General features: G+C 39.8%; 1 protein-coding gene and 2 pseudogenes across 1 annotated transcript; 2 read left to right on the top strand and 1 right to left on the bottom strand.

The window, feature by feature from the left end:
- Positions 1-73699: 73699 nt before the first annotated feature.
- LOC136120110 (small ribosomal subunit protein eS17-like) lies at positions 73700-99336 on the top strand (annotated as a pseudogene).
- A 25001-nt stretch (positions 99337-124337) lies between these two features.
- On the bottom strand, positions 124338-124619 carry LOC136121043 (large ribosomal subunit protein eL33 pseudogene; annotated as a pseudogene).
- A 33274-nt stretch (positions 124620-157893) lies between these two features.
- Positions 157894-276586, top strand: MARCHF11 (membrane associated ring-CH-type finger 11). The gene is made up of 4 exons (XM_065875134.1): positions 157894-158418; positions 159572-159727; positions 254894-255086; positions 276264-276586. Exons 1-4 carry the CDS (start codon positions 157894-157896, stop codon positions 276584-276586), a joined length of 1197 nt encoding a protein of 398 aa, XP_065731206.1.
- The last annotated feature ends 11772 nt before the right edge of the window (positions 276587-288358 follow it).

The following is a 288358-nucleotide window of genomic DNA, read 5'->3' as shown; positions in this document are numbered from 1 at the left end:
ACTTTTATCACTTTTATTATTATCATATTGTTATTATGCACTCCAAAAATCATTGGCATATACTGTACTATCTTCCCAGTCTCTTGCCCATGTATGAATTTTATTTTCTCCAGCCCATCCTTGCATTAGTCATTCAGTCCTAGGATGAGGTATACTTCCTCCTAACAAGGTGCTATCTACCACCTGGATACTTGACCTCATTTCCTCACATCCCTTCTTCCTTGATTTTCAATTTCTTATTCCCTTTGCCTTTTTTTTCTTCAGTCTATAAACATGGGCAAACCCATTTGTTGGGTGCTGGTTTCAGCCCATTGATAACCAGTGTTGTGGCTGGACCAGTCCTTGTGGTTCTTACTATGATTGCAAGATGCCCTTAGCAATAACCATCAGGGAACTTTGAAAAAGAAAAGTTTATTACTTTGTCCTGGTAATTACATGGCACACTTGGGGCCAGAGTATACTGGAGGACTAACCTTCATGATATTTTTTCTAGGATGTTAGATCAAGTAAACAATGAAGTAAATGAATAGGTAAAAATGCTCTCTCTCTTTCCTACCCCAGAGAAAGTAGCCATCAGTTAAATATGAAAATCTTTAGCTTAGAAATATTAACATAAGTACATGTCATTAGTTTGCTCATCATAAATGAGCTTTAGTTATTACATAAGTCAGTAGATGAATTGATAAATGGATGGATACAGTAGAGAGACAAATGGTCTGGGAAGCAAGAGCCCTGAGTTCTAGTCAACTGTGTGAATCAGCTCTGTGCTCTTAGTGAACACATTCTCTTAATTTGTTAATTAATTTTAATTAATTTCTTAATTTCTCCTTACTAATACCTCTTTCTTAATTTTACCATCTATAAATATGGAGATAATAGCATTTGCTTTGTTTATATGATGGAGTTGTTAAGAGGTTCAAATGAGACAATATAATCTGACCTATTTAATGTCAAATTGTCCATAATTGTATAGTGTTGTTGTTAATACAGACACAATTGTTATTCCCAAATAATTTATAATCTAATAATTTACAATTGATTGGGTAGTTATTTCCATTACTATGATGAAATCATACCAAGACCTGTCACTATCTTGTGATTATATTTGCCTGTTTATACGAACATTTCCAAGGTAATTTAAATCCATTCTTTGCATGTCAGATATAACTAGGGATATAGATTTATTTCTTAGCTGAAACCTTTGTTATTCTTATTTAACTATAAATAAATACCTTGAACACCCTATTATGTTTTTCAATTAAAATTAAATTTAAACTTAATTTACGGTTTTAAATGGCTATTTTTTATCTTGCTTTTTCCTCAAACTTCAGTTGAAGTTCACTTGGGGAGTGTGGTAGATGTGGCTCTTTCTTAGCCAATTTCCCTTCTTTCTTCTTCCTTGCTAACAGAATACCAATTTTGTTCAGAAAACTGTCAGCGATGGTTTATTGGCCCTTTCCTCTGGAGATGAATCACGATTGTTCTAAGCCAGTCATAGCAACCCCATTTCTCTCTGTCAGTTTAGGGGTTGGCTTGTGACCCAGATCTGACTTATGAAACCTGAGAAGTCTGTTGTTGAAGGAGTGAAGGAGGTTCTGGGAAGGGTTTTCTTCCCAGATAAAAAGAAGTAGGCATGTAAGAAGAAACCTTCTTCCTCCTTCCTTCTCACTTTTGCAAAAATATTGTTGTGAGAGGATGTGGTCCTGCGGCAGCTGTCTTGAAACCCTGGAGGAAAAGTCAAGAGACCTACAGAAAAGCTGATATTGGTAAGCTACTGAATTCACCAGCTCTGGAACTACTTACCATTAAGAAAGTAGAAAGGCAGGCCACATAACGGGAGAAGGTGTTTTCAACAAAATATATACAGAATTTTTTTAAATCAATAAAAAAAGGATGAAAAATAGGTAGAAGGCTTGAATAGGCATTTTGCAAATAACATACACAAATTACCTATAAATATGTGAAATAGTGGTGAAATATCATTGTTCTTCAGAAAAATGCAAATTAAAACGCAAGATGCCACTGTTTAACCACAAGAATGGATACATGAAAAAGACTCACAAACCAAAGATATGGAGAAACTAGAATTCTCATAGACTGCCGTTGGAAAGGTAAAGTGGTACAACCACTCTGGAAAATTCTAACAATATCTACTAAAACAGAACTTATGCATATCTCTTGAACCAGCTGTCCCACTCCTGGGTATCACCCAACAGAAATGTGGAATGTGTTTACCAAGACTATTTAGAGTAGCACTCTTTGTAATAAAACCCCAAAATGGAAACAGCCTAAGTGCTCATTAGCGGTAGAACAGATACATGAATTGTGGTATATTCATGTAATAGGACACTAAAGAACAATGTGAATATATAAACTACTGTTACACACAGCAACATGGATGCAAATTTCATAAACACAATTTTGAACAAAGGAAGCCAAGGCATGTCATATGATTCCATTTATATAAAGTTTAAAGCCCAGCAAAACTAATCTCTGTTGTTAGAAGTCACAGCAGTGACTGGAAGGGGGAAGGGGGACCAAAAGGGTTTTTCTGCTGCTGGCAATGCTCTGTTTCTTCGTATAGGTTTTGATTCCATGTTACGTTGACTTTACATATGAAAATTGAGTTATGTGTTAATATCTGCATACTTTTCTGGATGTATGTTTGTGTCAATAAAAAGATTTAAAAATAATTGAAAGGGAAGAAAAATAAGGTAAGAAGAAATATTACCATTGAAAAAGGAATGGAAAATAGGTGAGGAGTATAAAGAGAAACCGGTACAGAAGGGCAGTGCTTTGCCAAGGGCACCTGTAATCCCCAGCAAGGCTGTGCGAGGGCTCTGTAGATTAAAGGCTTCCAGGGTCTTCGATTTCTTCTAAAAAGTTAGAATTCACTGTCTGGAGCTATTCATCTGCCAGAAGTGGTCAGATCTTGCTATTCTGGTTCTTGGATGATTTCATGGTTATGAGTCCATTTCTATCTCTTGGTTAAGTACCTGCTTTTAGATGCGTAAGTTTAATTTGTGATACATAGAATAATTTGCTAACAAAGTCAATATATTCACCTAATATAGAATACTGCTTTGGATATGGCGTATATAATCAATTTGGAATTTAGGTAAAGACTTCATTAACTAACAATTTGTTTTTTTTTAATGTGGCAAGACCTTGACTGATTATTTGCTTCTCTTTGGAATTTCTCTAACTTTAGCCTTTAGTCCTTGCTGTTGACCAATGAGTTATATTCTGCCTTAGACTGTTGACAGGTTTTGGCTTTTCTTCCATGTAGGCTAGTCTTGGCTCCCTACCTCAACCATAAGCCATTTGAAGGTAGGATCCATGTCTTATAATCTTTAAAAAATTTCTCTAACCTTGGGCTTTCTTCATAGTAAGTGCTGAGTTTTCATTGAATAATTGCTGGTCACTCTCATGCTTAGGTCATTTCAGATAAGGAAGGAGCGCGCTCATGGGCGATTGGCAGGGGATTTTTCTTGGCAACACTGAAGGATAGAATAGGCATTCTTCTGCTTATAGTCTTACAGAAACTCAAGGAAATGAAAGGAAAATCATGACAATCTCTATCCGTTTTGTGGCTTGTGTATGTGATAAAAATAACAGGCAAGGTATTGTTTGGCCTACCCAATACCAAACAACCCATGTGACTTTTTTTTTTAAACAGAATTGACTAAATTACCCAATTGTTTTGTCTTCTTGAAGGCAGAGCCTGGGATTCTATTGATGAAACCTTATTTCATGCTCATGGGCTGAAACAGCTGTAGTTCACCGATTTGAAATGACTTAATGAGGTATTGATTCTGCTGCTCAACAGGCTCTAAAACAACTACCAAAATTGTGAAGTCGACATCGTAAGGGAAGAGGGAGAAAGAATGATGAATTTCTAATGAATGTGCCAGAAGAGTTCCTGCTTATTTATTATTTGAATTGGGTGCTTTAGAATTAGAGACATGAATTATGTAACTGGAGATGAAAAATGTGAGTTCATTTTGCTCATTTGGAATTGGAACGGAATCACATGCACTTCAGGAAACATAAAAGTTTAGAAAAAACTAGCGCAGAGATGAATTATAGCGGTAAGTTATTTTTCAAGCCAATTTTTAGTTGTTCAAACTAGAAGAACTGGAGAAAATCTGAGTGGAAATAAGACTCTAGGGAGAGGAAAGAAAGGAACTGTTCCTTTTGCATGTTTCCTGAATACTCCCTGGTGACTCTTAATGAGCTGCATTATTGTGTTTTGGCTCTGGAGCTGGATGGAGTTGTGCCATAAATTAGCGAGCTGAAGGGAATTTGAATGAGGGTACTGCACAGGCAGGTATACTGGAAACCTCTTCCCCATGTTCCATTTGGCTAGATTCTGATTCCAGGGATAAACGGTTGGCATCCTGTGGGCTATCTCAAAAGTATCCAACTTTGCAAAGTACTTTCTAGAATCAGTGGGTCAAACACTATGCTCATCAGGTAAATTTACATTGACCAGGTACATTTCCCTAAGCCACTTCCCCACTGTCTTTCCAGTCACCCCATCTCCTTTCGTTAAGAAAATGTGGCATTGATGATTTGTCTGAATGAAATAAATCTGGTGTTCCCCACAAACATAGAGTGCTTCTATTACAGGACAGTTTAGAGCTAGCAAGAGTGGCACAGTATACCACAGGAGGAAATGGTCCTGAAGCAGAGGAGGCTATTGGGTCATAAGGAAGAATTTCCAGTGGATGGCATACGGAGAGGCCTCCTGGGTTAAGAAAATCATTGGGAAGAAAACAAGCAGCCTCCTACCATGAGGGAGGAGGCCTCTTAGGGCCCTTCAACTCTTGAATCTTTCCCAAATTTAAAGAAACCGGTACAGAAGGGCAGTGCTTCAAGAAAGCAGAAAGACTTGCTTTCTTGATTTCAAGCAGTTCCTTTAAAGCAGTGGTTCTCAACCTGGGGCGAGGGTGATTTTGCCTCTCAGGGGACCTTAGGTGGTATCTAGAGACATTTTGGTTGTTAGAGCTGGGGAGGGGGGAGAAGAGGCCAGGGATGCTGCTAAATATGCTAGAATGCACGTGATTGCCACCGCCCACCCCATCCCCCACCCTAACAAAGATGGATTCGGCCCCAAATGTAGAGTGACAAGGTTGAGAAACCCTGGAAGGAATGACAAATTTGTGTGGTCATGGAAGAAGGAAGAACTAATAAAAAAATTAGAAAGACCTTAAGCCATGCTGACTAAAGTAAGAAAAGACATGACCAGGTGATGTAATGCTCTTGCAGGTATATGGATTTCCATGACAGAGGTGTCTGGACTGTGTGGCTTAGAATCACTTTGGCTACTTGCCCAGAACCTGGGGGCTGTCACAGATGTTCATATAATGATATGTTTACAGAAAATATGTAGTGAGAGTTACATAAAAACAGCAGTGGGTGTCTATTTTTGTTTTTGTTTTTTAAATGTATCTCTTCCATTGCTAGATAATGATCATTTTTTGAGCTTCTGTTGGGCTTTGGAACTGTGTTCAGTATATTTTTTCAAGGTATTTGCATTTGGTTTCTTTTCGTTTCCAAAGAGCAACCTACATCAGCTATTCTCCTGAAGATGGTTTAATTGTTCCAGAAACAGAAGGAACTTCTTTCGGGTCCTTTGTTTTTCCATATGTAGAGTAATTTAGTACAGAGGAAATACAATTTTGGGATGGAAAGACTTTCAGGGATTCTGCACAAGGAAAAGTAGGCCTCATGCTCTTGAAATATTAACAAGCCTAAGGAGCTTAAAGGGATTTACATGTCACAACCTGAAACAACCTCATTCTAGGTCTGTTTCCTGGAGTCTAAAATGAGAAGTTCGTTCTGATGAGCGTGAAAGTTGCTTTGTACCTGAGAGTCTAGGATTCTGTCCTTTTCTGCCAGCCAGTTAGAGGTGAGGGAGTTGGGTCATGCGCTCATCTGAGTAGGCTGCAGGATTTGTAACCATTTATTTCAGGGGGTTCAAGAAGTTGGTAAAATTGGATGCCAAGCTTTTTGAATATGTGCATTTTCCTAGGGTGACATTTCATATCTATATGATAATTTAATAGCCTGTGCTTTTAAAACAGTTAAGATCTACCGCAATAGGTTGTGATGCTAATAATTTCAAGATGACAAGCTTCTACCCTCTGACGTATTTGTGGGGAGGAAGGTGATCTCCACGTCTTACTCTTCCGCCATCTTGAAGCTCCTCAAGCTTCTACTCTCTATGGCTATTAATAGAGGAGACTCTATCCTGTAACCCTACACCTCACAACTGACCCTGGGGAACTACACAGAAATATGTGCTATTAGTCACAGAGGTACTAGGGGAAACAGCACATGTGGGTCAGCAACCCCATTTCTTCTACTCAACATGGTGGTCTCAGATGAAGAAGAGTTGTAATGAAACTTCATCAATCAGAGCTACATGTGGAATTTTGGAAAACCAATAAATGACATTCATTTTTTCTCCACATTTTATAGCCAGGAGAGAGACAGGCCAGAGAATACAGACAGATGGGGGGTAAAAAGGAAGTTGACTTTATTATTGATTAAGTTGGTGGGGAAACTTGGCTTTAAATGTGGGCCAAATAGACATCATAATATTCCTGCTGAGTTCGGAAAACTTATTCCAGCTGTTCCTGGCCCTGCTCAAACAGGTGAGCTCTGTTCCTTTAGCTGAAGAGAATGTCTGATCTGCAGAAGGCCATGTCTCTCTAAAGGGACTGAGTCTGGCACTGCTCAGCTCTGTCTCCTGACCTCACCAGTCTGATACATCTCTCCTGCCAATAGGAGCAATGAATGAAAGGAGAAGAATAGTTTTCCCCAATAACTTTCACCTCTGGGGTATTAGATGCACATTATCCGCTCTCTTTAGAACATCACAAGTTAGCAATAATTCCCCGTCCCACCCCCCCCCCCCTCAGTTTAAGTGTATCTCTGCATCAACTGCAGATCGAAATACAATATTGGTGGGGAGATATCTTGAGTGACTTATTTCCAAAAATGAAAGTAAGAGTCCTTCAAGGTCATGTAAATCAGGAAAGTAATTGATCAGAGGTTTCTGAGAGCCTGCCCATAGTGAGGTGGATCTCTTTTGCCAATACCTCTTAAGGCCAACTGATGAGAGTTAAACGTTGAGTGGAGCTAAAATGTGCTGGGAGGGCGTTTCACTTCTGTTTTCCTTATCTCACTTTACCTTCCTTGACTCTTCAAAAGGTTTGCTGACTTTCTAGCAAACATTTTATAAACCTTAAACACTCTCAGATTGTCAATCTTCTCAAATAATAGCAGTAGTTACCTTTGGGGAAGATGGAAGACCCAGCCTTTTAGGGGGAAGACCTAACAAGATCTTCTCAAGGTGCTTTAATTAGGTTCTTATTTGTATGGTGACTTAAAGTCCCGATTTGTCTGATGCATCTCAGTTTATACCTGATGTCCTGGTATAACATGAGCCTGCATTCAGCCTCAAGAGTGTCTTGGTTCAGATAATAAATTATATGGTCATTCAACTTTTTCTTTAATGTTTAGTACTTTTTCATCTTAAAACAGGAATGGATTTATTGTTACTTGTGTAATTAAAATTAGTTTTATGGAAGGCTATGACATGATTTCTGCTTCAAGGAGAACCAACTGATTATTATAATATTAAAGCGAGCATTGATATGGTGCTTTTCAACCCACAGAACACTTTAACAAGTCTATTTAAAGGGCTGAATGGGCAGGGGTTCAATATTTTGAGTAGATGAATGAATAGGTAAAGCTGGAGTAATAGGTATGGCAGGCATCAATATATTAGTTACACACAAATTGTCAACATAATCTTATGCTTGTGTACATTTGTTCCTACCTAACCAGACGACTTTATTGTGTGAAATTTCCTTCTTGCCTTTTTTTTGGTGGCCAATGATACTTGAAATTGTGCTGGTCTTTCAAAAATGTAGGCATTCCCCACAACTGCTAATTCATACTTTCCTTAATCTCTAATTCAATCTCTTTATTTCCAGTTGTCATCAAGGTGCTAATTATCACAGGCATTATTGTGTAAAGTGAAATAAAACTGGTAAGTGGGTGAACATCACTGGTCTCAAAACAAACTCTTGTGGGGCATTGTTTCCCAGTTTCTCCTACCTGACATGGAGTCATTGAAATCCTCTTTGTATTTGACCCTACAGCCTGATCTTCCCTTGTATGTTGTGAAACTCATCCAGTCTTTCCCCCATTTATTAGTGGCTGTGTCACACAGAAGAGAAGGAAGAGCCTAGATAAATCAAGATGGATTGTCTCTCTCTTTTCCTTCCCTCAGGCTTCTCTGTCAAGGAGGAGTGGGTGTGGTGGGATTGGCAGTATCTAGATTCACACTGGTGGTTGTTTCAGGACTGATAGCCAATCCGTAGGCCCCTTCAATGTTGGTACTGCTTGTTAAAATAGGAAAATATTTCTAAACCAGTTGATAAATAACCACTGTTTCAAAGGCTCCCTTTAAGTTGTCCTGTCCCCAATTTTCCTGACTCTCCCCTCAGGTACCCCTGGATGTCTCCAGGCCCAGCAAATAAGGGACAACACCTGGCATAGCAAGGGGCTACTGGGACCTTGCTCTAACACATTCTGATTAGCTGGTGCCTATGCTTATATAGGTTGTTCAATACTACCCTGGGTTGTTTTCCTGTATCTCTCAGGGTGACTACAGTTAACATTACTATTCAACAATTTGGCTAACTCTTCTGTTTTCATAGAAGAGACCATTTAGAGGTCTTCTCTTTAAACAATATATGGGACTTTCTTCTAGTACCTGACAGATTGTCATCAGTTTTTGGATAACTTTGATAATGGGGAGATCACTATCCATTTTACCCTCTGAAGTAATTCACACAGGACCACCTGCCCTCATTTCTCAGAAACGTCTCAATCACAAAGAGCCATATCTGATAGTCAACAACTGGCTTAGTCTCTCTCTACATAAAAATGTTTCTCCAGATCATCTTCTCTTAGCCATTCTCTCCATGTGCATATTCAAGCATGAGTCACAACATTTGAGAAATATCATAAACCTGAAGAGACCACATGGTCCCGAGTCCTGCCTTTTGGATGAGAAATATGTTTTGTACATATTTAGGTAATCAATCATCAGGTAATCAGTCATTTCTAGCAAAGGAATGAATGAATGAATGGATGAATGAATGAACAAATGACGGACCCCAGGCAGAAAATTATTTTTAGTCTTTGTAGAAAATTCCACAAGGATAGAAATTTCATGACTTCTGATTGGCCTATTCCAGTATTTTATCATAGCAAAGATCAAGAGTATCCCCTTATACCCAAAAGAAATCTCTCTACCTTTCATTTAAGCTAATTTCTTCTTCTTCAGTGCTCCGGGTGGATGTCCTTCCTCTGTCTCCATTCCCAGATCATTGTTGGTGTTGACAGGGCAGCGGCAGAAGAAAGGTCAGACATGTATTATAGGAGTCTGGTGTTATAGAGAACTCTATTTATTACCAAATTTATATCCCCACATAGTAAAGGAGAGCATTTTCCTTTATCATTCTAGATATCTGATTATATTAAAAAGTTTAAAAAATGCTATTCATTTTGTTACAGCAAATGAGGCCAACTCTCTTTGTAAACCAGGTCATATTTCAGCTTTGGATATTCAGAGAGATGAAAAAGGCTGACACTGTAAACGAGTAGGGGAAAGTGTTGTTTTTTTTATTTTCTTCAACTTTTCTAGAAAAGCTATCTGTTACAGTCTATGCTCAAATCTAAAAGTTAGAATTATGTATTTTGTCTTTTAAGATTGATCTTCTAACTCTTAATTCGGCCAATTAAGATACCTTCGCTGACCTTCCCAGAGTATAATCAGGAAAGCACAGAAAGAAGTTTTATCATGAGACTCCTAGCTCTAGGGCTTTTAGTTCTGGTCATGTATCAATGGATTCTTTAATGACAAAACCCATGATTTTACTTGACTTTTAGTTTCTATGATTTTTTGTTTGTTTGTTTTGGCCCTGCCGTGCGGCATGTGGGATCTTAATTCCTTGACCGGGGATCGAACCCGTGTCCCCTGCAGTGGAACTGCAGAGTCTTAACCCCTGGATCACCAGAGAAGTCCTAGTTTCTATGATTTTGAAAGGATACTAAGTCTGAAAGAGACTTTAGAGACTCGATAGTTCAACCCTCTGTTTTGCAGAAGAGGAAATTGTTGCTTGTGCATTGACCACAAACAAAGGACTGAGCATTGAGGAGCAGTATTGATCAGTATTGAACAGTGGTATTGGCGTCTTTAGATATATCTGGATCAGATCTATCTCCTGCCACCCCACAGTCATGGCCTACATCAGTTAGAAATAACCCTCCCGCACTGTTGGTGGGAATGTAAGTTGTTGCAGCCACTGTGGAAAACAGTATGGAGATTCCTCAGAAAACTAAAAATAGAATTACCATATGACCAAGCAATCCCACTACTGGGCACATATCCAGACAAAACTATAATTCAAAAAGATGAGTGCACCCCCATGTTCGTAGCAGCACTGTTCACAATAGCTAAGACATGGAAAGAACTTAAATGTCCATTGACGGATGAATGGATAAAGAAGATGTGGTACCAAAAAAAAAAAAAAAAAGAAAGAAATAATGGCATTTTCAGCAACATGGATAGACCTAGAGATGATCACACTAAGTGAAATAAGTCAGAAAGAGAAAGACAAATACATATTGGCCTTTATTCTAAGGATCACTCTTGCAGCAATAGGGCTAAGAGAATGGAAGGAAACAAAACTAGACTAAAGGAGTTACAAGACGATTGACATAATCCAGGTAGGGGAAGGTAGTGATCAGAACCAGAGAGGTGGCAGAGGAGATGGATTGAAAAGGATGGATTTGAGTAACATTTAGGAAGTAGAATGATTAGGCATGAATGAGAAGAACAATTTAAATGAATGATCACATACGCATGAGAACAATTCAAGGGTGACTTCTAGAGCTGCGGATTCTGGATTCAGTGAGCTACAAATCTAAAGGCCAGTGTAATTTTCCATCCTTCTGTTTCTCTTCCTTTATTTAAGGGCCTATTGTATATTCAGTTAGTCAGCTAGCCAAGCATCTCTTGCAGGTCTTCATGTCAAGGAGATCCCCTATGTCACAGGTGGGACTGTGTTCCAGTGACACCTATTGTTAATAAAGCCTACATAGTTTTTAATTTTTATTGGAATATAGTTGATTTACAATGTTGTGTTAGTTTCAGGTGTACAGCAAAGTGAATCAGTTATACAAAGCCTACATAGTTTTTAAGTTGAGCTGACCATCTTCTGAATTCTGTTCAACAGTGAATATTGCTGAACCAAACATCTGAGAATGATTATGTCAGAAGTCTCCATGGCTCTGTCTACATCAAGTGACCAACTTATCATTAACTCACTCAACTCTTCTTCTCAAAGAGCAGGCTTGAAATTTTGTTTTCCTTTTCTGAATAAACTGTTATTGGCGGTTGAATTGCTCATCACCTTTTGCTTTCATATTGTGAAAACTCAATACATCTACTCCCCCACTGAGTCAGAAGGGGACAATTGAGATTAATATTTTAATATTTTAAATGCCTCCAAGATACTATCTGATTCATTCTCATAACAATTTTGGGAGGCAGGAAGGAAGCAGGTAAATGTGCATTTCACATAGTTTTTACTTAATGGTAAATTTAGTGCTGTTTGGTCAAAGATGAAAAATGAAGAAATTATTCATGTGGACTCTACTTTAAGATCATCATTCTTGGTGACAGTTATGACTTGCTTCTGGCAGGAATTTTGTTTGTTGTATTAATATGAGGAATGTTCTACTCACTGTATTTGAAGGTGACACCTCATAGTTGCACATGTATTTTGAGATATTTTTCTAATGGAAAGGACAGATTTTCATTAAGCCATTGGCACTGTCTCTTGACACAGCGATGACTGACACACATTTCTGATGCCTGACTTGGGATAGGTTTTACAAACATCACCACAAACAGAGAAAAGCAAATTGCCTGCCTGGGGATTTGAACTGTTGCCACCGGCCTCATTAGTATGGTGTGCTAACCAACCAGGGTAGACCCGGGCATGCAATTATAAAGCAGCATTAATCAATCCTGGTCTAGGGTCCTGCAATTGAACCTTTGAATATATCCATTAGCCTTGACACATCTCCATGGAAGAGTGTGGCCTTTCTCTAGAGGCATATACTGCAGAATGTCTTACAGCTATCTTTCACTGAAATTTATTTTTCAAATTTAATAAAGATAGAAACATTATTGAATCTTGAAATAAAATTTAGTGTTTCTATAACACTAGGTATTTAATTTTGAATGGTGTTTATGAATATGTCATTCATCTGTGACAATTGCTTTCAGTAACTTCTTTTTAATAGTTAAAGGCATGCTTGAGCCACATCTGAATTTATATTTATTCACATGTGGGAGGGAATAACATTTTAGAATTAGATCACAAATGTCAGAAAGCTACTCAAAATGGGAGCTTCATAGAAAGGTTAGAGAGTGGAAGGAGATCCATGAAGGCATTATTTTTGAAAAGCAAATTCTTTGCAGTCAACATATTCTTGCAAACTACTTTGAAAATGAAACACTCAATTACGTTGTAATATTAATGATTTAAAATTAGTGGAGGTTGTATGGATAAAAAGATATTCAAGGAAGAGAAGATGCTATGGAAATGGATGTTATATTCTAAACTATTAGTTTGCTTGGGCTGATATAACTAAATACTGTGGAATGGGTGGCTTACACAACAGACATATATTTCTTGCATTTATGGAGGCTGGGGAGTCCAAAATCAAGGTTGGACCTGTAGATTCAGTTCCTAGAGAGGATTTCTTCCTAGCTTGCAGATGGCTGTCTTCTTGCTGTGCCTTCACATGGTGGAGAAAGAAAGTGCTCTGGTCTCTTTCTCTTCTTCTTCTTTTTTTAAAAATAAATTGATTTATTTTTGGCTTCATTGGGTCTCTGTTGCTGCATGCAGTCTTTCTCTAGTTGTGGTGTGTGAGCTTCTCATTGCAGTGGCTTCTCTTGTTGCAGAGCATGGGCTCTAGGCACATGGGCTGAATAGTTGTGGCTCGTGGGCTCTAGAGCACAGGCTCAGTAGCTGTGGTGCACAGGCTTAGTTGCTCTGGAGATGTGGAGTCTTCTGGGACTAGGGCTCGAACCTGTGTCCCCTGCATTGGCAGGTGGATTCTTAACCACTGTGCCACCAGGGAAGTCCCTCTTTCTCTTCTTATGAGGACACTTACCCCAGCATGGGAGCCCCATTCTTATGACTTTATCTAAACCTAATTACTACCCTAAGGCCCCACCTCCAAATACCATCACACTGGGTGTTAGGGCTTCAACATATGGGTTTTGAGAGGACGTAAACATTCAGTCCCTAATATAGCTGAAAGTAGCTTGACTATTTTGACTGGCAAACCATCTCCTCTGTCTCCCTCATGTCCCTGATTCAGTCAGACGTCAGGTCCTGCTTATTCTACCATCCATCCAAATATTCTTCTGATTCAAACCTCATGGCAGAACCACTGTGCTGGCCCAGACCACCCCCCATTTCTAGTGTGGATCACAGCAACAGGTCCCAACTTCTCCTGTCTCCAATTCTGCCTCTCTTTAATCCATTTCCCAAAATCGATAACATTGCAAATGAGATGATGTCACTCTCCTGCTTCAGTTCTTTTCAAGGACTCCCATTGCTCTTATGATAAATTTCCCAACACTTATCACTCCTTATAAGAATGACTTCTTAAGTGGACGTTGTGTGGGCACTGGGCAGTGTGTGTGTGCATGCGTGTGTGTGTGTGTGCACAAGTGTTTTGGGAGAGGCAGCCTCATACTAATGGAAGACCACAAATTTATATTTCTTGTTTTATCTCCAAATGAGATTATTTACATAATCATTGATGTTTACATATTTGTGTTGAAGCATTAAAGTGCAAAGATTTTAAATACCTAATTTTTATAACCCCTTTTTGACATTTCTTTATTTTCTTGATACACTGGTAAGGTAAGGAAAAACAAATTGAATTGGCCTTGATTTCTCTCCACTTAGAGGCTCTGCCCACCAAGAACTGCCTTGCTCAAATTTTATTCCTCCAGGCTTATTTCCATCTGCCCATTGTCCATCAGTGCACACGCTAAGCTCTACCTTCATGAATGTTTTTCGCTTTCTTAACTGCTTGGTGCTCTCTCTCCTACATAGTCCAGGAGAGAATAAAGCATCCCAAAGACACCGAATACATCCTTGTTCCATAGAAGCTCCATGGGAGTAGGGACGTTGGTCCTTTTGTTTAGTTCATGGGGATGTTCCCAAGCACCTGTGACAATGCCTGGCATGTACTAAGTGCTGTATATATATAAAATGGTTTCTTTCTTTTTTTTTAAAGACTACTTTTTAAAGAGCAGTTGTAGGTTCAGAAAAATTAAGAGAAAAGTACTGAGATTTCCCGTCTAACCCCTGCCCCATTATCAACACCCTACACCAGAGTGGTAACAGTTGTTACTGATGAACCTACATTGGCACGTCATAATCGCCCCAAACTCCATAGTTGATGTTAGTGTTCACTTTTGGTACTGTATCTTCTGTAGGTTTGGACAAAAGTATAATGACATGTATCCATCATTATAGTATCAGAAAAGTATTTTCGCTGCCCTAAAAATCCTCAGTACTCCACCTATTCATCCTTCCCCAAACAACCTCCAACCCCACCAGCACTGGGCAACCACTGATCTTTTCACTGTCTCCATAGTTTTGCCTTTTCCAGAACTTTACATAGTTGGAATCATACAGTATGTAGTCTTTTCAAACTGGCTCTTTCACTCAGTAATATACATTTAAGTTTCATCCATATCTTTTCATGGCTTAAAGCTGATTTCTTTTTAGCCCTGAATAATATTCCACTGTCTGGATGTACCACGGTTTATGAATCCATTCACCTGTGGAAAGACATCTTGTCTGCTTCCAAGTTTTGTCAATTATAAAGAAAGCTGCACCAAACATCTGTGTGCAGGTATTTTGTGTGGATATAAGTTTTCAACTCTTTTGGGTAAATACCAATGAACACGATTACTGGATCTTATGGTAAGGGTATATTTGTTTTACAAGAAACCACAAACTGTCTTCCAAAGTGGCTGTACCATTTTGCATTCCTGCCAGCAAGGCATGAGAGTTCTTGTTGCTCCACATTCTTGCCAGGATTGGGTGTTGTCAGTGTTCTGAATTTTGAACATTCTAATAGATCAATAAATCTGGTAGATCTAATAGGTCAATAAATGTTTATGAATGAATCTCACCTATGTAATAGGAATAGTATGACGACAATGAAGGAGCTGAGAGCTTTGTTAAATGCTATAAATATGCATTGTTCACATCAGGAATCAGAGTACAGATGTTATCTTACTGTCATGCTGTTGTAAACGTGGACATATCAAGGAACAGCCATCATGTCTTTGTTCTACCCCTATGGCTCATCAGTGTTTTATCTTCAGAGAGCAGGAACTCATGCTTGTCAGTCACCAATTCTTTTTTTAACAAATTTCTTTTTCCTTTGTAATGAATTCACAATAACTTGCCTCAGTGGGAAGGAGATAATTTATGATAATTATTTTTAAAAATGGATTGTCTTTAACTCTGCCTAATGAAAACTTAGCTGTATTTTTGCCTAGATAATCCAAAAGACTGCTAACTCTAATTAGCTAAGAATACCAGTATAGCTTCACGGTGAAATTTTTCTACCATAGCCCTGAGTTCATACATATGAAAATCAGAAGGGCTAACCACATGGTTTTTAATGCATCAAAAAATTCAAGTAATAGTTAAATGTTTAAAATGTTTTCTGAGGTTCAGTTTTCTAAGATCTATGTCTATGCTCTATAAAATTAGGAAATAAATCTAAATGGTTTTCTCTAAAAGAGCATAAAATAGGTTTTAAATGAAGGTTGACCAAATTCTTAGATGTTAAGATCCTTTTATTATTGGATAAATGCTCAATGGGAATAACAATTTATAATAGCTACTAATAATTGCATCTCTGTTGTCAAGTTACTGTTACTTTTGCATATATAAATATAACTTAATCCTCACACTATTTCTGTAAACCAAGTATAATTATTCCAGTTTTGTAGAAAAGGAGACTAGGCATCAGAATGGTTAAGTGGTTTTCCAGAAGGCACACAGGACGAGGTAGCTGTGGAGCACAATGTCCCTTGCCTAGTTCAGCCCCTTCCTCTGAGTGTATCTTGGACTCCAGTTAATGACTCTCCAAAGAGCTGCCTAAATTCTTGCTGTTTAAATATTATTTTGCTGTATCTTATATTCCTGGAAATAAGTGGGCTGTCAGGGAAGAGTTCTTAAAGAGTGGTTTGTACTCAACTACTTCCATTTTCTATTTCCACTACTCAGCTTTCATTTAACATTCTCACTAGTCTTATGATTGACCTCCACATCAGCAAATTTGATGGTGTCTTTGTTTTTCTCTCTAGTGTTTGAAAGTGCTAACTCATCTTCTTTTGAAAAACTTTCCCTTCTCACTGGCAACAGTCCAACCACACTTCTGTTAGTTTCAGAGCTTGTTCAGTGGTTCCACAGGCATTTCGAACTCTACATGTCTGAAACCAAACTCATTGTTCTGCTCTAACATTTTCCTTCCTGTGTTAGTGAACTTAATGATCAGTGCTACCATCATACTGGTTGCCTGTGATGGTTAATTTTATACTTCATTTTGGCTGTACTACTGTGCCCAGCTGTTTGGTCAAACACTAGTCATGATGCTGCTGGAAGGTATTTCAGCAACATCATGAAACAGCTTTAAGGAAAGCAGATCATCCTTTATAATGCAGGTGGGCCTCATCCGATCAGTTGAAGATCTTAAGAGTAAAAACTGATGTTTCCCAGAGAAGAAGGAATTCTGACAGAGACCAACAGAAGGTAAGATTTCTTACCACAGCTGCCTTCCAGATTTCTACCTGAGAGGTCTGGTGGAAGGGAAAGTGGTAAGAGTCCTTTCCTCTCTCTCTAAATTTAGATTAGCAGGAGAAAATATTTGTGGAGCTAGTTTCTTGCAATATAGCAACTCTGGTGTTTGTAAATGAGTACTCTCCATTTTTATGGATTCTTTCCTCCCAGAGAAGTTTGTCTTTGTCTATTGTGTCATTTGTCATAAGGAGGAAGAACCATAGGGCAGAATGCCAGGCATAGGGCCTATAAGCTTGCTCTTTGAGCCAGCTGGTGAGTTAATGGTTCTCCCCAGACCAACATCTATATAGACAACCTTTGCCAAGGGTCCTATATGTAAAAAACCAGATGGGGTTTTCATTCCATCTTGTTCTATGTGCTGAGAGCTTGGTTTTGTGTCTATTGAGAATATTTGCACTAGTTTCTGCCATCTGGAAGGTGCATTTACCAGGGTGAATCTGGTGGCCAAACAGACTGGAATTCTGAGACACAAAGTCACAAGCAAAACACTCTCTTTGTCTGGCCGTGCCAGCGCTCAGGAGAATTTGTCAAAAGGTGTTCCAGTCCGTAAGGGACCTTTGTTGTCTCAACCTTTGTTGCCTTGTTAGTGTTGGAAAAATCCCATTTCTGGAGTGCCTACCTGGTGTCACAGATTAGTAGGTCTGTCACTAGAGGCATCCCATGTTTTCACAGGAAACTGGAGACACCATTTTCACTGCACCATTCTTACCACCTGCAGCAATGAAAGGTACCTTATTAGACTAACTCTGGGCATAAACTTTCTAGATCTCGTCACAGCTACATATTCTCATGTGAGATGCCTCTTGTGTCTTTAGCTAAGCCATAAAAAAGGCTCATTGGTTTGAGTAACTATTTGATTTGATTTTTTTTTGTTGTTTGTTTTTTTTGCTACACGGCTTGTGGGATCTTAGTTCCCCCATCAGGAACTGAACCCATGCCCTCAGCAGTGATAGTGCAGAGTCCTAACAACTGGACATCCAGGGAAGTTCCCTGAGTCACCACCTGAGATTAATATGAGATCCTACTTATCAATAACCAGATGATGGATCCTTTAAATTGGCTATTTTTGAATGGAAATTTTTGAGAGCTCTCATAATTAATAAACAGCTGTCATATTGGTACTAATGAGAGAATCAAATTGAAAGGAAAAGAAAAGTATAGTGGCTAGCCTTAGGGAACCCTTATTCAGATGAAAAAACAGAAATTAGACTTAAAACAAAGATCCAATGTAAATTCCTCTTCTTAAAAAAAAAAATTGCCCCATCTCCTCAGCAATTCCCCAGGCCCTCCTACAAATAATCAGGAAATTGATCAGCTGGAAGCCAGTATTTAAGGACTAATAAAAGCAACTGTCTTTGTCTTGCTAATCTCTACAAAATCAGAACTACACCTCTAAAAGCAAGTCAATGCCCACTTACCTTTACCAATCCCAAAATGACACCTATTCCTCTCAGATGCTTGTAGATATTATAAAAAATCAGGATATCGGAACAAAAGTATTCTGTACTTAAAAAGAAAAAAATTTAAATAATAATCAACCTAAGACTTATGATAGTAGACAAATATACTCCAAAACCTCTAGGAAAAAATTTTCTTTGTCCCTTAAAGTTATGAATTTTATCATACCTTTGAAATATAAACACAGCCCACAATCACCTGAGACTGAGCCTGGATTAACTCAATCACTAGAATCTGAAACTAAAAACAGAGGGAAAGGGGGCTTTTAAAATACAAACTGCTAGAAGAAGTCTCTTGCCCAAACTCTAAATTGCAGTCTCCTTAAAAATTGCTTGTCAAGGGCAAATACAGATCTTAAAGGTGTTCTTCACAAATAACGAAAACTTTAGCCATTGGAGTGAGTAAATGATTTATTCCAACAGTTATTTATAAACTGGTGAGTTTTCTGTTGTACCTGATTCATGATGAAAGTTTTAAAATGAAAATTATGAGATCTCTGGTTGTGTCTATATATATGTGTACATTATAGATATGGTATTTTTTACCTTCAAAAGGTATTGCCAAAAGTAATTTGTAAAAGAGCTCTATTTAACTGGCTTATACACTTACACACAAAAATTCTCAAAACTATAATAAAAATACACCCAAATGTATTTCAAGTTCATGTGATCTAGGATAATCTTTGGTAAATAAAAGCTCATTTTAAGCTTGTTGGTTTAATTAATACAAGTATGTCTTCAGAGTTAATAGCATTAAATATAATGCAGATAAACAAATTTTGTTCTACCTGTTTACTAGTCAGATGGGCTCACGTTGTCTCTATTGCAAAGTTTGTCAGCAAAAAACAAACAAAACCCACAAAATTTAAGACAATGACTAACTACTTTAATGTCTCATGAAATTATCATGAGTAGTCTAAGTATGATTGTTAAGAACAAATGTATTAAATCGATGTAAGTAAGAGTTTTTAGGTGAACTTTCAGATGATAGTTGTTTTATGATATGTCTACTTAAATAGTTTCCTAAATCTCTTTGGTAATTTACACCCTTAGAGTTTTGCTAAATTAAATTAAATAATAGGAATTTATTGAATGTCTAGATCATTTCCAAATGATATAAAATACTGAAACATTAAGTGCTAAACAACTCTAAGTTACCTACTTTTTGACCTTTTGTTACAGAGAGAATAAATATTTTGGGGTCTATTAGTAAATATGTATATCTTGTGCATTATTGAAAGAATGTACTATGAAGTAGCGTATGTTTCTAGAAATTATGAAATGTCTTTATAAATTTGCCAACCCACAAAACACTAACACAGTTTGCAATTTTATTTATTTTTTTCCCAAAAATTAAGGTTTCAAAGGATTAAGAAATCTAATTAATATGTGTGGTTAAAGCTACTAGAAATAAGAAAAGTAAGATACGTTTTGGGGTTTGAAAAAAACGCATAAGGAATGGAGAATTTTGTTAAGGAAAAAGAAAGTGATTTTGTCCTAAAGCTCTTTATTTCTTTTTTTTTTTTTTTTTTGCAGTACGCGGGCCTCTCACTGTTGTGGCCTCTCCTGTCGTGGAGCACAGGCTCCAGATGCGCAAGCGCAACGGCCATGGTTCACGTGCCTAGCCACTCCACAGCATGTGGGATCTTCCCGGCGGGGGGCACGAACCTGTGTCCCCTGCATCGGCAGGCGGACTCTCAACCACTGCACTACCAGGGAAGCCCAAGCTCTTTATTTCTAAATGGGAAAGAGAACAAGGGACAAACTAAAATAGACATAGAGAGTTGTAGAAAATTTGTAAAAAAGGAAATATTTGCAAAGGAATTTCATTGGAATAAACTTAATTATGTAAATGAGTTTTAATATCAAAAATAAGCTGGAACAAAATTAAAATTTGTTTTTTCTTTCCATTAAAAGGGCAAAGATTTTAATTTAAAAATGCATTTATTTTTAATGAGTGCAATTAATTTTATTTATTTGTTCTTTATTTGTTATGCTTTTCTTTTACTGAAGTATAGTTGATTTATATTTTATTAGTTTCAGGTATACAACATAGTGATTCAAAATACTTGTAAGTTGTACTCCATTTAAAGTTATTATAAAATATTGGCTATATTCCCTGTGCTGTATGTCGTTCTAGGCTATTTATCTTACGTGTATTATTTTTGTACCTTTTAATTCATTACATCTATCTTGCCCCTCTGCCCTTCCCTCTCCCTACTAGTTACCACTAGTTTGTTCTCCAGTCTGTTTCTGTTCTGTTATATTCATTTGTTTTATTTTTTAGATTCCACATATAAGTGATAACAGACAGTATCTGTCTTTCTCTATTTGACTTATTTGACTAAGCATAACACCCTCCAGGCCCATCCATGGAACGATTGTTGTTGCACATGTTACGATTTCATTCTTTTTTATGGCTGAGCAGCATTCCAGTGTGTGTGTGTGTGTGTGTGTGTGTATATATATATATATATATATATATCACATCTTCTTTATCCATTCATCTGTTGATGAATACTTAGGTATGCTCTTAATGAGAAATTGTAAATAAAGATTTTTTTTACCTTTAATGTAATCTGTCTAGAAAAACAAATATTCTATATTTTGTTTTCATCAGGTATTTAATTACATAGAAAAAAAAAAACCTTGAGTCTTTTCAATATTAAAAGAGGTAAGGCTTTTAACAACTGTTTAATTTTCTGTATTTGCCTGTGAAGTCTTTGATTAAATGGATACCTAAGTATTGGTTCACAATGATGTATGATCCTATTTGACCATGTGTTTTAAAACCTTTTTGATATTTTTGACAAACTTACCCAAAATCAAATTATAAATGAAATCTTATTGACCTAGAAATAACGTCAAAGTTTTTCAGAGGGACCCTGCAGTACCTCAAAAGATTTGTTTTCTCTCCTTATAAAAGAGAGCTATTTAATGAATTAAACTTATTTGGTATATTAAATTACATGTGAAGCATTGTCAAATTATGTTAAACCTTCTCAGGTTATATTATATGAGTAAATGTTATTATATAAGTATTCTAGAAATTATATGAAATTCCTAAAATTTGGATGTGTCTTTGTTGTTAGTCATAATTCTAGCTATTATCTTAAAATGTGTCACAGAGATAACCAAATTTTCTTGTCAAATCCATTATAATGAATCAGATCTTTAATAATGTACATTTTAAGTCTTTTATCATTTACAGACTGTTGTTATTTTACTCAGATGCTTTTACAAAAGCTTCCTGCAAATGTTTTATTTTCAGAGAAATTTATGGGAAGGAATCTGACAAGTACTCTAGAATACAAATTTCTGATAACTTTCAAATCATACCACTGAATTGGGTAAGAGTTTACAGATCTGTAATTAAAAGAAAACTGATGGCTTCATAAAACTTCTAACAAAAGATCAAACAGAACAAGAATTAATTATATGGGGCTAAACGAACTAAGGAAGATGACTAATTAATTTTTTGAAAGACAGTGCTGGTTTTTTAAAAATGTTTTGTTTCTCCAGATTTAAGGAAATTGTTTCCTCTTTTCCCTTAAGCTAAGTATACCTTAGAGCAATTTGGTAAATTATAGCTTTGTAATCAAAATTGAAACATTTATCTTTTTCTCCCTACCTGATCCCTTCAGAATTCAGAAATTATCAATGAGGGTTCTTATTTTCTTGGTAATAGAGTTATTTTCATAAGTTCAGTAAGAATCTATTCTCCTTATAAAGGACACAAATGGAAACACTGATTATATTACCAAAGCTTTGACTGGAATGTCATATTTGAGAGAGACATACATAGACTCAGATATGTATGACCAGACAGCTTTAAGGAACTAAAAATGTTCCTGTACAGTATTGGTTGACTGTTCAGAGCCAATAAAGTCCCTTGGAAAAACAGTCTGGTACCTTGCTTGCAGGGTCCCTAGAAGCCTTACCAGGTGAGTAAGGAGGTCACTTCCTGGCAGCCACAGGGACCTCAGGATATTTTAGAGACCCTGAGAAGAAAGGAATTCACCAAATCTATAGGTATTGCAGGCAAAGTCTGATGGCAAATATTTGGCTTGGCTTCTTAGCCTCAAGAAGCTATTAAAAGCTCAATCTGGAGATTCCTTATGACAAGTTTCAGCGAAACAGACTAAAAAGAACCTATATGATCAAGCACTATTCTTGTTAAATCTATGTAAATAATCAGGCCAAGTTTATTGAAACTAGACTTACTTTGCCAACAAATTATTCTTAATTTGGCTATCTTTGGTAGAAATGAGGGTGATTTTAGATAGAAAAATTATGTTTCAGTAGAAATTATAATAAATAATAGTTATATTAGGTATTCGATTTTAATATTATTAATTTTCCTTGAGGTTTAGTTATTTACCTAAAAACTAATCTGGATCATGAATTTTTCTAGTTTCCTCCAATCTCTGGCCACAACTCTCCAAACTAATATTTTCAATTTTCTCCTACCCTTTTGACCTGGAATCATTGAGAACTAAAACTGCCTTTTTCCTGAAGCCCTGCAAACTGAAGCTGGACAACTTGACATAAACTTCAGAGAAATTGCCACAGCAGTTCATATTTAAACAAGCTTCAATGCCTGTCACTGTTTGAGCCACTCAGGAAGTTTACCTGAACATCTGATGACATCATCAGAAACATATCAAACTGCAAAAGATGCTTCGCCTCTGACATCTAGAAATCTTCTTGACTGACTGCCCTTGGGCTCAGAAACTGGTTTATAATCTGCTCCAGTCATTAACCTTTGTTTTTCCTTATGTTTCCATAGACACGCCTCTTATTAAATACCTGATTGCTTGCATAACGTAGGCCCGACTTTGGGAGCTGACCCGCGTCACCACCTCCTGAAATGAGTTTAAATGAACTGACCTATTGTCAAGACTGGTTCAGTGAAATGAAACCATCTGCCAGCTCAACTTTTAATATGCAAAAACTTGCAAGGAAGTTTCAGAGGAGGTAACTGCTGGGGTCCATGTCAGGCTGTCCCCAGATATGCCTCAATGGCATATTGATTATTTTGAATTAAAGTTACTTAAGAAAGGACCAAGGCAAGAGGGACACTTTGAGCCTCCTCTCTGTCTCTCTGAAAGCAGGAACTAAATCTCCTACGTGAAAGGTGCACCCAGTGCATCTGGAGGTAGAAGGACACCCTTATAGCCAGAGATGGGGAACTTGAGGCCAAGAAGGCTATAAACAAACCCTGTCACTTCTCTAATCTACTACTCCATGCCCAAACTATTTAGATTCTTCACTAATTAAGCGCCCAAAGCCTAAGTTTCTTTGTCCTGTCAATTCCTCATATATTTATTGCTTCTTTGTCTGAAAAGTATAAAAGCTGCCTGCTTTGTAGGTCCCATTTCTATGAGACCTCTGTGCCCACAAATTGAAATGTGTTTCTTTTTCTTCTCTCAATCTGTCTTGGGTCAATTTTATTGTTAGCCCAGCCACAAGAACTCAAGAGGCGTAGAGGAGAAATTTCTCCCTCCGTGGCAGTGCTTACAGGAGAAAGCCTCCAAAAAATCCCAATAGTATGAGAATCAGGAAGCTTCCAGGTTGGCGAGCACATCCATGTACTGGGAAGGTTACACACCTGACCTCCACCAGGACAGAAGCTCCTTTGCTGGGGACCCTCCTAGAACGTGTCCTGTGCATCTCTTCATCCGGCTGCTCATTTTGTATCTTTTATCGTATCCTTTAATAAACTAGTATATGTAAGTAAGTGTTTCCCTGAGTTCTGGGAGCTGTTCTAGCTAATAACAGCTAGATTAACTAACATAATCCAAGGGGGTGGAGGTCACGGGAACCTATGATTTTTAACCAACTCACACAGAAGTTGTAGGTAACCTGGGGAGCTACTGCTTGTGATTGGTATCTGAAGTGGGGGATGGTCACATGTGACTGAACCCTTAACCTTTGGGATTTGATGCTACCTCCAGGTTAATAGTGTCAGAATTGAGTTAAACTGTAAGACACCCAGCTGATGTCACAGAATTGTTTGATGGGGGAAAAATCCCCACACATATGGTGCCCAGAAATATCAGAAGTGAAGTGTTCTGTATGGGTAGTAAAGGAGAAACCCAGGAGGGAGGCCTGGGTTTTTCCTGATTCATGTGGAAGACTACTGAGTTTTTCCCATAATACAAGATGTATATATGTATTAAGAGACAATCTATAATACTGTTTTATACTTTTAATATTATATGAGTAGCCACACATCCAAACCTGTGTAATGTATTTGAAACTCAACCTTGATGAGGGACATAGAACTATGTGTTTCTTTTTACCATTTGCCAGATTCTTCAGTCTAATGTGGGCCAGGGAACATCTCCAGGTGGCTGAAATATAGATTCCACAAGATCATATCTGTCTTGTTCACTACTGTATCCCCAGTCCAGAGCCTTTCCATCACAGATGCTCAGTTAGTATCTGCTAGAAGGACTGAAGAGAGTGCCAGGACTAAAGGTATCCTCCAGGGCACTTTCCCATACCTGGTTCTATCAGCACCAAGAGAATTATTGATCCCCAGAACTGTGACACTAGCTCCTGGGTCAGAAAATTCTAATGCATGAAATCTCATCATTCTGGAAGTTTTCCTAAAAATTGGTTTTTTAATTTACGTTAAGAGAGCAGAACTGGTAATCAAGATTAAAAGTAGCTGTTGGATACACACACTTCCGTACTGTCATAAAAGAGCATTATTAGTATTTGAGAAGAGCAAGTCTCCATATATTTCTGCTATTAAAACTTCAGCACAAAGCTCTTTCAGGATGTTTGAATGATCAGGGAATGACTTAATGAATGTTGAGCTGGAGGCTATTAACCCTAACTCTGACCTCTATTAGCCATGAATTAAGGCAGAGATGCAGACTGCTAGGAAGGGATCAGAGTAAATATGGAGAGTAATTAAGCTTCGTGGGCCCCGAGATTTTTGCATTTCCCATTGTAGTAACCTGTGTGATTGCCAAAGAGCGTTGATCACTCTTAACCTTAAAAACAAAAAGATATTTTATTCTTTGATTCTGGATTTTCAGGCAGATTAAATGGTGTGCATTCTTCTTTCTCTGAAGACAGTAGGTGGGAAAAAAAAGAGCCTTCAGTAGAAGTAAAATTGATGACGGAGGAAAGTAACCACCGAGTTTTGGACCATATAATACAATTGTCTGGGGAAATGGCTTAGTATTCATATTTTCACAGAAATTGACGTCAATAATTGGCCAAGTGCAAACACAGAGGTTTTGAAGCACATTTCTTCTAATCAACAGTATATCAGATTAGGTAGTGTATTGTTCAACTCTAATACATCAAATGCAATGTTTTTTTGAATATTTATGAATCATCAGGAATTTTATTGGTCAACATATTTACTTTGCAAGAGTTTCCATTTGTTTTTTTTTTTTTTTTTCTGGTACGCGGGCCTCTCACTGTTGTGGCCTCTCCCGTTGCGGAGCACAGGCTCCGGATGCACAGGCTCAGCGGTCATGGCTCACAAGCCTAGCCACTCCGCGGCATGTGGGATCTTCCCAGACTGGGGTACGAACCTGTGTCCCCTGCATTGGCAGGTGGACTCTCAACCACTGCGCCACCAGGGAAGCCCTCCATTTGTTTTTAATTTGTATCTTTTGAACAAAAGAAAAATCATATCTAAAGGTTATGATTTAAAGGCAAATTTTCCTGTTTTATGAACCAAATTGGGTCAAAATATATTTACTTTTTTAAAATTGGATTTTTAGTATAGGGCTTTAAAATTCTGGAGACTTGTAATTCTATTTATCATTAGACAGAGAGAAAGGAAAGAAGAAAGGACGGCAGGAAGGAATGAAGGTAGGAAGGAAGAAAGGAAGGAAGGGAAGAAATAGTTCTTTTTATAAAATTAAATTCTTTTAAAGGGCAACATAGAGCCATGGTGGATACTCTAGGTCTCTGAACTACCGATGTGAAAACTTATGTGATGGGTTGATTGTTAGTGATCATAGGAGTCCCTAACTTGGAAAAGGAGGGCTTGCAAATTGTTGGACAGTGCACAGGATTTATGACAATACCTAACTCTTGGACTTAAGTTCCAATGTGCATCCCTTATAAAACTGAACCATAAGGGATCACAAGAGGGCACAGTTCTTTGATAGAAATGTTTGGGGAATCCACCTCCTCTCTACTCCTATCAGGAAATTGAAGGATTTGCCCCCAAATTTGTATCATCTGAGAATGGTTTTTGAAGAAGCAAACGTGAAAAAGAATTGAATATTATGTATCTGTATTGTATGTATATGCACACGCACGCACACACACACACACAAATATTTTAAAACATGGGATGGAGGCTGAGTTAATAATGGTAATTCCAACCTTTTCAAAGACTGAAGATGTTTATTTTTCTTGAAAAAGTTGGAGCACCCTACTATGTTCAGCCCCATTAAATCAGGCAGGATAGTGGCCCCCTGAAGATGTACACATTCTTATCTCTGGAGCCTATGAATATGTTACCTTACAGGGAAGAAGGGATTTTGCAGACGAAATTAAGGTAAGAGTCTTATGGCAGGTTATCCTGATTGATTATCAGGGTGGGCTGTGTAATCACAAGGTTCTTAAAAGATGGAAGGAGGCAGAAGAGAATGAGGAGAAGTGACAACAGAAGTAGGAACCAGAGTGCATAGATTGAAGAATCTACGCTGATGGCTTTGAAGATGTAGGAACGTGCCATAAGCCAAGGAATGCAGGCAGCGTCTAGAAACTAGAAAAGGTGTGGATTCTTCCTTAGAGCCTCCAGAGGGAACAGAGTCTTGCCAATCCCTTTATATTAACCCAGTAAGATCCTCCAGAACCATACGATAATAAATTCGTATTGTTTGAAGCCACTGAGTTTGTGGTAATTTGTTATAGCAGCAGTAGGAAACTAATACACCAAAGCATTTTATTTCCAGGTGAGCATCTCTAATGCTCCATCGCCCTGCGGCATTGGCCATGGAGATCATGTATTCCAGATGCTGCAACTACAGGATGGGTCTCTGTAAGCCTAACTCTCGGAGTCTCCACGTGGAACACATCACTCAGACGGGCAGCAGGCCCCGCTCGAGTGAGAGTAAACCTCTGTTCTGATAAGACCCTGAGATTTTAGGATTGTTTGGTTCCACAGGCTAACCCAGTCTCCCTCCATTAGTACCCACTCTGCCTGGTTCGCTCAGGTCTTCACAAATGAGGTTGTATCAGCGATGTGCTGATAAATGGTAACAACCAGCTCTCAGTAAAAAGAAAAACACACACCCTGATTTGTAGAATTGCTGATTTCTGTGGTATGAATATTCCCACCAGGGCTGATTTTAGGCTACTAATATGACGTCACTGACCATGGAGCCACAAAGCGATGTGCACAGTCAGCTCTGAGAGCCTGTGTGAGTCATACCTCTGGGCGACATCTTGACTGGATCTAAAAGATGGGCCAGAGTTTGCCACTTTTCTAACTTTGACAGCAGTATCTCTCTCGAGGGTGCCTGAGAGAGGACACAGCCTGTCTGAGACAACATAAGTTGGAAAAGTTGTATTTGGTAATATTTTGTATTAAGACTTTCAAACCAAGAATTAGAAGGTTGCAACTGTCCATGGTAAAATAAATGGTAACACTTAAATTTTAAGATTCACTTAATATACCCACTCAAGGCAAATCATTTGACAAGCTATGCTGTGAGTTTTGGTTTTAAATAAGACTGTATGTCTTATTCTTGTGATAGAGCAAGTTACTGCCATATTCAAATAAAAAAATTAAAACAGAACATTTTGGATTCTTTTGTACAAAGACTAAATTAAATAAACTTTCTTACATTTGTTTTATAAGTCAAATACATTATTATTACCTATGCAAATATTTAAGAGTATATAAATGCCAACCTGGGAGTATGGCTAAGTTAAATTATAATGTAAATAACTCATATTTAACAAATGGTTCCTGTCATAGCCAAACAATATCACAAATTATATATCCCTATAAAAATCATCTACTAAAATTATCTGGGAAAATGTTTCAAGTGTCATTTTTTAAGAAGATTCTTAATATCAAGGAAAAGGAATTTTCTTTAAAGTTAATTTAATGTATTTTTCTAAATTTCCTAATGAAATCTTGGAACTTTCAATCAATTCAATACTTAAGAAGTTAATATTCTATATTTACTTAAAGTTTTCTAAGGAATTAAAAAACACCATATAACTGCCAGTGCTAAAAGATAATTAAGTACTGTAAGATAATTATGACTGATGTATTCTTAAATATATTCATTTTAAAAATAAAACCTTGTGCTCAACAGAGGAGAGGAAAAGACCGAGAAGCTTAGGATAAAGGAGGAAAAAAGGGGTAAAGTTGTTTTGCCATAAAGCACAGAAAAGGAAACCCTGGCTCCTTCACCAGAATGAGGGAGCCATGGGGCAGGTCTCCCCTCTGATCACGATGGAGCCCAGCATCAGCCTGTTCCAGAACCCTGACCTCACCTCTGCAATAAGCGGGTCCTGTCCACAGGACTCACAAGAAGACCTGATCCCTGTCTGTTGTCAGCACCAGGAAAGGAAAAGCTCTTTGCCTTCTGTGTGTTCTGCCCAAGTAGTAAACCTTGTTGCCCTCACTCTTGTGTGTAGGCTGCTTCTCCAAAATTTGTTAACATTTATGTCAATGGTAGACAATTGTAGAAATGATTCTCATTGGTGTAGCGATCATTAAATAGCTTTTCTGACTAAAAGCTTGGCCAAGGCTGTGGTAATCCTCCTCCTTAAACTGCACCTTTGCTCTTGTCTCATCAATTGGTCCGTCTCCTCTGAAGATCTTTCAGACGCTGCCCTTCTTCACAATCAATCCTTCATGATTTGTACGTGTGTATGTGAGCATGCATGTTCACACATGTGCAGACAGACATATAAAATGTATGCACACATGCACACTCAGGCATACACATATACAGACCCATGAGGGTACATATACACACGCATGCACACCCACACACAGACACACAATTTTGGAGACTTGCAGGAAGTGCTTCAAATCACTGAATTCTCTGGGGGCTCTCCAGACAGCTACTTGGCAATACTCTCCCCTTACTCTTGTACATATGGCCTGGCACACACAAATAAAGGGGTGGGCGATGGAAATAACGCCATGATTTGAATGCTCTAGCTTTCAATGTGGCTCGAACTACCACCAAAGTTATCCTCTACATTGGGTGCGCATTTGAGCAAAGCTGTGACAACAAAGAGAGAAGCTTATCCTTCCCACTGGGGGCCTGAATACTCTGAGTATTCAGGTTGATTTTATTTATATGGAAGGAATGCTGTCTATAAGAATATATTCTAGTGACAGTATATCTATTCTTAGGATGACAGAAGTGCACACATGTGCAAAGGTGGCATGACTCATTTATTTCAAAGATAAGATCACGGTTTTGGAATAGAGTGATCCAGGAGCTACCTAATGATTCAGACAGGGAGGAAAGCCCAGTGGGTTCCTCACTCTAACACTAACGTAGGGAGTTCAAAAATACTTTATTTCCAAATTTGGATTATTCTGTCTATTAGAGCAGTAAGGACACTTATTCCACAGATCAGGTTGTAGAAGAAATGGTGAAGCCCCTGTAGACTCAAAAATGCTTTCAATATTCATATCATCTAGAATCAACGGGGGCAGCGAAACATTGCAAAGAAACTTCAAACCGTAAAGTAGCCAAGGTTTGGGCAGAAAATGGGCCAAAATGGCCAGGTGCTCTACCCACTTCTCACAAAATCTATATCAAATGGAAAAGTGGGATGGGTTCCTTGAAAGCAGAGCCTGAGTCTACGACTCCTAGTCTCCAGATAGTTTACTTGGGAATGTGATTCCAGGGAGTAGGAATGCAGGATGTAGGGAATGAAATAGAGAAGAAAGCAAAGCCTACAGAGATGCATTATCGAGTTGGCCAACCCTCTGGGCAGCCAGTGCTCTATTCTGTTGGAACTTCTGATGCGCCTCATGAAAAATGCCTCAGAACTGACTACGTGAGGGACAAAAGTAGGAAGAGTTTTTCCATTGACTCCACTCTACCATTTATTAAGGGTAGCTTTGTACCCCTCATACTTTTTAAGTATTACATGTGAAAATGTCAAATGTGTTCTCATGGATGTTCCACGCGGCAGAGACAGAGAAGCCCGTGGCAGAAATCAAGAGATGCATACACAGGTTCAAGCAAGGTGGCTATCAGGCTGACCTTGCATGAAACTGGCAGAAACATGCACAGAACTGGCAACCAGAGTGGAGGCTGGGATAAGATAGTGCCTAGTGGATAGTGTACAAGTATCTGATACAGGCTATATTAGTAAGTTTTCAGTAGGTGTGCTACAGTAACAAATAGCCCCCAGATCACTTAAAAGAACAATAGCTTTTTCCTTGGGCTTCTAGACTGAAGGAACAGCCTCTACTTAGACATTCCATTCTTGTGGCAGAGGGAAAAGAGCAAGAGTGGAATCATATGATGACATTTAAGATGTTTTCTCTGATGTGATACATATCACTTCTATTGATGTAGCACTGGCCAAAGCAAGCCATGTGGCCAAGTAGCACAGGACAGAGGACTAACCTCCACAGGGAAGCACTAAAGGTCACATAGCAACAGGCAGGATTGTTTTAGTCTCTTTCAGGGAGAGCAGAGAATAAGCAGCAACAATAAGTAATCTAAAACTGGGTATCTCCCCATAAGAAATGTTTACAGGAAGGCGTATGAGATATCTTATTACTCCCCAATGGTCAACTAGATTATTAATGTAACTAATGTAAATATTGCAAAGCACTGAAAATATGTGATGAAGTATTTCATTCACAGGTACAAGAAGCCTCACTCGCTGAACTTGGCGTAAATGATAAAGCAGTCTGAATTCACAACAAGATTCATCAAAGACATCACTTATCAATAACTACTAATGTTGCTCTCATGAGCAAGTTCTCCCAGTCTCATCCACGTCTGTCACTATAAGAAGACATTGGCCACAACTTTTCAAAATATATATTATTGCTAATTTCTCTGTTTCTTTTCGACATGGGACTGAAAATAGAAGTGTCTGACTGAGCTCCAGAAAGGTGGTGAATGTCCTCAGGACTTCTTGGGAGCTTTGAGATGATTAGCTTCCAAATCTTAGACCTTCTGTTTTAACCACGGCTGGTACATAAGTAAAATCCAACCCAAGTGTCAACTGGCCAACCACTGTTCAAATCTCCTGCTCATGGTTTCTGTCCTATATACTGAAGACGTTCAAGGAAATCTCAAAGGGAACTGCCTTCTGTGTGGAGAAGAGACTTTCATATTTAATTTGCATGCTGTCTTAGTCCAGTTGGACTGCTATAACAAAATACTAAAGACTGAGTAACTTATAGACAACAGAAATTTATTCTCACAGTTTTAGAAGCTGAAGTTCAAGTTCAAGGTGCCACCAAGGTCACGTTCTGATGAGAGTCCTCTTCCTGGTTCACAGTGGACACCTTCTCAACAGTGTCCTCACATGGTGGAAGGGGTTGGGATCTCTTTGGATCCTCTTTTATAATAGCACGAATTCTATTCATGAGGGCTCCACCCTCATGACTGAATCAGTTTTCACAGGCCCACCTCCTAATACCATCGACTTGTGGGGGGGGTGGTTAGGAGTTCAACACATGAATTTTAGGGAGATACAGCCATTCAAACCATTGCACATGCTTATTTTCCGTGAAGTTGAAATTTTCTGACCACCTGGTGGCTTTGGCTATCTCCCAACTGGATCAAAAGGGCACACACTTTCAAGGTAGATAAAGTATTATTTTTCCAGCTTTATTGATGTATAATTAGTTCACAAACACACACACACAATTAATGTAGACAATTTGTTGAGTTTGGGCATGTGTATACACTTGTGTTGCCATCACCACAATCTGGGAAATAAACATACGCATCATCTCTGAAGGGCAGATTCAGTTTCAATCATCTCTTTTCTGCCCCAAACTGTTGTAACCATTTTCTCATTAAAAAGTGAGAGCTGAGAGCTTCAGTTCTTCTGACTAATTATCTTACTATCAAAAATATACTGGGACAGCTGAGCTGCAGATGTGGAAATTCTAAATGGCATAACTACTTAAAAGAAACTGTTTAGTTGGAGGCTAAAAATCATTTAGGAGAATAAAATGCTGATCTGTATGTAATAGCTGTAAAAATTTTCCTTTCACAGTGTGTCTGTAACAATGGAAACTAAACTTTAGGGATTATTATTATGTCCTATTGAATGTAGCCTTTAATTTCTAAAAAATCCTTTTTAATGCTAATTAGTCATAATTGGTGATAATACTTAATGTTTGTAATTTTAGAAGACATCTGAACAAGATTGTCTTTATGTTCCAGAAGAGCTTTGGAATTTACTTCCTCTACCTCAATGAATAAAGGTGTACTGATGATTCCTTATCTTAAAACAATTTGAATAAATGGCTGATTACTACCACATCACTGGGAAGAGACTTCAATATTGTGCTAATGAGGTAGGATGAAATAAGTAATGCAAGAAGAACCATAATTAAGGGACAAAATGGTCTTAGAGGTAACAAAGTGATATAGTAACATGAGATTGATAGCAGTAAGGGCTTATGGAAGACTGGGGGAAACTGGCTCCAACTGGGTCTGTTCTGGGGGGAGTTGAAAACATTTGTCCCCATCAAATGCCTCTCCCTTTATATGATCAGTGGGATCATGAAAGGACCCGGCATCTCCATGACACGTTTTGGTTTTGCTTGAATGTGACATGTCTAAAGAATAATGAGGCTGAATTTTTCTTGTGACTCAAGGAAGTAGGGCAGAGTGATTGCCAAGGCCACTTCCACTTATGTTGAACGGAGCAGCATATGGCTCCATGGAAGCTCAGTCTGCTGAACTTAAGGGAATGTTTTTCTTTGTCCATACAAAAGTTCTGGCTCAGAGAGCAAAGATTTAATACCAAATTTTACACGAATTTCCATAAACCAAGGATAAATTATTGGACATATCAATTATAGTCAATTAAGAGATGGAGTAATGTTATGATCAGGAATTAATTTTTTTGCTGTCATGTTGGATTTTTAGAAGGCAGGAGAGCACCCCAGCAGCAATAAGCACATCAAACACCCTGCTCTTGGTTTTTTATAACAGTCTCAAATAAAAGGAACCAGGGCTTTGGAGAAATGGCTTATCCTAGAACTGAGGCAGGACATATACAAGATCAGAGCATCTGGTAACATCAGAAAGGAAAGAAGTACCTGTTACCCTACCTTTCCCTCCAAAATATATCCATACAATGATAGGGTGTGTCAAAGGAGCACAGGAGACAACTGAAAGAGCTCCCAAAGGCCCAAACTAGAAGAATTTGAGCAACAAAACAAACTAGTATTGGATTATAACCCAAAGTATGAAAAAAGTATACATGAGCCCATACTGATATAAATAAATGATTAAGTTAACAAGTACAGAAGAAGAGACAAATCTCTTGTGCAGAAAAATTCCAAATAATTTACACAGATATTCCACCCTCAAGGTGGGAGAGCACAGCTCCCCATTTTGTAGCTGTGGGCTGAAATAGTGACGGCATTCCAGTATGGAAAGGAAGAGGCAATAAAAGAGTCAGTTTACAGTGGAGAAATTTGACAGACACTACTTTAGCCAGGTGACCAAGGTCAATACCAAAGTCATACGTCATGTGAATGGTAAATACCCATCATATGATGTGACGAAAATGGCCATTTACCTTTGCGGTCTTCCTCCTGATAACCTATAACCCCAGTCTTATCATGAGAAAAACATCAGAGAATTTCCAATAGGGATCATTCTACAAAATACCTGACCAATACTCAAAACTATCAAGGTCATCAAAAACAAAGAAAATCTGAGAACCAGCCACAGCCAGGAGGCGGCTAAGGAGACATGATGACTAAATGTAATGTGGTGTCCTGGGTGGGATCCTGGAACAGAAGAAGGACATGAGGTGAAGGCTAAGGAATGCTGAATCAGCTTTAACGAGAACATATCAATATTGGTTCATTGACTGCAGTTAACTGTACCATGCTAATGTGAGATGTTAATGATAGAGAAATCTGGGTGTGGTGTGTATGAGAATCCTCTGTGCTGTCTTCTCAATTTGCCTATGAATCTAAAACTGTTCTAAAAACTAAAGCCTGTTTAAGAAGGCAGGGTTGGTGTTGGTTAAATTTCAAAATGATTTCAAGGCTGAGACTAGAGTGAGGCACATAAAGCAAGAGTCTCAAGTGTAAAATGTAAGGGACACTGACATAGATAGTATTTCACTGAAATATTTTTGAGAAGCAAAATTAATGCAAAAAATCCACAATGAATCAAATATCGAAATTTTAAATAAAGACAGGACCAGTATCAGTGCCAGGTTGACCTAAAGTGGGTCCTGAGGCCAAAGAAAAATCAGTCGATTGAATCAGATACTGATCATGTCTTCATTTAGATTTTGATATTTCGTCCATCGTGGATTTTTTGCATTCATTTGACTTCTAAACGTTATTGCCATAAAGTATTATTTTTTTGAGTGCTGAGTTTTGGGAACTTCTTAATTTTGTGCTGGAAGATGACTGCCTCAATTGCCACACCCTGAAATAAGGGCTGAATGTCAGTCACCTCTCAGACCCCATCTCCTTCCTGTTTCTCCTTGTCTGTCTGCTCCAGTCACAGCTCCCTAGAACATTCTAGACGTCTCCTCCATTAGGATTTTGCACTGGAATCTCTTCCTCTTGAAATGCTTTTACCCCAGAAAAGCACACAGCTTGGTTCCTCAGCTCCCTCCGTTCTTCACATAAACAGCACTTTCTCTGAAAGATCTATCAGGGCCACAGTATCTAACATAGGATCTGTTTTCCCTTTCCTGCAGTTTCCAAACTGCCTGTTATGCTCCCTCTCTTTTTAAAAATCTCCATGACTCATCTGACTTCCTCTACTTGATTGTAATTTTCCTGAAGGGAGAGTTTTTTTGTTTTTATCTTGGTCAATGCCTGCTGCATAGTAGTTGCTCAGCAAATATTTGTCGAATGAATGAATGAATGAATGGTTTAACCATTCAAAGATCCACTGAAAGTCTTGAAAGGGTCACAGATTTCTTTGATTCAGATACACATAAACTGTAAAGTGTTTAAGAATAGACTCAGTCTGAAAGACTAATTGAAGATTAAGGAAAATTTCTGCAAAATGATATTGAACATGGTCATTAATTTAATATACATTTATATTTTTAATTAATTAATTTAATCTATTTAATTAAATAATTTAATTAATTTAATATATATTTGATATATTTATATATTAAATTTATATATCTCTATGTGTGTATGTATATATATATATATATATATATATATAAAATATATGTATATATATGATCTGCATTTGTCCTGATCTTCTGCAAGAAAACAGCACCTGAACGGGATGCTCTCAAACCAGCTTCATCTGTGCTATAAAATTATCTGTGCCAAAATCATCTATGCTATAAAATCCCAAGATATCTGAAACCTGAAAAAGTATGCTTAATTAATAGCAAGTGAAGAAAATATTGACTTATTTTGTGGCTGTTGGTACCTTTGATTTTGCAGAATTTACCCAGTATAGGCAAAATATCACACATCTTAGTCAGAAACTTGAAAGTCTCTGAGTCTGTTGATTCAAAAAAAAAAAAAAAAAAAACAAAAAACCCTGAGATGTCCCACTGTCTTTTTTTCCTCCAAAATGAAATATTTCAAAGAATTAGAAAAGTGTTAGGTTGTAATATAATGAACACTCAGATTCTCACCAATTTGTCAACTTGTGCTACTTTTTCATATTTGCTCAAATTTTCCTTGCCTTTTTTCCTAAGAAATAAAATCTGATGGATGTGGTAAGTTATATATGCCTCCTCATTCCCATGATCCTTCCTCCCTCTCCAGTTAAGTATCCTCCTAAAATTTGTTCTTTATCATTCCCGTGCATGTTTTTATACTATCATTAATATGTATGTAATCATAATTTATAGTTGCTTTGCATATTTTAAAAAACTTTATATAAATTGCATCCTACTGTATATATCCATTTGAAATATTTTTCTGTTGTTAAAAATTATGTTTTTGAGATTCATCCATGTTGATACATGAGGCTTTGGCTACTATAGTATTACATCGTGTAAATATGCCTCTTCACCATTATAAACACTTCTGTACATGTTAGTCCTTGTCTGTATCTCCTTGTGTGTACAGCTGAGAGTTCTCTGGGATTGCGGTCTGGGAGTAGGTCTATGTTTCTTCAACTTTACTAGAAATCAACTGATTATTCTCTGACGTAGTTATGCCAATAATGAGCATTTTTCATTAGATCATGGCATATTTTCTACGAACATTTTTTTTTACAAAAATGTTATCACCAAATCTAATCACTCACCTACAACTCTTGTTATTCTTTCTGAGTGACTTCTGACTCTATCCAGAAAGCCCACCCATACTCACAGGTTAAACTTCTATGTCACTGAGCAGTTTCTAAAGGATTTGACATAGGTCTGAAAGCAATTTCATGAAAGGAGCCCCTCAAATATCTTAAGCAATAGTATCATCGTTGAAATAAGTGTATATCTCCCACAGCTTACAACTCTGCAGAGCTATTTCTCATGTTAATGTGTAAATGTATCATTTATTTAAAAACAAAGAAATATTAGTGGAGAAAAGCACACAAAAAAGCTTGGAACAGTTAAGAGAGATGAACAATATTGTAAAATCAATTTAGTCAGCATCACCTGTGGATCCTTCTTTCTACCCCAGAGATCATAACCCTGAAAGTGGAAAAAACAGGATTCCTGTTGTTTAAATTAGAGCCCGGTTTATTGGGATCATTCTTGGGGGGGGGGATTGTCAACACAAGGCACTCATCATTCTGGTCAGGCTGTATTGCCTCCACCTACCCTGTCCCCAACCCCCTCCTGTTGCCCATCCATCAATCTTTGAGGTGAGAACAGAGAGGGCAGAATAAAGAAAGCTCTGCACTGCTTTCTTTTGTAACTTTTATACTGCTTTACTTCAAGCAAAAGTAAATCTTTCCCCTCCTCTTTCTAGCGCCCCCCATTTCCCACTCTTGCTGTTTCCTGAGTATATCACCATACCCTTCTTTTCATTTTTCCCTTCTGTCCTCAAAGTAAAAAATACCAGATATACGATGGCAGGTAGGAACATGCTAGGATGGCGAGAAAATGTCCACGCTCATGCTTGGATGGGGCTCAGGGGGAGGATATAGGATTTTCCATCACCTCAAGAGCTGAAACATTCTTTGTTTCACTCCTTTTAAATCTTTCAGCCTTATTTTTCCCAGAGCCTTTCGGGTTAAGCAATGACTGATGCTCTCCAGGTCTCTCCTCCCACCTACAAGAGTACATTACATTTCCTTCTGTGCCTTTCTGCAGTGGGGAGAGAACCTGTTAGACAGCTGATAAAAAAAAAAAGCTTCTAAATAATTTGTCCATATCATTAAAGTTCTATTAGTGAACAGTGTCATTTTGGGAAAAAGCATCACTTTAATTCAAAAGAACACAGTCCAGCTGTCAACTTACAACTGCTGCCATTTCCCAATCTAGAAAGTGAAATTTAGGAGGTCATTTGGTAGAAAATGGCTTTGTCAATACACAGCTTAATGCCACTGCTATGCCTCTGTTCTACTCTCCTAAAGCACAAATGGACTTTGTAAAAATGCTTGGCTGGATAGAGGTTAGCATTTTTCAGAACTTTAATGGAATTCCTGAACTTGCCTTTCTGCAAGTAATAAGGTGACTTGACCTCAATAGAACAGCCATTTAGAAAAATACATGTAGTCCTCCTAGCTCTACAAACACTAATTGGGAGAAATGGGGTAAATTAAGGGATTCACCTTCATGTGTCCAGGTGGTTGAAACAACGTTGCTCACCTTTTATGTCACTCACATAAGGCGCATTAGAGTAGGGAAATGGCTTTCAATAGCTCCTTGAATTTTTCTTCATATGGATAGTATAAGGGTCTGAGAAATTTTATACCTATGGACTTGAGATGAGGTTGGGCTAACTCAAAATATGTTTATTAATGCTAATGACATGCCTAGCAACATGGGTGACTCTCAGAGTATAACTCTGAAACCCTAGTCCCTTTCCCCAGTAAGCTTATTATCAAGTGTGTTAGGTTCCTAGGGCTGTAGTAACAAATTAGCACAAACTGAGTGGTTTAGAAGAACGGAAGTTTATTCTTTCACAGCTCAGGAAGTCAGAGTCCAAAATCAAGATGTCGGCAGAATTGGGTCCTTCTGGAGGGAGAAACCATCCCATGCTTCTCTCCTAGCCTCTGATGGCTGCTGGCAATCTCTGGTGCACCTTAGATTATAGATGCATGACTCCACACTGCCTTCTTCTCTTTGTGTCCCTGTGTCCCCTCTCCTTCTTATAAGGATACCAACCTTTGAATTTAGGGCCTACCCAAAATCTAGGATGATTTGTTTTTCTCTTTCTGACTTACTTCACTCTGTATGACAGTCTCTAGATCCACCCATGTCTCAACAAATGACTCAATCTCATTTCTTTTTATGGCTGAGTAATATTCCATTATATATATGTACCACATCTTCTTTATCCATTCATCTGTCAATGGGCATTTAGGTTGCTTCCATGATCTGGCTATTGTAAACAGTACTGCAATGAAAATTGGGGTGCATGTGTCTTTTTGAATTATGGTTTTCTCTGGGTATATGCCCAGTAGTGGGATTGCTAGATCATATGGTAATTCTATTTTTAGATTTTTAAGGAGCCTCCATACTGTTCTCCATAGTAGCTGTATCAACTTACATTCCCACCAACAGTGCAAGAGGGTTCCCTTTTCTCCACACCCTCTCCAGCATTTATTGTTTCCAGATTTTTTGATGATGGCCATTCTGACTGGTGTGAGGTGATACCTCATTGTAGTTTTGATTTGCATTTCTTTAATAATTAGTGACGTTGAGCAGCTTTTCATGTGCTTCTTGGCCATCTGTATGTCTTCTTTAGAGAAATGGCTATTGAGGTCTTCTGCCCATTTTTGGATTGGGTTGTTTGTTTTTTTTTTAATATTGAGCTGCATGAGCTGTTTGTAAATTTTGGAGATTAATCCTTTGTCCATTGATTCATCTGCAAATATTTTCTCCCATTCTGAGGGTTGTCTTTTGGTCTTAATTATGGTTTCCTTTGCTGTGCAAAAGCTTTGAAGTTTCATTAGGTCCCATTTGTCTAGTTTTGTTTTTATTTCCATTACTCTAGGACATGGATCAAAAAAGATCTTGCTGTAATTTATGTCAAAGAGTGTTCTTCCTATGTTTTCCTCTAAGAGTTTTATAGTGTCCGCTCTTACATTTAGGTCTCTAATCCATTTTGAGTTTATTATTGTGTATGGTGTTAGGGAGTGTTCTAATTTCATTCTTTCACATGTAGCTGTCCAGTTTTCCCAGCACCACTTATTGAAGAGACTGTCTTTTCTCTATTGTGTATCCTTCCCTCCTTTGTCATATATTAGTTGACTATAGCTGCATGGGTTTATCTCTGGGTTTTCTGCTTTGTTCCATTGTTCTGTTTTTGTGCCAGTACCATATTGTCTTGATTACTGTAGCTTTGTAGTATAGTCTGAAGTCAGGGAGTCTGATTCCTCCAGCTCCGTTTTTTTCCCTCAAGACTACTTTGGCTATTCAGGGTCTTTTGTGTCTCCATACAAATTTCAAGATTTTTTTGTTCTAGTTTTGTAAAAAATGCCACTGGTAACTTTATAGGGATTGCATTGAATTTGTAGATTGCTTTGGGTAGTATAGTCATTTTTATAGTATTGATTCTTCCAATCCAAGAACATGGTATATATCTCCATCTGTTGGTATCATCTTTAATTTCTTTCATCAGTCTCTTATAGTTTTCTGCATACAGGTCTTATGTCTCCCTAGGTAGGTTTATTCCTAGGTATTTTATTCTTTGTTGCAGTGGTAAATGGGAGTGTTTCCCTAATTTCTCTTTCAGATTTTTCATCATTAGGGTATAGGAATGCAAGAGATTTCTGTGCATTAATTTTGTATTCTGCAAATTTACCAGATTCATTGATTAGCTCTATTAGTTTTCTGGTGACATTTTTAGGATTATCTATGTATAGTATCATGTCATCTACAAACAGTGACAGTTTTACTTCTTCTTTTCCAATTTGTATTGATTTTATTTCCTTTTCTTCTCTGATTGCCGTGGCTAGGACTTCCAAAACTATGTTGAATAATAGTGGTGAGAATGGACATCCTTGTCTTGTTCCTGATCTTAGAGGAAATGGTTTCAGTTTTACACCATTGAGAATGATGTTTGCTGTGGGTTTGTCATATACAGCCTTTATTATGTAGAGGTATGTTCCCTCTATGCCTACTTCATGGAGAGTTTTTATCCTAAATGGGTGCTGAATTTTGTCAAAAGCTTTTTCTGCATCTATTGAGATGATCATATGGTTTATATTCTTCAGTTTGTTAATATGGTGTATGACATTGATTGATTTGCGTATATTCAAGAATCCTTGCATCCCTGGGATAAATCCCACTTGATCATGGTGTATGATCCTCTTAATGTGTTGTTGGATTCTGTTTGCTAGTACTTTGTTGAGGATTTTTGCATCTATATTCATCAGTGATATTGGTCTGTAATTTTCATTTTTAGTAGTATCTTTGTCTGGTTTTGGTATCAGTGTGTTGGTGGCCTCATAGAATGAGTTTGGAAGTGTTCATTCCTCTGCAATTTTTTGGAAGAGTTTGAGAAACATGAGTGTTAGCTCTTTTCTAAATGTTTGATAGAATTTTCCTGTGAAGACATCTGGTCCTGGACTTCTGTGTTTTGGAAGATTTTTAATCCCAGTTTCAATTTCAGTGCTTGTGATTGGTCAGTTCATATTTTCTATTTCTTCCTGGTGCAGTCTTAGATGGTTATATCTTTCTAAGAATTTGTCCATTTCCTCCAGGTTGTCCATTTTATTGGCATAGAGTTGCTTGTAGTAGTCTCTTAGGATGCTTTGTATTTCTGTGGGGTCTATTGTAACTTCTCCTTTTTCATTTCTAATTTTATTGATTTGAGTCCTCTCCCTCTTTTTTGTGATGAGTCTGGCTAATGGTTTATCAATTTTGTTTATCTTCTCAAAGAACCAGCTTTTAGTTTCATTGATCTTTGCTATTGTTTTCTTTGTTTCTATTTCATTTATTTCTGCTCTGATCTTTATGATTTCTTTCCTTCTGCTAACTTTGGGTTTTGTTTGTTCTTCTTTCTCTAATTCCTTTAGGTGTAAGGTTGGATTGTCTACTTGAGATTTTTCTTGTTTCTTGAGGTAGGCTTGTATAGCTATAAACTTCCCTCTTAGAACTGCTTTTGCTGCATCCCATATGTTTTGGATCATCGTGTTTTCATTGTCATTTGTCTCTAGGTATTTTCTGATTTCCTCTTTGATTTCTTCAGTGACCTCTTGGTTATTTAGTAATGTATTGTTTAGGCTCCATGTGTTTGTGTATTTTACCTCTTTTTCCCTGTAATTCATTCCTAATCTCATAGTGTTGTGGTCAGAAAAGATGCTTGATATGATTTCAATTTTCTTAAAGTTACTAAGCCTTGATTTGTAACCCAAGATGTGATCCCTCCTGGAGGATGTTTCGTGTGCATTTGAGAAGAAAGTGTAATCTTCAGTTTTTGGATGGAATGTCCTTTAAATACCAATTAAATCTATCTGGTCTATTGTGCCATTTAAAGCTCCTCTTTCCTTATTTATTTTCATTTTGGATGATCTATCCATTGGTGTAAGTGATGTGTTAAAATTCCCCACTATTATTCTGTTACTGTCGATTTCCTCTTTTATAGCTGTTAGCAGTTGCCTTATGTATTGATGTGCTCCTATGTTGGGTGCATATATATTTATAATTGTTTTATCTTCTTCTTGGATTCATCCCTTGATCATTATGTAGTGTGCTACCTTGTCTCTTGTAACATTATTTATTTTCAAGTCTATTTTATCTGATATGAGTATTGCTACTCCAGCTGTCCTTTGATTTCCATTTGCAAGGAATATCTTTTTCCATCCCTTCACTTTCATTCTGTATGTGTCCCTAGGTCTGAAGTGGGTCTCTTGTAGACAGCATATATATGCGTCTTGTTTTTGTATCCATTCAGAAAGCCTGTGTCTTTTGGTTGGTGCATTTAATCCATTCACGTTTAAGGTAGCTATCAATATGTATGCTTCTATGACCATTTTCTTAATTGTTTTGGGTTTGTTTTTGTAGGTCCTTTTCTTCTCTTGTGCTTCCCAGTTAGAGACGTTCCTTTAGCATTTGTTGTAGAGCTGGTTTGGTGGTGCTGAATTGTCTTAGCCTTTGCTTGTCTGTAAAGCTTTTGATTTCTCCATCGAATCTGAATGGGATCCTTGCTGGGTAGAGTGATCTTCGTTGCAGGTTCTTCCCTTTCATCACTTTAAGTATATCATGCCACTCCCTTCTGGCTTGTCGAGTTTCTGCTGAGAAATCAGCTGTTAACCTTATGGGAGTTCCCTTGTATGTTATTTGTCATTTTTTCCTTTCTGCTTTCAATAATTTTTCTTTGTATTTAATTTTGGCAATTTGATTACTATGTGTCTCGGTGTGTTTCTCTTTGGGTTCGTCCTGTATGGGATTCTCTGCACTTCCTGGACTTGGGTGGCTATATCCTTTCGCATGTTAAGGAAGTTTTTGACTATAATCTCTTCAAATATTTTCTCAGGTCCTTTCTCTCTCTCTTCTCCCTCTGGGACCCCTACAATGTGAATGTTTTTGCATTTAATGTTGTCCCAGAAGTCTCTTAGGCTGTCTTCATTTCTTTTCATTCTTTTTTCTTTATTCTGTTCCGCAGCAGTGAATTCCACTGTTCTGTCTTCCAGGTCACTTATCCGTTCTTCTGCCTCAGGTATTCTGCTATTGATTCCTTCTAGTGTAGTTTTCATTTCAGTTATTGTATTGTTCATCTCTGTTTATTTGTTCTTTAATTCTTCTAGGCCTTTGTTAAACATTTCTTGCATCTTCTCAATCTTTGCCTCCATTCTTTTTCCGAGGTCCTGGATCATCTTCACTATCATTATTATGAATTCTTTTCCTGGAAGGTTGCCTATCTCCACTTCTTTTAATTGTTTTTGTGAAGTTTTATCTTGTTCCTTCATCTTGTACATAGCCCTCTGCCTTTTCATCTTGTCTATCTTTCTGTGAATGTGGTTTTTGTTCCCCAGGCTGCAGGATTGTAGTCCTACTTGCTTCTGGGAACACTCTTCTAAAAGAGATTTAAGGAGCTTGTTCTTATAAGTTTTTCCAGGTCTCTTCTCAAATGTCACCTTCTTGAACTCCTTAGCTAAAATGGCCACCTCACACATTGATCTCTCCCTTTTAATCTTGGCTTATTTTGATTCATAGCACTTATTGTCACCTGAGATTACATGATATACTTATTTGTTTAATTGTTCATGTTCAATATCTTCCTCTCGAATTTTACTTATGTGAATATATGGATGTAGTCTATTTTGTTTACTGATATATCCTTAGGACCTAGAATGAGACCTCAATGCTTGGAACATAATAGGTGCTCAGTAAGAATTTACTGAGTGGATAAATGAGTCTAAACATATTTTCACATAACACTCCATTATTTCATAAATTATCACTGTACAGTGTCACTTTATGTCAAATCATGTTTCACAGAACTATAATTCTATAAGGCAAATGCTTGCTGTAATAAGGTTAGCAAGTAAAGTAGGCATTAGTCTTAGCTTCAAATCCAATCAAAGAATCTGAATTCCACTCTTTAGTCCTTTTAATTCGACAGTAGCCATGTTCTGGTACCCAAAAGAACAACTGACCTGTGATATTCATTATGAAAAAATAGTTATGGTAAAGTTTTTTGGCTTGCTATTTGATCTCATTCAAAAGGGAAAAACGGCACCCAAATGGGTACAATGCCATCCAAGCAGGAAAAAATTGTACCCAGGTGGGTACAATGACATCCAAGCATGATAAATTGTACCCAAAGGGAAAAACGGTATCACAGGGGAAAAGTTACTTAATGCCAAGGAAGGGCAAACTGTGTGACTATTGCATTTAAAAGCTTGACGTGGTTGGAAATGAGAGGCAGAGACATAAATGGATAAGAATAGAATCACAACAGGTGGAGATTCTTTCATAAAAGCAGTCAAGTAGAAGATTATTAGGTAATAGGGAGCTATATAGGTTCTTGAGGGAGAGCAGTGACACGATGAGCATGGCATTTACAGCACATGCCCCTGAAGGCTATGTGCAGGAAGGACTAATGGACAGGGAATAAACTTGGAGATTCATGATGGGACCTATATGGATCATGTAAAGGGGTCTGGATAATGGCAGTGTGCTGAACTAACCTGGCTGAAGTGAAATTTTGGACATCTATATAGTGTGAGAGTATACCTTTTTCTAAAAAATTTATTTTATTGGAGTATAGTTGATTTACAATGTTGTGTTAATTTCTGCTGTACAGCAAAGTAACTGTTATATATATAATCTTTTTCATATTCTTTTCCATTACGGTTTATTACAAGACATTGAACATAGTTCCCTGCTCTATACAGTAGGACCTTGTTGTTTATCCCTGCTATATATAATAGTTTGCATCTGCTAATCCCAAACTCCCAATCCATCCCTCCTGCCAACCCTTCCCCTTGGCAATCCTTTGTTTGTTTGTTTAAGCCAGTGTGAAAGATAAATTCTTAGATTTTTCAAAGGAACTGACATAGCACTGTTCCTTCCTAACTACTTTGAGCAACTGGTAGAATTTCCAGGGTTGACAGGAGGAAAGTTAAGTAATTTATCATGCTTGAATTTATTCTGAGGCAGAAAACACTGAGCAAGGGAGAGAAGTACATTAATAATTCGTCCTTTTGATCGAATAAGATCAAAACTGTCTTTTTTTGCAAAGAACACGAGAAATGGTCTCTTCATTGTAAGTTAAAATTCATGTTCTAGCTTTTATAGACAGAAATATTTCTGCATGAAATTATGCGATTGTCGAAAATTTGCTTTAAAATAATCCAGGAGTGGAATGGTGGTTGTGGTGATTATGGATGAACAATATTGCTAGACCTGAAAATTTACCATGCTTTTTTTCCCCCCACTTTTGCATATGTTTGAAAGTTCCCTAAACACTAAAAATGATAAACAACAAAAATATTTAAGACTTAGATTGAGTTTTCATAATACCCCAAATAAATGAAAGTAAATAAAATCTTTAAAATTAAACAAACAAGCAAACAAACCTCCCCCAACTCCTCTTACCTCTGTGATACCACCAGAGGAGGTCAATCAATGAGCAGCCCAGGAGAAAGGAAGGAACTCCAATATTAAATGAGAAGTTGTAGGAGAAGGGGGCCTTAGAGCCTGCTCAACGTCTAAGCATCCCTCCTGCCCAGATGCAATGTTGGCGCCATCACTGGGTGGCCTCTGAATGCTCTCCACTGGATCCTGAAAACCTGATCTGGAGATTTTTTTTTAGCCAACTCTCCAGTTTATCTCTGCATGCTGGCTTCTGATTTGCTCTCTCTCTTCCTCACCCAGTCTTTTTCTCTAGTGCGAACCTCCACATTTTCCTCTGAGGTTATTTCTGCCTTGAAAGTTTACTTCCTTTCTGTTAAGGTTCTGATCTACTCCTGGTTTGACAGATGATTCCTCCGCGGATTTGACCTCTATTACCTTCTCTAGCTGGCTTCTCTCCCATATTTGTTACCTAGAGTAGAAGGGGAATATTCACCCCAGGGTTCTTTGTCATTCACTCTGTGTTTCCAGCAGCCGGGACAGGAGTGAAGCCCTTTGGACACCAGTAGGTATGGGAGATACTCAAAATACCTAGCAACTGGTGGAGCAAGGGCACCAATCAATACCTGATACCGGCCCAGAGCTGACTCAACACCTGGCCAGGTCTCACCACCACAGACCCCCTCAATGTCAGCCCTGGTCCCGGAACTCTACAGATTTTCAAATAATAAGTCCCTCCTGGAAGTTGGAATTCCACAGACGAGCAGAAAACAACATTAACAACCATAATCATTTATGGAAAGACAGAGATTGCACACTTTCTAGTAGCCTTACTATCCTATGGAAGCTTGATATATTCTAATGGAACTTTTAAGAGATTTATGTGATTATAAAGGAAGTCCTGAAATTTCTTGGGCTTCCTTACCAATTTAAAGGAGATAACTTGAATTCCTACCTACCTTATTTGGTGATGACAGGCGTGCTAATGCAAGTATGATCAGACATACATTAGGTTGTTGATTTACATTTGTTCAGGGGTGTACTTACATAATTATATAATAATACTTATATAGTTAAAAAGTAATTAACAGATACAAACTACTGTATGTAAAATAGATAAGCAACAAGGATTTACTGTATAGCACAGGGAACTATATTTAGTATCTTATAATAACCTATAATGGAATATAATCTGAATAAGATATAACGGAACCACTTTACTGTACACCTGAAACTAACGCAATATTGTAAGTCAGCTATACTTCAATAAAAAAGTGATGTAACTGATACTTTTTAAACCCACACTGACATGTTCCTTTCCGCATGATCACTGCTCTTCTCACATGGATGTCAGAGAACACAATTCAATGGCTGAGTCATTTTCTGCAGCATCTCTTTGAGAATTGTTTCACATAGATCCTTTGGAATACTTGTGATCATAGTGGCAGGTTGTTTTCCTGTGAGGATAGATCCAATTTTTTTCAAACAACTCTATCAGTCAGGAGTTCCATTTGTCCTTAAGTGACTCAAATCCAAAATAGCAAATCTTAGACAAGATAGTTTATTTTTCTCTCACTAAGAGTCTGAGCTTGCGTCATGACTCTGCTCTGCAGAGTCTCCGGGGGCCCAGTACCTTCTGTCTTGTTGATCTGTCATCACTATAATACTACCCTTTGGTTGTTTCAAGATGCCTCATCACCCAGGAAGGAAGGAGGAGGGGGGCAAGGTAGAGCACACCCCTTCCCTTGAAGAAAATAATCCCAAAGTTGCACACATTATCTACACTAATACACAGTTGGCCAGAACCTGGTCATTCGACCATGCCTACCTAGCTGTGTGGAAAGCAGAGAAATTTGTCCTTATTCTCTGTGCTCATGTATCACATACCAGCTAAATGCCAGGGGAGTTATTATTACAGAAAAAAAGGGTGAACTACTATTAGGTGATGATGGGCAAACTTGGGTAATGTACATTTGGTAAAAAATAATGCCCCCCAAATTCTAGAATCACCATATTCTAATCAGCTGACTCTTGTGTTCACACGTATGTGTGTGTATTTGCATGTGTGTGTGCATGTGTATTTGTGTGTGTGTGTGAGAGAGCGATAAACTCTTGAGAGACTGATAAACTCTCGCAAAGAGGAGTTCAGAAGTTTTGGAGGGCATCATTGGAAAAAATCTATAACCTCCCAGGGTAATGCCTCTGGTGAGGACATCAATAATTTGAGTTTTCATGCCCGCTGTGTTTGTACTTTATACAAATGCATGAGGATGAGCCTCATATTCTGTGTATTAGGAACATGAGATGATTGATTCCTGCATAACCAGATATGTGGTCTAACAAAGGACTTCTTAATTTCCTCATTAGAATAAGTGATCATGACTGTAAACAGCTATCAGTATGATTACAGGGTTTAGTAATACCTGTGGATGATGCAAACCTGATTTTAGGTGTAATGGTCTCTCCATCCCTCTCCCTCTTCACTTTGCCTCGACTGCTGTTAAATGTTATCCTTTTAATCAGTCTTGATTGCTCTGCTTTGCTCCCAGAGTTGCTTAGAGACTCCTCAGAGGCACATTGTTTCGTGCGAGACAGCTGTTCTTTCCTAGCTCAGACTAACTGGAGTTATATATAGTGATGATATTAATAAATTGTCTACACATACGCACACAACACATGGGCACCCACTGATGAAAATTAGTGTTTTATGCGTGTGTACTGCTTTCCTTTGATTGCATTTACAAGCACCCAGCTTCACTCTCTCCCTCCAGCTGCTGCAATGTACCTCCTTAGCTCACAGAGGTGTCGGAAGTTGCCCCTTCCACCTCCAAGTCTCTCTTGTCATTTCCTAATTAATACATGTATTGTTTAAATTTCCCTTCCAGTTCCATTGTGATAGAAAAGCATTCAGATCTCCTAGATCTTTAATTTTGCTTTTATTCTGTGAATATAAACTGATTTCTAGATAAATTCCACTTACAAAAATGCGGTATGTGTGAAATTGATATGTTTGTAAAATTCAACTGTATTTCCTCTTTCTATGAGGCAACAGTGACTGTAAAAGCTGAAGGGCCCCTTGGTTTAAAAATAGTGATGGGGGCCTCCCTGGTGGCGCAGTGGTTGAGAGTCCGCCTGCCGATGCAGGGAACGCGGGCTCGTGCCCCGGTCCGGGAAGATCCCACATGCCGCGGAGCGGCTGGGCCCGTGAGACATGGCCGCTGAGCCTGCCCATCCCGAGCCTGTGCTCCGCAACGGGAGAGGCCACAACAGTGAGAGGCCCGCGTACCGCAAAAAAAAAAAAAAAAAAAAAAAAATAGTGATGACCATTGAGAAGAAACGTGAAATTAGATCCTTATTAATGTGTTTGATAATATACTTCTTTGTTTAAAATACCAGTTCAAGTTTCTTCACTGGTTATATAGAATTTGAAATCAACATATACTAAACATGTAGACCACCGATTTGAAATAACATACAGTACAGTATCATTTTAAAGCACCCTCCAGTGCATAATGTGTTTGTTTGTGTCGTCAGCCTAATCAGGTCTTACACACACAGTGACAAATGTCCCCTCTCACTGCCAGATGGAACAACTCTAAAGGAGAAAATACAATTGCTCACCACGCTGGCCTTTCAATAACAGTCTGTTCTGAAGTCAACAGCTGTATTAAAGGGCGTGACATTTACACTATGGCAAGCATTCTTCAGGGTCTCTGGTTTTTAGTTACTTTAGGTCTTTGTATTAACGTTATTATTTCTCTTCCTACTTTCGCATATCTTTATGCAATCTTTTCACCGGCGTGGAAAATCCCATTATTTTTCCTTCATTTCTTTTTTTTCATTTTGGACATCACAGCAACGTCTTTAGTGCAATTTACCTCACAGTTCACCACAGCAGCGTAAATGGGGGCTATAATTTCTCCATCTCCTGTTTTATTTCCATTGAGCCATGATCTTAGAGTCACCTAGATGGCCTTCCCCCAAAGAGGGAATTCTGGAGAAGGGCACATTGTGTCTGAGGCCAAAGAGAACCCCATTGGCCACGTTGCATGTGGTACCCAAGGTCGGGAATTAAGGGGAAAGGGACCCCTCCCATTTAGAACCTTCTTGCCGGTCTTCTGGGCTGGCCTCCCTCTTTCTGCACATCCAGGGCATGCCTTTCCTGATGGCCACTTTCCTGATGGCCACTTTCCTGATGGCCACTTTCCTGATGGCCACTTTCTCTGAATGCAATGTGCTAAGCTGTACTAGGTTAAGGTTTCTTCTCTGGGCTCTAACTCTTCCTCTGTCGATGTTGATATGCTTGGTGGCATCTCGGAACGTGTGTACTTAACCTTTCAAGCGGGTGTAGTGTAATGGAAAGAACTTAAAGGTAGGCTGACTTGGGTTCTAATTTTGGTTCGTCTATTGCTAACTGTGTGACCTTGAGCGGCTTACCTCCTCTTCTTAGGATATGGGCACAACGCACGAAGCCAGACTCTTGAAGGGTCAGCCTGCAACCAGAGGTTTATATTTATTTCTCTGCTTTCTTGTCCTACCGACATTCGGCCCCTTGTGTGAGGGTCTGGTTAGATAAAATGAGAGAACCCATTTTGAAAATTGCCTGATAGAGTTCACATGGTGTTCAGTGGTGGAATGCATAGTCAGAAGTACATTTTGATCAGACAACCATTAGTGATGACAATAGTTAAGTTAAAAAAAAAATACACACCCCAGCCCAGTGACCTTTGACAGTGATTCAGATGCAGATCAAGTCCTTATGTGTATTTTATTCACTCTTATTTTCTATTTTTCAGTAATCCTGAATGATGTGAATTTCATGGTGTGGCTGATTCCTTCGGAAACTACAGCCAAGTTCCCTGTCCTAAGGTTTCAAGTCTCACCGGGCTCCTGTGACTCTCATTCCCGTCCTTGCCCCTGCAGTCTTAGGATGGAAAAGACTTCCTCTCCTGTCACTCTCTCTTAACCCTAACCCATAACTCTGGGAGAACTCCCTTCATTAGGGCCTCTGTGTTTGAATCATTCAGGGTGGATTCTCTTTCCTGCTGGGATCCTTAACTCTTAGTGCCTTCAATTTACCATAAGCCTAGATAGGAGATATCCAGATTCCTGGCTTCCTCTTCTCAGACCCTGCACCATGTTAGATCATGAAAAAGCTTCACCTCTGGGCTCAATCTGATTGTTCCTGCTAGAAATGCCTTCAGTTAATTATAGTTTGTTTTTTTTTTTAATTTATTTTTTTTGCGATACTCGGGCCTCTCACTGCTGTGGCCTCTCCCGTTGCGGAGCACAGGCTCTGGACACGCAGGCTCAGCGGCCATGGCTCACGGGCCCAGCTGCTCCGCGGCATGTGGTATCCTCCCGGACCGGGGCACGAACCCGTGTCCCCTGCATCGGCAGGCGGACTCTCAACCACTGCGCCACCAGGGAAGCCCCAGAGGTCTTTTGGCAGGCAGGAAGAGATTGCTTTCTCTCTGGCTAGTGGACCCTCCAGTTTTTAGTGTTAAGGAGGTAGGGACTAAAATGATGAAATAGTAAGGAAAGTTGAGGGACCTAAATATCTATACAATACTGAACCCAACACAGTACAGAAAATGTTTCAGTATTAAAGAAATAAGAGGAAGAGGGAAAAGAGAGATAAGGATACTCAGGGTTTTAAAGAAAATTGAGAAGCAACATATAAATGGACAAAAATTTTTTATATATGAAGGAAGGGCAGAATTTTACAAGATCTCCTAAGTTAAGATGGCCTCCCAACCTTTTGACAAGCTAGATGAGAAAAAAATTTTTTTAATTATCTAAGGCTTTATGGAGAAGCTGAATATGTACGAGAAAGTTTGATTAAGTAAAAGAGGACAAATTATTGGTAGCTGTTAAAAGACTAGAAATTACCCAAGAAATTAAAGTTTAGAGGGAAAATGATATATATATGTGGTAAAAAAAAATCAGAATGCCAGCATAAAGCCAAGTGGCTGAAAGGATTACATTTCCGGTAATATAGGAATAAAAAAGAGAACCTCCAGAAAAAAGCACATATGTTAATGAATGAGACAAAATTTCATGACTTTTTTGTAAATGGCTTGAAGAAATCAAATTCAAGGTTTTTTTTTTTTTTTTAACATCTGTCATATATATACGAAAGGATATATGCTCTTGAGTATATTGGCACTAAACAAGAGTTGTTACTATCTTAATGAATCATCTGTGGGATCAGGAAGGAGTTACCCCAAGAGATCTCTCCACCAACTAAAAAGCAAAATGTTTCAGTTAGTAAGCACTGAGAAACTGTAAACTTCTGTTTTGTGTTCAGTTATGTCCCCCCAAAACAATATGTTGAAGTCCTAACCCCTGGTACCTATGAATGTGACCTTATTTGGCAACAGGGTCTTTGCAGATGTAATTGAGTTAAGATGAGGTCATACAGTGGGCCTTAATCCAAAATGACGGGTGTCCTTGTAAAAAGAGGGACATTTGGACACAGGCACAGACACACAGGGAGAGCACCATGTGAGGACAGAGGAGAGTTTGGAGGGATGCCACTGAGAGCCAATGAATGACAAGGATTGCTGGCAACTATCAGAAGCAAGGAAGAGGCAAAGAAGGATGCTACCCAGAGCCTCAGAACTGTGACAGGTTAAATTTCTATTGTTTTAAGCACCCAGGTTGTGACGCCTTGTTACAGCAGCCCTAGGAAATGAATACAACTTTCTTCTTTTTCTTGTCCTTCATGGCAGAGTACCGAAGGTGGGGTCTTGGGAGAGGTCCACCCAGGGTGCAGGGAATAAGGGGGTGCACGGCTTGTAGAGAACTTGTAAACAGTAATTACACTGGACTAAAATTTGTTCTGTTCTTTATTATCACTGTGCATCACCAATTCCAATCCATATCAGTGATCATCAATTATGCCTCCCCACAGATGTGGTCCCGGTATCAGATCTAAACATTTGCTGCACTTCTCGTTGTTAAGATGAGCTTCAGATTAGCACACTTAAATGCTGTCCTTGAACGACACATGTATTCTATGTGAAAGTTAATTTGGAGAATTCAGTTACAGTCAGTCTGCACCACAGACAGGGGTCAGCCACTCACATTCCTTTTGGAGTAAAGCTTCAGAATTGCTCAAGCTCAGAGGACAGCCAAGACCTGGATAGCACTGTGGTTTCTGGAATTTCTTGTGAAATAGGATTTTGATGAATCTCTACCAAAATTATTCTTGCCTTTAAGACTTTTTCTAACTACTTATAGGTCTGTGGCTTAACATGAAAGACACTCTTCTAAAAGGAAATAAATATAAAGGGTGATTAAATCAACTATGATTGGGAATAGATGGACAAATCTTATTATGCTGTGTTTGGAACATGGATAGGTGAAGATCAATGTTGATGAAGTCATTGACAAATGTGCAAAGTTAAGGTTTGAAAATAGAAACTGTTATGCTATTAATCACTGTGCTAAATCAATATGTAGGCATAAATCTTTTGCCCTTTTTAAAAATATATATTTTGGGTAATAAAAAGTACTAATTCGTTATGGTGTTAGTTTCTTACCACAAACCAGATGGCTTAAAACAACAGAAATTTATTTCTCACTTTTCTTGGGACCAGAAATCTGAAATCAAGCTGATGGCAGGGCTGATTGCTCTTGGGGACTCTGAGAGCAAATCTCATGCCTCTCTCCTAGATTCTTGTGGCTGCTGGCAAGCCTTCCAAGGTCTGTCTCGGGCTTCTCACACCTTCCCCCTGTGTCTGTGTTTTTCTTTCTTCTTGTAAGGACACTTGTACTTGGATTTAGGGATCACCCAGTTAATCCAGAATGACCTCATCTTGAGATCATTCACTTAATTACATCTTCAAAGACCCTGGTATCTTTTAGGGAGACATAACTCAATCTAATAAAGTAACATTTTGCCTGTTGTGTACTGCAATACTTATTTTATTATTTTAATTTTTGGCATGATTTTACATGCAAATCTTTATAGAGAAAAATTTCACTGTCTCTATTGCTATTCTGGCCATTATTTTTATTTGTCTAATGATAAATGATACAATGATATCTGACTTTAGTATGAGTTCACCAAGTACAGAAGTTATTCAGAAGAGGATGCAAGAAGAGAAACTTATAATCACTTTTTAGTTGCTGTGCACGTCAGGGTGCAACTATAGAGACCAGGTGGGCCCTGGAGAGCCGGAAAGTGCTAAGCAGATCCTGGCTGCTCAAGGCAGAGGGATAGCAGGCTTGGGAAGGGTGGCTATGGACAATTAGAATATGACATGAGGGCGTTGGGAATGGGAGAGAAGGAGCCAGCTACCCTGTGTTTATTCTTTCATGCATAAAGAAACAATGGAAAACGAAAGAATGAATGAGATACACAATTAGTAAGCCATAGCATATCAGTTCTAAATGAGTCTTTAGAGAAGAAGTCATCCAAACTGCCTCATTTTAAAGAGGAAATAGAAGTCCATAGAGGTCTAACGTGTTATCTAAGAAGGCTCATTACATTTGTGTGGGAACCACTATTCCAATGGTGTGGGAAAAGCACTTGTTTAGTAAGTTGTCATCATCTGACCTGGGGACTTCCTTTAACTCTCTACTACATATTTATGTGAAATGCAAGCAAATACGCCTCTGCAAATATTGCCATTATAGTCTCAAATTTATTATAGGAAGATCAAAATAAAGTAAAAAAACATCAAAAACTGAGTCAAATGATACTTTACTCAGAAATACTCACCTTGTGTATATTTAGTCTCAGATATGTTAAATGGCAACCACTTAGAAATGCATTACAGAATTCCTTTAATAAAATGTAAAATCCAGAGTTAATAGCTATATATATTTTTTAATGACACACATTTATTGCCACACATAATTCATTGCATACATTAAGTATGCTATTTCCTGTGGGCAATAATAAATGTGATTTATAAGTCACAAGCTCGTGTGAAGTCTATTTCTTATTCTCTTGACAACAGTTCCAAAAACCATCAAAAATTAGAAATAAAGTCTAAAACAATTGGAGACTTATTTCTTTGTGGCATAATCTTTGTTTTAGTTCATCCTACAAAATATATTCTAAAATGAAATTAGCTTATTTATATTCCTATCATAAAAATTATACAAAAATTAAAAGATGCAATTTTAAGGCTTTCTTCATTTTAATCATTGGAGTAATATACTCATTTGTGGGGCTTCCCTGGTGGCGCAGTGGTTGAGAGTCCGCCTGCCGATGCAGGGGACACGGGTTCGTGCCCTGGTCCAGGAAGATCCCACATGCCACGGAGCGGCTGGGCCTGTGAGCCATGGCTGCTGAGCCTGCGCGTCCGGAGCCTGTGCTCCGCAACGGGAGAGGCCACAACAGTGAGAGGCCAGCGTACTGCAAAAAAAAAAAAAAAAAAAAAAAAAAAAAAATATATATATATATATATATAGATAGATAGATATACTCATTTGTTTAAGATTTTGAATAAATAATTTTCTTCTGTATTTTTTAAAATTAAAAACAAACTTCATTAGTACAAAATCAGTGAATGTAAATTGTAAAAATGTTAAAAATAAAAATTAAGAAAATTAAGACACTATATTCCCAACACAAAAAGCACTTTAATAAACATGGCTTTATATTTTTATACATATGAACCTTTTACCACATGAAATAGTATGATATATAATGTGTAGGGAGTGATCTTCTTTTGTCAGTTAATTTTTTTTATTTTTCCATGTAACTAAAACTATCCCATCTGGTATCCAAATCATATTAAATTGCCCCAATTATACCCAAAATGTCTTTATAGCTGGGTTTTCCACGAAGAATCTAAATCAGTACTGTATATTGTAACTTGTTTTAAGTCTGTAATCTAGAAGAGCTGAGGGCAAAGCCATCAGGTTGCCTGTTTTTGTAAATAAAGTTTTATGGGAATACAGACACTCTCATGTATTTAAGTGTTGTCCATGGCTGTTTTCACTCTATAAAGACAGAATTTAGTAGTTGTGAAAGAGGCCATATGGGCCACAAAGTCTAAAATATTTATTATCTGGCCCTTTACAGAAAAAGATGTGCTCACCCCTGATCTAGAAGAGTCGTATTTTTCACGACACTAAATTGTTGATGTGTCTGGATGTGTTATCCTCCAGAACGTCACACCCTCTGGATTTATCTGGTTACTTCTTATAATATCTTAGTTTATTCTTCTTACTGGCTAGTTTTGCCCATGCACTACAATAGTCTCAGTTACCTTAGTGTCAGTATGACTGGGCTTTCATACACACTAAAAGGGCACATGCAAACAAATGAATGTAGGGAATTCCCTGGTCCTGCCAAATTTTTCTTAGTTTTTTTCTGAAATTCCTTTAACTTGGGATAAGTCTTTTTATTTTCTCAATAGAAAAAAATGATTTCGAATGAAAATGCCTCGGGAGAAAGAAGAATGGAGGAGACAGCACAGACAAATAGCTGGATTTTCAGGCAGGGGATGAGGGGAAGTAGGGAGGATAAAGCATAGTGGGAAACCCAATCAAACAAGGGCTGAATTACAGATAAGGTCCAGGCCGGTGAGCAATAGAAGCAAGAAGCCCACAGGAAGGTTTTGGTTTTCTGAAAGGATGGAGAGAAGAAAAACTATAAAGAAGGAAAAATGGGAATTTCAATGACAAACTATGTCAGTTCCAGAATTTTGCCTGGAGCCAATTCTGAGCAGTAAATATTGAGTGGGTAAGATGGATTGCAAGTATTTCAAAACTCTTTCATGTTTCCATCTTCCTAATGGGAGGCATTGCATAGTCATATAGATGAATAAGACAGATGTACCACTTGCCTAGTTCAGATTATATTTCTATGACATTGTTAGCTATAAACTCCAAGTATCCTTTAATGGTCTAACTCTATCCTTTACCCGGCAGTATTCATTTTCAGCCAATGACTTACAACAGAATAATTGAACACTATCATAAAGTTTACTACTACTCTAGCTTTTTAAGTACTGGGTTATTCTTTTGCGATCTTTGATTTTAGCATGCTGATTGACCCTAGCCCAAGACCAGCTGACTAAGCAAAGCCAGGTTCACTGCATTTCCTGCAGCAAAGGAGATCATCACCTTATCTTAAAAGGAGGAAGTTAGGGAAGGAGTTTTTTGGGTTTTTGTTTTTAATAAAGTTTTGAGGTTTAGGCCAAGTGCTTAAGATGGGTCTTTCAAACAGGGACTGACCCCAACCCTAACCCTAGCCCTCACCCTAAGACCCATGGCTTGAAAATACAGGTTTGGCGAACATAGCAAAGCAAGGTTCTGATGAGCAAGCTGTTGGTACAAGGTGAGCAAATCATTCTGCTGGGAGAGCTATTTGCCCAGATGAGCAAGTTGTTTGCCTCGATAAACTGGCTTGCAAGGATTTCCTGAAGCAAATGGTAAAGTTAATTATTAATTTACAGTCTTATCTTTTGGAGCATGAATTACCTGGAACAATCAGGTCACATTAACATAGGTGGTCTCAGTTCTCAGTCTAAATGCCAAGTTACGTTGTTTGACTCAGGTGGTCTCAGGCTTCAAGAACTTCAAGTGAAGTGAAATTTTAAAAAACAAAGACATAAATCATTGCCTTAATTGTTTTAATGTATTAATCAGAGAGATTTGTTTTGTTATACCAAAATTATGTTGGAACTTTTCCAATTTGCTTTCAATGATTATTTAATTTATTATGATCATTCACTTTGAATGACATGAGTTGTTATTTATAAGAACAAATATTAAGGGTATGGTATTGATGATATGGGGCCTTTTCCCTTAGTGATAATTATAGCTACTTTAGACAACTTTTTTTTAATTAAAAGAATATATCAAAACCAGCATGCTCACTGAGGGCTTCTGGACTCTTGTTCTAGTAAAATATGCAGGCGGAATATATGTTTTTCAATAGATATTTAAAAACAATTTTGACAATTAAAGTGATTCTTAAGATACTTTATATAAAAAAGAGTCCGTTTTTCATTTATACTTTCCCTTACATTTATCAGATATTTATTGGGCATCTACCACTTGTAAGACACTGTATAAATTCTCTAGCAATTTCAAATATGAATTTTTCCAGTGCCCTGACCTCCAGCAGCTGGTAGTTTAATAAAATGGATAGCACAGAAAACCATGAGCGAGGTAGATTTTGTGGAAATTAAGAGGAGTCATATAAAGCACTTCCAAATGATAATGGTAAAATATAATTTCTAAAAAAAGTTAAAATATGATTCTCATGGCAATATAGAATGACATGAGTCAGAGTTTTATTAACTCATTAATGAGGGAAGCACTAAAGTGATAAAGCTGCTCCAAAGAGCATTTTGAGGAACTGGGTCTTTCTTGGCACTTTGAGAAAAGAATGTTAGAATATGATGGGTAGGTTAGATACAAAATTGGTAAAGGTCTAAAGGGCAGTAAAATCGTAACCTTGAGGATTGTGTTTTCTACCAGAATAAAATGTACAAGTAAACATAATTTCACAGAGTCTAAGCCCTTAATTAATAGTAAATAACAAAGTCAAATGGGGCCTTTCCTGAGATAATTAAATAATCTTTACATGAGCCTATTTTATACATGACATTGAAAGTAGTGTTTTCATGCAGAAATTCCTATATGACATTTCTTGGGGATGTCATTCGAAATCCTGAAGCCCAAGAAAAATCACCTGAGATAATAGAAAACAGGAAGAAGTATTCTAATTCCTCTACAAGAATTAAAGCTTAACAATCAATGTAGAGGTATTATTGGATCAAAGGAATCCACTGACACCTACTTGAAAGCAAGAGCAATAAATGATCTTACACAGAGAAGAAGGTTATGGTCAATGTTACTAGGGACCAGGAAAGTTTTAGACAATTTTTCTTAACAGACATAAGAAGAAGGATCAGGGACTTCCCTGGTGGCGCAGTGGTTGAGAGTCCGCCTGCCGATGCAGGGGACACGGGTTCGTGCCCCAGTCCGGGAACATCCCACATGCCGCGGAGCAGCTGGGCCAGCGAGCCATGGCCGCTGAGCCTGCGCGTCGGGAGCCTGTGCTCCGCAACGGGAGAGGCCACAACAGTGAGAGGCCCGCGTACGGAAAAAAGAAGGATCAGAAAACACTCTTAGATAAAACTGTTGACAAGGTGTAATTTAAAGTTGCAAATGCAGATAGGGTGCGGGTAAGGAGAAAAGAAAGGCTTTCTAAGCAGAGGGACCTCTGTGAACAGAAGGTGTGAGGAATCTATAAGACTTTTGAAAATGGGAAATTAAGGTGGGACCAGTTGGTAGAAGGTCTTGAAATTCCATGATAGGATTTGAGTTTTAATCTGTGAGCAGAGTGATTATATGGTTACAAGTGGATTTTGTGTGGGTAATTAAGGCTGTAGATTGTTGGGAATGGGATGAGTGAAGTTAGGCTGAAGGACAGATGAGGCTGGAGTCAGGCAGAAGGGTTAGGGTGACGTGGGCACAGTTTAGGTTAGATGTAAATCTGGTCTTAGCTAGGTTATGGCAGTAGGACGGAGAATAAGGGGAAAACAGGTATGCTATTTTGGTAGTAGATCCCAAAAGGCAGGGCAGATGCTTGGATGTGTGCATGGGAAGGGAAGGGACTGATAGGAAGGGAAGAAGAGTTAAAAAATAACTGTGAGACTGGAATACTCATATAGGAAGCCTAGATTTTCTGCTTTGCCATGATAATAAGCTTGAATATTCATCAAAGAAGGGTTTTTTATAAATTATTTCATTTGAAATAAATTTTGTTTCTGTGTCGAAGTTGCAGAAAAATGAAAAAAGAATTCCAAAATATATTCTCTTTTGCACAAGAAGGTCATTTAGATAATAACCAGCATACAGTGGTCTTTGGAAATAAGCCAGCCCAGATAGCAAGGGTCTGGAGAGAACCTCATCAGCTGGAAACCCAAACTTGGGCTCTTTTCAAGCCAGTCTGTGTCTTGGTCAATATCTCTTGGCCATTGGCATTGTGAACTGGCAGTGAGGAAAGCAAGGGAAAGTGTTTTGGAAATAGAAGGGCTCAGGGGAAGGAATAATTTTCCCCTGACCTTGGACAGCATAAAAAGAAAGAGAACAGATCTATTATAAATCCATGAGAAAATGGAAAATTAAAATCAATACAATCTATTCACTCATCAATTCATTCAGCCTTATATAATAACTCTTATTCTGAGGATCTTGGATTAGCCCTCTGTTTTATGAAGTTTTCTGGTTCTGTACTAAAGAGAATCCTGACTCAGGACACTTTTGCTCCTTATTTTTCTAAGCTATAGAACGCTAAGAATGTTATACATGTATATGTAATAGGATGTGTATATTTGGTGTATGTGTGTGTATGTGTATACAACGCTTAGTTACCTGTGTTTCAGTATTCTATCTTACACAGAAATTATCTTGATATTCAAAGACTCTCCATTAACTAGCTCATTTTAATTATTGTCTAAGGTGTAATGTTATCTAAGAACCTTAGAAATTCTGTTCAGGCTGATATACTACAAAACATAATTACTGTTCTAAAAATGTTAGACTCATGCTTCAATCTACTTGAACACATAAGTTTATATTTTTACATTCTTACATATTATGTAGAATGTTAGTTTTCTGGTCAATAAACCAGTATAAGTCATTTAAGATATCAGATGAACTAGTGTCTTCATGTGAAAGCAAAGTGGAATTTCATGCTTGTGTTACATGCTTCACTGATAACCTCAGGGAAAAGACACATAGTTGTTAGGTGTTATTTGTGTTTTGTCAATCAAAATTATTAAAACAAGTCTGACTTGTCCAAAGATTCACCTTAAATATGGGAACCCAAGTTCCTATTTAAAAGAAGGTTCTGGGAATTCCCTGGCAGTCCAATGGTTAGAACTTGGTGCTGTGACTTCCGGGGCCCCCGGTGATCCCTGGTTGGGGAACTAAGATCCTGCAAGCTTTGCAGTGTGGACAAAAAATAGAAATAAAAGAGCTTCTGAGCCAGCAGTTTCTGATACAAGTTCATTTTGGTTTTTGTTTTACTTAAAAGGCTAGCATAATAAAATATTAGACACTTTATTTTCTGGAAATTTTGTTAAATAATTGATTTATATAAGCACACATTTATTTTTGTAAAACAATCAGAAGAGAAGTTTTTTTTTTTTTTTTTTTTTTTTGCTGTACGCGGGCCTCTCACTGTTGTGGCCTCTCCCGTTGCGGAGCACAGGCTCCGGGCACGCAGGCTCAGCGGCCATGGCTCACGGGCCCAGCCACTCCGCGGCATGTGAGATCTTCCCGGACCGGGGCACAAACCCTTGTCCCCTGCATCGGCAGGCGGACTCTCAACCACTGCGCCACCAGGGAAGCTCAGAAGAGAAGTTTTTTAACTTAAGAGGTGTTATAATCTAATTTAATAACAACCTCTGAAGATAGGAGAATATTTGAGTGGTAAAGGTCTTTTCTGGTTACAGACACCCAGGTATCCAAAGAGCTTGTAGTTTCAGTCACGGATCTCACAGGTCAGAGAGAACACAGAAACAGAAAGCCTCACCAGTCTAGCTCTCAAAAAGCTTATTCTCTCTGAATTGATCTGTGATCACATGTAAGCAAGAAAAGAGAAAAGACTAACCAACTGGAAACTGCCACCCTTCACCAGCTCAATCAACACAACTCATTAAATAGGCAAACCCTTAAACCAGGTTCCTAGTCATCATTCTAATAACAACAACAGCAATCGCAACAATGACTTACCAGCTATGTGCAAACACATAAGCGCACAGACACAAAGAGAGCTTGCAGACTTCCACACAAACCAGAACCAGAACCAAATTTGGCCAAGATTTAAAAGGAAAAGGAAGGACTTGGCATCAGGTTAAAGAAAAAAGAGAAGAAACAGTGAAGTTCCAGTACTGCTGGAAAATTACCCTGGAGGCCTAGAAAAGACAAGCCCATGCAGAATACTTCTTGGAAAAACACTTTAATTGGTTCTGGCTCGGGAGTCCACTTGGACATGTTCAACCATCTCTGAAACAAAGTCTAATTTTTGGAAAGTTAAAAATATTGTCCTTGTTCAATTATAGAAGGATCACATGTCAAAAATTGTATTCTTGTTAGTTAATGAGGGAACCAGCAGGATCACAAGGCTGATTCAAAGAAGAATTCGTGGAACAAAGATGTATATAATCAGAAAGTCAAAGGAATGCAGAAACAAATTTTCTAATAGATAAAAAAATTGGTTAGTGTCTTATGGGACCATACAAGTATAATAATTGGAGTTGTTATTTGTACCAGACTGAAATCTAAAAGTAGACCTCTAACTTCATAATGTCTATGCTTTGATCAAATAAACAGTGAAGTCTCACACAGGTGCATTTGCCTAAATAATTAATTATGACATGTGGGGACCTTGAAGGCTTTGAATAGACTTTGGATTTTACCCAAAGTGCAGTGTTTTCAGGATAGTGACGATGGTGGTGTGGCTTAGGGTATTGGCAAGGGAAACCGAGAATGCTCTGTGGATTCTAGATATATTTTAAGGAGGAAGATATCCAGGGTGATGATCAGATTACTGACATGAGCAACTGGGGGTATTTGGATGTCATTTACTGAGATAGAACTGGAAGGGGAGCAGATGGAGAGGGGAATGGGAAATTTAATTTGGGAAGCAGTAGGTGGGAGATGTTTGTGAAATAGCTAAGAGGTTATTTTAAGTAGACAGTTGGACATTTGGGTCTGGGGCTCAGAGGAGAGGTCAAGATAAGAGATAATTGACAATTTGGGGATGGGAAAGTGAGGGCATGGGTGACCTCAAGGAGGGGAAACTCAGAGTGAGATATGTGCTTAGAATGGAGGTCCTGGCACTCCAAACTTGAGAGGTCAGGGAAGAGAGGAGGAGTCCACAAAGGAGACAAGATGAGGGGCCATTGAAATCGGAGAACCTGGGGAGTGAAGAGAAGAGAGTGGGTTTTGAGTGTTTATCAAAGAAAACTCTGAGACTTGGTCACTCTTATGGGTTGGATTGTGTCTCCCCAAAAGCATATGTTGAAGTCCTAATCCCTAGTACCTCAGGATATGAGTATATTTGGAAATAGGGTCTTTGCAGCTATAATTAGTTGAGATGAAGTCATACACGTGCTGAACATTCACGACTTGAGCTAGAGTGGCCTTGCTAAAGGGTGAGGCAGAGCCATACTGGAGTGGTCAGTGGAGTAAGCCATGGACACGTGGAGACAGCTTGCACAGAGCTATGATCCCCAGACTTCATGGGCTCATAGAAGCTCTAAGAAGTTTTGGAAAACTGTGTACCCCCAGCACAGTGGTACATGGACAATGTTCATCATAATTTTAAGTAATTTCAAAATATGTATATTTAAATATATATGTTTCAGCATTCTTTTGGGTTCTGTACCCAATTTCAACGTGTGTGTGTGTGTGTGTGTGTGTGTGTGTGCATCCCAGTGAAACTGAGTAGGATCCTGTGGGGGTCCTGTGCATGCAAGCCTTTCTGTCTCCCATTTCTTGTAGGGAACAGACTCCAACCTCCATGACCTTTCCTGAGTTCCAAAGGGCAGATTCAAACAATTGCTAATCCAGGAAGGGAAGGGATACAAAGACAAGGGAGGAGAAGCCAAGAAACAATAGTGCAGCCTAGGGGCAAGGTCCTGGTTCCTCCTCAAGGGAGACACGCAACAATGTCTTTAAACTCTTTATAGAATTAAAACCCAACAAATGGAAGATGTCAGCATTCTTCATACCAGAGAAGCTCATCAAGATTACCTGAGACCAGATTAGAGGAGTACACACACCCTAATCTTATCAGCAACCCCACCCTTGAACGGTTGCCATAAAACTCCTTATCAAACTCCCCTGGGTTGGGACACATAGTTTTTGAGGGCAGGAGCCTGCTGTGTCCCCCTTTGCCTGACAAAGCAATAAAGCTATTCTTTTCTACTTCACCCAAAACTCTGTCTCTGAGATTTGATTTGGCACCAGTGCACAGATGCTCAGCTTTCAGCATCACCACCAGCAAGAAATTTTTGGACACCAGCAGGGTGTCCTACAGTTGAACTCAATTCTGACACTCTTTATCTGGAGCTAGCATTAGATTCCACAGGTTGAGGGCTCAGTCCGACGGCACCCTGCCTTCCCTTCCGACGCCAATTACAAGTTCAGGTTGTCACCTGTATTTCTGTGCTTTAGATTGGGGGTTCCAATGACCCAATCTCCCTCCCTGGGTTTGATTAATTTTGCTAGAGGGGCTCACAGAACTCAGAGAAACATTTTATTACTAGATCACTGGTGTATTAGAAAAGGATATAATTCAGGAACATCTAGATGGAAGAGACACAGAGGCCAAGGTATGTGAGAAAGGGCTCGGAGCTTCTGTGCCCTTTGAGAGCACACCATTCTCCTCAAATCTCCATGTATTTGCTAACCTGGAAGCTTTCTGAACCCCATCCTTTTCAGTTTTAGGGAGGCTTCATTACATGTCCATGATTGATTAAATCATTGGCTATTGGTGACTGAACTCAATTTCCAGTTCCTCTCCCCTTCCTGGAGATCAGGGTGTCGGACTAAAGTTCAACCCTCTAATCACAAGGTTCTTCTGATTATTAGAGCCCATCCTTAGGGAGAGTCCCAAAGCCACCTTATTAACATAAAAAAAGACACCTCCATCACTCTTTTACAAATTCCAAGGGTTTTAGGAGCTCTGTGCCAGAAATGGAGATGAAGACAAAGGGTCTATATATACTGGTTATTATAAATCAAAATATCACAGGCATGTTGAAATCTTAAGATAAAACTATTGTATGGTCTTTTAAAATTTACTTAGGAAATCCACATGCAATCACAATTTGATATTCAGAAATTTTACTTAAAATATCCATGAATGAGTTGGAAATATTATGTCATTCTTTTTCCCTTATAATCTTATTTCCATTTGATTTCTTCTACAGAATTTTATCATATTATATCTTTATGCTTGGAAATCATTTTTTGAGCAATGTTTGCAGCAAATTATAGACACTGAAATTAAATTTTTAAAAAGTCCCATAACCATAATCTTCTAAGTATTAAATATTTTTCTTCTGGGTTAAATATTTTTTACAATTAATATTTGCATACAATTAGTCAAGACAATAGGATGCATTATAAAATTTGATAAATTATTGTTAAACATATAAAAGTTACTAGAAATGTGCCTGTTAAAGAGATAAATGGAGGTTTTTCTTCAAGTAATTTAAGTATCCAAGGTTCAATATTATTTTTTGTGAAAATGAGACAGCGTTCTGCATCAATACTTTTCCTGTTTTTTACTTTTATTAATATATTCCCTGAGAAACCTTTTCACAGAATTAAGTAGACAAGAGCAGAAGCACTTTGGTTCTAGCAGTGCCATTCATTTCTTTAAATGCTTTCTGAGGTTTATGGCAAAAATCAGAGAGTATATATCAAAAATCATTTTAAATAGCCTATTGGTTGACAAAATGATGCAGTTTTCCTACAGTTAGGTTGAAAGAAAGAATTAGAAAATGATCTTTTACCCAGTTGCTACAATTATTCACTTTCTCAACATCTATACCAACATTTTGAATTGCCCCTTTGTAAGGCATCTGGAAGGGTAGGGTGGTTGATACCTGAAGGCAATGAAATTCATGAAGTTTAAGCTTATTGATCCCTCAGACAAAACTATAATTCAAAAAGATACATGGACCTCTATGTTCATAGCAGCACTATTCACAAGAGCTGAGACATGGAAACAACCTACGTGTCCATTGAGAGATGAATGGAAAAAGAAGATGTGGTAAATATATACAATGGAATACCATTTAGCCATAAAAAAAAGAATGATAATGCTATTTGCAACAATGTGAGTGCAACTAGAGATTATCATACTAAGTGAAGTCAGAAAGAGAAAGAAAAATACCATTTGATATCCCTTATATGTGTAATCTAAAATATGACACAGATGAACCTATCTATGAAATTGAAATAGAATCAGAAACATAGAGAATAGACTGGTGGTTGCCAAGGGGGAGGGGGATGGAGGAGGGTTGGATTGGGAGTTTGGGGATAGCAGATGCAAACTGGTATATATAGAATGGATAAATAACAAGGTCCTACTGTATAGCACAGGGAACTATGTTCAATATCCTGTGATAAACCATAATGGAAAAGAATATGAAAAAGAGTGTATATGTGTAATTGAGCCACTTTCCTGTATAGCAGTAATTAACACATTGTAATTCAACTATACTTCAATAAAAAAGAAATTATATATAAAAAAATGCACATGCCCTAGCAAATGCTGTGAGTTAGAGTCTCGCTACTTGAAGTGTGGTTTGTGGCTGGGCAACACCAGTGTCACCTGGGCATGCCCTGGGCATTGTCAAATATGTAGACCCTCGAGATAGCCTCATCCCCCAGAGGGCAGACACCATAAGCAAGAAGAACTAAAATCCTGCAGCCTGTGGATTCACAGAAAGATAGACAAGACGAAAAGGCAGAGGGCTATGTACCAGATGAAGGACCAAGATAAAACCCCAGAAAAACAACTAAATGAAGTGGAGATAGGCAACCTTCCAGAAAAAGAATTCAGAATAATGATAATGAAGATGATCCAGGGCCTTGGAAAAAGAATGGAGGCAAAGATAGAGAAGGTGCAAGAAATATTTAACAAAGACCTAGAAGAACTAAAGAACAAACAAACAGAGATGAACAATACAATAACTGAAATGAAAATTACACTAGAAGGATTCAATAGCAGAATAACTGAGGCAGAAGAATGGATAAGTGACGTGGAAGACAGAATGGTGAAATTCACTGCCACAGAACAGAATAAAGAAAAAACAATGGAAAGAAATGAAGACAGCCTAAAAGACTTCTGGGACAAATTAAACACAAAAACATTCTCATTCTAGGGGTCCCAGAAGGAGAAGAGAGAGAGAAAAGACCCGAGAAAATATTTGAAGAGATTATAGTCAAAAACTTCCCTAACATGGGAAAGGAAATAGCCACCCAAATGCAGAAAGAACAGCAAGTCCCACACAGGATAAACCCAAGGAGAAACATGTCGAGACACATAGTAATCAAATAGGCAAAAATTAAAGACAAAGAAAAATTATTGAAAACAGCATGGGAAAAATGAGAAATAACAAACAAGTGATCTCCCATAAGGTTAACAGCTGATTTCTCAGCAGAAACTCTACAAGCCAGAAGGGAGTGGCATGATATACTTAAAGTGATGAAAGGGAAGAACCTACAACCAAGATTACTCTACCCAGCAAGTATCTCATTCAGATTCGATGGAGAAATCAAAAACTTTACAGACAAGCAAAAGCTAAGAGAATTCAGCACCACCAAACCAGCTCTACAACAAATGCTAAAGGAACGTCTCTAACTGGGAAGCACAAGAGAAGAAAAGGACCTACAAAAACAAACCCAAAACAATTAAGAAAATGGTCATAGGAACGTACATATCGACAATTACCTTAAACGTGAATAGATTAAAAGCTTCAACCAAAAGACACAGGCTTGCTGAATGGATACAAAAACAAGACCCATATATATGCTGTCTACAAGAGACCCACTTCAGACCTAGGGACACATACAGAATGAAAGTGAGGGGATGGAAAAAGATATTCCTTGCAAATGGAAATCAAAGGACAGCTGGAGTAGCAATACTCATATCATGTAAAATAGACTTGAAAATAAAGAATGTTACAAGAGACAAGGAAGGACACTACATAATGATCAAGGGCTCAATCCAAGAAGAAGATATAGCAATTATAAATACATATGCACCCAACATAGGAGCACCTCAATACAAAAGGTAACTGCTAACAGCTCTAAAAGAAGAAATTGACAGTAACACAATAATAGTGGGGGACTTTAACACTTCACTTACACCAATAGACAGATCATCCAAAATGAAAATAAATAAGGAAAGAGGGGCTTTAAATGACACAATAGACCAGATAGATTTAATTGATATTTATCAGACATGCCAGCCAAAAACAGCAGATTACACTTTCTTCTCAAATGCGCACAGAACATTCTCCAGAGTAGATCACATCTTGGGTCACAAATCACGCCTCAGTAAATTTAAGAAAATTGAAATCATATCGAGCATCCTTTCTGACCACAACACTATTAGATTAGAAATGAATTACAGGAAAAGAAATGTATAAAACACAAACACATGGAGCGTAAACAATACGTTACTAAATAACCAAGAGGTCACTGAAGAAATCAAAGAGGAAATCAGAAAATACCTAGAGACAAATGACAATGAAAACCCAATGATCCAAAACCTATGGGATGCTGCAAAAGCAGTTCTAAGAGAGAAGTTTATTGCTATACAAGTTTACCTCAAGAAACAAGAAAAATCTCAAATAAACAAGCTAATGTTACACCTAAAGGAACTTTAGAAAGAAGAACAAACAAAACCCAAAGTTAGCAGAAGGAAAGAAATCATAAAGATCAGAGCAGAAAAAAATGAAATAGAAACAAAGAAAACAATAGCAAAGATCAATAAAACTAAAAACTGGTTCTTAGAGAAGATAAACAAAATTGATAAACCATTAGCCAGACTCATCACAAAAAAGAGGGAGAGGACTCAAATCAATAAAATTAGAAATGAAAAAGGAGAAATTACAATAGACCCCACAGAAATACAAAGCATCCTAAGAGACTACTACAAGCAACTCTATGCCAATAAAATGGACAACCTGGAAGAAATGGACAAATTCTTAGAAAGATATAACCATCTAAGACTGCACCAGGAAGAAATAGAAAATATGAACTGACCAATCACAAGCACTGAAATTGAAACTGGGATTAAAAATCTTCCAAAACACAAAAGTCCAGGACCAGATGTCTTCACAGGAAAATTCTATCAAACATTTAGAAAAGAGCTAACACTCATGTTTCTCAAACTCTTCCAAAAAATTGCAGAGGAAAGGACACTTCCAAACTCATTCTATGAGGCCACCAACACCCTGATACCAAAACCAGACAAAGATACTACTAAAAATGAAAATTACAGACCAATATCACTGATGAATATAGATGCAAAAATCCTCAACAAAATACTAGCAAACAGAATCCAACAACACATTAAGAGGATCATACACCATGATCAAGTGGGATTTATCCCAGGGATGCAAGGATTCTTGAATATACGCAAATCAATCAATGTGATACACCATATTAACAAACTGAAGAATATAAACCATATGATCATCTCAATAGATGCAGAAAAATCTTTTGATAAAATTCAACACGCATTTAGGATAAAAACTCTCCAGGAAGTAGGCATAGAGGGAACCTACCTCAACATAATAAAGGTCATATGCGACAAACCCACAGCAAACATCATTCTCAGTGGTGAAAAACTGAAACCATTTCCTCTAAGATCAGGAACAAGACAAGGTTGTCCACTCTCGCCACTATTATTCAACATAGTTTTGGAAGTCCTAGCCATGGCAATCAGGGAAGAAAAAGAAATAAAAGGAATACACATGGGAAAAGAATAAAACTGTCTTTACTGACAGTGAAACTGTCACTGTTTGCAGATGACATGATACTATACATAGAAAATCCTAAAGATGCTACCAGAAAACAACTGGAGCTAATCAATGAATTTGGTCAAGTTGCAGGATACAAAATTAATGCACAGAAATCTCTTGCATTCCTATACCCTAATGATGAAAAATCTGAAAGATAAATTAAGGAAACATTCCCATTTACTATTGTAACAAAAAGAATAAAATACCTAGGAATAAACCTACCTGAGGAGACAAAAGACCTGTATGCGGAAAAATATGACACTGATGAAAGAAATTAAAGATGATACCAACAGATGGAGAGATATACCAGTTCTTGGATTGGAAGAATCAACATTGTGAAAATGACTCTACTACCCAAAGCACTCTACAGATTCAATGCAATCTCTATCAAATTACCAACGGCATTTTTTATGGAACTAGAACAAAAAATCTTAAAATTTGTATCAAGACAAAAAAGACCCCGAATAGCCAAGGTAGTCTTGAGGGAAAAAAACGGAGCTGGAGGAATCAGACTCCCTGACTTCAGACTATACTATAAAGCTACAGTAATTAAGCCAATATGGTACTGGCACAAAAACAGAAACATAGATCAATGGAACAAGATAGAAAGCCCAGAGATAAACCTGCTCACCTATGGTCAACTAATCTATGACAAAGGAGGCAAGGATATACAATGGAGAAAAGACAGTCTCTTCAGTAAGTGGTGCTGGGAAAACTGGACAGTTACATATAAAAGAATGAAATTAGAACACTCCCCAACACCATACACAGAAATAAACTCAAAATGGATTAGAGACCTAAGTGTAAGAGCGGACACTGTAAAACTCTTAGAGGAAAACATAGGAAGAAAACTCTTTGACATAAACCACAACAAGGTCTTTTTTGATCCACCTCCTAGAGTAATGGAAATAAAACAGAAATTAAAAAATGGTACCTGATGAATCTTCAAAGCTTTTGCACAGCAAAGGAAACCATAAACAAGACCAAAAGACAACCCTCAGAATGGGAGAACATATTTGCAAACGAATCAATGGACAAAGGATTAATCTCCAAAATATATAAACAGCTCATGCAGCTCAATATTAAAAAAACAAACAACCCAATCCAAAAATGGGCAGAAGACCTAAGTAGACATTTCTCCAAAGAAGAGATAGAGATGGTCAAGAAGCACATGAAAAGCTGCTCAACATCACTAATTATTATAGAAATGCAAATCAAAACTGCAATGAGGTATCACCTCACACCAGTTAGAATGGGCATCATCAGAAAATCTACAAACAACAAATGCTGGAGAGGGTGTGGAGAAAAGGGAACCCTCTTGCACTGTTGGTGGGAATGTGTGTTGATACAGCCACTATGGAGAACAGTATGGAAGTTCCTTAAAAAACTAAAAATAGAATTACCATATGATCCAGCAATCCCACTACTGGGCGTATACCCAGAGAAAACCATAATTCCAAAAGACACATGCACCCCAATGTTCACTGCAGCACTGTTTACAATAGCCAGGTCATGGAAGCAACCTAAATGCCCATCAACAGACTAATGGATAAAGAAGTTGTGATACATATATACAATGGAATATTAGCCATAAAAGGAACAGAATTGGGTCATTTGTTGAGACGTGGATGGATCTAGAGACTGTCATACAGAGTGATGTAAGTCAGAAAGAGAAAAACAATTATCATATATTAACGCATATATGTGGAACCTAGGGAAATGGTGCAGATGAACCGGTTTGCAGGGCAGAAATTGAGACACAGATGCAGAGAACAAATGTATGGACACCAAGGGGGGAAAGCAATGGAGGGGTGTGGGTGGTGGTGGGATGAATTGGAAGACTGGGATTGACATGTATACAGTGATGTGTATAAAATTGATGACTAATAAGAACCTGCTGTATAAAAAAATAAATAAAATTAAATTAAAAAAAATTTTTAAATAAATAAAAGAAATGTGGGTAAAGTTCAATTTTTATACTAAATTGTTAGGCTATGTCTTAGAATGAAAAGATAGAAAAAATCTAATTTTTTATTGTTTTGCCTGGAACTCTGAACACAAGAGTATAACGAAGTTTTTGAAGTGGAATAAACCTCCCAGATCAACTGACTTAGCAGTTCTCAAATCTTTTGGTCTTAGGACCCTTTTAAACTTAACTGATGAGAAGCCCAAAGAGCTTTTGTTAACATGAGTTATATCTAGTGATATTTACCCTGTTAGAAATTAAAACTATGAAACTTTTAAAATAGCTGTATATTAATCCATTTAGAAAGGAGTAATAAGCCCAATTCATGTTCACATAAATAACATAATTTTTGAAAAGCAGTATTTTAAAAATTACTGATAATGGCATTGTTTTACATCTTTGCAAATCTCTTTAATGTCTGGTTTAATAAAATATAGCTGGATTCTCCTAAATGCTTCTACATTCAATCTATTGTGATATGTTGTTTTTTTTTTTTTCCAATTTTCAAAGGATAATTTAATAATTCAGTTCCTTGCTGGTCAAGTAACCAGGATCATTGTGAGTTAACACCCCTTTGAGGAACAGTTGGGGGCATAAATTATAAATGGAAACAAAAAAATTAATGATTTTCTTTCCCTTCTCAGACCATTTTTCCATAAGATTGAGGTATAAGAAGGCTACGAACAAATGCATCATGACATTACACTAGCTTCACCCTTCATTCCTACAGCCCGAGTTAATGAAAGGCAAACAAGGCAATTTCTACAAAACACATATATTCTAGGAAAATCTCTCTAGTAAAGTGTGACTAGTATGACGGTGTGTGTGCATGTGAGCACTTCTTGGGTATTTCCATGCCTTTGGGATGCCATATGGTTCCCCTTTAGAATTAGTAAGATGGGGATCTATCATCTCACATTGGATTTCCTGGTGGTTTTTCCCATACTTAAAAAGAAGTTATGAAACTAATATAATATGATAAATCAACTATACTTCAATAAAAAAAAAAGAAGCTGCACCCTATTATTCCTGACACTGAGATCTTTCAAGTCCAAATGCAAATACACATTTAAAACCTGTTTTTCCTTGGTTTCTTCACTTGAAAATTTTACTTCCCTGAAATATTCTGTTGGCTTTCTCTTTTTCCTTAGGTGTGCTATTTCATTTTTTTAACATGTGAAAGTGGATTATCAGAAAAAACAGCACAATGGATGTTTTCCTTAATTTGCATTTTTGGTTTTTCTTTGCATACAATATTTCTTTTGTTCTGAATACAAATGATTTTTTTTTTTAACATCTCAGCTCAGTGATTTGTGTCCACCTAGACAAGTGGGATACGGAGGGTGGGAGGGCAAAGCAAGAGGGAGGAGATATGGGGATGTATGTTTATGTATAGCTGATTCACTTTGTTATACAGCAGAAATTAACACACCATTGTAAAGCAATTATACTCCAATACAGAGGTTAAAAAAAAAGACATGTTGTTTTAATTGAAGTTTATAGAGAGAATTGGCTTCATACAGATATGTCAGTTGGAAAGAGAAGGATAGAAAAAAAAAATGTAGACCCTCAGAGACCATCCAGACCTTCTGAGTCAAGATCAGCATTTTCACAAGTTCCCCAGAAATTCAGAGGTACTTTGAGGTTTGAGAAATGCTACTCTTGGGTATTCGGTGTTAGGAAGGTAAACCAAATTGAAATCAGTAAGCATTTCTGGCAGACTGTCTAAAGAGATCTCAGAAGAAAGGGACTTGGATTCTGGAGTCTTTAGTATTTGGTGTGTTTTCTTTGCTCATTTAAAATGAATATTCACTTTCAGACCAAATTTTATATTTGTAATTTTTTTTTCTTGAAAGGGATTCCCAATACTGTATAACCCCCAGGGCTTCCAAAACTTGTGTCTGTCCCTGGACAAGGACATGTGTTGAGAATAGAGAGTGGAGGGGAAGGTGCAGAAAAGAGAGTAAACAGTGGGGAAAAGCAGCAAAGCTGAGTGTCGGTGAGCAGGGTCTACTTGAGGCCGGCACACCAGTTTAATGGGCTGTGTGATATTTTTTTAGCATCTCCCGGTGACAGACAGAGAGCTTGCCGGTGAGGGCATTCTTCCTGTGTTGGCGGTTTACAGGATGCATGCAAGAGAGGGACGAGAAGGATGAGAAGATTAAAGTCCCGTGACTCATTTTTATCCTCATGATATACTCTTATGACATGTATATGATCAGCATTTTGGAGCTGAAGAAACCGAGACGTGGTTCAGATAATTTTCTAAACTGCCACACTGTTCCTGACCCCGTGCAACAACCCCCAAGCCCCCCGGATACGCTTAGCTTTGCCTGTTTCCTGGGACTTGGCCACCAGCTCAGTGGAGAGACCCGCTGAGCCTCCATTCCTGGTGGGGTGGGCGCGCCGGGGATGCTGGCCTTGGGCATGGCCTCCATGATGCCTCTGAAGGAAGAGCTGCCCCTGCGTCGAAGGTCAGCTTGGCTTAGCCGTGGTCCTGCTTCCTCCCATCACCCCTGGGCTCAGATGAGGCGCTGTACTGTAGGCAATGCAATATGGCTGCTCCAGCAGTTGCCCAGCACAGCCAGGTCATGCTGCTCACGTGTGGGACAGTCAGTGTTGCCGCGGGTAAAGTGAGGGATAGGACACAAATAGGAGCTGAAAAAATAAATTCCTCTCCTCTGGTGGATGGATCTGAGGCTCAGGGTTTCTACATGGCATATTTGGATGGCATCCTGTGCTGGGAACTAGCTGTCTCTGCAGCATACGTACCACCTTCAATTTGTTTCTCATTGTTTCTCCCTTATTCCTACTGCCTTGTGGTGGGACCTCCCAAGGAAGCCGTAGCACACAGCTCTGCCTCAACTTCTGTTTTCAAAAGTGTCCTGGACCAGGACACTTACCTAGGAGGCAGCAGAGTTTGTAGCAGAAGTCCTCTTTTTGAGTACTCTCTATGTGTCATGCACCAAGCTAAGTTCTAGGAAGGTAAAATAAACCAAGAAAATATGACCCCTTCCTTCGGGGGGTACAGATCCAGGTTTTCCCATCTCCTGGTGCTCTGTTCTTTCTAGACTACAGCATAGTGATTGCAATGGATGATTTGTTTCTAAAAACTGGATGGAATGTTTCACCAGATGCATCCTACTGTAGAAAGTGAACTCCTCCTGTCACACTTTTGTTTTCTGAGTGGATTTTATGTGAGAGTATAATATGCTCTTTCTGTGTATATGAAACAGAAAGAGAGCAGCAAACAATATACCTCACAAAAATAATTTACTTCAAATGGGCTTTTTTTTTTTTTAGAAAACATGCTCTATGTTCACTCCTTTGAATCTGACACACCTTGTAGTTATTGAGGTTATTAGCCACTCTACAATGAATGACCACATATGCAGCCTTCTAATTCCCTTGTCTCCTATATGTGTCATTATTTATATTCCATTCATTCATTCATTCATTCATTCACAGAGAAATGGTTGTAGCACTGAATTTGACAAAATAAAACATTGACTTCTGGTATAATCTTAGTCTCTGGTGAAGAAGAAGCCTGCTTTGAACAATGAAGTTGGACACTTGGGAGGATTCAAAGTTGGCACAGAATGGGTCATAGGGATCATCATATTACACAAGAAGAAACCGAGTCCCGGAGAGGGTAGAGGGATTCTCCGGCATCAGTGATAGAGCTGGGGCTCAAGCAGCATCACGCCCTTTTACCATCGTGATGTTTGGGAACTCGTTTCTTTATCAGAAAACACAATTCCTATTTAGGTATGGAAGTATTCATCCAGCTCCTGCAATCCCCTCTTAAGAGTGAACAACTGGGATGAAGCCTACTTCTTAAAGAAAAGGCCATAACCTTGGAGTTACACATTTCTGAAGAAAGCATTCCTCTTTGCAATTGCCACACAAGAATTTGGGAACAGCTGTAGTATAAGCAACAGTGTAAAGTGTCTTCTCTCCTACTCCAACGGCAAAGCCAAGACTATGTTTGCTAAATTTTCTAGGTGATTTCCCCTGCTTTACATTTTGTCCAGATTAAAAATGTCCAGAATACCCCACATGCAATTTTGCAGAACTGATAATATTTAACACTGCTAACATCTTGGTAATCATTACTTTGAAAATGTGCACCTAAATGCTGGCCCTGAACAAGGGAAAATGTTTGCCTTATTAGGCTGTGTAGTGGATTTCAAAGTGATTGATCCACTGGGAAAGAGTTTATATGAAATTATTCCGCTCTTTTTTTTTAAAGTGAATTTTTGAAATTTGCTACATAAGGATAATAAAATGAACTCCAATGAGATTAATTTAGTATAATGCTTTCTAGAATTAAATCTCAACTTAAGACCAGTGCTGCAAATATGAGTCAGCAACTAAATTAAATATGTTTTAACTAGGCTTTAATAGTCTACAAGGAAAACCCATGCTGGAACCAGGAGCTCAGGTAGTATATCAATGAAACATCTCTCCTATGATATCAAACTATAAAACGGAAACATTTGTTGAAGCGTTGATAAAAATCTAAATATGTTGCCTTCTTACTTTTTAAACATATTCTTTCCCTAACCCCTGCAATTTTAAATATTTGCTGTTTTAGTGAGAACATTCAGGGGAATATCTCCATAGTTAGTATGGAGTAGTTAAAAGAGCCCTAGACTTTGATTTAAGGGTTCTAATTCCAATTCTATAATAAAACGGCTGCTTGACAGAACCACTTAATCTGTTTCAGTATCTGTCAAGTGAGGGGTTTAGTCTACTCAACAATGTCTGTGTTTCCTGTCTCATTCAATGACTCAAGTGAGTATCAATGTGAACATTTAGCCCTTGCTGTGATTTTTACCATCACATATTTGGAGATAGTGGCTTAAGTTCCTTTGAGAAATAATGTTGTACAAGGAATTAATTTTACAGATACTCATGTGTAACAATCAATAGTGGCCCTTGAATTACTGAAAGCCAATCAGATTTTAAACCATTTAGACACTTCATATTCTTAAAATATGGTAATACATATCTTCCTAGGAGGCATTTCTAAGTGAAAGGAAATATTGAATGTCTATAATATTTTCCAATTAGTGAAGAAAGACATGTGGCCTCTTGTGGTTTACCACACTCAGGTGAAAAGCTTAGGTGGATAAAGTGTTCATTTGGAGTATACTTCATAGTACAGCTTTCTAAATTTGCATGCATTCAGTCAAAGATTTTGCAGTCAAAGAACAAATATCTTCCAAGAGCAAATATCTTCCTGTCAAATAAAAGATGATATAAATATCACATTTGTCTATTGACCAACTCTGTGAGTTAGACTGAAGTCATATTTATATTCGAACTTCACAGTTATTTTAAAAACTGAGTTTCAGAGGGTTTAATCACCTCTGGCAATTTTACACAGCACTTCAAATGGATCAGAATCTAAGTCTTTTAGTCAGTTACTCTATTCATTACATCACAGGTTCTCTGAGTTGCCTAAAAGGAGAAAAATCATCATTTATGGAAGGTAAGAAGTGCCACCGTAAATGGATAAAGGGAGTTACAAAACAAGAGCAGACTGTTTGTCCAAGGGAACCAGGGGAATTTGGAACTATGCAAATAATTTCTCTCACATATAATTGCTCTTGTTTCTCTAGTCCTTATTAGATATGGAAGTTAACTATTGAAAAGACAGGTTGAAAAAGTAGCTTTTATAAGCAAAGTTAATGCTTGAATTAGGCAATGGAAGCTAATAAAAGCTCAACTGTTGAGGGAAGTGCTTTTCTGCTCCATACCTAGAATGCAGAGCAAGAGACAATGCATCAGTGAAGTGAAGATGCCAGTGGGGACGGTGGTCATTGATGGAAAGCTCAAAGGGCAACTGAATAAAACCTGAATAAAAATAATTTGATTCAGGGCTTCCCTGGTGGCGCAGTGGTTGAGAGTCTGCCTGCCGATTCAGGGGACGCGGGTTCGTGCCCCAGTCTGGGAAGATCCCACATGCCACGGAGCAGCTAGGCCCGTGAGCCATGGCCGCTGAGCCTGCACGTCCAGAGCCTGCGCTCCACAGCAGGAGAGGCCACGACAGCGAGAGGCCCGCGTACCGCAAAAAAAAAAAAAAAATTGATTCAAACTTATGTAGATTAGAAAACAGAGAGTCACTAGATATTTAATTATGTATTCCAAGTCAGAAAAAATATCAATAACTGATTGCAGAACAAATACAGTCTGTTTGCCATATTAGAATTTTTCCAGATAAGAAGAAACAACTTATCTTTGTATGATTAAATGTTCATTAACACTCATTAACAAGAGACACAGTTGAATCATCAGCGAACTGATTACTTGAAAAATAAATGCAAAGATTTCATTTCTTTGTTCCACTATTTTGCCTTTTGGGAAATTTCCTTAAGAATGTATTATTTTCAAATTTTTAATCTGTATTTAGCTATAAGAAATGTTAACAAAAGGAGTATAAGGCAGTGATTCTCAACCCTGGATGTCCATTGGGCAATTCAAGTGTACAGACAGGGTGGAGAACTCCAGTTGTAGTTAGAAGGTCATGGACCCTAAAGTCAGAAGAGTTGAGTGTGAAAACTAGTTCTCAAATATATTAATTTAACTTAATGAATGAAAAAACATTAGATTAATCTTACTAATCTATTGTCTATAACATTTGAATTATACTCCTTACCCAGGGGTGGTACAGGTGTGCTGCAGCTCACGTAATTTGGGGGACCTCTTTGAGAAAAAGAATATAAAAATAAATTACCTTTGCAAATACTAGAAAACTGTACATCCAAATGAACACAAGGCTAAATGTCAACACCTTCACAGTAAATCTCACTCTGACTATACTATCAAGTTACTGATGGTGTCTTGTTGAAGAGTGGCTATAAGATTGCATTACGGGGGGGGGGAGCTTCAAGATGGTGGAAGAGTAAGACGTGCAGATCACCTTCCTTCCACAGATACACCAGAAATACATCTACACGTGGAACGTCTCCTACAGAACACCCACTGAACGCTGGCAGAAGACCTCAGACCTCCCAAAAGGCAAGAAACTCCCCACGTACCTGGGTAGGGCAAAAGAAAAATGAAAAAACAAGAGACAAAGAACAGGGATGGGACCTGCACCAGTGGGAGGGAGCTGTGAAGGAGGAAAGGTTTCCACACACTAGGAAGCCCCTTCACGGGCGGAGACTGCGGGTGGCGGAGGGAGGAAGCTTCAGAGCCGTGGAGGAGAGCACAGCAACAGGGATGCAGAGGGCAAAGAGAAGAGATTCTCGCACACAGGATAGGTGCCGACCGGCACTTACCAGCCTGAGAGGCTTGTCTGCTCACCCACCGGGGCGGGCAGGGCTGGGAGCTGAGGCTTGGGCTTCGGTCGGAGCTCAGGGAGAGGACTGGGGTTGGCAGAGTGAACACAGCCTGCAGGGGGTTAGTGCACCACGCCTAGTCGGGAGGGGGTCTGGGAAATAGTCTGGACCTGCCGAAGAGGCAAGAGGCCATTGTTTCGGGTGTGCCAGGAGAGGGGATTCAGGGCACCTCCTTAAAGAGCTCCAGAGACGGGCGCGAGCTGTGGCTATCAGCGCGGACCCCAGAGACGGGCATGAGATGTTAAGGCTGCTGCTGCCGCCACCAAGAAGCCTGTGTGCGAGCACAGGTCACTCTCCACGCCTCCCCTCCCGGGGCCTGTGCAGCCCACCACCACCAGGGTCCCATGATCCAGGGACAACTTCCCCAGGAGAACGCACGGCGCGCCTCAGGCTGGTGAAACGTCACGCCGGCCTCTGCCGCCGCAGGCTCGCCCCGCCCTCCATGCCCCTCCCTCCCCCCGGCCTGAGTGAGCCAGAGCCCCCGAATCAGTGGCTTCTTTAACCCCGTCCTGTCTGAGCGAAGAACAGATGCTCTCCCACGACCAACATGCAAAGGCGGGGCCAAATCCAAAGTTGAGCCCCGGGAGCTGTGCGAACAAAGAAGAGAAAGGGAAATCTCTCCCATCAGCCTCAGGAGCAGCGGATTAAATCTCCACAGTAAACTTGATGTACCCTGCATCTGTGGAATACCTGAATAGAAAACGGATCATCACAAATTGAGGAGGTGGACTTTGGGAGCAACGATATATGTGTATTTTTCCCTTTTCCTCTTTTTGTGAATGTGTATGTGTACACTTCTTTGTGTGCTTTTGTCTGTATAGCTTTGCTTTTACCATTTGTCCTAAGGTTCTGTCTGTCCGTTTCTTGTTTTGTTTTTTTTTAATGTAGTTTTTATTGCTTATTATCATTGGTGGATTTGGTTTTTGGTTTGGTTGCTCTCTTCTTTCTTTTTCTTTATATTACATTAAACATTTTTAAAAAATAATTATTTTTTAGTTTAATAACATTTCATTTCATTTCATTTTCCTTCTTCCTTCCTTCCTTCCTTCCTTCCTTCCTTCCTTCCTTCCTTCTTTCCTTCCTTCCTTCCTTTCTTTCTTTCTTTCTTTCTTTCTTTCTTTCTTTCTTTCTCCCTTTTATTCTGAGCTGTGTGGATAACAGGGTTTTGGTGCTCCAGCCGGGTGTCAGAGCTGTGCCTCTGAGGTGGGAGAGCCAAGTTCAGAAAAGTGGTACAGCAGAGACCTCAAAGTTCCACATAATATCAAATGGCAAAAATCTCTGAGAGATCTCCATCTCAACACCAAGACCCAGCTCCACTCAACGACCAGCAAGCTACAGTGCTGAACACCCTATGCCAAACAACTAACAAGACAGGAACACAACCCCACCCATTAGCAAAGAGGCTGCCTAAAATCATAATAAGTTCACAGGCACCCCAAAACACCCCACCAGATGCGGACCTGTCCACCAGAAAGCCAAGATCCAACCTCATCCACCAGAACACAGACACTAGTCCCCTCCACCAGGAAGCCTACACAACCCACTGAACCAACCTTAGCCACTACGGGCAGACACCAAAAACAACGGGAACTACGAACCTGCAGCCTGTGAAAAGGAGACCACAAACACAGTATGTTAAACAAAACGAGAAGACAGAGAAACTCACAGCAGATGCAGGAACAACATAAAAACCCACCAGACCTAACAAATGAAGAGGAAATAGGCAGTCTACCTGAAAAAGAATTCAGAATAATGTTAGTAAAGATGATCCAAAATCTTGGAAATAGAATGGAGAAAATACAAGAAACATTTAACAAGGACCTAGAAGAACTAAAGAGCAAACAAATAATGATGAACAACACAATAACTGAAATAAAAAATTCTCTAGAAGGGATCAATAGCAGAATACCTAAGGCAGAAGAACTGACAAGTGATCTGGAAGATAAAATAGTGGAAATAACTACTGCAGAGCAGAATAAAGGAAAAAGAATGAAAAGAATTGAGGACAGTCTCAGAGACTTCTGGGACACCATTAAACACACCAACATTCGACTTATAGGGGTTTCAGAAGAAGAGAAAAAGAAAGGGACTGAGAAAATATTTGAAGAGATTATAGTTGAAAACTTCCCTAATATGGGAAAGGAAATAGTTAATCAAGTCCAGGAAGCACAGAGAGTCTCATACAGGATAAATGCAAGGAGAAACATTCCAAGACACATATTAATCAAACTATCAAAAATTAAATACAAAGAAAAAATATTAAAAACAGCAAGGGAAAGACAACAAATAACATAGAAGCGAACTCCCATAAGGTTAACAGCTGATCTTTCAGCAGAAACTCTGCAAGCCAGAAGGGACTGGCAGGACATATTTAAAGTGATGAAAGGGAAAACTCTACAACCAAGATTACTCTACCCAGCAAGGATCTCATTCAGATTTGAGAGAGAAATTAAAACCCTTACAGACAAGCAAAAGCTAAGAGAATTCAGCACCACCAAACCAGCTTTACAACAAATGCTAAAGGAACTTCTCTAGGCAGGAAACACAAGAGAAGGAAAAGACCTACAAAAACAAACCCAAAACAATTAAGAAAATGGTAATAGGAACATACATATAGATAATTACCTTAAATGTAAATGGATTAAATGCTCCCACCAAAAGACATAGACTGGCTGAATGGGTACAAACACAAGACACGTATATATGCTATCTACAAGAGACCCACTTGAGACCTAGGGACACATACAGATTGAAAGTGAGGGAATAGAAAAAGATATTCCATGCAAATGGAAATCAAAAGAAAGCTGGAGTAGCAATTCTCATGTCACACAAAATAGACTTTAAAACAAAGAGTATTAAAACAGAAAAGAAAGACACTACATAATGATCAAGGGATCAATCCAAGAAGAAGATATAACAATTTTAAGTAATTATGCACGCAACATAGGAGCACTTCAATATATAAGGCACATACTAATAGCCATAAAAGGGGAAATCAACAGTAACACATTCATAGTAGGGGACTTTAACACCCCACTTTCACCAACGGACAGATCACCCAAAATGAAAATAAATAAGGAAACACAAGCTTTAAATGATACATTAAAAAAGATGGACTTAATTGATATTTATAGGCCATTCCATCCAAAAACAACAGAATACACTTTCTTCTCAAGTGCTCATGGAACATTCTCCAGGATAGACCATATCTTGGGTCACAAATCAAACCTCGGTAAATTTAACAAAATTGAAATCATATCAAGTATCTTTTCTGACTACAATCCTATGAGACTAGATATCAATAACAGGAAAAAAAAATCTTTAAAAAAATACAAACACATGGAGGCTAAACAATACACTACTTAATAACCAAGAGATCACTGAAAAAATCAAGAGGAAATAAAAAAATAGCTAGAAACAAATGACAATGAAAACACACGACCCCAAACCTATGGGATTCAACAAAAGCAGATCTAAGAGAGAAGTTTATAGCAATACAATCCTATCTTAAGAAACATCTCAAATAAACAACCTAACCTTACACCTAAAGCAATTAGAGAAAGAAGAACAAAAAAACCCCAAAATTGGCAGAAGGAAAGAAACCATAAAGATCAGAGCAGAAGTAAATGAAAAAGAAATGAAGGAGACAATAGCAAAGATCAATAAAACTGAAAGCTAGTTCTTTGAGAAGATAAACAAAATTGATAAACCATTAGCCAGACACATCAAGAAAAAAAGGGAGAAGACTCAAATCAATAGAATTAGAAATGAAAAAGGAGAAATAACAACTGACACTGCAGAAATACAAAGGATCATGAGAGATTACTGCAAGCAACTCTATGCCAATAAAATGGACAACCTGGAAGAAATGGACAACTTTTTAGAAGAGCACAACCTTCCAAGACTGAACCAGGAAGAAATGGAAAATATGAACAGACAAATCACAAGCACTGAAATTGAAACTGTGATGAAAAATGTTCCAAAAACAAAAGCACAGGACTAGATGGCTTCACAGGCAAATTCTATCAAACATTTAGAGATGAGCTAACACCTATCCTTCTCAAACTCTTCCAAAAGATAGCAGAGGGAGGAACACTCCCAAACTCATTCTACGAGGTCACCATCACCCTGATACCAAAACCAGAGAAAGATGTCACAGAGAAAGAAAACTACAGGCCAATATCACTGATGAACATAGATGCAAAACTCCTCAACAAAATACTAGCAAACAGAATCCAACAGCACGTTGAAAGGATCATACACTGTGATCAAGTGGGGTTTATCCCAGGAATGCAAGGATTCTTCAATATATGCAAATCAATCAATGTGATACACTATATTAAAAAATTGAAGAATAAAAACCATATGATCATCTCAATAGATGCAGAAAAAGCTTTTGACAAAATTCAATACCTATTTATGATAAAAACCCTCCAGAAAGTAGGCATGAAGGAACGTACCTCAACATAATAAAGGCCATATATAACAAACCCACAGCCAACATCATCCTCAATGGTGAAAAACTGAAACAATTTCCACTAAGATCAGGAACAAGACAAGGTTGCCCACTCTCACCGCTATTATTCAACATTTTTGGAAATTTTAGCCACAGCAGTCAGAGAAGAAAAATAAATAAAAGGAATCCGAATCAGAAAACAAGAAGTCAAGATGTCATTGTTTGTAGATGAAATGATACTATACATAGAGAATCCTAAAGATGCCACCAGAAAACTACTAGGGCTAATCAATGAATTTGGTAAAGTTGCAGGATACAAAATTAATGCACAGAAATCTCTTGCATTCCTATACACTAATGATGAAAAATCTGAAAATGAAATTAAGAAAACACTCCCATTTACCATTGCAACAAAAAGAATAAAATACCTAGGAATAAACCTACCTGGAGACAAAAGACCTGTATGCAGAAAACTATAAGACACTGATGAAAGAAATTAAAGATGATACCAACAGATGCAGATATATACCATGTTCTTGGATTGGAAGAATCAACATTGTGAAAATGAGTATACTGCCCAAAGCAATCTACAGATTCAATGCAATCCCTATTAAAGTACCACTGACATTTTTCACAGAACTAGAACAAAAAATTTCACAATTTGTATGGAAACACAAAAGACCTTGAATAGCCACAGCAATCTTGAGAAAGAAATTCGGAGCTGGAGGAATCAGGCTCCCTAATTTCAGACTATATTACAAAGCTATAGTAATCAAGATAGTATGGTACTGGCACAAAAACAGAAACATAGATCAATGGAACAGGATAGAAAGCCCAGAGATAAACTCATGCACCTACGGTCAACTAATCTATGACAAATGAGTCAAGGATATACAATGGAGAAAAGACAGTCTCTTCAACAAATTTTGCTGGGAAAACTGGACAGCTACATGTAAAAGAATGAAATTAGAACACTCCCTAACACCATACACAAAGATAAACTGAAAATGGATTCGAGACCTAAATGTAAGAGTGGACACTATAAAACTCTTAGAGGAAAACATAGGAAGAACACTCTGACATAAATCACAGCAAGATCTTTTTTGATCCACCTCCTAGAGAAATGGAAATAAAACCAAAAATAAACAAATGGGACCTAATGAAACTTCAAAGCTTTTGCACAGCAAAGGAAACCATAATCAAGACCAAAAGACAACCCTCAGAATGGGAGAAACTATTTACAAATGAATCAATGGACAAAGGATTAATATCTGAAATATATAAACAGCTCATGAAGCTCAATATTAAAGAAACAACCAACCCAATCCAAAAATGGGCAGACGACCTAAATAGACATTTCTCCAAAGAAGATATACAGATTGCCTACAAACACATGAAAGAATGCCCAACATCATTAATCATTAGAGAAATGCAAATCAAAACTACAATGAGATATCATCTCACACCTGTCAGAATGGCCATTATCAAAAAATCTACAACCAATAAATGCTGGAGAGGGTGTGGAGGAAAGGGAACCGTCTTGCACTGTTGGTGGGAATGTAAATTGATACAGCCACTATGGAGAACAGTATGGAGGTTCCTTAAAAATCTAAAAATAGAATGACCATACAACACAGCAATCCCAGTACTGGGCATATATCCTGAGAAAACCATAATTCAAAAAGAGTCGTGTACCACAATGTTCATTGCAGCTCTATTTACAGTAGCCAGGACATGGAAGTAACCTAAGTGTCCATTGACAAGTGAATGGATAAAGAAGATGTGGCACATATATACCAGGAATATTACTCAGCCATAAAAAGAAACGAAATTGAATTATTTGTAGTGTGGTGGATGGACCTAGAGTCTGTCATACAGAGTGAAGTAAGTCAGAAAGAGAAAAACAAATACCGTATGCTAACCCATATATATGGAATCTAAAAAAAAAGGTCATGAAGAACCTAGGGGCAAGACGGGAATAAAGACGAAGACCTACTAGAGAATGGACTTGACATGGGGAGAGGGGTGGGTAAGCTGGGACAAAGTGAGAGAGTGACATGGACATATATACACTACCAAATGTAAAATAGATAGCTAGTGGGAAGCAGCCACATAGCACAGGGAGATCAGCTCGGTGCTTCGTGACTGCCTAGAGGGGTGGTATAGGGAGGGTGGGAGGGAGGGAGATGCAAAAGGGAAGAGATAATGGGGATATATGTATATGTATATGTATAGCTGATTCACTTTGTCCTAAAGCAGAAACTAACATACCATTGTAAAGCAATTATACTCCAATAAAGATGTTAAAAAAAAAAAGATTGCATTATAGCTTTACAGAACTTTGTGGGGTATTGCTGTGACAGTAGAAAACCAGAAGGAGGAGGTGTTGGTCGTGACATTTGTAGAGGAGATGGAGTTTATTGTACAGTTTATAGGCTAGAGGAGAATTGACTCTTGCTGAACATATGGTGTCTCCATCATTAGTACATATATGTTGAATGTTTTTTCCCTAATATTTTATAATCAAGAGATAATCACTGACTGTTAGCTTTTCTATTGTTCCAGTAGCTTCCTTTAGGAGTAAAAGATGTCATCCTTGAAATCACTCTCAGAGTTAGGAATGTACAACTTAGATCTGGAACAAGGAAAGTTTCTAGCTTACATAGAAATGATATATTTATAAATATAACGTAAAAATCCCCTCTGACACTACTTATGTAATGTTCCCTTTCTATATCGTGGAGATCTCTTCTATTCACATGGCTACATCAGCCACATATATCTTTTTTTCTCATTTTATATATACCTTGGTTGCACATTCATTTCACGTGCTGATGAAACCCAAATATCAGTCTATAGTCCTCTCTCCTGAGTGCAGGATATATACAAATGCCTATCAGACCTCACATTTCACCTCATACCTCATCAATTCACAACTGCAAGCATAGTAACTCCCTAGTCCCCTAGTGGGACCTCATCTTAGTGAAGGACATACTATCCACACAGCCATCTGAGCAGGAAACCTTAGAATCAGCTAGACTCCTTCCTCTTCCTCACCCCTGATGTTGGATCAGTCACTGTGTCCTATGGACTCTGACCCGGTATCCATATGTATTCCTTTCTCTGTTCTCCACTGTCTCTAATCTTGATCAGGACCTCATCGTCTTGCACTAAACTACTGTGATATCTGATGAACAGGTCCACCCTCCCTCAAATGCATGATCAGAGTATCCTTTGCACATTGCAGATTTGATCATGTTTGCAGTCCTTCAGTAACTTCCTGTTTTCGAAGATAAATTCCTCAGGAGGATGCCACATTCGGATGTGATCTGTGATCTACCCTGACCCCTCTGCCCCTTTCCCCCACCTCTGCATTTCTCTTTGGTCCAATATGGAGGAGCCTCTTATAGTTCTTTAAATGCAAGCTTTCTTGTTTCTGTGCCTTTGGCCATGCTGCTTTCCTGGCTTCTTTGGCTGCTTCTTCTGCATACAACACATGTGCACCCTTCTGGGCTCAGAATAGGTATCACGTCTTCATAGAAGCTTCCCTGGCCTCTCTCCACATCCAGGCTGAGATAGCGGCTTCTTTGCTGGGAATGGGAGAAGAGAGAAGATACAGCAAATTTAAATGACTCATATGAAAGAGAAGAGAAAAATGAGGCAGGATACTAGGATCATATAGTTTCAACTCAGTATAGGATACCTGTGACAGAGCGTGGTAAAACCTATCTGAACTCTCACTTAGCGTCCTCAGCTTCCTGCCTAGCTTAGGAAAGAATGACAAATATCAGTGTTTTGAATTAGATTCTTGTTCTCATTTAGTTTTATCTATTTCCTCAGCACAGTTTTTAAGATTTTCATGATTGTCATATCATTTAGAGATTGGGCCAATCTCTAAACCTAGTGAGCTACTCTTAAAATCAAAGAATAAAGACAAAACCATGTTTTGAACTCTAATACATTTTGTAAAATTGATATTATTTTTTCCTTAATTGTTTGGTAGAATTCATGAATGAAATTATCTGGAGTTTACTTTGGGAAGGTTTTTGAATACAAATACATGTCTTTAATTATTGTAGGGCTATTTAGATTTTCTGTTTCCTCTTACGCCAGTTTTGGTAATTTGTGTCTTTCAAGGAATTTGCCCTTTAATCTAAATTGTTGAATTTATTGATATAACATGATTCATAAACTTTATTATTCCTTTAATGTCTATGGATCATTACTGATGTTCTTTCTTTCTTTCTTGGTATTGATAATTTGTGCCTTCTCTGTCTTTATCTTAATCAGTTAAGGTAGGGTGTTATCAATTTTGTTAACATTTCAAGGAACCAAATTTTGATTTCATGATTTTCTTTATTTATCAGTTTTCTACTTCACTGATATCCACTCTTACCAGTACTGTTTCCTTCCTTCTGCTTATTTTGGGTTTAGACTTCATTCCCTAGATTCCTAAGGTGAAAGCAGTAACTGTTGATTTTAATCCTTTCCTCTTTTTCATATAGGCAAGTAGAGATATATAATTTCCCCTAAACACTACATCCCAAAAATTTTGATAGTGATATTTTTATTGTCATTCACTTAAGAATATGTTCTAATTTCTTCTTTGAGCAAGGGGTTAAGACATAGATTTCTTAATTTCCAAATATTTGGGAATTTTCTGATATCTATTTTTCAATCATTTTTAATTTAATTTCTTTGTTGTCAGAGAATGTACCCTTCATGATTTCAGTTCTTTAAATTTTTTTGTAATTTGTTTTGTTACATGGCATATGGTCTATATCAATGAATTCTCCATGATCACTTGGGAAAAAATGTGTATTGTGTTAGTTAAGTTATTGATAGTGCTGTTCAAGTCTTCTGTATCCACACAGAGCATTTTGTATATTTATTCTATCATGGAGGAAAGAGTATTGATATCTAAAACTTTAGCTGTGGAATTTCCTATTTCTCCATTCTGTTCCATTAGTTTCTTTCTTCTTGTATTTTGAATTTCTGTGATTAGGTGTATACACATTTATGATTTTCATGTCTTCTTGTTGACCACGTTTTTATTATAGAATGTCCCTCTTTACCTCTAAAAATATTATTTTGTCCTGAAGCCTAATTTGATAGTAATATAGCCAGCCCAACATTTATCTGAATATTTAAGAGGTATACCTTCTTCCATCCCTTTCTCTCTTATAAACAGCATATTGTTTTTTTAAAAATTCAGTCTGATAATCCTTTCCTTTTAATTAGAGTCTAGTGCTATTTGATGCAATTACCAAATAATTGATTGTGTTTAAATATGCCATCTTGTATTCACTATGTTTTTGTCCCATTAGATCTTTTTTCTTTTTTTCTTCCTTTCTTGCATGCTTTTGGATTAAATATTTTTAAAGATACCATTTTATGTCCTCTACTGGTTTTTCAGCTATGCCTCTTCTCTTTTCTTTCTCCTTTAAACTGGTTGCTCTTCAGTTTACAATATTCATTCTTTACTGACATATATATATATATATATATATATATATATATATATATATATATATACTGTATACAAGTATACTTGTAACAGCATACTTCCATTTTTCTCTGGAATTAAGCCACAAGAGAAAATAATTTATATTTATTTACATATTTACTTTTTTGGGAACTCTCCATTCTTTGTGTAGACTGAATTTCCATCTGGAAACATTTTTCGTTTAGTCTGAAGAAATTCTCTTAATATATCTTGTAGTGCTTGCCTGATGATGACAGATTCTTTCTGTATTTGTATGCCTAAAGATGTCTTTATTTTTCCTTCATGTTTGGAGGATATTTACAAGATTTTAGGTTTAGTTTTTCCTTTCAGTACTTTAAAGATGTCAGTTTAATGTAGTCTGGCATACATTGTTTCTAATGAGGTTAGTGGTTGCTCTTTTTATGTTTTTTCTTTCTGACTTCTTTAAAATTTTTTCTCTTTGTGCCTTTATCTATTTTGGAAAAAGTTTTTTCCAAAAAAGCTATCATACTTCAAAACATTCAAAGTTTTTTGAGATCTATCTCATTTTGCTAAAAATAAACAATTTACATTTATATTGACTGACTTTTCTTTTGGTTCTGCATCACATTTTGCTTCCTCTTCACAATGTTTAGTAATGTTTTGTTATATACTGGATACTATGGATGCTATGTTGCTAAAGAGCTGGCTTTTACATTCTTCCTTAATAGAATATTGAATTTTGTTCCAGCAGATAGGTAATTCATTTACTTAAGCTGAACTTATTCAAGGATAATTTTTACTCTTTGTTAGGGACACTTCAGAGTAGTTTTACTGTGGAACTAGATTAGCATGACCTTCCCTGCGTCTCCATTGAATGTCAGGGATATTTAATGAGTTGTCTCCACTCTGGTCAGTACTCAAGTGTCTCCCAGACTAGATGAGTTCTAATAGTTTTTCAACTCAAACTTCCCCAGTAATTTTTCTTTATTTGATAGCGTTTTTTACCCTGCCTTATGGATTCCGCGTTATGCATACACACTTTTGTATTGCACCAAAGAGTAAGGGGAACCACTTGCAGAATTCTGGAACTTCATTTCTGTATGACTCCCTTCTCTTCATTCCTGGTCCACAATTTCCAGCCACCCTTGCAGCCCAGAGCTATGACATCTGCCTTCTCTGCCCAGTGAGACACCTGCACCCTGCTGGGGCTCCCTGCCCCGCCCCCACCCTACCATTTGCAGAATGCCTCCAGGTAGAAGCTTGTATAACTGTGATCTTAAGGCTCCCCTGCTCCCCTTGGGGATCACAGATCTGTGTTGCCTATAGCCTAACATCTAAAAATAATCATTTCCTATATTTTGTTCAGTTTTATAGTTGTCTCTGGTGAGAGGATTAGTCTGGTACAAGTTACTTTGTTATGGCCACAAGCAGAAGACCTCTAACATGTTTTGAAATATCACTTGTGAGGTTGTAGCTCAGCCAGCTTTGCAAGTTTTAAAAATACATTTGTCTTATGAATATTCCATGAAGAACATGTTTTTTTTCTATTTCAGCAATGTTGACTAGACTTTCCCAAGTCCTGAGAAGTAAAGTTTTCACTGTATAAACCTGAGATACCTTCCCAAGGTTTGCCATTTCAAAACTGAAATGGCAAGAAGAAAGAAAAGATCAAAAGTATACAAGCAATTTTATACTCTGCACATCTCAGTGCGATCTTAATGCTGTTTTATAAAAGGCAGAGGGAGATATATTTTTTGAGTTTGGAATGGTTGCCAAGTTGCAAAGAGCAGTAGACTAAATATCAAACGATATTGAGTCTTCTCTTGGTTTTATCACTTTCTAATCATGCGATCTTGGGTAAAGGTGACAGTTTCCTCATCTGTGAAATTATATCTGGTTTGTCTGCTTCATGAGATTAACGTGTGGTTTAGATGTAGTTAAATAGATCAAAAAGGACATTGCAGATGGTAAAACACTATAAATAAAGTGTATTGCTCCTCATACTTTCAGAAAGATGAGATAAATTTATAAGTAAAGAGGGTAATTTCAAGTGCAAAACTTTCTTTTTTAAAAAAATTTATTTATTTAATTAATTTATTTTATATAATTAAATTGGGTCTTCATTGGGTCTTCATTGCTGCATGAGGGCTTTCTCTAGTTGCGGCGAGTGGGGCTACTCTTCGTTGTGGTGCGCAGGCTTCTCGTTGCGGTGGCTTCTCTTGTTGCAGAGCACAGGCTCTAGGTGCGCGGGCTTCAGCAATTGTGGCACTTCGGCTCAGTAATTGTGGCTTGCGGGCTCTAAAGCGCAGGCTCAGTAGTTGTGGTGCATGGGCTTAGTTGCTCCGAGGCATGTGGGATCTTCCTGGACCAGGGCTCGAACCCGTGTCCTCTGCATTGGCAGGTGGATTCTTAACCACTGCGCCACCAGGGAAGCTCTCAAGTGCAAAACTTTCAAAGCAAGGAGGAGGTCAATAATGGAATGAAAATAAGAATTTAGAGAGGATAACTAATTTATTTTTTATTTCTAGTAATTTAATTGAAAATCACGTGTTCTTAGAAGGAAAGCAAATTTTACTCAACTTAGTCAAAATAAGTTTAAATGTGATATTGTAACCTAAATTGAGCTCACTGCTCAAAAGCCAATAAAGAGGCTGGGTTGGTGGAAAGGAAAGTTTGCTTTATTTCAGATGCCAGCAATGTGTGGAGGGGGATGAGGAGGGCAGATACCTGTCCAAAGGTTTACTCCACCCCACACTGACAATCAGGGGGCAAGAGCTTTTATGGACAGAGGAAGGGGGCTACATGCAGAAACAGCAGTCAGCTCTGACAGTCATCATGAGATTGGTCATGTGGTGATCTGATCAGCATCATCTTGATTGTTTTAAGTACAGTTAGTCTTTAGTTCCAGGGTCAGTTTGTTCCCATTTCTTTGAGGCCAGTTCTCAGAACTGTGGCAGCTTATGTCATGTCTACAGCCTGGTCCTCATGTAGTTAACTTCTTCCACCTGGTGGGGGTCTCAGTATCTATAAGACAGCTCACAGGATAGGGTTCAGAATATTATCTATAGCCCTTGAGGAGGAACTAAAGGTCCTTGACTCTGCTTAATGACTAAACTATTATTATTTAGTCTTCTTGTTATCTTTTGTTTCTGCATACCATTTTCTGATTAAACTTGTTCTTTGACTAAACTTTTTCCACAGACAAAAGGCAGGCTGAAGACATGGGTGGCAAGGACCATAGGGTCCTGCTCCATTTCAATATGATCAATTGTTTTTGGTATTTTAATCCCATATCCTATCTTAGTTTTAATTATGGGGGTGTATTCTGGAAATAGCTATTACACTGATAAAATTTCATTGAAGAAAGGCTATCTCAATACCTATGATTTGTCCCAGTAGTTCTGACATAACCATTAATGCTATGTCATCAAATTTTGACCCAAATTCAAAGGGGTGTATTGATGTTCTTAAATAGTGTTTTCCAAAAAGAAAATCATACCTTTGAGAACTTGGAAGATTAAGATTTATCCCCTAGTGTTAAAAATAAACTATTTTCATTTTTTTTCAGCCAAACGGTTACTGCAGAACATCATCAGGGACAGCACTCTTCCTTCCCCAGTTCATGGGCTTATTTACATCAAAATGAACTTGCTTCTCTCAGTAATCTTATAATCATAGAATCACAAGACATGAGATCCAGAAGACACCGCAGACCTGATCTGAACCAAGATTCCATTTTACAGAATTACACACTCTGATGGTGACCAACTCCAGGGAGTCCATGTGTAATGCAGACAGGAAAGTACTGCATACAACATGGAAAAATGTATCAATGCCATGTCCATCCACAACTATAGAGCATATCGTTTTGTTTTCTGGAGTTAATCTATTGATATTTTTGAATGTGTTTGTCATCAGTAGTAAAAAGCACTGCACTCAGTATTTTGGAAAGTTACAAAGGAAGGGAACAACAAAGATTCTTCCCTCAAGTGTCTTATGCTGAGAAGAGCAAGAAAGCCCAGTGCAAGGACATTGCATTATCATTTCTATATATATGAGTTTCGGTCGCTGAATTGAACTTAGTTTCATGAGGGCTTACCATGTACCAGGTTGCAAGGAGTACAAGAATGTAAAAGAGGCAAGAGGGAAGAGATATGGGGATATGTGTATATGTATAGCTGATTCACTTTGTTATAAAACAGAAATTAACATACCATTGTAAGGCAATTATACTCCAATAAAGATGTTTAAAAAAAAAAAGAATGTAAAAGAAGAATGTAAAAATGCCCTCTTGTCCCTTAAAGTTTGGCAGTCATGAAAGATATGCAAACAAAGGTGTGCATTATTAGAAGCAGGTCCTAGATTGATAAATACTGTAATATGAAAGAAAGGAAATAGTAGGAAATGAAGCTAAAGGAGGAAGGCGAGGTAGTAGGGATGAAAAAAAGTGCAGAGATTTGTGAGATATTGGTAACTAAATGGATGTGGTAGGTAAGGGAGTGGAAGGCACCTAAGGTAATAGAGGTTTGTTTGCTTGGGTAAATCGTTATGAGACGTTTCCACTAAACAACAGAGAGAGTACCAAAGAGATGGAGAATGTGTGGCATTGGAAACGGAAACGAGTTTCATTTTTCAACATGTTGACTTCGAGATGTCTGCGAAAAATCCTGGTAGAAATGCCAGGAAGACATTTAGATATATATATAAGCTTAGCCAATAGAAGATATCTAGACTAGAGAAAGTGATTTGGGGGTCTATAACGTTTAAGGTGTAATGCAAACAGTGGGCATAAATGAGGTTACCTGGGAAAAGAGTATAGAGAGAATATTAGTACAAGTAAAGAATCCTGGAGACTGAAATACAAGGGGCCAGTTGAAGTAAGAGGCTTTTAAGAAGAAGGCTGAGAGAGGGCAGTCAGAAAGATAGAAGTCAGCCATGTGCTTCTGCCTGCATGACTGACAGAACCCTGTGTGCTGTAGAATCACCCCTCCCTTATCCCAGGGAAAGTGGATGTTGATTAGACTAAATCAATTGTGGAAATCCCCCTTCCCATTGATATGCATGTGAGGCAGTTCTGGTTAGGAAGAAATAAAGGGAGTCTGAGAGCCGCTATTATTTTCTTGCTCCTAAAGAAAGGAACTTGGCTCATAGGTTTGCCTGGTTTCAGCCTCTCAAGGAAAACCTCTGAGGATGTAGCAACCATCTTGGGATTCTGAAGTAACAGGTGTGAAAGTAAATGCCAACAACTCACTAAGGGCATCAGAGGGGAAAGAGAGAGGTGCCCAATCTGCAAGCAAACGTGGAACTGTGTGCCTCTGCCTAGTTTTTATGTGACAAACTATACCTGCTATGGACTAAATTATGTCCCCTCTCCAAATTCATTTGTTGAAGCTCTAAGTTTCAACGTGACGGTATTTGGAGATAAGATCTTTAGGAGGAAATTAAGGTTAAAAGAGTTAAGTGTGGGGCCTGAATTCCATAGACTGTTGGTCTTATAAGAGGAGGAGAGAGAGATCTCTTGTTTACTCTCTGTGCATGCACAGAGGAAACTCCATGTGAGAATATAGCGAGAAGGTGGCCATATGCAAGACAGGAAAAGAAACTTCACCAGGAACTGAATTGGCTGGCACCCTGATCTGGGACTGCTAGTCTCCAGAACTTTGAGAAAATAAATTTCGGTTATAAGTGACCCAATCTATAATATTTTGCTATGGCAGCCTGAGCTGACTAATACAAGACCCTATATATTGTTGAGAGAGAAAAGACAAAATAAGGAAGGAAGGAGGGAGGGAAGGAAGAGAGGGAAGTCAAGTCAATTAGGAGACAGTGATGTGGAAAACAGGGAAGATAGGTTATTTCCAAAGGATGAAATGGTTGAGAATCTCTAAAGATTTATAAAGAACAAGTCAATAAGTCTTGGAATAATTTCCGAAAATCATTGGTGACCCCAACCATTCAAATGATGTAGGCAATATTGAGATGATGCTAGAACAAAGAATGAATAGGATTTGAGCAAGGGAAATCAAATATTGACAACATTTTCAAAACGTTTGGTTGAAAAGGAAGATAAGGAGGTATCTAAAGAGATACGAGGACAAGGAAGAGTTAATCTTTAGAATGGGAAAATTTTTAAAAAATTATAGGCAGAGGGTCAAGTGTCAGGAAAGAGGAAGAGGTTGAAGATACAGAAAAGAGAGTATTATTTATGGAGAAAGTCTCTGAGAAGATGGGAAGTGGGGCTTCTCTGGTGGCACAGTGGTTGAGAGTCTGCCTGCCGATGCAGGGGACACAGGTTCGTGCCCCGGTCCAGGAAGATCCCACATGCCGTGGAGCGGCTGGGCCGGTGAGCCATGGCCGCTGAGACTGCGCGTCCAGAGCCTGTGCTCCACAACGGGAGAGGTCACAACAGTGAGAGGCCCGCATACCGCAAAAAAAAAAAAAAAAAAAAAAAGTTGGGAAGTGGTAGGCTTCAGAAAAAAGAGGAAGATTTTGACTTGAAGTAGAAAAGACACATTATCTCAGGTCATGGAGGGAAGAAGTGAGGAATGTGTTTATACAAATTAGAGGCAGGAATGGGCAGCTAGAAGCCAGAGAGGTGATGTTATCCTTTGCCCTTAAGTGGGAGAGAATTTTGTTTGTAGAGAATGAAGGGGGTGGGTGTTGGCATGGAAGCAGGAGTGGCCACATTCTACATCCTTGGACATGCTCAAGCAGCTGCCTCTTGGCTGACTGAAGAGTGGAATTAGCCCAAGAATGTGACCCTGTTAAGTCATGCATCTCTTCGCATCCAAGTGAATGAGAGGCCATAGGAGTTGCTTCTATAATTAGGTTAAAGTACACACCACAGGGCCTTATCAAGATTTGCAGTGATTCCAGGAGATACGCTACTGCATAAGCAAGATAAAAAAAAAAAAGTAAAAGATGAATTAATGCATTAAGGATAAAAAGGCAATTTTTGCAAAATTAAAAAAGACATTGTATCTCTAGGGTTTGATATCTTGTGACTTGAATGTATCAGCCTAGTACCTATGGAGTGATGAGCAATGTTTTTTTATTTTTAAATTAAATACATGGATAGTCGTTTGAGCATGATGTGTATGTTCCCAGGCTTCTGGCTCATGTAGACCATTTGCATCTGAGAAACCAGATCTTGTCAGTCCTATTAGCACTCTTAGGAAAGATGGGGAATATAGTGGTCCTTAAAAGGAATCTTGGGCCACTTGATGGAAATATTAAAAAGTGAACATAAGAACTAGACATGATATTATTAACTATTATTTTCTACTGATTTATTAAACAGCAGGAACTACCCAGCTTGGGCCTCTCTTTTTGTACCCCTTGTATTTATTTTGTTATCTGTTGCTGTGTAAAGATTCACATCAAAGCGACAAAAATCGCTTTATTATTTTCTCTCATTGTTCTGGGCGTTGACTAGGTTCAGTTAGGCAGTGTTTGCTTGGGGGTGGGGTTTCTCACGCTATTGCAGCAGATGGTGTTTGGGGCTAGAGTCACCTTGTGACTCACCTAGTCACATGTCAGGAGGTTGATGCTGGCTACTGGCTGGGACCTCAAAAGGAGCTTTAGCCAGAAAGTTAGACCTGACCTCCGTGTGGTCTTGCCACTTCCTCACAGCATGGTGACTAATTTCCAGAACAGTGTCTCAGGAGCTCCAGGTGAAATCCATATAGATTTTCATGTCCTAACCTTGGAAGTTCCATAGCATCAGTTCTGCTGTTGTCAGATTCAAGGGGAGAAACAAAGCCCCTACACCTCTATAAGAGGAGATACAGCATCACACAGGAAGAAGAAATGTGGGATGGGAGCTTTTGTTGCAGTCATTTTGGAAAGTACAATCTGCATACTGCTTGACTGACAGAGCGGCACTCTGTCTAGACCAAAGTCTTAAGGCAAACGCCTTGCATCTCTTCCAGCCCTACTCTGCCCTTTGGGAATTTTGTCTTTGTGCACTTACTAAGGGTGTCTCCGAGGGCCATAAATGGCACCTATGTATGCCATCTCACTAGTTAAATTTGGGATTATTCCTTGTCAGAGACTTCTTTTAAAGCAGAATTTAATTTTTAGAGCAGTTTCAGGTTCACTGCAAAATTGAGTGGAGGTACAGAGATTTCTCATATACCCTCTGCCCTCACACAAGTATAGTCTCCGCTCTTTATCCAATTCTGCATCAGAGTGGTACTTTTGTTACAATTGATGGACATACATTGATGAACCATAATCACCCAAAATTCATAGTTTACATTAGGGTTCACTCTTGGTATTGCACATTCTATGGGTTTGAACTAATGTATCAGATGTATCCACCATTATAATACCATACAGAACAGTTTCACTGCCTTAAAAAGCTTAGTTTTGGGGCTTCCCTGGTGGCGCAGTGGTTGAGAGTCCGCCTGCGGAAGCAGGGGACGCGAGTTCGTGCTCCGGTGCGGGAGGATCCCACGTGCCGCGGAGCGGCTAGGCCCGTGAGCCATGGACGCTGAGCCTGCGCGTCCGGAGCCTGTGCTCCGCAGCGGGAGAGGCCACAGTAGTGAGAGGCCCGCGTACCTCAAAAAATAAAAGTAAAAATAAGTAAATCCTAGTTTTGCCTATTCATCCATCCCTCCCTCCAACCCTTGGCAACCACTGAGACTTTTTAACTAAAGCCCACGGGTTCTTCTATACTGTACACTGTTATCAGAATTATATTTTCTATAAAAAATTCTGAACACTTATTCTCCTGATGAACAATCTCCAATGGATTTTTCCACTGTGTATACATTAAGCTGAAATGCTTCATTTTTTTGGATCCCGTGTTACAATAGTTAAATTAAAGGAAAATTAGTGGATTGACAAATAGTGGTCACTCAAAAACTAGGTTTGGAGATTACAAATATAGCAAAATGGTATTTTTCTTCATCTCCCATTTTTCCACTTCTGGCTGACCTCTTTCTTGGAATATATTACACACCTAGTTCCATTCTCAAGCCCTGGCCCAAATGAGCTAAATTGGCAGAAAGATGTCTTTGGCAAAACTAGAAAAAAGAGAGACATTTCAAGCACAGTAACACCCTAGAGTTGTGCTAAAAGTTTTGTCTTCTCGATCCTTCTTCTTGAAGTTCAGACAAGAAAAGACCATCCTTTTTAACATTGCCTCCAAAATCAGGTCCTACCCCAGATTCACCAAGACTGGAAATCTGATGATTTCAAATAACTAGCAGTCCTGACTGAAGACAGAGAGTAGGAACAGCTAAGATCCTTTGGAGAAGACAAAGGAGTTGATAGTCCTAGAACAAGGGTCCATAAACTATAACCAGTGGTCCAAATCTGGCCTGCCACTTGCTTTTTAAATAAAGTTTTATCAGAACACAGCCACACCATTCATTTACCTATTGTCTATGGGTGCTTTCATTCTTTAACAGCAGCGTTGAGTAACTGTAAAAAAGAATGTTTGACCTGTGAAACTTAAGATATTTAACATCTGGCCTTTTCTTGAAAATGTTTGCTGGCCTCTGATCTAGAAAGCCATGGTGGAGAGAAAAGGTACCAGAAGCTAAAGAGGGGAGACTGGCTTGGGACCCCCTGAGATGGACGCATTACAGGATGAAGTGTTGTCAAGGGGAAACACATGAACTGTTTGGCATCATTTTCTGGATTCTGGATAGTGTTATGGTAGGACGACACATTCTGGAAAGGGAATATATGTATATGTACTTCCAATAATGACAAAAAAATTACAAAAAGATAAGTAAGGCATTCCATCATTTTACAGTTTTATCTCCCACCTCGTCCCATCACACCCTCTATACATCCTTCATTGTAGCCTTTTTCCTAGAATGGAATCCTTGGTGCAAGTTCCTTCTTGGGTCTGTAATGCTCTTCCACTTTGTTGAAGACCTCGGAGCTTCAACTCAATGGTCAACACTCAAAAGGCTTTCCCCAATAATCACATCTCTACCACCCCCAATGAGTCGGAGTTTCCTTTGCGTCACTTGGTACAACTCAGTTTGTACCAGATTATTAGGACATGTCCTCATCTCTTCAACAAGGTATCAGCAACTGGAAGGCAGAAATATGGCGTTTTCTTTGTCTTCATTTTTCAGTTTGATCTTACCAACTCTTCCAATCCCTGTCTTCTCATTAGTACAATGCTTTATAGACTTTAAATATTTATTGACTTGAACATGAGAATTTTGAACATAAAACTTTGTAGTTCTATTCCCCTTCTGGTAGAAATCTAAAGAAAGAATACTTTGGCTCCAGATTATTTTGTGTAGCTGTTCTTGAAAAGCAAAAATTCTCTGAAAAATACTCCAGAGACCTAAAGTCTGTCATCTAATAAAGAAATGAACCTCTTTTACCAAGGACCGCCAATACGGGCCACTTCTGCACCAAAACCATGAAGACGGTGGCCCGGGTCATCGTTGAGAAGTACTACATGCGCCTGGGCAACGACTTGCACACCAACAGCACATGTGAGAGGAGATCGCCATCATTCCCAACAAGAAGCTCCACAACAAGATCTCAGGCTATGTCACACATCTGATGAAGCGGATTCAGAGTGGTCCAGTGAGACGTATCTCCATCAAGCTGCAGGAGGAGGCGAGGGAGAGGAGAGATAATTACGTGCCTGAGGTCTCAGCCCGGGATCAGGAAATCACTGAAGTAGATCCTGACAGTAAGGAAATGCTGAAGCTCTTGGATTTTTGGCAGTCTGTCCAACCTGCAGGTCACTCAGCCTACAGGAGGGATGAATTTCAAAACACCACGTGGAGCCGTTTGAATCTTTCTGCTGTGCTGTAATATTTGCAGTAAGCCTCAGACAAAAACAACAAAAGAAATGGAACCCATGTTCTTAAAGCAGCAGGCTAAATGGAGATTATGTCTGGAGGGAGAAGCCACTGGAGAAGTAGAAGCTGTGGCCCACCCCGCCGTCTAAACCAAGAGGTCAGACCATCCTCCTTGACGGACATCTGCTTTGTGATTCTCCCCTTCAGCCGAGATTAAGCCAGATGGAAGGCTGAGTAAAGGAAGCTTGAATCTATCCTAGCAAGTACATTTTGTGCTAAGGGGGAGAGAGTACTAATTTTGTACTTGGAAAAAAAAAGGATCCCATACAAATATAAAGTAATTTCCTCTCTTCAATGGTGGTTGCCATCATTCCCAAACTGAGGCCATTATTATAGTCTCTCTGGGACTTTGGCACAGGAGAAAGTGACTTAATCGACTGTATTAAAATGTTTTTAGAAAACATCATTTTAGACCTGGACAAATGATAGAAACTTTAAATCCAAGACTATTTTTCTTAATAAGACTAACAGAAACTAAGATAAGGAGAATTATATCACAAAATGTGTTTCTACTGTCTTTGTTGTTCTAAATGCTGGACAGTTTATTGCTATTCCTAGAGTTTAGTCTTATATTGAATGAGTCAGTAAGGGCTAAAATTATAGCACTCAGAAGGATGGATATTAGAGGGATAGTCTTGACAAAAGTAGTTTCAGTAGCAACAGCAAGGGCACTTTGCACTGTTCTTTTTTTTTTTTTTTTAAGTGAGTAAATAGATTTTTCTTTAGAAAGCTTTAATATTTAATGTAAATTTACTTACAATGCTTGGGAGAATGTTTCTTTAATAAAACACATTTTGTTCTTAGGAGTCTACTATTTCAACATTGTTTATTCCCCTCATTGATTGAATCTTAGAATATCCTCTATTATTATTCTAGCTAAGAAGTATAATGCTTATTCTGATGTAAAGAAAGAGGAAAAGAACATATTATTTGCAAAAATAAGGCCCTGAATGGTACTCAGTTGAAGAACATCATATTGGTGTATAAATCAGTGTTCCTGGTTTAACTCAGTGAAGGTAAAGCTTAGCATCTGGGTCACAGCCAAATATCCTTTAAGAGCCATAAAGTACAGACATTAAATTTCCCTTTACTCATATATAAACCTACTGCCTAATGTTAAGAAATTTTCATTGAATTGATGTTCTTCCTCTCAACTTATCTTACTTAATCATATTTATTAGGGAAGCTTAGCACATCAAAAGCACATTTGAAAATAATCCCATGATTAACCTTAGGGCAAAAAGTTAATGCAATGTATATTGCCAAGTTCATTAACTATCTTCTTGATGGACTAACAGCTGTGTAATGAAGACATTAGCCATCAATTAAATGCACAGTGATCTTGAGACCAGAGTTTTCAGCAGGGAATAGTCAGCTATGTTGTGGGCACTGAGAGGCAACAACTGAATGGGCGTTATTTCCAAGCATTCCTTAGTTTTATGCCTTATGAGATAGTATTTGTGAAAAGCCTATGAAAACTGGTCAACTTGGAAAGTCAAAACACATTTAAATGGTTTGGGAGGATGTTAATAAAAACTGAGTTTTAGAATAGCATTTAACATATCATATAATTACAGATTCACGTTCAAAAGTTGTTATTTAAGGTATAAACAGAGGTACATAATAAGACTTATAAATTATTGAGCTTGCAATTGTCCTTACTTATTTATAGAAAGATGCCATTAAATAGAAATGCAATTTTATAGAGACAGCTAAAACTCATACAATTAGTATTTCTTGATGAAGTAGACAGAGTTTTTTGGGGACAAGAGTCTACTAACATATGAAAGTAAGAAAGAAATGCTTGCGAATCTTATGTTTAAGTAAAGTGTATTATAACATGGTTACTCTAGGGCTGGGGTAACCACTGTTAAAAGGTATAAAAGCAAAAATAAACAAATGGAACCTATTTAAACTTAAAATCTTTTGCACAGCAAAGGAAACCTTTGACAAAATGAAAAAACAACATACTGAATGGGAGAAAATATTTGCAAATGGTATGACTGATAAGGGACTAATATCCAATATATATAAAAAGCTCATATAAGCCAACATCAACAAACAAACAAAACCCTAACTAACCAGATTAAAAAATTAAAAAAAGAACTGAATAGACATTTTTCCAAAGAGGAAATGCAGATGGCCAACAGGCACATGAAAAGATGCTCAACATCACTAATCATCAGGAAAATGCAAATTAAAACCACAGTAGGACTCACCTCACACCTGTCAGAATGGCCATCATCAAAAAGAACACAAATAACAAATGTTGCTGAGGGTGTGGAGAAAAGGGAGCACTTGTGCACTGTTGGTGGGAATGTAAATTAGTGCAGCCACTGTGGAGAACAGTATGGAGGTTCCTCAAAAAACTAAAAATAGAACTACCATATGACCCAGCAATTCCACTCCTGGGTATATATCTGAAAAAAACAAAAACACCAATTCAAAAAGATACATGCACCCCAATGTTCACAGCAACATTATTTACAATTGCCAAGATATGGAAGAAACCTGTGTCTATCAACTGATGAATAGATAAAGAAGATGTGGTGTGTATATATACAATAGACTAGTACTCAGCCATAAAAAAGAACAAAGTTTTGCCATTTGCAGCAACAAGAATGGACTTGGAAGGCATTATGCTAAGTGAAATAAGTCAGACAGAGAAAGACAAATACCATGTGATATCACTTATATGTGGAATCTAAAAAATACAACAAACTAGTGAATACAACAAAAAAGAAGCAGACTCACAGATACAGAGAAAAAACCAGTGGTTATCAGTGGGGAAAGGGAAGAGGAAAGACAAGGGTTGGGGAGTAAGAGGTGCAAGCTGTTAGATGTAAAATACTGTACAACATGGAGAATATAACCAATATTTTATAATAACTACAAATGGAGTATAACCTTTAAAAATTGTGAATCACTATATTGTATGCCTGTCACATACAATATTGTACAGCAACTATACTTTAATAAAAAAAGGTAATATATCAAAGTATCTCTCTCTCTTCTTGTAGAGTTTGCAGAGAATCAGGGAGGAAGTTGTTCAAATGGTGATATTCATTAAGGGCATATTCCTAGAGGTTATAGACAGTCGCCAGAAAGGCAGCAAAAGACTCTTCTGGTCATTGTGCTTAGACTAATCCAAGAGTTGGTCCACGTGAAGCACTTAGCACAGAACCAGGCACTCAGGCTAAGTGCTCGAGATACTTAGCTATTATCATTATTATCCCAATAAAATTAATGGCATAAAAACTGCAGGTTGTCCATTCCCACCTTAAGGTATGGTTCCCTTAATGATGTTGATTTACTACAGCATCAAGGGTGTAACATTAATATTCTCCCTTGACTAAGAAGAAAATAAAATTCTGTTTAGCCATTTATTAACATTAAGAAGTTTCATTAAAGCTGAGGGCATTTTATCTGGGAGAAATCCAAAGTGTGATTGGAGTCAAACTTTGACTGAGAAATTGTCTCTACTGTTCTAGAGATTTTTTTAAATATTCTAAAAATGTTACTCTCCCATGAAACCTTGGGTAGATATAAAGACATTTGTGTCCATCAACCACTACTATTGTTTTTTTAACATCTTTATTGGAGTATAATTTCTTTACAATGGTGTGTTACTTTCTGCTGCATAACAAAGTGAATCAGCTGTATGTATACCTATATCCCCATATCCCCTCCCTCTTGCGTCTCCCTCCTTCCCACCCTCCCTATGCCACCCCTCTAGGTGGTCACAAAGCACCAAGCTGATCTCCCTGTGCTATGCGGCTGCTTCCCACTAGCTATCTACCTTATGTTTGGTAGTGTATATATGTCCATGCCACTCTCTCACTTAGTCCCAGCTTACTCTTTCCCCTCCACATATCCTCAAGTCCATTCTCTATGTCTGTGTCTTTATTCCTGTCCTGCCCCTAGATTCTTCAGAACCTTTTTTTTTTTAGATTCTATATATATATGTTAGCATATGGTATTTTTTTCTCTTTCTGACTGACTTCACTCTGTATGACAGATTCTAGGTCCATCCACCTCACTACAAATAACTCAATTTCGTTTCTTTTTATGGTTGAGTAATATTCCATTGTATATATGTGCCACATCTTCTTTATTTATTTATTTATTTTTTGAAACATCTTTATTGGGGTATAATTGCTTTACAATGGTGTGTTAGTTTCTGCTTTATAACAAAGTGAATCAGCTATACATATACATATGTTCCCATATGTCTTCCCTCTTGCGTCTCCCTCCCTCCCACTCTCCCCATCCCACCCTTCCAGGCTGTCACAAAGCACCGAGCTAATATTCCTGTGCCTTGCGGCTGCTTCCCCCCAGCTATCTACCTTACTACGTTTGTTAGTGTGTATATGTCCATGACTCTCTCTCGCCCTGTCAAAACTCACCCTTCCCCCTCCCCATATCCTCAAGTCAGTTCTCCAGTAGGTCTGCGTCTTTATTCCTGTCTTATCCCTAGGTTCTTCATGACATTTTTTTCCCTTAAATTCCATATATATGTGTTAGCATATGGTATTTGTCTTTTTCTTTCTGACTTACTTCACTCTGTATGACAGACTCTAGGTCTATCCATCTCATTACAAATAGCTCAATTTCATTTCTTTTTAAGGCTGAGTAATATTCCATTGTGTATATGTGCCACATCTTCTTTATCCATTCATCCGATGATGGGCGCTTAGGTTGTTTCCATCTCCGGGCTATTGTAAATAGAGCTGCAATGAACATTTTGGTACATGACTCTTTTTGAATTTTGGTTTTCTCAGGGTATATGCCCAGTAGTGGGATTGCTGGGTCATATGGTAATTCTATTTGTAGTTTTTTAAGGAACCTCCATACTGTTCTCCACAGTGGCTGAACCAATTCACATTCCCACCAGCAGTGCAAGAGTGTCCCCTTTTCTCCACACCCTCTCCAACATTTATTGTTTATAGATTTTTTGATGATGGCCATTCTGACTGGTGTGAGATGATATCTCATTGTAGTTATGATTTGCATTTCTCTAATGATTAATGATGTTGAGCATTCTTTCATGTGTTTGTTGGCATTCTGTATATCTTCTTTGGAGAAATGTCTATTTAGGTCTTCTGCCCATTTTTGGATGGGGTTGTTTGTTTTTTTGTTATTGAGCTGCATGAGCTGCTTGTAAATTTTGGAGATTAATCCTTTGTCAGTTGCTTCATTTGCAAATGTTTTCTCCCATTCTGAGGGTTGTCTTTTGGTCTTGGTTATGGTTTCCTTTGCTGTGCAAAAGCTTTGAAGTTTCATTAGGTCCCATTTGTTTATTTTTGTTTTTATTTCCATTACTCTAGGAGGTGGGTCAGAAAGGATCTTGCTGTGATTTATGTCATAGAGTGTTCTTCCTATGTTTTCTTCTAAGAGTTTGATAGTTTCTGGCCTTACATTTAGGTCTTTAATCCATTTTGAGCTTATTTTTGTGTATGGTGTTAGGGAGTGATCTAATCTCATACTTTTACATGTACCTGTCCAGTTTTCCCAGCACCATTTATTGAAGAGGCTGTCCTTTCTCCACTGTACATTCCTGCCTCCTTTATCAAAGATAAGGTGTCCATATGTGCGTGGGTTTATCTCTGGGCTTTCTATCCTGTTCCACTGATCTATCTTTCTGTTTTTGTGCCAGTACCATACTGTCTTGATTACTGTTGCTTTGTAATATAGTCTGAAGTCAGGGAGCCTGATTCCTCCAGCTCCTTTTTTCGTTCTCAAGATTGCTTTGGCTATTCGGGGTCTTTTGTGTTTCCATACAAATTGTGAAATTTTTTGTTCTAGTTCTGTGAAAAATGCCAGTGGTAGTTTGATAGGGATTGCATTGAATCTGTAGATTGCTTTGGGTAGTAGAGTCATTTTCACAATGTTGATTCTTCCCATCCAAGAACATGGTATATCTCTCCATCTATTTGTATCATCTTTAATTTCTTTCATCAGTGTCTTATAATTTTCTGCATACAGGTCTTTCATCTCCTTAGGTAGGTTTATTCCTAGATATTTTATTCTTTTAGTTGCAATGGTAAATGGGAGTGTTTTCTTGATTTCACTTTCAGATTTTTCATCATTAGTATATAGGAATGCCAGAGATTTCTGTGCATTAATTTTGTATCCTGCTACTTTACCAAATTCATTGATTAGCTCTAGTAGTTTTCTGGTAGCATCTTTAGGATTCTCTATGTATAGTATCATGTCATCTGCAAACAGTGACAGCTTTACTTCTTCTTTTCCGATTTGGATTCCTTTTATTTCCTTTTCTTCTCTGATTGCTGTGGCTAAAACTTCCAAAACTATGTTGAATAAGAGCCACATCTTCTTTATCCATTCATCTGTTGATGGACACTTAGGTTGCTTCCATGTCCTGGCTGTTGTAAATAGTGCTGCAATGAACATTGTGGTACATGACTCTTTTTGAATTATGGTTTTCTCAGGGCATATGCTCAGTAGTGGGACTCCTGGGTCCTATCATGAACCACTATTACTGAGAGCTGGCTTTGAACATGGTAGAACTGAGCTAGGTGTTAATTTCTTCACAAAGAGTTAGTGAGTCATTTCTCTTTTGTGGATGATGTAGAGACTGCAGAGAATAAAGAAGCCAAGTTCCTTTCTATCCAGGAGCTTACATTCCCATAGGGAATGGAAGGTTAAGTAGAGACAATATACAAATAATAATAAACAATGGCAATATACAATAAACAAAAAACAATGAAATGAAATGAAGACAGTAAACTCAGAGTGACTGTAGGGTTATGTGAGTTGGGTGGAGTTGGCAAGTACCTTGGTGATGACAGGCCAGTGATGACATTTGAGCTGAGACCTGAATGCTGAGAAGGGGGCCAGTGGCCATGTTAAGATCTTTGGAAAGAACATTCCAGGCAGAGGGGTCAGTATGATAAACAGCCTCCAAAGATGGCTTCTGTCAATCCCTTCCCTTTCTTTACGGGCATGCCACTCCTACTATCCAGAGGCAGTCTTTTTTTCCTTCACTGGCAGATGCAGACATGCCTGCTCCAAACCTATCTTTTAAGCCTGGTAGCTTCTGCTTTCCCTCTTGGAAGCCAGCTGCCTTTTAAAAAGTTCAACTGCTCTGAAACTGCCATGCTGTCAAGAAGCCCAAGCTATAAAGTGAGGCTTCGCTGAGCACCATCTGGGTGAAGACTTCATCAGCTTTCCAGGCCAACCCAACTGAATGCCACCAAGTGAGTGAACACAAATGACACAGAAAAGAAGAACCACTCAGCTGAGGCCAGTCAACACAGAGAATCGTAAAAAAGAATAACGTGTTGTTTTCAGTCACTACTTCTGGGGATAGTTTGTTATGCATGGATGGATAATGAAAGCAATCAGAACAGAACAACTTAAGGAATAAGGTTTTTCTTTTTAGGGTGACTAAATTCCCGAAACGCAGAGCAGTGGGTGATAAAATCTCCCCAAGTTCTGAAGAGAGATACTAGAAACATCCCCTACAGGACTTGGCTAGGAGGTGCACGTGGTGCTCGTACAAGGAGGGTGTATAAGAAAAGGCTAGAGTCATCGAGTGCAGCATGCCTTGAAGTGCGTTTGCCGGGAAGAAAACGCAGCAGCGTTTCCCTATCTTTCTCCATGGGTAGAAGGGAATTAGTTCTGGTCCTTCCTCTAAGTCATTGGCAAGAGGCAACAGCTGAACATTTTTGGGGGGTAGGGGGACGGGGGACGGGGGTGTTTGCAAGAAGGGAAAACTGGAATTCTATTCCATCTCTCAGGACTTGCTTACAGAAGCTCAGACACCAGCCTCCCAGCAAAGAAAAGTGAGGGGCACTTCTTGAAGAATCTGAGATTTGAGTGGCAAGAAGTCGGTTACCCAGGTTTGGACTGGAAAAGTCTGAAGATAGGAAGCTGGCTGGGGAAACCGGCCATGGTAGAGCCAAAGGAGAGGGCAGTAGGGTGACACTGGCGGGTCGAGGGCTTGGTGGCGCCCCAGTGTGGGACAGTGCCCACCAGCCCTGTAGGCTCTGCTGAAGGCAGCACGGCCTGGAAGGACCCCGACCCAGAGGCTGACTGACTGCAAGGGAGAGGATTCCAAGGGTGTGTATAGGATGGGGCAGCTGGGGATGTAGGTCTGAATAACCGCTCCAAGAATGCATGGCTCACATCAGGGAACAGCGCACTACCAAGGCCCCTGTGGCTGGCAGCAGTGCTGCTGTCTGTGAAGAATGTATGGTGGGCCTTGCAGGGAAGAGCTAACACTTGGGTGTCAGCCCGGACTGAGGGCATTTGAAAGCCAGAGACAAATCAAGTTAAGACAACACAGGTCTGTAAACCAGCCGTCGCATCTTTCCCACAAATCCCGCTCCTTGGGAACCTGTGCTGCTTCCCGAGCGGAGGGCTAGCTTCACACTGGGGGTGGGAACACATTTTTTATTTAGAAAATGAGCAAAAAGCTAAGAGCACTGTTGGGCATCGTTTTCACGGGAAGGGAAGAGCAGTTCAACAGAGTATTTTTCAGCCCAGTGGCGGGAGAAGAATAAAGCTCTTTTCTGATTAGACCCTCTCTCCCAAGTTTAGCCCATTCAGTTACAAGTTCAAGGGCCCTTAAAGAAAAGTAGGTTTACTGGGGATCTGAAAAAAGGCATCTGTGAAGGGGAAATGGTAAACCGAAATCAAGGGGGACGATGGTGTGAAATGAGGCTGGAGAGGGGAAGAGGACAGGGGTTGGGTCCTGTGTTCCTTGGTGGCCCTGGAGACGTGCCTGGATTTCATTCTGAGTGTTCTGAGTGTTTCGGAAAGCCACTGGAGGGTTCTAGGCAGGAAAGTAAGAGGAAGTTATTTTTCAGAAAACTGGCTGCTCTCTGGGGAATTGGGTGGGAGCAGGCCGTTGGAGGTGTGGAGGGGAGAGATGAGAGACATCCAGAAGAATGTTCCACCACAGAGAGTGTCACCCTTCAAAGCATTTTGATACCTGGGAGAGGTAAGTGAGAGGTATATTTGGTTTTGTTATTTGATGAATTAAAGGCCATCTAGACAGGTGGGGATTAGCCCGGTGTTATTTTTCAGTGCTTTGGACTGAATATATAAGCAGCTCTCAGAACCTATTGTGCCTATGACTCACGTGGGAGGTAGTTAATATACAAATTCCTGGGTCTCATTTGAGCTCTTCTCACTCAGCAGGGCCAGCACGGGGCCCTGGAACCTGCATCGTTAAGAGCATCAGGTTCTCATGCTGGTGGTTCAGGGATCCTGAAAAAGCCTGAATCCTTGTTCTGAAAGGGTCTCCACTTCCCTGCAATTTTGGTTTTCTCAGATGTCCAGTGAGCTCTGCACCTCGCATGTCAACACTTATTAAACATTTTATTTCACTGCATTCTATTTTTTCACCTCTTTTTTTTTTCACCCCTGGAGCTTTAAACACTTTGAGGACTAGCTTTTTTCCCTCCTCTTTCTTTGTCTCTCTTTTTAATTTCCCTCCCCACAGAACAGAATTCCAGGTGCATAAGTACTTTTAAACTGTTTTTAAAGCAATGCCGTGCTCACAGTGTAAAAGCATTTAAAGGACAATGTGTCAATTACAAGCAGAACAGTTTAGAGACAGAAGTGGTTTAGTGATATAAATAAAGGACCCATTTTCTTTAGGAAATAAAAGAAACACAGTCTCCAACCTTTCCCTCCCATAACCAAAGGCGTTTTAGGAGAATCGGGTTCTGAGTCATAGGCAATAAATGGTAAATGAAGGACACCTTGCTTTTTTACCTACAACAAAATGGAATGCGCTCCAGGTATCTGGATAACCTTGATGCAGCAGGAAATGTATGATTCAATCATACGTGGGCATAATAATGCATATTGGTACAGACTAAAGTTCGTAAATATTCCAAACTGTCCCAGACAAGATCATCCAGAGGCAGATGGGGGGAGACATTATCTCCTTGATGCTGACCAGGGCATGGAATCATTCAGGTCATTGATGGAGACAGAAGCAAAACGTGGGTGTTATAAGAAGTCTATGCTTTTCTTCCAAGGAAACAGCTTTTGTTTTTGTATTTTTTCCCACAAAAAGAAGTCCAAATGACTCTTGAAGAACAAAATATTTTTCTAACAAAATTTGTGTAGAAAAAAAATCAAGAATTAGTTCTATCTAGTCAAAGCACTTGATAAAGAGAGAAACGTGGACCTCAGAAAAGCACCATGTATGAGTGAAAAATAAATTTTTCTTCTCTTAATGATGTTTTCCTAAGCCCAAAGACACTGTCAGTCAATGCAGACAAGTTCTCAAAGAAAATGTATTCACCCCAAACTGAGGCCAGATTGACGTAAGACAACTCACCAAAATATGGTGCTTGCCACACCTGGAGAGCAGGTGGGGTACATTATAAAAGCACCTGATCTTTTGTTGGGTATAAAAGTACCCAATCTTTTGTTCCACACCCCTGGGCCTCAGACAGGGAGATATGTGAACTGCATGTCCTAAGCTGAAGAGAATTCAACATGCCTTGTGTAATTGCTTATTTGATTGCTACACTCAGCATACAAGTAGAAATCAAACTGGTGTTCTGTCATTTCTGTTTCAGTAAGCTAGAATAACATTCATCTGAAACAGAACTAAAACAAGTCATCTATCAGTTGCAGGCCAAAAACTGGATGGCTAATTGATGCACATCTGGAATATATAGCAAGTTTTATGTGGGGAAAAGTAGTTCCCTAAATATCAATAATAAAATCTTCTTAATGTGACTGAATTCCAAAATAGAATATGGAATCTTTTGACGTTTATACCTACAGAAAAGGAGATCACTACTTCTTCCCTTTCTTGAGGAAGACATTTCCTTCAGGTAAAAATGAATGTCTGATAAAAAGTATTATTAATGTGAAAATATCACTTCCTCAGGTGTTATGTCATAACACAGTGTTAAGAAAAGAAGGGATCATGTACCACAATGTTTGTTGCAGCTCTATTTACAATAGCCAGGACATGGAAGCAACCTAAGTGTCGACAGGTGAATGGATAAAGAAGATGTAGCACATATATACAATGGAATATTAGCCATAAGAAGAAACGAAATTGAGTTATTTGTAGTGTGGTGGATGGACCTAGAGTCTGTCATACAGAGTGAAGTAAGTAAGAAAGAGAAAAACAAATACCGATGCTAACACATATATATGGAATCTAAAAAAAAAAAAAAAAAAAAAAAAAAAAGATTCTGAAGAGCCTAGGGCCAGGACAGGAATAAAGCCGCAGATGTAGAGAATGGACTTGAGGACATGGGGAGGGGGAAGGGTAAGCTGGGATGAAGTGAGAGAGTGGCATGGACATATATGCACTACAAAATGTAAGGTAGATAGCTAGTGGGAAGCAGCTGCATAGCACAGGGAGATCAGCTTGGTGCTTTGTGACCACCTAGAGGGGTGGGAGAGGGGGAGTGGGAGGGAGATGCAAGAGGAAAGAGATATGGGGATATATGTATACGTATAGCTGATTTACTTTGTTATAAAGCAGAAACTAACACACCATTGTAAAGCAATTATACTCCAATAAAGATGTTTAAAAAAAAAAAACAAAAAAGGCGGGAAACATTTGACAAGCTAATCCAGTGGAAAAAACCCCCAAACTTCTTAATAATTATTTATAAAAGTTAGTTTGGGGCTTCCCTGGTGGCGCAGTGGTTGAGAGTCCGCCTGCCGATGCAGGGGACACGGGTTCGTGCCCCGGTCCGGGAAGATCCCACATGCCGCGGAGCGGCTGGGCCCGTGAGCCATGGCCGCTGAGCCTGCGCGTCCGGAGCCTGTGCTCCGCAATGGGAGAGGCCACGACAGTGAGAGGCCCGTGTACCGCAAAAAAAAAAAAAAAAAAAAAAAAAAGTTAGTTTGGTGCCTCAGTGGAAATGGCCTAAAGGCCTGCATTATTTCAATGGCATTAAAATCCAAGATGACACAGAATAGTTTGAGATGATTGATCTATTATTTCAAAGTAATGTCTCCGCCAGAATCTGCTTCATAGTTTTTTTTCTTTCATTTTGTTTTAATATAATTCTTGTTTTTTCTTTTTTTTTATTGGAGTAAAATTGCTTTACAACGTTGTGTTAGTTTCTGTTGTACAATGAAGTGAATCAGTTATATGTATACCTATATCCCCTCTCTGTTGGATCTCCCTCCCACCTCCCTGCCCGTCTCACCCATCTAGGTCATCACAGAGCACCAAGCTGAGCTCCCTGTGCTATACAGCAGGTTCCCACTAGCTATCTATCTTACACATGGTTGCTAGATAGTTTTTACAAACTCCTCGAAAAGTGTTCAATGTGAAAAAAAGAAATTGACATGTCTGGACGATGTGCAGAAGTATTTTGTCATTCAGTTCTTTTCTCAGAGGAAAATCTTTGGGACCAGAATGGTTTTTACTATTATGGTATCAGATTGATCAAGCCACTGGACCACAGGTTTTTAATTGAAAAAGGAATTTGTTTGATCTGGTTAATTAATATGATAGGCTCTAGACTATAGCGGGGCAAGCCAGGATCTAATCTCAGCAAAGGACCTTTCAGGGAACACACTTCATTACCTTCATTTCTATGGAATGCTTGCAAAACAACATGCAGACTTCAGCAAGGAGGAAATTCTTTAACCTGGTCATTTACATCATTTACCTTGGGGGAGGGGGCAGGGTATCAGAGTTTGTCCCTCCCTGTTTCCCTTAGTGCACATGAAATTCCCTTGAAATATTTACCTTTTTCAAAATAATATCTCCATTTGCCCTTCAGCTTAAAAGTCATAGAAACAACCTGACAGACAATAGAAAGCAACTACACAAAGACTGAGACTTTTACAAATGGCACAAGCAAAATACGCTCTTTCTTTGATATCCCATGGTTTGAAATGATACGTGGTATCTGATGAGTGGCTGGAAACTTTTTGTCATCTAAAAAAGTTCAAGGACTTATCTGGCCAGGGAAACCAACGGATAAAAAAGAGAAGCAACTGTTTAATTTTGTTTGTTTTTGTAGCTAAATAAAGTGGTTGTCCTAGATATGCTCAAATTTACCATCTGGCTCTCATTCCATATTCTCTTGTTTTAAAAAATCACTAGATCCAGGACTGCCTATCAGGCTATTCTGATTAAGAAGGTATGGGAGGACAGATGGTAGAAGTATGTGCTGGAGAAAGTGATGGGGGACAGTGAACTACTTAAAATGAATGCTCTGCTGGTGTAGAGGCTGTCACATTGTTGGGTGGAAACTCTAAGTTGAATGTCATGTCTAGAAAAATTCCCGTGCAAAAATTATCACTAACAGAGGGTAAAAATGTTTGACCAAAATGTGTGTACGTTAATATAAAAAGCTAATTATGTGTAGATCATTATTATTATCATTGCTTGCTGTAGTTAGTACTTCTTGAGAATGTATGCACTGGAGATTGCACTAATTTCTTACATGCACTGTCTTATTCACCCTTCAAACAACCCTAAGAATCAAGTATTACTGCTACTTCATGTTTTCAGACCAAGAAACTGAGACTTCTAGAGTTCTACAACTTGCCCAAGGTCCATCAACTAATAAGTGGCTGAATGGGAGACACAAAACCAGTCTGATTTTGAAGTCCTTACCTACTAAGCACACTGCTTTCTGTAACTTTGAGTAATTGGGAATGCTGCCAGTTTGCATTTATCTGCTTTAATCCTCCATTCAACTTGCTTTCCCAATGTCAATCCTCTCCTTCCATTCTTCCTTTGATATATGACTTCAGCTTGTCTGTGATTGAGGGAGTTTCCAAGTGATAGCACATCCAATACAATATCAAATTCTAGATGTCATCTCACCAGTCCTCTACATTTTCCTTCCCTACGCTACCTCCTTACTTGCTGTATAAAACAGCATTGATCATTTTCTAGCCCGTCTCAGTTCTAACATGCATGATTAAGTTTGCCATTATCCTCAGGTCTTTTAGGACATTAATATTTGACTGACTTCACTCATCCATTGACAGTTCATGTTGTGAATTCTTTTTCAGTTCTCAGGTATATTAGATTGTAACTTGCTAAGTTGAATTTCAGTTACTCTGTGGTTTACTCCTCAATTTATTCCTCTGTCATTGCAGTAACTCCCAATTTAGAATCAGATTCCATTACTGTGGTGTTTTCACATTCTTCTCAGTTGCCAACAAAGATGTTAAACCAGACCAAACCTTCAAAGTGACCCCTTGGTTCCCGTTTGTATGCTCTTTCAGGGAGCCCATACAGGAAGAGCTTAGAGTGAATATAAACTGTGAAACTGGATTGCAAGAAGCTTCTAAAATTGTTATCAAGGGTCAAAATAATTCCCCGTGCAGTAATCAAATGGAAAACAGCTTGGACTAGAGCATGAAGTAAGAAGTAGAAAATCTAAGGAAAAGGATGAAATAATTTTAGATCTTGTTGCTAGAGATGACATAGGAGCAAGGTCTATAGTGGACAGAATATGGTAACTCGTTTTAAAAATCTTTCTCCAATACCAGGAAATAGTTAATATCGCATTACTTTCACAGCACAGGTCTTGTTTTCACCTCTTTAAAATCATGATACCAGAGGCGAATGTTATTGCCATTTACTTCAGAAGAATAAAGAGGGACACAGTGACTGAACAAAGCCACACTGTCTTTGGCTTCAGACCAAGGTCCACTAATATACACTAGGTCTTGACAGCTGTCTGAAATTTAATGATGCAACTAGTGACTTGTACATAATAAGCATGCAATAAATATTTGTTTAATAAAATTCTTTATAATCAAATCAGAAACTCTGTCATGAAGATTTGAGATGTGTTTCTCTAGGATAGACCATACCTTGATCTTCCCTCACCTCCCCCTGATGCCTGTGGGGCATTTGACTCCTATTTATTGTACCTGAAATGAAGACTTGCTGTCCTAGTTGGCTGAGCTGCCATAACAAAATGCTACAGACTCGGTGGCTTAAACAACAGACATTTATTTACTCCCAGTTCTGGAGGCTGGAAGTCCTAGAACCAAGTTCTATCAGGGTTGGTTTCCGGTGAGAGCTCTCTCCCTGATTTGGAGTTGGCCACCTTCTCTCTGTGGCCTCACATGGCATTTCCTCTGTATGTGTGTGGAGAGAGATCCCTAGTGTCTCTTCCTTTTCTTATAAGGACACCAATTCTAGTGGATTAGGGCCCCACACTTATGGCCTCATTTAACCTTAATAACTTCCCTAAAGGCCCAATCTCCAAATCTCACACTGGAGGTTAAGGTCTCAACATATGAATTTTGGGGGATGTAATTCAAGCCATAACACCTGCTGATGCTTCCCGTCACCTCCAAAGTTGAGATATAATCTGCTGTACATGTGTTACCACTCACCTGTTGCTAATGCTCCAGTCACAACCGTACTCTTCCTCCAGGGCTAAGAGGTAGAGTCTCCATGTACTTAACACTCTTTACCACCTCACTGCAAGGCCAGGCTTCAGAAGACAATGAGGTAGTTCTTAGCCTCATGAGCCTGGGTGACACCCTTGCCTGAGCCTGTGCTCTCTGACTGTTTACTTAAGAGAGAGCAGTCCCTTGAGGAGGACCATGCAGACCCCCGGCTACTGTAGTGGGTTGTGTAGTGTCCCCTAAAATTCTTGTCCATCCAGAGGAAATAGGGTTCTTGCAGGTGGAATCAAGTTAAGATGAGGTCCTACTGGACTAGGGTGGGCCTTAAGTCCCATGAGTGGTGCCATCATTAGGAGAGGGAGACACAGATACACAGAGAGTAAAGGCAGCCTTGTGAAGATGGAGGCAGCAAGTACAGTGACGCTGCTACAAGCCAAGGAATGCCAAGCATTGCTGGCAGCCCACTGCAGAAAACTCATGATTTGTTTCTTTCCCTCCACACGTTCCCATCAAATTCATCAGCAGCTCTCGCTGAGGGTCTTTCTAGGATGTGTCCTGGATCTGACAACTTGTTGCTGTTTCTATTCTTGTTGACCTCATCTAAGCCATTGACAGCTTTCACGTAAGCTCTTGTGATAGCTTCTTAATTTGTTTCTCTGCTTTCACTCTTTTTTTTTTTTCTCTTTTTTTTAACATCTTTATTGGGGTATAATTGCTTTACAATGGTGTGTTAGTTTCTGCTTTATAACAAAGTGAATCAGTTATACATATGCTCCTATATCTCTTCCCTCTTGTGTCTCCCTCCCTCCCACCCTCCCTATCCCACCCCTCCAGGAGGTCACAAAGCACCGAGCTGATCTCCTGTAGCAGCAACCTTAGTGTTTCATGCCCGCCTCTGCTGTCCACACTGATAGCTGCAGCTCGCGCCCATCTCTGGAGTTCATCTAGACAGTGCTCTGAATCTCCTCTCCTCACACAGCCCGAATCAATGGTCTCTTGCCTCTTAGGCAGTTCCAGACTTTTTCCCAACTCCTTTCTGGCTACCTGTGGTGCACTAGCCTCCTCCAGGCTGTGTTCATGCAGCCAACCCCAGTCCTCTCCCTGGGATCTGATCTCCAAAGCCAGAGCCTCAGCTCCCAGCCCCCTCCTGCTCCAGTGGGTGAGCAGACAAGCTTCTCTGGCTGGTGAGTGCTGGTCAGCACTGATCCTTGTGTGGGAATTTCTCTGCTTTGCCCTCTGTGCCCCTGTTGCTGTGCTCTCCTCCATGGATCCAAATCTTCCCCACTGTCCACCCACCATCTCTGCCAGTGAAGGGGCTTCCTAGTGTGTGGAAGCTTTCCCTCCTTCACAGCTCCCTCCCAGAAGTGCAGGTCCCATCCCTATTCTTTTGTCTTTTTTTCCACTTTTCTCTTTTGCCCTACCCAGGCACATGGGTAGTTTCTTGCCTTTTGGGAGGTCTGAGGTCTTCTGCCAGCATTCAGTAGGTGTTCTGTAGGAGTTGTTCTACATGTAGATGTATTTTTGATGTTTTGTGGGAAGGAAGGTGATCTCCACGTCTTACTCCTTCACCATCTTGAAGGTTCTCGATATTTATTTTCATTGACTTCTAAAATTGTTTTTCTATTCTCTATTTTATTTATTTCTGCTCTAATCTTTATAATTTCCTTTCTTCTGCCAGCTTTGGGTTTTGTTAGCTTTTATTTTCCTAGTTCCTTAAGTTGTAAAGTTGGGTTGTTGGTTTGTGAACTTTCTTGTTTCTTTTTTTTTTTTTTTTTAACATCTTTATTGGGGTATAATTGCTTTACAATAGTGTGTTAGTTTCTGCTTTATAACAAAGTGAATCAGCTATACATATACATATGCTCCCATGTGTCTTCCCTCTTGCGTTTCCCTCCCTCCCACTCTCCCCATCCCACCCCTCCAGGCTGTCCCAAAGCCCCGAGCTAATATCCCTGTGCCTTGCGGCTGCTTCCCCCTAGCTATCTACCTTACTACGTTTGTTAGTGTGTATATGTCCATGACTCTCTCTCGCCCTGTAAAAACTCACCCTTCCCCCTCCCCATATCCTCAAGTCCGTTCTCCAGTAGGTCTGCGCCTCTATTCCTGTCTTATCCCTAGGTTCTTCATGACATTTTTTTCCTTAAATTCCATATATATGTGTTAGCATACGGTATTTGTCTTTTTCTTTCTGACTTACTTCACTCTGTATGACAGACTCTAGGTCTATCCATCTCATTACAAATAGCTCAATTTCATTTCTTTTTAAGGCTGAGTAATGTGCCACATCTTCTTTATCCATTCGTCCGATGATGGGCGCTTAGGTTCTTTCCATCTCCGGGCTATTGTAAATAGAGCTGCAATGAACATTTTGGTACATGACTCTTTTTGAATTTTGGTTTTCTCAGGGTATATGCCCAGTAGTGGGATTGCTGGGTCATATGGTAATTCTATTTGTAGTTTTTTAAGGAACCTCCATACTGTTCTCCATAGTGGCTGAACCAATTCACATTCCCACCAGCAGTGCAAGAGTGTCCCCTTTTCTCCACACCCTCTCCAGCATTTATTGTTTCTAGATTTTTTGATGATGGCCATTCTGACTGGTGTGAGATGATATCTCATTGTAGTTTTGATTTGCATTTCTCTAATGATTAATGATGTTGAGCATTCTTTCATGTGTTTGTTGGCATTCTGTATATCTTCTTTGGAGAAATGTCTATTTAGGTCTTCTGCCCATTTTTGGATGGGGTTGTTTGTTTTTTTGTTATTGAGCTGCATGAGCTGCTTGTAAATTTTGGAGATTAATCCTTTGTCAGTTGCTTCATTTGCAAATGTTTTCTCCCATTCTGAGGGTTGTCTTTTGGTCTTGATTATGGTTTCCTTTGCTGTGCAAAAGCTTTGAAGTTTCATTAGGTCCCATTTGTTTATTTTTGTTTTTATTTCCATTACTCTAGGAGGTGGGTCAGAAAGGATCTTGCTGTGATTTATGTCATAGAGTGTTCTTCCTATGTTTTCCTCTAAGAGTTTGATAGTTTCTGGCCTTACATTTAGGTCTTTAATCCATTTTGAGCTTATTTTTGTGTATGGTGTTAGGGAGTGATCTAATCTCATACTTTTACATGTATCTGTCCAGTTTTCCCAGCACCATTTATTGAAGAGGCTGTCCTTTCTCCACTGTACATTCCTGCCTCCTTTATCAAAGATAAGGTGTCCATATGTGCGTGGGTTTATCTCTGGGCTTTCTATCCTGTTCCACTGATCTATCTTTCTGTTTTTGTGCCAGTACCATACTGTCTTGATTACTGTTGCTTTGTAGTATAGTCTGAAGTCAGGGAGCCTGATTCCTCCAGCTCCTTTTTTCGTTCTCAAGATTACTGCTTTCACTCTTGATGACTTATGAACCATCCTGTGCACAGTGGCCAGTGTGATTTTTAAAAGTTTAAATCTCATCTCATCTCTTTCCTTCTTAAGACCCTACAAAGGCTTCCCGTAGTAATCAGGATGAAATCCAATCTCTTTTCCTGCTCATGATGCCCACTTTCTATGAGCTGCCAGCTTACATTTCCACTATCACCTAACACCCTCCCTGCTCAGCCACCATATTCCAGCCACATCTGCCTCCTTCCATGCCAAGACACATATTTCCTCTGCCTGGAGTGTTCTTCCTCCCAGATCTTCCCTTGCCTGCTTCCTATTGCCACGCATACTTGCTTAATTTAAATATTGCCTTCTTAGAGAAACCTCCTCCAGTCACACAATTTAAAATGTGAGATATAGAGCTTCCCTGGTGGCGCAGTTGTTGAGATTCCGCCTGCCGATGCAGGAGACGCGGGTTTGTGCCCCAGTCCGGGAAGATCCCACATGCCGCAGAGCGGCTGGGCCCATGAGCCATGGCTGCTGAGCCTGCATGTCCGGAGCCTGTGCTCCGCAACGGGAGAGGCCACAACAGTGAGAGGTCCACATACCGCAAAAAAAAAAGAAGATATATATATTATATATATATTATATATATATATTGTATATATATATACACACACACAATGGAGTATTGCTCAACCATAAAAAAGAATGAAATATTGCCATTTGCAGCAACATGGATGGACCTAAAGATTATCCTACTAAGTGAACTAAGCCTGACAGAGAAAGACAAATATCATATGATATCACATATATGTGGAATCTAAAAAGATGATACAAATGAACTTATTTCCAAAACAGAAATAGACTCACAGACATAGGAAACAGACTTATGGTTACTGAAGGGGAAAGGTGGGGAAGGGACAAATTAGGAATTTGGGATTAACAGATACACACCACTATGTATAAAATGGGTAAACAATAAGGATTTACTGTATAGCACAAGGAACTATATTCAATATCTTGTAATAACCTATAATGGAAAAGAATCTGAAAAAGATTATATACATAACTGAATCTCTTTGCTATACACCTGAAACTAACACAATATTGTAAATAAATTATTGTAAAAGAAAAAGGAGTCACCATCTTGATCCATCACATCAGGGCTCTCAAGAGCACTTTGTCACCATCTGACATTTTTTTTGTGTGTATTTGTTTGCTTGTTTTCCTGCTTTACCTGTAATGTAAGAGCCACAAGAGCAGGTAATGTTTCTGTTCATACAAACAGTATGAACATGGTGTGACACAGAGTAGTTGCTGAGTAAAAATATGAGTGAATAAACGTAGGGTGGAAGAAATTGTCACAATTGTATTCATGGAGGTTGCCAAGGATCATTCAAACTTCCATTCACAGCTGAATGATTACAGAAAGCATGGGCTATGTAAGCTAGTAACACATAGAAGTATTGCAGGGCTTCTCTGGTGACGCAGTGGTTGAGAGTCTGCCTGCCGATGCAGGGGATGTGGGCTTGTGCCCCGGTCCGGGAGGATCCCACGTGCTGCGGAGCGGCTGGGCCCGTAAGCCATGGCCGCTGAGCCTGCGCGTCCGGAGCCTGTGCTCTGCAACGGGAGAGGCCACAACAGTGAGAGGCCCACATACGGCACCAAAAAAAAAAAAAAAAAATTGCAGTAAATGGTAATGAGACCCGCCTTTCTTCTGTTGAGAAGATCTCCTATAGCCAGCCCTCGGCTTTGCCGACAACCATTACATTATCCAGTTTTGCAACATGCTTAGTCTTTCATCATCCTGAATATTTCACTTATTCAACCCTAATAAGTTATCAGCATTGCCAAGTTATATATTTTTGCCTGCCTCAAGGGCAAAAAGATAATTAAAATTATGTAAAATACACAAGTAATAGATTCCGTGGGACTGGGCAAAAAAACTTTCTTTGACTGGTCAATGATGCCTGAAATTCCTTTACTGAGGCAAAGTTTTACATTCTAAATCAGAGATAAAGTTTCAAGATAAAAGACCTGAGAGGAGGCTTAGTGGGCAAGCACTTATTTGGTACCTGAAAAGGGGGATGGGGGAAAACGCCTTTAAGCGCAAAAGTTGAAGAACGTCAGTTTTTGCCTATGGTTTCTGGCAGGCGGATTCTTAACCATTACACAACCAGGGAAGCCCCCCTTTGCAAATTTTATTCTGGTAGAGAGGTGCAAATGTGGGTCATGAGAGCTCTAGAATTCTGAATTGTTGGCACATAAACATATAATACTCTGTTACGCATCATAACTGCCTGTGAATCCCTTCCTTCCCTTGTTTTGGTCAAATTTCATTCTTCCTTTGCCCATATAGAGTCTTTTCATCATTTTCTCCAGATCTTGATATTCCACGTTGCCCTATAAAATTTTTCAGGCTGTTTCTTATGTGTGAATAACATATTTCTCTTAGGCTTTTCTCAGCAAAATCCTTCCCTTGCAAATTTGTTTTCAGAATTATGTTTCATCAAATCTTTTGAATCTGCTCCCCTAGTAAAATTCTCCCCCTTCGAGGAGGAAACACGCGAGGTGGGTCAGGGAAGAAGAGAAATGAGACAGAACGTCAGTAACATCTCATCCGTAAAGCTTGCCTTCCTCTGGACTCATGTTTCTGACTTATTTGGTCTATTTCCTATTGCGTCCTTCAACCGCAGTCCCAGTGGACAAAGGCTGTCCCTTCTTTATGTTCTCAAAAGCACCCTATAAATAACAAGAACACCTGTTTTCTGTTTTGCGGTCATTTTCTAATGTTATCTGAATTGCTTACCTTACGCATGTTTTTTCGCAATGATAAATATCCACAACGTCTTGATATGACATCTGTTTTCAATGAGGGACCCAGAGCTGATGTTAGTTCAAGTGTTCAGAGCACACAGCACAAAGCCCAAGACATGGCTCTAAAGGTAGGAGCCGTGCATCCTTACTCTGTACTTGAAATTGAAATTCAGACCACATTTTATCTGAGAACCTCTATTTTATAGTAAGAAAAGGAAAAAAAAGGCAAGGTGAGAGTTGTATTGGAACTCAAAAATAGATGTTCATAGAAATGAATAAGATAAGGGATATAGATTCACTTTGTAAAATATATTCATGTACAGACATAAAATAATAATGTTATACTGACAGTTGATTTTTTTCACCTTCAGACTAGATGATTGTTTTAATCTTTCAGAGGAAATTTCTTTGAATTTCCTACTATGTAAAAGATGAGGGGGCTTCCCTGGTGGCGCAGCGGTTGAGAATCTGCCTGCTAATGCAGGGGACACAGGTTCGAGCCCTGGTCTGGGAGGATCCCACATGCCACGGAGCAGCTGGGCCCGTGAGCCACAACTACTGAGCCTGCACTTCGCAACAAGAGAAGCCACGATAGTAAGAGGCCCGCGCATAGCGATGAAGAGTGGCCCCCGTTTGCCACAACTAGAGAAAGCCCTCACACAGAAACGTAGACCCAACACAGTAAAAAAAAAAAAAAAAAAAAAAAAAAAAAAAAGATGAGGGAGGGTGGTAAAAGGCAGTAAAACTAAGCAAACTTAGCTTTCTCCTTCTATGATTGTGATTGGTGGTTGTCGTAGCTTGCTAAAGAAAATGGGTGGAGAATTTACTCACTTATTTTCATAATATGTTTGAGTATTATTTTATTATCTTTATTTCCTCAAGTTATGAATAAGCCAGTCATGATTGTATATGTCCAGTCTATGTCCTGCTCTCAGAAAGTATTTTCTCCTTGACATGTCACTAATAATCAATGCTATTAGTTAAAATATATTATTCAATTTAAATTAAATTCTTTAATTTATATTGTCAAAAGTTACTGAATATTGGAATAGTTTAAAAAAAAATTTTTTTTTACCTTGGTTAAATCGTAACATCTCTGAGAAGATGGAGAAGCAGACGTGTTATACCCACTTTAGGGATGGGCAAACTGAGGGCCAGGGAAATTTACACCTAGGATTACAATCGGTGGTGTGTTGTTAGATGTTTAAACACCAGCTCTCCTGGGGAGAGGGGAGGGAACCCCAAGTCCCTGAATTGTAGCATTTACCAGTTCTTGTGGTGTAAATAGTCTCACCGCGGCTGACCCAAGCTACCCATGTGAGGTCACTGACATGAGGTTGGAAGAGATGGACATAATTGGTTCTTGCAACAGTAGCTCAGAACCCTAATGCTTCATGGCAACTGACTGCAGCATCTTTAAGAGTGCTTTTCACTCTTCTAGGTTATTTTGAGTGAAATTAAAATAACCAAGAGCCAGCCTAAGCAAAATACAACAAAAAAGGAAGAACGCATAGGATGTGTGTGGTGTAAGGTGGTGTCTCATGGAACACAAAGAAGAGCTGACCCACTGGACCTCTTGATGTATGAGGACCATGGTAGCTCTGAGGGCCTCTGCAGTGGAATGGGGGTGGGGGGGGTCTTCCCTCTGGAGTGCTGCCATTTATTTGCCTCAATTACTGATAACTCCTAATTCTCTCATCTGGGATCAAAGTCCAAAGTCCGAGGGGAGATCGTCCAGTTGGTCCAGCTTGGGTCCATTGTCCAGAGCCAGGGGAATCCATGGCAGAGATGCTGCTGCTGGGCCCTCACCATCATGATACATGCAGTTTCTAGAGAAGCACTTCAAGCTCCTCTGCATTTATGAATTAGGTACCTGGTGTGTGCTATTGCTGGGTCATCCAGCAGACAAGCACCCCTTTTCCAGACAATACAGTGTCAACATGTCCATATTTGAGGTCACACTTCTCAGGCTCCCGCGTTCTCAGCCTAAATTATAAATATAATCACCACCAGCATCCCCTGTATACAACCATCGGGGAAGAGGAGAAAAGAGAAAGAGAACTTCTGTTTTAAAATGGGGAAGGAAATAAAAAAGAGAGACTTTCAGTTAAACGTGTAGATTTGATTACAAATGTACAAACAATTCTGCCCTTGCAAAACCTCATTAAGATAATTAGAGAGCTTTTGAAAAGGAAAAAAAGCTCATAGGATAAAAAGAATAGAAGTAAAGAGAATACCAACATAATTTTGGAAGCTGGAAAGGAAACCAGTGAGTGGTAACTGAATTAGCAATGCAGAGGAAATTGAAATAAAAATTGGAGAGGCAAAGCCAAGTCAAGTTTTATCACAGAAGTCCATAAATGGACGTTTTTGGAAATGGAAAACACCATAGGCCTCCAAAAATGGGGTGTTCAGCGTGGGGTTGAAGACGACAGATTGTCTCCAAGTATTTATAAGCAGTTACCATCCTCCTCTGCACATCCCCTTCCCGTTCCGTCCTGATTCCAGCTCTTTTTACCTGGCAGAAGACTTGAGAATTCGTCTATGAAGAATCTGAAACAGGAAATCCAGGCTCGGGAATTCCTGGCTGAGGATGGGGACACTGAAAACAAGGGCGTTAAGTGAAACGCTAGACACTTTATGTGGACAGTTAGACCTCCCGACCCCTTTTCGCTACTGGGCTCCAGAATTCTTGCCGCTAGATGGATATCTCTGAGAAAGGAAGAAAGCAGCTCCTCGCAGCTGAGAATCAGCTAGCTGCTGGGGTGGTGAGGGGCCGGGCTATGGCCGGAACAGTCACACAGGAGCTCCCACACAGCAAGACCCCTTGCTTGGGGTTTCCTGCAATTGCCGCCGTGAAATTCTTCAGTTTTAATTCAATCGAATGCGTGCCGCGTAAGAGGAGCCTAAGGGACGAGGAAGTATGCACCATGGGCTCGGAAGCAGGTGCAGATCCACCTTCCAACAGGTTTCCCTCCTGCCTCCCCAGAAGCAGTTCTCCTGGGCCCCTGGGCCCCGCTCAGCCTGCCTCTCCATGGCCCTAACCTGTGAGTACCGCTGCCCTCTGCCCGGGACGGAATCCCGTGGGTCAGCTGGGGAAGGTAGCCCTCCAGCCCGTCAGGGCCCTGGGCACAGGTAAGGGAGGGTCAAGTTCGGCAAGATCCCCTGGCAGGCAGTGCCAAGGAGCGTTTGGTGAGTGGCCTTGCAGAATCCCTTCCTCCTTATTCAGGTGCCACCAGCACAGAAGTGCAATCCATTGGAAGGGGTGGGGAGGGCAGGGCATGGGGGCATGTCTGCTGCAGGCTGTGCCTTCTTGTCTTTTTTTCCCCCCACACTTTTATTTATTTACTTTTCAATAAGTTTAAATCCTTGAAGTGCACAACATCACACGGATTCTGTGTCCAGTGGCCTAAGCAGGAAGGTTGCTTCGGAATTTGGCACAAACCATGCCACTGTTTCCATGAGCGCGAGTTACCTTTCCGCAGATCACTCTGGTTTTGTTAGGTTTTCCACCAGGAATTACTGTGTTCTTTGCTTTGTACACATAAGCACATCTCTTGCCTAGAGAGAATTTGGTTTCATCTCGAGCGTATACACCTTCAATTTGCAGGAGAGCTGTGTGCTCCCTCTGGTTCCGTAGACCCCACTTATAGCCAGCAAAAATGGCCTTGGACCACAGCCGTCCAGGCATATTTGTCATTTTAGAAGTCCTCCACAGGGTCCAAGATGGCTGAAAGAGTGCGCCTTATCTTCTTATTTAGCTATTTAAGAAAATGAAGTGTCCTAAAGCTAGAACCATAAATAACGCCATCAGGATTCTCTTCTATGTTCATTAAAATGTGGAAGAAACAGACAAAGCCAGTTTGTTCTTATGTGAGTGCCCACAGTAAGGGAAGTTCAGAACTGCAGAACAGAAATCAGACTTGCATGATCAGACATGGGACACTGCTGGAATGGATGGTTAGACAGACATGCTCTTGGTTCCAGTTGGGTTTGAAATAAACTATTGAGTATAGTTAAGAAAATTTTTAGTGTAGACACCGAACATGCACAAAGAACTTCTATGGAGTATCTAATTTGGAGAGACAGAGGGAGAGACACCACATGGTGGTTGGTCTGCCTGATATTGTACCAAGGAACGCGTGCTCTTAAGTGAGAATTAAATGGGAGGTAACCCTGATGTTGATCCCAGGCGCCTCTGGTTTCATGATCATGTCACAATGCTGAAAATAATTCTTGTTTGCATATATGCTGTTCATACAAATTGGCCCTTAAGTCAAGCCAGTAGTTTCATTTGGTGTGGAAATGATGAAACAAATCCATGGTGATGTGCGAAGAGATCAGGCTGCTTTGGCCTTGGGAGAGAAGGAAGGTCTGCCTTTGTTTGGCAGGTGGGTAATTTTCTACACGTGATTTTTGCCAGATAGGCTGATTTTAGAATCTAACCTAGATACAGTGCAACTCTACTGGGATTAAAATTTATATTCTCAAAATAATCAGTATGTTAACACTTGAATTAGTAAAAGCAAACATGTTTTCAAATACATTAGAAACTATAAACGATTAAACATAATTTGGATAAAAGTAACCAACAACTGAAGCGATCTATCCTCAAAATCATATGAACACCCTCTTTTCTTCCCAAATCTCGATATAGGTGCAAGGGTATTTATCAAGTATTGAGGAAATTAAGTTATAGCTACTATAAAATAAATGTTGATGCATCTAATCGTAGTAGGTCAGGAGTAATGTTCCAGAAAATATAAAATCTCACAAGAAGAGATTCAGTCAGAATTTTCCAGGGCTAAGTAAACACTGTCCAGGAGGTAGACCAGGAAATTTTCTACTTCTTATCACCCAACAGATAACGCATAAACTTGGTGAGCACACAATGGTAGCAAAGGGAGTTGAACTGTTCTGCAGGCTATATTATCCAGGTTGTGGTAGATTGGACACTCTGGCTATAGAAATTATCCTCCTAGGAGGTCCTGATTGAAGACACGGGAAACTTAGTACAAAATCCTAACAGAAAGCATGCAAACTATTATGTATGGACTAGATGCCAAAGGATCCATAGCAATTTGTTGTTTGAAAGAATGTATTCCATATAATTATAAAAGTCACAACTAACCATCTGTTTCCATATCCTAACATTGTGTTGGTCAACAGTGGAAAAATGAACATCTTGTTGTTTTTGATGAGCTCCATTTAGGTTTATCTGAACATATGAAACACTAATGATAATTTAATTCAGCATTTATTGTGTGTCTAGGATGTGAACAGCATGGTAATAGACAGTGGGAGAAAGACTTGGGGAAAAAAGTTCCGATTCTCAAAGAGTTTGTAGGCAGCAAAGGAGACAAAGAATGAAGAGTGTGGTCATAGAAGGTGCAGTGGGGTTATTTACTTAAAACATTGATTGAATGTCTACTAAATGGCTGGTACTATGCTTAAAGCTGCAGATACAGACATAAGAGACACAGTCCCTGCCCTCAAGGAGGTGGGGATACAGTTGCAGGGGGCAGTGGGAAGAGACAGGGTTACTGACAGTTACAATATGCGATTCTAAGTGCAATCACAGAGGACAACCCAGGGGGCCGCAGGGAAGATGATCGTACACTATCCTCCTTTGGGAGCATCAGGGAAGGCTCCCCAAAGAGTTGACAACTGGGCTGAGCTTTTTAGGACTGAACGTTTATTCACTGTTTCATTGGACACATGTGGATTGACTTCCACCCTCTTCTGGGCACTGTTCTAGGCATATGGGATCTATAGCAACAACACAGCTGAGGTCTCTGGCTTCATGGAGTGTATTTTCTGGGTGGGGGGGTGTCTGGGGTGGAGGGAATAAGTGAGTAGATATACAAGGTCATATTAGCTGCTAAAACTGCTTTAAAATGTTCTATGGGGACAAAACTGAGAAATGTATTTTAACACTGAATCATCTTAATAGTCAAAAAACCTAGATACTTAAATTCTAATACTTTTATGATTACGCTGAGTTACAAACACATCTTCTAGATACAGCAATAATCTGTTAATATTTGTTTTATCTAACTCATCTAATTAGATTAGCCATTAAGAAAGGGGTAAAATGGGAGAAGGATATACCAAAAAGATGAAGGAAAAAATAATAGAGCAAAATGTCTCATTGGCAAGTCGTAGACATGAAAGAGTATGACGCACTCGAGGAATTGCAAACATACTTAATGTGACCGGTGTGCAGGGTATGAAGCGGCAAGAGGTGGAATTGGAAAGGTGAGCAGGGATCAGATCATAGAGCCCAGCCTGCCAGATTGAGGAGTTTGGACTTCTTTCTCAAGGAAGATTCTAATCATGTCACCAAGATCATCAAATATTTATTTTAGAAGGATAAACTTTTCAGTGGAGTGGAGAATAGTTGGCGGAAGGGCAAAGCTGGAGATGGGGGTTAATTAAAAGGCTGCTGCAGTAGTTGAGGGGAGAAACGATGAGGGTCTGAGCTAAGGCAGAGTCAGTGTAGTTAGACGTGAACTAATTTAACAGAGGCAGAATCCTTAGGATCTGGTAATTGATAGGATACGGCGGCTCTGTCAGATGCTTCCATGAGAATAGTCCCCAAGGTGGAAACCTTAGGAGGGACATATTTAATCAGGAAGATGATGAGTTTGGTCTTGAACCTGGAGCATTGGAGAAATCCGAGGGACAATTAAGTGGGTATCTCCAAGAGGCAGCTGAATCTATGAGTTCAGGGCTCAGCAGAGTGGTTGGAACTGGGAAGCATTGAATTGGGAGCTGTTTGGGTGACTGAAGAAGCTACTGGAGTGTCTGAGAGCATTGAGGTGGCCCCTCAGGAGAGAAGCAGGAACGTGTGAGAAGAGAAGAGAATATTTACACATGTGCAGGGAGAGAAAAGAGGCCACCCCCTTGCCTGCCCCCCAAAACAAACCCAAAGAATGAGAAGGAGTTGCAGGGGTGAAGAGAGAATGGTGTCCTGGAAAGCCAAGGGGGTTGTAAGCAGGGGGAGGTGGGCAACTGTCAATCATAACAGAGGGTTGTGATACGGAGACTGAAAATTGTCTGCAACTTAGTGACAATGAAGTGAGTGGCCACCTTCACCAGAGAAGTTTTAATAGAATAAGTGTGGGATAGGTAGGGTGAGGGCTGTGTATAAGGATGAGGAAGTAGAAATTATATAAGATTAAAGAGTCAATGAGGGATTCAAAATGGAGATGGTGATTGGAAAGAACTCTTCCAAGAATGTTGACTCTGAAAAGACAAATGAGTGGATTTAGAGAGAGAATTCAGAAGGCTTCCCCCCTTTGTCAGTGTGAGAGGATTTGGGTTATTATTTTAAGCTGGAGCTAATGAAGGGGAAAGAGAGAGACAGAGAGACAGAAATGTTGGAGAAAAAGGGACCCTGGCTCCCAGAGGTCGGGGACTGTGTATCCAGAGCAGAGATGGCGTGGCTTTCAATTGAAGAAAACAAGTGTTCTATGAAAATGGAGTTAAGGAGTTGTGATGGTTAATTTTATGTGTCAACTTGATGGGGCTAAAGGATGCCCAGAGAGCTGGTAAAGTGGGTGTGGCTGTGCGAGTGTCTTTGGAAGAGATGAACATTTGAATCGGTAGACTGAGGAAAGAAGATGGTCCTCACCAATGCTGGCAGGCATCATCTGAGCTGCCGAGGCCTCAACTAGAACAAATAGCCGAGGAAAGAAGAACTCGCTCTCTTTGCTTGAACTGAGACATCCTTCTTCTCCTGCCCTCAGGCATCGTTGTTCCTGGTTCTCAGGCCTCGGGCTGGTGCTTACACTGGCCCTATTCTCAGGCCTTCAGACTGGGACTGAATTACACCACTTGTCTTCTTGGTTCTCCAGCTGTTTGGGTGGAGGACCTGCAAAGGGCAGGTCAGGGGCTGTCTCATCCTCCATAACTGTGTGAGTCAATTCCTACAATAAATCTATATCTATCTGTCTGTCTATATCAATATCTATCAATACCTATCTGTCTACCTATCTATCTATCTCTCTACCTACCTGCCTATCTCCTTCTGTTTCTCCGGAGAATCCTGACTAATACAGGAGGTTGCTTGCATCACAGATGCGGTTGTGTTTGTGGATTGGGAAGCTGGAAGCCAACAGAACTCAGTGCTCACAGGTTCCTTTTTCTCTATGAAGTAGGTGGAAAGGCCAGATGCTGAGTAAGGATGATAATATGCAATATTAAGCTTGGGAGAGGAGGAGAAAAAGAGCGAAAGTCAAAATAAGGGATGAAAGTAGTTCTGCTTAATGGATAAGATAAGGTTTTGTGAACGAGGTGGTATTGGATTTGACCCTAATGTGGACACGATTTAGGAAAGTGGAGAGGGAGGTGTAAGTTCCAGGGAGAGGGCCAGCATGAGCACAAGTAAAAAACGGAAGAGTGAAGGTCACGTCAAGGCCACCAACTCACAAAAGTGCGAATGTTGGTTTGATAACAGGATACACGAAGGGAATTATACAGATACCATGATTCAAAAATGTCATATTTGTCTGTGTGTCTCTGGGATCCAACATGATTCCTGGCACCAATATGGGCCCTCAATGGATATGTGTTACACGAGTGCGAGCAGCTTCATTTGCTCCTCAGCAACTTAAAATAAACATCCAAGGACAAGCAGTGAATATTAATTTCCTTTTTTTTTAAAAAAATAGCAAAACATCATTACTTCTCACTTTTCATCTGTATAGGTGCTCCATAGCGCACTAGTGCTACAAAGCAAACTGTCCTAAAACGTAGTGGGTCATAAAAGCAGACTTTTTAAAAATTAAATGTCGTAGGTTCTGTAGGCAAGGAATTCAGGCAGGGCTGGGCTGGGTCATCCTTCTGCCTCTAGTGAAGTTGACTGAGATGACTCAGTGGTACTCAGCTGGCAGATGGACTACTCTGAGGCTCCAGGATGGCTCTTCTCACAGACCTAGCACCTTGGTGGGGGTGGCTGGCAGGCTGGGCTCCAGCTGGGACTGTGCACTGGAGCACCTACATCCAATGTCTCTAGCACGGCGGTCTTCAGTAGTTGAGCTTCTTCAGTGTTGGCTGGCTTCCTGTAGAACAGAGGCTCTGGGTGAGTTTGCCTTCCCAGAGGACACTTGGCAGTACGATCTGGAGCTCGTTCTGGTTGTTACAACTGGGGGAGAAGGTACTCCTGTCGTCTAACGGGTAGAGGCCAGGCATGCTGCTAAACATCCTCAATGCCCAGGACAACGCCCACCCACTCCGCCCAACAAATAATTATTCAGCCCAGAATATCAATAGCGCTGATGCTGAGGAACTTGGCAGTAGATCCGGGGAGCCACGAGAAACAGACGACAGCTGCAAGGCCTCCCTAAGGTCAGGTCGAGTCACTTCTCTCCATTGTGTACGTGACAAGAGATTCACAAAGCCAGCCTGCTTTCAGAGGGGAAGGGAACAGACTCCACCTGTCGATGGGGGCGATGCCAAGGTCACACGGCGTTAGAGCACGTGGATGGCACAGCTTTGAAAAATACAATTTACTGCAATAGAGATGGAAGCATAAACAGATATGGGGGGTTGGATGTGCGGGGGAGGGGGGCAGTTTAGCAGTCGAGGCCATTGAAGTTGGCGTCCTGAATATACATCGTATCAGATGAGGAAAAGGAATGGACCCAGTTAACATGCTTCATGGGAAAAGCTTCCTTGCAACAGGAAAGCTGAGTAGGAAAATTGCCTTTCTCCCATCTCTGTTCCAATTGACAAGCAACAAATCAGTGAAAAGTGGACTCATGAGGAAGAGTCAGATTCTCCCCCTGCTGATTCCTTGGGACACCAAGGCCTAGAGTCCTCATTGATGCTGAGAGTACTGAGCTGAGGCCACCAATGTTTTCACCAGAGATTCTCTCTCTCTGAGCTCTTGGTGCCCATGGAGGTTATAGAGAGCAGTTTGCTGGTTTGTATTCGATCTTGGATTGTCCTCTCCTTAAGGGGACTCCTGTGAGGTCTTTCGTACTGGGCTGAGAACAATCTGAGTGCCAGACTCAGTGCTGTGCTCAGAACAAGCCCCTCCCTTCCAGCTGGGCCTTTTGTCCTTCCACCAAACCTCTGAGCCTCCACTCCATTAGCATGAGTTCTTTCCCAAGAGTCTCCTTTTGCCTGATAAAGGATAAACTAGCCACTTGGATTTGTAGCTGTATTTTGTGTATTTCTTTTTAAAAATTTATTTATAATATATTTTTTAAAAAAACATTTGAACAAGTTGTCAACATCTATTACAAATTAAGCAATTTCACATAAATTAAAAAAAAAACAACACCTTTCTTGCTTGTTTTGAATCCCTGGAAGATCTGGAAATATTGAACCCACAATCTTAATGGCAACAACTGTCTAGATTCAGATAGCATCTGCCTTGGAAGATACCTTGTTGTCAAAAAAGTCTGTGAAATACTACAAGGAAAATTCCCCATTTTAGGGGTTCCTATTGTATGGTAGTATGTCTAAGTCCCTGAGAAGCCCTGAATAATGCTGATATTACTGATAATGATAAAAATAACTGTTTAATTTTGTTTAATGCAGGATTTTCCAATGGACAAGAAAACATTTTTTTTTTTTAAGAAAGTAAATATACTTTGAGACATGTAGAAGCAAAATGTAAGCAGGACCTCATGGAAGCCAGTGCTCTAGACCTGCATGCAAATGCCTGAATCTGGGATCCTTGGTACATGACATACATGGAATATTTTTTGCAAAAATGGCTGCAATAATTTCCCTCTCTGTGTCTATGCTCTTGTTAAGTCACCCTCCACAGTGACTTTGGCCTTGGCCTAGTGACTTGTTTGGCTAATATAGCAAAAAAAATATGACATACACTTAAAATTCCTTGTGCATTAGGTCTTGCCTTCACTTGCTGGGCTTAGAATCCTGAGACCATCATTTGATTAAGCCCGAGCTAGTCTGCTGGACAGATCACTTGGTGGAGAACTGAGGTGTCCCAGACTACCACCCAAGCCAACTGCCAGCCTTCAGTCACTTCTCACTTACTACAAATATATACATGAACCCAGCTGCTATCTCCTGGTGCAGGTAAATCTTCCCAGCTGAGCCCTGCCCAAATAGACAATGCACAGAATCATGAACAAATAAGTGGGTGTCATTTTAAGTCACTAAATTTTGGGACCATATACCAATGGAAGACAGATACCCATCACTATCTGAAATTAGTATACTTGCTTATTTGTTGCCCTCCTTTGTAGGATTTAAGCCTTGTGAAGCCAAGAACTTTGTCTTGTTTACACTGTGGTCATCAAGCCTAGAACAGAGTCTGGGAGCCACCCACAGAAGCCCACAGGAAATATTTGTTGAATGAATGAACCATTTCTCATGGGGTGACCTCATCTGCTCCTCCTTTTTAGGGAAGGGCAGGGAAGAGATTAAAGAGAGGAAGGAGAAGTTAGGAGAAGTGAGGAGATTATAAACCTAGGTGTCAACAATGCTCAAAAAATTTTTTTAACACTGGGAAATTTCAACCTACACAAAAGTAGAGAAACTGACTTAATAAACTCCTTTTGAACTTGAATTCCTGCTTCAGTAATTATTATTCACTAATTTTGAGCAAAAATATTTCTGAAATATCCGGATAGGCCAACACCATTAGATACAAGGTGTGTGTGTCTGTTTTTCAACTCACTTGATTCTTAGTCTATTAGAGAGAAAAATGACTTGAAGGCCTTTTAATTTTTTTCATAAACACAATATTACAAATGAAGCAGCCACTCTTACTCATAAAACTCCAATCCCTTCAAAATCTTGGCATGTTATTTTAAAGACTGCTATAGATTAACTACATTATGAACTGAATCCAGCAGTCTTGGATGAAAAACTGCAGTAATTTTAACCGGTAAAAAAGGAAGAAATGAAAGAAAATGCAAGATGAAGACCAAGTTTTTTCTTTTTTTTTAATATGAAATCATCAACATAGGTGAAATTATTTCAGAGCAAAGATCAAAGACCTGACAGTGTTCAAGGAAGCTAAAGAATGTACCATATGTGTACTGTGGATCTACACATATGTAGACACGTGGGCTTACATCCTGGATTGGACAGGTGTTTTAAGTGTCATTTGCTCAAGTTCTGGGTCAATATTAAGTGCAAAGGACCTACGTTTGAGCATTGGCTATTATTCTTCAAAACTATTTTACTATCTAATGAATTTACTGCCAAGATACCTCTGCAAATGATTCTGCCTCCATTATTTTTTTAAAATTAGCCTTTATTTGGTTTATAAAATTGCCTGAGGATCTTAGGATCAAAAGTCATATTACTCCTGCCTCGATTTTTACCATTAAAAATACACAAGCAGAACAGTTGAAACACTCGTACGTAAAAAAATGGGCAGCTGTATTATGCAATCTCATTAAGACTTTGATTGTTGTATTTTTGAAATCATATGTATGGTCAAATATCAAATGCTACAGAAGCCACAAAGTAAAAAGTAACTCTATATACCACCCTTGCCCACCTGTCCCACAGTGCTTTCTCTAAGAGTCAATAATATGACTTGTATCATATTATTGTTTCTTGTATCCTTTTAGAACTAATCAATGCACATCCAGCATTTAGGCAGTTGCTTCCTTTTTATTTCTCTCAGGTGATAATATGATATAAATACTATCCAGGACCCTGTTTTCTTTTCTACTATTTCCAACGCACCTCAGCAATTATTCTATGTTTGAATGACCAGGGTTATGTCAGTGTTTTCAGTGTTGCATGTTATTCCATTGTATGAGGTCCTATAATTTATTTTATGATTTTCCTATTGATGGAAATTTAAGTTGTTTTAATCTTTTGCTTCTATAGAAGATGCCACAATTAAAAAGTATAGTACACTATCTTTAAGCGTATGTGTAAGTGCATCTGTGCGATAAAAGCCCCAAAGTGGAATTGCTGAGGCAAGAGGTATACACATTTTAAACTTCAATAGCTATTGACAACATTCATAAAGATTGTACAAAAATTACACCACCAATAACAATGTATGATGTTCCAATTTCTCCAAACCTTTGCCCACTCAGTGTGTCACATAATTTTGCCAAGATGACAGGTAAGAAATGCAATCATATTGTATTTCATTTGCAATTCTCTTATTTTGAGGTAAATATATTTTCATAAGTATAAAAATATTTATATTTCCTTTTCTGTGAATTATCTATTCATGACATTTACCCATGTCTATAAGATTATTGGTTTCTTTCTTATCAATACATTATAATAAACCAATAATATTTATAGTAAGCATTATATTTATTTATGGACATTAAAGACATTAATCTTTACATGAATATTGCTAAATTTTTTTTTGCTATTTGTCAGTTGACTTTGATCACGTTATGGTGGAAACTTTTTATATGTTAACCTATTTTATAAGCAACATATTCTACCTTCGAAGTTTCCTGTTTCAAAGTCAAGACTATAAAGAATATATCGGGCTTCCCTGGTGACACAGTGGCTGAGAGTCCGCCTGCCGATGCAGGGGACACAGGCTCGTGCCCCGGTCCGGGAAGATCCCACATGCCACGGAGTGGCTGGGCCCATGAGCCATGGCCGCTGAGCCTGTGCGTCCGGAGCCTGTGCTCCACAACAGGAGAGGCCACAGCAGTGAGAGGCCTGCGTACCGCCAAAAAAAAAAAAAAAAAAAGAAAAGAATATACCATATTTGTTCCGTGACTTTAGATTTAATCTAAACTTTAAAAAAATGTTTGCTAGGGCCATGCAGATCATCATGCTTTCTACGTGAAATCTGAGACGATTCTAACAGCAACCAGGTGCACAGTGAGCCCCCTGAAGCAATTTATATTCCTCGTAATAGTGGGTCTTTGAAAGAATTCTGCACCTCAGATGACAGAGAACATAGCACTTAAGATAGAGGAAAAGAGTCTACATTTAAAATTTTGCTATGGAAAACAAAGGTTAGCTGGGGGAAACATTTCTTTGATGCTCAATAAAATTTAAGAGTAGATAAATTCTGGAAAGAAGAGATTGCTGAAGAGATGAAAATCCCAGTCTCACATGAATAAGAATACACCTGAGAGGCAGGTAGAAATAAGAAATAACTGATTGCAAAGGGGAAGACTGAAAACAATGCAAAGAAAAAATTACAGAAGTCGTTATTTGAAGACCCATTGATCCTGCAGAGAAACAAATCATTAGGTGAAACACACACACACATATCTTAGAATACACAGGAAAGGACAAAAATACAAAAAAAAATACACATATCTTAGAATACACAGGAAAGGACAAAAATACAAAAAGGTGAGGCAAAAGAAAAAAGAAATGAAGATGGAAGATGAAAAGCAGAGATGGAGAGCTGCCGATCTTGATGAAGACACTAGAAGGAAGGGAGTAAAGCGATAATGAGGACATTTGAGCACTCAGCTTTCTTCACTGGCTAAAGAAAACCATTCTGGTTAATTTAACAAAAAAGAATTTACTTAAAAATATTGGTTAATTCACAATATCTCCCAGAGGGTCCCAGATCAGGCTTGGAGTCTAGGTAACCAGGAAGTAGGCAGATAATCAGGCAAAGATATTACAGCTTGGACTGCAGAAGTATTGAATGCTGGATCCGACATGCTTCCACCTCGCTGCTGTGCCTGGCATTTGGATACCACTGCCCTGCTGCCGCCACCCTGTTTCTTCCCATAAGATGCTTTTATTTCAACGTCTGCAGTGGCACACCTCGGTGAATAAGCATAGATCATGTATCTGTATGCCAGCCACCAGGAAGGTAGTGAATATGCAGCGTCTGACGTTTTCATTTTCTGTAGAGGGTTATAGGCTTTTCCAAGTACAACAGGGGATTCTTCAAACATAGAAAAAGCCTAGATTAACAGGCACAAACTTCTATGTATAAAATAAATAAGCTACAGCTCAGGGAATGTAGCCAATATTCTGTAACAACTTTAAATGGACTATAATCTATAAAAATATCAAATCACTATGTTGTACACCTGAAACTAATATAACAATGTAAATCAACCATACTTCAATAAAAAAGAAAGAAAGAAAGAAAAAGCCTAGAGGGTGGGCTGGACCCAGGGACTTGCTTCTACTGAATAGAATACAATAAAAGTGATGGGACATGGCTTCCAAGAGTAGGTTACAAAAGACTGACTTCCCTCTTGCTGAATTCCCTCTCTCTGGCTCTTCTCACTTGCTCAGTTGATGAAGCCAGCTGCCCTGTACTGCCCACCTGGCAAGGAGCTGAAGACCCCTCAGGGCAGCAGCCAGGGGGGAACTGAGGCCCTCACTTCAGTATCCTTTGGAAAAATGGAATTGAGCCAACAAACCCATGAGTGAGCTTGGAGGCAGGTCCTTTCCTAGTGGAACCTTAAGGTGGTTCAGTCCTGGCTGACACCTTGCTTGCAGCCTGGGACAGGTGCTAAGCCAGCGGCACTCAGCTGAGCCCTGCCCAGGTTCTCAACCCATAGAAGTGGTGAGATAATTTATGCTGTAGTTTTAACCTACCAAGTTTTAGAGCAACAGCAATAGAAAACTAATTGACAAGAACAAAACCCAATATACTTCTTAATGATTCTCCAGCCAAGAGTTAATCAAAACTAAGACTCTTAATTATTTAGGGAAAAGTAGCAATGAAAATAATCACAAATCAAAGCATACAGATGAACTTTCACTTCTGACCTCAATGATATGGTTTGTAGTAGACCAATGCTTCTAGGAGAACTACCAGGAAAGCTGGATATATTGAAAGAGGGATTCTGTTTGAAAGCTTAGAGACAGCTGAAGCAGCTTGGACTTGAGGGACCAAGTTCCTGGAGAGAAAGGAGCTTATTGGGTTGGATTTCTGCCAAGGCTGGGAATTGAGGAGCTAATATCCCAGAGAGAAAGAAGAGGATGGAAGCTGGTAAAGTACTTCCCCTTCCTTGCCAAAGAATGTGCCATTCTTCCCCATTCCCTTCACACCCCCCGACGCCCGCACCGCCAAGACTGGAAGTGCAGTTCACATAGCTCCTCAGGGGTGGGTCCTGGGCTTGGAGCAAGCGCACCTACAGACAGCCATCTCCGTAGGGCTTGGAGCGAGCGCACCTACAGACAGCCATCTCCGTAGCGCATGCTCACATGGAATCGCCCATCTCCCCCTCTTCACTCCCCTTGTGCCTCTTTCCTGCTCCCAGGAATGGTAATTCCTAATAAACTAAGAGCTCATAAGCCCTCTGCCTGAGGCTTTGTTCAGCATTGAAACTAGATTCAAAATAAATGAACAGAAACTAAAACATTTTTAAGACACCAGTGATGGGTAATTAGGAAACATAATGGAAAACACACCCCACAATTTTTATTAGGTTGTGTTTTCATTATCAGTTCCAAATATTTTCTAATTTCCATTGTAATTTCTCCTTCTGAACCGTAGATTAATATATGTGAAGTGCTTAAAAGGTACGTAGTAAGCACTATATAAGTGCTAGCCTTTATTACTGAAAAGCATAAAGATATGTACACACACTCTTATATATATACACACATAAACATACAAAATTACAAGTAGAAGACAACTTTTACAATATATATGACAGAGAAAATAATAACAACAGCTAGATTTTATGGAGTGCCCTGAACAGGGTCTCTCTATGGCAACACTATGTCTTATTATTCACATTTTGCAAATAAGGAAACTGAGGCACAGTAATTTGTCCAAGTCAAACAGCTGGTAAATGATGGAGCCTAATTTTGAACATAGGCAATCTTATTACATAAAGAACATTTGAATTCTGGTCCAGTTTACATAATGAGAGGCATAGTTATCACCTTCCCTTCTCAAACCTTATTAAAATAAGAATATCTAAATAAATCCACAAGATATTGAAAAACCAGTGGGGGGTGCCAGTGGCTTAATAAAACCGAAAATTCTGTGGCATACAAAGCAGTTGGTAAGTGATTAATAGTAAATGCTAATTGGGCTGAGAAACTACAACCTTACCACTCTGTAACTTGAGCTCCAAAAAATTCGCAGGACCAGGAGAAAGCACGAGTACTGGTGGTCTGCAAGATTCTGAAAAGGCAACAGCTGAGAAACAATTGGTTTTTTCCCCAACCCCACCCCTTGAGAGAGGCTGCTTCTGGAACTGATTCCCAGCTCACTCCCTCTGGAATTGTGAAGGAGGAATTCTGACGTGGGAGGCCTTGGGAATGGGCCCCGGGCTGGAGCTCATCCCAAGATGTAAGGTTCCTTAGGATCCCAGGTCCCCTAGGGCATGACAAGGGATGTGGGATCTCATATCCACAAACATGGAATATAGCCAATATTTTATAGTAACTATAAGCGGAGTATAATCTGTAAACATATCGAATCACTATGTTGTACACCTGAAACTAATATTGTAAATCAACTCTACTTCAATAAAAAGAAAGAAAGAAAAAGCCTAGAGGGTGGGCTGGACCCACACTTGCTTCTAACAAACAATACAATAAAAGTGATGGGACATGGCTTCCAAGAGTAGGTTACAAAAGACTGACTTCCCTCTTGCTGAATTCCCTCTCTCTGGCTCTTCTCACTTGCTCAGTTGATGAAGCAAGCTGCCATACAGAGCAGTTCCACATGGATCCAGCTTTAGATACCTACATAGTTTCGCAGGAAGCCAAGGTCCGGGACCTATCTCAACAAGCACAGCCAGCAGCTGTTGAGATTCTCAAAGTTCAAGGCAGGGCCATCTGGAACCTAGAGAGTAACTGAAGCTTGGTTTTACATCTGTACTGTGTCCATCCCATTATGGCTTCAGTTTTATACTGCTTGGCCCATGGGTTCTACTTTAGTGATTTTCCCTTAGGAAATAATCAGAAAAATGAAAAGAAAAATGTCTGTATTGATGCATATACAAACATTATTGCTAATAGTCCTGGCCTGCCCTTCTCCCGTAAAAAACAAAACCAAACCAAACCCAAAAATAGAAAAAAGAGAAAACAATAGGCAATAACCAAAATATCCTAGCAGGAAATAAGTAAATGAGACATCCATGTAATATACGGTGCCATCTCTCCAATAAAAAGTATATTTTTGAAAGATATGAAAAAAATGATCAAAATATACTCTCTGTAGAGTAGAATTCCCTCAGCTGAGCCATAATGCTTGGGAGGACTAGAGGGTTTAGTTAATTAACTAAAGGAAATCTTTCTGATGAGTATGCATCCTAAAGACTAGCTTGTAGAGAAGATTTCTTATGCTGATAAGGGTGTTCTTGGTTCTTTTGTCCCCTCCTAAAGTAATTGGTCTCTCCTCTGGCTCTTACTCTAGCATTAAAACCCATCTTAAGGTTTCCTTGTCTTTGTCTTCCCTGGAGGCTATTGCAACTTAGTCAATTGGTACCTTCCTGTTTACCCCCACCCCCAGGTGGAATGGAGGGGCTTGTGGAAGGTATCTCTGGGTGCTTCAGAGAAAAGTATGAAACAAAAAGAAAGCATTTGCACAACATAACTTTTCCCTCCTGGCAGACACTCTTTGACTCTACCTCTGCTGCTTCATTATTCCAGCGGAGACTGTGGCTCTTTTCCTCCTCTTACCAAAGATCTTCCTCCTTGGAAGGGATTTCTAGAGTGGAGAGAAAAGTTCCTTTCCTACAAATGCACATGTTTGTTATTACCGGATGGTAGAATTAGGAGTCATTGTTTTCTTTTTCTATTTGGTTTTCTGTGTTTTTCAAAATTTCAGCAAACAACATATATGTAGGGGAGAAAAAAATAATTTTTTCTCTACCTTTCTAGGTTCTTGGCTGAGAAGCCCCCGTTAGTAAAAGATAGATTAACAGGAGAAAAACAAACAGAAGTTTAATGACATGTATACCTCCTGTATACACTTAAGGTAACGCAGGAAAACTGAGTAACTCCCTGAAATGGCCCAAGCCACCACCTTAAATACCATCTTCAACTAAAGACAAAAGATAGATACGTGTGTGTTGGGACAGTGGGTACAGTTATGGGGAAAGCACAGTAAACAAAGGTAAGGTTGTTTTGCAGATTAAGGTCATTGCCTTCTCCATTGACAAGAGTTTCTAGAGATTTAGAATCATTCTTCTCTTCCTAATACAGGGAGGGATACAACCTTACAAATGGAGATTTTCCTTATAAAGGTAAATGTCCCTTACAAAGAGCAACTTCTTAGTTTTCAGAGCTTTTCCTGAGTCTGCTGTTTCTTAAAAATAATCAGCTCAAGATAATCCTTATGCCAAAGAGGCATATTTTGGGGTGGCATATTCTGCTCCTCTTCATATATAAATGATAAAATTTGAAAAAAATGCAACTAATATATTAAATATTTTCTTTTTGTCTGTTTAAGAGTTACTAACATGATCTTTTTAATGATTGAGGATTTCTTCTGTGTGTTTTTGGTTTCAAACTCACTTTATTAGGATAACAGTTTCTTATACTAGTCAGATTGTTTCATATCATCACTAACACCTCTTCTAGAAATACAGGTATCATTCTCATTACCATCATCAAAATATTTATTGTTGTTTCGTACATGTTGTTTAGTAGCATGTCCTTTTACTTTAGGAGTTTCAAAATCTAAATGATCAGGAGTCAATAATTTTTAATGTCTAATTTTTAGCTTCTATAAAGCTAATCTCAGAGCCAAATATACTTTGAAATAACTGGGAAGGCTGTCCACTGAGCACTGGAAAAGATGAAAAATAAGCTGAAAGAAAGTGACTCTCACCAGTCTGAGTTACATCACGCACATGCATTACTTTATTTTAAATTAGCATTTTATTTTAAGCATATGCTCTTGTATTATGCACAGCCTGTTCAATTAGTCTTTGGACATTGTCCTTTTTTCCTAATTGTTTCTACTTCTTTCAAGATTTAAAAAACTCTAATTTTAAACTTTCTTTTTTTTTACTTCTAAGAAAAAATTAGAATATCCTCCTTTGTAAAATTTATCATTGCCTTTTTAGTGTTGCTTTAAAATTTTTAACTCTCTTTGACAGGGCGAGAGAGAGTCATGGACATATACACACTAACAAACGTAGTAAGGTAGATAGCTGGGGGGAAGCAGCCGCAAGGCACAGGGATATTAGCTCGGGGCTTTGGGACAGCCTGGAAGGGTGGGATGGGGAGAGTGGGAGGGAGGGAGACGCAAGAGGGAAGACATATGGGAACATATGTATATGTATAGCTGATTCACTTTGTTATAAAGCAGAAACTAACACACCATTGTAAAGCAATTATACCCCAATAAAGATGTTTAAAAAAAAAAAAAATTTTTTAACTCTTTCTCCTTTACTCAGATCTTTGGGGAAATTCTGCTGTTATTTAGGGTGGGAGTTCTCTACCTCGGCACTATTAAAATTTGGGGCCAGATAATTCTTTGTTTTGGGGGCTGTTCTGTATATTGTAGGATATTAGGCTGCACCTCTGGCCTCTACCCAACTCCGGGCCAGAAGCAGTATCCCACTAGTTGTGACAATCAAAAATGCCTCCAGCCACAGACAAGTGTCCCCTGAAGATAGGAACAAGAGGGGGCAAATTTGCTTCCTGTTGAGAAACAGAGAGTTAGGGTAAGTTTTAGGCTTGTGTTTCTGTTTTCAATCATGATTTATGAATGAATTATTCTCTGAAGCATTAAAGTAAATAGGTCTTCTATGGCAGGATTGTTTTTTCAGTCAGTACACAGAGAAGGGTGTGCAAATTAATAAAGGGAAGCCTCAGTAAAACTGAGTGAGGAGCTCAGAAGGGAGAGCTGTCATGCACATACCACTGGACGTCAACATAAACCCCATTAGGAAGAGACATACCTGCGTCTCTTGGGGGAAGTGACACTACTTTACTACTGCCGGCAGGAGGGAGAAAGATTTTCTCCTAGACTGGCAACAGCTCAGCCAATCAGAGACTGTCACAACTCAACCAATTAAAAGCCACCATATTTCAAATTCCCAGTTTCCTCCAATGGATTTTTTGTTTATAACAGTCCTTCCCAGTTTGCCTCTCTCCTCTACAAAAGAGCTTCCTCTCCTTTGTTTTAGTTGCACATCCTGAATTGCAATTCTTTGCTGCCCCCAAATAAATGCTGGTAAAATAACTGTCTGTTTTATGTTAACATTACACCAGGAAATGTATGTCATACTTACTCGACTCAGTGCCCCTCCACTCCTGTTATTTTCTTTCTGCCAGTAGCATCAAAAAACAATTAAAAGAGTATGGTTATGACACTTCATGCTATCAATCTCAAAAGGTCAGGCATGTAACACCCCCACCCCCTAAGTTTCCCTGCTATTCAGGTGCAAAAATCTGAAAATGTAGATGAAAGTTCAGTTTACCTTTGTTAAAAACAAGACAACAGGCCCAAGATGGATTTACTTATGCTAAGCCCAATGTCACCAAATTGAGACAGAATTATAGTTTCAGCTCTTCCAGAAATGAAATTTTAAACCAGTCAATCAGGAATCACCTGATCAGTACTAGTTAGGTAATCTGCATGATACCTTGCGGCCATCCCATAAAGAAAAGTAATCTTCCAATAACTAACCCACTTTGTTTTACCTGATATAACTTGCTTGTTCCCGCTCCCTTCTGCTTATAAAAGTCTTTCATTTTGTACAGACCTCTGAAGTTCCTTTCTATCTGCCAGATTGGATGCTGTCTCATATGAATCAATTTCTACTTAAACTATTAAAAATTTAAATATGCCTCAGTTTATCTTTTAAGACTGTATTCTCATGTCCATTGTGGCATTAGTCACAATAGCCAAATTATGGAAACCATTTAAGTGCCCATCAGTGGATGAATGGGTAAAGAAAATGTGATCTATAAATACAGTGGAATATTATTTAGCCTTAAAAAAGAAAGAAATCCTGAACTACTGAACAATCATCAACAGGAAGATACTGGAACTCACCAAAAAAGATACCCCACAGCCAAAGACAAAGGAGAAGCGGCAGTGAGGTGGTCGGAGGGGCACTATCACAATAAAATCAAATCCCATAACTGCTGGGTGGGTGACTCACAAACTGGAGAACACTTATACCACAGAAGTCCGCTCACTGGACTGAATGTTCTGAGCCCCACGTCAGGCTTCCAACCTGGGTGTCTGGCAATGGGAGGAGGAACTTCCAGAGATTTAGACTTTGAGGACTAGCAGGATTTGATTGCAGAATTTTGACAGGACTAGGGGAAACAGAGACTCCACTCTTGGAGGGCACACACAACCCAGGGCAAGGAGCAGTGACCCCATAGGAGACTGAACCAGACCCACCTGCTAATGTTGGTGGGTATCTTGCAGAGGCAAGGGGTGGCTGTGGCTCACTGCAGGGACAAGGACACTGGCAGCAGAAATTCTAGGAAGTACTCCTTGGCATGAGCCCACCCAGATTCCGCCATTAGCCTCACCAAAGAGCCTGTAGCCTCCAGTGCTGGGTCACCTCAGGCCCAAAAACCAACAGGGAGGGAACTCAGTCCCACCCATCAGCAGACAAGCAGATAAAAGTTTTACTGAGCCCTGCCCACCAGAGCAAAACCCAGCTCTACCCACCACCAGTCTCTCCCATCAGGAAGCTTGCACAAGCCTCTTAGATAGACTCATCCACCAGAGGGCAGACAGTAGAAGAAAGAATAACTAAAATCCTGCAGCCTGTAGAATGAAACCACGTTCACAGAAAGATAGACAAAATGAAAAGGCTGAGGACTATGTACAAGATGAAGGAACAAGATAAAACCCCCAAAAAACCAATTAAATGAAGTGGAGATAGGCAACCTTCCAGAAAAAGAATTCAGAATAATGATAGTGAAGATGATCCAGGACCTTGGAAAAAGAATGGAGGCAAAGATCGAGAGGATGCAGGAAAAGTTTAACAAAGACCTAGACGAATTAAAGAACAAACAACAGAAATGAACAATACAATAACTGAAATGAAAAATACACTAGAAGGAATCAATAGCAGAATAACAATAACTGAGGCAGAAGAACAGATAAGTGACATGGAAGACAGAATGGTGGAATTCACTGCTGTGGAACAGAATAAAGAAAAAAGCATGAAAAGAAATGAAGGCAGTCTAAGAGACCTCTGGGACAACATTAAACACAACAACATTCGTATATAGGGGTCCCAGAAGGAGAAGAGAGAGAGAAAGGACCCGAGAAAATACTTGAAGAGATTATAGTTGAAAACTACTCTAACATGGGAAAGGAAATAGCCACCCAAGGCCAAGAAGTGCAGAGAGTCCCAGGCAGGATAAACCCAAGGAGAAACACACCGAGATACATAAGAATCAAACTGGCAAAAATTAAAGATAAAGAAAAATTATTGAAAGCAACAAGCGAAAAACAACAAATAACATACAAAGGAACTCCTATAAGATTAACAGCTGATTTCTCAGCAGAAACTCCACAGACCAGAAGGGAGTGGCACGGTATATTTAAAGTGATGAAAAGGAAGAAACTACAACCAAGATTACTCTTGCTGGCAAGGATCTCATGCAGATTTGATGGAGAAATCAAAAGCTTTACAGACAAAAGCCAAGAGAATTCAGCACCACCAAACCAGCTCTACAACAAATACTAAAGGAACTTCTTTAAGTGGGAAACACAGAGAAGAAAAGGACCTACAAAAACAAACCCAAAACAATTAAGAAAATGGTCATAGGAACATACATATTGATAATTACCTTAAATGTGAATGGATTAAATGCTCCAACCAAAAGACACAGGCTCACTGAATGGATACAAAAACAAGACCCATATATATGCTGTTCTAAAAGAGACCTACTTCAGACCTAGGGACACATACAGACTGAAAGTGAAGGGATGGAAAAAGATATTCCATGCAAAAGGAAATCAAAAGAAAGTTGAAGTAGCAATACTCATATCAGATACAATAGACTTTAAAATAAAGAATGTTATAAGAGACAAAGAAGGACACTACATAATGATCAAGGGATCAATCCAAGAAGAAGATATAACAATTATAAATATATATGCACCCAACACAGGAGCATGTCAATACATAAGGCAACTGCTAACAGCTATAAAAGCAGAAATTGACAGTAACACAATAATAGTGGGGGACTTTAACCCCTCACTAACACCAATGGACAGATCATCCAAAATGGAAATAAATAAGAAAACAGAAGCTTTAAATGACACAATAGACCAGATAGATTTAATTGATATTTATAGGACATTCCATCCAAAAACAGCAGATTACACTTTCTTCTCAAGTGCACACGAAACATTCTGCAGGAGAGATCACATCTTGGGTCACAAATCAAGCCTCAGTAAATTTAAGAAAATTGAAATCATATCAAGCATCTTTTTTGACCACATCACTATGAGATTAAAAATGAATTACAGTGTAAAAAACGTAAAATACACAAACACATGGAGCCTAAACAATACGTTACTAAATAACCAAGAGATCACTGAAGAAATCAAACAGTAAATCAGAAAATACCTAGAGACAAATGATGATGAAAAGACGATGATCCAAAACCTATGGGATGCAGCAAAAGCAGGTCTAAAAGGGAAGTTTACAGCAAAACAATCTTACCTCAAGAAACAAGAAAAATCTCAAATAAACAATCTAACCTTACACCTAAAGGAACTAGAGAAAGAAGGACAAACAAAACCCAGTTAGTAGAAGGAAAGAAATCATAAAGATCAGAGCAGAAATAAATTAAATAGAAACAAAGAAAACAATAGCAAAGATCAATAAAACTAAAAGCTGGTTCTTTCAGAAGATAAACAAAATTGACAAACCATTAGCCAGACTCATCAAGAAAAAGAGGGAGAGGACTCAAATCAATAAAATTAGAAATGAAAAAGGAGAAGTTACAATGGACACTCAGAAATACAAAGCATCCTAAGAGACTACTGCAAGCAATTCTATGCCAATAAAATGGACAACCTGGAAGAAATGGACAAATTCTTAGAAAGGTATAACCTTCCAAGACTGAACCAGGAAGAAATAGAAAATATGAACAAACCAATCACAAGTAATGAAATTGAAACTGTTATTAAAAATCTTCCAACAAACAAAAGTCCAGGACCAGATGGCTTCACAGATGAATTCTACCAATCATTTAGAGAAGAGCTAACACCCATCTTTCTCAAACTCTTCCAAAAAATTGCTGAGGAAAGAACACTCTGAAACTCATTCTACGAGACCACCATCATCCTGATAACAAAACCAGACAAAGATATTACAAAAAAAAGAAAATTACAGACCACTATCACTCATGAATATAGATGTAAAAATCCTCAACAAAATACTAGCCAACAGAATCCAACAACACATTAAAGGTATCACACACCATGATCAAGTGGGATTAATCCCAGGGATACAAGCATTCTTGAATATACACAAATCAATCAATGTGATATACCACATTGACAAATTGAAGAATAAAAACCATATGATCATCTCAATAGACACTGAAAAAGTTTTTGACAAAATTCAATGCCCATTTAGGATAAAAACTCTCCAGAAAGTGGGCATAGACGGAACCTAACTCAACATAATAGAGGCCATATACGACAAACCCACAGCAAACATCATTCTCAATGGTGAAAAACTGAAAGCATTTCCTCTAAGATCAGGAACAAGTCAAGGATGTCCACTCTTGTCGCTATTATTCAACATAGTTTCGGAAGCCCTAGCCACGACAATCAGAGAAGAAAAAGAAACAAAAGGAATCCAAATTGGAAAAGAAGAAGTAAAACTGTCACTGTTTGCAGATGGCATGATACTATACATAAATAATCCTAAAGATGTCACCACAAAACTACTAGAGCTAATTAATGAATTTGGTAAAAATGCAGGATAAAAAATTAACACACAGAAATCTCTTGCATTCCCATACACTAACAAAAAAAAACCAGAAAGAAAATTAAGGAAGCAATGCCCTTTACCATTGCAACAAAAAGAATAAAATACCTAGGAATAAACCTACCTAAGGAGGTAAAAGACCTGTACTCAGAAAACTGTAAGACACTGATGAAAGAAATCAAAGATGACAAAAACAGACGGAGTATACCACGTTCTTGGATTGCGAGAGTCAATATTGTGAAAATGACTTTACTCCCCAAAGCAATCTACACATTCAGTGCAATTCCTATCAAGTTACCAATGGCATTTTTTACAGAACCAGAGCAAAAAAACTTAAAATTTATATGGAAACACAAAAGACCCCAAATAGCCGAATCAATCTTGAGGGAAGAAAAAAGGAGCTGGAGGAATCAGACTCCCTGACTTCAGACCATACTACAAAGCTACAGTAATCAAGACAAGATGGTACTGGCACAAAAACAGAAATATAGATCAATGGAACAGGATAGAAAGCCCAGAGATAAACCCACACACCTATGGTCAACTAGTCTATGACAAGGGAGGCAAGGATATACAATGGAGAAAAGACAGCCTCTTCAATAAATGGTGCTGGGAAAACTGGACAGCTACATGTAAAAGAATGAAATTAGAACACTCCTTAACACCATACACAAAAATAAGCTCAAAATGGATTCAAGACCTAAATGTAAGACCAGACACTATAAAACTCTTAGGGGAAAATATATAAAGAACACTCTTTAACATAAGGCACAGCAAGATCTTTTTTGGCCCATTTCCATTTCCTAGAGAAATGGAAATAAAAACAAAAATAAACAAATGAAACTTCAAAGCTTTTGCACAGCAAAGGAAACCATAAACAAGAGAAAAAGTCAACCCTCAGAATGGGAGAAAATATTTGCAAATGAAGCAACTGACAAAGGATTAATCTCCAAAATTTACTAGCAGCCCATGCAGCTCAATATTAAAAAAACAAACAACCCAGTCCTAAAATGGGCAGAAGCGCTAAACGGACATTTCTCCAAAGAAGACATACAGATGGCCAAGAGGCACATGAAAAGCTGCTCAGCATCACTTATTATTAGAGAAATGCAAATCAAAACTACAATGAGGTGTCACCTCACACCAGTTAGAATGGGCATCATCAGAAAATCTACAAACAACAAATGCCGGAGAGGGTGTGGAGAAAAGGGAACCTTCTTGCCCTGTTGGTGGGAATGTGAATTGATACGGCCACTATGGAGAGCAGTATGGAGGTTCCTTAAAAAACTAAAAATAGCACTACCATATGACCCAGCAATCTCACTACTGGGCATATATCCAGAGAAAACCATAATTCCAAGAGACACATGCACCCCAATGTTCATTGCAGCACTATTTACAATAGCCAGGTCATGGAAGCAACCTAAGTGTCCATCGTCTGATGAATGGATAAACAAGATGTGGCACCTATATACAATGGAATATTACTCAGCCATAAAAAGGAACGAAATTGAGTCATCTGAAGAGACGTGGATGGATCTAGAGACTGTCATACAGAGTGATATAAATCAGAAAGAGAAGAATAAATATCGTATATTATCGCATATATGTGGAATCTAGAAAAACGGTACAGATGAACCGGTTTGCAAGGCAGAAATAGAGATACAGATGTAGAGAACAAATGTATGGACACCAAGCGGGGAAAGCAGGGGTGGTGGTGGTGTGATGAACTGGGAGATTGGGATTCATGTATACAACATTAATATGTTTAAAATAGATAACTAAGAAGAACTTGCTGTATAAAAATAAATAAAATAAAATTCAAAAAAAAAAAAAAGAAATCCTGCCATTTGCAACAACATGGATGAACACTGAGAGCATTTGTTAAATGAGACAAAGAAAGAATAATGTATGATCTCACTTATATACAGAATGTAAAACAGTTGAACTTACAAAAACAGAGGGTAGAAGAATGATTTAAAAACTGAGTGTTTTTTCAAACTGGTGAAGCTACGTTGATGATCTTAGCCACCTCTTGTAGCACAAGTTTCTTTTCGGGTCTGTAATAAATTTGATGACACAGGAGGCAAATAACTGTGTGGTTAAGGGTGCAGGCGTGGGAGCCAGAGTGCCCAGTTGTGAAGGCAGCCCCTTGTCCCTCACAATTCAGCTCCCTGAATTGTCGCAACTCATTTTCCTTGGCCTCACTTTCCTCATCAGTGTAATGCGGGTAATAGTACCTGCTTCACAGACTGTGGCTGAGGAGTGAACAAATTAACACATGGGAAGTCCTTGGACCAGTGTCTGACCCAGTAAATGATCAACCAATTTTAGTTATCATTGGTAAGTGCAAAATAATTGTTCACGTAATTGGAGGCTCATTCATTTTTAACATAAATCTTCTCTAAAAGTATTACAAAAACTTCATTTTTCTCTTGTTCATCATATAAAACTTTTTTGAATACCCATTACGTACCAATGCATTTGTACTAAGTGCTGGGGACAAACTAAACTTTATATGTATATAAATGATCTGGCCTCAAATAACTTGCCATCTGCTGGTGGAGTAAGGGGAGGGTGCTGGTAGGCCGTGCTCACAAGGGTGCAGTGCGATTGAATACGGGCACAGCCCAGGGTTGGGGGTGGAGGGAGGCCCAGAGAAGGATAAGGGAACTTTCTAATCTGGATATTTTAAGTGGTAAAAATTTGTAATTAACCATGTTGAAAGGGGGTCTTATGAACACGTGTCTCATCATGCTTACAGATTAATCAACATACATGCCCAGGTGTAAATGTTTCTTGGATATTAGCACCCTTTATTAAAATTACCAGTGATTGTGCAAGTCTAAAAGGCAGACAGACCTCTAGTGGCTTACTACACTGCCTATAGAGCTGTCTGCTTTTAAATAAACTCTTAAACTGCGGAGGTTTAAAAATCACTGGATCGGCTTCTTCAAGAGGGCTGGATTATTAGCTGTTGTTTCCCGGAGCTGCTATTCTGCTTACATTTCTAAGTTTGTTATTTGTAATTTGTTGTGGACAGAGAAATTAGGTAAGCATGTTTATTAGGATTATATTTAAAATCAAATATAACAGATTTAGTAGTCTCACCTGACAGGAAAGTGGAAGCATTTGTAAATGGATTTTTATGCGGTAGTGTGTGGGGTGGACTGTAGTGGGTTTTGGAGGCTGATTTGCTTATTTCCTGGTCCTTAGGTGGCTCTGGTTGCATTTGATGGGATAGTGACTTCTTGGTAATTAAATGATCTAAATTCTACGTATAGTGACATTTTTCTAACAGAAGTTGTGTCTCTCTTCTAGTATTTCAGTATGTAGTAGGTTCACTTTTATCCTACTTGTCACCATCTTCATTTTTTATGAGCTCGAATCATACCCTCTCTCATCCTTCCTTGTCTCTATAGTCCTCACACTTAAGTCTAAGGTCCACAGCAGTTTCTCTAACCTATTGAGTTAGTTGATGAGATGGATCATATCTGGTGCACTCCTATCTAGCCTTCAGAGCCCAGCTCAAATACCCACTCTGAGAAACTTTTTCTTAGGATGAATCATCTTTCTCATGCAGAATTGTTTATATCTGTACTTCCATAGCACTTTTAATCCTCCTACTGTAACTCTTAATATATGTAACATGTTTATATCTATGTGCCTATCTTCTTAGTTGGACTAGGGCTTTTTTGAGGTCACGTCCATCCACCTCTCAAAGTGCATTACCAAAAATTGTCACTTGCTGATTATTGATTGCACAAAAAGATGGTGTTTTATGGCTTTCACTCATTTTCTTTTTGAAGATACCCGTCATTTGTGACATACCCTACCCAGTCATCCACTCATCCTCCCACCACACAGACATGTGGTCACGTGCGTGTGCATGCACACACCTGTATGTTGAACTCATGCTTATAATATCAAAGGTTATTTTTCTTTACTTGTACTGTTAGGTCCACTTATTTAAAACTTCCTGCATTTAAGAAGCCTTGCTATAGTTGCAGTTTATAACTCTCGATTTTGCATTTCTGTATCTTTTGGAGTGCAGTTTGATGCTGTTGGCTTAGCTGGGAAGGGCTAAGTTCAGGAGTTCAGCTGGACAGGAGGAAGGAGCTGACAAGTACTGTAAATTGTATGTGCTAGATGTCAAATTCCACAATGTGGGGAGAGTTGGCATCTAGTTGCATTTGTCAAGCAGTCATTCCCCTGAAAGCAACATTTCTCTTCGAGGAGTTGCTGTTTACCCATACGATGTAATTCTGTTGAAGATGACTTCAGTGACTAGTCAGCAGCTCATCTTCCAGACTGAGTCACTCATGGTCCTTTCCTGAAAACTTTAAAGTCTGGAAAAGGAGTGGATTGAGGTAGAATTGGGGGTGGGCTATGAAATTTGTGACCTGGTGTAGGTGTGGAGTTGCCTCCTCTTCTTGTCTGAACAAGGACTTTTCTAAGACAGAGGGAAACAGACCAGTGATCCTAATCTAGGCAGAGGCCCTGTGGAAAAAGTAGAGACCCCAGGATTCTATGGGTAGGGAAACCAGGGTTGAGAGCAGGACCCCACTGGAGCCAAGCTCTGGCATAGCATCCTTGCATGTTTCCTGCTTCATTTCCACTCTTCTCAGATTGGTGGTGAAACTGATCACGTCCTAGGTGAGTGAGATAAATCTCCTAAGGGAGAGTGGGCAGGGGAAGGGAGAAGAGAAAGGACACCTGGGTGTTTCACTGTACTTATTAAGCTCAGATTGACCCTGAGGGACTCTGAATCCTTTACCCATGCAAGGGTTTGTCTTTATCTAGCAAGTTCTCTGTCTAGTATATAAACTAATTTACTGCACTTCATCCAAACATCATGGAAGCATAGCTATCTTTGAGTTGTTATTTGTGCAGAACTCTATCAGTAACTTTTAACAAGTAAATAGTAGTTCTTTTGAATTAAGACTTCTGTTAATATTTAGTGCATATTTACTGAGCTGCCACTAATGTCAGCCATCAGAGTATATGAAGATAAAAGGTTCACTTAAACAGATAGGCTCAAACTCCAAGTAGCTTACAATCTAGCACAAGAGGAAAAAAAAAAAACACAAAAAACGCAGATAAGTGCATAACAAACCACAAGGCAAGGTATAATATAATAGAGGTCATAAAAATCACATTTAATATGTGAGTTTGGTAGAAAAATAGATGATTTTCAGCTGAGGGGAATCAGGGCTAGCTTTATTCAAGATCCTTGTAAAGCTTGGGTGGTCCTGTCAGGTCCTGCTGATTCAACTGCATTTCAGATGTCAGTCAGGTTTAGGATTTCCAGTGTACACAGTGATTCAACATATTTCCATGTTTTCAATCTGTCAGGTAAAAAGCACTTCTACATTTCCAGGTTTCAAGGTAGGGAGACCAAGGGAGACCAAGGAAGACCAAGGCAGGGACAGGGAACAGTGGAGAGATACAAGAGGCGAAGATAGAAAAATGGAAGGAGGGTATGGTATCCAATTCTACAGGTAGAATTGACAAATGTTAGAATGCAGTGTAGTATAAAATCAAAAGAGGAGCATGATTCATGATCAGTGAAATTGGTCAGAGATGGAGACCCTCCATCCGCACTCCTTCACTTTCCCTTAAGACCAGTGGTGTGCGTTTTCAAATTTCTGATATCGTCATTGAACGTGAGGATCAAGGTCAACCAAGACTTTGACTTCACATACATAGTAGCAAATGACACATTAAGCAGCTAATAAATTACTAAGGGAAAGAATATTTTTAGGTAAGTTGGTCAAGCAATGAAAAGAAATGGCATCACATGGAGTGCACCAAAATGCTGTGACTACATCCTTCTTTGTCCTACAGATTGCATTCTACCACCTGGAAACTATGGTTTAACAAGCTGCACAGTGCCTTAAACACAGAAGCTGATTAATAATTACCTGCTTGATTGCTTGAATTCTTCATATAATGGTTGTCTAAGTATTGGCCGAGCACCACTCTGACCAGGCACAGTTCTAGGCACAGTAAGGACAGAGCAGTGAACAAAATAGTCTCCAATGGAGCCAGTGTTCCAGTGAAAGATATTAGATGAGAAAAAAAAAGCAAAAGAAATGCACACAATATGTAAATATAAATATATAATGTTGAATAGTAAATTGATATGAAAAAGTAAAACTGGGCAAAGGTTAGAGTTAAAAAAAATGGGAGTGGAGGATTCTATTTCAGTTAGGAAGGTTGAGGAAGGTCTTTTTGATGAAGTGTCTCTGAGCAAGATGAGAGGAGTGAAGGAGTGAGCCATGATAACTGGAGGAGTGAGGAGGGAATGTACTTGGGGAGTAGCAAGGAAGTCAGTGGAGTAGGAATGAATAATAGGGACCGACCGGGAGAGGGTGGTGAAGAGGATATGGAGATTGATATCTCCAGAGATGTAGCCAGGAGCTAGACTGACGATTGGTAGGGCATGCTAAGATTTTTGACATTGCACCAAGTGTGTTGGAGAGCCACTGGTGGGTACCAAGCAGTGGGATGACATGACTGGACTTACATTTGAATAGGATTATCCAGGCTGCTGTTGGGGACAGATTCAAGAATAAGAAGCAGGGTGACAGGAGGCTACTTTGATGATCCTGGTGCATCACGCTGGTTTGAACTGGGATGGTGGGAGTGGAGGTGAAATATAGTAGTGAAATTTGAAGTATATTTTGAAAGTACATGCGAAATAATTTTGTGATACACTGAATATATGACGTGAACAATTAAAGTCAAGGGACGACTCCAAGGCTTAAGTAACTGGATGAGTGAACAACTGGTTTACCGGCATGACGAAGACTGGGAAATGAGCAGGGTTGAGTGTGTTGTGTGCTTTTGGACTGGGTTAGTTTAGAATAGCTCTTAGGTATCTCAGCAGAGCAGTCATAGAGGCGACTTGACACAGAAGGCTAGAATTCAATCAACAGGTTAGGATAGGAGATCTAAATTGTGGACTTTTCTGTATATGGCATTGGGCTGACACTGCTTCGTTTCTGGTGTATGACAAAGCTATACTCTGCACCAAGTGCTCGCAATCCACAGATCACACTTCACTGTCCTCTTTAAAAATTACCCTCCCACTCACACAGCATAACCTTATTGTTCTATAACATACTTGGAGTTCTCAAGTTCTTTTCTCTCGGGTATTTGAAGACAGTTGAGAATTCTCTGTTCTGTACTCAGTGACCACAGAGACAAATAAATGCACCCCAAAGGTGCCAAGTGAAAAATTTTGGAATATCTCTAAAAGCTAAACTTAAAAAAGAATTGAAAGACCATTTTTTAATTTTAATTTTTTATTGAAACTATACTTGGTTTACAAAGTTTCAGGTGTACAGCAAAGTGATTCAGATATATGTATGTATATATACATTCTTTTTCAGATTCTTTTCCATTATTACAAGACAGTTGAATATAGTTCCCTGTGCTATACACTAGGTCCTTGTTGTTTATCTATTTTATATATAGTACTTTGTATCTGTTAATCCTAAACTCCTAATTTATCCCTTCCTACCCCACCCTTTCCTTTTGGTAACCATAAGTTTGCTTTCTATGTCTGTGAGTCTATTTCTGCTTTGGAAATAAACTCATTTGTATCTTTTTTTTTAAGATTCCACATGTAAGTGATGTCATATAATATTTGTCTCTGTCTGACTTACTCTCTAGGTTCATCTGAAAGGCAATTTTAAAGAGCTCTTCAGGCTAACTCTCCTATTGGAGGACACATCAAGGTCATCACAACTAATATAGCTTCAAAGTCATTCTGAAACAACTCTGACCTAGTGTAGCCTGGACTCTTTTCTACCTAATATCCCTGAGGTGACTTCAGGGGACACCTTCAGGACATGGTCACTTGGGAAGTTCAAGGAGAATATCCTACAGATATCCATTAATATCACCAAAGAAATTATTGGGACATACTTGCCTGGGACCCTCCCACCTCCCCTCCATCCTTGGATTCAACTCAAGAGATTCTTGGTGTCTAAAGAGTTTGCATGCTCATAATGAAAGACCTCTTTTGGTAAAGGGTATATTTAACTCTCTGCATGTATGGGTGCGTGGGTAGGGAGAAACATGAGAATGGAGACTTTGCAAGCATTTGTTGTATTTATATCTCTCTCTTCATTTATATAGGTTGAAGCAGGTTGGATGTGCCTTTCACTATTTCCTCAGATTGATAGAATTGCCTCTCCCTTCATCCATTTTTTAGTTGGTGGATCCATGTTGGCTATTGGATGGCTGTCAGCAGCTGTGGGTGCCCTGTTGTTCTTTATGCGATGTCTGTGTCTCTCTAGCAGCTCTTCTACTTGGGTCCCAGCAGCTCAGAGTGGTTCATCCTTTTTGTGTTCCCCATTGTTCTGTATTTTTATGGCAGAGGATGCAATCAAAGTTACAAAGGTATTTTTCCTTGATCCACTGAAGACTCACTGAGTTAACTGAAGAACATGAACAAGCTTCCCTTTTTCATGGAGAGGTCAGCTTTGGAGGTCACAGATGCTAGGAAATAATGTTTTTATGTGGCTACCTACCATATCAAGGAAGGTTAATCTTCTCTTACCGGAGTTATTTTCCAACAATCAACTGAGAGGATACATCTAGCATTGTGGCCTTCTCCTCTTCCATCCATGTTACTTTGCTGCCTGAGTCACTGTGCATTGTTTATCCAGAACCCACAGCTTTTATGCTGTCCTTCAAATAATAATGTACTTTATCATACTTGGTAGAAATGTATTAGTCATAAATTGAATTTAGACTCCATTTAATTCAAGAATTTAGAATCAAGGCTTAGGATTATCTTATGACTGTGGCAATACACAATCTTGTGCAATGTCATTTTGATGGGTGAAGATTGAAAATGAAAGCATTATCTACAACCACATTTCTTCAGTGTGATAAGTTCCTAGGGCATTCAGGGATTATTATTTCTAACAAAATGTGCTTGCTGCTTGCCATTCCGCCACCAAAAATAAGTCAGTCTGAGGGTGCTAAGTGTTAGAGGGCATTTCTGGGAACTATTTCATCTGGGATCATTTGTAACAAAGCATTCTTGACTTTTTTTACTACCTCCTTCTCTGCTTTCCAACCAGACCAATTTCTGTCAAAAGAGCTGGACCTTTTTTTTTTTTTTTTTTAAACCAAATATACTTCTTACTGCCAAAATGTATACTGGAAAAATTAACTTAAGCTGGTAGTTTATCCTAACCATTTAAGAACAACTAACTAGGGCTTCCCTGGTGGCGCAGTGGTTGAGAGTCCGCCTGCCGATGCAGGGGACGCAGGTCCGTGCCCCGGTCCGGGAAGATCCCACGTGCCGCGGTCCGGGAAGATCCCACGTGCCGCGGAGCGGCTGGGCCCGTGAGCCAAGGCTGCTGGACCTGCGCGTCTGGAGCCTGTGCTCCGCAACGGGTGAGGCCACAACACTGACAGGCCCGTGTAACGCAAAAAAAACAAACAAACAAACAAAAAAAACCCCATCTAACTATTTATGGGAGTCAGTGCCACCAAACGCACCATGTATTACATATTGTTTTAGCAGGCAGGAGAATTGAGGGGAAAAAAGTCATTCAGTGTTTGAGCCAGAAAATCTGGAGTCAGGGAGCTCAAAAGTTCTTCGTTAACAGTTCTGTGACCTTGAACAAGTTACTGTGCCTATCTGATCCCGGCTCTATGCAGCCAAAAATGACTGCCGTAAGAGCAAGTCGGTTGCGTCAAAGACATCAAAGGGTTACACTAGTGAAAATCACCAAGGCTTTGACTAGACACATTGCACTATATATAAATCTACTGCTTTATGCGTTTACACTGTTCGAATTTAGAAACTACTGCCTGTGCACTGTTTTCCGTCTACTTTCCTGCAGGTAAGGTAGTTTATTTTCAGAAAAGATTGAGGGCACTGCTGCCCTGCCGGAAGATAAGTCCCAGAGAGGTTTTGCGGAGTGGAGTTAACTATAGAGAAACCAGCTGGCTTGGGGGTGCATACAACCGAAATCCGCGGTTGCAGCAACTTCTGCACGAGAGGTGTCCTTTGAGTCCTTTCTCCTACCGCAAGGGTGGAAGAGCACGCCCGCCACAGAACGTGGCACCAGGGTTCACTAGGAGCAACCACTGCAGGAAACGATATTTACAAAGTCACCAGAACGGTTTCAAATAAACCCAGATACTCCCTGCAGGAGGGAGAGGGCGAGGAGGGCAGAGGGAGGATGCAGGTTCCAGAGGCGTCTGTTTTGGGGGCTCTGGAGGATCAGTGAGAGTATCCTTGAGGGAGAGGGCGCACAGGGCTGGAAGCGGTCTCCTGGGAGGGTCCGTTAGTCCTCGGGGCCCACGCGACCTTCCCCTCGACCCCTGCTTAGCCGGCTCGGGCGCGCCCGCGGCGTCAGTCTCGCGACCCCCTTTGCCCTCGCGAGTCTCGCGTTCGATCATCCCGGCCCCTTCCAACCCCGCGCCGCGGAATCCCACTCGCCCATCCAGTAACGGCTTCTGGACCCGTGGCCTCCGACCCTTCCCCCTCTCCTCCACCCGACTCCCCCGCCCCCGCTCACGAGAGCTGCAGCGCCGCGCGGCTTGGGGAGGGGTAATCCGCCCCGGAACACACGTGAGCGGCCCTGGGGCGGGGTCGGCGGAGGCGGCTGAGGGATTTCCCCCACGCCCCCAATGCCGGCCCGCGGTCTCCGCACCTCCCCCGGGGTTCGCACCCGGCCCTCCACATCCCCATTCCCGGGAACGACCCTCCGCTCCTCCACACCTACCGCCCCGCTCCAGTTCCCTCCAAATACCTCCCCCCGGCCCACCCCCTCTGCTGCCCCGCTCCCTCCCGCTCCCCGGGTTTCCCCGGCCCCCGCCGTCGCCCCCCCCCCCCCCCCGCCCCCCAGCGGCCCGGCTCTCACGCGCCGCGGAATTCGGCACCGCCTCCATCAGAGCCGAGCCCGCGGTTCCGCGGAGCAACCGCCGCCGTCGCAGCCGGGCCCTCTGCGTCCCCTCCCCGTCCCGCCTCTCGGCCCCTGGCGCCCCAGGCTCCGTCCCCACCCTCCTCCCGCCCGGCTTTCCTCCCTTCTTCCTTCCTCCCCCCTCTTTTCTCCCTTCGCCTGCAGCTCGAGCCGGGGGCGCTAGCCGGGCTGGCAGGAGGGCGGCGGCGGTGGCCCCACCACCATGAGCTTTGAGGGCGGCCCCAGCGGCAGTCGGCGCCGTGGGGAGGAGAGCCGGGACGCCGAGCCGCCCCCGTCGCCTCCGCCACCGCCGCCGCCGCCGCCAGGAGAGCCAGCCTCGGTCCCCGCGCCCCCGCGCTACCTGCCACCGCTGCCCGCGCCGCCCGCGTCCCCCGAGCGCCCCGCGGGGCCAGACGAGCCGCCAGCGGAGGTGGCCCCGCGGCGCAGCGGCGCGGAGGAGCTGCCGCCGGCAGGGCAGGAGGCGGCCGCGGCTGGCGACTCCAGGGCAGGTCCGAGGCGCCTTCCGGAGACGACGGTCCCGGAGGCTGCGGCGGGGAAGGAGGGCCCCGGGGAGCCGGAGGTCCGCGCGGGTGGGGAGGGAGAGCGGCGGGGCTCCAGCGACCGGCCCGAGACGCGCTCGGTATGCAGCAGCCGCAGCAGCAGCAGCGGCGGCGGCGACCGGCGCTCCGGGCACCAGCACCAGCACCACCAGCCCATCTGCAAGATCTGCTTCCAGGGCGCCGAGCAGGTAAGGCCCGGCGGGCCCCGGGCGTAGCTTGCTGTGGGGTCCGGCAGGGCTGGGCTGGCTCCCGCTCTCGACGGCGCCCTGTCAGCACCACGGACAGCGCCCGCCTCTGGGTTCCTGGGCTGAGCGGTTGCCTGGCGGCTCCTGCGCGTTCCCTTTTCCTTTCCTGTGAAGACAGAATTGTCCCGGTGGCGAATAGTGTTTGCTTTGGGCTACACTTGAGTTTTTCCCCCTGGTTTTGCAGTTACACATTCCTCAGGTGTTTTAGTGTTAATGCCATAAGTATCTCTTGTGTGAATTCCTTGATGGATCTGGTTTATACATAGAGACAAACCTGTATTCCTTTTCTACAGGTGTATCGTGAGGCAGATAGTCTTAGAGGACAAACAGGGGGTGAGTCATGTCAAAACCAAAAAGGGCAGGGTCTTTCCTTATTGCCCATTTCGGTGACTCAATATCACTGAGGTGAAAAGCATGTTAGAGTTTTCATAAGAGAACTAAAACTACTTTGACCTTGTGAAAGAAAGAAACACAATTCTAAAATTATAAACTCCATTAGAGGTGCATGCAAACTTACGTGCGAGTAATCACAAAGACAACAGGGATAATACATCTCTCTTACAAAATGTGTGGTCTGAGAAAACATTAGGTTTAATATTTTTCAAAGTAAGGAAATTGCATAAGAATATGCAGGATTTCAGGAATATAGTCCCCTAAGTCAATATTTATGATGCTACAGTTAGAAGAAATAAAAGCATAATGCTATTGCAAGCTACTTTCTGGGATGGCATGCATTTCTTCTTTAGCAATGATTAAGAATAACTGCAGAGGAATTGCATCTGACCGTCCACTTAAAAGTTATTAAAGAGATTTAATAGTACAGCTTTTCCCCTAGGGTATTGGGAGCTGTATCCTGCAGATATTTCGTATGTTGGTAGAACATTTATGTCATAACTCTAAGTAATATCTTTGAAATAGTTCTAAGACTTTAGTTGCATTCCCACCAGAGGTATGAACATTTAATTTCATTTTCTAGGATAGAGTTTGATGCTTGTATCCTTCTGGGTAAATGGCTTTGAAAGAAAAGAAAGCAACTGTTGGATTTTTAAAATAGAGACACAATATAAATATTCATACTGAGTTGTTTTCTTTCCAGGGGGAGCTGTTAAACCCCTGCCGATGTGACGGGTCCGTTCGGTATACACATCAGCTTTGCTTGCTGAAGTGGATCAGTGAGAGGGGTTCCTGGACCTGTGAACTCTGCTGTTACAGATACCATGTCATAGCCATTAAAATGAAGCAACCTTGCCAGGTAGACGTTTGTGACATATTTTTCCCCCTGAAATAATGTTGCTAGACATGAGGATATTTGCATATGCTACTTAAGACATTTTATGCAAATCACACTAAAACCAAGATTTAGAATTTGTAGAGATGTGCTTTGAGAAATCTGTGACATTTTTATCTGAGAAACTCAAAAGCCATTTTTATTCACATGGTCTCCTTTATTTGTTGTTTATTGATGAAATTATACCCATCCTTGTTTCTAAAAGGGCAAGTTGGTACAAATGTCTTACACTCAATTAACTCAATTTTATTCATTAGAACCGTTACACAAATTATTTTGTTAATTTAAGCACTGAAACTCTAAACGGGCTCCATTTACAGAAAATAGATGCACGTAAAGCAAAACTTTACTAGCCTGGAAACTTTGGTTGAACCTATTAGTTCTAATCTGAACAGTCTTTTTACTTAACCAAGCTTTCTTTTTCATATGAGTTTTTTTCACAGTTACATTTTGCCTACTTTCATTCATTGCTCTGTTCAGCTACATAGTGGATGCAGAAGTATTCCCAACAGTTACTCTCAATAATACTACCGAAATTGTATATATTCTTAAAACTTTTAGTGCATAATCACATAATAACATAATGCCCATAACCCGACAAAAGCCCATGGAAAAATAGGCTTTTGGTTTATTTTGGTATAGTGGAACGGATTCAGGTTCTTGGAATAGACTGGTGGGATGTAAAATAATACTAAGAATATGACATCTTAGATTAAAGCAGAATAGTGTGTAATTGATGAGATCTGACAATGACCTGGGACTGAAGTTCAGCAGACATAAAAGAGTAGGTTCAAAACACAGAGACGAAGGAGGTAATGGAAGGAAAAGGAAGAGGGACTTAAAGTTAGGAGGGAAACAGTGATAAGATCTAGTGTTCTCTATTTCTATTTAAATTACCAAATTTAGTTTGCATTGAGCAATAAAACAGGTGAAATTGTTAGTGTTTGCAGAAGGAATCTGGATGCTGAATTAATAATTTAAATTTCATAGTTTTTAATTTGTGCATCCTTCGTATAGTTGCAATTAATTTGCATCTCTGATAGTCACCATTTAAGGCATGACTAGCAGGTATGAAATGAAAGTATGAATTTTCTCAAGCTGATCTCAGGCTTATAAATAATTTGGAAAGAAGATGAATAACTAATGTGGATGAATGATGTTATCACGGTGAAGATAGGCACAAACCTGACATATTTTCTCAGAACTGCTAATTGATTGAACTACTTGGTATCAATTTATTGATCCATCGTTCTCTTGAAAAACAGAGGGAACCGTGTCCAAATACCAGAATATGAGTAGTATAATTGAATCTGCAATAATTTTATGAATAGAGTATGTGGAGATGAGAAATGGAGAGCTTTGAGGCTCCAGTGAAAAGTCCCATGAGAAGTGCTATGGTCAGATGTTCAAGAGCTGAAGTAGATTGCTAAATATTTCAAAAACTTTAACTTATGGCCACAATATATTAATTCACTTGGGCTGGTTACTTGTGAAGTAAATATAAATAGATCCTTGATATAATTTTAAAATAGAGAAGAGACAAAGGGTTGGGGCAAAAAATACTATTTACTAATTCTAATCCCATAGCAAAATGAGTTATTACTGTATTTTGCTTCATTTAAAAAAATCAATAATCATTTTAACAAAAACAGTTCCCGAAGTGTGTATATGATATGACCAAAAAATCAAAAGAAAGCAAAAAGCAACCAAAAGCCAAAAACTAACCTGGTATTACTAATACATTTAAGATTAATTTTATTATGACATATGCAAAAACTGCCGTAATCGGTAGCCTGATCTGTTTGTTGCAGTGAACTGCAACATAATATTTAGAAACAAAACTGATATGAGTATGATGATGTACTTCAGATCATGCCTGAGAACATAACTTACCAGGACTGCATTTTACGTTTATAAAGCTCAGGACACTTAATGAACAGAAATCAGTTATAAAATCCAAAGTGTGGATTATTATACCTAGGAGTAGTTTATTCTCAGATAAAATGTGACTGATTGTCTGACATTTCTATTACTGATGACCCAGAAACTGAGCATTTACTCTGATTTTTGGCTTTCTCCCTTGCTGGTGTGAGGCTAATCAGATTTAGCATTTATCATATCCGTGCTTTTATGGCATGGCAGAGATCCATTTCCTCAGGATCAAACAGGAACCATGTTATGACCCTTCCCTTCACTTTCCATATCCCTTTGTTCTAAGTATAGAGCCCTCCCAGAGCTGTGAGTGGGTGGTTCCTTGGATGTTCAAGAGAATAATAAACATTTACCGAACACTTACTTTGTGCCAGGCACTGTTCTAAGTGCTTTACACATAGTGATACTGATATTCAGTCTTCAAAATAAACCTGTGAGGTAGAGAATATTATTATCTCTATTTTATATGGAGGCAAACTGAGGCACAGAATAAATAACCTCTACTAGGTGCATATCTAGTAAAAGGCAAAGCCAGGATTCAAACAGTCTGGCTCCGAGGTTCATGGTCTTAGCCACTGTGCCCCCACTGGAAAGTGTTCTTTTCAACTTCCTTGTAGCCATCCTGACGTGTCTGGGTCCACCACGACTTATCCTGTGTTATGCTAAGTCAAGCAGGAACTGGTTTCAGCCTGAGTCTCTATGAGGGTCTAGAAAGCCTTCGACTATCTATTGCTGTATAGTCAAACTACCTCATATACTTAGTGGTTTAAACAACAACCATCATGTATTATCTCTTAAGAGTCTGCGGGTTGACTGAGGTCAATTGGGAGGTTGCTGTCCACATGCGGCACCATTCTGGGGCTGTGATCACTAGAGTTTTGACTGGATGGGAACACGCAAGGTGGCTCACTCGTTTGACTTGCTGTTTGTGCTGGCTGTTGGTTGGAAGCTCAGTTGGGGCTGTCAGCTGGTTACTCACTTCTCTTTCCATGTGATGTGGATGGCTCACAACCGTGATGATTGGGTTCCAGGAGCATAAAAGAGGAAGTTGCAGATCTCTTAAGGCCCAGCCTTGGAAGTGACATGGCTTCATGTCTGCTGCACTCCCTTGATTGAAGCAAGTCACAGGATCAACCAGATTAAAGAGAAGGAAAAATAGACTCCGCCGCTGGAGTCTGCCCTTCTTTAAAGGGAGTGGACATCTTTAATCCACAATTGGAGATAGCTTCTAAAATGGCACTCTCTACCTACTCTGGTCTTTACATTTGATCCTCATCAGGTCCAGGTCAGTCAACAGGCATCACTATAACTTCTCTCCCGGGGCTCAGAAATCAAGAAGGTTAAAAAATGTATGGGAGTTTGACTTCATCAGTGGTGCTTGAGGCATATACTAAACCACTTTCAGAAGTGATTATTGCCCTGGTGTACCTCTGGGTGCTCAGAGGGACATGGGGACAGAGAAGGAGAGGAAGAGCTAACGAGGAAGCAGGTGTGTGTGTGAGGAAAACATGTTGCACCGTGTCTAAAACCTTAGTTTTAGACACAGAATTCTAATCTCAATGAGAATTTGGGTCTAAATCTCCCCATTTCGTGAGATTTTAGTGATGATTAATCTGTTTAATCATGTTTAATGCTTAAACACGACCCAATAGAAAACTGATGTATCCTCTACAATATATTTAAACTTTAATTACTGTATCATTAGCAGTAGGAGTTAATTAAGACATTAGAAATAATTAACATGCATGTACGTTCCTACCTCCTTGCAGAATCTCTTTTATTGATTACCATATTCAAGATGATGCATTAATGATATTTTAAGAGTAAAAGCTAATTCTGTTTTGAATCTCACAGTATGGTATAAAATAAGTGCAATCTAAGAACCTATAAGATCAAATTTATTTTGAGATGGTGATACTTTAAACTAATTAAGCGAGTATATTTAGGTTTATGAATGCTTTCAGTACTTTTTCGAGAAATAGAGATGTTTGAAGAGATAACATTTACTAGATGAAGTGTTGTATGGGAAACTTTACACTTTTTGTAAGAGATGGACTATAATGCCTAAACATAGGAAAATAGAGCGTTAACGGAAGGCAATAGCTGTGTTACCGTGGACGAGTCACTTAACTGTTTGTGCCTCAGTTAACTCATCTTTAAAAGATAATAATGGCACCTGTTTTATACATATTTTGAGGATGAAATACATACATACCTATAGAGTGCTTAGAATGGTGCTAACAACAGTAGGTGCCGTTTTAATGTTGGCTCTGATGATTTTTACTTGTTCAATCAGCTAGCAGATGGGGACCTTCATTTGCTCACAGCAACAGTGCTCACAGGTCCCTGTTATCTCCTTCAATCTCTTGTCACCAAAATGAAGTTAATGACTCTTCTTTCCATATCATTCTTTATCTCTGGATATTTACTCCCTGCTTTTTCTAGGTGAGCCCACCTTGGTTTCTGACCAAATTTGTTATTGTAAATAAAGAAGGAATCAGCATTTAAAAAATCAGATGTAGGGCTTCCCTGGTGGCACAGTTGTTGAGAGTCTGCCTGCCGATGCAGGGGACACGGGTTCGTGCCCCGGTCCGGGAAGATCCCACATGCCGCGGAGTGGCTGGGCCCGTGAGCCATGGCCGCTGAGCCTGCGCGTCCGGAGCCTGTGCTCCGCAACAGGAGAGGCCACAACAGCGAGAGGCCCGCGTACGGCAAAAAAAAAAAAAAAAAAAAAAAATCAGATGCAGTGAGCTATAATGATCTCAGCACGTGGGAGCATATTTACTCTCCAGTCATCCCTCCCCATGGGTCTTCATTGGAGTCAGCTCATAAGCGGAGTTATGAGATGCTTTTGCATGTGGCCAGGCACAAGGCAGCACTCTTCGGCATCACTGGGTACTGGTGTGTGTTTATGCTTTGGAAAGGCCCCTGGTGGTTGGGGTGTATGTGAGTAAAGCAGGAGGTTGAAGAACCCCCAGAGATCCCGGGCAAGGGGCAATCGCAAAGGGCACAGGCAGGTAGTCCAGCATCAGTCACAGCGAATCGTGGTGTCCATCAGCGTTTTTTCCTCCTTTGTTACTCAGAGCACCAGAGGAAAGGACTGGCAAAGGACTTGCGGAGTAGGGATTGAGACTTGCAGATGGGCCCACCTGTCTTTGCGGATAGTAGAGCCCTGGCCATCTTTACCAGCCTTTAACTTTTGTATTAGTCTTCCCCTTACTGCTTTTCCTTTAAACTCTTCTTACAGCAGTGAGAATGACTGGAGGGACTCCTAGGAAGGAGGGTAGTTTTCATTTTTATCCATATTCTTATCATGATGGGGTTCATCATGATAGTTTTGAATTAGAGAGGAAGTTGGCACCAGGTAGGTTCACCTTGGCTACTGTTCTAAGGTGCAGCTTCTGAACCTATTTGTAAAGCGTTTATAGAACTTTAATGAAATTCTTGAGGGCCCTCTGATCATTATTTTCCTAAATAGGGCTCTGTCATGAAAGGGGTATTTCCTTCTTCAGAACTGATTAAGTTGTTCTCACGCACTAGAAGAAGCTGACAGATCCTCATTGAAAATTGACTGCGATTTTGAAAGTGTATTAAGAAAACGTCAGCGCATGACAGTGTTGCATGCTGTCAGTTGAAATATTTCAAGGCGTTTGTATTTTATGGATTAAGAATGTCTGCATACCTACAGCCTGGGTGAAGTGGTAAAGCCACCGCTTTTACTTTTTCTCTAACTGTTGCTCTTATTAACATTCTCTGTAGGTTTGATAGCAAATGACAAGCAGAGGGGAAGCTTTTTATTACCATGCCTGAATAACTAAGGAACAATGTTAAAACGTAATATTTAAATACATATACTGACATATTTGATAGGTAATTAAAAACGTCAGGATTAACAAAGAGCACATCACGAGGCAACTCTCTGGCCTTTGAGGTGATTTTTGTTTCATTTGCTTACTAATTCTCAAGACACTCAAATCTGCATTTTACTCACTAGAACAGATTAATGATCCTGTAGTGAATAAAATATGTAAATTATACTTTGTCTGCTACTATAGCCATCTTATTTACTGTATAGACCATATGTACAGTGATTTTACAATTTGTTTCAAAGCCAGATGGTTCTGAGATGGTAGTAAAAAAAAAAAAGATGGGGACCATTTAGGGCACCGTGGACTGATGTTTGCTTTTATCCTTTATGCAGAGAGGATTGGGGCTGATGTGGTCCCAATGGTGATAGCTCTCCAGAACTTTCTTCTCCACATGTGTTTGCTTTTCTACATTCTTTATAGCTCTTTTTAAATGTATTTTCCTTTCGACGCCTTTCTCTTCTTTGCTCTCTTGGCCTCTCCACTCAGCTGCCTGTAGAAGAAAGGAAGATCTGAGTGGGACAGATTTTGGAAAAGATTATGTGATACAGCTCAATGTAGCTTGACAGTCATTTTCTTGGTCACTTTGTGGGTATTCAGTGAGTATTTGTGGTATGAATGAGTGAATGAATACATGAGTCAGTGTTTTAGAAAGGTAGAGAGAATCATGGGGGTCATGTTCATATTTCTGCAGTGAGAATATGACTTAAGGAAACAAGTTGCGTTTACCGCTCACCCATTAGCCATCTACTGTCAATTTTCAACGTGTTCTTAAATTGATCTGATAATTCTATTCTGAATCTGCCTGGGAAAATATGTTCAGTTCTTCAGACCACAGGAAGAAGTCTTAAGAGCAGGATCTATTTTTAAAAACCTAAAATAAAAAAAAAAAATGCTTCCAGTGAGACATATCTGCTCTTTTCAGAAAATAAAATGTCATGAGAAAAGCCTCCGTGAATGTGAAATTACCCATGTGTGACACACTTGGTTTCTTGAGGTTGTCACTGGTTGAAGGATTTCATCGAGCATTTGTTCAGAGGATTTGAATAATTTGTTGGAAATTTTACTGTCTGATTGAAGATATAGATGAGCTGCTAGGAATGTCTACTGGGTATAATATTTTTGATGTGAAATCTGCCACTGGGCTGAAAACAAGGTGATGGGTTTTTTTTTTTTTCAATGAGCAGTTTGTACAGCTGCAACATAACTTCAAAAATGAGTTTCCACTGGTGAGTACAATACTCCAACACAGGGAAAGGCAGCAAGAGAACAGACTCTTTATCCCTTACTCATTTCCTGCTTTGTCTTGGCGCGTGGCTTTGCTGTGATGTGACTGATGTTTGCTGAAAGGATTGGAACAAAGGAAACTCAGCTCCCTTCTATTTTCGGACTTTCTAAGAGCAGAACGGGATGACTCTGAGGGCACAGCTAGAGTGCTTCCGACCCTTCAGCGTGGCAGGGAGGGGACGAGATAATCACCTACAGTCACAAGTAAATGGATGGCAGACACTGAGGACTTGGCCAAGAAAAACTGCACTTGTGGCTTGTGCTTTCTGTATCCTTGGATATTTGACAGCTTCTTGCCTGTGCCCATAACTCATAATTCAACAGCTGTTCTTATGACTCAGCCAAATGAAGTCCCACATGAGTAGAGGTGGGCTGGGAGCAGTCCCGTGGGAAGATGTGACAAAAACCTGGAAGCGTTTCTGTGTAGGTAAAGTCGATAAGAGAACTTACTGGGGAGATATTTCTTATTCAGTCCTTCCTTTAGGTGTATATGCTCTGAAAGCTACTGTCTGGAAACCTGTTTTTTTCTTCAGTTTTCATCTATTTGACATAGTTCATTTTGACTGATGACACCTGGGCACTGTATCCTTAACATGGTAACAGAGTTCCATCGCCCTAATGTGCCTTTTGGTTTCATTTCTCGTTTTGGTATGCTAATTATGTACAAGTGGCCAAGGCTTAATTTGGGCGTAGGGGGCCTTCCTCATATGAACTGAGCATCAAGCTCTTATTTCGGGAACCCTCTGGGCACTCCTTTGTTATATATGGACCTGCAGTTGTGCGCTGACACTTACGTGTCATGGCTCCCGAGGTACAAAATAGTTCAAATAAACAGGAACTATTTTAAGAAATGTATACAGGCTTGCCTTGGTTTGTTCAGCTTGTTTTTTTTAAAAAAAAGATTTTAAGAAGGATAACATCTCTCACAAATATTAGGGGATTTTACTTACTGTGAAAGAGTATTCCAGAAGCCACGGGAAATACTTTTGCTCTTTTCTCCCCCCTCCCCAGTATTAACTTCTTTTCTGTGTTACATTTGCAGATTTTGATATCAGTATGTATGTAAGTGCCCCCTCTATTAATTTAAAGGAAAAAAATAAAGAAAATTAAAAAAATTTTACCAAATTTTGGTAAAATTAGTTGCAATCTTGAGAGTAGAGTGGTAAAGAGCACAGGATTTGCCAGGCATACATTGAGCATCCAGTATTTCTCTTACCTTCCTTCCACCTCTTTCGTTCTTTTCTTGACATACCTGTATCTTTTTAGTGGGAGCAAGTAGATGGGAGGTTTCCGGGGGAACCTCCAGTTCTTTGGAGAGAAAGACACAGTGAACAGGGGTAACAGCCCTTGCCCACATTGTGTTCTCTAGGACCAACAAGCATGCCCAAGTGCAAACCGGGAAGGTTAAAGAAAATCTTGAATGAAAAATCCCTTTCAATCCCCTCCCGAACTGTCTTTCTTTACCTTTCATACCACAGTAGCTTCTATGAAAGGCATTTTCAGATCTAGACAAGACTTTTCGGCAATTTGAGAAGTAGTAGAAAGAAGTAGGAAAATGCTAAGCCAACAAAATTACAACTAACTGTAGCTTTGAGTGACACATGGTCCTTAGACTACGGGGGGAGAGACACTGAAACCTCCTTGGGTAGTTTAGTGTAACGTGTAAGGATGGGTGAGGAATCTCCCTACCTCCTGTCTGCCTCTTCTCTCTGACCTACACCCTACTAAGACTGAAGATAGTATATGTTACATAGGAGGAAATCTGAGGAAGAAATACGTTACTTTCATTTTGGACATGATTAAGCTCTACTACAGTAAACTCTAGGGGAAAATTGTCAAGCATTCCTTGAATTGCTTGTGGGGGAAATTCCAATGCCAAGTGATGGTGAATGCGTGGAGATTATTAATATAACAGGGCATAGCGTTGGATGAATATGTGTTTATTTTTCGTTTAGAAGATGATCTTACTCATATCAAGGGGTAGCCTCAAAATATTTCATCTTTTTTCTCCTACTATAAATTAAATAATCAGTACTTCTTTATCGATTATTTTTTCACCGATCAATAAATCACTACCATGTTGCAGGCACTGTTCTAGGTTCTAGAGCTCCAGAATTTGTTAAAACAGGCAAGACCTCTGCTTCTAAATTTAAATTCTTGATGATAAGGGACAAACAGTAAGTAAACAAGCTAGGTAATTTTAGATTATGTTAATAATTCCAGTGGAAAAGAATCTGAGTGATTAAAAAAATGGAATCCTACAACGAATCATGTGATACTGGATTAGAGGTGGGAACATCAGTATAAACTCATGTTTTGCTTAATAGAGATACAAACGGTTACATATGGCAATTTTTTAGAATCTGTGCTTGTGCATGGGTTAGTATACACACATACATTTCCTAGCTCTGTCTATTGAGAAGGCCTAATAGTAACACCCCAGTAACAATAAGTTTACCTAGCACCAGATCTTGGTTTCCAAAACCATTCTCCAATAAAAGGAACCAGTCTCATACAAGGTGCTATTCTTACACAAGATGAGACTGGAGTATCTTGCTCCAGAAAGTGGAGTGCTCAAAAAGACAAAAGGATGAGGCATAGCAAAGGAACATAAGAGCCAACTTGAAAGAGCCCCCAGTGGCTAAACCAGGAGTGATTTGAGCAATGAAACAAATAATGTAGTTTTGGGTTATAACCTAAACTCTAATATGAACATCTATGAGTGCATATTGTTATAAATAAATGACTGATTGAATCAATAAATGGGGGAAATAGACAATCTCCCTTACAGAAGAATTCCAAATTATTTATTTATATACCGTCCCCTCCAGGAGGTGGACCTCAACTCCCCCTGGCCCTTGAGTGTGGGCTGTACTCGGTGACTTGTTTCCAAAGAGTAGATTGGTTACAGAGTGGAAAGTGGGGAGAGGGAGTAACTTTACAGTGGAGAAGCCTGGCAAATGCTACCTAAGCCCGGTGGCCAAGTTTAACATTATCGGTGATGTCATGTTGATACTGTATGCCTTCGGTATGATGTAATGAGACTACTTTATCTCTGTGGTCTTCCCCCTAAAACTCCATAGCCCTAGTTTAACCATGAGAAAAACAGCAGGTCAAACCAAGTCGGGGGACAGTCTGCAAAATACCTGACCGGTACTCTTCAACACTGTGAAGAAAAAACAAGGAAAGTTTGACAAACTGTCACAGAGCAGAGAAAGCTAAGGAGACATGATGACTAAATGTCACGTGGTGTCCTGGATGGAGTCCTGGAACAGAAAAAGGACATTAGGGAAGAACTAGTGAAATCTTAGTAAAGTGTGGAGCTTAGTTAATATTATAGTAACGTACCAGGGTTGGTTTACTAAGCTGTAAATAAATGTACCTTAGCAATGTAAGAGGTTGACAGTAGAGGAGACTGTGCACAGCATATATGGGAACTCTTTGTACTATCTTCGCAACTTTTATGTACATCTAAAGCAACTTTAAAATTCAGTTTCTTAAAAATTTAAAAAAAAATTTTTATTTTTTGTACGCGCTGTGCGGCATGTGGGATCTTAGTTCCCTGACCAGTGATCCGACCTGCACCCCCTGCAGTGGAAGCACTGCAGTCTTAACCACTGGACCGCCAGGGAAGTCCCCCGTGTTTTGTTTGTTTGTTTGTTTTAAAGGTATGGGGAAGGCTAAGTGTATTTAGTTAGAAGGGGTAGGGAAAGTCTTTGAAGAGATGACATCCGAGCTTAGATCTAAAGACTGATGATGATTCCCCTCTGAAAAAACTCTTTGAAGAGCATTCTGGAAGGGGGAGCGGCTAGACTAAAGACTCTTAAGTAGGAAAGAGCTTGTTGCATTGAAGGGAGTAAGAAGAAGTCCACGAGTGAGTAGGAGTAGGACACCTTGGGGAAGCCGGGATGCACCTTATCAGGGAGGCCATCGTGAGGGAGGCGTGTTTCACTCTAGGAGCAACGGGACATCACTGTAGAGTCTCAGGCAGAGGAGCAATATAATAAAAGTGACAGATGCCTTTGGTTACCTTGTAAAGACTGGGCTGGAAGGAGCCTGGGCTGAGAGCAGGGGTGCTGTTAGAATGCTCCCCGATGGCGGGGAAGGACATAACAGGGGCGCTCATATTAGGATGACGGCAGCAGAGATGAAGACGAGTGGATCCATTTGAAAAATGCTTTGAAAGTAGAAGCAAGAGTTAAAAAAAATTTTTGTAATTTATTTTGTGACAAAACACCTGAACTGAGTTGAAGCTGTTTATAGTCTTTATCTCAGATAGTGTCAACTTTCATATATTTTGCCATAGAAATATTGTGATTGGTTACAGGATGTTGACCTAGATCCCGCTGAGCGTGTGGGATATTACATAATACAATAAAAATGTACCATATCATATTTTAAAAATCTGGACAATTTGGAATTCTGAAACACATATGGCCCAAAGTGTTTTGGGTAAGGGATTTGGGTCTAACATATGGTCTATCTTGTAGAATTGTTCCATGTGCTCTTAAGAAGAGTGCGTACTCTGCTGTTGTTGAGTGGTGTGTTCTATAAAGGTCTGCTTGGTGTAGTTAGCTTTTAGTGTTGTTCATGTCTTTTATTTCCTTGTTGATCTTTTGTCTAGCTGAAAGTGGGGTATTGGAGTCTCTAAATGTCATTGTTGAATTGTCTTTTTCTCTCTTCAATTCTGTCAGTTTTTGCTTTATATATCTTGGGGCTCTGTTATTAAGGGCAAATACATTTGTAAGTGTTAAATCTTCTTGACAGATAGACTTTTTTATCATGAGAAAATGGCCTTGGTCTCTAGTAACAATTTTTATCTTTAAGATATTGGTATAGCCACTCCAGCTCTCTTTTGGTTACTGTTTTGTGATGTATCTTTTTCATTCTTTTACTTTCAACCTATTTGGTTTTTGAATCTAAAGTGTGTCTCTTGCAGACAGCATATAGTTGGGTTATTTGGACCTGTATATAGTTACTCCTGAAATAGAGCCTTACGAAAGTCAACGAATGTTGTTGAGATTGCTTTTTTTGTGCAATTATCAATTTAGAAGGATCTGTTATTCTGTTGGAACACGTACAGTTCTGCCAGGTTTTGGATTTGTTGTTTATTCATTTATTTATTCATCCATTTAATAATCCAGCAAATATTTATTAATTACTTTACTAGGTGCCAGGCACTGTTCTAGGGACTGGAGATGAAAAAAAGAATAAACAAAAGAAATAAAATCCCTGCCCTCAGAGGGCATACATTCCAGAGAGGGAGATTGATAATATACAAGTAAAAATTCCAAGTAAAAGAATTAGTAAATTAATTAATGGTAAGTGCTAAGGGAAAAACACTGGGCAAAGAAGGGGGATATGAAATGTTGAGAGGGGTGGTTACAATTTTAGATGAAGTGGTTGGGGAAGGCCATCTTTGATATTGATTGACAGAAATTCTTCATCTATGGCTTTCTAGAAATAAGATATAACTAGTGAATGTTTACCATGGTTAGTTTTCCTGCTGAAGTACATTTCATTCTGAGTTTTAGTTTTCCACGAGTGGACTGGAGAGGTCAATATTTTACAGCCTATAGTTTTATAATTTGCATCAATATATTAAATGCCTCAGTAGGGGCCCAATTTCCTTGATCCGTTGTATGTATATCTTGGATATTACGGTGAATATTCAAGACATTGGTTTTAAAAGCCAGGAAAAAAGGGTACGATCAGACAGGTATTAAGAGAAAAAGAGTAGTGAGAAATAGTGAAAAATGTATTCTAGATTCTAAGAATCACAAATGCTCAATTTGCTCTTCCTGAGTTATTTAAAATATATGTTTATGTTGTCACATTCACTGTTCAAGCTACAGAATTATCAAGGGCTTAGGATCTTAAAAGCCATCATCACGTATGAGAAACATATGAGAAATTCAGCCTATTTGAATTATAACTATTTTAAATACTGATTTTTATGAGTATATTTTATAAATACAGTGATAATAAAACACTTCTAGGACAAATACATTTTATTTCTGTTGAAAAACACACATTTTCTGAGATGGATTGTTTTGAAGAGAAGCTCCATCACCTCATGGAATGCCATCTAGGAAACTTGGCTCTTTGGAGAATAAATGTGTGAGGCTTTAATTTTCAAGTTACTATAATTAGGAGCTGTTGATGTGGCTTGTACATGACTTGGCCACTATGAAAGTCATGCAGTGTCTGAAAGAGGGGAAATGACTTTTTATGTTGCTCTTAGAGCTACAGAAATTGATATTTGGGCTTCCAAAATCCACTTGACATAAATGGCTTCCATTAATCAGTGCAGTGGAATGCCGGGCAGCCCATCTTTGTTGAATCTCTGTCATTGACAGAGAATGAACACAAAGGAGTTCTGAAGGTTGAACACTTCTTCCTCCTCTTCAGAAAACTTTTAATAATATGGAGACAAATTTTGTTTGAGCTTACGGTACTTGGAATAATCCGTTCCCCAGATTTGATGGGAAATGTCATCTGAAACTTAAAACCCCTAGCTTTTGAAGGCATGAGCATAAGTGGGTTAGTACGATCTTTTATTCAGGAGAAAAGTGATGGTTGTTTCATGGGGAGTGAGATGTTATAGTCATGAACATGTACAGGAAGGAAGATAGATCATTCTTAGGACAAGTATTCTCCATGGAGCCCTAGTGTGGGTTTCCTTTGTTTGTTTGATTGTACTGGACTAGTTTAGATCATCTGTTAAAAGTCTAAAACCTTTCAAGATAAGTCAGTATCTTGAGGGTTTATATAAAGAGCAAGCATCTGATTATTGGTATCCCTTTTGCTAATTAGATGTCAGAAGAGCTTCTCTGGGCAGCTCTGCCCTCTAGTGTCTCCTGATAACTACAGTCATGTTCTCAAAATTTGACCCGTGGCGCCCAGAATTCCATTAGGTTAGAGATATTTATATATATATTTTTCCACCTCGTTTGAAAATAAATTTGGCCTAGGTTCCATTTACTTAAAAGGCTTTGACATCTGTTATTGTTTACCTAATTTGTTTCAGAAAAGGCACTTCCCCCCACCCCCCAATTTGATTAGATTTTGATTATATCAAACATTGTCTGTTTTCTTTATTCCACTTTGCAAGTTTGGGGGTTTAAACTTTAGTCTGTTCAGAGATTTTGGAATAACTACTTATTAAATAGTTTAAGAACATAAATCATGTGAACTCAAGCAGAATGTTAAATCCATTTAAAGTTATTTTAGGGAGTACATTCACATTTTGATTGCCCGTTGAATATTTGGGTACAACAAGTTTAAACAGAAGATAATTACGACATCTAGCGTCTCTGCCAAAGTATTTGTAACACACTGATGATCAAGTATTTTAGATATTTTTGAAATAAGATGAAAAGAATATCCCTTATTTGGATTCATGTATTTAAGAAAAACTGTTGACCAAATATTGGGGCAGTTTTATTACTTGAAAGAGAAACTGATTCTATTTCAGCTTCTTTTGTTCAGCTTTAGTCTTTTTCAAAGAGGGCCTTTCATTTTGCTCAGGGCAACATTTTTAAAGAGTATTAGATGAGAAGCAATTTTCATGATGTAAAACTTAGGAACTATGTGTGAAAATGAGGTTTTTAATTACTGCTGATTGTTTTTACTAATGGTAGGTCATCTTGCTTGAGGGAGAAAATTTTTTCCAAGAGGGTTAAGTTCTTAGTTAACAACCAGAGGAACCTTAATTAAGCGGTAACTGTTGAGGTCCCAGCCATCTCCTGAGGTTCATCACTCGGGGGACGGACCATGAAGAGTGAGTGTTTCTGTCTGGTTTTGAGTCCCCAGGAAAGGCTTTGTACCCTGGAAATAACTGGAATAAAAAAAAAAAGAAATAGAGGAAGGAAAAAGGAAAGATAGGATTTTCTTTTTCTAAATGCGAACTATATTTTTATTTTGGACGTATAAAGCATTTCAAGAACATTAATAGTGGGTATTAGACAAACAGATTATTTGTCTGGAAGTATGTGACTATCCTTTCCAGAGCAATGAGGCCACAGTTACTCTTAGTTCAATGCTTGGAAAAGATGACCTATTAGTTATTGAAAATGAACAATACATAACTAGCTCAAAGAACTTGGTTAGTAACACTGTCCCTGCCTTCTTGGCTGAGTAACTCATTTATTAAGAAGGACAGGAGGGCTTCCCTGGTGGCGCAGTGGTTGGGAGTCCGCCTGCCGATGCAGGGGACGCAGGTTCCTGCCCCGGTCCGGGAGGATCCCACATGCCGCGGAGCGGCTGGGCCCGTGAGCCATGGGCGCTGAGCCTGCGCGTCCGGAGCCTGTGCTCCGCAAGGCCGCAGCAGTGAGAGGCCCGCGTACCGCAAAAAAAAAAAAAAAAAAAAAAAAGAAGGACAGGAAAGCATGGTAAAAGGTGGAAAGGATGTTATGCTCTGTCGGGGAAAACCATTTCAACACTGTGGTTTCCAGCATCACAGGCTGGGTGGGGACCTGTAGGTATATGAGGCTTCCGATAGATGACTATGGGAGCATAACATTCATTAAATATATTTTAAATAGGGATAAAGTGGGGGGGGACTTTAAGTGAACAGATAAATATATAAAAGAAGTACACTGCCTTTTACATAAAGATGCTCTTGCCTTATTAAAAATTGGAAAGTATTTTGAGGCCAGTATCGATTTCAGAGAAGATTTAAAAAGCTAAACATTATAATGATTGCATGAATTAGCGTGGTTAATTTGTAGCTGAATATCTTGGTCGTGTATGTTTTAGTTTGGACAGCTAGAAAAATGTTCTTCCTCAGACTTTCATAGGGTGAGAAAAATGGCTTATGTTACTTAGTAAATGCCTTTTTGTCTGAGTAGCAAACCATAGGTGCTAAATGAAATGAACACAATTAAAATTAAAATTAATTAATTTTATTAATTAAAATTAATTTAAAATTAATTTATTAATTAATTTATTAAAATTTAATAAATTAAAATTATTTCACGAGAACAATAACATGTTTTCAGCAGTTACGTCTTTAGCAAAATGCAGCGCGTATTCATTTTATGGTGCTGCTGCAGCAAAGGGTTGATAGCAAATTGGGACAGTTTTCAATGAAATAGCATGAAGTTTCATTGAGAGTAAGGAGAGAAATTCTTACATCAATAGTGTGTCTGCATTACACGTTCTGTATTAAAGCATATTCATTTAACCATTTCCCAGCAGCTCCACATTGACATAAGACTAGTATTTCCATAAAGAACTAGGAGAATATTGGCCATCGTTGAAGGCAGTTTTAGTTTATAGTTTGAAGGCAAACTATACTTCAGATAAGGTGCTAATTATATATGGATGACAGTTCTATGATATAAAAAGTAACACGGAACTCCTTATCAATTGTGAGTCAGAATTTGGCCAGCACTTTAGAAGCGAGTTCATTTCTCATGTGGGATCAGAGTCTGATAATGGAATTTCTTCTACATGTCTGATCAAAACCAAACAGTGCCAGCAAAGTGACTTTACAATGATTAAATTATACGATTATTATCTTTTAAGGATCTAGTAAATCCATTCAGAACTCAGTACAAAAATTATATTGTTTTGTATACTTAGAGATATTTATGGATTAAAACTAACTCGATTGCATGGCAAGCAACAGTGTAAAGTGATGTAGATCAGACAAGCGTTTACTTTAAGCAAATCCCAGTACATCATTTCCAGGACTGAAAATGTTTCTTAAGTGTGGTTGAGAGCGATCTGGTGTAGGAGGATGTAGAGTATGTTTGGGCATCTCCCCTTGTACACGCTTTCTCAGGCCGACTGTGGCTGAGCCTTTGATGAGCTCAGAAAATAAGCACATTTATTGTAAAGTTTGTGTCGCACTACAAGGACTGCTTATAGAGATTCTAACTGATAATCATAATAGCTGCCATTTATTGAGCTCTTGTGTGCTTAAGAGGCATTGCCTGGCTTAATTCTCACAAATGCTATAAGAACGAGCATGAAGAAAAATGTATCTCACTTGGAGGTGCTTCAGTATAAGTTGTGCCCGCATTTACAGGATCAATCAAACTCTCTGGCGTTCAGAAAAGTTTAAATCATTTTGGGAAAATGGAAAAACGCTTTCCGACCTGTTAAGGAGCCTGAATCCTAGTTTATGAGTCACCACATATCACTGTGAGATTTGGGGTAAATTTAATAATTTACTGAACTGTTTTTAACTACACAAGTAACTCAGGAAAACATAATAAAAAGTACGTTAAAATTTTAGTAATTCAGATAATGCAGAGACCAGTAAAATGGTTAATTCCTCTCTTTCTTTACCTCCAAGGCCCCACCCCAATCCAGGTAATCACTGTTAAAACATTGGTCTGTAGCCTTCTAGTACTTTTTGAAGAATGCATTTACACATATATACGTATGTTTTTGTATTTATAGTATTTTCCCCTCACTTCGTGCCTTATTCTTTAGTTTCTTTTACTTGATAGTATGTCATCACACATGACTATTATTTTTTTTAACTAATGCATTAATTATATTCTTCAGAATGAATCTAACAATTTATTTAACAGTTTTCCTGTTGAGGGACACTTAGGTAGTTTATAATTTTTCACTGTTATAAAAATGCTGCAGATAACCCTACACGCATGTTGGGAACATTACGGTAGGATTGAGCCAGATGTGGAAATGTTGGGTTATGAAGTACGTGCCATTAAACTTTTGAAATACACTTGCAAATTGACCACCATCAACACTGTATGAATATGACTCTCTGTCAGCAGCGTGAGACAGTGGCCATTTTCTGTATCTTCAGCAACACTGGAAATCATCAATTATTAATTACTAGTAAACTCAATTATTAATGTTTTATACAAGTAATACCTTGTTATATTAAATTGCATTTTCTTAATTATTAGTGAGGTGGAATACTGCTTTCTGTGTTTACTAACCATTGGCATTTCTGTGCGTGTGCAAATATGTTCATATCCTTTGCCTGTTTTTGATTGAGATCAAGTTTATTTGTTTAAAAATTTACGTTCACATCATTACAAACTTTTCCCCTTTTCTTGGCCAGCTTGATCTGTCAGTTTCTCTTATATAACTTAGAACCTAATCGGGATATAGACATTAACAAGTCATCATGCAGTTAATTTTTAAACGTATGAGGATTATCTTTGTGTTACTGATAGCCTTGTGATTAGAAAACATACTTGATATGAATTCAGTCTTTCAATATTTGGTGAGACTTGAATTTTGGCCAGCTATATGATTAATTTCTGTAAATGTGTGACATGTGCTTGAAAAGAATGTGTTTTCTTCAGTTATTGGATGCAGTTTCTCAAGTTTAATTGGATTGTTCAGTACAGCTTGCCCCACCCCTTACAGAATTCTTGAGTTCCTAAGGTGAAGCTAACAGATTTGTTGGACATGTAGCTACAGAAAGCTCCTTTCCCAACCATGTCAGATAGGATTTGGTTTAGATGCCAGTGGTGAATATCCAAAATATCTGAAGCTCAGAAAATATAAGAATTTCTTTCTTTCTTTCCTAAAAATGTCAGGTAAGGTGCTCCAGGGCGGTGCAGGTGCTCCGTGTGTCAGAGTCCAAGCTCTTCCTCTTATTGTCCTGATATATGTGACCTCCATCTCAAGTTCATCTTATTGCCGATAATGGCTGCTTCAGCTCCAGACATTACATCTACATTCCAGGACAAAGGAAAAAAGAAGGGAAAGAACACTCCTCTAGAGATGTGTGGAAATGTCTAGAGGCCACTTCTCAGAAGTGGGGCACAGTACTTCAGACTATGTCGCATGGGCTACCACTTAGTCTGATGATCACATCTAGCTGCAAGGCAAACTAGGAACTGTTTGGTCTTTATTCTGGTAGCCTGTGACCAGCCTAATTTTGGGAGGTCTTTAACAAAAGGGATAAATAAGTATTGAGCAACGATTAGCAGTCTCTGCTATAAGTTCTATCAATACGTACATCTGTCAGTTAATACTCAGTTTATTGAATACAAGTGTCATGAAGTATAAGGAATACCACACTTAAGTTTGTGTGCAATCTTTGTTAAAATACTTAGAACTCCACCTTTTCCACATCTTAAACACAACTCTGAGCATGCTGTACCCCTTCTTAAGAGCCTCTTCAGCAACTACCAGTTGCCTACAGAGTCACATTCATGCTCTCTAGCATGGTGTTGACGTCAAGGTCGTAACTGAGCTGGCCATATCTGAAGTTACCAAAAGTATGCCTGCTTCCTGTCCTTCTTCTTGTGATCCTGCCAAAGAGTTATTCTTGTTTTCCCAGCACAAACCGTGAACCCTTTCTTAGTTCCTGTGCCTGTGACACTCCTTTGTCATCTAGGAATGCGATTTCTCTGTTTTCTACATGGAGAAATCTCCTCTCGCTTCTTGAGTCTAATCTGAAAGCCACATGTCCATTGAGACATCTCTGATCACTCCAAAATGTGCGTAATCTTCCTGTTGGAACTACCACGACACTTTATCTTTTCTGTGCTTCTGTAACTGTGTCCACATTTTGTCTCTCCACTGCACCAGGAAGCACTTGAGGGCAGAACTGGTGCCTGAGTTACTTTTCCATCCTAGCCATGTGTATAACATTGGACAATGATACATCAATAAAGGAAGTTAAATAAAGCAAATGATTGATTGATTGTAAAATGTGGGCATTTAGTGCCATAATATTTATTTTATACAAATCTACAGTATTACATTACGTTAACATAATCTATTCTCTGTGTGGTCCAAATGACATGGTCAGTGCTTGATCACAGTAATAAGCAGAGATGCTGTTAGTTCAAAGATACCATAAGTAGCTGCAGGTGGTGAGAGAAAACATGATACCACTTACCACATATCTTAATATTTTAACAGATTTATTCTTAGCCAAATAGAGGAAGCAGAATTTAGAAACAATGCCAGTTCCTGAAATTGGATTCATCAGGGGGCACTTTATTTCATAAACTTTGGGAAGGAGTGATGAAACATCTTGGGCTCCATTTGTGTCTCACTGAGGGTAAGAAATGGATGTCTGATTTTGCTGTGAAAGCTGTTTAGAGGTAATCTTATCCTGTGGTTTTATATCTATCTTGTCTCAAACAGGATTTCTTTGCATCAGACTGGATCTTGCCAAAATTTGGCTTAGTTTCTCTAAGATGAAATTAATAAACAGGGCTTGATACGGTTTGTGACATGGATCTTGATAATACTTATTACTCTTATGCTGTACATACACTCAGGGCATGTGTTTTAACTATATTTTTGCACGTTAGTTCAGAAACGTGGAACAAACCTCATGTTTGGACAGAAACTGAAAAAGTTCTTTGTTAGACGGATGGGTAGGCAGGTAGAAACTGTCTGGTTTATATCACACCCATGTAAGCATCTGAATCAGTGTGTATTTATCTTGAAAGATACGCAGAAACTTCATTTGGTAAAAGTCATTTAATTATAAGCGAACTGTGAGTGAAATATAAATAAAAATATAAAGTTCAACTAAAAACTTTTTTGTGCTTGATGACTGAGATGCTGGAAATACAACTACTAGTGTCAGGATCAGAACATGCGCGCTGCTATCACCACAGTAGTTTGAAATTTTTCTGGAAGTGCTAGCTGCCGCAATTAGGAAAGAGAACCAAAAAATGAACGTAAGTGTCTTTTCCCCACACTTGCATCAACAGAGAATATTATTCTTTGCCTTCACCCCCAAATGACAACAACAACAAGAAAATAAAACCAAAACAGTCATTATCATTTTATTTGCATTCCTTTGATTAGTGGGGACATTGGGTATCTTTTCATATGTCTATTGCCAGTGTTAAGAGTGAGAGTTGAAATGTTTACTTGTGGCAGTAACTAGAGACATGGAAGGGAGAACTCTGATTGACATCGCCTTTCAATAGTGCGTGCGCGCGCACACACACACACACACACACACACACACACTCTTAAGGCAAAATGCAAAATTAAGCTGCCAGGTTTTTGTTCTTCTAGGAGAGAAAGTAATTAATCAGTCAAAGAGTGGGATGTGGCAGAGGAGTGGTTCTGGACAAAGGATTTGGGCCTATTAACTGACACTGTGTTTTTGGAAAGTAATCTAGGAATGTTTATACAAATATAAAATCTTTGACTCTTTGACTTGGCAGTCACACCTCAAGAGGTTTACTCTGAGGATATAATTATACCAGTCTGAAATGATGTATGTACTAAGATATGGATTTCTGCCTTGTTTGTGATAGAGAAATATTGGAAAACACTTAAATGCTCATCCATAAGGGTGTAGTACACCATACAGTGGTGTACCTACGAAGCCAATGAAGTGTATTGACTTGGGAGAATCTCTACAACCTATTTCGAGGACAAAAAGGAGGTTCCAGAACACATGTATGCTCTAATTCTACTTAGTAGTTGAATAGATATGTAGATTCATATCTATATACCTAAACATACCTATGAATGTAAAGAGATAGCTAGAAAAAACATTTGCTAAAATATTGACGTTGATAATTAAAAATCTAACTGGGAAGATACATGCAAACTCGAAGCTGATGGGGAGCGATGAGAGATACTTACAATGAACCCTTAAAGGTCTCAGGGTTTCAGCGAAGGGGAAGCTCAGTGTAGCCAGAGAGGTCAAAGAGAGCCTCACACAGGAGGAAGCACTTGAATTGAGTCATTTATCCAAGTTAGGGTTTGGATGGGTGGAGAGGCGGGAACAGCATCTTAGGTTGGGGTAAAGCATTCCTTCGCCAGCAAAGTTTGTGTGATGCAGTGAGGCGGGCACCAAGAATCACATATACGTTGTGGCCTTCAGACTCAAGGAGCTTATAGCCTAGCGGAGAATAAAAGCACATAAATTACAATCCAGTGTGGGAAATGCATCTAGGAAGCTGTGCCCAGGGCACCATGCGAATACTGGAAACGGGTAACTCCCTAAGCCTAGAGTGTGGTGAATAGGGGGAGAGGCTGAGGGGCTGCATGTGGGGAGTTTGCAGGAGTGACGAGTGTGAGCTGAACTCAGAGGATGGGTTAGCAAGCTGGGGAGTAACCAGTGCTAGAAATGAACATGAACGTTTACACGGGCAGAAAAGGCTGCCTGCAGCCCACCAACGGGTAATGCATTTAACTTGTCTGGAAATAGCAGTGCTTTTTCACTCACGGAGACAGCGTAGCTTTAGCAGGCTTGCCCTGGAGGCCAGTCAGCCTGTGTGTCCAGTAGCAGTGCATATTGTGCTTCTCAGGTGAGTTGATTTCTGGATTTGAGGGGGCAGGAAACACATTTCTCCTCATCTCTACTCTCTCCAACTGCGTGACGGGCATCCAGGGCCCGGGGAATCAAGCCCCTCCTCCTACTCTATCCTGGTTCTGAGCTGTGCAGCTTCTTGTCTTGGTGCAACCAGAACTGGTTCTCAGAGCTTCCTGCTGTTCCTGAAGCAGACACACGACCCCTCTAAAGCCTAAGAATTATGTAATTTATTTGTAATGATGTACGCTTTCATGGAAGAATGATTCATAGAGAATGAAGTGCACAAATCTAGCTTGAGGAAAATCTTACGGTAGTTACTGTTTATGTTGGGCTTCTTTACCTTATCATTACATCTGTGAGATTCATCATTGCATGCATCAGTAGTTAACTCTTTCTTATTGCCGTGTAGTACCGTCATATGGCCACCCTAGAGATGCACATCCATTGGTCAGCTATACTGCTGTCTTTCCCCTTGGACCACTGGACATGTTGTTTTTAAGGAGGTGGCTTAGGCACAAGAGAACATGACAAAGCATGCAGGCAACATCTGCCAACATTCCATTGGCCTAAGCCAGTCACACGGCTGGGTCCAAAGTCAAGGAGCAGAAAGTATCAATAGATGTGGGAAAAACTGCAAAGTTGCGCTGCTAATGACATGGATATAGGGCAAGGTGAAGAACTTGGGCCATATGTAGTCAGTGACACTGGGTTATAGGACATATGCATATATAACTTCAGTAGGTTCCACCAAAGAGTTTCCTAAGTGCTTGTACGAATTTATATTCCCACCAGCAGTGTAAGAAAACTCAAGCTGTTCCACATCCTTGCCAATACTTTGGTACTTATGACTTTTAATTCTAACCACAGTCAGGAAGCATCCACAGTGTAAAAAGGCTCTTTCCTCATCTCAACTTTCCATTGCCCTTATTCTTCATTTCATTTAGACACTAGGTCTTTAAAACAAGATGTATTCATGACTTTCTGGGAAGACCTCATTTAGGTTTCAAAAGAAGGCCTTGGAAGTTGGGGTGAGGGCTTGGGGGAAGAGCAGGGCCCCAGGGCAGGAGCAGTGCTGGACAGGGTAAGTAGGACCCTGGGTAAGGAGATGGGTAAGGGGCGGCTCACAAGGTGCCTAGTTGTTGACTGGGGGAGAATTAATAGGTGGCATGGGGAACTGGCCATGAAAAGATGGGAGACTTACTCTCTTCTTCCCTGTCTTCATCACCAAGCCCACCATTGTGCACATGCATTTGGACAAGGGTCAATACTAATTATAGTTGGACTTTGGTGCCAGGGGTAGGGGAAGATGGCCAAATGTTGCTGGGGTCTGTGTAGGCTAGTGAGGAAAGAAGGAAAGAGGAGAGGAAAATCCCATATAGCCACTTGAATTTGGTCAATTTCTGGGTAGCCATTGTTTATAAGGGTTATGGAAATCATCTGGGACCGTGAAGTAGTGTTACATTTATGATGTGTATGTTTTTTGACTCATGTGTGTGGGTATATACGCACACACACACACACACACACACATATACACATATATGATTTTCCCATAAATTTAATCTTACAAGTTGTTTTTCTTTTAACAAAAACTAAATTCACGTCCACTGCTTCCTGATAGCACGCTTACTTCATACTCTGATCATTCATTAAATAGATATGCTGTTGAATGCAACTGCCCCCCCCATTTTTCCTGAAAATTTCCTAAAGTGTGCAAAATTTTAGAGGCAGATTAAGAAAAACACACTTTATAGAAATTTCCTCATGACATGTTAGTGCCACCAAGGGTGCACCCCAGTGGCCTTGCAGGTGGCATAGACATTTCCTGGAATATACAGTCGTATAAACCAGCCGTTCCTCCCTGGGTTCCGTAGCTGATTCAGTCCATCGGGGTGTGCTCATTGAATGTGAGTCATACTCAAGACACCGGGTAGACAGTGTGGAGGGATGCAGTGATGAATTATGTTTCCTGCCTTCAAGGATTTCTAGTCGGACATAGACATGGACGCAGATAACTACAAACCAACATGCAGAGTGTTAGGAATTGCTATCTGGGCAGCACAAATACCGAGTTAGCATAAATAGATCCAGTAGGCTCCACTGCCCAGGACAGGCTTCTCTGAGATAACTAGGACAGAGCCTTGGTCTTTCAACATATCTGGGCAATCCCAATTTTAGATTTCCCTGAACACATTAGAGATCATCTAGACCAATCCTCTTTACTCAAAGAAGGGATGAGGTAGCCAAGCTCCCCGAGGTAATTAATGGCTGAGCCGTGTCAGGAACTAGGGTCTGCTGTTTCTCCCAAGTGGCTTTGCAGGTGAGGGCCTGGTTTAATGATCCCACAGGTCAGGTTTTGAGTCTGTCCGCTTTTACTTGCTTTGTAAACTTGAGCCAGTTTTTTAACCTCTGGGTTGTCCCAGTTTTCTCTGTTGTCAAGAGCAGATGATAATAATAGTAACTGTGTCCTAGAGTTTTGGGGAGGATTAAATGAGATGATGCATGTAATGCATTTGGCAGAGTGATGCATGGAGTAAGCACTCAGTAAATGTCAGCTGGCGTTAGCAAGGTTTTTCTAAAGGAAGGGCTTTACAGTTGAAGGCAAAGAGAAACTAAGTATTGATTCAAAGTGTTCAAGGTGTTCATAGAAGCACCTATAGATTAACCAGTCAAAACCAGTGCCGTCATGGCTGTGACCTACTCTAAACACAGTCACCTCAAACATGACATCTACCATGATAGCAAATGAAGGGAGTTCTTTGAAATGTCCCTTCTTTTGAGAAAATTGATCTGAGAACTCTCGAGCTACTTCCAGTGGTTCCACTCTGGTTGACTTGAAAGCTGTTATAGCTCAGCATCTTCTCTGTCTCTGTCGGTCAGTCTCTGTTTCCATCTTTTAAAGATTTTTAGCACAGAATAGCTAAGCTAGAATTTCCGGTTTTACCCTTAATATCTGGTCTCCTACAAAGCACTGTAATAGAAGGCAGGAGTCGTACTGCTTAAGCCACGTGCCTGCTACAGCCTGTATTTCTGCTTCTGCACTAGCTGGACTGCTTTCAAATTGTGTTACAGCAGAAAGCTGAACTGAGATGATGGATTACCCTCCGGTTTAGCTGTTGTGCCACAAACTTCAAAACTTGGCAACAACGCACCCCAAACAGTTTCTTCTTCTTCTCTCAGCCTTTCAAATCAGAACCTTGAATTAGTTTCAGGTCTTTAGTTGTTCGAGCTGCAGGTACTTCAGACGTCGTATACTCCAAACCTTCAAGATCATAGAGCTGGTGGAGTGAGCCCTGAAGTCTCGGTCCCCCAGTCCAAGGATATGGTCCAAGGATATTTTCACTCTTCTCCAAGTGGTGGTGAACCAGAGAGAATTCTGCAGTCTTGAGTTGAGGTCTTCTTTTCTTAGCATGAATACTCTTTTTGAAACTGTTTCAATCATCAGAGCTAAAGAGAGAAAAAATAGGATGCTTTTAGCAAATCGAAGACTTTGCTTGTCTGTACCTTGTTGTGATTTTAACTGGTGAGCAGTAGGCATCAGCTTCGGTGAGTTAGAATGATTGGTATCATACAAAGAAGGCCACTGTGAGAGATTATAGGGGTACTGCCTGCCCCTTTACTTTAATAAAATAGAAACACATTGGGTCTTGGCAATTACACAGGGAGATGAGCAAGATCATCAGCCGCTCATGATTGAGGAGGTTGACCTTATGTCCCAATTCTTTTAATTATTTACAAAATCAAGCTGTTTTCCCCTGTTCTTGAAAATTATTATGAGCTTTGCATTCAGATGTTCACTAACTGAATGCAACTGGATGATGCACCCCAGTTATGAAATTTGGGGGAGTATTAACTGAATTAGACATACGGGATTTGAAATGCCTCCACACAGAACCCTCTTATAAGATCCAGTGCATAAAAATGGTAAAATTTTATCTAGTTTTTTCCCTGCACAAATATGGATAAAACTTATCTAGAAAAGGAAGGAAATGTACTGTGTGTAGGGCACCCATCCGAGGGTCATGTGTCACATGCGTATTGAAATATGGAGATAGTGATTCAGTGAATCACTTTTTTCCCCATAAAGAAAAAATCTTTATGCATTTGGTTGGATAAGAACATGTGCTGGAATGAGAAAAAAAGGGACAGGGTTTATACTTTCCCAAAATACACTCTGTCAACATTGACAAACTGATCTTTTCAACAAGTATCATTTTATGTAGAGTAAATATGTTTGCTCCCATATTCTAAAACTACTTTTTCCTTCATAAAGAACTATATTAGTCAGCTTGTGCTGCTATAACAAAATAGCACAGGCTAAGTAGCTTAACCAACATACCTTTATTTCTCACAGCCCCGGAGGCTGGGAAGTCCAAGATCGAGGTGCTGGCTGATGCGATTCCAGGTGTGGCTTTCTTCCTGGCTTGTAGATGGACATCTTCTTCCTGTGTCCTTACATGGAGGACTCTCTTCTTCTGTCAGATTAGGGCCCCACTTTTAGGACCTCATTTAATCTTCATTACCTCGTAAAGATCCTATTTCCAGATACGGTCACATTGGGGATTAGGGCTTGAACATAAAAATTTTGTTGAGGGACGTAATTCAGTCCACAGGAAGGACTTACTTTTGGTCTTAAGTAGATAACTACAAAATGAAAGCAGTTTAGTTGTTGATTTTCCTTAAAGTCTGAGTAGGACACTGAGATTTAGTTTACACATTCCATCCAGCTGTCTCCTTGAAGAGTGGGCCCTCTAACGTTCCCTGGGCATGATGGAAAAGTCCAGAAAAGCTTGCTTTACCCCCCAATTTATGGACCTTTCACATTAAATTCATTTTGTTGTCTTTAAATGAATTACTCCAGGTGACCTGTAGATTACTTAAGAGCTATTGATACATTAACATCAATGAATGGAGCAATTACTCCCAGGGAACAGGGGGTGGAGTTCAGGGTACAGCCAGGAAAGGGACTGAGTTTAGGGCCTTTAGAGGGAGAGCTGGCTAGAGGTGGAGGCCTCTCCTTGGCAGTTTAGTGGCAGCAGAAGAAACCTAGCACCAGGGCAGAAAGGGGGACAAGAAGAAGATGAAAGAGAGGCCTGATTTGGAATTTGAGGATGTAGAAGCAGCAATAAAACAAAATTTACCTTCTATTTATCCGAGCCCTATAAAGTGCTAGCAATGAAAGTAATTAATTTTAGTTTTTCCAGTTAATGATCTGTGATATTTTGATAAACTTTTTATTTTAGAATAGTTTTACTTTACAGAAGAGATTCAAAGATAGTATAGAGTGTTCTTCTTGAATTATTTTTATTGAAGTATAGTTCATTTACAATATCACATTCATTTCAGATATACAACGTAGTGATTCAACATTTTTATAGCTTATAACCCACTTAAAGTTATTATAAAATATTGGCTATATTCCCTGTGCTGTACATTACATCCTTGTATCTTATTTATTTTATACATAGTAGTTTGTACCTCTTAATCCCCTGCCCCGATCTTGCCCCTCCCCTTCCCTTTCCCCACTGGTAAACACTCATTTGTTCTCTATATCTGTGAGTCTGTTTCTGTTTTGTTATATTCATTTATTTATTTTTCAGATTCCACATATAAATGAAAACTTACACTATTTGTCTTTCTCTGTCAGATTTATTTCACTAAGCATAATACCCTCCAGGTCCATCCTTGTTGTTGCAAATGGCAAAATTTCATTCTTTTTTATGGCTAATTAATATTCCACTGTATATATGTTCTTCTTTCTCCACATCTTCTTTATCCATTCATGTGTTGATGGACAGTTAGGTTGCTTTCATATCTTGACTATTGTAAATAATGCTGCTATGAACATTGGGGTGCATGTATCTTTTTGAATTGGTGTCAGTTTCTTCAGATATAGAGCCAGGAGTGAAATTGCTGGATCCTATGGTAGTTCTATTCTTAATTTTTTGAGGAATTTCCTTATTGTTTTCCATAGTGGCTGCACCAATTTACATTCCCACCAACAGTGTACTAGGTTTCCCTTTTCTCCACTTCCTTGCCAACATTTGTTGTTTGTTGTCTTTTTGGTGATAGCCATTCTGGCAGGTGTGAGGTGATATCTCATCGTGGTGTTGATTTGCGTTTCCCTGCCGATTAGTGATGTTGAGCATCTTTTCATGTGCCTGTTAGCCATCTGTATTGTTTTCTTTAGGAAAATTGTCTGTTCAGGTCTTCTGCCCATTTTTAAATTTTTGGATTTTTTGATATTGAGTTGTATGAGCTGTTTATATATTTTAGATATTAACCCTCTATCAGATATATTATTTGCAAATATTTTCTTCCATTCCATAAGTTGTCTTTTCATATTGTCAATGGTTTCCTTTGCTGTGAAAATGCTTTTAAGTTTAATTAGGTCCCATTTGTTTATTTTTGCTTTTGTTTTCCTTGCCTGAGGACACAGATCTAAAAAAATATTGCTAGACTTATGTCAAAGAGTATATTGCCTGATGTTCTCTTCTAGGAGTTTTATGTTTTCAGGTCTTACATTTAGGTCTTTAATCCATTTTGAGTTTATTTTTGTATATGCTGTGAGAACGTGTTCTAATTCATTCTTTTTCATGCAGCTGTCTAGTTTTCCCAGCACCACTTGTTGAAGAAACTGCCTTTTCCCCATTGTGTATTTTTGCCTCCTTTGTTGTAGATTAATTGATCATATGTGTGTGTGTTTATTTCTGGGCTCTATTCTGTTCCATTGATCTATATGTGTCTGATTTTGTGACAGTACCATACTGTTTTGATTACTGTAGCTTTGTAGTATAGTCTGAAGTCAGGGAGCATGATATGTCTCGCTTTGTTCTTTTTTCTCAAAATTGCTTTGGCAATTCAGGGTCTCCTGTGATTCCATATAAATTTTAGGATTATTCTACTTCTATGAAAAATGTCATGAATATCATGATAGGGATTTCTTTAAATATGCTGATGGCTTTGGTATGGACATTTAACAATATTAATTCTTCCAGTCCATGAACACAGGATATCTTTCCATTTCTTCATATCATCTTCAATTTCCTTCATCAGTATCTTACAGTTTTCGGAGTATGGGTCTTTCACTTCTGTGGTTAAGTTTATTCCTAGGTATTTGATTCTTTCTGATGCAATTTTAAACAAGATAGTGTTCTTGTTTTCTCTTTCTGATAGTTCATTATTAGTGTATATCTCCCTTTATTTCTGTTAATCTTTGCTGTATATATTTACTCCTATATTTGGTGCATACATGTTTATGAATGCTATAGTCTCTTCTTTATTGAGTCCTTTATCATTATATTGCTTATGTAATGCCTATATAATTATTTGTCTTTTGTTATAGACTTTGTTTTAAAGCCTACTTTGTCTGATATGAGTATTGCTACCCCAGGTTTCTTTTTGTTTCCATTTGCATGGAATATCTTTTTCCATTCCCTCACTTTCATTCTGTGTATGTCTTGAGCTCTGGAGTCTCTTATAGGCAGCACATAGATGGGTCTTGTGTTTTGATCCAGTCGGCCACCCTACATCTTTTGGTTGGAACGTTAAAGCCATTGACCTTTAAAGTGATTATTGATAGGTCTGTACTTATTACCATTTTGTTGCTTTTTTTCTGGTTGTTTTTATAGCGCTCTTCTGTTCTTTTCTTCTTCTTTTGTCTTTCCCTAAAGAGTTTGATTATTTTCTTTAGTGTTATGCTTGTGTTCCTTTCTCTATAGTTTTTGTGGGTCTGTTGTAGGTTTTAGATTTGTGGTTACCCTGGAGTTCATATATGTTGAATATAACTATATCTACTTGTTTTAAGTTGATAGATCATGCCACTTCCTGTGTCCTGCAAAGTTTCTGTGGAAAAAGCAGCTGATAGCCTTATGGGGGTTCCCTTGTATGACTCTGTTTTTCTTTTGCTGCCTTTAAAATTCTCTCTTTAACTTTTGCCATTTTAGTAATGATATCTATGTCTTGGTGTGAGTCTTTCTGGGTTCATCTTGTTTGGGACTCTCTACGCTTCGTGTACCTGGATATCTGTTTCCTTCTTCAGGTTCAGGAAGTTTTAGGCCATAATTTCACCAAATACATCTTCTACCAATTTTGCTCTCTCTTCTTCTGGGACCCCTATAATGAGAATGTTAGTATGCTTGATGTTATCTCACAGGTCCCTTAAACTATCCTCATTTTTTTAAAATTTGTCTTTCTTTGATTGGGTGTTTTCCATAATTCTGTCTTCCAGATTGCTTATGCGTGCTTCTGTGTCACCTAGTCTGCTCAACAGTGTTCATTCTAGTGTATTTTTCATTTCAGTTACTGTGCTCTTTAGCTTTGACTGGTTCTTTTATGTATTTTCCAGTTCCTTGTTAAAATTCTCACTGTGTTCATCTGTTCTCTTCCCAAGTTCAATTAGCATTCTTGTTACTGTTGCTTTGAACTATTTATCTGGTAAATTCTTTATTTCATTAGGGTGTTTTTTTCAGGTTATTTTTCCTTGTTCTTTCATTTGAAACATGTCCCTCTGTCTTCTCATTTGGTTTTAACTTTCTCTGACTCTATGAAATTAGGTGCAACAGCTACCTATCCCAGTCTTGAAGGGGTGTTCTCGTGTGGGAGCATCCCTATGTCGTCTGTGTGTGCCCAGAGGCTTTGGTAGGAGAGCTGGATCTGAGTGAGCATAGGTCACATCTTCCCCCAGGTGTGCTGCAGCCACCTCCTTGGTAGGAGGTAAGGCTGGAGATGGAAGGCTAGAGCCAGAACCCGTTGTGAGCCAGGGCTTCTCCTATGCTCAGTGGTGGTCACCATCCTATCAGGGGTAAGGTTGGGGCCCAAGGGGCTGGAGGAGAAGCCCTGAGGGATGGGCTTCTCCCGAGTGTGTGAGAGTAGTCTCCACCTTGGTTGGGGTAGTGGCAAGTGGCTTGGGGCTGCACTTCTGTGCTGGTTTCACTTTGTCCTCACTGCGGGTCCTTTGTTTAGAGGCTGAGTCGGGGCCAGAGGGGTTGGTGCCTCACGACTGAGCTGGCTTTGCTCCTGCAGGGAATGTTATTCTCTGCCCTGGAGCTAGTTTTGCTCCTCCCAGATGTGAGCAGGGACTCGCACACTTGTACATGCCGCCTCCACCCTTATGAGAGGCAAGGTTGGGTCTGAGTTGGTTCTGTTTCCTCTAAGTATGCACACTCTCCTTGGCAATGGCAAACTTTGCCCTAGTGGAGAGCAGGACCAGAGCAAGAAGGGCCAGAGCAGGTGCCTGGTTCAGGCTGGGCTGCATGCTGGGGCCGTCCTGACCAGCCAACCTCAGGACCAGGCAGTTTCTATCTGCTGCCTCCGTTCTGTGACCAGGAGTGAGCAAGTGTGCATGTGCTCTTCAGGAGTGGAATGTCGGTTTCTTAGAGCCCTCTGGTAAGTCTCACTGGTGTTCAAACCAGCTAAGGGGACTCATCTTCCTGGTGTCTGACCCTAGGGCTGGGGTGCCTAATAAGTGGCTCGAACCCCTCACTCCTTAGGGAGGATCACTGTGCCTGTGATATCCTCCTCCTCTTCTGTGTCCCCTGCTAGGGGTACAGGTCCCCGCCCTTCCTACCAGACTCTGTGTGGACCTTTCGTTACAGCCTTGCCTTCAGGAGAGCCTTTCTGCCAGTCTCCTGGTTGCTTTTGGTGAGAGATCCTCCACTATAGTTGTATTTTTGATGTGTTCATGGTGGGGAGGTGAGCTCAGCATCCTCCAGCTTGACTGTCTCCATCTCTGCCACCTATAGAGCGTTCTTGTATACCCTACACCCGGTTTTCCTTATTATTAGCATCTTATATTAACTATGGTGCACTTTTCACGACTAGGAAAGAAACACTGGCACATTATTCTTGATTAAGCTTTACTAAAATTTCACTATTTTCCCCCGTAATAAATTTTTTTCTCTTTCAGAATCCTCTCCAGGGCACCACTTTATGTTTAGTTGTCGTGTCTCCCTAGGCTCCTCTTGGCTGTGACATTTTCAAGACCTTCCTTGTTTTTGATGACCTTGACAGATTTGAGGAGTATTGGCCAGGTGTCTGCTAGAATGTTCCTCAGTTTGGGTATGCTGATGTTTTTCTCTCTTAGATAGACTGGGATTATGATTCTGGCTTTTGGGGAGGAAGACTATAGAGGTGAAGTGCCGTCCTTACCACATTGTATTAAGGGTACGTGCTACCAACAGGACTTATATATAACCATTGATGTTGGCCTTGAGCACCCAGTTTGTGGCAGTGTTTGTCAGGTTTCTCTGCTCTACAGTTCCTTCCTCCTCCCACCTCCTTCCATAATTTGCTCTTTGAAAACAAGTTGGCAAGTGCATTCCACATTCAAAGGGTGCAAGATTTTTGACTTCATTAAATGAACGTATTAAACTCTCTTCTGTTAACCTGTAACATCTCAGTGAATCCCGGTTCTGACCTTATCCTAACTCTAATGGGAAGACTCTGTCTAGTGATCTTCCTGCAAGCTCCATGTGCTTTCTCCTTTTCTCATTTCTGTCAGCTGTCACTCTTAATTTTGCCTTTTTTCTGTTGTGCACGCATGGCATTTAAAATCCAGATTAAGACTGAAACCTTTAGTCAGCTAACCTCATGTTTCCACTTAATTAAATGTTTGCCTAATAGCCTAAAACTTCAGATAACAAACTGAAAATTATTTTTTAATCACAGAGTTTGGCGCTGCAGAGTAAGACACTTACTCTGGCACCGTGAATTTCTCACTTTGCTATTAAACTATATATAGTTCCAAGGGATGTGGAGCCATGTGACTCATATCTGAGCATTCCTCTGTGTGCTTGCTAAACAGATTGCAATATGTTGCTTTGATTAAGAATCAGAGTGCTGCGTGCTTTAACTAAAAGCAAAACCCCCCAAATCAATCAGACGGGCTGATGGAAAAACAAGAAGTAGGATTATGTATGGGATAAAGAGGAGAGAAGGTCGGTGAGCACACATTTGATAGTGCTAGAGAACGCAGAAAAGAGAGAATAAGAGTGTAAGTGATGCTGTTAGAAAGTGTTCCATTATGGAGAGGGAAGTGAGGACCTGCTGATGATGGCAGATGATTGAGATGATAACACACCAGGAGAGGATGTATGGTCTGGGCGTCTCGGAGCAATTTGATAAATCTTACTTTAAAGGGGATTAAGTCATCTCAACGAATATTTAAAGAGCATTCAAAAACATATTCTTGACTTTTTTCTTTACTAAACTCATTTTACAGTGTTAATTCTGTTTCTCTGAGAAACAATAATTAACATTTTCTTCTTGTTTTTCTATGTATAAGGTGCTTTCACATACATTAGCTCAGTAATCCCGTGTGAAAATATATGATGTTAATTTCATTAGTCCCATTTTACAGTTGGGTCCATTGAGGCTTGGGGAGGTTAAACAATTTATCCTGGATCACTTGTTCAGAGATAAAGAAGCGGGAATTTCTGTTAGTCAGTTCAGGTCAACTGGCTTCAGTTAACACGAGTGAGTAACCTTCACTGCTAGGGAGGGCTGAACCGAGAGGGAGCCCTGCACGTGGGTCTCTGGACGGTGGCTCTTGCAGTGGGATCCACTGCAATGCATTTAAATCAAACGACTTCTGATGTCCTGCCAGTTTCCTTTTTGAGGAGCTTTTACTATCAGGATGTCTAAGCCAGGTTTCTTTTTTGGGAGCAGTCACCCAAACTCAGGCCTGAGGATTACGACTGCACATGCCACTCCATGCTCACCCTCTGCTAGACAAAGATGAAATTCTCTCAATACCTGCCTCCCTCTTTTTAAAAAAAAATTTATTTTATTTGTTTATTTAAAAAATCTTTTATTTTTGGCTGTGTTACGTCTTTGTTGCTGCGCGCGGGCTTTGTCTAGTTGTGGCGAGCGGGGGCTACTCTACCTTGCGGTGTGCTTCTCATTGAGGTTGCTTCTCTTGTTGCAGAGCACGGGCTGTAGGCCCACAGGCTTCAGTAGTTGTGGCTCGCGGGCTCAGTAGTTGTGGCTCGTGGGCTCTAGAGCGCAGGATCAGTAGTTGTGGCGCACAGGCTTAGTTGCTCCGTGGCATGAGGGATCTTCCCAGACCAGGGCTTGAACCCATGTCCCCTGCACTGGCAGGCGGATTCTTAACCACTGTGCCACCAGGGAAGTCCACCTCCCTCTCTTTGACCTTGCTGTAGTCTGTCTGGTTGAGGTAAAAAGAGTGAATTGGAGTTGAGGGAAAATTCCTTTGTTCCTGGAATGCTATCTAGGGCGTGGCTCTTGCTCAGGACAGCTCTCACCCGAGGACACGTTCTTGTCGAATGGCGTTCAGGTTAGCTGCTTGTGAGGTCAAAGGGACTCTAAAGACAAGTTCATTTCAGAAGGGGGAACGTCTGCCTTCAGTGGCACGGTGAGCCAGCTCCTGGGAGCCAGTGAGGAGGAAAAGGCCAGCCAGGGAGGACCAGGGCAGCCAGACTGCCTTGGCCCGGGAGGCCAGCCAGGCACTGAGTTGTCAGAGGGACAGGGAATGACTGGGAAGCAGGAGCAGAGGGCGGGTCAAGACGTGTCTCCTATCAGCTGTCCTCTCCCATCCCACTCTCCCCGACTCCATCACTTTCACGGTGCTGCCTGACTCTCCACCTCCCTGTGCTATCTTAGAAACAGGGATGGCACAAAGCAATCAGCTGGAAGAGTCTCAGAGTGGAGAGCCAAGGACAGGTAAGGGGACAAAGGACAGAGAAAGGAGAAGGGAGGAGCTACGGGCATAGGGTTTTTTGCCCCTTTTAAGGTCTGATACTCTTCGCTTTTATGCAATAGAAGGTAAAACGCACAAAGTGTAAGCAGGGCTTTCCCTCTGAGTGGACTAACAGAGGAGAGGAAGGCAGGGGTAAGAGAAGCAGCGATGGTGGTGAACTTCCCCTGGCCCACCAGACGGCACAGCACACTCTGCTCCGCTGAATCGCTGGCCTCCGGAACTTGTCGGCAGTTTGAATCCTCAGGGCAAAACCAGGCTGCCTTGTGGTACTTACTCTATGATATATGTTTTATCTGGTTGAGTTATGAGCCATCTACTTGGCTTAAGACACTGTTAGACTCAGAAGAGGGAGTTTTGAAATCTGTCCCAATGGTCCCGGAGCAGAATTACTCTTCATGTTGTTATTTTAACAAGGAAAGCGAGTGTGGGTAGAGGAGATGATGAAGGTTCCAGGTGGTCCAGAAAGCCATGTTATGGTTGTCAAGTTCTTGGATGCTTTTGCCTCTTAAACAGCTCACCTCAGAAATGACTTGCCTTTGCAAAATAGCGTACACTTTAATAGTTTCCCCTCAATTTTAACTACTTGTTGATAACCATTTTGGTTTCGGAAATAGTGATGCTAGCTCTTCCAGTGAGGTTTTTAGTCATACTGGCCTGAGCTGATGCTCTGTGAATAAGATAGAATCTGCTATTTTTCCTCTTAAAAATGATCACAAGGCTGGCTTCTAAATTTTTGGCAGTGACTCATGTGGAAACCACGGGGAGGCTCTGACTTGCCTTTTAAAATCTCTGTATTAAAGTGATTTGCTAGGAAAAAGGGAGAGAAATCTCTTAAAAATCAAGCAACATCCTGGTTGCCGAAGGCCTGTGCTGTGAGGTAATGAGCATGAAGTGCTCAGGTACTGGAAAGTACTTTCCACAACGTAGAGGTTTTGAAGGCAGTGCCACTCTTTTTGCTCAAGGTCAGAATATATTGTTCTCATGTGCTTCTTGGCTCTGAGCTTCAATTCACATTTTCAAGGTGAACGGAAAGAAAATTTTACTGGTTCTTAAAAATATCATTTTCCTTCAAAATATTAAGGTGATGCTGCTGTGTAGACAAGGGTGTTCCCAAGCCATTATTTAGCTGCTGGTGGGTGTATTTCTCTCCTATTTCTGTTTATGACTTTCCAAAGACACTCTTCTTTTATTTTGCCAATAGGAAATGACTAGGGTAGTCACAGTTCCTGTTGCCACACGGCCTGCACGTCCTATGTGCGCCGTGGGCACCTTGGGAAGGACCGCAGTTTTGTTTTCCTTTTACTCAGTGCCTAAGATTTTGGGAGTGTTTGCTACTAATAAAGAGGATTTGCACTACTCACTTCTTCCTGCTTTTAGATTTAGGACCGGAATGTGAGACAGACCAGGGCAGTTTATTCTACTGCTAAACACCTAGAACGGTGCCTGGCACTCAGCAAGCACTCAGTAAATATTTGCACGTTCCGTGAGTGTGTTTGCCATCTGATGGGTTATGCATCAGCCGTTGGATAAAGCAGAGCACTTTGTACACAGTGCCTGAGGTGTCCTGTCTAGAGGGTTGAAAGAACTCTGGGAGGTAGGCTTTAGATGTTTCTTCTTCTGGTTTGGCAGCTAGATGATTTCTGCAACGTTCAGAAGAAATCAGGAGCCTAGAGCGTGGGCTCTGCTTCCCTGCATCCTTCGCTCCCACTGCCATTGCCTTACTTCACCATCACTTTAGGAAAAGAAAAAAGCGCAGTTCTGAATAGGTACACATCCACCTAAAACAGCACCGGGCACGTAAGAAGCACTTTATAAATGTTAGTCATTATTATGTTGTTGCGATGTCGCCGTTTCCTATTTTATTAAGAGTTTTTAAAAATCAAAAGTAGATAAATTTTAAATTCTATCAAATTTTGTCCAATTAATTAACTAGTGGAAAACATAAATGTTCTCTTTTTACTTACTAATACAAAGAATTATGTCGACATATGCTCTAACGTTGAACACTCCATGAACACCTGTTGTGAGCCCCAGTGAGCTGCGTAATTGGTTCATTGGGGCTCACAGCACATATTTAAAATTTTTGCATTGAGAATATAAGTGAAATTTGCCCATAGTTTCTTTTTGTGTGGGTGTGCTGTCTCTGCCAGATGTTGGTGTTGATGTTATGCTGGTTTTGTCGAAATCGTCAAAAGCTTCTCTTCCTTTTCTTGGTGCATTGTAAATAGCATTGAAATTATCCCTTCCTTTTAAGGATTTGTAGAATTCACAAGTGTGAAATTGATTAAGTCTGGTGCATTTGGGGAGGGATCCTTCTTTTTTTTTTTTTTTATTAACATCTTTATTGGAGTATGATTGCTTTACAATGTTGTGTTAGTTTCTGCTGTATAACAAAGTGAATCAGCTATGCGTATACATGTATCCCCATATACCCTCCCTCTTGCGTCTCTGGGAGGGGTCATTCTTTAAAAATGTACTACAGTTTCATTTGTGGTAATTGGTAATGTACAAAAATCATCCATTCGTTTAGGTTTTTACATTTATTATAATATTTTTCAGCCAATTCATATATTTCATGAACAATTGGTGATTATTTCTATATTCTCACTTTATTTTTTTTCTTTATTTTGATTAGTCAGAGGTTTATCTCATTCATTGGCCTTAGAGTTCTTAACTTGAAAAGACGACTCTTTGTTTTTTATTGATGTAAGTTTAGGTGGTACATTTTCCTTTGAGCACATCATAGCTATATCCCAGAGACTGCAATAGAGAGCACTCCGTTTCATTATTTTCTGCATATTCTGTGTTCTCGGTTTTAATTTCATTTTTGACACAAAGTATATCTTGGAGAAGTAAAAATTTTTCAGATGGTGGGATCTCTTGATTTTCTGGCTTTTTACTGTGAACAGAAATTATTTTTATTGCATTTTAATTTTTGTAATTGATTGAGGCTTTATTTCTGACCTAATAAATGGTCAAAGTATTCCATGGAGATTTGTGAAGAAGTCATATTTTCTGCTTTAAGATATGGAATTCCATTTATATATCAATTAGAACAGCTTTGTGATTTTATTCTTATTTCTTGTTCATGTGATCCTTCTTCAGCAGAAATAAATTTCAATAGTCTGTATTTCTTATGCTTTTGTATTTCATATAGGTTTTGCTATATAAATGATGATGCCATATTTAAAACTGCTTACTGTGGATTGTATTCTCTTGCAGTTTTAAAGTAGCCTTTTCTTATTGGATGCTATTTGCTTTGAATTCAGTGTGCTTGATACTAAGATCAGGATTTCTGATTTTTTGTTGGTACTTGCCTGGCATGCCTTTACCCAGACTTTTATTTTCAACTTTTCTGAGTCACTTTATTTTAGGTGTTTCTGACATAGAGAATACAATTTGTTTTTTTCTTTGGGAACCAGTCTGGGGCTTTTTGTTTTGATTTTTGCACATAATGCAAATGTGTTTTTTACTATAATGGATGTATTTAGTCTTAATTCTGTAATTATACTTTATGCTATCCTTCGCTTTATTACTTAACTTTTAATTATATGGTCTCAGTTTAATTGTGTGTATTTTTTCCTGTTATTTGGAAAGTTCTTGCCTGAGTTATGTCATAACTCTTTTAGTGATAACCTTTATAACTATAGCTTCATAGTTATATTTAGCTAATTATAATCTTTTAACCAGTATCTATTTATGCCTCCTAAGACTCATGAAGAAATATGTATAATTCTACTTATTTCTACATTCCATTCCTTCTTTCTACCACCTAATTTTAGTTGATTACACTACATATTTTTAGTTATTCTACTATTTCCCTTTATATTTTTAATCTGCTTAAATTTCTTTTTCATTTCCTTTACCGGATTTAAGTGTTATGTTTTTACCCTGGCTATAAAAGGTGAGTCAACCAGTGCATTCTGCCACCTCTTGGCTTCTCTTCCTGTTTTCACGATGGCTTTAATTCTCATTCCTTGGTTAAATGCAGTCAGTGATTGCTACTAGGCATTTTGCTGAAGGTTTTTATTTGTCTCTTGGCTTTCTTTGCCCAAGGACTTTGGAGGCCTTATACCATGTCTCAATATTGAATGTTTCTGGGGAGAAGCCAAGGTTAGCTCATGTCTTTTCCTTCAAGATATATTTATCTCTTTATCCTATCTGGATGCCCAAAGGATTTTTCTTTATCGTTGAATTCCACTAGCTTCATGTTTATTGTTACTTCTCTTTTTTTTTTTTTTCTGGTACCCAGTGTGCACTTCCAGTCTGTTTATTTCTAAACATTTTCTTGTATTACTTACCTGTATGTATGTACATACGTATGTATTTATCTGTCTCTTTTGCTTTTCCTTATTCTAGGACACCATTTATGCAAATATAGCATCTCCTTATCTAACTGCTATCACTTTCTCCCTGACTTTTTAGAGATCATATTTCATTTATCATCCTTCTTAATTTGTAGATGAGAAACTGAGGCATAGTAAGAGACAGGACCGGCTAGGATTCAAACCCAGGTCTACCTTCTCTCTGTCTTTTTAGAGGGGCACCTGTCTTCCTATTGAAGACCTTTCCAAGTTTGTTCCTCCTCTTTCCCTCCTTTTCTCTGCCCACCCCCTCCCCCAACCACACACCTCCCACGCTCTCCTTCCCTCCCCTCCTTCATTCTTATTGTCTTTGATATCTTTTCCCACACCTTTTACAGCTAAATAAAAATGTGGCTGTAACTGTCATGTCGTTGGGGGCGTTTTCTCAGTAGACATGGAGACCACCTGGTCACTGGCAGCTTTCACCCATCCTAAGACTTCTAAACTTTTCAATAGTGTTCCCTTTGGGCTACATGATCTCTACCTGAAGAGATACTATTACGTAATGTTTTCCTTTGAACTTTTCTTTCTTAAACTCTGGATCCGAAAACCTATAGATGATATAAAGACTATATATGGTCAGTAGGGTGGGGAGGAATTAATCTCATGTTTTATTGTAGTTTTGATGTAGTTTTCAATAACGTGCTTGATTTTATATACAGCTTTCTAATTCACATCCATTCAGCTTCTGGTCCACCAACTCCTGGATCTGTATTAGAAGCACCTGCACTCACTCTCTATATTGCATTGTGTAATTAGTGCTTCCTCTGTAAATGACCCAGCAGACGTCCCTTTTGGATCTCATCCTGTTCGTTTCCGATCACTTCAGCATTTAACAATGTCATTCTGAATTCATAAAGTCTTCTGGTTTGGTGAAAGATCCAAAGTTATTAAGTTTATATACTGTGCCACTGTGTAGTGACCAATGAAGAGATTGTAGAATGTACTGGGCCAGGAATTGACTTCAAAAATTCATCCAAACCTATAACAATTGTTTTTTTCTTCCAGTTTTATTACTGACATACAGCGCTGTATGAGTTTAAGGTGTAGAGTATAATGATTTGACTCACATACATCATGAACTGATGACCACAGTGAGTTTGGTGAACATCCATCATCTCATATAGATGCAAAATTTGAAAAACAGAAAAAATATTTTTCCCTTGTGACGAGAGCTCTTAGGATTTCCTCTCTTAACAGCTTTCCTGTATAACACGGCAGTGTTGATGATATTTATCATGCTGTGCATTACATCCCTGCTACTTACTTATCTTATGACTGGAAGTTTGTACCTTTTGACCACCTTCATCTAATTCTCCCTCCTCTCACCCCCCACCTCTTTATCCATTCGTTTATTGATGGGCACTTAGGTTGCTATATAACTAATTGTTTAAAAAGTGAATTTATTGGTTGTATTTATAAAATTAATGTATGCTTACTGTAGGACATTTGAAAACTCTGTGTATGTGAGTGTGTGTGAGTAATATCACCCATAATCCTACTCCTACAGGTACAAAGGTTACTTAGCATGATTTCGTGTTTCCTTCTGGTCTTAAGTATAGATACACACATAATTTTATTAAACTTTAGTCATGATTTAAATACCTAAAATTGAGTACTTTTTCTCTTTGTATTGCTATGTTATCTCATTTTGGTAAATATTCTCTATTTATAGTTTTTGTAATGGCTGCATACTTTTAAATGGTAAGGCTATACCAGAATTTAGTCAGTCACTCCCTTACTGTTGAAGTTCTTGTATGACCACATTTTGTCCATATTTATAACTCTTTTATTAAGATAATGTCCGAGATGTAGAATTAATAAGTGAAAGAGAGTGAGGATTTTTTTTTCGGTGCCAATTTGCTTGTTTGGTTAAGTGTTTTATTGCGAAGTACTACATGTACAGAAATATAACATAAGCCTGAGTATTTTTCAGGCTCAAAACATGAGATTAGTCATGAGAATGGCCACACCACTTTACATTCTCACCAGGAATGTGTTTTGAGTGGTTGCCTTCCCATGCCAACCTCAGCGTGTAGCCTTATGAGTTTTAAATTTTGTTGTCAATTTAATATAGGAAATGGAAAACTGGCATTTCTTTGCTTTAATTTTTCTTTCTTTCATCTATGGAATTGTGTAAACTGTGATATTTATTAGCCATTTGTATTTTTTCTGTAAATTGTCTAAAGAGATTCTTTGCCCAGTTGTCTGTTGATGTATAGAGTTTTGCTTATGTCCTTTGAAGGCATTTCAAATGTTTCAAGACTTTTCATATTTTTACAAACATATGTGGATGAATATGTGGGTGCGTGTGTGTGCATGTGACGATTTTTTGTTCCTATTTAGGTAAATTAGTTAGCTAGCACCGTGTAACAAAAAATTTCCCAGACTCAGTGTCTTACAACGATAATCCTTTGTCATTGTTTATTAGTCTTTGGGCAGGCTGTGTGGTCTTCTGGTCTTGGCTGGCGTGTCTCATGCCTCTGCAGTCAGCTGTGAGGTAGGGAGTTGTTTCTGCTGATCTTAGCCAAGATCTCTTGCATTTTGGGCAATGGCAGGCTGGCTGAATCCTGATGGCCTAAGCTAGGGCAACTCAGTTCTTTCTTCTTCAGCAAGCTAGCTTGGCTTGTTCAAATGGTAGGGTTCCAAAAAGGCTTGGAACTGGTACACAGCTATTTCTGATACATTTGTCGGCAAAAACAAGTCACAGAACCAGACCAGATTCAAGGAGTGGAGAAATAGCCTCCACCTCTCAACGGGAGGAATTACAAAATGCATTGCAAAAGGCATGGGTAAAGGGAGGAGGGGATAATTGTGGACATTCTTTTAATTTTCCACAGTAGGTGACTAGTTTGGTTTTTATTTGTTTGTTTTTTGTTTTTGTTTTTTCACTAGATTCTTTTAGGGTATTTCCTCATCCTTTTGTTTCAAAGATTTTTCTAGGATGTATCTAAGAGACATTTCAAAATTAATTAATTTTACTCTTTTTTTTTTAAGTGCAAGGAGATTTTCTCCAGTATGTCTTTGATTATTGTATCTATTCCTATTCCTTGTGTTGATGTCAGTTGCTTACTCCAATGTGAATTTTGATTTGCCTATTATGTTTTTTGATTTCCTTGCAATTATTTATCTTTACCTCTGTCTTGGTAAGTTGTGTTTCTATCTGTTCCTGTTGACTTTTCATCAGAGGATTTTCTTTCCTTGTTATTTTCTGCTTCTAATTCTTATAGGCATTGCTTCTTTTATACTTCTGAGGCTTCCAAGAAGTCTTCTAAAATGTTCTTTGGGTTCCTTTAATAAAACGTCAGCTTTCTTATTTTTGGTCTCCAGGCTAACACTCCACACATCTTGTTCTCTGACACTTTAAATATAAATCATCCAAATCCAAATGCAACCCTTCATTTGCCTGTTACTGAAACTTTTTCCATATCTTACTACCTTGCTTGTAAAAAGCTCTCCATATACAACTAAATTTCCATGTACTGTTGACCCTTGAACAACTTGGGTTTGAACTGTGTACATCCACTTATACATGGATTCTTTTTCCTATTACAGTACTACACATCCAAGGTTGGTTGAATGAACAGATGCAGAACCTCAGATACAGAAAGCTGTCTGTGGGACTTGACCATCCACAGATTTTGGTCCTGGAACCAATCCCCTGCAGATACCACGGAGGACTGTACAAACTTTCCATCATTAAACATCATAGGTCCTGGCAGTCCAGATGCTATAGTGGGGTTATGAGGACCATGTTAGGGAGGAAGGAGCCAAAGGTGGATGCAAAATGGAAGCTCCTAGACCAGCAAGGAATGGAGCCCTGAAATAGGTACTAAGTTGGACTGATAGGACACACTTAACTGGCCTGAGGCTGGTAAGAACAGACCAAAAGGAACATATTCAGAATGGTGCTCATTATACTTTATCTTGGTTCTGAACATGGCAGCTGCTCTGCTTTAAAGGTAAGAGGAAGTGCTACCCTTGCCACATTGTCCTGCCACAGCTGGGGATGCTTTGAGCTCTTGCCCTGGGGCCATGGATCAGAGATGAAAGGAATCCTCCATGTAGCTGGCTCTGGACTACACTCTTGGGCCGAAGTCATTGGCTTCCTCTCTGCTTTTCTTTTCTGTTCTTTCTATGTGGGTGAACCTTACCTTACCTCAGAGCATCTGTGACTTGATTATTGTGTCTCCCTTTTAAATGCCACATCACCACTGTTTAATACCTCACATCAAGAGTTGGCAGAAGAGAGAACTGAGTAGGTATTTAGATTTAAAAAAGGACATGTATTTCAGCTCCTAAGCACAAAGTAAAGTGATCTTTGTGTTTAAGCTGTTCTTTGCGAGATGGCAGTGTTCCCAGAATATTTGAGCTGAAAGGGATCTAAGAGATCATCAGGTTTAACTGGAAGAAACTGAGCCCCCGAGGGGTAGGAATGATTCATTCATGATTCCAGAATGGGAAATCAGATCCAGGTCCCATCAATCCACTGCCTTTTTATTCTTTATTTTCCCCCCAGCTCTTTATACTACTTTGCTGATAACATATTTTATTTTAGATTGTATTTTCTTTTCTTTCTACTACCAGGGTCCAAAACTTTTTCACATTTGTCCTGGTATAATTACAATTTTCTATATTTTCTATATTTCAAAATGAAAAATTTCCAGAATCTATTTCTGGTTGTCTAGAAAATCATAAGTAACAAATTGTAATTTACTATTTTCTGCTTCTATTTCTCCACAAAAGGTAATTCTACTGGGATTATGTTACTGCTTGTGAATTAAACTACATTACTGCCTGCTATTTCTTTCATAAAGATTGTTTGGTTTCTTCCTTACAAAGTAATAAGGAGTTATTGCCATTAGGATTAGAGTTTGGAACTTTTTAAAAAAGAATTATGTTTCACTGTTGCAGCACTTGCCTTAATATTACATGTGCGTCCGTGTTAGTTGAGCCTGTCCTTCTATCCTAGTTCCTCAGGCTTTCTTCTGTTAAATGGAGGAGTCAATCTACTGCTGGCTTTAAAACGCGTATCTAAAGCATGTGTAAATATTCACCATTATTTCATCTATTTAAAATGAAGGATCCCGTCAGATCATATTTGCCTGGTAAATTAACATGAGCCTTCAGACATATAGATCACAATAAATTTTGTGAGATGGTAAAAGATTTAGGAAGTGAACTAATTTCAGTAAGAATGGAAAATGTAGTGCCTATTATGTAAACACATCTGGAGTTAGACTGTCAGCTTATGGTTGGATCTTTGACAGTGTTACTGGTTTGATGTGCAAGTGATGACGATTGTCTTCTACCTCAGTAATGACAAACTAGAAGTATATTTTGAGCACTCTGACTTTGTTTAATAATGCTTTCTCAGTTGTTTTCATCTATGAAATTGTTATTGCCTTTTGCCCTTTTATGTCTATCCCTTTAATGTATGTCATTATCAGATTTTTTCTTAATGTTTATTTATTTATTTATTTGTTTATTTTCTTATTAATTATCCATTTTATACACATCAGTGTATACATGTCAATCCCAATCTCCCAATTCATCCCACCACCACCCGCACCCCTCTGCCGCTTTCCCCACTTGGTGTCCGTACGTTTGTTCGTTACATCTGTGTCTCAGTTTCTGCTCTGCAAACTGGTTCATCTGTACCATTTTCTAGGTTCCACATATATGTGTTAAAATAGGATATTTGTTTTTCTCTTTCTGATTTACTTCACTCTGTATGACAGTCTCTAGATCCATACACGTCACTACAAATGACCCAATTTCGTTCCTTTTCATGACTGAGTAATATTCCATTGTATTTATGTACCACATCTTCTTTATCCATTCGTCTGTCAATGGGCATTTAGGTTGTTTCTGTGACCTGGCTATTGTAAATAGTGCTGCAATGAACATTGGGGTGCATGTGTCTTTTGGAATTATGGTTTTCTCTGGGTATATGCCCAGTAGTGGGATTGCTGGGTCATATGGTAATTCTATTTTTAGTTCTTTAAGGAACCTCCATACTGTTCTCCATAGTGGCTGTATCAATTTACATTCCCACAAACAGTGCAAGAGGGTCCTCTTTGCTCCACACCCTCTCCAGCATTTGTTGTTTGCAGATTCTCTGATGATGCCCATTCTAACTGGTGTGAGGTGATACCTGATTGTAGTTTTGATTTGCATTTCTCTAATCATTAGTGATGTTGAGCAGCTTTTCATATGCTTCTTGGTCATCTGTATATCTTCTTTGGAGAAATGTCTATTTAGGTCTTCTGCCCAATTTTGGATTGGGTTGGTTGTGTTTTTAATATTGAGCTGCATGAGCTGTTTATATATTTTGGAGATTAATCCTTTGTCTGATGATTCATTGGCCAATATTTTCTCCCATTCTGAGGGTTGTCTTTCCGTCTTGTTTATGGTTTGTTTCCTTTGCTGTGCAAAAGCTTTTACATTTCATTAGGTCCCATTTGTTTATTTTTGTCTTTATTTCCATTTCTCTAGGAGGTGGATCAAAAAAGATCATGCTGTGATTTATATCAAAGAGTGTTCTTCCTGTGTTTTCCTCTAAGAGTTTTATAGTGCCCGGTCTTACATTTAGGTCTCTAATCCATTTTGAGTTTATTTTTGTGTATGGTGTTAGGGAGTGTTCTAATTTCATTCTTTTACATGTAGCTGTCCAGTTCTCCCAGCACCACTTATTGAAGAGACTGTCTTTTCCCCATTTTATGTCCTTGCCTCCTTTGTCATAGATTAGTTGACCATAGGTGCATGGTTTTACCTCTGGGCTTTCTATCCTGTTCCATTGATCTATATTTCTGTTTTTGTGCCAGTACCATATTGTCTTGATTACTGTAGCTTTGTAGTATAGTCTGAAGTCAGGGAGTCTGATTCCTCCAGCTCCGATTTTTTCCCTCAAAACTGCTTTGGCTATTCGGGGTCTTTTGTGTCTCCATACAAATTTTAAGATTTTTTTGTTCTAGTTCTATAAAAAATGCCACTGGTAATTTGATAGGGCTTGTATTGAATCTACAGATTGCTTTGGGTAGTAGAGTCATTTTCACAATGTTGATTCTTCCAATCCAAGAACATGGTATATCTCTCCATCTGTTGGTATCATCTTTAATTTCTTTCATCAGTGTCTTATAGTTTTCTGCATACAGGTTTTTTGTCTCCCTAGGTAGGTTTATTCTTAGGTATTTTATTCTTTTTGTTGCAGTGGTAAATGGGAGTGTTTCCTTAATTTCTCTTTCAGGTTTTTCATCATTAATATATAGGAATGCAAAAGATTTCTGTGCATTAATTTTGTATCCTGCAACTTTACCAAATTCATTGATTAGCTCTAGTAGTTTTCTGGTGGCCTCTTTAGGATTCCCTATGTATAGTATCATATCATCTGCAAACAGTGACAGTCCTACTTCTTCTTTTCCAATTTGTTTTCCTTTTATTTCTTTTTCTTCCCTGATTGTCGTGGCTAGGACTTCTAAAACTATGTTGAATAATAATGGTGAGGGTGGACACCATTGTCTTGTTCCTTATCTTAGAGGAACGCTTTCAGTTTTTCACCATTGAGAACAATGTTGGCTGTGGGTTTGTCGTAGATGGCCTTTATTATGTTGAAGTAGGTTCCCTCTGTGCCCACTTTCTGGAGAGTTTTTATCCTAAATGGGCGTTGAATTTTGTCAGAAGCTTTTTCTGCATCTATTGAGATGATCATATGGTTTTTCTTCTTCAATTTGTTAATATGATGTATCACGTTGATTGATTTGCGTATATTGAAGAATCCTTGCATCTCTAGGATAAAACCCACTTGATCATGGTGTATGATCCTTTTAATGTGTTGTTGGATTCTGTTTGCTAGCATTTTGTTGAGTATTTTTGCATCTATATTCATCAGTGATATTGGTCTGTAATTTTCTTTTTTTGTAGTATCTTTGTCTGGTTTTGGTATCAGGGTGATTGTGGCCTCGTAGAATGAGTTTGGGAGTTGTCTTTCCTCAGCAATTTTTTGGAAGAGTTTGAGAAGGATGGGTGTTAGCTCTTCTTTAAATGTTTGATAGAATTCACCTGTGAAGCCATCTGGTCCTGGACTTTTGTTTTTTGGAAGATTTTTAATCACAGTTTCAATTTCATTACTTGTGATTGGTCTGTTCATATTTTCTGTTTCTTCCTGGTTCAGTCTTGGAATGTTATACCTTTCTAAGAATTTGTCCATTTCTTCCAGGTTGTCCATTTTTTTTGCATAGAGTTGCCTGTAGTAGTCTCTTAGGATGCTTTGTATTTCTGCAGTGTCTGTTGTAACTTCTCCATTTTCATTTCTAATTTTATTGATTTGAGTCCTCTCCCTCTTTTTCTTGATGAGTTGGCTAATCGTTTGTCAATTTTGTTTATCTCCTCAAAGAGCCAGCTTTTAGTTTTATTGATCTTTGCTATTGTTTTCTTTGTTTCTATTTCATTTATTTCTGCTCTGACCTTTATGATTTCTTTCCTTCTGCGAACTTTGGGTTTTGTTTGCTCTTCTTTCTCTAGTTCCTCTAGGTGTAAGGTTAGATTGTTTATTTGAGATTTTTCTTGCTTTTGAGGTAGGCTTGTGTAGCTTTAAACTTCCCTCTTAGAACTGCTTTTGCTGCATCCCATAGGTTTTGGATCATTGTCTTTTCATCATCATTTGTCTCTAGGTATTTTTTGATTTCCTCTTTGATTTCTTCAGTGATCTCTTGGTTGGTTAATAATGTATTGTTTGTCCTCCATGTGTTTGTGTTTTTTTTCCCCCTGTAATTGATTTCTAATCTAATAGCATTGTGGTCAGAAAAGATGCTTCATATGATATCAGTTTTCCTAAATTTACTGAGGCTTGATTTGTGTCCCAAGATGTGATCTATTCTGGAGAATGTTCCGTACACACTTGAGTAGAAAGTGTAATCTGCTGTTTTTGGATGGAATGTCCTATAATTATCAATAAAATCTATCTGGTCTATTGTGTCGTTTAAAGCCTCTGTTTCCTTATTTATTTTCATTTTGGATGATCTGTCCATTGGTGTAAATGAGGTGTTAAAGTCCCCCACTATTATTGTGTTACTGTCAATTTCCTGTTTTATAGCTGTTAGCAGTTGCCTTATGTATTGAGGTGTTCCTATGTTGGGTGCATATATATTTATAAATGTTATATCTTCTTCTTAGATTGATCCCTTGATCATTATGTAGTGTCCTTCCTTGTCTCTTGTAACATTCTTTATTTTCAAGTCTATTTTATCTGATATGAGTCTTGGTACTCCAGCTTCCTTTTGATTTCCCTTTTCATGTTATATCTTTTTCCATCCCCTCACTTTCAGTCTGTATGTGTCCCTAGGTCTGGAGTGGGTCTCTTGTAGACAGCATATATATGGGTCTTGTTTTTGTATCCATTCAGCAAGCCTGTGTCTTTTGGTTGGAGCATTTAATCCATTCACGTTTAAGGTAATTATCAATATGTATGTTCCTATTCCCATTTTCTTAATTGTTTTGGGTTTGTTTTTGCAGGTCCTTTTCATCTCTTGTGTTTCCCACTTAGAGACATTCATTTAGCATTGTTGTAGAGCTGGTTTGGTGGTGCTGAGTTCTCTTAGCTTTTGCTTGTCTGTAAAGCTTTTGATTTCTCCATCGAATCTGAATGCAATCCTTGCCGGGTAGAGTAATCTTGGTTGTAGGTTCTTCCCTTTCATCACTTTAAGTATATCATGCTACTCCCTTCTGGCTTGTAGAGTTTCTGCTGAGAAATCAGCTGTTAACCTTACGAGAATTTGCTTGTATGTTATTTGTCATTTTTTCCTTGCTGCTTTCAATAATTTTTCTTTGTCTTAAAATTTTGCCAATTTGGTTAGTATGTGTCTCAGCATGTTTCTCCTTGGGTTCATCCTGTATGGGACTCTCTGCACTTCCTGGACTTGGGTGGCTATTTCCTTTCCCATGTTGGGGAAAGTTTTGACTATAATCTCTTCAGATATTTTCTCCGGTCCTTTCTCTCTCTCTTCTCCTTCTCTGACTCCTATAATGCGAATGTTGTTACGTTTAGTGTTGTCCCAGAGGTCTCAGGCTGTCTTCATTTCTTTTCATTCTTTTTTCTTTATTCTGTTCTGCAGCAGTGAATCCCAACATTCTGTCTTCCAGATCACTTATCCGTTCTTCTGCCTCAGTTATTCTGCTATTGATTCCTTCTAGTGTATTTTTCCTTTCAGTTATTGTATTGTTTGTCTCTGTTTTTTTGTTCTTTAATTCTTCTAGATCTTTGTTAAACATTTCTTGCATCTTCTCGATATTTGCCTCCATTCTTTTTCCGAGGCCCTGGATCATCTTCACTATCATTATTCTAAATTCTTTTTCTGGAAGGTTGCATATCTGTATTTCATTTAGTTGTTTTTCTGGGGTTTTGTTCCTTCATCTGGTACCTAGCCGTCTGCCTTTTCATCTTGTCTACCTTTCTGTGAATGTGGTTTTTGTTCCACAGGCTGCAGGATTTTAGTATTTCTTGCTTCTGCTGTCTGCCCTATGGTGGATGAAGCTATCTAAGAGGCTTGTGGAAGTTTCCTGATGGGAGGGACTGGTGGTGGGTAGAGCTGGCTGTTGCTCTGGTGGGCAGAGCTCAGTAAAACTTTAATCCGCTTGTCTGCTGATGAGTGGGGCTGGGTTCCCTCCCTGTTGGTTGTTTGGGCTGAGGCAACCCAACACTGGAGCCTTCCCGGGCTCTTTGGTGGGGCTAATGGCGGACTCTGGGAGGGCTCACACCAAGGAGTACTTCCCAGAACCTGTGCTGCCAGTGTCCTTGTCCCCTGATGAGCCACAGCTGCCCACTGCCTCTGCAGGAGACCCTCCAACACTAGCAGGTAGGTCTGGTTCAGTCTCCTATGAGGTCACTGCTCCTTGCCCCGCATCCTGATGCGCATGCTACTTTGTGTGTGCCCTCCAAGAGTGGAGTCTCTGTTTCCCCCAGTGCTGCCAAAGTCCTGCAGTCAAATCCCACTAGCCTTCCAAGTCTGATTCCTCCTCCCATTGCCAGATCCCCAGGTTGGGAAGCGTGATGTGTGGCTTAGAACCTTCACTCCAGTGGGTGGACTTCTGTGGTATGAGTTTTCTCCAGTTTGTGAGTCACCTACCCGGAAGTTATGGGATTTGATTTTATTGTGATAGCGCCCCTCCTGCCATCTCATTAAAGCTTCTCCTTTGTGTTTGCATGTGGGGTATCTTTTTTGGTGAGTTCCAGTGTGTTCCTGTTGATGTTTGTTCGGCATTTAGTTGTGATATCAGTGTTCTTGAAAGAAGGAGTGAGAGCATGTCCTTCTACTCCACCATCTGGAGCCAATCTCCATATTTTTTTTTGTTTGTTGCCAGAACCAAGGATGTTTTATTTTCCAAAGAGTGAGTAGTCTTCCAGTGAGTGGCACCCTGCACTGATTTTGTTCTGTAACATCCCACAGCTCTACAGAAGTCTGGAAAACAGCAAAACTATGTTTATAAAGCCCAAATATCATCAGAACAGTATTTTGTGTCACAATATCCTAATTTTTGAGTGTATTTAGCATAGCAGAAGTATTCAAGTTCAAGGTCTGTACACACAGTCTTTTTGAAGAGCTCATGATCTTCATTGGTTAGAAACATTGACCAGCGTTTAACAAATGGTTAGTAAAAATGTGAACACACCTATAATACGTGTGTGTCTATCACCTAGAATTGATGGTGCTTCCATCAGTACAGCAGTTAATATGAATTATTAGCTGAGAGGTGGACCAGATTTCCAAAATTGAATCTGGATATAATTATTGAATTTACTAAATTGAGATTTTACCTATATTTACATAATTCAGTTAGGTAAAGTCTTAAGGGCAATAAATATCTCATTTTCTCTGTAACTGATGAAATATTTTGTCTTTATTAATATCCTAGGAAATATATCTTGAAATGCTAAGAAAGGGAAAACATGGAAATTTCATCCTCTTTGTATTTCATAGCACAAATTTGACTGCATTCTCTTTTTTTGTTCATTTTGATTTATTTTTCTTTTGGTTCTTGTCTCACTAATAGGCATTCCTCACTCCAGTAACATAGTCCCAGTGCCATGTAAGGACAAAATTAAGTTGGGACAAGTGGCATAAAATGACCTCAAACAAAACAATTTTGTAACTTACTGCAATGAATGTCAATTGAAAATTACTATTTCTCTATTGAAACACCTGAAAACAAACTCAAGAATGGCACTGTATTAATAATATCTTACTTAATTCTACAGCTACCTTTTATACAGTCTTTTTTGGAATCACTGAAACTCAGTGTAGAAATAAAGTATTACTCAGTCAGCAAGTTATTTGAAAAATAATTTACTTAAAGTATAACAGGAATGTAAAATAACCCTAAAATAAATATTTTAAATATCTCTATTTGGACATCTTTATATTAAATAAAGTTAAATTTGGCATAGCTGTTTCATATAAAACACTTGTCTGAAAAGTAAGGAAATTTTTCCATTGTAAACTGTGACTTTAAAAATTATTTGTTCTAGTACATTGCTTTATAGAAAAAAATAAAGGGCACAAACTATATGCTAGAAAAAGCATTTCCTGAGCAATGCCAAGAAAATATAATCAGAAAACACTGATAGGGCTTCCCTGGTGGCGCAGTGGTTGAGAGTCCGCCTGCCGATGCAGGGGACACTGGTTTGTGCCCCGGTCCGGGAAGATCCCACGTGCTGCGGAGCGGCTGAGTGCGTGAGCCATGGCTGCTGAGCCTGTGCGTCCGGAGCCTGTGCTCTGCAACGGGAGAGGCCACAACAGAGAGAGGCTCGCATACCGCAAAAAAAAAAAAAAAAGAAAAAACCACTGATAATAGTGTTAAGATGATAGAAAACATTCCCAGCCATTCCCCAGCTTTAAATATCTACAAATGTCTTTGGATGGTCAAACATATACTGTTTTATTTGTAAGACACCTGGCTTTTCAGAAATGAGAAAAAGTATTACTCCAGGGTAAGCAGCAGCATAGCAGCTCATGTCAGTTACATGTCAATTGTGCCAATTACGTGAACTATGATTAACAGTTGATAAGTTCTGAGTTGCCACATGAAGGACCGAATTATGATACTAAAATTAGAGACATTTATCTGGAAGCTCATCTTTTAATCAACCCTTACTAATCGAGGGTTAATGGGACTTCTTTGCATAAACATAAATGTTGAAAGGGGAGTGGTCTTATGTACAAAATAAAAGAGACGTTTTGGAAAATGCAAACAACTAGGCACAAAAGGGCAGAGTAAGTGAATGTCTAAGGTTTAAATATACATCTGGAATTGGTGTTTTATGAGTTACTTGCATGAACAGATGGTCAAGCTCACTCACATTTTTCCCCTAAATTTTGGAATATTGGATGTTTTCTTATGGACTCTGAAAGACACATTTGAAGTCGTGGTTTTACACACACACAACACACACACACACACACACACACACACACACACACACAGTTAAGTACATGACTGGTAAACTCTAAAATTCATTCCAAGGCTGTTATTTCTTTTGTTAGGGCACATTCTATACTCAGAGACTTTTCCCACACCACCTTCTCTAAGAAAGATTATCTCCCCAGGCCACGTCAGTATAGGATTACATAGCTGGTGACTTCAAGAGCATTAAATTCTGTTTCTCTGGTTCTTGCCATTCCTTCCTCTAGAGGGACCCTGAACAGCTTCAGACCCTTTCCGGAATATTCCTGGGCATCCCCAGGGGTCATTTCAGTGGGCTTGAGTGCACCTTGGCAGTTAGTAGTTGTTCAGCAATTTGCAAAGCTGCCTGGAGGTACCCAGCCGCAACCTCTTGGGCCCACGTTTGAGCTGCCTGCAGACTGGTGTGGTCCCTGTGGGTCCCTCCAACCAGAGCTGTGAGGCTGCCAACTTACTCACTAGGGCCCTCATGTACCTGTGGGTTTCTGGGAGCCTGCAAATAGTCCAGCTGCACTGTGCCTTGAGTCAGAACGGGGGAACACCTCACTTCCTTTGTTCGGTCACACTTCACCTGATAATGCTGCCTGTGTCTTGGTATCTCACAGAAATTTCAATAAAGATAGTTTTAGCTTTTTAAATTACACGTGGCCTGCATCAGCCCTGGTAGGAAACAGATGGATCACTGGATGTGTCTTGTAGATGCCGTGAGCAGGGTTAAGAGAATCAACAAGAGATGGTGGACACCTAGGGTGTGAAGGGGCAGGTGGAGGCTTCCTGGAGACTGTCTGTTCAGAGGTTTGGCTGTGGAAGAGGAGGTGAGCTGAGGTTAGAAGAATGTAGCCACTGCCATGTTCATTGTCAGGTAAGGAAAAGCCGGGGGAGCAGATACCCTGACTTCACTCTCCTCCCTCCCTCTGACCTCCTGCAGGCTCCTCCCATAGCCGCATCCAACCTGAAGCCAGAGGGCAGGGGAGCTAATGTGATGGTTTCATAAGAAGAGAGCAGGAAGAGACAGAATTGAGATGTGGAGGCCCAAACTAAGAGTATTTGGCACATAGCTTTTCCTTCCCCTCCCCTCTCCCACATTGCACTAGACATGGGTCCTAGGAGCTGGGTCACAGTAGAAATCTGCAAAACAGATGCCTTGCCACACTCAGAATAGTCCCTCTTCTCTGCAGAGCAATGAAGATTGTAATTGTGGTGCTTGAGTCCTCGTCCAGGGGGCTGGTTACTCAGGCAAGTAAACTTCTCCTACATTGACGCAGGCACTTCACCAGACCTGCCCAGACATGCCTCGTATTAATCAAATGAGGTTAGGTTTTGATGTGGGTCAAACGCCCAAATCTCAGTGACTTAACCCAAAGAGAATTGCTTGCTCATGTTCCAGTCCAAGATGGATCAAGTGCCTTCTGTCTTGTAGATAAACTGCTTGCAACACGGGGCCTCCAGAATCCAGAGAAGAAGGAAGATAGAGGGGGGATCACATAAGATGACATTATGGCCAGGCCTGGTTGACATCTCGCCACTCACATCCTCTTGACCACTTAGTTACATGGCTCCACCCTGAATGCAAAGAAAGGCAGGATTTTGAAGAGTTTTGACAGTCTCTGTTCTGTGCCTGAATCCAAACGATGAATGTAACTTAGAGTGAGTGGAACTCCTTAGCCCAAGTTAATTGAATACTCAGCCCCCATGATTGCATATCCATTAATTCTTGTTATTCTAGGGATTTCCACCATACCCTGTGAAACCTGAATGTTTAACTAGTTACTCTAGATATGCTACTTTAATTATCTAATTATTTAATTATATGTGACTTTAATTATCTCCACCATTCATTTTTGGAAGAACCGTGGGAGATGCTTTTTATTTTTTATTTTTTTTATTGAGTCGAGATGATGTAAGTAGGTAGATTTATGTTGTTATTAAAGATTTACAACCCTTCAAAAATATGCCCCCAATTTTTAGTGCTTTAATCAAGTTATTAATTTAACTCCATATAAATCATCCATGGCCATTAAAAGTAGATGCTTATCAAAGCAGGACTTCTGAAGATGTCATATCTTAAGGTTAGAACAAACAGTATTATGCCGAGCAGTTAATATGGTGAATTGATTTAACGTCAGTACTTGTTAGAAACTTAACTCTGCAACTAGAATCTTAATTCTACATGTCCCATTACATGAGACTCTTGAAATATTTGAAACCAAATATTTAGAACCAAAGAGAGGTCCAGAGGAAGAATATATCATTTAGCTTTTCTTGCCCTAAGAAATATAGGACCATCAGGTAACGCTAATATTTTCCCTTTTTCTTTTCAGGAAAATTCTGCCAAAGGCTTTATTTTATTTATATATTTATTTTTAAACATCTTTATTGGGGTAAAATTGCTTTACAATGGTGTGTTAGTTTCTGCTTTATAACAAAGTGAATCAGCTATACATATACATATATCCCCATATCTCCTCCCTCTTGTGTCTCCCTCCCATGCTGCCTATCCCACCCCACCTATCCCACCTGTCTAGGTGGTCAAAAAGCACCAAGCTGATCTCCCTGTGCTATGCGGCAGCTTCCCACTAGCTATCTATTTTACATTTGGCAGTGTATATCTGTCCATGCCACTCTGTCACTTCATCCCAGCTTACCATTCCCCCTCCCGGTGTCCTCAGGTCCATTCTCTACATCTGTGGCATTATTCCTGTCCTGCCCTTAGGTTCTTTTTTCTTTTTTTTTAACATCTTTATTGGAGTATAATTGCTTCACAATGGTGTGTTAGTTTCTGCTTTATGCCCTTAGGTTCTTCATAACTTTTTTTTTTTTTTAGATTCTATGTATATGTGTTAGCATATGGTATTTGTTTTTCTCTTTATGACTTACTTCACTCTGTATGACAGACTGTGTCCATCCACCTCACTACAAATAACTCAATTTCGTTTCTTTTTTGGCTGAGTAGTATTCCATTGTATATATGCGCCACATCTTCTTTCTCCATTCATCTGTCGATGGACACTTAAGTTGCTTACACGTCCTGGCTATTGTAAATAGAGCTGCAGTAAACATTGTGGTACAAGACTCTTTTTAAATTATGGTTTTCTCAGGGTATATGCCTAGTAGTGGGATTGCTGGGTCGTATGGTAGTTCTATTTTTAGTTTTCTAAGGAACCTCCATAGTGGCTGTATCAATTTACATTCCCACCAACAGTGCAAGAGGGTTCCCTTTTCTCCACACCCTCTCCAGCATGTATTGTTTGTAGATATTTTGATGATGGCCATTCTGACTGGTGTGAGGTGATACCTCATTGTACTTTTGATTTGCATTTCTCTAATGATTAGTGATGTTAAGCATTCTTACATGTGCTTGTTGGCTGTCTGTATATCTTCTTTGGATAAATGTCTGTTTAGGTCTTCTGATCATTTTTGGATTGGGTTGTTTGTTTTTTTGATACTGAGTGGCACGAGCCGCTTGTAAATTTTGGAGATTAGTCCTTTGTCAGCTGCTTCATTTGCAAATACTTTCTCCCATTCTGAGGGGTGTCTTTTCATCTTGTTTATGGTTTCCTTTGCTGTGCAAAAGCTTTTAAGTTTGATTAGGTCCCATTTGTTTATTTTTGTTTTTCTTTCCATTTCTCTGGGAGGTGGGTCAAAAAGGATCTTGCTCTAATTTATGTCAGAGTGTTCTTCCTAAGTTTTACTCTAAGAGTTTTATAGTGTCTGGCCTTACATTTAGGTCTTAAATCCATTGTGAGTTTATTTTTGTGTATGGTGTTAGGGAGTGTTCTAATTTCATTCATTTACATGTAGCTGTCCAGTTTTCCGAGCACCACTTATTGAAGAGGCTGTCTTTTTGCCATTGTATATTTTTGCCTCTTTGATCAAAAATAAGGTGACCATATGTGCGTGGGTTTATCTCTGGGCTTTCTATCCTGTTCCATTGATCTATATTTCTCTTTTAGTGACACTACCATACTGTCTTGATTACTGTAGCTTTGTCGTATAGTCTGAAATTAGGGAGCCTGATTCCTCCAGCTCCGTTTTTCTTTCTCAAGATTGCTTTGACTGTTTGGGGTCTTGTGTTTCCATACAAATTGTGAAATTTTTTGTTCTAGTTCTGTGAAAAACACCAGTGGTAGTTTGATAGAGATTGCACTGAATCTGTAAATTGCTTTGGGTAGTATAGTCATTTTCAAAATGTTGATTCTTCCAGTCCAAGAACATGGTATATTTCTCCATCTATCTGTATCATCTTTAATTTCTTTCATCAGTGTCTTATAGTTTTCTGCATACAGGTCTCTTGTCTCCTTAGGTAGGTTTATTCCTAGGTATTTTATTCTTTTTGCTGTAGTGGTAAAGGGGGGTGTTTCCATAATTTCTCTTTCAGATTCTTCATCATTGGTGTATAGGAATGCAAGAGATTTCTGTGCATTAATTTTGTATTCTGCTACTTTAGCTCTAGTAGTTTCCTGATAGCATCTTTAGGATTCTCTATGTATAGTATCGTGTCATCTGCAAACAGTGACAGCTTTACTTCTTCTTTTCTGATTTGGGTTCCTTTTATTTCTTTTTCTTGTCTGATTGCTGTGCCTAAAACTTCCAAAACTATGTTGAATAATAGTGGTGAGAATGGGCAACCTTGTCTTGCTCCTGATCTTAGTGGAAATGGTTTCAGTTTTTCACCATTGAGAGCAATGTTGGCTGTGGATTTGTCATATATGGCCTTTATTATGTTGAGGTAAGTTCCCTCTGTGCCTACTTTCTGGAGGGTTTTTATCCTAAATGGGTGTTGAATTTTGTCAAAAGATTTTTCGGTGTTTATTGAGATGATCATGTGGTTTTTCCCCTTTGGTTTGTTAATATGGTATATCACATTGATTGATTTGCGATACTGAAGAGTCCTTGCATTCCTGGGATAAACCCCATTTGAACATGGTGTATGATCCTTTTAATGTGCTGTTGGATTCTGTTTGCCAGTATTTTGTGGAGGATTTTTGCATCTATGTTCATCGGTGATATCGCCCAGTAGTTTTCTTTCTCTGTGACATCTTTGTCTGGTTTTGGTATCAGGGTGACGGTGGCCTTGTAGAATGCGTTTGGGAGTGTTCCTCCCTCTGCTATATTATGGAAGAGTTTGAGAAGGATAGGTGTTAGCTCTTCTCTAAATGTTTGATAGAATTCGCCTGTGAAGCCATCTGGTCCTGGGCTTTTGTTTGTTGGAAGATTTTTAATGACAATCTCTATTTCAGTGCTTGTGAATGGTCTGTTCATATTTTCTGTTTTTTCCTGGTTCAGTCTCAGAAGGTTATGCTTTTCTGAAAATGTGTCCATTTCTTCCAGGTGGTTCATTTTATTGGCATAGAGTTGCTTGTAGTAATCTCTCATGATCCTTTGTATTTCTGCAGTATCAGTTGTTACTTCTCCTTTTTCATTTCTGATTCTATTGATTTGAGTCTTCTCCCCTTTTTTCTTGATGTGTCTGGCTAATGGTTTATCAATTTTGTTTATCTTCTCAAAGAACCAGCTTTTAGTTTTATTGATCTCTGCTATTGTTTCTTTCATTTCTTTTTCATTTATTTCTGATCTGATCTTTATGATTTCTTTCCTTCTGTTAACATTGGGTTTTTTTTGTTTTTGTTCTTCTTTCTCTAATTGCTTTAGGTGTAAGGATAGGTTGTTTATTTGAGATGTTTCTTGTTTCTTGAGGTAGGATTGTATTGATATAAACTTCCCTCTTATAACTGTTTTTACTGCATTCCACAGGCTTTGGTTCATTGTGTTTTCATTGTCTTATGTTTCTTGGTATTTTTTGATTTCCTCTTTGATTTCTTCAGTGATCTCTTGGTTATTAAGTAGTGTATTATTTAGCCTCCATGTGTTTGTATTTTTTACAGATTTTTTCCTGTTATTGGTATCTAGTCTCACAGCACTGTGGTTTGAAAAGATTACTTGATACAATTTCAATTTCTTAAATATACTAAGGCTTAATTTGTGACCCAAGATATGATCTATCCTGCGGAATGTCCCATGAGCACTTGAGAAGAAAGTGTATTCTGTTTTTGGATAGAATATCCTATAAATATCAATTAAGTCCATCTTGTTTAATGTGTCATTTAAAGCTTGTGTTTCCTTATTTATTTGCATTTTGGGTGATTTGTCCGTTGGTGAAAGTGGGGTGTTAAAGTCCCCTACTATGATTGTGTTAGTGTCGATTTCCCCTTTTATGGCTATTAGCATTTGCCTTATGTATTGAGGTGCTCCTATGTTGGGTGCATAAATATTTACAATTGTTATATCTTCTTTTTGGATTGATCCGTTGAATATTACATAGTGTCCTTCGTCATCTCTTGTAATAGTCTTTGTTTTAAAGTCTATTTTGTCTGATATAAGAATTGCTACTCCAGATTTCTTTTGAGTTCCATTTGCATGGAATACCTTTTTCCATCCCCTCACTTTCAGTCTGTATGTGTCCCTAGGTCTGAAGTAGGTCTCTGGTAGAAGCATATATGTGGGTCTTGTTTTTGTATCCATTCAACCAGTCTGTGTCTTTTGGTGGGAGCATTTAATCCATTTACATTTAAGGTAATTATTGAATACGTATATTCCTGTTACCATTTTCTTAATCGTTTTGGGTTTGTTATTGTAGGTCTTTTCCTTCTCTTGTGTTTCCTGCCTAGAGAAGTTCCTTTAGCATTTGTTGTAAAGCTAGTTTGGTGGTGCTGAGTTCTCTTAGCTTTTGCTTGTCTGTAAAGGTTTTAATTTTCCATCGAATCTGAATGAGATCCTTGCTGGGTAGAGCAATCTTGGTTGTAGGTTTTTCCCATTCATCACTTTAATTATGTCCTGCTGCTCCCTTCTGGCTTGCAGAGTTTCTGCTGAAAGATCAGCTGTTAACCTTATTGGGATTCCCTTGTATGTTATTTGTTGTTTTTCCCTTGCTGCTTTTAATATTTTTTCTTTGTATTTAATTTTTGATAGTTTGATTAATATGTGTCTTGGCGTGTTTCTCCTTGGATTTATCCTGTATAAGACTCTCTGTACTTCCTGGACTTGATTGACTATTTCCTTTCCCATATTAGGGAAGTTTTCAACTATAATCTCTTCAAAAATTTTCTCATTCCATTTCTTTTTCTCTTCTTCCGGGACCCCTATAATTAGAATGTTGGCGTGTTTCATGTTGTCCCAGAGATCTCTAGGACTGTCTTCAATTCTTTTCATTCTTTTCTCTTTATTCTGCTCTGCAGTAGTTATTTCCACTATTTTTTCTTACAGGTCACTTATCTGTTCTTCTACCTCAGTTATTCTGCTATTGATTTCTTCTAGAGAATTTTTAATTTCATTTATTGAGTTGTTCGTCATTGTTTGTTTGCTCTTCAGTTCTTCTAGGTCCTTATTAAACGTTTCTTGTGTTTTCTCCATCCTATTTCCAAGATTTTGGATCATCTGTAGTATAATTATTCTGAATGCTTTTTCAGGCACACTGCCTATTTCCTCTTCATTTGTTAGGTCTGGTGGGTTTTTACCTAGCTCCTTCATCTGCTGTGTATTTCTCTGTCTTCTCATTTTGCTTAGCTTACTGTGTTTGGGGTCTTCTTTTCGCAGGCTGCAGATTCGTATTTCCCGTCGTTTTTGGTGTCTGCTTCCAGTGGCTAAGGTTGGTTCAGTGGGTTGTGTAGGCTTCCTGGTGGAGGGGACTAGTGCCTGTGTTCTGGTGGATGAGGCTGGATCTTGTGTTTCTGGTGGTCAGGTCCACATCTGGTGGTGTGTTTTGGGGTGTCTGTGACCTTATTATGATTTTAGGCAGCCTCTCTGCTAATGGGTGGGGTTGTGCTCCTGTCTTGCTAGTTGTTTGGCATGTGGTGTCCAGCACTGTAGCTTGCTGGTCGTTGAGTGAAGCTGGGTCTTAGCGTTGAGATGGAGATCTCTGGGAGAGCTTTTGCCGCTTGATATTACGTTGTGCTGGGAGGTGTCTGGTGGCCCAGTGTCCTGAACTTGGCTCTCCCACCTCAGAGGCACGGGCCTGACACCTGAACGGAGCATCAAGACCCTGTCAGCTACATGGCTCAGAAGAAAATGGAGCAAAAAAGAAAGAAAGAATAAAATAAAGTAAAATTAAATTAAATAAAATTAAAAAGTTATTAAAATAAAAAATAATTATTAAAAAGGAAGGAAAGAATAGAGCAACCAAACCAAAAAACAATTCCACCAATGATAACAAGCGCTAAATACTATACAAAAAAAAAAGACAGACAGAATCCTAGGACAAATGGTAAAAGCAAAGCTATACAGACAAAATCACACAAAGAAGCATAAAGCTACACACTCACAAAAAGAGAAAAAGGAAAAAAAAGTATATATCGTTACTCCCAAAGTCCACCGCCGCAATTTTGGGATGATTCATTGTCTATTCAGGTGTCCCACAGATGCAGGGTACGTCAAGTTGATGGTGGAGATTTCATCCACTGCTCCTGAGGCTGCTGGGAGAGATTTCCCTTTCTCTTCTTTGTTCGCACAGCTCCCAGGGTTCACCTTTGGATTTGGACCCGCCTCTGCGTGTAGGTCACCTGAGGGCATCTGTTCTTTACTCAGACAGGACAGGGTTAAACGAGCAGCTGCTTTGGGGGTTCTGGCTCACTCAGGCCGGGGGAAAGGAGGGGTGTGGATGCGGGGTGAGCCTGCAGCGGCAGAGGCCGGCGTGATGTTGCACCAGCCTGGGGCTCGCTGTGCGTTCTCCCGGGGAAGTTGTCCCTGGATCCCAGGACCCTGGCGGTAGCAGGCTGCACAGGCTCCCAGGAGCGGAGGTGTGGAGAGTGACCTGTGCTTGCACACAGGCTTCTTGGTGGTGGCAGCAGCAGCCTTAGTGTCCCATGCCCGTCTCCTTGGTCCGCGCTGATAGCCGCGGCTCGCGCCATCTCTGGAGCTTCTTTAAGCAGCGCTCTGAATCCCCTCTTCTTGCGCACCCAAAATAGTGGCCTCTTGCCTCTTAGGCAGCTTTACACTATTTCCTGGACCCCCTCCCAGCTAGCTGTGGCACACTAGCCCCCTTCAGGCTGTGTTCATGCCGCCATCCCCAGTCCTCTCCCTAGGATCCGACCTCCGAAGCCTGAGCCTCAGCTCCCAGCCCTCGTCCACCCCAGCGGGGGAGCAGACAAGCCTCTCGGGCTGGTGAGTGCTGGTTGGCACCGATCCTCTGTGCGGGAATCTCTCCACTTTGCCCTCCTCACCCCTGTTGCTGCGCTCTCCTCCACGACTCTGAAGCTTTCCTCCTCCGCCACCCGCAGTCTCCGCCCACGAAGGGGCTTCCTAGTGTGTGGAAACCTTTCCTCCTTCACGACTCCTTCCCACTGGTGCAGGTCCCGTCCCTATTCTTTTGTCTCTGTTTATTCTTTTTTCTTTTGCCCTACCCAGGTACGTGGGGAGTTTCCTGCCTTTTGGGAGTTCTGAGGTCTTCTGCCAGCGTTCAGTAGGTGTTCTATAGGAGCTGTTCCACATGTAGATGTATTTCTGATGTATTTAAGGAGAGGAAGGTGATCTCCACATCTTACTCCTACACCATCTTGAAGGTCTCCATATTTTTTATTTTTATAAGCACTTAGTTCTTGCTTATAAAATGTCTCTGCAGGGCATTAAAAAAAAGTAGCTATTCTAACAATAAGAACAATCTAAAGAGGCTTTGCTATTAAGAACTTAAGTTTAATTCCAGCTGCAAAGTATTATAATTTGAAATAAAGTACAAAATAATTCATGTGTGAAAAATTGGTCTATGTGCCAACGTTTTCTTGTAAATGATTTAGTTGTTAATTAGCGGCATTTATATGGCACATTCTTGGCGTGTGACTTCATGGAATTGGTGGGCGCCATGCAGATGAGAAAGTGATTTATCTTTATTCTTTATTTTCCTTTCTGTAAATGTCAAGTGATCCCTATGTGGTCCTTCCACCCACCACCCCAACTTACAACCGCCCATAGTTTATGTTAAAATGATGACTCCTTTAGTCCTTCGTGAACAATTTCTCCTTGACTGCATCACATTGCAATGCTTAATTTGCACAATAACCATTAGCTGGAGTGATGTTATTTAAGACACCCAAGCTCAACTGAAACAATTCAGGGATTCATCTGAATTCTTTACAGTGAGCACATATTCTGATCACTTTCTAAAAATTTGCAAGCAAGAAGTTATGTTCACAAATCAGCATGATAAAATTCTCATCACATTGGCTTAGTATATACAGGTTTCAGGGGCAACATGTCTTTGCTGTGTCTTTTTTCTCATAGAGAAAACGTAGGTTACCTCACACGCCTCCTGACATTTGTCAGCTGAACTTGAAAGTGATTTGTACTAAATTTCTTACCACTTATTTATGTAACTTTTTAGTCCCTCACAGAGCAAATGTAGTTAGATTTTCTCATAACCAGGCCACATATTCTGGATTTCTTGACATGGATCCCTTAGATAATATTATGAAGCAGCGGTCAATATGAACTTACGGGTAGCCAGGGTTCCCCAGCTGAGAGGTGTCCATGGATGAAACAGTCCTAAGGTCTTGGCTACTTTTACAAGCTCCAAATCCATGCTTAGATGCCAGCCTTGAGGCTAGATTCTTCATGGCAGCTCAACCATTGCTGGAGAGTTATTCCATACTTTAAAAGCCACATGGCAGGGGTCCATTTTGGAGACTTCACAGCACTGAGGGCTCTAGGATAATGATAATAATAGGATTTATTGAACTTGAACCACGTGCCATCCCAGTTCTAGGACAGTTGCATGTATTATCCTCAATCCACACAAGAGCAGCTTTACTGATGTTTAATATACAGGTTGGCTTTTGTGCCAGTGCTCAGTTCAAACGTCAGATGGTCATGAATATGCTATCAGCAATGTTCCAAAGAAGGAGCGGTTGGCAGTGTCACCCTCACCGCAGTTTCATTTCAGCTTAATGTGACATATCACGTTATCAGGACCCTGTGGGATTGATATTGTAGACGACAACACTTGGTTTAAACTTCACTTTACCATCACATAACTGACAAGAGGCTGAAAAATATTCTGGCAAAGAAACCTTGGATTGAAGGCAATTATAATAATACACACATAATCAAACAATAAGAACATGGCTCAGCTGGCCTTCCTCATACCAGTGCAAATCTAGCAGATCTGATGAAAAGTCAGCCCAAAGCTTGGAAATGATTAACAGATTATTAGAAATCCAAAGATGCATGTGGATTTGCATCTTCTACTGTTAATTATGAATCTTGTCCCTAAGTGTATTGTTGTGTTTGAGATATAAACTAATGATGGTATAAATCTCTGGCTCGGAAATTTATGCCCAGAAACTTCTGGGGATACCACCGGATACTGTAAATTTTCAAGGAAAATACAGCACCACCTGTTGGGAATTGGGTGAATTACTAGCTCAAGGTAATTCATGGTTTCAGGTTTCAAGTTTCCTTTCGATGATATCATAGTTGGTAAAGTCAGATTTTCAGGATTGCCGTGATACAGTGAAAGTGACCCGTGAAGACAGATGTGGAACAGGGAGTGGCAGTGTCAGTGTCTTCTCTCAGTCCAAAATTTGAGAAGCTGAGCAGTGCCCAGCAGGGTCACATGTTCTGTTACAAGCAATTGTGGTCACTTAATGATGACAATTATTAGTATTTTTTCAAATGGCTGCGAAGTTGTTAAGAAATAAGTAATTATTAAATTGTCTGGATCTGACTACTTCATTAACAGAACTGTAAGCTATTTCTTTTGGCCTAGGGGCAATGTGAGAAAATTTACTGTGATGCTAGGGGCTCCATGAACCGAGAAAATTTGGGAACCTCAGCTGTAAATCCATCATTACACAGACCTTTTCAAAAATTAATATGCAAAACAGAGAGACAGATCTATTACATTGTTCTCTGTAAGGATAGTTTCCAATCACGTTTGAACAAAGCAGATCATTTTTATTCATGTGCCTCAAACCTTTTGAAGGTCTTATGAAATCTGATAGTTCTCACCATGTCTACAAATTTGCATTAGGCTAACCTCAGTTCATATCTTGAGACATTATTTACCCTGAATTGGTGACTGAATTTCCAAAACCATGGCTTACCTTGGGTTTTAATTTGATTATGCAACTGAGATGACATGGGCTGAGGACATGCCTCCAACACCAAATTCCCTGTAGCTGTCACTGAAGTGAATGGATGTGAGGTTCCTTAGTAGGGTCGCATGTTTCAGCCTGCCCTATGGGACGTAGCGAACTTTATTAATGGAGCATATAGAGAAAGAGGCCATGCCTCCAGTTTTGACTCCACTTCTAGAAAACATGCTTTTGTCTTCCCTGCTCGTCTACTTTCAGTCCATTATGCTGGCCTCCAGATCCAGCTCTCCATCCCGTGTAGAACTGTTTGCCTACAACTCACGCTTCTGTCCTCTCTTGGATTAATGAAGAAGAGGGGTCATTTTTGTTCAGATTACTGAGTCTCATCTTTGAATTCCTTGTCATCCTCACCACATTCTAACAATACCAGGCAACCAAATCAAGTCATAAAATACAAGCCTAGGTGTTCAGTGACAAGGCAGCACAGGACATATCCTAAGCCCATTTACGGTGTATGAGTTTGCTAGGGCTGCGGTAACAGAGTGCCACACACTGGCTGGCTTGAACAACAGAAATTTATAGTCTTACAGTTCTGGAGGCTAGGAGTCCAAGGTCAAGGTGTCAGCAGGATTGGCTCCTTCTGAGAGCCGTGAGGGAAAGATCTGTTCCTGGCCTCTGTCCTTGGCTTGTAGATGGCTGACTTCTCCCGTGTGTTCACATGGTCTTTCCTCTATATGTGTCTTTGCATTTCAAATCCCCACTTCTTATAACACCTGTTATATTGGATCAGGGCCCACCCTAATGACCTTATTTTATGTCAGTTACCTGGTGTTATGGACTGAATGTATGTATACCTCTCAAATTCATGTGTTGAAATCTAGTCTCCAATGTGATGGTATTAGGAGGTGGGGCCTTTGGGAGGTGATTAGGTCGTGAGGGTGGAGCCCCATGATGAGCTCATGGCCCTTAGAAGAAGAGGGAGGCCAGAGAGATGCCTAGCTCTCTTTCTGCCTTGTGAGGATGCGATAAGAAGGCAGTCTGCCACCCTGGGGAGGGTCCTCACCAGAACCAGTTATGCTGGCACCTTGATCTCAGACTTCCAGGCTTCAGAACAGTAAGAAAAAAGTCTTTTGTTAAAAGCCACCTAATCTACGGTACTTTGACGTAACAGTCCGAATGGACTAAGATGCGTGGTAATACCTGTAAGGACCCTATCTCCAAATATGACACTGAGGGTTAGGACTTCAATGTAGGAAATTTTAAGGGGGGCACAATTCAGCCCATAACATGTGGGAAATAAATGGAACAAACAAGAAGTGATGAGTTTGAAAGAGGGAAAGGTTTGCATTGGAGGAGGTGGCTTCTGAGTTGAGTGTGAAGAGTGGCAGCTTTTCAACAGGGACGGGCAAGGTGAGCTCGCGAGGAAGTGCCTCTGAATTTACAGGCTCTCAGCACAGTTGCTGAAAGAATGGCTCATTGCAGGTAACACGTGCAAGACTGAGATGGCGTAGACTCGCCTTTCTGCTTAACAGAGCTCGTCTTACCAGTGGTGTTTTCTTCAGGGAACGTGGACGTGTGTGGTCTGGTTTTTCTCAGACATCTCCGTGGCCCTCTCTTTTGGTGATGTGCCCTTCATTCTGAAATGGGGCAAACAAACCTCCATTGTACCGGGCTCCTCGCCTTACTGCCCAGGTGGTTTAATCTGCAATTAGAAAGGGACGCGCTGGGTGACCAAGGCAGAGGGAAGCCAGGGCCACTGAGGTGTGTGGTGAGAGAATGCTAGAGAGGAGGGGGAGAAAGCCAGAAGGCTGCACGGAGCGTCCAGGCTCGATGGAGCAAAATCGTCGTGGCCACCACTGTAAGACAGAAAAGCGAGGCAGTTGTTAGGCACAGTGAGAAGAGAGCCATTTTGTGAGCTTCTGGCATTTGCGTAATTCTTTTTGTTTTAAAAATATTTTCCTAAATGAGTCACAGGTATAAAATGTACAGTGTGGGGGATATATTCAATAACTGTGTAATATCTTTGTGTGGTGACATATCGTAACTAGACTTACCATGGGGATCATTTTGAAATGTATGGAAATATCGAATCACTGTGTTGTATACCAGGGACTAACATAGTGTTGCAGGTCGATTATACTTCAAAAACCCAACCAACCAGCAAACTCATAGGAAAAGAGATCAGATTTGTGGTTACCAAAGGCAGAGGGTGGAGGAGGGGGAACTGAACAAAGGCAGCCAGAAGATAAAAACTTGCAGTTACAGGATAAAAAGGTACTAGGAATGTAATGTACAACACGATAAATACAGTTAACACTATGTTACATATGAAAGTTGTCGAGAGTAAGCCCTAAGAGTTCCCATCACAAGGAAACACGAGTTTTTAAAACTATTTCTTTAATTTTGTGTCAATATGAGATGATGGATACTCAATAAACTTATTGTAATTACTTCATAGTGTATGTAAGTCGTATGATTATGCTGGACACCTGAAGCTTATACAGTGCTGTAGGTCAGTTATATCTCAATAAAACCGGCGAAAAAATACATCATTTTTTTCCCTTAAATATTACTTATTTCTGCTGGGCTCTTAAGAGATAATAAGCATGAATATCACATATGTGATGAGCACTGGTATTTCAGATTGCTGACCAAACGTGGGTTCTGGAACTTGAACAGTCAGTAGGTGGCACAAGGCAGGCTTTCACCTTTCACTGTGAACGTGGAGAAGCTTTTCCGTTCTCTCCTGGGAGACTCTGCTCCCTCTCTCTAGACCCATGCCCCGTGCCTGCTTCAAGGCTTCCCAGGGAAGGCATGATGCTTAGGTCCCAGGGCCCCGAAGTTTCTTTCTGTCAAAGTTCTGAGCAAGGCATTGGGATCCACGTGAGGCAGTGTGTAGTGGATGAGAAAGGGTGTGGGCGACAGAGCCAAAGTGCCTGTGTTTATTTTTTTTCTATGTAAATAGGTACTTTATTTTTTATTTATTTCAAAGCAACTTTTTACTGAAGTGTAGTTGATTCACAGCGTTGTATTAGTTTCAGGTGTACAGCAAAGTGATTGTTTTACATATACTTCTGTTCTTTTTCAGATTCATTTTTATTTTAGGATATTATAAGATATTGAATATGGTTCCCTGTGCCATAGAGTAGGTCCTTGTTGTTTATCTATTTTATATATAGTAGTGTGTATCTGTTAATGCCAAACTTCTAATTTATCCCTCCCCCAACTTTCCCCTGTGGTCACCATAAATTTGTTTTCTATGTCTGTGAGTCTATTTCTGTCTTGTAAATAAGTTCATTTGTATCATTTTTTGTATCATTCCATGTATAAGTGATATCTTATGATATTTGTCTTTCTCTGACTTCTCTTAGTGTGATAATCTCTAGGTCCATCCGTGTTACTGCAATGTACTTTTTAAAACATATTTTTATTTTATATTGGAACATAGTTGATTAACAATGTTGTGTTAGTTTGAGGTGTACAGCAAATTGATTCAGTTATACATATACATGTACCTATTCTTTTTTGAATTCTTTTCCTATTTAGGTTATTACAGAGTATTGAGCAGAGTTCCTTGTGCTATACAGTAGGTCCTTGTTGATTATCTATTTTAAATATAGTAGGTGTACATGTCAATCCCAAACTCCCAATCTATCCCTCCCCCCGCTTCCCTCCAGGTAACCATAGTTGTTCTCTAAGTCTGTGAGTCTGTTTCTGTTTTGTAAATAAGTTCATTTGTATAATTTTTTAAAGATTCTGCATATAAGTCACATCATATGATATTTGTCTTTCTCTGTCTGACTTAATCAGTATGATAATCTCCAGGTCCATCCATGTTGCTACACATGGCATTATTTCCTTCTTTTTAATGGCTGAGTAATATTCCATTGTATATATGTACCACATCTTCTTTATCCATTTGTCTGTCGATGGACATTTAGGTTGCTTCCATGTCCTGGCTATTGTAAATAGTGCTGCAATGAACAGTGGGGTGCCTGTATCCTTTCGAACCATGTTCTTCTCTAGATATATGCCCAGGAGTGGGATTGCTCAAATTGCCTGTGTTTAAATCCAGTCCTACTGCTTTTGAGTCCTGTGCCTTTGGACAAAGTACCTAAATTCTCTGTCTCCTAGTTTCTGTCTGGACAATGAGGGTAATGACAGAACCAATGAGGTAAAATACATGATGTACCTTGGGCATTGCCTGGCACAGTACAATCACTTGAAAAGGTTCATGTGATTATTGGCAGCTGTGATAGCGTAGCTGTAATGATATTGATGGTGTAATTGTTGAAGAGGACAGGAAAAAACCACCTACTTCAGGACGGGTACAGAGCTTTTCCTTGCTTTTTGGATCTATCAATGGACACTGTCCCTCAGCCATTGTAGCAGAGTCAGCTGCAACTGGGGACAGTGACATTATTGGTGTGACACTTACATGCAAACTGAACCTTGTATAGTTAGAACTGGAATTTATTCAGGTGTCCACTCAAATGTCACCACCTCGGTGATGCCTTCCGTCGCCACTGAATCTAAAGTGAGCACCTGCTCACTTACTACGTCATCACCCTATAGTAGTTATTACTATCCTGTATTTCCTAGTTTGTTTCATTCACTCATTGGCTTATTCATTTAACCAATATGTATTGCACTCCCACCATGTGCCAGGTGTTGTCTTAGTTACTGGAGACATAAGGATGACAAAAGAAGAGAAAGTCCCGGTCCTCATGGGACTTCTATTCTAATGGGAAAGGTAGATTAAAAACAAATAAATAGCTTAAATATATGGTAAATTTCATATGTCAGATGGTGAGAAACGCTATGCAGAGAAACAAAGAAGTGCTGGGCTGGAGTGGTGGGTTTGCAATTCTACATAGTGTGTGCAGGGAAGGCCTCCCTTAGGGCTCACAGTTGGGCAGAGATCTGAAGAGAGTGATATTTGTGGATATCTGGGTGAGGAGTGCTCTTAAGTACTGGGAGTAGCAAGTGCAAAGGGTCAGAGGTACAAAATTTACTTGTATTCATGTAATGGTAAGGAAACGGGTGTGGCAGGGATGAAACAGGTAAGGAGAGATGTATCAGTTAGCTTTTGCTGCATGATAAACCACCTCAAAGCTTAGTGGTTTGAAACAATGACCGTTCATTTAGCTTAGTAACCTATTTGTGGGCATTTGGCCGGGCTCAGCTGGGCAGTTCTTCTGCTGGTCTTGACGGGGCTCACCCATGTGTCTGTGGCAGCCATCAGGAAGCTGAGTGCTGACTGGCCTCGGGGACCACAGGCAGGATGGCCAGTCTCTGGTCCACATTGATATTCCTCCACTAGATTATTGGATGCTTGTTCATACGGCGGGTCACTTGTGCCACATTCGGTTGGTCAAAGCAAGTCCCGTGGCCAATCCCAGATTCAAGGGGTGGGGAACTGGCTCCACGTCTTGATGGGACAAACTGCCAAGCACTGGGGCCATTTCTTTGCAATCTACCCTGAGGAGAGTGGCAGGGCATGAGGTCAGAGAGGAGTGCAGCCTTGCAAGCTGTAAATGTAAGTTTGTATTTTATTCATAATGTATGTTGTAAATGTAAGCTGGAAAGCCATCTGAGGCTTTGGATCAGAACTTTGGCATGTCTGAATTAATAATTGAAAAGTGTTTCTCTGGCTGCTCTGTGGAGAAGAGATCATAAAGGGGCAAAGTGGAAGTTGAATGTCCAGTTAGGAGGCTGTTGCAGTAATCTTAAGTGAGACTTGGTGGCAACTTGAATTAGGGTGGAAGCAGTGAAAGTGGTGAGAATTGACCACATTCTAGATATATGTTGGAAGCCATCCCCTGCTTATTCTCGCTCTCTGTCATCTTGAGTGAAAGATGCTTGTGGGTAAGGAATGTTTTATTTTCCACAGTTTTCTCAGCACCTAGGACCATGGCTGCCACATGGTGGACGTTCAATACATACTCGTTGAACGAGTGAATGAGTAAATGAATCTGTTGCACTTTAGATTTCCAAGGTGAACTTACAGAAAGAAATGAAGCCCCGTTCTCAGAAACTCCTCCAGGGACCCCACTGGCTCTAGGATGCTCATGGATGCTGCTCAGGTGCAGCCCTGCTTGTTGCCCTTGGACCGTCTGCTGGGAGGAGATTGTCCTTGAGTTAAGCACTTAGTGGCATAAGTATGGGCATAAAGCCTAAGAGAATCCATTTGTGAAGGGTTATTTAGTACACAGTGCATTTTAAGCTAGTTCATTTTACTTCATTTCATACTGCATGTTTATTTGAATCTGTGGGTTGAGTTTTTATTACTATAAATAGAAGTAATAAAACACAGAGCCGTGGGTTTCTTTGCCTTAGAGGAATAATTGGTGAAATAAACTCAGACTTGGAGGATTCTTAAAAGGTATTGTCAGCAGTCAGTAAACATAATTGTTTTGTTGGCTGATAGGACATCAGCATCCCAAAACGTATAGTCTTCGTGAGTAGGCATCCTTCAACCTTTTAAAAACTCAAGGCTTCCAATCTTCATGGCTCTGGGAGTTTGGATTAAAATCAGTTTTTCTCCAAGCCCTGTGTGTAATGTCAGTGATGCTTCCTGCATGATCTCTCCCCATCTTGTACCAGAGAGGACATAGTAGCCTCTTCAGGACTCATGTTTCTTCTCTTCTTTTGTTCCCTGGTTGTTTCTTCTCTTTCCTGACTCTTCAGCATCTCCTCTTCAATTGGATTATTTCCAAGAGTAGGTGTATAGAGTTCTAGAGTCTCCACCCCGCATTCTAAGAAACAGAACAGAAAAAGCAAAAAGCTAACAAATAAACCTTCCTTTGACCCACTCAGCTACTGCTCTCTTTTTCTTTCCCATCACACTCCTTAAAAGTATTGCCCGTGATTAACTGTTTCTACCTCTTCACTTCCCTGTCATTCTTCAACCCACTCTAAGCGAGATTCTTCTTCTGCTACTTTGCTGAGAATGTTCTTGACAAACCCAGTCATGGCTGGAAGCGGGGTCTTCAGACATCCCAGAGCGTGGCACGGTGGGCAGTGCGCTCTTCCTTTCTTCTGTTGCTCTTGATTCCTCCCTCCTGGGTTCTTATCTCTCTGACTGCTTGGTTTTGTTTTGGTTTTCATCCTGGTTCTTCCTTCTCTATCGAATACGGTAATTCTTTCATGGTCATAAATCCAACTACCGACTTGATATCTCCACTTGAATGTTTAACGGGAATTTCAAACTAAATGTCTATAACAGAACTCCTGGTCTTTCCCCTCAAACCTCGTCCTCCTCCAGTCTCCCCATCTCCATGTGCTGTGCCCCCATTCACTTGCCTTCTCAAGCCACCGTCTGGCCCGAGTCATGGCCACCTCTTATTTGGACCAGTTGAATGACGTTTTACATGGATTTTCTACTTCTCTCCTGCTCAGATCCATTCTCTGCCTATATGGCAGTGAAGGAAACATCACCCCCTGCCTTAAAACCCTTCAGTGGCTGGTTCCCTTGTGAGCTTGGAAGAAAACCTTGATCCTTAAAAGGACTCACAGGCTCTGCCTGACCCAGGCCATGCCTGCGTCTTTGAGCTCCTTTCACGTTACTTGTATGTTCACCGGCCATATTTCACCTACGGTTCTACGTGTTCCTCAAGGTCCCCCCAGGTGCTCAGTGCTTTTCCCTTTGCCGTGCACATCTGTCCCCCAGCTCTTCTCCTGATGAACTCTTTATCCTGATACCTTAGACCCATCCCTCGGGTCTCAGGATAAAGAGCCTTTTGATTGAAGAGGCTTCCCTGAACCCCTAAACCCAGGTGAGCACTTTCTGCTTTCCTCCTTCAGAGCAGCCTGTGCTTTCCCATAGTAAGTGTCACAATGTATAGTTACATGCCACTTTCTTTGTGCCATTTTTGTTCTAATGTCTGCATCTTCTGCTAGCCTGTAAGCATCACCTATGCAGGATCTTGCCTGTCTTTTCACCAACGCACATCCCACGTCAGATACATAGTAAGCACTAAGTTATAGGATGAACGAGTGAGTTTTATTTCCTAGTTTATTTTGGAAGAAAGCAGTCATCAGTTTCCTTGGGCCTGTGACCGTCCTGAGGGACAAAGTCCACACGTGGGTGTGACTGTGCTCTGTTGCTTTGTGTAGAGCACTTCCTACATGTATGTTGTTTTTTTTCCAGATGTATAAATGGAAGTTAGTTCAGGACTGCAAAGAAAGAAGCTGGTCCTGAAGCATATCTACCCAAATGAATCAATTTAAGAAGTTTGCATCATTTTATCAGATGGCTTTAAAAGGTTAGTGAGTCAACGTGCCAAATGGGTATGCAGTCAGGAATAAATAATTCACAGCATCCCAAATGAGCCATGTTACAGCACAGCTGGTTCAGTCCTATTTTATTTATTTCTGGATTGAAGGAAATCAATTTGAGGAGATTTCCAGAGCAATCCTGGTCTCCTGGTGCTTACCCACTTCCCCTCCTCTGTGTGTTAAGTTTGGTGGTTCTTTTCAGATGGAACAGCTGTAAAACTCATCCTCTCTCTTGCTCTTGTTACCTCTCTGGTAAGATCCCCACTGCCGGTACTACTGCAGTGTTTGCGCATTTGTCCTTCTTAGTGTAATTCTGACTTGCAATTTAAATAATTGCTTTGAGGTTCTAATCGCCAGAATGACATTTACAGTAGAGTTTAGTTCTTCTCCATTATCTGTGTCCTCCTTAAATGTCCTAGCTGGACAGTGTCAGCTCTTTTCCTTGAGCTTTTATCCCTGTGCCTGAAAAAAGTCCTAGCACTTCCTACTGTCTGACCCTTCATGAGGTGATGGGACTCTGAAAAAGCAACTTCTATTATAAGAGTGCTTTTGGAAATTTTACCCAAATTCGATTTCTTAAACATTTGTCCCTGGGTTTAGATAGTTTTGTTTAAGTTTCCAGAGCCATGAAAATTACAAGCCTTGAGATTTTAAAGTGTTAAAGGATGCTATTCATGAATACTATTCGTTTTAGGGTGCTGAAGTCCTGTTCATCATTGCATGACGTGATACCGTTGAGTTCTTTCCAAATATTTCAAAATGTGATATAATTGCGCACCGTGGCATAGCAGCTTTTACTTGTCATTCCAGTAACCTAAGACTAATTTTTCTAAAGTCCTTATAGGATCTTTTTATTCTGTCAAAGTAGACAGAGTACAATCAGTGGTTCAGTATTGCTTTCTTTGAGGAGTTCATATGGTAGCAGAAACGATTTTCTAAATCACCCGTAATATCAGTTCTCTGCAATTGGGGGCAGAGGTTACAGGGAACCAAGCCATTGGAAGTACTCAGAGTTGTTTGATGAAACCATAAGCATGGAAAAGCAGGCAATCCCAGCTCCCTGTTAGACAGGGCACATGTCATGAAGGTAGTGTAGTGGGTGCAGTACATTTCCTGGTGAGAGGGAATCAATCCCAGGCTCTAGGAACCAAAGCGCAGTCAGTTTGATTTCTTACAGATAGATTCAACTTTGTGATTGCCGACAGACAGATGAGATTGAGGACACTAACATCAAGAATACTATTCACTGGCTTGATATAATTAAACATAAAGAGGATGGTTTTCTTTGCTGCCTGCGGTGTCTCTCTATTGACGGTCATTAATAAGTACATTTCTGAAGGCGAGAATCATGCCACTAAACTTTCGCCATCTCACTGTAAACGATGCTCAGCCTCACGAAATGCATGCAAAATGCATGTCAACCTGTGCTTCCTGTTCCCACAGAGGAACCTGCAAAACCAGTCTCAACCCAATTGTTTATACTGAAATTTTCCCAGAAAAAAAGATGAGGTTTTAAAAACTAAACAGGCTCCAAGTTTCAGTTTAACTGATAACAAAATTTTTATGTCACTCTTTTTATTCCATCCCTCTTACCCAATTTGTTAAAAATTCCAGGTGACTCTTAACTCGCATGCTTCCTGCAAATGCTTCTTTAAGAAGCAGGATTCTCTTTGCTTGTCACTGCTTCTGTCCTCTCCTCTACCTTGCTGGGCTCTTGATTCAGATTTACTGATGAGTTCATTCTTCTCTCCTAAACTCATGAGGCTGTGACATCAAGCTGCACTTGACGGTGCTCCTCCGCTGAGGAGAAAGCCAGCAGCACGAAAGACGCAATTCAGGGAAGCACAGGAAGAGAATCTAAGTGCATGTTGAATGCAAGTGTTATGATGGAAATGGATGAATTAAGGAATGAGAGGGCACTCATTATGAAATAATGGTTTAAATTCGACTCACAAATTTTATCATAAGAAATAGATTGAGTAAATATTTCATTTCAAGTTATGCTCATTGCAAAATGCCCCTTACAAAGTCCCACCTCAGCCTCCATTAAAAATGTTACTGCAGAGTCAAGACTCACAATCTTATTCATGACCTTCACTGATGACAGGAATTTATTCACTGCAAAAGGATGAAATAATCGCAATGGGGTAAGCCATGGTGTGCAGGTAAGTGCTATAGATAAATACCATCAACTAGAAAAGCCTAGACTAATGGCTTTTGATTCCACAACACAGGTCTTTTTTTATTCTTAAAAGAACAATCCAAGTAGTCAAAGCAGATTTAATCAAGGGGAGATATGAGAAACCACACTGTATTTCATTTTCATATTTATAATTATGGCAACCATGCCTTCCTTAAAATAAAACACTTCCAAGAATGTCAGCCCTTGTGCACATGACAGAAGGTCTTCCAAATCTACTGTTTGGGCAATGTGACACTTCTGGACCAAAAAGGGAGATTACTACTCAAGAGTAACGATGCTTTCCTGGAGACAACCAAGCTGGAAGTAAGAAAAAAGGGCATGTTGGCAATCGACCTACAAACCTAATCACGGCACAAATGAAACACAAAAAATCTTTTTCAGATTTTAGCCTCTTTCTGTATTTTTTTCTTGAGTTGCATAAATCTCAGTTTACATATTAAAACCAAGATTTCTGTTAACTTTTAATTCTTGCACTATAAACCAGCTCTGTGAAAAACTAAGATAATAGCTTTCTTTTGAAAATAAAAATATGCTCTTGATATAAAGTATTGTTATTAGGAGGGAGGATTGTATTTTTAAAATTTTTTCAAAGACATCATGGTGCTGAGATTTTTAAAATTAAAGTATAGTTGATGTGCGATATTATATAAGTTACAGGTATACAATATAGTGGTTCACAATTTTTAAAGGTTATACTCCATTTATAGTTAGTATAAAATATTGGATATATTCCTTGTGTTGTATATTACATCCTTGTATCTTATTTATCTTATACATATTAATTTGTACCTCTTAATTCCCTATCCCTACACTGCCCCTTCCCCACTTCTCTTTCCCCACTGGTCACTACTAGTTTGCTCTCTATATCTGTGAGTCTGTTTCTATTTTGTTATATTCACTAGTTTATTGTATGTTTTACAGTCCACATATAACTGATATCATATGGTATTTATCTTTCTCAGTCTAGCTTGTTTCACTTAGCATAATACCCTTCACATCCATCCATGTTGTTGCAAATGTCAGGATTTCATTCTTTTTTATGGCTGAGTAGTATTCCATTGTGTGTGATATATTCATTCATCTGTGGATGGACACTTAGGTTTCACCCATATCTTGGCAATTGTAAATAATGCTGCTATAAACATTGGGGAGCATGTATCTTTTTGAAATAGTGTTTTCATTTTTTTTTTCAGATATATACTCAGGAGTGGAATTGCTGGGTTATATGGTAGTTCTATTATTAGTTTTTTGAGGAATTTCCATACTGTTTTCCATAGTGGCTGCACCAATTTACATTCCCACCAACAGTGTAGGAGGGTTTCCTTTTCTCCACACCCTCTCCAATATTTGTTATTTGTGTTCTTTTTGATGACAGCCATTCTGACGGGTGTGAGGTGATATCTCATTGTGGTTTTAATTTGCATTTCCCTGATGATTAGTGATGTTGAGCATCTTTTCATGTGCCTGTTGGCCATCCGTATGTCCTCTTTGGAAAAATGTCTATTCAGATCTTTTGCTCATTTTTTAATCAGGTTTTTTCTTTTTTGATGTTGAGTTGTATGAGCTGTTTATATGTATTGGATATGAACCCCTTATCGGTCACATCATTTGTAAATATTTTCTCCCATTCAGCAGGTTGTTTTCCTTGTATTGGTGGTGGTTTCCTTTGCCATACAAAAGCTTTTAAGTTTAATTAGGTACCATTTGTTTATTTTTGCTTTTATTTCCTTTGCTTTAGGAGTGGGATCCAAAATGCTGAGATTTATGTCAAAGAGTGTTCTGCCTATGTTTTCCTCTACGAGTTTTATGGTTTCTGGTCTTACATTTAGGTCTTTAAGCCATTTTGAGTTTATCTTTTTATACTGTGTGAGAAAATGTTCTAATTTCATTCATTTTCATGTAGCTGTCCAGTTTTCCCAGTACCACTTATTGAAGAGACTGTCTTTTCTCCATTGTATATTCTTGCCTCGTCTATTGTAGATTAAGTGACCATAAGTACGTGGGTGTATTTCCGGGCTCTCTATTTGCTTCATTGATCTGTGTGTCTGTTTCTGAGGCAGTATCATGCTGTTTTGATTACTGTAACTTTTGTAGTATAGTTTGAAGTCAGGAAGCATGGTATCTACAGCTTTGTTCTTTTCTCTCAAGATTGCTTTGGGAATTCAGGGTCTTTTGTGGTTCAGTATAAATTTTAGTTTATTTGTTCTATTTCTGTGAAAAATGTCATGGGTATATTGATAGGAATTTTGTTAAATCTATAGATTGCTTTGGGTAGTATGGACATTTTAACAATATTAATTTTTCCAATACAGGAACACAGTATATCTTTCCACTTCTTTGTATCATATTCAAATTTCTTCATCAGTGTTTTATAGATTTCATAGTACAGGTCTTTCACCTCCTTGGTTAAGTTTATTCTAGGTATTTTATTCTTCTTGGTGAGATTTTTAAACATGATTTTTTTCTTGCTTTCTCTTTCCAATACTATATTATGTAGAAATGATGAGAGTTGGCATTCTTGTCTTATTCTTGATTTTAGAGCAAAGACTGCTGAGTATGATGTTAGCTTTGGGTTTGTCATAAGTGGCCTTTATTGTATTGAGATATGGTCCCTCTGTACCAACTTTTTGTTGTTGTTTTTTTTTTTGGCGGTACGCGGACCTCTCACTGTTGTGGCCTCTCCCGTTGCGGAGCACAGGCTCCGGACGTGCAGGCTCAGCGGCCATGGCTCACAGGCCCAGCCGCTCCGCGGCATGTGGGATCTTCCCAGACTGGGGCATGAACCCGTGTCCCCTGCATCAGCAGGCGGACTCTCAACCACTGCGCCACCAGGGAAGCCCCCTCTATACCAACTTTGATGAGAGTTTTTATTATGAATGGATGTTGAAGTTTGCCAAATGCTTTCTTCTGCTTCTATTGAGATGATCATGTGATTTTTATCCTTCTTTTTGTTAATGTGCTACATCACATTAATTGATTTGTAAATATCAAGCCATCCTGGCATCCCTGGAATAAATTCCACTTGATCATGGTGTATTATCCTTTTTATATGCTGTTGGATTTGGTTTGCTAAGATTTTGCTGAGGATTTTTGCATCTATATTCATCAGAGATAATGGCCTGTAATTTTCTTTTTATGTAGTGTCTGTGTCTTTGGTTGTGGTATCAAGGTAATGGTGACCTCATAGGATGAATTTGGGAGTGTTCCATCCTCTTCAAGTTATTGGAATAGTTTGATAAGGATAGATATTAGCTCTTATTTAAATGTTTTGTATAATTCCCCTGTGAAGCTATCTGGTCCTGGGCTTATTTTTACTGAGAGTAATTTTTATTACAAATTCAATTTCACTACTAGTGAACAGTTTTCCAATTGTTTATTTCCTCCTGATTTGGTCCCAGCAGGTTTTTGTTTCTAGAAATTTGAACATTTCTTCTAGGTTGTCCAATTTGTTGGCATGTAACTGTTCATAGTATTTTTTTAAGATTTTTTTGTATCTATGTGGTATTAGTTGTTATTTCTCCTCTTTCATTTCTTATTTTGTTTATTTGGGTCGTCTCTCCCTTCTTCTTGATGAGCCTGACTGAAGGCTTATCACTTTTGTTCATCTTTTCAAAAAACGTGACTTTTGGTTTCATTGATCTTCTCTATTGTTTGTGGGGCCTCTGTTTTATTTATTTCCTCTCTGATCTTTATTATATCTTTTCTTTCAGCTGACTTTGGGCTGTGTTTATTCTTCTTGTTTTAATTCCTTTAGATGGCAGGCTAGGTTGTTTATTTGAGATTTTTCTTGTTTCTTGAGGTAGGCTTTCTGCTTTTTTTTTTTTTTTTTTTGACCTCCAATATTCTCTAGTTCAAATAAATATCTATTTAATATTATATAGTTTTATTTTATTGTATTACAATTGTGCATTCATATATGAAAAATACTGGTCTTCACCCACAACTAGTAGCCCACATATAAGCAGTGGAAAAGCGCAGTAGATGGCTGGGCTATATGGTTTCCTTCAACTACATCTGGTCTCCTTTGAGTCCAGTGACAGGATGTAATGATTCACGTGTGCAAAACAGTCTTAAAAGTATGGAAACTGAATTCTGTGATCTCGGTCTCAGTTAGTGTCCTAAACAATATTCTTTGTCTTCTAAAGGAGACCTTCAAAATTGCAGATATTATAAATTTTCTAAATTAATAAAAATATATGAATATAATTTGCCTAGTGTTTTAGAGATCTGTGAAGAAAATGTATTCCCTAAATGAAACGTCAATGGTATGTTATACCAGTGGTCCTGGAAAAAAAAAAGTGGCAATTGCTGTTTTTGCCTGTTGGATTACACATGCCTGGGCCTGCCTTCTCTCAGGGCTCAGCTGGTGAATTTCTGGGAACTCTGTCATTTTTACAGTTAATAGCTAGATGCAGTTCACTGAGCACTTCTGTTCCAGGGATGCTGCTAAGCATTTTATGAAAATTGTCTCCTGTGACGCTCACAACAGTCCTGTGAGGTAGGTATTATTATCCTGTTTTGCAAATGAGGAAACTGAGGCTCTGAAAGGTCAAGCAAATTTTCAAGGTTATGTAGGAAATAGCAGAATTAGGACTCTCATTGAGGCTGGACCACACTGAGGCTTGTGATGTTAACCATCACCAACGCCAGGAGGAGGACACAGGTTGTGGTCATAAACACACACACACACACTCACCCACACGTACACACGTGTGTGGTGACTGGAGAAAAACGCACAACATACCAGTTGTGAGTTAAGTTATTTGGGGACCTTACTGAGGACTATAGCCCAGGAGCCAGCCTTTCAGATAGCTCTGAGGGACAGTTCCAGAGAGGTAAGGGAGGAGCCAGGGTATATAGGAGTTCTTGCTGAAAAAAACATGCTGTCAAACATCACAAGTACTGCTAATCACAAAAAAATGATTATAGTGATTTTCTATGTACGGGAGATGCAGGAGTCTAGGCTCATTGAAATTGTTTCTTAGATACGCATCTTAACTATCTAGGGCCAGTATCCAGAATATAGATCATTTCCTGTTTTCCTTCATTCTGCATTCCCCTCGGGCACACCATTGGATGCCACTGCAGGGGCTGATGGCTTGATGGTGGGCAACAATGGCAGTTTACTGGAATGGCTGGCAATGTTCCCTTTTCATAGGCGCACACACACACACACACACACACACACACACACACACACACACACACACACACAGACACTACACACACTATACAAACGTTCTCTCCATAGAGCTCTTTATGCAGAGTTCTTTTTCTGCAGCTGCAGGAGAAACACAGGCCAGAGCACACTTTTCTCATGTGCCTCAGCTACTAGGAAATACATTGGCCTTGTTTTGTGTTGCCTGCTCTCTTGGGCCACTTCAACTCCGAATCTCTCACTTTGCAGCCCCCTCTTCACCCTCCCTCCCCTGCCCCAGGCCGCTGGGGCTTATGGAAGTGAACAGATCTGATCTTCTGTGCCCCTCCTTTTCTCCATCTGGAGCTTGTCCTGCGTAGGGACAGTTCTGCCACCGGCAGGTCCCCCTTCTCTTCCCTGATAGATGTTAAGACAGGGCCTTCCAAGTTCTGCATCTACCACTGCAGCCCTGTGCCTGCAGTCCCTGTCCAATCTCTTAGCTCTAACTTGCCCAGATTTAGGCTTTATTTCTTTTAGTGGGGAGGCACATTTAATATTGTTGTAGCTATTTAATAATTTATTAATTATTTGGGGGATACAGGTTGCCTTATTTCACAGTTTGCAAAGCATGCTTAGTTTCAGTCATTCATTCCTGCTTCCAATTACAAAACTTTTGTCAAAGAAGTTTGTTGAAGAATAAATTATTGTTTAATAGGGATATAACCTCCTAAAAAGCAATAATGTGGTAATCTAATTTCCAAAAAAATCAATAGCACTTCCCTCAAGCCCTTCTCTTTTCTCTAAACCACTTAGTTTATTTTTTTCACTCTAAGCATTTCTTGGGGGAGGGAAAGCTCTAGAAAAGCCGCCTTCACATCTCCTGTCAGATAAATCCTGTTTATAAGTAAAATGGCTTAAAAGCTAGTTCAGCTGTCATAGGAATAATTGCATATTCATTCCTTCTGTAATGTGCATCGTTTTGGAATGTTTTTCAGGATAGACAGAGATTTCCTAAGAAGAAGTACAGGAGCAGCTTTGTGAAACATCTGACCTGCAACCAGGTCCCTGGCCAGGGTCGAGGGTCCTCCCCGAGCTGCCTCTGACATTGTGGGTCATGGGGCAGGTGGTTTCTGCCACTATCATAAGTAATGGGCTGTCTCCGGGGGGCTGGCAAGAAGGAACTAAGAGTGAATAGTACATTAGCCCATAGGAGTGAGAAGATGACCCAGTTTGAGACAGGGAGAGGTTTCAGGATGAGCTCAGAGGCATCCTGGCAGAGTAACAGGATGGCTGGATCAATGCCAGGGGTCGTGTTGCTGTCCCGCCAGCCAGCTTGTGGGCTTGCCCAGCAGCTTACTTCTCTACTTGGACCACTCTTTTCTCTTCTGTAAAATAAAGGGCCTCTGAAGAGCTCTCTGCCTCCTTCCAAATGTGTTTTGATGAGGACAGGTTTTCAGATGTGTATGTTCAGATCTGGAATAGGCTGGTGTCCCTCCTCAGCAGACACATTTGTTTTTTTCATCCGTGCCCATCATCTGCCTCAGAACCAGACTGATTTTGCTTTTCTCTCCTATCTGAAGAGCTATCCGTTCTCTAGAACAGCACAATCATTTAGTCTGTAAGGTAGTTTCCCTCTCTGATTTGCCTAATCCAGAAGCTGTTTGGTGTCAAAATATTAGAATTAGCCTAACATGTTTGAATAGCTTTCTTCCAATTCCTAATCAAAACCAGAAAAGGCCAGCTGCTTTTACTAATCTGGGTTATTTCAGTGAATGGAGACACACTGCAGGATGACCATACAGTTATTGATGTTACAGTGACCTTGGCTGTGGCCTTGGATGAGGGTCGCTCAGTCTGTCTGTCCATCTCTCCATTTATCCATCCGTCCATTTATCTGCCTATCACCCATCCATCCACCCATCTATCCTTCCTTCCTCCCTCGATCCCTCCCCTCCCTCGTTTCTTTCCATGCATCCCTATCTATCTGTCCCATGTTATAAAGAAATCTTCCCTTAAGCTACGTGCTTTTCCTTCATCAATGCTTCATTGAATCATCCATCATTCATTTCAACAATTAGCGTCCTGTGTGACTATATAGCTGTAGCTTATTTCATGCAGGATCACAAGGAATTTGAATTTGTTTTTAATTAGGCACCTTGAACATATCAGCCTATTAGTCACCATCTGACATTATCCTCCCTGCACTGTTTCTCATGCATTTTCTGGCTGAGTCACCATGTAATGCAGTTTGCTGGCTGATGAAATGACCCGTGACACATCTTGGACATCACTGCTGTTAGGTTTCCCAGGAAATTAAGTGCAATTATCTTGAAAAGAATCAGGCTCTTTCCCCCTCATTTTTTTTTAAAGATAAGCGTGCTTTAAGTTCAGAAGAGAGTACAGCTAAAACAGCCACAGTCCAAACACAGCATCTATTTTAGTCTTACGTGTGATAGACTAGGGTTTCTTGACCTTGGCACTAACGACATTTTGGGCCTGGTTGAGAACTAGACTAGAAAGTTACAGTGACTTTGGGGTCCTTTCATGCTGTCAAAACAAATCACTCACATAAAGAGGTAAAGCAAAACTAAGTCTCCTTCACTGACCCAATGTGAGTTCTGTTGATGTGCCAGGCACTGCACCAAGTAACAAGGACTCAGTCAGACATCCATAAGGTCCCATCCCTGCCTGCACAGAGCTCACAGTGAGGTCAGAGAAGCAGGCGTGTAAACAGATAATCACGTATCAGCGTGACTTAATAGGGAGACAGTTAGTCATATTGCTGGATGTTCTGTATCTATCAGATCGTTCTCTATCTGTCACTTATCACTTCTCAAATGGTTCCTCGGGGGTTCTGCAGACACAGGCCTTACTTTAAACTGGGCACCACAGAAACATCCCTTGTTCATTTCCCCACCTTGGAGCCTTGCTTAGGTCGCTCCTGCCTGGAAGGTCTTAATCTCAGACTTGTACATCTCCATGTTCTCCCCGCCATTCATAGTCAGGCCAGTCTCCTCCAGGAAGCCATTCTGGATTGCTTGAGTTTGTATCGATGTCTGCCCACCAAACTCCCATTATGAAACTCACAGTCTCTTCTGCATGGTTTATGGCTTAACTGCATGCTGCATTATTTGATCCCCCTCTGTTTCCCATGTAGTGGTCTCATCACTCAAGTAGATTATGGGCTATTTGAGGTGGAAACCAGGTCTTACACTGGAATATTTACGTTAATGGTCTAAGAACTCACTATTTGACTGCTATTGGCTTGCAAAACTAGGTGTGGGAATTGAACTCAAATCTATTAGAAAAGATGCGTGAAAGATAAAATGAAATTAAAGCAAAACCTGTAGCCAAAGAGTGAGAGCCGCTTGGTCTTCTGTCTGGCACGTTCTTTTCTGCCTAACGCACCTCTACTGATGCTTCCAAACCCCAGAGCACCTTACCTCCTTCTTTATGCTTCTGTGGCTCCCTATTATGAAGGGTACCTATGCTCTGCACTTGGAGAACGCTGTGTGCACAGATGTGGTTGCTGGGAGATCCCCTGCGGGCACCTGTCATGTGTCTCGACGCTCAGGTATCCAGAACAGGGGCTGACATATCTCACAGTAGTGTCCCATCCTGTACTTCCGCCTGGCCTGGCAAATAGTAGGTTCTCAATTCAAATGTGAACAAATGACCTCAAGTTTAAGCAAAGGGAAGCTCTGTTTAGTGAGGAAAAGCTTCTTCTTTATTATTCCTATAAAACCTTTATGATGGGAAAACTACGAGACAGTGAGGAATTCCAGGAACTAGTAGGAAGCATTCGTCTGTTTGTTTTGTTCAAAATAGTGCTCAGAGTAAAGAATAAGATATGAGAAGATATCATAGCTATTCTTCCCACCACTCACCTCCCCCTTACTGGCGATTAATGAGTTGCCAAATCTTGCTTAAGGAATTTATAGTTTCTTATGTCAGTGGAAAGGACTTTTTGCACTTAAGCAAAGTGTTGTGTTAACCGTGGCAGGATGTCAGGAAATGGGTCACGGTTTGAGGTGTATCTGGGAGCTGGGTGGGGCAGCCGTTCCCCAGCCACACTGGTGGTGGTTCTCCATCAGACTTCATCTAGAAACATCTAAACGTGGAGGGCTCAAGGTTTCCCTGTCTCAGAGAAGTTTTCAATTAAGGCTCTTTTGCCTTTGGAATGATAATTATAGCTGCCTGAGCACCGGCTATGTACCGAGGCACGGTGGTAGGTGTGACGGGACTAGGAAGCGTCCTGTCACCTTCAGACCTCGCTCTTTCTTGTGATTGTCTAATAGCCGTTGCCTGACGGGGCACAGTGCAACTCCATAGCCAAACCTGGAAGCCCCTCGTGAGCTGGCCTGCACCGCTTGCCAACATGAGTTCTACTCTGCAGTGACGATAAAAATCTCACTCTTTCCGAAATCTACTAGCTCCTTTGCACATGCTTCTTTTTGCCTGCCCTTCCCATCTCTCTGCCAAATCGTCAGCATACTTTCTTTCCACCGAGCCCTTTTTTTTAACCTAAACTTTTAAACTCAGCTCGCTTGTCCTGGAAGCCTTATGTATTTCTTTTTCTATTTGTGAGTGATCCCATGAGAAAAAGGCTTTTTCCTCAGTCTACTGCCTTCTGTAGGGCCTGGCACGTAGCAGGCTGCCAGTAAGTAAGTATATGTTGAGTGAACAACACATACATGTCAGAGATTTAAAGGCGGCAGAATTCCGTGCACCTTTGCATTGGTGGTGTCATCCCACAGTGAGACTTCTCTAACCAAGAACCGAGGCAAAGCCCAGTTTCATGCAGTAGACACTGCACGTTCAATGCTCAGCTTGATGGGCTCTGTCCTCCCTGTTACTGATTCACCAGCTTCCCTGTCTTACAGCCACTGGTTCAGAGTCTAGAACCCAGTTAAGGAAGGAGAGCTAGGTATGGAGGTGTCAGTACACAATTATTCTGAGACAGCTATGTCAGATGTCACTTTATAGTGAAGAACGCTGAGGTCCTTATGAGAAGAATAACTCACTTGGTCAAAGAGCCAATTCACAGCTCTCTGTTTGAACCAGCACATTTCACTGCCTCCCCATAGCCAAGGAAAACCACTATGTAAAGACTCTGCGTAAATTACACAGAAGAGGTGACCTTGACTCATGCTATGGTCCTTAATTACCAAGGGTGCTCTTCCGCCCACCAGGAGAATATACAGTGTTTGGTCTTGTCGATGAAAATAATAAATAAACAATCTATAATAAGAATAGAAAAGAGTTTATTTGAGACAAACTGAGGACTATATCCCAGGAGACACCCTCTCATATAACTCCAAGGAACTGTTCCAGAGAAGCATGGTTTTCAGCACAGTTTTGTATCTTGTCAGAAGAAAAAACATGAAACAAGTCAGGGATACATTCCTTCAAGGTTTCAAGAAAAACAGACCAGCATATACACACCCAGACAGTGTGGCCTTGGCACCTGGGAAGACAGTCTTATTATCAAAGAAGTACCGGCATTGGCATCCGGGAAGGGAGGCATTTAAACTTTATTTTTAACCTGGACATTCTTTTTTACTTCTGGTCAATGCACCCTTTTCTTTAATAATTAAAGCAGGTGTACAATGTATGTTTGATGGGCCGCAAACAGGATGTTTTAGTTAGCATAAAATTCATGTTAACTCACGTATAAGCCAGAATGGTTTCCCCATACCTCAATATGTGAACATTTCTTTTATCAGTCTGCATGAACTGAGTATTTCAAATGGGAAGGTGGTTGCTTTCCATGAAAATTCTGTTCCAAAAACAAGGCTGAAAACAGTTAACAGCCCATTGAGAGTTTTAATAAGCTCCTTTAGCAAAGGTAGCTTTCAACTCCTTGTGGAGAGAACGAATAAATACGATTATGACCACCTACTAATTACTCAGAGATCCCCTGGGGAGCTTGCGTTCAAACATCATTAATACCAAATACTGAGAAGAATATAGAAACAAAAATGCGTTACATGCAGACATACACTTTTAATTCATATGGGACAAAATCTGGTTACTGCGATTAACTATATTAGACAGTTGACACTTGGGGCAAATTTCCCTGATTTGAAATAATGGATAGCACCTGCTTTTGCAAGAAAGAATTAACACAGACAGGGAAAGTGCAGTATAAACTCTTGAACACTGAAGAGCTAAAGTGTATTTTTATTTCAACATTTAGACTGTTGAATCTGGATCAACGTGCCCTTGAAAAGTATGGAAGTCTGTAGCAATCAAAACAAAGAGATTACATTGAGAAATGAGATATGGATGGTTTTGAAAGAATTAGGAGAAAAAACTGGAGGAATAAATATGCTTTTTCTTAAGTGAGATCCAGAATTATGGTGTCCTCGTGTAGACTCCATACCCTATAGTTGCTAAAATAATGCTTGTTAGTTCAAAAAGCTGTTGCTCCTGTTGATTCAGTCACTTGAGAGATTTTTCTCAGTGAGGTGAAACCTTCCAAACTAAGGATACTCGTCCCTTATGAGAAAAGGTCACACCTTCTACTCCTTTGATCTGCTATCTTCCTGGGCATCTGGAGACAGCCAGACAGGATAGTCTTTGGGACTCAGCCTCCTATTTCCAAAGACTTTTTCTCTTTTAGTTTTTAGTTTATGATCAATTACATGGATTGATTTTTTTTTTAATTAGTTTTTAGTGGAGCGCAGTTGCTTTACAACGTTGTGTTAGTCTCTGCTGTACAGCAAAGTGAATCAGTTTTACGTATACATATATCCCCTCTTTTTTAGATTTCCTTCCCATTTAGTTCACCACAGAGCACTGAGTAGAGTTCCCTGTGCTATACAGTAGGTTCTCATGAGTTATCTTTTTTTTTTTTTAACATCTTTATCAGAGTAGAATTGCTTTACAATGGTGCGCTTGTTAGTTTCTGCTTCATAACAAAGTGAATCACCTATACATATACATATATTGCCATATCCCCTCCCTCTTGCATCTCCCTCCCACCCTCCCTATCCCACCCCTCTAGGTGGTCACAAAGCACCGAGCTGATCTCCCTGTGCTATGCGGCTGCTTCCCACTAGCTATCTATTTTACATTTGGTAGTGTATATATGTCCATGCCACTCTCTCACTTCGTCCCAGCTTACCCCTCCCCCTCCCCGTGTCCTCAAGTCCATTCTCTGGTAGGTCTGCGTCTTTATTCCCGTTTTTTTTTAGACATTGACTGATATTTGAATGTTATATTGACCTTACATTCCTAGGATAAACTCCACTCACTCGTGCTGCATTCTTATTTTTATGTATTGATGGATTTGATTTGCTAATATTTTGTAGAGGGTATTTTTCTTCACCTATGCTTATAAGGAATATGGTCCGAAATTATTTTTTCTTGTCATGTTTTTGTCAGGTTTTGGTATCTGGTTTATGCTGACCTCGTAAAATGAGTTGGGAAATATTCTGTCCTCCTTTATTTTCTGAAAGAGTATATATGTTAAATTGACATTGTGCTTTCTAAATGTTTGATAAAATTCTCCAGTGAAACCATCTGGCCCTGGAGGTGTTTGTTCATTTGTTTGTGGAAAGCTTTGGATTAAAAATTCCATTTATTTTGTATAGCGTTATTCTATTTCTATACGTTCTGTTTCTTCTTGCGTCAGTTTGGATAAGTTGTGTTTTTCAGAGGACTTGTCTGTTTCATCTGTATAACTGAATTCATTAGCATAAAGCTGTTTATAATATCCTTTTACTTCTCTTTTCACCTGTAGGATCCATCATCATATCTTCTCTTTCATTTCTTGGTTAGTCCTGCTAGTTTTATCAGTTTTATTAACATTTGAAAGAAGCAGTTTCATGTTTCCCTAATTGTTTTCTCTAGGTTGTTTAGATTTCACCTTTCTCAGACAAAGTAAATTTCTTTTGTCTGACTTTTACCTCATGTCTGATAAGTTTATGAAAATGCTTTTCTCGCAGAGAAGACGCATATTAAACCATGAAATCATTTTTAATATGCAGCCTATAAATACAACTCTACAAAGAATGGGCATATAATTAACTGAATGTCTTATCCGCATGTCAAATTGATTACACGTTGAGATGTTTTCTGCCAGCATTTCAAATCCCAACTTTAGTGGTTCAATTTAAACACCATCTAAAGATGACTGAAAATAGGTCTCAGCTAAATTCATTTTTCTGAAGAGGACACTTCATAAGAGGAGGTGTTCTCTCCTGTGACATTAGTAAGTTATCCCACCTGTCACACTGCGTGCTATAAGTCATTGTACTACAAATCTATTAGCTGAGATTCAAATCTGGCCTACCTTGTAAAAACAAAGATGAAACAGTGCTTCAGACTGAGTGATTTAATGCATACTGAAAGATCTGCTTTCTCTGAGTTCAGCCTCGTTCCCTCTGAGCACGTGTTATTTTCAGGGAGGAAACTGATTCTAAATTGAGAAGCTGCATCAACTCTTTCAGACAATGGAATGACAGGAGCATCTTTCTAAATAGCTTCCTGGAGGCCTGATGGAGTGCACTCCTTTCCCTGGTTCTTATCTTACTGGCTAGAAGTGATTTATACAAGGGGAAGACTCGGTCTTGTCATGGCTTGGACTCCCATCGTTTCTTTAAAGAAAATTCCGAGCTTTGTCTTCTATCCTTTTTTGTCTGAAGGCAGTAGTAAACCTGGGATATAATTTCATTGGTAAGGGCAACAATTAGTGGCATGGTTTCAGAGCAGCCTGTGGTAATTATTGGGGTACTTATCCAGTTTCACAGGAAGGGTACCACACCAACGTGGACCCTCGCGCACAGTGATGCCCAATTTGGGGCCACACACGTTGTATCTTTCCAGGGCTGAGGGACCTTACTTGGTGCATCTCTGAATAGTCATATATAAAGAGAATATTAAATAATTTCCAATATGAGTTTATTTAATTCCCTCCAAACTTCACTAAAATTGAAGAAGTATAACTCCTTGAGAGTGTTATCTTTATGTTAATACTCATTTAATAAACTGCAGCTTTCAGACTCAAGAAGTATGTGAGGATGCCAGTTGGGAAGTTATAGGTCAGATTTAGTCGATACTCTGCGGAGCTGCGTTTTGCATTTGTTGACTTTTTTTTCACCCCTACAGCTACCTTTTAGATGGGTGTAACTGTGTGCTTTTTAGTTTTGCTTTTAGATGTAAAATGTGTCCGTTTAAGTAGGCAGAGAGAAGGTGTGAAGGGCAGACGTTATGCAGAGAGAAGGACACATTAGAAAGAACTTAGGCTTTGGAAACAGATCTGAGTTTAACTTCTCACTTCTCTACTCACTGGTGGCTCAGCCAGAGCTGAACTTTATCTTGTAGGCAGTGATAGAATGGATGTGGAGAGAACGTTCATCTGGCAATCAGATAGGTGCTGGAAACTAAAATCAGCCTCTGGTGTATTTAAAGCATTGACTAGGTAGGTGTGTTCAGCTGTTTGGTGAACATAAGGGGAGGTGAGACTCAGCTTCTGCTATCATGGTATGCAGTCCGTGGACAACAGGGACAGAAACAGCTATCCGGGATTCCAGTGAAAGAAATACACACTAAGCAAAAGTATACGTAGTGGATTGTGGGGTCCCGAAGGAGGATTTCTGCTTAGAAAAGGAGGGGCAGGAGGGGGACAGCTTTTTAGAAGAGCTGGCATCATAGCCAGTTATGGATGGATGAGAGATTTCATCAGGTGAGATACATGCTCAAAGGCAGAGAGGGACCAAAGTACCCGGCATTTGGGGGAATACAAAGAATCGGATGAAGCTGAATTGAGGAGTGTGCCTCTGTCTCTCCTCCCTCCCTTCCTTTTTTCCTCCCTTCCTTTTTTCCTCCCTTCCTTTTTTCCTCCCTTCCTTTTTTCCTCCCTTCCTTTTTTCTTCCCTTCCTTTTTTCCTTTCTTCCTTCTTTCCTTCCTTCCTTCCTTCTTTCTTTCCCTTCATCCTTCCAACTTTCTTCTTCTCTTCTTTCCTCTCATCGTTGTAATATTCCTACATCCCTTTTCTTCATCCTTCCTGCAGCAGTCATGTGCCAGGCACTGGGAATATGTGCTGAACCAAATATTTAGCCTCCTTGATGGAGCGTGGAGTCCAGCCCAGCAGGGGCAGCTTTTCTTTCATTAGGAATGTAGACTGGGGAGCTACATGGAGGATCAGCGGATGACTCACAGCTGGACATCCAGCCAGAAAGCTATCTCGGTAGACCGGAGAAGACAGGCTTGAAGCTTTTATCAGGACATTGCCATGGCACTGGATTGATGCGGGGTATGCAATTAATTGTTATCAGAGCTCAGCGGAATCATTACACAGAATAGTATAAGGGTGAAGAGCTTGAGCCTAGAAGTCAGACTTCTCTGTGTTCATATCTCAACTCCAGTCCTCACTAGGTGTTTAACCTTGGGCAAATTGTTTAACTTATCTCTGCTTGTTTCCCTATCTGTAAAATGGGATTATAATAGTACCTCCCTCCTAAGGTTGTTGTGGGAATTGAATGAATTGAATCAGTATGTAGGACTTAGAAAAGTGCCTGGCACATATTAGCCCTGGATAAATACAGGCTGTGCATATTCAATTACTTCTTCTAGTACACAGAATTAGAATGAACTTCCCGAAGAGGAGCCAAGTGGGCCCATTTTTGCTAGAAACAATAGGTTCGATAGTTGTGTAGAAGTGAACAGCTTTTCAGGGCTATAAAAGAGTCACACACACTCACATATTATGGAAAGAAAGAAAATAATAGCAATTATTGGCTCTAAGCCAATCTGGTTATTGTTATATTACTTTCCAAATATGGGAAGAAATTTAAGTGAAAGAAATATATATATAATACTTATACATCAAGTTTTAGAGGAGAGACGTGTGCCCAGCAGTTGACAGATTTTGTTCAAGATTCAGAAGTGCTTTACAAACTGAAATTCAGGCCTTGCATACCATTGGGGTAGAGAGAGAAGACCCAAGACGCTCCTCTTCTGTTTATATTGTCCAAGCAAATGGTGCATTAACACAGCTCCTTTAGGCTGAGCCTGGTAGATGATGTGTGTCTTCCAGGGCAAGGACGCTAGGTGGCTGTTTCCTAGTGGTAGGAAAGCAGCATTATTTTTCCTAGGGGAAGAATGTGAGCTATCCCACTTTTCGCACATAGTGGTAAAAATAAGAGAGCAGTGTATAGTGAGCAAAGAAATTATCAAGGTGTTATCAGTGTTCAAAGGGAAATCCCTAAGTTCATAATTGGTTTAATAAACTTTGTTTCCATAACAGTTTGTCCTCATTAGCTATTCAGTGAAATGGTATTAATTTTAGGGTTCATCAGTATGTGAAGAGTATCCATGCACTTTCAGACACGTTTGCACATCTGCATTATTAGCGAAGTGACATAAAACCAAAATTTTAAGGGGCTCATTATAGATTTTAAACAGTTTATCCTTCTTTAAAAGTAAACTTCAAAAATCCCAAATTACTTCTTATATCCACAACAAAAAATAATTTCTATGATAATAGTAAATAATTGAGCCTCCCAGTGTATTGCAATCAAGAGTTGTTCTTTTTTTCCTAGCTTTCTGACATAATTTTAAACACATTAATTTCAAACGACCCGGCATTTGAAGTTTAAACCATTTTAAATTTGGTAACACCAAACAAGTGTGAAGCATTGATGTTTCTTTCTTTTTTTATTGAAGTATAGTTGATTTACAATGTTGAGTTAGTTTCAGGTATACAGCAAAGTGATTCAGTTATATATTATATGTACTCTTTTTCAGACTCTTTTCCCTTATAGGTTATTACAAAATACTGAGTAGAGTTCCCTGTGCTATACAGTAGGTCCTTGTTGCGTATCTATTTTATTTTTATTTTTAATTTTTTATTTGCGGTACGTGGGCCTCTCACTGTCGTGGCCTCTCCCGTTGCGGAGCACAGGCTCCGGACGCGCAGGCCTAGCGACCATGGCTCACGGGCCTAACCTCCCTGCGACATGTGGGATCTTCCCGGACCGGGGCACGAACCCGTGTCCCCTGCATCGGCAGGCGGACCCTCAACCACTGCGCCACCAGGGAAGCCCACGTATCTATTTTATATATAGTAGTGTGTGTATATTTTAATCCCAACATCCTAATTTATCCCTCCCCCCACCTTTCCTCTTTGCTAACCATGTTTGTTTTCTGTCCGTGGGTCTATTTCTGCTTTGTATATAAGTTCATTTGTATCAATTTTTATTTTGGATTCCACATATAAGCCATATCATATGTTTCTTATTCCTAGTAAGTCTGCCCCTTTGCTCATTCACCTTCCTTGTCAAGGAGCAGCTGAGCCTCATGTGTGGGAAGCCTGCCACCTGAGCGTGGCCTCTGGGTCCTGGCAGTCATGCTGACTCTGAGACCAAAGCCACCAGTTTCCTTGTCCCAGGACACGCCACAGCACCATAAAACTATACCCACCAGTTCGCCCAAATCCGAGTGCCTACTAGGGTCCACCATGTTGTTGCTGAATTGGCATGCAGGCAGCCTGGATCAACTAATTAATGAATAAGCCTAACTGAAGCTAAATATAATTAATTATACAATATTGAGCTGTCCAAATTTAACTCCACTAAAATCACATAATGAATCTGGAACATAAAGGATTCCTGGCAAAAGAAAAATAGATTTCAGTATGTAAAACGCATTCTTGGTGAATCCTCTTCACTCGTTTTTGATTACCCGACTTCTGTGTTTCAGGCATATGTATTTTGAAACATGTAGCACATCATGGGAAAATCAAACACACACACACGCACACAAGTTGGACACCTTTGCCTCATGGATTTAAAACGATGATTTGTTTTCATCTATTTGATGTGATTAATAAATTGACAAAGGCTAACGTAGTGCATACAGACACGATAGCATCCATCTAGGACGGATATTAGTTGGAAGTAGTTTTCTATATCATTTACCGTGTTGTTGTATTTAATGCAGATTTTAATGAGCATCAGAGCTAAACAAGACCATAGACATTGACACTTCACACTTGTGACACCAAATTGAAAATGGTTTAAAATTCAAATGCCTAGTCATTTGAAATTAATGTGTTTAAAATTATGTCAGGATGCTAGTAAAAAAAAAAAAACTTCAAATACGTGCTTGAAATACAACATTGATTCATTTGTAATGATAAAATAATATTGACTAGTGCAGTTATTCATGCAAAAGCAAGAACCACTTTTCAATCAATGAATCTTAGTATTAAAATCGTGAGAAATACCTTTCTTATAGAATCTACAACCTTTGTCATTTGGTTCTGTTTTTTTTTTAAGAGAAACGTGAAGTAAATGACCTGAGAGAATGAAATATTTCAAATGCATTTTGATATTTAATCTTTAACAAGTATAGAATTTAGAACCTTGCATCTAAGAATATGCAAGGCTCAAAGCATATTTAAAATCATTATATGCTAATTATTTATGCTGAGAGACAGAGGCAGTGAGGGAGAGGGGGAATTTATGAGTAGTGATAGACCCCTATCTGGGGATGCACATATTCAGACTCCAGGTAAGTAAAGAGGTTAAGGAAATATCAGATTCACCCAATGGATGCTGGCTGTTCAAGTTTGTTTTTTTCAAGGTTATTTAAACTGTTTAGGGATTCTGCTGACAAGCCACATGTTGCAGCAGCCGTAACTCTCACACACAGGGAGATTGTGCAGGTTGTTTTGAGTTTCATTGTTTACTGGCAGACTATAACAGAAATTCTAGTTTTGTTCCTGTCTCAGCGATGCAAAAGTGAGAACATGACTAATAAATTCTCTCAAGTCGATAACACCCTTGAAAGATTTTTCATCATTTATACTATAAACCCTCTCAAACGTTGATGCTTCAGACACCAAATTACTTTCTCCATTGAATGGTGTGTGCTTACACAGTTGGTGAGTTTCAAAGATACTCCTTCAAGTACAAATTCTAAATCTTGACAAGAATGGCTTCATGGATTACTCATTAGATAATGAATGGCCAGTAATATCTGAGCATGTGAAATGTACCAGTAACAGATAACATACAATTTTCTAGTTCCCTTGTAATTATTTCGGTGTGTTAAATGACTTTTTCACGGATGTTCTTATATCGCTTATTTATTTGCTTTTTACATTTTTTTCATAAAAAAAGAGATAATTCCCTTTGTTTTGCAGTAGGCAAATGTGTTAAGAGCAAAATAAATTTCCACATGGAAGAGTCCTCATCATATTTCTTCAGAGTGTATTTAATTTCATGCACATGTGGAAGATGATAATGTGATTCCCAGGTACTTGACATTCCTCAGCCATTCACACTCAGTGTGGTTGTCTGGAATAAAACTAGATTAAACTTGTAGAATGGTGAATTACTGAAAATAATGAAGTAGAGGCCATTCATTAATCTTTATCTGCTTGTCTATTTTTTATAGCCTGGATGAAATGGAAAAATTCGTTTGGGGGCCGATCAGATTGAAAAGGGTCTAGCATGAAGAGAAACATGGGGCTGAAAATGTTTTTTTTTTTTTTAATTTTATTTTTCAATTATACACAGCACCTTTTTCTTACCTGCCTCTGTTTTTCTTTTAGTGGCAAAGCATTTCTATAACACTGGTTGAGAAAGTTCAGATGATTGCTGTAATCCTAGGATCCCTGTTCTTAATAGCGAGTGTGACCTGGCTCCTCTGGTCAGCCTTCAGCCCCTATGCAGTGTGGCAGAGGAAGGACATCCTTTTTCAAATCTGCTATGGAATGTATGGTTTTATGGATCTAGTGTGCATAGGTAAGATCATGACCTTCAACGTTAACAAACTGTCAGTAATCCATTTCTTGCAGCTCTTACGTTTTCATCAGTTGGATCTAACACAGAATGTTGTGGTTCACGTGATCTTGGTTATCCAGCTCACTGACTGTCTGGGGCGTCACAATCTCGCCACTTTTCTCAAAAAGCATAGCATCTCTATTCTCAAGTAGTCCGAAAAAACGAACAGGATAATGCCCGCTTAAAGTGATCTATTTTGCAACACAAAGAAGGTGGAGTTGAAGAAATTATTTGGAGTGGGCAATGGAAGGATAGTCATTTATTTCTAAGGGATAGGAGCAAATAGATCCCCCTCACAAAGCTGGGAAAGCACTGACTAGTGCCAATGGCGATATTGTACATCTGGGGAGAGCACTGATAACCTGGAGGTCTTACATGGTGGTGTGGTGACTCCCGAGGGCATAAAGGGCCCCTTGGAAGGGTAAGGACTTGGGGACAGTTTTCCTTGCTGTCCTGTGCCTCTTTGTTTCCCTTATTAAATTCAGTGGCTTAGAAGAGAAATAAAGGATAGAATATTTTACCTTAAATAGACCGTACGAAAAGGTTCCGTACGTGTCGCACTTAACCAATCTCTTGTTTCCCTTATACCATGAGAAAATGGAGGTTGATTCATTCATGCAGCGTCTACCCAGTGTGTGTGAAGTGCCACAGGCGTTGTGATGGTGACCAGTTGGCAATAGGAGATGGGGATGGAGAGAGGCAGCACCGTATCCAGGAGATTCCCTGCTCTGTTGTGGTTTACAGCTTAAAGGACGTAAAAAGAGCCGAGGGAGGCAGCCGTGGTTTGCAAAGAATGGTCCATGGACCACCCATGGCAGCAGCACCTGCAGTGCTGTTTTTGAGAAATGCACATTCTCAGGACCCACCCTAGATCTGCCGAATCAGAAACTCACGGGTGCCCCCCCTCCCCAGCAGTCTGTGTTCACAAGCTCGCCAAGGTGCGATGAAGCTTGAGAGCCACTGATTTCAGGGAAAGGATTCCCAACCTGGGATCAGGTGCCTCGGTTTGTAACGCTGGCCTCTGCTCGGATAGATCAACTTCGTCTCTCCATATTCCTCTCTCTCACCTATAAACATGGGAATAAGCATCCCTGGCACACAGGCGTACAGGAAATAACTATTCTAAAATAATTATGCTGTTAACTGGAAGTTGTAGGTTAAGAGTATTTAAATAAGTCACGAACACTGAAATACTTTAAACCACCTACATTAATGCCTCTACTCACTAGACCCTTAATTTAACTAGTAGTTTTAATCATCTCATTTTTTCTAGAAGAACTCTATACATTTAAAAAATATGATCAGCTTGGATTTCACCTCCTTTTCTTTTTTCCTCTCTTGTTACTAATATAAGACTAATAAGAAAGAAATGTATAAAATTTCAGGCCAGAAACGAAAAAAGAAGGGAGGGAAATGTCACGAATAATATGTAAGCTGAACAGATGTTTCCTGAATAACTGAGCTAATCATGTATATGAACAATTTGCATTAAATGTGACAATGCGTATGTAAGCATTTGGAAATTCTAAATCTCTGTACAAATATAGTCTCCGGGGTATTGCTCTAAATTAAGAAGGATTACAAAATTGTTCTACAAATCCCTCAGCAAATTCAGAAATAGTGTTTATTCTAGATTTCAACATAAAAGTTATAAAATGTGGTATTCCACTGATATTAAAAGGAGAGATGGAAAGCAAAAGAGCCATTAGGCTCCCAATCCAACCTGAAGGGAAAAAAATTCCAGTTGACTTTATTACAGCACTGAAAAGGGCCATGTATTTCTTGGTTAGGAAATCATTTTCTTGAATTCCACAGCCTGCATTTAATGCTGAGTTATTATATCTTAAACTTTCGTTGTTAATGCCAGTCTTTTAATCAAGATTATTAGAATTCTGGTTTTAAGAGCACATACGTATAAACTAATGATCTTTTGGACCATGTATGACGTCTTTGGGCCTCCCTTTTGAAATTTGGGTGTTTGCCCTTTTTATAAAGCCAAGTTCCTTAGGGACAAAAACCAATTGACATTTTCCTGAATAAGCTTTGGAGAGTGGATTTTTATCTAAGTTTTAAATGCTGACAATACTTTTCATTGTCTTTTTGTTCATCAAATCAAAATCCCATCATACAATAGTTTATGTATATTTTGAAAAATATTAAAGAATTCAGATTGAACAACAGTGCTCATTTCATTTGGCAGTCTCATTAATTAGCCTGTTTGGACCCAGAGAAAAATCTTATTTTTTTTTTCCCAAGAAATTGAGAAACCATTATAGTCAGAAAGCAAATACATGTAGGCTACCAACAGCCAACTGGATCGTAGCAGGTAATAGCTCCTGCTACCATTTCAAATTAATTAAAATGTCTTCTAATTAAATGTAGACAGTAACAAAGTAGATTACATTGATTATACCTCAGATACGTACCCCTGACTGCAAGACCAGAGTCAGAGTTAGAGTGAAAAGCAGGCTTTTCAACTTTGAGTCCTATGTATTCAGCTCAGTTCAATAAACTTTGTATGTGTTAAACACAGTACTAAGTGCTGGGGATGCAAATGAGAGTCGGTCACTTTCCGGTCCCCCTAAGGGCTCCCAGCCACGAGAGCAGGACAGACGTGGAAATAACTAGAATTCAGCTGGATGTGCAGAGTGATGGACGTATGCACAGGAGATGGTAGTTGGACAAAGCAGGGGGAGATTGATGCTGGCTGTTTTATGCAGGGAGGGAAGATTTTCAGGCAGATTTCATGGGGGAAGTGATAGCCAAGCAGGCTGATGGATGAAGAGATGTTTGGCAAGTGGGGAGATGGCCCCGATGTCACCATTGGAGGATGTAAGATTGGCTCCCCATACAGAGGGCTTTAAAGTAGTTGCAAACATTCCCGTATTCCTGTTCATCCAAGCTTTTCAAACTTGTCTGTACCTAAACGAGGAGCAAATTGACAGCTTCGTAAATGTTCTTCTTAAAAAAGAATTCTGCGAATCCATAGAGGACCATTGCAGAACCAAACATATGCTATAATCCAGCCAGTGTATGTAATGTTTAGGCAGAGATTTTTATTGGATTGTTAAATAGAAAAGTAAAGATTTGTAGAAAATTTATTTACTTGGGGAAATTTACTTATTTCCAGGCAAAGTAAATTTGTTTGTTGCTTTCATTTATTTTTATGTAAAACATTTTCTGTCTGCTTTCCCAAGATCCAGTTTCTTCTTACTATTAAAGTTTGAATTATCCCAAGGGTCTAGGTACCATTATTGTTCAAATACCTAGATCAGGGCTGTCCAACAGAATTTTCTGCAACGATGAACATGTTGTATATCTGTGTTGTCCAATACCATGGACACTAGCTACATTAAGCTGTTGAGCACTTGAAATGTAGTTAGTGAGACTGAGAAACTGAATCTTAAATTTAATTTTATTTAAATTAATTTAAATTTAACTCAGTCACATGTGGCTAGTGGCCACCACGTTGGACAGATTTCTAGATGATGGAATGGTAAATGTGTGCGGGTTTGATGAACAAGTTTCACCTTGTCTATATAAACAGGCTGTATTTCCTAAAAGGTAAAGTAACTCTGTTCCACGAGAGATGAATAAAGTGAAAATGAGTTCAAGAGGGTTAGGAGAAGGGTGTTAAAGGTGAGAGGGTGGTGGTCAAGAGATGAACGGAGAGCTGTAAGAGGGAGACGTCTTGAGGAAATGGAAGTACAAAGAGATATAACTTTGTATTATGTTTGTGGAGCTCTTTTAAATATTTACATAGATAGCATTCAGACTATGATTGCGCACCAGGAAAACTAATATAAAGGATTTAAATCACCAGGATGTTGTAGCCCAGGGTCAGCAACTTAGGGAGAAGTAATAATCACAGCAGGCCTGCATTGGCTCCCTAAGAAGATTTGCACAGTGGACAAAGAAAGATTAGCAAACTTGGAAATGAAAAGCGAATGCCTGGCGGAAGGCTCCGGGCACAGGACCTGGGTCTCAGCTCCACACTTTGCACATAAAACACTTCCGTCGGCCGTGTAGCTCAAGGGAAGCTTGGACCACGAGAGGAATACGTTGATGAATGACTCACAGAAATGAGGGGCTAAGTAAGACTCGGCCATAAGGACGGGGGGTCATTTGATTACGTTGCCTCTGGAAGGTGGGGGCAGTTTACCAAGTCTCGTCAGTGTCTGGTGGAACCTCATGAGGTGAGTTTAGTCTCTTTGTAGGAGCAACAGACTAAAACGAAAACCCTGTTACGTTAGTGGGATTCCCGAAGCAGAGGTAGCAGTGCTTATACCTAATCACATTAACACTCCAAGTTAGTGCCAAAACCACGTCGGGAAAATATCTGTATCTTCCCTGGGATGGTAAGGGAAGGAACTGGTCATGGCTACAAAATTTAAAAACTTGAATTACTTTTGTTTTTTTTAAAGATTTTCTTAATCGTCCGCACAGTATAAATATATGCCTATTCAAATTAAAAAACGTTTTGCGTTTACAACTGTGAAATATGTAAAGTTTTTAAAAAGGCGATTTCCCTCACACTGCCCTTTCGTTATGTCACTTCCTTTGCAGAAATGTCCCCTCTCAACATTTTGATGTGTATCCTCCAGATCTTTTTCACAGTTTGCTTTCTGACATTTGTGGTTTGGACTATATTTAACCCCATTCTAGTGGTTTTCTTAAAAATCCATTTTGTGACAATTTAGGTTTGCGGGGCAATTTTATGTAAGAAAGTAAGAGTGAGCCTTGCTGCTATGCAGCTCATCCTGCCTGGCATCTTTAGGGGACACCAGGGATGCCACGTGAAGCTTTCAAAAGCAGAACGGCGTGAGCAACCATCTCATACTTTATCTCATTATTTCAAAAGCGCCCTGAGAGGTACTTTTGGTTGCTGCTTGTTTCCTGTGTGTGTGTGTGTGTGTGTACCTCTTCTGTTCTGCATGCTTGCACTTGAATTTGAGAAATAGAATCATCAGAAGATCCAGCAGTAACAGAATCGGTACTTTAGCCACAGAGCCATGCGACAGAGGGAAGCAATTTTTCTTAAAGCAATTTCGGGGAGCATTTACTACACGAAAAGAAGGGATTGAAAATTGAAATCCCCTCAGTGTCAACGGTATAATAGGTAGGAGAAACTGTCCCCAGAGCTCCTAAACATGCTGGCGAAGCCAGGGGTTTTGAGAGGCAGTGATCTGGATCACCCCTGCTGGATTTTATTTTCTAAAAGAATCAGTGCAGTGTTTATAGCGCAGATCCGGTATTTCAGTATGGTATTCAAAAATAACCTGCGATATACTAGGACGAGGATCTGATCAAAGTTTCTTCTTTCTGTATCAATTATAGTCAACATTGAAGAATGCTTCTTTTGCAGAAATCTCATACTGTTCAACATGCAGTTTTCTTTTCCTAAGTTTCAAATCTAAATAATTTTTTTTTAAATGCAGATAAATTCTTATATATATCATGGCCCTTTTGAAGATCTGTTTTTCACAATTGGTAATATACCTAGCTAAAGCTACTTGGGCACATGTAAGAAAACTATTTAGAGTTACCAGTTGGTAACTTTTATTCACATTTCATTATAGAACTTTAGAACAATAAATAGGTAAATACAATCTATTCCTATGATTTCGGATTGATGATATAAGACCTATATTTACTTTTTAAAAGACACAGTAGGGCTTCCCTGGTGGCGCAGTGGTTGAGAGTCCGCCTGCCGATGCAGGGGACACGGGATCCGGGAAGATCCCACATGCTGTGGAGCGGCTGAGCCCGTGAGCCATGGCCACTGAGCCTGCGCGTCTGGAGCCTGTGCTCCGCAGCGGGAGAGGCCACGACAGTGAGAGGCCCGCGTACCGGAAAAAAAAAGGCACAGTAATTCTCTCTTGCTTTTGGTATTGCTTTACTTTGCTATTTTTTTCTCCATATAGAGCAGCTAACAGTAACACATGATTTAACGTTTTATTGATGTGAAATGTAAAGTGTACATTTTCTATTTTTTTGATATTATATGAGGAAAGGTGAAGACGTTTGACAAAGAATTTCAGGATAATCAGAGTCTTGGTTACCACAAATGAGTCCTTGCCATGGAGGATGACCAGTCGTCTATTGAATGCCAGGGTTATTTCCGCCTAAGATGGTGCGTTTAGGTCATCTTCCTTCCTGTGGCTCATTTTCAACACGTATAACCCAATTAGCATAAGCAAAGCATAAGAAAGTGAATCAACTAAGGGAAGAAAATTCTAATACGTTCCAAACAAAATATAAGTGACATTGAAACCATCACCTGTTTAAAATTGTCCATGCTCGCCGGCATTTCCCAGCATGATTCAGAAGGTGACAATATTTCTTAAAGTGTTTTAGGTGAAAAACATTTACTGAAAGAAATTAACATTGGAATTGAAACATGCCATTACTTAGAGCAGAGAAAAATGGGTTTGCTGGGGAGCGCCCTCCAGAGAGCTTCTGCTCCTTACCTTGTCACACAGGGTCATTACCATACAGATGTGTGATTGAAATGACAGCAGTTGGCGAGATTTATAAAGAGTTCAGCTCCCGGGTCGTGATAGAGAGATAGCATTTTTTTTAAGCTGCAGTGTATTTATGGGCAAATATAAAAGTTATCAAATAGTTCCAGGAGAAAAATGTAAAATTACCGAGAGAACACTGCAGTTCACCACACTCTCTAGGGCCTGTGGGGCACTCTCTTTCACAGAAGGGGTTGTGGATGTTGGACAGATGTCTCAGCCCTCCCGGGGGACAGCCTAGACCACGGAGTCAGTCCAGTGTGACCTGACATGGGGTGTCTCAGCATCGAAGAGACTTTCTCTCTGGGAAGTGGGGACACCTCTTCTCAGGGCCACCAAATGGTACAGCGCCAACTCATTTAAAACTGTCAGGGAGTTTGATCATAAGATTTCAAATCTGCGTGAAGTAGATTTTTTTCATCACCTTTCATCACACTCCACCCCCTCCCACCCCAGTCACCACCACTACCACCAAGTTTAGGATCTGAGCCACTCGGATCACTCAGGAAAACGGAGCCTGGACGTCAGTGGGTCCACATTCGGCCACGGAGGGGAGGCGGGGGGCTGGGGGGGGGAGACGCAGAAGGCTGCGTGAGTGCCTGGTTGGCGCTTTAGGTTGCAGCGGATGATGGGAGGTGTTGTTGCCCTTGTCTCACTCTGAGTTTCATAGGAAGCACGGATGTGGGTGAGTCTGCGTGAATCATATAAGGCGTGAGAAAAAAGCAGCTCAGCTTGAACGGTGTCTGGCAAAATAACTAAGGAAGTCGATTAGCCCGGTGTTTCCTTTTTGAATCGTCCTATCACAGTTTTCCCTCCAGACGGGAGAGGACTGTCAGCCACCTCTGCTCCGTTTCCTGCTTCTATTTCCTGATCTATCATTTGATCGGGGACCAACGTCCCTCCAGCGTCTCAGTTTGGCCACTTGGGAGACCCTTGCCCAGCCGCTGGACAGAGGCCTTCTACTCTGGCCCAGAGCCCCTCTGGGTTTCCCTTCAAGCTTCCTCCCAGGCCAGGACTGGGCTGCGAGGTGGGCCGCGCTGGTTGGTCTGTCATCCTTGCGGCCGTGCCTGTTACCAGATTCGGATGCTCTCCTGGCTTGTTTGGAATCGTTCCTTAGAGCAGAATTCCTTTACAAGCACAGATCATTACTTCCTGATCTCAGAATGTATTCGTGGGCTTGATGCCCCAGGAAATGCCCCAGCTTCACTTAGAATCTAGCCAGGCCCCTTGGACGGAGAGGCAGAATGGGCCCTTGTAATTCAGCATGGTTAGAGAAAGAACAGAGCTTTACCCTTTATATGCTTTGAGAAGCAGGCCGTTATTATCTCTTTACTCTGGAAGTACAAATTATAGGCTATTCTGTGCCTTGATCACACTGATTTTACCAGCTTTTCCAAAGATTATTATCATAGTTTGTTATTAGTGGGATCGCTGCCTTTAAAACCCCCGGAGAGAAAGCAGAAAGGAACTTGCTTTTCCTACTGGTCCTCAAGGCTGTGCCTGAAATGGTCTCTCAAAGTGAGTAAACTCTTCAGGCCTCCTCCTGGGGGAGAAAACCCAACCCCAAACCTCCCCCTCTTGTGACCTTGTACAGTTCAAGTTCTTTTGGAGAAACATGGACATGATTAGCCGAGCAGCAGACCAAATACATTGTTACTGTTGCCTTTTGTTTCCTCCATAGGAAATAGTGTGAATCTTTCAGCCTGTCTCAGTTGGGGCGGTTTAGCCAAATAAGTATTAGTCATCTATTGGGCCAACGTTCACTGGGTATTTATTGTGTCCCAATAATAAAGTACAGGATAGAAATACAAGTAGTTCACAGTTTGCTGCCTGTTTTTGTATAGTCCATGATCTAAGAATGATTTTGAAATGGTCAAACAAACATTAAAAGAAGAATATTATTTCACTGCATGTGAAAATTATATCAAATATAAGTTTCAGTGGCCATAAAAAAAGTTTTCTTGGAACCCAGTCATATCCATTCACTGATGTGTTGTCAGTGAGTGCTTGCAGCCTCATCAAAGAGGGACCATGATGTGTGCATGGCCTACAATATTTACCATCTGGGCCTTTGCAGAAAAGCTTTTGGAATATAGCATCCTCCCTGCTCTCCAGCTGCTGGCAAGAGACAGTCAGGGAAATAAGCAATTAAAATACAACGTGGAGGGCTTCCCTGGTTGAGAGTCTGCCTGCCGATGCAAGGGACACGGGTTCGTGCCCCGGTCCGGGAAGATCCCACATGCCGCAGAGCGGCTAGGCCCGTGAGCCATGGCCGCTGAGCCTGCGCGTCCGGAGCCTGTGCTCCGCAGCGGGAGAGGCCACAACAGGGAGAGGCCCGCGTAATGCAAAAAAAAATAATAATAAAATAAAATACAACGTGGAAAGTGCCAGGAGAGAAATATATGTGAGTGCAGGTGGGGGAAGGTTAATCATACTTAGGGTGGGAAAGTTGGGCTGGGGATTTGTATCTGGTGGTTGAAACCAGCGTCTGCGAGGGCAAGTGATTCGGGTGATATGAGCGGCAGTTTGGAGCACAGTGAGACACAGAGCAGGCAGAGAGGGGAGAGCGGCCACAGGAGGAGGGAGTGGGGCCGGGCGAGGGGAGGAAGGGACCGGGGCCGAGGAGCAAGTGGCCAGCAGTGCCAGATGCCTTACCAAGAGCAGGTGAAATCAAGACAAAACGTATCACTGGATCTGGCGATACGGCGGCTCGGTGGATAGACACAAGATTGCTGAGAATGGCTGGGATAGGCAGAAGGGGTTCAAAGTGTAAGTTTATAAGTCTTGGCTGAAAAGGGGCACAGTTAAATGAGGGTAGAATCTGGGGGGGTGGGTGTAGAATTGAGGAAAGTTCCTGTTTGTTTGTTTTAATGATGGAGCGAGGTTTGAGCAAAATGCTGAGAAGACAGACCCAGAAGAAATCAGAAGGCAGATTGAAGATCCAGGTGGGAGGGGACAGCTTGATGCCCCTGAGGTGCGGAGATAAGAGCCCAGCACACAGGGGAGGGGTCCGTGTCTTGCACAGGAAGGGCGCCCTCACCCCTGAGATGGGCAGGCGGGGGAGAAGAGGGCGGGCGCAGCTGGAGATGCCGCACACGCTGCTCTGGCAGGGTAAACAGATGGCCCTCCTTGCCAAAGATCTCCCCCTTTTCAGGCAGGCAGATAGTATGGTCATCTGTGGAGACAGGGAAGGCACAGCCTGGGGACAGGAGTCTGTGGAATTAAAAATGACAGTCAGCAGCACAGGGCTTTGGGGAGGGGAGCTGAGCCAGGAGACATGAAGAACCACTGGGCGTGATTGCGTGCCCTCCCGAGGCTGGGCCGGGGGTGGCCCCAACATCCAGGGCTATGAGGCTGTGTATTCTTACCCACTAGCGCTGAGAGTGAGTGCAGAGCGGTGAAATGGTGAGACTGGGCTAAGATGAGGTTTTATATACAGAGCTGCTGGGAGACCAGCAGCGAGATGAACCTTGCCCTTCACCTTGAGTGGTGGAGGACGATTACAGGATGGGGTTGCTTTCTCAGTGTCTGGGGAAGCAACCAGAGCCAGAAAGAAGCTGACAGAGTGGGGAAAGATTGCCCAATCGAGGGGCTCGAGGTCTTCAGGAAGTAGAACGGGCGCACTCGTTGAAAGGAAGAAAGCGGGTGAGTGAGAAGCAGCGGAGGTGGTGGTTGTCGGCAGTGCTGGTACAGTGTCAGGGCTTTTGCACTTGGACCAGTTTCTGGAAGGGAAAGGCCCGGGATGGAGTGAAGGAGGGACAGCGAAGGTCAAGGGTTATGCAGGTCAGGTCATGGTCAAGTCTTCCACATGGACCCGAGGAGTGTGGGTCTGTGGGGCTGAGGAGATCCAGGAGCCAGGGGACAAATCATCTGAGATTGTAGGGGTCAACTGAGGCATCAGGAGGGGACACCCCTTGTGGCTTCGCTCTGTATGTGAGCATTCGCACATTCGCACGCGCACGCGTGTGTGTGTGTGTTTGTGTGTTTTGTGCGACTTCACTCTTTCTTTGTCTTTACTGTTTTCCACGAGAGTGGTTGTGTGATTTCTAAACACGTGAGGGTTGGAACAATTGCAACTACTTTAGAGAGATCTGAGTACATCCCTAGGCTACTCTAAAATGAGGTTATTTTTTTTTTTTTTTTTTTTTTTTTGCGGTACGCGGGCCTCTCACTGTTGTGGCCTCTCCCGCTGGGGAGCACAGGCTCCGGACGCGCAGGCTCAGCGGCCATGGCTCACGGGCCCAGCTGCTCCGCAGCATGTGGGATCTTCCCGGACCGGGGCACGAACCCGCGTCCCCTGCATCGGCAGGCGGACTCTCAACCACTGCGCCACCAGGGAAGCCCTAAAATGAGGTTATTAAAGAGGCCAATTCAACTTGGACATGGGACGTTTTCCTTGGAAGAGAAAGCAGAGTAGACCGTGGTAATGGGAACCATGACAAGATGGCACAGCTCCCTTAACCTGGGAACCTGGAGATTGTTCTTCAGAACTGGCACCGACCTCTTTGGGAGCCTCCTGGCTTCACACTATTTTGCAACAAAGAACTTTCTCACGACGGAGAGTGTGAACGTGATTTTTCTAAACGATGCTCCTACGTAGCACACAGAGGATGTGGGACTGCGGTGCGCTGCCAGGGTTTCTCTGGGGTCATGAGGAAACACACAGAGGAGCAGAGAAGTGGAGCCTGTATGTTTTCAGCTGCTTCCAAATACGTTGAAAGGAGGTTTTAAAATCAAATCTCCAGTGATGACTAAGAGTGTGTTTACCCTGGTCCAGGCAACATTCTAAGTACTTTACCTGCATTTTCACACTCAGTCCTCACAGCAACCCAATGAGGTGTAGGTACTGTTCTCCTCACCTCAGAGATGAGGAAACTAAGGTGCCATTAACCAGTTTCCGGAGGTCACGCAGATTGGAAGAGGGACCCAAGATTGGACTCTGGACACTGCGGCTCCAGAGCCTGTGTAAAAATATTTATGTGATTAATTCTATCTATCTCCTTATATGGTGAGCTCAAATGGCTAACTTACAAAATGTTGTCTATTCAATAAAGTGAAACTACTTCGTCAGTTGCTGTCTTGAACACCTAAGGCACGGAATCAGGAATAAATACTTTCTTTAACTACTTACTGATTTTAGATCAGAAATAGAGAAAAAATTTTCCCTAGAAACCCAAAATAATGTAGCTGTTTTGTGAAGCCTTTATTTACTGTAAATTCATAGAACCACAACATACAGAAACATTAGTAAAGAGAATGGAAACTATTTAATATACCATACCAAAAGCCATTTCTCTCTCTTTGCATTGTTCTGAGTGAAGCAGTTTCTTGATAAGAATAATTTATGTAAAGAATCACATCTCAACCTTGAATTTTCTTGCTAGATCACAGAATAGAATATTAAGGAAACTTAAGGTCTGAGCATTTTTATATTCAGGATAAAAATTTTTATTGCTTTTTCAATTAAAAAGCTTACTGATGTTATGTGGATGAATTCAAAGAGTTAGAAACCGTACTTACGCTGAGATGGCAGCTTCTGTTTGGAGTTTTTATCCACAGTCTGTGTGATTTAAGAGAAATGAAAAGCAAAGCCAACAAATGTGAAATAGCCTATGTCAGGTCCAGAGAGAAACAGGTTTTTGGGGTTTTTTTTTTTTTTTTTGCGGTACACGGGCCTCTCACTGTTGTGGCCTCTCCCGTTGCGGAGCACAGGCTCCGGACGCGCAGGCTCAGTGGTCGTGGCTCACGGAACCAGCCGCTCCGCGGCATGTGGGATCTTCCCAGACCGGGGCACGAACCCGTGTCCCCTGCATCGGCAGGCAGACTCTCAACCACTGCGCCACCAGGGAAGCCCACAGGTTTTAATTAGATAGATCAATTAAAACTTTTTAAATGCTGTTCTCACCCCTGAAATGGAACAATCAATACATGTATTGTTTACCCCAAAGATTAATAAAATCATAATCTGCAAGTTTGGAGTAGACAGTTTATCCATTGGAGATGGAAGGGAAAATTAGTTGTACATATCTTGACTTGCCACTAGGAAAAGTCCACTAATAGACTCCTTCTAAGAACTGGCTTTGGTCCAGAGTGTGGGAAACAAATGGAAATCTACCAAAGTAGATTCCCAATCCTTGAGGCATTAATTAACCCAGAAGATAGACATTGATAAGCTTTTTAACCAAATACTGTAATATTGAGGTTTGCAGAGTTATTTACTTTATAAACTGGGAGGATCACTCCCATCTCCCATCCAGATGCTGCAATGCACACTTTAGAATAAAGGCCAGAGGAGAACTGACCATCTTAGTCTGAAAAGAGATTTTGATTCTGTCTACTTCATAGTCAGTATAATATCCCTTGGGCCAAATAGACACTAGTGAGGAAGAGCTTCACCCAGGGGTGGCTCCTGAGATCTGAGTTCTTACAGAGGGAGTGCATTGGATCAGGCATCAGGGGTCTGGCTCTGATTCTGGGCTTGGACACTTAACTGTGGCCCATTGGCCAAGCCGTGCCACTTCTCTGGGCCTCAGAGACTTCATCCCCCCGCCCCCCCAAGTGAACAGGTTGGGTTAAATCATACCCAATATTTCCTAATTTTGAAATTCAGTGACTACATTTGACAACTTCTCATCTCTGTGATACGATGTTACTCTTTGCTACCAGGTGTTCCATCTGTCCATGAATTGGGGTTGCATTCAGCTGAAATTAAACTGATTCTAAATCATGCTCCCAGTTACAGGGGAACTCTAGGATACCTTTATTACCCATAAAAGTATTGGACTCATTCCTTTATTTCTTTTATTGAAATAATCATATCCATAGATCTTTTTTTCCTCAGGCACTTTTGGATGGAAACTTAGATAATATAACAATTCTTCTCTCCAGTGAATTCTTTTAATCCTTTTTTTTAAAAAAATTAACATATCATGTATTTTATAATGTATAACAAGTTTGCAGCTTTTGAGGAATATTCTGTGAATATGCCTATGGTAGATTTGTGCTCCAGGGCCAGTAATTGAAAGTTCAGCGGAATCTCCTCTCTACTAAGGAAGAAAAAAATTCATTAAAATAATTGATTGATGGATTGGCTTCTTAGAAGAGCAAGTGGTCAGATAAATGGACAGCATTTTTTAAATTCTCCTGTTTTGCCTGGAAATAGAAGAGAGGAATCCATGTCTGCCTCTTCGGCTTTTGGCCTGGACACAGTCATTTTGTGACTATTGGATTCATGACAGTAATTGAAGTAGGAATAGGGTTCCTGTCCTCAGGGAGCACATGACTGATTGGGGTCACGGAGAGATGATTCTGTGTTTCATGGTTTTATCTCAGATTTGCTAAGAAGACAGAATTAGCAGAATTTCATGTAAGAGGATAGACTAGTCTAGGTGATTCTTGGGTTTCAGCTTAACTGACTTGGGGGATGATCATTAACTGAAATAAAGATGGTAGGTTAAGAACCAGATCCAACCTATGTCAAGACCTTCTAGAAAAGGGGGTGCTTCCCTCACTGCCAACTAGTGAGAGGTTACACTCCATGTTAAAATTTGCCTTTGCATCTTGTTCTGTGCCCATCAGCATTGAAGGAACAGCACAAATGTGTTCTTTGCAACCAGGCTGATGACGGCAGATTTCATTGAGTGGAGAGGGGGACATAGAGGGTGGCAGTGTTGTAAAACAAACACCATGAATTTCCTTTTGTGTGCTCTCAGAGAAACGGTCATTTAGGCTCTGTTGTCATAATCATTTCTTCATGTGTGCTGTTCTTTACTTTGGGGGTGAGGTGGATTAGATCATCCATATTTGGAAACTAGCCAGCCTCTAGTGTCAAGAGTTTTCATGTTGTGGAAAGTTTCTGAATAATTCGTTTGTCCTTATCACATTTCTTAGCAAAGAACGTTTTACTACCAATGCTAGTGATGAATCTGTGTTTGAACCCCTGAGCTTTAAACTTTGATGACCAGCCTGCCATTCTCAACTTGGTTCTTATTATATATATATATATATATATATATATATATATATATATATATATATAAAATATTCAACAATAGAAGAATCAACTCATCTTTTAGAGATATAAGTACATTTTATGCAGGATATATCTTTTCATTATTTGTTCTGATGGGCAATATTGGAAATATGTTTCACAAAAATCCCCATATATAATCAGGATATTGTAGTTCCCAGAGGCCTAGATTTTAGGATATCAGCTGATGATAGCTTTCTTTTGTGAGCTTAGTGATTTCTGTAATGGAATATGTGTTGTCTTTCAATCTTTGTATCTCTCTTTAAGTTTTATATTTTTGCTTTTTTTTTCTTTCCTGGTTTTTGTTTTACTTTAAGCTTCATACATAGTTGAGTCCCAACAAAAACCATTCAGTGTATATAGAAATGACTTGTGGTTATTTCTTCAAGATTCATATTAACAAGATTCAGCAATGGAAGAGTAACTTTTAAAGTGATTACCTCTACACTTACATCTAAGTTTCCATAATGGTTGGGCATTTAAATGTAGAGTATCTTAGGAAGATGTGCCAGGAGGATTCACGCGTTTGATTACGTTCTAGCAACGTTGATTCCCAACAAAGGGTATCTTGGGCCACAGTCTCATTTAGTTAACCCTCTTTTGTGCAGCCATACTCTGGTCTTCCTCAAGTTCCAGTGGGAGTTAAGGACTAAAACATGGAGCCACTTTATGAGGTTGACTCTAATCTTCTCTAATCTGTTCTTTTTCTTTTTTTAATTTTATTTATTTATTTTTGGCTGTGTTGGGTCTTCGTTTCCGTGCGTGGGCTTTTTCTAGTCGCAGCAAGCAGGGGCCACTCTTCATCATGATGTGCGGGCCTCTCACCGTCACGGCCTCTCGTTGCGGAGCCCAAGCTCCAGACACACAGGCTCAGTAGTTGTGGCTCACGGGCCTAGTTGCTCCACAGCACGTGGGATCTTCCCAGACCGGGGCACGAACCCGTGTCCCCTGCACTAGCAGGTGGATTCTCAACCACTGCGCCACCAGGGAAGCCCTGTTCTTCGTAACTGTAACCATAAGGGCCCCAAAGCCACCATTCTGCTCCTGGTGCACACTGACTTTCCAGAATGACACAGTTATACGTATAGAGTTTGGTTATATGGAAACGCACTGAGAGAGGTACGGGGAGAGAGGGAGAATGAGAATGGGAATCTTGGCCAGGGAGAATGGTTAAATTTAACTGAGAAATCTTAGACATTTTCACACAACCAAGAGAACCTTTTCTGGCCAAATATCCACTGCGAGCTGCGAGTTCTTTAGCTTTCCCAAGGGTCTCTGTGATTGAACAGCACACAGGCGTTTAGGCTGTGTTATCAGGATCTTACATTTCTTGGGAAAGCTCAGGATGGCTTACCAGATGGAGTGTTCACCACTTACAGTGTTGCCTTCATATGAGGTTCCTCAACCCTTTTCTCTCCTAGGATGGGGACAGATGGAAGGCACTGTTTTATTGGCACTCCTAGAGATGAAACAGTGTCGGTGACACACAAGGATATTAAAAATGGCAACTAATTGTATAACTTTGCCCAAATCATAGTCTCCGGGGCTTAATTTACTCATATTTTAAATGAAGATGATGTAGTTTTTATAGCAGTTCTATCTTAGCCTGTTTGAGCTGCTATAACGAAATACCACAGCCTGGGTGGCTTAAACAACAAACATTTATTTCTTACAGTTCTGAAGGCTGTGGGAAGTCCAAGGTCGAGGTGCTGGCACGTTCAGTCTGGTGAGGGCTCTCTTCTTGGTTTGCAGACAGCCATCTTCTGGTTCTATTGTCACATGGCCTTTCCTTGGTGCACGCACACACACACACACAGAGAGAAAACTTATGTCTCTCCCAATTTTTATAAGGGCATTAATCACCCTCATGAATTACCTCCCACCTCCAAATACCATCATGTTGCAGATTGGGGCTTCAACAAATGAATTTGGGGGAGATACAAACATTCAGTCCATAGCAATATCTCTTTCAGTTGGTCATTCTATGACTAGGAGAGGCTGCCATCCACTGGATATTTAGAATGCATAGCACTGTAGCACTCAAGGTTTATATATAGACAAATTTGGGGCTTCCTTCTCAGAGCTGATATCTTCATAATGTTGGACAATTGGCTAAATCTCTCTAGGTCTCAATTTCCTTAACTATGAAACTATTCAATAATATATATTTGTAGAGTCGCAGTCAAGATTAAATGAAAATTGTGCCCGTAAAAAGCACTTGGCACAGAACAGATCCTACATAAAAATTTAGTTTTTAAATTATGAAAAATGACCAAATCTATTCAAACAAAAGCTGAAACAAGCAACACAAGAAGTGAAATGGTTAGACTGGTGGTTTGGTAGTTAATATCAACATTTGTTTGTATTTGAACATAAATTTTGCAAGTCTCTGTTAATTGTAACACACCATTTGTCTATACTGAAATAAACATAGACAAATGGTGAGTGTGTACGTGTGTGCGCACACATGCACATGTGTGAGTCTGTGTACCTTGAGAGTCTTCCCATTATTTCATGGGTAGTTAGCCTAGAATTTCAACTAACACACCATTTCCAATTTCGGGATATATTTTACTTACATAAACACTGTGCTTTTATTTCAATGAAACCAGAAAATACTTAAACCTGCTCTGTCGTTAAAGATTATTCCCTAACAAAAATGCTCCTTTGCACATCAATAAGGGAATGCTCCAATTAATGTTACTGGCAAGAAAATGATAAGAAACAACCAACTGCACACACAGGGACACCTACACACACACACACGCTCCTCATGTTTCAAAACCCCAAGTTCCCATGAGTCACACCTTGTTGACACCTTTGCCATTAATAATGTAGCAAGTAACATTTAATATTTACATTTTATAGAAATTATAATTGCTTTTCCCTTCAGAGTTAGTGACTCAGATGAAGCAAATCCAAGCCTGTCTTCCTATGACCTGAAATGTCAAGGTGACAGATTCATTTTAAGGCTTAACTTGAGGCATTACACAGAGAGTGAAGGCTACTCAAGGATGTGAACTGATCAGTTATGAAACAAGATGGGACCTATCATCAGTAAGACAGGAGGGCAGTACGATTTTTAATAGCCAGATTCTCAAACATTGCACCAGAGTTAAATGAATCCTTACCTCTGGATTTCAATGATCACAGTAGTCAAGTCTTCTCATAACCACTAGTACAAATGGCATTTGCCACTGCCCCAGAAAAATCTTAAGGAGAAAGGGGAAAAGTTTACATTACCAAGGAGGGTGAGATGGGGTTCCTCCTATTTCAGTAAAATTTAAGCCTCTAGAGGATGAGGAGTAATTCCAAACTTTCACGGGGAATAAAGCAAAGTCTAAACGTCACTCATAACCTGAATGCAATGAAGAAGCAGCACATGGAGCTGGAAATTCAGGAGGACTGTGTCTTCATGAGAACTTCAAGTAGTTCTCTTTCTTTAAATTTAGTTCAAAATGTACTATAAAGACCTATGGGATTTATTTCTACACGTTGGGTAGATTTATGTATAATATTTAGAAAAGTGCTACCAGGAATATATTCCCAGAAAATGACTTTCAGCTTGAGTAAATGATCTGATTTCCGGCCTTTCAAAGGAAATCACTAAAAAAAAAAGAAGAGGATCCTGTGAAACAAGTGGTTTCCCCTGGTGAAGTCAGCCCCCCATCACTGCACTTAACAAGAATGAACCTGTTGCAGACTGTAATGGTCTTATGACTAGTGTGAATGAATGCTTCTCACCACATAGATTCACTATTGATTTTTTATTCAATAATAATGTCTTGTATTTAGATAGTTACCATCTCCAAAGAAATCTGAGTGCTTTATAGTTCATGAATTCCGATTTATCTTCATACCATCCCACTGAATGTATAGATTAGGCATTCCCATTGCTTTTTTTTTTTTTTTCTTTGCAGTATGCGGGCCTCTCACCGTTGCGGCCTCTCCCGTTGCAGAGCACAGGCTCCAGACGCACAGGCTCAGGGGCCATGGCTCACGGGCCCAGCCGCTCCGCGGCATGTGGGATCCTCCCAGACCGGGGCACGAACCCGTGTCCCCTGCATCGGCAGGCGGACTCTCAACCACTGCGCCACCAGGGAAGCCCCCCCATTGCATTTTAAGGAGGAAAAACAGAACCAGAAAAGTTAAATCATTAGCCAGGGAGATTTCAAAAAGCTAATATTAGAATTACCAATTAAATTCTGGTAGTCTTGACTTATAATTCTGACTGTTTCCCCAAAACATCTGGTCAGTTGGGTCAACTCTGATTATTCTTTAGGAAAAAGGAATCAAACCATTGAATTGCTATGATTAACAGAAGTTTACATTACTTCTCATTATTTTGCTGGTGTACAATAATTGGGCTTAAGACGTTTTCATTTATTAGAGCATATGCATTTTTTAGTGGCCTATGTTAGTATCTTTGGAATGCTCTTAAGTCACGTGTGCCAGAAGTTTATCTCCTGGTAAGGGATAGATGTAGAATTTAAATTCTCATATTAGGTAGGTGTGATTTTTCAAAGACTGGGTATCTCCATCACCTCTGTGGCATTGTTTTAGTTGACCAAAAAAAAAAAAAGAAAGAAAGAATCTCCTCAATAAAAACTTGTTCAAAACCCGTACTCATTATACCTCTGGGAAGGTTACTATCATCCTTTCACTCACCCAGTCTTCTAGCCTTAAAAATGTGAGCCTCTGATTTTTTTTTCCCCTTCTTGCATTTACAATTTCTGTCAGTTTTTCCTCTGACAAGTTTATTGCTTTGTTTCTCTGTGTTCTCCTTACTGCTAACGCTCTGCTCCTCACATATAACGTGGTAACCTCCTTACTTGTCTCCCCTACTTCTGTTGTCTATTCTTCAACCCATCTTAGGTCACCTTTCCTAATAAATTTTCCATAACTTTTGAAATTATGAATTATTTGGGTACATGAAAAGTATATAGAATAACACGTTAAACATTCATATCCCCACCACCCAGCTTAAAAAAACCGTGAAATTAAAGGCACAATAGAAAGCCCTCTTTGAAGCCTCTCTCCAATTTCACGCCCCCTCACTATCATGAATTTAATGGTTATTATTCCCATGCACGTTTTAACATTTTAACCATATGTATCTGTATCCATAAAAATTTATAGTATTTCTTCACTCCAATCATTTATACTTCTGAAATTTTCATTTGTTATGTGCCTTTGAGATTTCCACTCTTAAGATTTATCCGTGTTAGTGCATGTGACTTTGTTCCCTTCTCTTTCATTGCTGTAGTCCTTTGGATCCACCCAGTACAATTTGTCCATTCTTCTCAGGATGGACATTGAGATTGTTTGCGGTTTTTTTCTCAAACAAATATGTAATAAACATTTTTGAACATGCTTCCTTTTTCATATTTATGAGAGCTTCTCTAGGACATACTCCCGAGATTCTAAATGCTAGGAGGTGGTAAGATCTTCTCATTTTCAAATTTTGGTTAAAAGTGATTGTGTCAAAACTGACACATCCTCCTTACGTGCCATATTCCATTCTTAAGAAAGACTTCATTGGCTTCTCCTCCAACTTTCAATGGAATTGCAAATTCCTCTGAGAGAAGCTCCTCCTCACTTTTCTACCTGAAGGGACCTCCCCACCAGGAACTCCTTTTTGTATTAGGTCACAGATTCAAAAGCTTTTGGACTACACATTGAAATATAAATGTGATTTTATGCAGGGTATGCATAAATACAGGGTATGGTGGGATCTGGAGTGGATGGTGGAGATGGAGCCATGCGACAGGGCACCATATGCAACTTACAGTTGGCTAGTTTGTAGTCCCCAAGGTTCCCGTATTACTTTGTTTACTTTCCTGAAAGTTCGTCTCAGAAATGTGGAATCATCAATTCCATGTATAGCAGCAAAGAGCCCTCTGGAGCCCGCCTGCCTGGGTTTGGATCCCTGTTCCACCGCTGCCACCTGTCTGCTCTTGAGCAACTTCTTGTTTGTAAAATGGGGGACATGCTAGTGCTTACTTTGTAAGGGGGTGGTGAGAAATAAATGAGATAATATACATAAACCTCTCAAGTAGGCGCTTAATAAATATTTGTTGAATTGTTGAGGAGAGGAAAAATAACAAAAGGTTCGATCGTATCTCCTGTGTATCAGGCATTGTTCTAGAAGCTGGGGAGATGGCAGTGACCGTGATATTTGTCTCTTTCACAAATCAAGTTGCCAACTGGGACCAAGTCTCTAACACATTGCTTGGCTCACAGTGGGCACTCGAGAAAGAGATGCTGAATGAAGAAATGAACCTAATGGTTCTCGTAAGGCAACGTAAATGCCTAAGGATGTTCTGAGCCATAATGGAGCGAGTAGTTTATACCCATGATGACTTTACTGTCTGCATGGCAGTGGATTCTTATTTTTGAATATTGACAACTCCTGTGTAATACAGGTAATAGCTTGCCATTAGACATAGTGTTTGAGCAGTCAGAATACCACGTTTTTGATGATGATGCGTAACAGAATTGACTATATCTTTAATCTTACCTGTATACAAAATAACATTCTCAACTTTCGATGATGACCAGTCTTTTTCATTTTCCCCTCAAATTTAGGTCTCATTGTCCATGAAGGAGCTGCAGTTTACAGAGTGTTTAAACGCTGGCGAGCTGTCAACTTACACTGGGATGTATTAAATTATGACAAAGCCACAGACATCGAAGAAAGTAGCCGGGGAGAGTCTTCCACAAGCAGAACTTTATGGTTGCCATTGACGGCTCTACGGAACAGGAACTTGGTCCACCCAACACAGCTGACCTCCCCAAGGTTTCAGTGTGGCTACATGTTATTACATCTGTTCAATCGGATGAGGCCCCATGAAGATTTGTCAGAAGATAACAGCTCGGGGGAGGTTGTGATGAGAGTGACTTCAGTGTGACAAAGCTAAGAAGGTGCGGTGTGGACCACCCTGCACATTTTGGAATGTAACTGCAGTGAATGGCAAAACCATAGCACTTCTAAAAACACACATCTATGAACTTTTTAAAATTTATGCTTTTTATATGAACATTTGAATTGCAAATACATTTTTCTGAAAAAAAGAGTCCTGTTCTTTGCTTTCTGATTTATCACATCTTTTATAAGTTGGTACTTAAAATCATTATACATATTATTTAACTCTACTTGGTTAAAAGAATGATGAACATTATCCTTAAGGTCAAAACTATTTTTTTCTTGCCTTGTTTTAAATATATTTTTATCAAACGTTTTGCTCCATGTGTAATTTTTCAGGCATGCTACCAATGGGGAAGAGTTTAGAATGCTGTGGGCAAATTCCAAAGTGCCCATCAAGGGAGAAGCACAGAGGTGATTCTGTGAAGCATTGGTCTTCCTCATGCCTCAGGCTGGTTGGCACACTTGAGCATGACTTTTTGTGTAGGATGAATTAACCTGTCACCAGGAATGCAAGTTCTAGGAATTATGGCTTGTTTTCTAACTTCTGAAACAGTACAGAGAGCTTGTAAAAAGATAAAGATAATTGGAATAAAATAGTCTTACAGGCATACTTTGAAGATATTGTGGGTTCAGTTCCAGACCCGCAATAAAGTGAGTATCTCAATAAAGCAAACCACTCAAATTTTTTGGCTTCCCAGAGCATATAAAAGTTACGTTTACACTATACTTCAGTCTATTAAGTGTGCAATAGCATTAATTCTTAAAAAAAAATGTACATACCTTAATTTAAAAATCTAAAATACTAAAAAAAAAAAAAAAAAAAAAAAAAAATCTAAAATACTCTAGCCATCATCTGAACCTTCAAGTTGTAATAGTAACATCAAAGATCACTGATCCCAGGTCACATAACAAGTATAATAATGGAAAAATTTGAAATATTGTGAGAATTACCAAAATGTGACACAGACACATGAAGTGAGCAAATGCTGTTGGAAAAATGGTGCCAATAGAGTTGCTTGACACAGGGTTGCCCTAAACCTTCAATCTGTAAAAAAACGCAATGTCTGCGAAGCACGATAAAAAAAAAAAAAAATGAAGCGCAGTAAAACAAGGTGTGCCTGTCCTGCAGTACATATTACACAGGCAGGGCGCCCTGCATACTTATAACCCTGAAAGCTCACCAAAATGTTGCACCATTGCATGTGTAATAATAACACTGCCTCACATTTGCATAGCCCTCTCATAGACCAGCCGCAATTATTTCTGTTAATTATTCGTGTCTCGATTTCTATGAGTACCATCTTAATTAGATTTTCTTTTTGTGAAAGCTTATATACCTACTTAATCATCTAAACACTGATTCTATTACTTGGTTTAATGAAGCAATATTCTCCAGCAGCGAGAAGTGTTTCTCTTTTACTAGATAAGTATTTTTCAAATGAAAAGAGGAAAAGAAAAATGAGGCTATTGACTCCCCATGAACAGGTTGCTAAATAGTGAAACCTGGGGATTTTGCACCTTTTTCTCCTTCTAATGGAGGTAAATATCATATTTTAATGGGTAGCAACAGAATAGATGAGGCAGGAGGTCATGCTTTCCTTAGAAACAGGAGTTGGACATGTAGGTCATTTGAAGTAATTGGTGATTAGATTTTAAAGCATAAGAAATAAAATACTTTACATTCTATTAATATTTTCTAAAAAATAACCTTTGAATGATTCATAATAGAATAGTTAACATTTACAGGTAGCATTGTGATTCCTACATAGCAAATTCTACCAACACTTGAAATAATATTTTCCCAGTTAAAAAAGTGTGTCACAAATGAATTAAAGATGTGACCATTTGCAGAAATATGAAGAATCAGTAAGTAACGAAAGAAGGAAAATTCAGCCACTCTTTCGGGGCACATATAGGAAATGAGAGTGTTGTTGATTGTTTGATGTCACGTGAGCACAGTCCTGGGTGAGGCACTGAGAGGTGGAGATCAGTCCTATCAACCTGGTCTCTGCCCTGAGTTTAGCCATCTGGGACAGGAAGGCAGACTGTTTAATAGAGAAGCCAGGGCTGCAGACCTGCTGTCAAAGCAGCAATCCATTATTTGTGCCCCGCAGGTGTGGGTGCTTGCCCAGGACACTTTAATCACTAAGGGAAGTCATCAATGGCGCCACATTTAATGGAGAATAATTGTGGGTGCTGCTGTTTAGAGCATTGTGTTAAAAATACCAGATAAAGAGACTTTAGACACAGATTAGACTATCACTGCTCCAGTATTTAGCAAGCGTACACGTTTGTATTCTAACTAGTATGCACCTTTGTATTCATATCAACTCACTCAAAAGCAAGGAGGGACAGAGGATGGGAAACCCTCTCTCTGTAACCCCTGTATGGGGTGCACAAGGCAGAGACACCTGGAGATGAGATGCACAGAGGGTTTGTCAGCCTGAAAGGAACGTGTGTCCCGAGCTTCCCCTCCTTCCCAGGGCCTTGCCCTTTGGATGCCCCTTTTGTCTACACCCATTTTCTTCCTTCACCATCTTCACAGGCCCCAGCTCCTAACACGCCCACACACACTCACACACCCATATGTGACACAAATCAATATTGGAATAAGGATCTGGCAGAATTTCCACTCAAAATGTACAATCCATGATATGATTACATAGAGACTCCAACACTCTGGGTGGAGGGTGGGATGAGTGCATTTAGAGAATTGAATTCACTGCTTAAAAATAAAAATTCTAGGGACTTCCCTGATGGTCCAGTGATTAAGGCTCTATGCTTCCACTGCAAGGGACATGGTTTCCATCCCTGGTTGGGGAACTAAGATCCCACATGCCACGCGGGAGTGTGGGCAGGGGACCAATAAATAAATAAATAAAATTCTAATATGCCGTATGAGTTATGATATAAACAATTAAATTTCAATTGTGAATGCTGTAACTCAAACTCAACCTGTCTTAAATCACAAAACCATTCGTGGTAAAAAAAAAAAATTAGTTGGAAATACTTTAAAAATCTTTTCAAATATATAGAAACTTAGACCTGTATCCAGTCTGTCTCTTTTCAACCACTAATCTACAGAACAAACATTGATGGGGTACCTGCTGTGTGCCAGACACCGTGAGCTGTGGCCACGGAATGACCCAGCTTCACAGGGAGACTCAGAGTGGGTGAAGTGCCGCCCAGCACGGTAAGTGTCAGGTCACAGGTGAGTGGAGGGAAGTGACAGTCCACGGGAGCAGTCAGGTTGCCCTGAGGCAACTGGAGAAGGCATCCCTGAGGAGCTGGTGGGACCTGGGCATTGATGCATGAGTAGAAGTTTGCCAATCAGGTAAGTGGAGAAGAACATTCTGGGAAGAGCTTGGGGGTAAAAGAGAGGCGTGTCCCGGTAATTGTGGGAGATTTCATGTGGGAGAGCATAGCGCACATCTGAAGACATGACAGAGCCCTATGGGGTTGGCTCGGTAGCTGGGACTGAAGTCCACAGGGACCCATGAGAAGATGGTGCTCAAGCAACAGATGGTAAGGGTTGGCATGGTCATCTCTGGGGGATGGATGTCCTCTCTTGACCTTATACCTATGGGTAAGACTCCCAGTTCTCAAGGTCAGGGGTAAAATGTAATGAATTGTGACCCTATTCTCAAAAGAGTTTGAAGACATCCTACAAAATGAAATAGTAAGCAGCAGTCACATGCAAGCACTATTGCAATAAATTAGCTAAAAGAGTAGAAATATTGGAGCATCAAACGGCTTTCCTCTCTCCCAGAAGACAGCAAAACCCTTAATTCAGAAGAGGAAAGCATATCGTAGCTCTTGTGAGGTAGAATATAGTTTCTCCGTTATTGAAAGTACTTCCAAATATTTCCCAGAGTAAATAAATTATATCATCTGATTTTTCTTCAACATCATTTTAAAATGTTTGAATTCTATATGTTCAGCTAAAAATATGCCAAAATAAAGCACGCTCTCGCTCTTGCTTCTGTTTCCATCTGGGTCTGCTATTCTTTTCCTTATTTTCCCATAGACTAGCAATGTTAACATAGCCTATTACGTTTGATTCTCAGTCCTTCTTTATCTATGGAGTTAAATCACAAAATTAATTTGTCTTTGCTAATCCAGAATTTGATTTGATGTCATCTAGCAGTTGATGTTCATTTTAAACAGAGGTCACTATTTGTCCATGTTTTCCTTTAAAACTTATTTTTTTTTTACTTACACATTTTAATGACAGTAGATTGCAAATATCCGATATTCTATCATTTTCTTTCCAAGATCATCCTTTATCAAACTTCAGTGGTGAAATTTGGTTTTTATTTTCAATATATATGTTTGTATAAATGATGTAACTCATAAATTTATGTTCTGTATATTTAGAAATAATTGGTTAAAGATCTTAAGAAGATACTTCACACAACTAGTTTAGTTCCAGTTTATCAGTTCAGAAAATAAATGTTCCCATCGTGTGTGTGGTACAGAACTGCAACAGGTACCATAATTTATAGCAAAGCTCAAAGTTCCAGGCCTCAGTGAAATCTACAGAATTACTCACCATCTTCATAAAGTTGCTATTTTATACACAGTGATTTTATCTAGTAAATTAGTCAAAGACTAATAAACAAAGTTATTTTAAGGGATTTTCCCCTGGGAGCCCGTGGGAGAATGAAAACAATGCATGATCTCCCGTAAAATTTTGAAGGTGTATTATATTTTTTAATAAACCTTACCCCAAAGCATTTCACATTGATTTTCCAAGACAAGTTAGCAGTCCCTTAGTTTTCTTGAAGCTTTTTCATATTTTTGAGACATTTTTCAGGGCTTTAAGGGAAAATTATCTTTTTCTAGTGCTACAAGAAGAGAAAAGAGGTTTGCTCTCAGATGCACAGGCAATGAAGCCTAACGTATGTAGGCGGGTAATGGTGACCCGGGCATTTTATATCCTGTCTTATGGAGCCATCAAGCAGGAACATTCATCCTGACTGCTGGACCACAGAAGGACATCACCCGTGGGTGAGTAACCAAGGGAGAAATGTCTTCTGACAGTGCCACATTTACCTCCTCGTCACAGCTGTACAGGGGCTTTGGGAATATAGGGGATCTTCCCAGAGGCTGCTATGGCAACAAGGACCATGTGGATAGAGCCTGGAGATGCTCTGTTGGACACTCTTCCCATAATAGTCTTGGGAATGTCAGGACTTAATAAGAAGAAGGAGCCAAAGCATTGATTCAGAGAACAGGAGAAGAAAAATGCAGCACCATTGAACTATGCTCTTCACAATGTGATGGCTTTGTTAGCTGCAGCTCTCAGGATGCTTCCTTCTGTACCTTCCCCTCCTTATTCATTAATCCTGCCTTAGGCAAACGAGGTGGCTTCATCCCCATTAGGCCATTCTTACAAATATTCTGACCCAGGCACACAACAGGCTGCTCCTGGTGGGCACATTACTAAGGACCAGCTTCCCAGATGGGCTACACAGAGTGCCTCCCTTAGAGAGGTCAGAAAGAGGTTAGGAGAGGCAGCAACAATGAAGGGACAGGAAAAAGTGGGGCATGGTGGCAACAAGTCCAAGGGACTGCCCAGGAGGTGACAATGAGGGAAGGCCACCTGGGGTTGGGGATAAGAGACAGGCTGATTTCAAGAAGTTCGTGGTCTTGGGGAGGATGAGGTCAAGTAAACTGGAGATTCAGTTAGGTGGTTTTAAGTGCTGCAATGCCACAAACAAGAATTTAAGAAAGGAATGCCTAAGAAGGGCAGATGACTCAGATGGAAGGTTCAGGGAAAGTTTCCTAAAGAAGGTAACCTCCAAACTGAGAACCTGAAGAAGCAGAAGCCAGGGAGCGTTCACGGGAAGCCAGTACATCTGGAGATGAGCAGAAGACTTGGAGATTTAAGGGGTGGAGGGAGACAGAAGCTGAGAGCTGTCCAGGGTCTGGAGAGCAGAGGGGCAATGTGCGAACAGGGAGCACAGGGCAGGAGGAGGTTGCAGAATGACTCCAAGTTCTGTTGTGGATTCGCTGAGTTTGCATGGCTGTAACACAGCAGCATGGAGACGTCCAAAAGGCATTTGGATGTGTGAGTCCAGAGCTCAAGAGCAAGGTCTCTGCGGGATGTACGTACGTGCAGAAGTGATCAGCATATAGATGGACCGGCACCTGGGGGCCACGTAAGAGCAGCAGCCAGAGTGGGAAAAAAAACAAAGGAGTTGAATGTATAGAAGCCAAGGGGAAAGACTGCTTCAAAAGGGAAAAGGAGGGCAAGAGTGTCAACTGCAACTAAAAAGTCAGCTCGGGACTACGGAGTATCAGTGAAGTTGTTGGTGGGGAAGAAACTGTGATCTAATTATGAATGACAGTGAAAAGTACAAAACGGCTGTATTCTCAGAGCAGAGTTTTCTTTTCTCCCTCCCTTAAAAACATTTTTTCGACAGTTGAGGAAGATGGCGGAAGAGTAAGATGCGGAGATCACCTTGCTCCCCACAGATACATCAGAAATACAGCTACACGTGGAACAACTCCTACAGAACACCTACTGAAGGCTGGCAGGAGACCTCAGACCTCCCAAAAGGCACGAAACTCCCCACGTACCTGGGTAGGGCAAAAGAAAAAACAGAGACAAAAGAATAGGGGCAGGACCTGCACCAGTGGGAGGGAGCTGTGAAGGAGGAAAGGTTTCCACACACTAGGAGCCCCTTCGCGGGCGGAGACTGCAGCTGGCGGAGGGGGAAGCTTCGGAGCCACGGAGGAGAGCGCAGCCACAGGGGTGCGGAGGGCAAAGCGGAGAGATTCCCGCACAGAGGATCGGTGCCGACCGGCACTCACCAGCCCGAAAGGCTTGTCTGCTCACCTGCGGGGGTGGGCGGGGCTGGGAGCTGAGGCTCGGGCTTCGGTCGGAGCGCAGGGAGAGGACTGGGGTTGGAGGCGTGAACACAGCCTGAAGGGGTTAGTGCGCCACGGCTGGCCGGGAGGGAGTCCGTGGAAAAGTCTGGACCTGCCGAAGAGGCAAGAGACTTTTTCTTCCCTCTTTGTTTCCTGGTGCGCGAGGAGAGGGAATTAAGAGCGCTGCTTAAAGGAGCTCCAGAGATGGGCGCGAGCCACGGCTAAAAGCGTGGACCCCAGAGACGGGCATGAGACGATAAGGCTGCTGCTGCCGCCACCAAGAAGCCTGTGTGTGAGCACAGGTCACTATCCACAACTCCCTTCCGTGGAGCCTGTGCAGCCCGCCACTGCCAGGGTCCCGGGATCCAGGGACAACTTCCCCGGGAGAACGCACGGCATGCCTCAGGCTGGTGCAGTGTCACACCAGCCTCTGCCACCGCAGGCTCATCCAGCATCCATGCCCCTCCCTCCACCCCGGCCTGAGTGAACCAGAGCCCCCGAGTCAGCTGCTCCTTTAACCCTGTCCTGTCTGAGCGAAGAACAGACGCCCTCAGGCGACCCACAAGCAGAGGCGAGTCCAAATCCAAAGCTGAACACCGGGAGCTGTGCGAACAAAGAAGAGAAAGGGAAATCTCTCTCAGCAGCCTCAGGAGCAGAGGATTAAATCTCCACAATCAACCTGATGTACCTTGCATCTGTGGAATACATGAATAGAAAACGAATCATCCCAAATTGAGGAGGTGGACTTTGAGAGCAAGATATATATTTTTTTCCCCTTTTCCTCTTTTTGTGAGTATGTGTGAGATTTTGTCTGTGTAGCTTTGCTTTTTCACCATTTGTCCTAGGGTTCTGTCCGTCTGTTTTTTTGTTGTTATTACATTTAAAAAATTTTTTTCTTAATAATTATTTTTTATTTTAGTAACTTTATTTTATCTTACTTTACTTTATTTTCTCTCCTTTCTTTCTTTCTTTCTTTCTTTCTTTCTTTCTTTCTTTCTTTCTTTCTTTCTTTCTTTCTTTCTTTCTTTCTACTTTTTCTCCTTTTTATTCTGAGCCATGTGGATGAAAGGCTTTGGGTGCTGCAGCCAAGAGTCAGCGCTGTGCCTCTGAGGCGGGAGAGCCAACTTCAGGACACTGGTCCACAAGAGATCTCTCAGCTCCATGTAATATCAAGTGGTGAAAATCTCCCAGAGGTCTCCATCTCAACACCAAGACCCAGCTTCACTCAATGACCAGCAAGGTACCATGCTGGACACACTATACCAAAGAAATAGCAAGACAGGAACACAACCCCACCCATTAGCAGAGAGGCTGCCTAAAATCATAATAAGGCCACAGGCACCCCAAAACACACCACCAGACGTGGACCTGCCCACCAGAAACACAAGATCCAACCTCATCCACCAGAACACAGTCACTAGTCCCCTCCACCAGGAAGCCTACACAACCCACTGAACCAACCTTAGCCACTGGGAGTAGACACCCAAAACAACAGGAACTACGAACCTGCAGCCTGCGAAAAGGGAGACCCCAAATACAGTAAGATAAGCAAAATGAGAAGACAGAAAAGCACACAGCAGATGAAGGAGCAAGATAAAAACCCACCAGACCTAACAAATGAAGAGGAAATAGGCAGTCTACCTGAAAAAGAATTCAGAATAATGATAGTAAAATAGAAATAGAGTAAAATAGAAATAGAATAGAGAAAATGCAAGAAACATTTAACAAGGACCTAGAAGAACTAAAGAGGAAACAAGCAACAATGAACAATACAATAAATGAAATTAAAAATACTCTAAAAGGGATCAATAGCAGAATAAATGAGGCAGAAGAATGGATAAGTGACCTGGAAAATAAAATAGTGGAAATAACTACTGCAGAGCAGAATAAAGAAAAAAGCATGAAAAGAACTGAGGACAGTCTCAGAGACCTCTGGGACAATATTAAATGCAACAACATTCGAATTATAGGGGTCCCTGCTGAAGAAGAGAAAAAGAAAGGAACTGAGAAAATCTTTGAAGAGATTATAGTTGAAAACTTCCCTAATATGGGAAAGGAAATAGTTAATCAAGTCCAGGAAGCACAGAAAGTCCCATACAGGATAAATCCAAGGAGAAACATGCCAACACTCATATTAATCAAACTATCAAAAATTAAATACAAAGAAAACATATTAAAAGCAGCAAGGGGAAAACAACAAATAACACACAAGGGAATCCCAATAAGGTTAACAGCTGATCTTTCAGCAGAAACTCTGCAAGCCAGAAGGGAGTGGCAGGACATATTTAAAGTGATGAAGGAGTAAAACTTGCAACCAAGATTACTCTACCCAGCAAGGATCTCATTCAGATTTGATGGAGAAATTAAAACCTTTACAAACAAGCAAAAGCTGAGACAGTTCAGCACCACCAAACCAGCTTTACAACAAATGCTAAAGGAACTTCTCTAGGCAAGAAACAAAAGAGAAGGAAAAGACCTACAATAACAAACCCAAAACAATTCAGAAAATGGGAATAGGAACAAATATATCGATAATTACCTTAAATGTAAATGGATTAAATGCTCCAACCAAAAGGCACAAACTGGCTGAAGGGATACAAAAACAAGACCCATATATATGCTGTCTACCAGAGACCCACTTCAGACCTAGGGACACATACAGACTGAAAGTGAGGGGATGGAAAAAGTTATTCCATGCAAATGGAAATCAAAATAGAGTTGGAGTAGCAATTCTCATATCATACAAAATAGACTTTAAAATAAAGACTCTTACAAGAGACAAAGAAGGGCACTACATAATGATCAAGGGATCAATCCAAGAAGAAGATATAATAATTTTAAATATTTATGAACCCAACATAGGAACACCTCAATACATAAGGCAAATACTAACAGCCATAAAAGGGGAAATCAACAGTAACACAATCATAGTAGGGGACTTTAACACCCCACTTTCCCTAATGGACAGATCATCCAAAATGAATATAAATAAACACAAGCTTTAAATGATACATTAAACAAGATGGACTTAATTGATATTTATAGGACATTCCATCCAAAAACAACAGAATACACATTTTCCTCAAGTGCTCATGGAACATTCTCCAGGATAGATCATATCTTGGGTCACAAATCAAGCCTTGGTAAATTTAAGAAAATTGAAATCGTATCAAGTATCTTTTCTGACCACAACACTATGAGACTAGATATCAATTACAGGAAAACACCTGTAAAAAATACAAACACATGGACACTAAACAGTACACTACTTAATAACGAAGTGATCACTGAAGAAATCAAAGAGGAAATCAGAAAATACATAGAAACAAATGACAATGGAGACACAATGACTCAAAACCTATGGGATGCAGGAAAAGCAGTTCTAGGAGGGAAGTTTATAGCAATACAATCCTACCTTAAGAAACAGGAAACATCTCAAATAAACAACCTAACCTTGCACCTAAAGCAATTAGAGAAAGAAGAACAAAAAACGCCAAAGTTAGCAGAAGGAAAGAAATCATAAAGATCAGATCAGAAAGAAATGAAAAAGAAATGAAGGAAATGAGAGCAAGGATCAACAAAAATGAAAGCTGGTTCTTTGAGAAGATAAACAAAATTGATAAACTATTAGCCAGACTCATCAAGAAAGAAAGGGAGAAGACTCAAATCAATGGAATTAGAAATGAAAAAGAAGTAACAAACTGCAGAAATACAAAAGATCATGAGAGATTACTACAAGCAACTCTATGCCAATAAAATGGACAACCTGGAAGAAATGGACAAATTCTTAGAAATGCACAACCTGCCAAGACTGAATCAGGAAGAAATAGAAACTATGAACAGACAAATCACAAGCACTGAAATTGAAACTGTGATTAAAAATCTTCCAACAAACAAAAGCCCAGGACCAGATGGCTTCACAGGCAAATTCTATCAAACATTTAGAGAAGAGTTAACATCTTTCCTTCTCAAACTCTTTCAAAAGATAGTAGAGAGAGGAACACTCCCAAACTCATTCTATGAAGCCACCATCACCCTGATACCAAAACCAGACAAAGATGTCACACAGAAGGAAAACTACAGGCCAGTATCATTGATGAACATAGATGCAAAAATCCTCAACAACTTACTAGCAAACGGAATCCAACAGCACATTAAAAGGATCATACACCATGATCAAGGGGGTTTATTCCAGGAATGCAAGATTCTTCAATATGCGCAAATCAATCAATGTGATACACCATATGAACAAATTGAAGGAGAAAAACCATATGATAATCTCAATAGATGCAGGGAAAGCTTTCGACAAAATTCAACACCCATTTATGATAAAAAGCCCTCCAGAAAGTAGGCATAAAGGGTACTTTCCTCAACATAATAAAGGCCATATATGACAAACCCACAGCCAACATCGACCTCAATGGTGAATACTGAAACCATTTCCACTAACATCAGGAACAAGACAACGTGGCCCACTCTCACCAATCTTACTCAACATAGTTTTGGAAGTTCTAGCCACAGCAATCAGAGAAGAAAAAGAAATAAAAGGAATCCAAATTGGAAAAGAAGAAGTAAAGCTGTCACTGTTTGCAGATGACATGATACTATACATAGAGAATCCTAAAGATGCTACCAGAAAACCACTAGAGCTAATCAATGAATTTGGTAAAGTAGCAGGATACAAAATTAATGAACAAAAATCTCTGACATTTTTATACACTAATGATGAAAAATCTGAAAGTGAAATTAAGAAATCACTCCCATTTACCATTGCAACAAAAAGAATAAAGTATCTAGGAATAAACCTACCTAAGGAGGCAAAAGACATGTATGCAGAAAGTTATGACACTGATGAAAGAAATTATAGATGATACAAAGA

This window comes from Phocoena phocoena, chromosome 3 (genome assembly GCF_963924675.1).
Source record: "Phocoena phocoena chromosome 3, mPhoPho1.1, whole genome shotgun sequence".
Classification (NCBI taxonomy): Eukaryota; Metazoa; Chordata; class Mammalia; order Artiodactyla; family Phocoenidae; genus Phocoena; species Phocoena phocoena.
This window is presented reverse-complemented; position numbering and strand designations above follow the sequence as displayed.

Excerpts from the sequence above, each read along its gene's own strand:
- MARCHF11 (XM_065875134.1), top strand. The coding sequence starts at position 157,894 with ATGAGCTTTGAGGGCGGCCCCAGCGGCAGTCGGCGCCGTGGGGAGGAG. Across the intron at positions 158,419-159,571 it reads GCTTCCAGGGCGCCGAGCAG|GGGGAGCTGTTAAACCCCTG; the intron begins GTAAGGCCCGGC and ends TTTTCTTTCCAG. Across the intron at positions 255,087-276,263 it reads TATGGATCTAGTGTGCATAG|GTCTCATTGTCCATGAAGGA; the intron begins GTAAGATCATGA and ends CCTCAAATTTAG.